Below are 288,358 nucleotides of genomic sequence, written 5' to 3'. Positions count from 1 at the left end.
CAGGTGATCCAAAAGCACAGAGGCTTGTTGCTGTCACCGAAGGTCACTCGGTTTGACAGGCAGCCTGGAAAGGAGGCAGCTGGTTTTCCCCTTTTCCCGAGAAATGCAGTGCTGAGCCAGATGGGCAGCCTCTTCCCAAGGGGTTTTCCCACTGTTTCAGTTCTCACTTGCCAGCCTTCCTTCGGAAAGGGGCATTGTCAGCCCTTTCCTGGAAGTCATGCGTGACACCCGGTGGTAGCAGCAGCTGGGTTATTTATGTAGCTCTGCCTGTCGGCTGGAAATACAATACACAAAACCGTCTCCGGTATCTACTCATGTAGGGATGCAGGGCACACAAGCAGGGCTGAAATCACAGCTCTCATTTAAGCAAAGGCTCTTCATGCCTCCAAATACCAGGAGAGAAAGGAAAATTAAAAATAAACCCAACCCAAACCCTCTTTAAAACATCACAAGCTTTTCTTCCCAGCATCTTGCAATCCTCCTTCCGTGCTAGTGCAGTGAGTCAACTGTGGCTGTTACAATCTTTCCTCATTCATTCCTGCAGGCATTTTAAATGAAAACACAAAATTAATCCACAAATCCTTTTTTCCCTGCAATCCAATGCAGCTGTATCCGAGGTGCAATACACCAGCACATGTCCACCAGCTAAAAGTCACCCAAAACACAGAATGCAGCCTTTTTTAGCAGTTTCTGGCTTAGGGCTGCCTATGCGAGTATTGAACGTGTCGGGGAGATTTGTAGTGTCAGAGCACCTACTGAGGTCACTCTGCACTGACTACGGGGTAAAACCCAGCCAAGATTATGTGGACATGGTAATGTTGGGCTGGGAGGACAGAAAGGAGAAGAATGCCTGTGTGCCAGACCACAACTACACTTCCAGGTAGGTCAGAATCCGAAATCCATCATCATGGGCTCGTGGGAGATATGAGAGTCCTGATGCTCTTGTGCAAAAGGCTCCGGATGCTCAAGCAGAAGGGCTGATAACCGTTTTTAGGGGGGGAAACAGCACCCTACATGCTACATTACCCTGCTGGACCTCTGCAGTTTGCCCCCATGAATCAAAATCAGCTTTTTGCAGCTCTCATCTTTCCAGAAACAGTCCTGCTGCCAGTAGCCCCAGCAATAAAGTTTCACGCCGATAGCCCTCAGCAGGCAGCACAGGAGGGGTGAGACATGTGGGTCCCCAACAGGCAGATAAATATCTGTGCACCTCATGGTCCACGTGGCAATGCTGCTCCCAGCGATGAGCACGGCGATGGGGCTCAGCCACGCCGGGATCTCGGTTGGAAAGGCAGGAGCTGCCCACAGAGCTCACGAGTTGGGAGCCGGACACGAGAACTGTGATGGAGCTGCAGCAGATTCCTGAAAACGGAGCCAGGTTTGGCACAGACCAATCTCCAGGTCCCTGGTCTGGCCTTGCATGGAGCCCCAGCGCTTTGCTGCGAGCCGCAAGCGTGCGGCTGTACGAAACATATGGGGGCAGAAAGACAACCTCAAGTGTCATTAGCTGGGGAAATAAATACACACTAGGTGTCTCGCCTCCCTTGTCCAGCTTTATATCTGGAACTAATTTCATCGTCATTCTGATGAGTGACGAGATAATTGCTGCAGCTGGGCTATTCAGCCTCTTCCAAAGAAACCCTTTTTTCATTAATTCAGGCAGTGATTACATACCCCCAGCCAAATTTCTCCTGCATGTAACCCCATTAAGGCAGCGCCTTTACCCTGGGGATGGGCTTAGTCCTGGCTGTTTAAATAGCATGCCTGCATTTCTTTGTTCTGTGAGAGACAAAGGAAAAGGGTTTTTTTCCTAAATAGAAAAAAAATTAAAGAAATCTGCTGGCCCCCTGCTCCAAATGGGACTCTAAAGGCACAACCACAGGCAACTAGAAATGACCCATTCTTGCCCCAGAGTCAGAAAAACATCCGAAATGCTGTCTTCAAAATGCTGTCAAAATATTCTTTGTTTTCTAGAGAGCGCCTGGAGAGGGGAAGGAGGAGCATGCTGCTTGCCTGGCATGGCAGAGGTGCTGTGTTTGCATGACAGACCTGGCGACAATGATCAGAAACTATTCCCCAACTGTCCAGGGAGAGATTTAGAGTCAAAAGGTGCTTTATACAGAGGAAGGGATTGCAGAAGAGCAAGAGGAGGGAGGGGTGATGCTGCCTGGGATAATCGCTGTGATAGCATCTGTGGGAACGTCCTCAAAGGCCTTTGCTGTTTATCCTCTGCACTTTTTTTCCAGGCTTGGGAGCAAAGAGCACGATGCTCCCCTGTGCTGGGCTGGCAATATAATAAAACAAGGTCTGAGGTGCAGGGATGCAAAATGGGATTTCATTGCAGCTTGTTTTCCACCTGTAAAAGAGTAAGCGTGAGGAATGGGGTCGTGCATTGAATAGGAAGTATCTGCCAAATGTGAGTACAACTGGTGTTCAGCCAGCACAATAATATTCACTGTTTACAAGCTAAAAGGAAGCTAAAATTGGGATGTAAAACAGCGTCCTCCACTGAGAGCACAGCAACAAACCTGCCCTATTGTCAGAAGGGCATGAGGCGTCCCCTGTCTTTGACCTTGACTTTGACCTTGTCTGCTGTCTGCTGTGTGTGTCGTCCTGAGCTTTTCATCCAGCGCTTTACCTTGCTTGATCTTTAAAGAGGGAACAATTGGAGCTGAGCTGTCAAGTTAAATGGCAATTTATAGCTGTCGCACACATCAGAAACAAAGGAGTTGGGCTTTTAACACCACAGCCTCCTGGCAACACTAATTTCCAGCACAGCCCTTCAGCAAAGCGCTCTCTTGCAGCCCATTAAATGAATATGTACCATGGATCTCATCAGCAAACGTGCTTGCAAGGTGCAGCCCTTGGGCTGCTGCTGGCTGCTGGCTTTGGGTTGCACTGAAGGCAAATGATATGAAATCTAGGCTAGGTGTTATGGGGGTTTCTTTTGTCAAAAGGGGTGTTTATACAATCAGATGGCTTTTATCATCACAGAGCTGTGTATAACCCCATGGGTGAGGAAGGGCGGCGTTCATGCTGTGCTGATGCTCAGTGCAGAGGTATCTGCCTCTGCCCTGTCTCCATGGGGAGTGGGTGTCTATTTTCAGTGCCAATCATGGCATTTTTTTTTTCCCCTTCCATTGAAACTGTGACAACATCTTGGAAATCTGGGTTGAAATTCTAGCTCACCACAAAAGCCCAACAGCTCAAAACTTGCTACGAAACAGAAACCCCTCAAAATGTCCCCTTGGGAAACAGGACGTCATGAAACTCATTTCCTTTTTAACACATATCTTACCCCTACCTCTGCAGCAGCTTCACAGGCTGTAGGAGAGAGGTATGTGTCATCCCAAGTGTCCTTGTGACAACCAGACCCAAACAGGCTTTACTTTCAACTGTGTCATTGCAAGTGACCTTCTCCATGAAGAAGACACAGTGAGCATGTCTCCATGAGACCTTTAGAATGACTTTCTTACAGCAAGTGAGGGCTCTTAGTGTATAAACATCAACTAACATAGAAAACCCTTTAGAGGGGTTTTTAAAGCCCAGAGCTTTCCATTAGCTGTGCTGTCCTGGAAGAAGCCTTTGCCAGAAGTGGTCAAGATAACTTTGCTGTCACAGGTTTAAGAACTGTAAAATGATTTGGGTTGAAAATGACCTTTGAAGGCTGTCTAGTCCAACCCCCTTAAGTGAGCAGGGACATCTTCAACTAGATCAGGTTGCTCAGAACCCTGTCCAACCTGACTTTGAATGTGTCCAGGAATGGGGTATCTATCACCTCTCTGGGAAGCCTGTGCCAGTGTCTTACCAACCTCAGTGGAAAAAAATCCTTCCTCATATCCAAATCTATCTGGAAAGATCTCACTGCTACTGCTGAGCTCAGGGAGAGGAGCAGAGCTGAGCCAAGGGGATGGGACATCTCATTTCAGGGAAAAAAGTAATTAAATCTCCATACCTTGCTTATCCCATCATGAAATGCAAAGAAGACTTGTCAGTCTTTGTAAATCTCCTGATGCAGGTGAGTTATAACCATCCAAAGACATGGTGCTAGCATTGCAATCGCATTGTAAACCTTCCCACAGTCAGGCACAAAGAACATCCCCCAGTTCCTCTCAGTATTTAAAAGCAGCTAGAAAACTCCCCTTGCATTTAAAAAAAGAAACCCAAACCCACCAAACCCACCCCCCCACACACAACATAATGCCTCTAAGGATTTTCTTGGGAAGTCCCATGAGAAAACCATGAAACATCTCCTGGCCACAGAGAGGAGATTACAGCAGTGGGAGGTGAGGACAACGTGGGGGCATTTGAGAGCGCATGCAGAGGATGTGGGGAGGCTTTGGGAGCAGATGCTACCAGGCTGGCTGCTCCTCCATTTAACAGGAGGCAAGATTTCTGTTCTCTCTGGACTTATATTTTCCCTTCTGCTGCTGCAGCATGACCTGACAAGTCAGCACCCGTCCACAAAGCCACGCGCCACCCTGCTCGAGTCCAGCCATAAATGTCAAGCACAAACCCAACACTCCTGGGGAGGCCTTTTAAATACCAGGACTTCTGAAGCTGGTGATCAGTCGTTTTCTTGACCATGTTGATGATGTAACGAAGATTTGGCCCAAGCAGAGGAAAGGGCAGATGAGGAGTCAGCAGGATGAGACTCGAGTGCCCAGTGCACGTGCCTCGCGTGAGCTGAGTATATTTTCTCCCCAGATGGGCTACAGAAGGCTTCTGGAATTAACATTCTTATTAACTTAGATATGTCACCTTCTTATTAACTTGAATAACGCCTCAGAAATTTTTATACACCCAAGAGGACTTTCCTCATATAGGAAACTCTCTGCTTGGGGAAGGTTTTGCCTCCCACTATCTGACTTCGTATGTGTATAGGTGGGTCTGCTCTTGGTTTCTAAGAGAGGATGCCGGTCCCAATTTGCTGTCGAGAGGCATGAAATATTTGACTCTGGATGTGTGTTGGGTTGTGAGCTGATGTTTCCATATCTCCAGCAGCTTCGTGCTTCTCACCTTCGCTGCTGCCGTGGCAGAGCTGCCTGCACTGAGAAGCGCTGCTCCGGCTCCGTGCTTCGCCGGCACCAGGAGGCAGCAAATACACAATAAAGGTGCAAAGCCAAAGAGGAAACACATATCCTGGCTGTTGCTTTGCTTCCTGTTGCTGTTGTTTCGCTGGGGAGGAATAACCGTCAGTATCAGTACAGGCTGGGGGATGACCTGCTGGAGAGGAGCTCAGTGGAGAAGGACCTGGGGGTCCTGGTGGATGACAGGGTGGCCATGAGCCAGCAGTGTGCCCTGGGGGCTGAGAGAGCCAACGGGATCCTGGGGGCATCAGGAGGAGTGTGGCCAGCAGGTTGAAGGAGATAATCCTCCCCCTCTAGTCTGCCCTGCTCAGGCCCCACCTGGAGTGTTCTGTCCAGTTCTGGGCTCCCTGGAATAAAAAAGCCAGGGATCTCCTGGAGAGAGTCCAGAGGAGGCCACGGAGATGATGAAGGGCCTGGAGCATCTCCCCTGTGAGGAAAGGCTGAGTGAGTTGGGGCTGTTCAGCCTGGAGAAAAGAAGACTGAGGGTTGAGACAAGTTCTCTAGGACCCTCCTCTGGGACACAGTTAGCCTGAGTCTTAAAATTTGCTCCTGGAGTAGATGTAACTAAGCCATTCCACTTGCACATCAACATCCATCATGTCGTGGCGACCGCTCTCTCCAGAAGTGGTCGCAGTGGGTGGATGGTCAGTGGGCAGACCACCTGGAGGAACACAGACATACACATTGCAGCTAGATGTCTAGAAACATGGTACTGGACAGACATGATGGAATGCTCATCATATTTATGGGTGGGAAATGGCTTGTCATTGGTCAGGCAAAGAAACAATTGTGAAAGCCAAGCAGCTGACCTCCCTACGTTTGTAGGCAGACATCACTCTAAGATCATCTTGACTTTTGAGGTTATTTCTGACCTACTGGTGAAATCTAGACCATACAAAAGGAGGTGTCTACATTGAGTTTGGTCCTTGTATTTATTCTGGGGTGCATACTTCAGGATACTTTCTCTTCTGGAAGGACTGAATGCGAGTCAGAAGCCATAAAGTGTTGCCTGCAACATGAACTCTCATGCTTCAGGTCCGGGTGCTGGGCTGGGGTCTTTGGGCTGGGATCCCTGGGGAGTGACCATGACATTTGTGACAGGGGTCTCCAGCTGCATGAAGAAAAGGTATTTCCAGCCAAGACAGGGAGTCATGAACCTGGAGGAGAAGCTGCAAGTGTAGTTTGTAGTGAGAAGAAACCGTTGTGGCCCACAGGACTGCTCCTTCACATGGAGCACCAACAGGCAGGTCCAAATCAATCACTGGAGATCCAACAGGCATCGACCTGGTGGTTTGTTTTTTCTGCAGGAGCCCTAGCTCAGGTCCTGAGGGCCCTCTATGAAACATGCACAGCAAATACACACTGGAGATCTCTGGGTATTTGTAGTCCATAGCTCTAGGTGGTTGCTCTGGGCAGAGGATCAAGCTCTTTCTCCATCTCTCTCTCTAGGGAGGCACTTTAACAGCTATCGACTTGTAAAAGCACAAAATGAACTGAACAGCAGTACTGTGACATATTGGTTATTCCTCTATTTACTGTTTGGTCTCACTGTGGACCTTGAGCAATGCCAACTGCAAATAGCAGGACTGAAATAACATTCACTCACTCCCCTAAGCTCCTTGCAGCATCTGCAAAAGCCCCAAGGACCCAACCCCATTTTTTGCCCCCCGAATTTATATCCTCTTTCCTACCCATTAAAATTATTATTCTTCCAAGCCAGGAGCTGAAGGCAGCCCTGGGGATCCCATCAGGATGGCTGAGTCCGTGGCCACAGTTAAAAGTGGGATGGAAATGCACAAACTCTTTAGGATTCTGCCCAAATTCTCCTGCTGTGTAATTCAGCTTGTCAGCACAGGATAATACGAGTTTCACTAACTTGATGAATGTCTCAGATCATCTGCAGGCTAAACAGATGCTGTGCTGAGTAAATACACCTATAACTTATTCATTTTAGTGTACTGAATGACATTGTTAGTGCAGCCAGGGAGGAGGAAAGTGGAGACACTGTAACGTGCTGCCTGAAGAGGACAGTCCTAATATTGATGCTGGATAATGCATCTAGGAAAAACAAGTTCATATGCCCCTAAGCTTCTAAGCCCATTACTTTGGGGATATTTTTAGTATTTCAGCCCTATTTCCAAACTGAAACACCCCACTGGAACAAACCAGTGCAAGAGGCAGCACTGCAAGCTAAAGGTGGAGTGAAGAGCATCTCAAACCCATGACTCTGTTTTTAATGGTGCTGAGGTCCCAGAAATGTGCTGGGTTTGTCTTCCCAGCACAGATGTGGCCGAGACGTTGTCATCCTCACCTTACAGAGCTGGCCTAAAGGTCTTTAAAACAAACACCAAACTCATTTAAGTGTCAGTCTCTCATGGATTCCCTTAGAAGGTTTGTACCCCAATGCTTTAAAGGATTAGTTTCGAGTGACCTGCTGCAGCTGGGTGGGAACTGAGCACTCCTTGCTAAACTAGTCGGAGGCTGAAATCATCTGTGTTGGAGTCATACCTCTGCAGGAGCTTTGCAGGGATTGAATATCCAATTTCAAGTTATTCAACCACTGTGAAGCCTTTAATGCCTGCAAAATTCAAGGTAAAATAAAAGGGAAAGAAAAAGGAACAAGAGCTACACACCATCAGCATCTCTACTGGCATGACAGGATAAACGAATCCGACAAGGAAAAGTAATCAAGGCCAGGTTGGATGGGGCTTTGGGCTACCTGGGCTAGTTGGGGGTGTCCCTGCCCATGGCAGGTGCTGGCACTGGGGTGGCTGAGGGCCCTGTCCACCCAAACCAGTCTGGGGTTCAGTGTGTCTGACAGGCCACAGCATGTCAAAAAGACACCAACACTCACTTTGGACATTTATCTCCTACAGTTCCCTGAGGATTAGAGAAGCTTTTCCCCACCCTTGAGTCACAAGCAGTGGCATGGACACACTTGTAGGATGCAGAGGATGTGGGAATGCATTTAGCTCCAGGACAGAATAGCCATGCTGTAAGACTGGACATGGATTTCAGTTTTGAGGAGTAGATTTTCAGCTGCAGGAGTGAAAGAGAGCAGAGCAGTAATGACCCATCGTGCCCAACAGCTGCTGTGAACACTGTGGGCTGGGCCAGGGCAGTCAGCTTGGACCATCCAACTAGCAAGTGTTTGGGCTGGCTGGAAATATCATGGGTTTGCTTTTGAAAAAGACAGTTCACTGTATGATTTGTCCAGCTTTGGTCTGACACCCATAGTGAGTCTACCCTGAAGATAAGGACCATGGCTCTGCACAGCGAGACCAAGGTTTTTTGGGAGAGCTCATGAGAAGCTGCCAAGTCTGGGGACTTCTAGCTTTCCAAGTATGGGGGGGGGGGGGGAAAGCTGTTTCTGTTTGGGAAGGAAAACTCAAAAGTCCCCTCCAAAAAACATCCACATTGCAGCCAGCCCAACTAAATGATGTCAGCCTGAATTTTGGCTCTGCTTGGACCTTCTTCCCTTGACACAGCTCCTCTGTTGCTGGATGACAGGCAAAAGGTAACAAGTGACCTTTGCATCTCTCCTTCTCTCTGCCACGTTGGACTGGACCTCTGTGGTGGCTGATCTGAGCTACCCTGGTGACTCCCTCACACCCACCTCCAGACCAAATCCATCTTCTTGAAGCAGGAGAGCCTGGGCTGCATCCCTTCACTTGGAAATGAATTTCCTTCAGCAGAAGGACAATGCTGAAGACAGCTGCTCTCCACTTTGGTTCACTGATGCAGTTTGCAGGTGATTTGTTATAGCTGTTCCTGCAAAACAGCATGCAGGGGCCTTGCCTTCTCTGTGCCCTCAGCTACCCAGGTAGGAGGGAGAACCTGGCTGTGCCTTGTCCCACGGCATCCCATAGACCACGATGAACCTTTTCATTGACATTGAGAAAGGCCTTGTAGAGCCTGGAAATTCCTCTTACATACAGGCTGATTCAGGATTGGGTTCTGAAGCTCTGCTTTTTTCAGGATGTTGGATTCCTGCCTCGTTTGCACTGGTCTTAGCAGCCTTGGCATGGATAATTCAGGGTCCTGCTGTGTTGTCTGCTTGTCACATCTACATGTTTCTCACATGTTTTCCTTTCTGCTCTAGCCCATTTCACTGCCTGGCTTTGAACCCCCACTGTCTGGGCTTTGGGGTGCAAATCTCCTGATGCTAAGGATACCTCAAGAGCTTGTAGTTTGAGGTTTATTCTTTCTCCTTGAGTTCACTCCCTTTGGGACTGTCTTTCTGCAGAGGTTTTCTGCTTCTCAGCCCCAAACTAACCCTACAACAATGGGCCCTGGGATGATTGCAAAGGTTGGGATAATGTGGAGCAGCTCTGCATTGAGTGGCCAGGTTCAGACCTGACTTTCTGAAGATTTGGATCTGCTCCTGTCTTTCCTAACTGCACTATCCAAGACTTTGTCAGGAAGTGTGAGCACCCAAACAGCAAATGCCCCACCACTGCATGCCCAAATGCTCATCTGGGATCTTCAGTTTGACTGCAGATACCTGAAGGTAGAAACCAAAATCACCCTGAGCGTAACAGAGTATCTCAATCTCATCTCACCATGAGCCAGGTCCAAGTCCCAACCTGCAAGTTTTGTTGGCCTTGTCATGGTGTTAATGAGGACAGCCCTCCTGGCTAGGTTGCCTCTACTATACTCTTCAGGCATCTCTGATTCCTCTCTCACCACCTGGGCGCTTGACGAATCCTCATGAGCCCTTTGAAGTGTGATGGTAAGCTTGTGCAGAAATTTCAGCTGTTATCTTCAGCTTGTGCTGGCCACACCTGGATCCTGAAGAAAGGGTTGGTCTCCTCTGGACCTGCAGAGAAGGGATTCACCACAATCTCTTCCTCCTGTGGCCCCAGGGGGTTTTTGTTCTTGGTGTTTTTCATCCGTCCATGAAGTTCCCTTCTCCTCTGCTGCCAGCATCTCCACACCAACTACACCCAGGCTGCTGTTAAGCAGTGCTCATAACTGCCAAAATCCAAAGCAGGCTTCCTCTAGGAAAACAATTAATAATTACCTGCCAGGAACTCATGACACAGTGAATCAGCACTTCAACTCAGATCTCACCAGGCTCTCTGTAGCCTGGCCTTGCAGGGCTTGGAAGCTGCAAGGAGCAAGTTTCAAATAATTGCCTGTTCATGCTTGGATTTTAATTATATCCACATGCAGACACAATGTGATATTTTATGAGCATTTCTCTCAGAGGCACGAATTTAAGATAACCACAGAATCCCAGGGAGACGGTGAGTGAATTGCACCCTCTACTCCAACAAAGCATAATTACACCTTTTTACTCCACATGCACGTGTGTTCAGTGCTCTTCACGTATCCATCCACCCACCCATCCATCCATCCATCTGATATAAATTACATGCAAACTTGACTTTAAGACCCTGTCTCTCTCTCTGTTTGAGACAGCTCACCCCAGCCTAGTAAATCCTGTGTAAACGCACTGGGAGGAAAGACAGCCTGGTCTGTAGCAGTCTCCCAGACAGCTGCTCTGTAAATCAGGGGACTTGCATGATCCTATAAATCATGACCCCGATTAAGGTCAGAGGCTGCATGTGCTGCACAAAGCAAAGCCCAGGACTGCTCGGATCGCCGGGCTCCCACGGGAAGAAAGAGGCAGCATTTCTCTCCCCAGCAAACTGCAAATTACTGGGCTCTGCAAAGCCCTTGTCTCTGAGGAGCCCAGCAGCGAACAAAACAAACCCTGGTGTTTGAAGGGTTCTGCTCTCACCTCATCTAGAGGAAGAAGAAAAGAAAGGTTTGTGTTGCCAGATTTAATATCTTACAACGGCTCCACTCAGAAGTTGCTCAGCACCTTGCAGTGTAACAAGCAGTTGTGGTGGGGACGGATCAGCAGTCAGAGTGAAGGTGAAGGGGGTCAGCCACGCAAAAGAAAAGCAGTTTATCCACATTTCTGAGGCCAAACAACCCCACAGAGCCATAAACTATAACAGCTTCCACACTACTACCGGCCACCCAAGAGGCTCAGCATGCTTGGCACGCAGCGTGTCACTGGCACGTGGCCCCCCTTGTCTGTCAGATAAAAATCACTTGTTTCCTTTGAAGCCAAGGAGAAAGGAATGCTACAAGATGAAGCCAGCTTCAGTCACGTTCTCATCTGCTCAGCAAATAAAGAGGGCATCATTGTCATGCCACGGTTTCCCCATCAGGCACCAAGCACGACTCTGAATCTGAAGAGAGGATGAGCGCCAGACACAACCTGTGAGGACACAGACAACCAGGGATGCTGATGTTCCAGCAGCCAAGGGGCTATGCAGTGGGGCTCGATTTATTTGCACAGACACTGAGCAGGCACAGCTGGTGCAGGTATGTTTCTGGATATACTCATCTGCAGGGTTATCCTAGGGCCAGGCTTCACAGGCTGTACAGGAGCCAGAAACACGCTACCCATTTAATATCTTCATTTTCTTGTTTGTTCAACGCTCTACCAGGAAGAACTGCAATTGCCTGCATTTAATGTTGAGCAGGTTACATCCTACAGTGTAATTTCCTTAGCTTCTCTGGGTACGTGGAGCATGAACTTGATGGGTTCAAAGCTGCACTGTGTTCACCAACCCCATAAACAAGGAGGGAAAAATCGATCCATAAATGTAGCAGTGAATTTGCTGTGGCTAAATGCAAACTGACACAAGCAGCCTCTTAATTAGCTAGAGAGAGAATGAAATCACTTGGTGTTGGAAGCTTGCACATGTAAACACACACAGATGTATACAAAAGTCCTCTTTGGGGTTGTGGGGTATCTTACAGATCTGCTCTATGGAGGGCTAGTAAATTTGAAGGAGGGTCCACAGGGTCCCCATGTGGACTTCAGCCCCTTCTGGTGCTTCCTTGGAGCACTCACTGATGCTCTGACCTGTACTGAGCATGTGAGACCAAGCTGGAGATTTGCAGAGGACCTGAGAGGAGCAGGAACTTCGTCCAGATGTTCAGAACCTGCCTTTGTTTGCATGCCACCCTCCTTTCCTCAGGCTTTCATGCCTTCTGTTCATCATTTGGGATCTGCAGCCTCATGAGACAGAGACGTATCCGAGCTGCAGCCTGGTCGGTCCCGTCTTGCCGTCTGTCTCTCCTCCCAACTGGACTCTCCCAACTACTCCCGTCTGGTGGAGACAGCCCTGCCCATCATCCCACTGCCCAACAGCTTTTATACTGACATTTGTGACAGTATATTTACATGTTAAATCTTAAACAAAAGCCAAAATCCCCTACAACTGTGGGGGTCAATCCCACAGCTCCAGCTTTCTGCCTTTTCATGCCCAAGCCTTGCAAAGCACACTCCTCAACCCCAGCAGCGTGGCTCAGTGCAGGGGAACAGTGCAGACAATGGTCTGAGAAGATGTTTCCTTTCAGAAAAGCTTTGCAAAACGAGGAGGCATCTTACACCACTCCCCACCTGTGGGGCTGGGCTGGGAAAGGCTGGGGCTGCTCCCTCCAAGGGTGGACACATCCCACACCAGGTCCTGCTCACACCGAGTCTGTCCCGTGGTGATGCACAGTGGTTGGGTCTGCTTGTTGGGGGAGGCCACTGAACCCTGCAAAGGTAATCAGAGTCCTGGAGAACAAGCAGGAATCCCTGATGCTTTGCCATGGACAGTGTATTCATTTTCTGACTAAGGTGAAGCATTAAAAAATGGACTCCTGGGTGGATGTCTGCCTGGCAGGTGACAAGGCAGAGGAAAGGCAGAAATGGGGATGTTATTCTTAATTTAACCTTTTGCATAAAGATTTACCACACATGACAACATAGTGGCAGCACACAGCAGTTATCTCTTGTGACAGACCTTGCAGGGTGTTATATTGTGGTGTTAAGAAGGGATTAGGGCACTCCAAAGAAGGGACAATGGGGCTTTCAGCTCCGTGTTGCCACTTCAGAGCTCACTGGTGAGAAGATGAGAAAAGCAATGTCTGCACACAGCTTTATGAGCAGGGAAACATCTGGCCAAGTTCATCACACCCCATAACTCCTGGGGTTAAACTCCTGCCATAGCACCCAGCTCGTGCAGTTACTCCATCACCTCCTGCACAGCTCACACTGTACCTGCTCCATTCTGCTCCTCTCAAACGCCCAGTATGGGGCAGTTAACATCATCACACTTGTAATTTTCTACTGCCAGCCTCAAGAAACTCTTCACCTGGGTGACAGCACTCAGAGGGCAATGAAGACCCCATGTTTATGTTACAATGAGCTCAGATGTTCCCAGCTGCAACAGGACATCTGCCTATGGCCAGAGGAAAAATCAGAGGGTAGAGGAGCTCCTGCATCAGCCCAGGTCCATGGGTCTCACTGTCAGCACCTCTGTCAGATGCTTCCCAAGAAGGTGCTTTTCCTTGAAGGTTTGTAAGTCAGGAGTTTTTACATTGTCCTCCCTCTTGCTCAGCTTCATTGAGCACCTAACCATTGGCCAGCACTGTGGAGGCAACCAAATCCCAGAAGGACAGATCAGTGCTGACAACAAGCTGAGCCCAATGAAAGTTGACTTTTAAAAGCCCTTCTTGTCTTGAGGGATTGTAGCAATATCTCATGAGGTTTCAGCAGAAGGGAATTCCAAAGCATGGTAGAAATGGCTGCTACATAGGAGTTTGCTCCATCACCAGTGTTTTCTAAACTGCCTCTCTAAAGGATGAAAATGCAACCCTGCCCAGCCAAAAAACACTGTTACACAGTCATTCATGGCCATGATGAAGAGCACGTGTCCCAGTGAAGCCATGACTGCAATTTATATCAAAGGTTTTCAGTATCAGAAATCTAAATTAAATAATCAGCAAATTGGAGTCCCTGTGGTTTTTCCAGGCTGAGATCTGATATTTCTCACCAGCCTCAGCCAGACAGAGCTCTTCCAATGAGGACGGTGCTAATCACGAGCTGCAGGGTGTGAGAGGAGGAGGAAGGATGGAGGCACACGAGCTACTTCCCAGGAGGATGAGGCATCGCTCCTTGCAAACGCCTCACCGCAGATGTCGGTAGCACAGCCAGGTGGAGGGGTGGGTTTGTAAGACAAGAATTTCACAAGAGGAAAAAAAGCAGCATAAAAATGAGCAATTATTTTAGGAGAAGGCATTTAGCAGCAGTGGGTGCATGCACAATCTACACACCCAGAGTTGAGAAAGGTCAGCGTGTGGCCAGCTATTAAAACCAATAGTAGTTCCCAGAGTTTCAGATGCTTTCAGATCCCTCTGATATTACTCACAGACCAGGTTTTGGTGGCCCACCACTACTCACTTCTTCAGGCACACAGTGAGCAAACTCTGCTGGGCTCCATTGCATCACCACCAGTGGGAACAGCTGCTGGATCCCATCTAAGAGGAAACGGAGGAGAAGAACAGACGAGGGAGGGGGTTTTGAAGGACCACAGGACCATGAAAGAAATAAGATGAATCAAATCTCCCTGTAAGGCTGGTGAAGGTTTTAAAACTTATTGTTTGGAGTGAGGAAAAAAAAACCCAAACATATATTGTTGGGTTTGACTCATGCCAGGACCATCTGGGCTCTGAACCACCACGCACTTCGCATCGCCAGTGCCTCCGGCTGTGCGAGATGCTCTGGTAACTTTGGAGACAGGTTGTTCCCATGAGGCTAAAAGCACTGGTAAACTGGGACAGCAGCTGAGCAGCCTGCACCTATGCTTCAGAGCAAAAAAATAATCCAGCACAGTCCTCACAGGGAGGGAGAGGGGGAAATGAAAAGGGAACGTGGCTTTTCCAGGCATTGAGAAAGCAAAAGGGAGGTGAGCAGCACGCTGCTCTCCCAAAGGATGCTTGGAAAGGTCTTGCATACGACACCGACTTGCCAGCAGGGTTGTTTCTTACCAATTTAAAAGAAAAGCACCCCCCCAACACCTTCCCCCCACCCTGCTCCCACCCCCCTTTGCTCCTTCCCATCTCTCTCAAAGCCCCTGTACAATTTCCCTGGATTTGCAGCACCTTGTTCACTGTGGTCTGAGGAGGTTGGAGTGAGTGAGCAGTTCCTGGGCAGATTTAGTAGGGACCAGCTATTCATCATCCTCCTGGCTCTTACAAAACACAGACAAACCTACCCACCCCCAATCAGGTTTATTTGTGGCCTTTTCTGTTGCATTTTAGAAGGTGTCATTCTCCCTATTTTTGCAGGAAGAATCTGAAAGAAGCATTAAATAATGAATTGCCTTAATTAATAACCCTGCTGATACTACTACTGACTGGAAACTCTCTAGTCTTTGGGTAGAAGTGCAATGACACACAGTTTGCTTGGGGCTCTTTTAAACAGGCACAGGGAGAACATCTGAATGTTTAAGTCAGTGATTAAAGAAACTCCTGTGCATCTTTTGGGGAGTAGTTTCAGAGAGTTACTGTTTGGGTAAATAACCCACAGACACAAAATCACCTCACATAAATAAACACACTTAATCTTTCAGCTTCTATTTTTTATGTCTCTTCACTACTGCAAAAGCCCATTTTTTAATTCTCTCATTAATAACAGAGCATAAAACATGAAGGAAGAATAAGGCCAGTACCAGCTGGGTACAGAGGGACTGATCCCTGTGTGGAATCTGGCTCGATTTACTTATCCCAAGACTTCCAAATGGCAGATTAATTGGCTTGATAATAATTTGCAGGGAGATTGGAGATGTTCCACTCCCTGTACCGCTCTCTTCACATGCAAGAACCAAGCACAACTCTGCTTGCTTTCCTCTGACACTTTCTGAGGTTGTCCCACTGGCCTTGGAGAACTAAGAGGATTTTGTGTCACCTTCTGTGGTGGTTTCATCCTGGCTGGAGGCCAGATGCCCACCAAAGCCACTCTATCACTCCCCTTTCCAGCTGGACAGGGGAGAAAATATGTATTGAGAGGCTTAGGAGTCGAAATAAGGGCAGGGAGAGATCATCCTGTAATCAGTGTCATGGGCAAAACAGACTCAGCACAGAGTGAAGGAAAGAAAACTCTAATTTATTACACTACACACACACACACAGTGACAGCAAAGTTGGATAATGAGAAGCACGACCAGATCTTAAGCACCTTCCCCCCACCCCCTCCCTTCTTAGCAGGCTTCACTTCAGTCATGATTTTGCTCCCTTCTTCCCCCCCCAGTGTGGTACAGGGAGGGGCAGGGACTGGGGGAATGGGGGTTTAGGGTCAGTTCCTCACAAGTGGGTTTCCTTCTTAGCTGGGGGGGGGGGGGCATTCATTCCACACACCCTTCCCCTACTGCACCGTGGGGTCCCACCCACGGGAGACAGTCCTCCACGAACTTCCCCAACATGAGTCCTTTCCTGGCCCCCCACCAGAACCCAGCCACACAAAACCAACACCTTCTGAGCACACAGTGCCCAGTGTCACCCCAAGCCAGGCAGATCCAGGAGTGTTGGTGTCTCCAACAGCATGCCTCCTTCTGAGCTGCAGCAAAGAAACACCAGTTGGGATTATTAAAGGCAACCAGTGCAGGAGACCAGCGTAGGAGCTGTGAGATGAAAGTCAGGTTATTTGATTTACATCTGCACAGGCAGAGAAAAAAAAATGTGTCTGGTTAAAAAGGTCTAAGTAGAGATCCATCACAGAGCCACTGTCATTAACTTGTGATGCTGAGGTGCCGCTCGGATGATGACAGGAGCTAGATAAGCAGAACATAAATAATGACGTGCCCTATAAATAATCTGCAGGAAGCCCTGCTTCCCCACCTCTGCAGGAGCTGCAGAGAGGAGATCTCTGCTGTCAGCATTCATCAAATCAAAGAGCCAGGGAGACTGGTCTGGCTAGTGGAGACCTTGGCTTGTGGTCTAAGTGGATGTCAACCCTGGCCATGTTCCGCGGGAGGATTTGGACGTAAGGTGTATGTGGGTGAGCAGGGCATGGACAGGAGGTATGGGAGTGAGGTCTACAGCCCCTGTGGCTCCTCTTCCCCATCCTGAGTAAATCACAAGGTGTCCCATGTGGAGTCTGGTGGCTTTTATGGAGAACAACTGTTGACAACTTCCCAGCATAGCGTGACTTGCAACCTCACTGATGGGGAATCAGTCAAGTCAAGTGAAATGGGGTACAGTTTTCTTCAGGACTCCAAGTTTTTGGCAGAGTCCCTGATTTCTCTTTCTGGCAGAGCTCTACCATGTTTGCCTTTTGTTTTCTGAGGGCACTGGAGGACAGGGGTGTGAAAACTGGTCCCAGCAGAGCTTAGTGGTGGGCTGGGCCCCCCCGCAAGGAGCTCCAGGAAGGGAGGCAGAAAGGTGCACACAAGGTGTGGGCCCTTCTGCTGGTCCAATGCCTGTAGATATTAGCCCATAGCCACCACTTAGCTGAAAATTTCCAGTCTTTATTGCACTGCCTCCAATGAATTCACTCCTTACTCCTTGGGGAGGGAAGGGGGGGGGGGTGTTCCACCTGGAGCAACATCATCCTCAATTCCTTCCTTTGACATTCAGATACCAGAGATCCCTGACCCCAGCCCTATTTCCGAGGTGCTTCCCCACAACTGATTTTCCCATGACCATCATGATGAAAGCCTTCTTTCCCATGCAATCATGCCTCTCAAAAAAAATCGACCCATCTTTTTAATTTCCTTTGGTGCCAGAGCTACAGATTCCATTCTCTCAGAGAGATCAATATCCCAGTGTCTGTGTGATTATTGCAGCTTCACGAGGCTACAGCTGGAGGTCACCTCCAGGCTTGTTCATAAATAAATCATAAAATGTTATTATTTATATAGTGTCAACAGTGTGATAAGTGCAGCATAAGGCAAATTCACTGTGGCAGCCAACTTCCAATCTGTTTTCTTCCTGCAGATTTCTGATCCAGCTCAATGGAGCGTTCTCTGTGTAATCGCCCAGTGCCTCCGAGAAGGGAGATTCAACCCCATGGCAGTCTTCCTCCTCCAGCCCCTCCAGGATTTGCCCCTCATGTCTCACTTCCTGTGTGAACAGGCTGGGAATCGCCTTTGCAAACTCATTTCTTCTGCACTGCCCTCCCCCTCCTCGTTCAACCATCCAGCCTGAGTACTGATGTCGACCATCTACTCTGCCCTGGTCAGGCCCCACCTGGAGTGTTGTGTCCAGTTCTGGGCTCCTTGGGATAAAAAAGACAGGGATCTCCTGGAGAGAGTCCAGAAGAGGCTACGGAGGTGATGAAGGGCCTGGAGCATCTCCCCTGTGAGGAAAGGCTGAATGAGCTGGGACTGTTCAGCCCAGAGGAAAGAAGACTAAGGGGGGACCTAATCAATGTTTATAAATATCTTAAGGATGGGATGCAGGGGGAAATGGGCAGCCCCTTTTCAGTGTCTGTGGGGACAGGACAAGGGGCAATGGCTGCAAGTTGGAGCACAGGAAGTTCCACACCAACATGGGGAAGAACTTTTCCCCAGTGAGGGTGCCAGAGCCCTGGGACAGGCTGCCCAGGGGGTGTGGAGTCTCCATCTCTGGAGAGATTCCAGCCCCGTCTGGACGCCGCCCTGTGCAATATGAGCTGGGGAGCTGCTTTGGCAGGGGGGTTGGACCCCATGAGCTCTGGAGGTCCCTTCCAACCCCTGTGATTCTGTGATCCTACAATTCTCCTATCATGGCATCAAAGGATGGTCAATTTCCCTGGCTCACAGAGCACCACGCTGCAGCCAGTGATGGGAATGAGGGTTAAGAAACATCTTGAGATGGGGAGAGGCTTTCCATTTCCTGCCAATCTGCTAAGAAATGAAGGCTGCAGGCAGCTTCTTGCCTGGAGGGTTGTATGGGATTGCCCAAACCCCCTGAGCCTGCATGGGCAATGGAGCAACCCTGGAGAGCCAGGGTTCAAAAGAGCATTTTGCTCCCACTGCATCACAAATGTCAGGGCAAACAGAGGCTCCAATTAGGCAAAGCCTCAGCTGGCCAATTAAACAGACACTTCCAAGGAGGTTTTTTTCCACTGAATAAGTTATTTCCACTGCTGGGACAGTCTCCTGTGAGAGATAATGGCAGCAGATTGGTTATTTTAATTGCTTCATTTAGTCTGTGTAAATATTTTCAAAAAGTGACCTTTTAACACCTACCAGCATGGTATAAAATCTTTCCCTGCCCCCCCAAAAAAACCAAAAACCAGTTTTTCACAAAGCCTCTGAGCCATTTACCTTATATTTAAATCACCCAGGAGATACTTCACTCTGAAAGGGCAAACTGGGTACGTTGAAATAACTCCATGATGTGGTTTACACCTCAAAAGGATGAGCCAGAACAGTGCTTGCAGCCCAGCCTCTCCCATGAGCAGGTGTGCTGAATAGCACCACGGACCACAATCTTCAAGCCCCTTACATCAAGAGCTGCTCTTCCTCTGTGGCTGTTCACATACAGCTCTGCTTTTCCCCCACGACAACTGAAAGCACCAGGACTTGCAAGCTTCAGCAAGGTGAGAGCATCTCTAGAGCAGAGCTTGCTCTGGTTGGTTTTGGAGGAAGAGAAATTCTGCCTGTGTTGGACTTGCCTGTAATTTGCAGGAATAAAAAGCAGGCTGTATCTGCAGGATACAAGGTAAATCCCTCAGATCTGTATTTTCTACAGCTAGTAGTTCTTAGCAACCAGGTTCTGTGATTCTGTGATTTGCTCAGGTAAATCAGAGGTAAGTTTCCCCAAAACCTGAAGATCTAATTAAAACCCAGCTTTTGTTTTTTAAACCCAAACAAACAGCAAACCAAACACTAACAAGCTCACAGTGTTTGAAGGCATCAGAAAACGTTAACACTCAACAGCACAGCCTTTTCATTTTTCCTTTCAGAGGGGCTTTTCATTTCAGTGGCTCACAGACTGCAAAAGAAAAGAGTCAAACCAGAAATGGAACATTTTGATTGACCAGAAGGTTTGGGGGATTTTCAGTGGTACTCTCCAGGAGAGGTTGCAATGTTTTCTCTGACTCAGAGCAACCTGATTTGGAAGTGTGGCATTTTTTTTTCCTGCTGAAATTGTCCCCTCCCTGTAACCCACGGGTGATTAGAGATGATTTACATACTGGGCTTGAGTGAAACACAGCAGAGGAACACCACCCAGTCATTTAGGGCAGGAAACAAAGAATCTCTTATCTAATGGAGACAATGATGTGCTGGGAAGTGGGCTGGAAAATTGGGCTTCTCAGTCTCCTGCGGAAACAACGGGGAGATCCATCAGCACTGTCAGGCTGTGAGTCCTCAGCTCCATCCAGAAGCAGCACGTCCCACCACGGCCCCTAACACAACACCACAGTGACAGTCCTGTCCAGGCACTGAGCACACAGTGCAAAAACCCCCTCATATCCAAAAGGAGTTAACAGGCACAGCAAACAGTTTGCTCTTCTCTCCATGGATGTGCTCCTAGGGCTGATGGTCCCTGTGGATTTTTCTTAGCTGGAAATAAAAGCAATTTTACAGCTCCACATTTTTTAGGGTGGGTTCTTTTTGTTCTTTTGAACAATCTCGATGGTACCTGCACTGCAGTTCTGCAAATTAATCTTGGGGATGCTCATGCACACACAGCATCAGTATCAGTACAGTCTGCACATGAAAACAGACCTGCCATGCAGACAGCCTGAGTCACTGCTGGTGGGAAGGGAAGGGAAGGGAAGGGAAGGGAAGGGAAGGGAAGGGAAGGGAAGGGAAGGGAAGGGAAGGGAAGGGAAGGGAAGGGAAGGGAAGGGAAGGGAAGGGAAGGGAAGGGAAGGGAAGGGAAGGGAAGGGAAGGGGAGGAATGCAAACAGAGAAATCCATATGCTTGAGTCAGTGTATCAAAAGCACCGGAGGGAATCCCATCGATAAATCAACCCACAAAACACCTTTACCTGCCTCCCTCCTCAAACATTTGATCAGTGAGTAGAAAAGCACACAGAGGGTGCTGAAAGAAATCAGCTGTAAAAGGTGGCTGGCATCTCCAGTGGCTGCTAGCAGGAAAAAGGAGAAGCAGACAACGCAGCAGTGGGTGAAGAAAACAGGGGTGTCAAAGGGCCTTTGGATGAAAGAGAACTTAGTCCACATCCTTGATAATGGAGGGTGACAGTTCACACCTGCAGGGACCTATACGTGTGGACACAAGTGGGCACCTTGATCTCTTGGGCTTAGCTTTGTGTCCCCTGTTCACCAGGGATGTGATCTTTCCAAATCATGGGGTGCCACAAAGGGACTGCAAACCCAGGGGCTGTGAACTGCAAGGGAGCCAGGGGAGGAAAAAGCAAGAGGTCTGTTTTCCAGGCTAAAGGGGAGTGAGTGAGAAGTTGTAAAACCTCTTCATCTCCATCACTCCCGAGAGAACCGCTGGGCTGAAACCCCCCTGTTGAATTTGCCCTGCCTGTGGAGCCAATGTGGATTAAAATTCAATTACTTGAGATTGTTGATGCTGCTCATCTGCTGCTTGGCACGTCATTCAGCAGGGACAGCAAGGAGACACAAGAGATTTTGAGCTTTGTTGCCTCTTCATCAGTGCTACCAGGAGGTTTTCAGCCATGGACATGACTGTTTGGATCAGCTTTCCAGTGCAGGAGAGCCCTTGGGTGTCCCAAACAATATTCACATTGACCAAGACTGGGTGAGGAATGATCTGAAGACTGACAGGCAGCAAAGAAGGAGCCCTGAAAGATTTGGACCTGAAAGATGAGGAGAAAAAAAAAATATCAAAAGTGATAAACAAAGAAGGAAAAAGCTGATGAGCTGGGTGACATATTTGGGTGAAAACCACAGCAACAATCCCTGTCTGCATGTCAGGCATCAGATGCTCTCTAGGTGAGAAAAAAGGGATCGAAATGGAATTGGAACCAAGTAATTGCATATTTATCTCCTGCTTTCAGTCTTGTTAGTTCAGAAAGAAAAAACCCACCAAAAAGCAGCAACAACCTCCTTTGTCTTACTGTACTAAATATTTTGCCTTCCCAAATCAATGGAAATGAAATTCCTCTTTCTCTTTCAGTCCTCTGCCAGCTATTTTGTCTCCTGTGCAAGAAAGGGCTGTGAATACATTAACATACAGATGCACCCGATTGCTGACCGAGTTAAAGACATGGAGCTCTCTCCAGAGTAGGCTGCATGGTGCAGCTGGAGCAATTATCACTTGACCAATCTTGGAGGCAGCAAAATTGTCCTGGGATATAAGAAGGAAAGAAAGATAAGAAGAAGGAAAAAAAGAGATTTGTGTCTTTGATTTAACTGTGGAGCAGCTCTCAATTAGCACAGAATAAAGGTTTCTTGTGGTTTCAGCTTTATCCTCCACACCTCCCCAGTGCAGAGAGGGAGCAGATTAGAAGAGAGAAATTCAAGACACGTGCTTGTTGTTGTCCAGCTGGTTTTTTGTTTCTCTTCAATGCTTGAGAGGAGAGACTGGGGTATTTTTTTACCTATGTAGTTAAACAACAATAATTTCAGGTTTGGTGGCAGCTTGCTCTATTTCCCCACTGTTCTGTCCTGGGAGCACCACTGTTACAGACACATCAGTGTCACGGAGTGGTCGTGATGCTACAGAGGTTTGGGCACTGCACCAGCAGCTGTGCCTGAGGTTGGAGCCAGTAGCTCATAAAGCTGATTTAATGAAGATCTAATGATGGCATATGCAAGGGGATGGGCTTGGGCTGTGAAGACATGCAGACGTGAACGATACCATCCTTGGTTGGCATCATCCCCTTGTGCATCCTGCCTGGATAGCAAACGAGGACACAACCTTTTAAATTTTGTTTCAAATAAATTTGGGGAGTTGTACCAGGTGAGAAAAAACCCTTTTCCTTCTTGCAGACCTTGCTGTCTGCAGGCTGCATGGATGCTTTAGCGTGGGGGCAAGGCTCACCCCAGGGGCTCTGGTCCATCCAAGATGCTCATCTCTAATGCAGGCAGCAGCCTGGCTGTATAGAGGCAGCACTGATGGAGCTCCCTCCCTTTCTCTCCCTGGGGGAATTTGGCAGCCTGGTGGGATGCTAACGGCAGTATCTGTCACTGACTCATTGTTTATATCGTTTAAAAGCCAATAAAGCTGCTAGGTGGAGGGAAAGCCACCCCACGCACTGTTGGGTGCAACGTGGCTCCTCAGCCACATCCAGAGCCAGAGCTGATGGTGTGTCCCTGCTGCCCAGGTTAGGGACAGAGGAGCAGGGAGGCCATGGGGACATCATCTTCTCTCTCCCTCCTTGGGACAGAAGGGCTTTTTCCATGGCCAGTGGCCCTGAGATGCTCCTTACTGGATGGGGGATTCAGCTTGAAGCCTGGACTGGGGGTTTGCAAGAGAGGAAAGTCAGGAAAACCTTGAAAATAAGCAAGTGAGGGTATTTTTTACCCTTCCTATACCAGCACAGTTAATGCTGAGGCAGTATGAAGATCTGGACCAAAAGAGGGAAAGACTGAGAGGGAACAACCTCTGTTAAAAAGGCTTCAGAGATGCTGCAGGATCTGACTAATTAATCAAATTAATTAAATGACTGCAAGATAGCCTAGTAGCTTGGCTCAGTGAAAGGAAGGGGAAGAGAGACCAGAAACTGTGCAACCCCTTTCTAGAGGTTTCCAGTGCCTCAGTTCAGCCAGGCAGGTTTTCAATGTGATCTGCTCAGACCTGATCAGGAATCCTTGTTGTCACACAGAGGCAGCAGCCCATGTTTATTTCTATAGGCACAGGAATTTCTGTAAGGCACAAACTCTTTGGGAAAACCTTTCTTGAGGATTCAGGCTTTCTTTTTGAATGGGTTTTTGAGTGCAGGCTGGAGAAATATCACCCTGTCTTTCCCCTTCCCTTGTGGAAAGCAGCAAGGCAGCGTGTCACAAAGGAGTTAATTTTCCTGCACAAAGAGGACATTTACTATTAACTGTCCCTGTTAATCACTTGCACTGCCTGGTAATGAAATATTTAATGCCAAGGTCTTTATCGTGCTCTCCGACTCGCCAAAGACCGTGAGGATGTGAATGAAGATATTCATTGCAGCAGAGGAAAGAAAAGGCCTGGAGAGGTCAGGGAAGTGTCTCAGGAGGAGCCCAGGAGCAGAGATAGCAAAACATTTGTGACGAGCACGTTATTTCCATGGCAATGAGCCAGCCCACTGGAATAGCAAAGCAGCTGCATGGCCTGGCTTTGCTGGCAAGCCTTGCTGAGACCTGGGGCGCCCATCCATCCTTGGGGGCATGGGGAGACACCTCCACAATCAGTTCAATGGCACCTGATGATGCTTGATGGCAATTTAGCCTCTTTCTTTCTTTCTTTCTTTCTTTCTTTCTTTCTTTCTTTCTTTCTTTCTTTCTTTCTTTCTTTCTTTCTTTCTTTCTTTCTTTCTTTCTTTCTTTCTTTCTTTCTTTCTTTCTTTCTTTCTTTCTTTTCTTTCTTTCTTTCTTTCTTTCTTTCTTTCTTTCTTTCTTTCTTTCTTTCTTTCTTTCTTTCTTTCTTTCTTTCTTTCTTTCTTTCTTTCTTTCTTTCTTTCTTTCTCTCTTTCTCTCTTTCTCTCTTTCTCTCTTTCTCCCTTTCTTTCTTTTCCTTCCTTCCTTCCTTCCTTCCTTCCTTCCTTCCTTCCTTCCTTCCTTCCTTCCTTCCTTCCTTCCTTCCTTCCTACCTTCCTTCCTTCCTCCCTTCCTTCCTCCCTTCCCTCCTCCCTTCCCTCCTCCCTTCCCTCCTTCCTTCCCTCCTTCCTTCCTTCTCAAAATCCCTCTACACAGCAGAGTGAGGCTCCAGGGCAGTTCTTCCTGGGTCTGAAGGTAGAACAGCCAAGAAAGGGATGTCCTGTCGGCCTTGCTTCTGCCCATCAGCACTTAGAGCATCAGCTTGGACAAGGCCATGCTGGAACAGGTTGATGTGTAGGTGCAAAGCCTAAGGATTGCTCTTCCTACAGGTTTCTGCCCATGGAAAGGATACTTTTTACCCCCTCCACTGATCTAATCCATCTGGTTTTCCCCTCAGTCAGCTGAGCTTGTGAGTCACTTGTAACTCACCAGACATAGCAAATGATGCTGACCCAAGCCCAGCTTCAAAACAAGCCTGACCCTGCTCCCAGAGACCTTGCTCTGTGCATCTTCCACTGTCAAGTGGCATTGGGGAAAAAAACCCCACTGTATGGGGCTTCTGTGCCCTGTCTAGTTTCATACATTTTCCATATAATTTCTGGTTTCTCTCTCATGAAGTAGGCTCAATTTAAAGCAGTTTTTATTCTCTGTGGGCCAGAACTTCAACAGATAAAAGAATGGGTTTTGTTGGCTTTATTCACAGATTTTGAGGCTGAAAGGGATCATTGTGTTTGGGTAATTGGACCTCCAGAATAACTCAAGCCATGGAGTTTGGCTGAATGAATTTGCATTTCAAATGTGGAGGTTTCAAAATGGAAGATCCTACAAATGGCCATACAGGATCAACCCAAGGCTTCCTGATGATGACCCTGAACTGCTGTACCTTGGATGGTGTGGCTGGCCAGTCACCTGTGTGCCTCTTCTCAGGAGCATAGCCTTTAGGGGACAAAAAAAAGGCAAAAAAATAAAGCCAGTCCTGACTTTGATCTTGGAGAAGTCATCACACCTGCCTTAAGACATAGCTGATGGTCAGAGAGCACATGTTCTTCCTCTCAACTGCAGCCTGGACCTACCTGTGAACCCAGCGGCAGCCCCAACTCTGGAGCACACTGGTCCATCCCGCTCAAGGCATGATGTGCTTGCATCTTCCCCCTGTGCCCAGTCCTGCCCTGCTGCCTCCCTGTGTAGTCACCAGCACATCCAGACCTCCCCACCTTCAACCTGCTAGTGGTGAGAGGCATCCCTGGTAGACCTTGAATGTGCTGGCTGCCATCCCCCCACCTCCAGGATGTCCCTTCAGCCCTGCTCCCAGTCAGGTGGACCTCCCCACCCCTCAGCTTTGATTAAACTGGACAAAATGTGGTGGAGGGACCTGAGGGTCAGCATGGAAACTGCTCCCATCTCCAGGACTGGTGCCTAGATTAGTCTTTCCCAAGTGCATTTAATGGTCCTCACACTCCTTCGTGCTCCTTGTTAGTTTTAATTTCATTAACTTTGTCCTGAATAGAAAGAGAAAAGATCCTGTTTGCTCTAACCAAACCCTGCCTGCAGATCCCCTGTACAATGACTTAAACCAGGATGATTTGGACCCAGGGACATTTGGACCAGGCTCAATTCTTCACAGCCATATCCTGCTCTCCACTTACAAACAGGGAAATATTTCTGAAGGAAACACCTCCAAGCATAATAAAACACAAAGTGCAGAGGGAAGGGGCTTTAAGCTTCCTCTTAGGACACTTCCATTTTTCTTCCCATCTTTTCATAGAATCCCAGACTGGTCTGGGTTGGAAGGGACCCCAAGGATCACAGAGCTCCAACCCCCCTGCCACAGGCAGGGACACCAACCTCCAGGCCTGGAGCTACACAAGGTTGCCCAGGGACCCATCCAACCTGGCCTTGAACACCCCCAGGGACGGGGCATCCACCCCCTCTCTGGGCAGCCTGTTCCAGCCCCTCACCACTCTCCCTGTAAAAACACTTCCCCCTAATATCTAATTTAAACCTTCCCTCCTTTAGCTTTAATCCATCCCCCTTGTCCTGCCATTATCTACCCTTTTAAAAAGCTGATTCCCCTCCTGTTTCTCTGCTCCCTTCAGGCACTGGAAGGCTGCAATGAGGTCCCCCTGCAGCCTTCCCTTCTCCAGGCTGAACAAGCCCAGCTCCCTCAGCTTCTCTTCATAGGGGAGCTGCTCCAGCCCTCTGATCATCTTTGTGGCTCCTCTGAATCCTCTCCAACAGTTCCACATCTTTCTTGTATTGGGGCCCCAGCTCTGGACACAGGACTCCAGCTGGGGCCTCCCAAGGGCAGAGCAGAGAGGGACAATCCCCTCCCTGTCCCTGCTGCCACCCCTCTGCTGTTGGAGCCCAGGACACCACTGGCCTTGAGAGCTGCAAGAGCCACTGCTGGCACATGTTAAGTTTCTCATCCAGCAAGTATCTTTCCCTTCAACTCCTTCATCCTTCTAGGAAACCTTTTTTTGTCTTTCACCACCAGCCATCAAGTTTATGGCTGTAAGTGATTGTACTGAAGATCCCAAATGCCCTGTTCCAGGCATTGTCTTCAAGCCACTGACACCCCAAGGGGTGACCCTAGGTAGATGTTCATCCTTCTCAGTGCTGCAGGACGTGGGCTCTGTAGCAGAGTCCCCCAGCATTGCACCGTGCAGTGTTCTGGGCTCTATTTCAGGCAATGACTTAGGTATGTGCTTAATTTTAAAGACACATTTAACTCCTTCCCCTGAGCAGGTTTTCTGTTCCCAGTGAGAGCTGAGGCAACCACCATCCTCGATTTCCAGGGTATTCATCTGGAATCTTTCATGAGCTCTGAACTCAGTAAAAGTGCTCTTTAATTTCTTACCAGCAAACAAGTTTCTTTGCTTAATAAAACATGACTCCACCTAGAAGGATTGGAGACATCCTTTGATTTGCCCTCCTTGAGCAGGAATCGAGCTGCCTTGAGTCGTCCTTGAAGAGAAGCAGTGGAAAGGGATGGAATAACTTTATACAGCTGCTGGCAATAAATTATTAAAACCTTTATGAATACAACATATTATCTGTCCTGGTGCCTTCAGGCATTTTCTGTTCCTTTTGTGCTTTCAAAGCAATTAATCTTGCGACTGCTCCTCACTTCCAGAGCCAGTCTTACAAGTCTGGAGAATGTGTGAAAAGCAGAGAAACTGCAGACAGGGGTGGATGAGCTCAGGCTCAGCCCTGCCCACCAGTGTGGGCTTGCAGAATGGGACCATCCTCAGTGGGATGCTTTCTGGGCTTGTGCCTATCAAAAATTCCAAGTTGCCTGTGCTGGGACTCTCATCCTTTTCTTGGAGAGCTGTTCCCAGCTGTTAGAAAATGCATCTTCCTCGCCAGCCTGTTCCTTCTTCTTCTATTAATCACATTACTCCCAGCTCTCTCATCCACGTGGCCCCATGAATCACTTATTCCTTGTTGGCAGTCCTTGTCTACTTCCCAAGTGCCAAACAGAAAACTGTGCTTGTGTTTTAATTTCTTGTCATGACCCAAAAAAATCAAAATCTTCATTTATTTTCACGCTTGTCAGGAATGGTTCACTCAATGTGAAACCACATGGGACCCTACACAGCACACACAGAGAGCTTGGGTCTTTCTTTGTGGCCTCCCTGCTTATGCAGTATCTCCCAGTGGGAGACATGGACCAGAATGATGTTCCAGAGCCCTGCCCAGGGAGATCCCAGGCTCCAGGACAGAAGTTGGAGATGAAGGATGCTCTTCTCCATCTCTCTGCTGAGACTGGGCAATTTTGTGTGAGCGATGAAAGAGAAGGGAGAAGGATGCCTCTGCTTCCTGCCCTATCAGATAGAGCTGTTCTCAGCATTGTCTTGGCAGATGCTTAAATGCTTCACACTCCATTGAAGGCTTGATCAGGACAGACCATGAGAGAGCCCTGATCCATGTCAAGATACCTGCCGGACTTATTGTTATGGCAAGGGAGAAGGGGGGTTAGTTTACACACTGCTGCATGGATTGCAGGGACCCTAAGGCTTTCCCTTCAGCCTGTATCATGGGATTGGGCACCCTGCACATCCACAGGGTCAGTCCCAGGGGCAGGTTGGTGCCGTCAACGATGACTTTACCAGCAAAACAGGGTTTCCTCACCAGTCACTCCAGCAACCTCCCTGCCCAGATTTTGCATGGGGCTTGCCTGCCAAAAATGGTTTGGCTTGAATCTGTAAATAGTCTAAGATCCTAATTTTGGCAAGTTTCTCCTTGCTAAGAAAGCTTCTCCTGGCTACAGGACAGCTTGTGGAAGCTGGGCTTCTCCAAATGCTGTCATGGTGGGTTGCAAAGCCTCCTCCAGGCAGTGCAGGAGGAGGAGAGCCTGTGGCTCACCATGGAGAGCCTGGAGCCATCAGCCAGGTCTCCTGGAGAGATGAAGATCAGCTCAGCTGGAAGGTGCTACAAATCCAACCTGGCTGGCAGGTTGGCTATAGACAGGGTGTCTATATCCAGCTCTGAAAGGAAGGTTGGAAAGGGATGAGATAGACCAGCACATCCTGGGGAAACCCCTGGCAACTGGGATGTGATTTGACAGCTCGTTAGGAAAAGGACAGGCTGCGGAGCGTGGCTGCATGGGGGAGTGTTGGGGAGGAGCAGAGAAGGCGGTGGTGGCAGCTGAGAGCCGGGCTGTGTGCAGTAGCTGGGCTGGGGGCAGTGGGGTTTGCAGAGCAGCCAGGAGATGGAGCCCACATACAAGGCACCAGGGATGGAGCCTGAGCTCACCCCTACCAGACCCACGTGAGTAGAGACAGGGTGCTCTGGTGAGAGGCTGCCATGGGCTTCCTCACACAAGGGGGCTCGCAGAATGGTTCGTGCCACCTCCCCATCTTCTCGAGGGCCCACCCAGGTACAAACAAAGGGTCTCCAGTGGACTCTTCTTGTTCATAGAATCATAGAATGCCATGGGTTGGAAGGGACCCCAAGGATCACAGAGCTCCAACCCCCTGCCACAGGCAGGGACACCAACCTCCAGGCCTGGAGCTACACAAGGTTGCAGAGCATCACAGGCACACACCATGCCATGGATAGGCTCAGTCTGACTGGCCAAGGGGAGATGTGCAGCTCTGGTGTCAAAATAGAGGGTCCCCGTTGTGTGGCCACATCCCACGTGTATTGTGACAAGAGGGCTGGGGTTGGGGTAGACCTCATTGTGAAACCAAGGGAAGGAGGAGGAAGGAGGAGGAAGAGCACCATTCCCCAGAGCCCCTTTGGCGTTTTTGGTCTCACCCAGCAGGGTTTGTGGTCCAGCACAGCTTAAGGGTTCCTTGCTGATGTCATCTCTACCATATATGCCCACGGGTGGCACTGGTCTGACTTTACCTCCTGGTATCTAAGTAGTAGAAGTGTCTGTGCCTCTGCTCTCTGTCTGCCCACAGAAGCAGCAGTCCTGGCTGTTGCTGCCACATAAACCACCCTACTCCTCCTGAAAGGCTTGTTTGTTCACACCACTGGCGAGGTGATGTGTTCTGGTGTGACAAGCACACGGACAGGATTTCCATGTCATTACACCTGGCTCAACAAGACACCCCAAGATACCAAGACAGAGAAACTGGATGGACTTTTAGGCCATCCTTTATGAGGAAGCCTGTAGATACCTCTTGGCATGACTGAGTGTGCAGCTGCCCTGTGTCAGCTTCTCAAGGCAGCTGGTCCCCCAGCCAAAGAGCCAACAGTTGGAGACACACACACACATACACCCATCCCCCACCCAGTGGGAGACCACGTGTGTAACTCTGGGATGAAGCAATCTTTATTTTATTGTCTATAAGGCACTTATACCTCCCTCCAGAGATTAGTCCTTCTTGGCTATTAGACCTTATTTATGCTGTTGAGTGAGCAAAGACAAAGAAAATCCTTCCCAGAGTCCAAGGACCTGATTTGGGGTTGGGGTACAATGACTAATACCCCCTTAATAAGCAAGGACTGGATTTCACCAAGTGCTCTTCTGGCATTTTGACAGGAAAGCTGGATTGTCTTGGTCTGGGACATCTGACCAGTGCTGCTCAGATGTTCTGCAGCAAGCCCAGACTCCTTCACCCTACTTCAACCACTACACGGTTACGCTATGGTGGGTTTCAGTGAAGCTGTTCAAGCCAGATCACCCACATCAACTGCTCAGCTTCACAAACAGCTTCTCTGTTGAGTGAGATGGTGTTCTGAGCCAGGTGGGGAGAAATGGTCCCATCCATAGGAGCCTGGGTCCAGACTGTGGTATAAAACATCTCCTGGAGATTCCTGCTTCCCGCAGCTCCCTCTAGGGAGGGCTGCCCTGGCACATCCCTCCTGCCCATGGGGCCCCCTGCTTATAATGCCCTTTTATAAGGCTTCACAAAGACCTTCTTGGTTCATATCCAGGCTGCTAAGAAAGGTTGCCAAGGGTGTCTCTGCAAACAATAAGGGGCCTCTGTTTGTAAGGCGGCTGCAGTCATAAATGCTTTTTTTGTGACCTCCAAACGAAAATAGCTTCTTCTTTCCCAGCAGATCTTCTTCTTCTGTGTCTTTAAGTCACATCTGATTGCTGGAGCACACAAGGGCCTTTCTGCTAGCAGCGCAGCAGCAACGATGCAGCTCAGGAGAAGTGAGCTCTCTCCCTTTACAAGCATCCTTGCAAGCTGAGTCCTGGTTGCAAGCTTTCTTACTGCTTGTGCAGCCCAAGAGCCTCAGAGCACAGTTGGCATCACCTGGCAATGCTCTTCAGAAGGCAATTCTGTCAAGTGGTTCAGCAAACTAGATGAAAATCCTGCTGGACTCCTTGTGATGTAGGTCCTCCCCCAGCACTCCAGCAAACCAGGCTGCTTGTGTGCCAGGAGAACTCCCAGCCAAAAGCTCTCAGAGGATGCTCAAATACATCTGCTGCACAGGCACGTGGCACCCTGACTTTCTGCTGGGTGCAGCTTCTAAAATCATGGAGGTGTTTAGCTGCAGCAAATTGATGCCACCAATACTGGGTTTCCAGGCTTCTGGCAGTGCTGGGAGGGGTTAGAAGGGCCTTGCAAGGAGAGGATTTACTATGCAAATTCATTTTAATTATACTAAATAAATGAAAGATTTACTATTAAATCCTTCCCAGGGAGGGTGGGGAGGCCCTGGCACAGGCTGCCCAGAGCAGCTGTGGCTGCCCCTGGATCCCTGGCAGGGTTCAAGGCCAGGCTGGATGGGGCTTTGGGCACCCTGAGCTAGTGGAGGGTGTCTCTGCCCATGGCAGGAGGTGGCACTGAGGGGGCTCAGAGGACCCTTCCCACCCAAACCACCCTATGCTTTTATGATTTCAAGGGTCTTGTGAAAGTCACACTTTTCTTCCCAACTCAAACTGCTTTATGTGGAGTAAATTCTGAAAACTTTTTTTTTTAAAAAAAAAAAAAGCCCAATGACACTTTTGGGGTGGGGCAGGAAGAGATTCAGTGTCAGACTAGATTTAAAACCCCTCCACATCAGAGGCAGGCCACCTTAAGAGCACCAAAAGCCAGGGTGAAGCCTTCACAGCCACAGATTGCTCTCCAACCACATCCTGCACCCAGATTCCTGTGCCTCATCACTGCTTAGCTTTGAAGGTGGTTGTTAGCATCTATTAAGCACCTTCATGTAAGCAGGTAGCTGAAACAGTAACTCTTTCCAAGGCTCAAAGCACCCAGGCATGTGCCTCTTGGAGTGAAGTTAGGACAAACGAACCCTGTAAAGCTTTCTCCTATCTTGGTGGTGGTAAGAATGACCAGGAAGACAGAGAGGCTGAGAGACAGACTTCCCAGAGATGCACAGCAAAGGGACAAGAGGTGAGCTGCATGAAAAAGAAATCCACTGGATATTAGGAACACAAAACACACTGTGAGGGTGACTGAACACAGGACAGGAGCTCAGCAAGGTGCAATAGCCATCTTTGCAATAAAAACCCTAACCCTGATCTGACTTGGAAGCTGACTCTGCTTTGAGAAGGGGCTGGATTACAGACCTTGGAGGTACCTTACAGCCTCACTTCCTTTATCATTCTGTGCAACATGGTGAAACCACTCATCAGATGCAGATGAACTGAACACTTGACCTACTCCAATCAACAGCCTGTCTTTAGCTTTGTACTGTATACATGACCATGCTACAACCTGTCACATCATCAAACCAGCAGATAAAAGCTTGACCAGTTTGTCTGCAGCCTGCTTGAACCCACTTCCAGCTAGTGCAGCACTTTTTGTCATTTTGCTAAATGGTCCCTCAAGGTGTCTTTAGATTAGTCTGGGATTTCCTGCCTGGTCTCAGAGGAACTTCCCACCAGGGTCTCCTCTCTGCTTGCTGTTGCCCCATGGTCCATCAGAGGACAGGACCACAACCTCCAGTGCACAGGGAAGCATGGAGACAACAGACAGTCAGTCCCCTGACAGATGAATCATGCTGTCAAAATTGCAGCTCTGCAGCAGGGATGGGGTTTCCTGGGAAGCTGGAAGAGCTTCACCCTGGGGCTCTGAGCAAACGGGTATCAGGGCAGCTCAGGCACGGAAAAGGTGCCGCTCGGAGCAGGAGGATGTGCAGCTATCTGCTGCTCAGCAGTATTGACTTTCTGCCAGCACACAGACACACAGGGTGAATTGGAGATAAACTCAGACTTTCCTTCCCTTGGTTGGACTGGTAAAGCCTGGGAGAGTTGAGAACATCACTATGCAGGCAGAAGAGATCCGGGGATGTAAAATTTATGAGCACATGTTGCTGCACACTGGCCTGACCGATACTTCTCGACCCCGGTATGTGTTCTCCCCATCTCACTCCCTGAAGAGCAACATCATCTATTAATTAACCTAAATGGCTGAACACATGCTTTCCTCTTAGTGAACAATAAACAAAACCAGACGACCCGTAAATGAAAAATCAAGTGGTGACACGCTCGGAGCAACATTGTTCCATGATGAAGAGATACTGTCACAGCAGGATGGACTGTCCTGTGATAAAACATTAGGCCCAGGAGTGATGGACTTGGCTCACAAACCTGGCTCTTGAGCAACCCTGATATGGCCTTAAATAAATCACTGCAATGATTTATTTATGAATCCACAATGGCTGGGCAGCGACCCAGCATCGTTCCCACCAGGTCACAATTAGCTTTGTGTGATGCGTTTGGTGGACTTCCTGGACTGGACAGACTGCTTCAGCAAAGCTGTCAGGAGTAATTGTCTCCTTTCCTGCTGATACCAGGAGGATTTGGTGATACAGATCAAACTCCTCCCATCCCATAAAGTGCAGCACTGTGTTAGAAAGGCCAGGGGTGGGATGAACTGCTCAGACAGAGACTTGTTCTGCTGGTGAGTCCTTCGGGGGCTCATCTGTAGATATTATAAACTCATTTATATTGGGAATATTCCCTCCTGACCCACAGGAAGGGGTGACTGGTTTTCAGCACTGAGGCAGAGCAGCCTGTGATGCTGTGCAAACCCTGGGAGCTCAGAAGTGCCATAAATTCATAACCCTCTACCTCGAGCCGCTCTGGCAGAGAGCTTGCAGAGGAACTGGAAAGATTTGTCTTCAGATCGTGCTAAATCCATCATTTTACCCCCATTACCTTGTTAATGGCTGTACCTGAAGGTTGTGGAGGAAAAAGGAGGACCTGTGTAAGGATTTATACTGCAGCACTGTTTGCAGACAGGCAGGTCCTTTCCTCCCTGCTCTCCATAGTTACTTGAGGTAAGAATGTTTTGCTCAGGGTTCGTGATATGCCTTTGATGGATAGTCAGCAGGAGAGAAACCAAGACGATGTGATTGCTGCTCCTAAAATTGGAGCAGTGCCCGAACCAGGCTGGGAGGTTTTGGCTGACCACAGTGACCCCAAATGTGCAGCTTGCCTTATCAGCCCCCATGTGACACCCCACAGGAGGGACGACCTTCTTCTGAGCAGCACAGCCAGCCCATCCTCTGCAGCTGTAGCCTCAGGTGCTGCTGCAAAGGCAGTTAATATTATTATTAACATTGCTAATAACTAGTAAAAGAGATCAAGCTGCCTTACAGGAAAAAGTATCTTCCAGGGTAAGTGTCCAACTCAGGGTAAATTACAACCATTTTCTTGCATGCTAACAGTCTCTTTGGCCACCTTGCTTGCAGGGGTGGCTTTAGCAACCCCCTAAAAATCTCAGCCCATGACTCCTGCACTATTCTTTGCAGCTATGTCCCAAATTTAGGCTCAGTAGCCAAAGATCTGACGGTCTGTGGAGCTCATCTGGAAGGCATGATATATACTCCATCATTTCCATCACATTTCAGAGCCCTTGACACATTTCAGGGACACCTTGACACTGTCCCTTGCAAGACCTCCAGAATGACTGTGGGATGCCCCACATGATAACTGCTGCTGTTCTGTGGAGAAGACTCTCTGCTTGTGCTGTCACTCAGACAAAATTCCCAGAGAGACATTCCCCATCAGTTTTCTTTGGCCAAATGCATCTGAAATACACTCAACCCTGATGGTCAAGGATGCCAAAGGTGGTGTGGGTGCCAGAGATGGGGAGGAGGATGGAGTCACCGGTACTTGCAGACACTCAGGATTGGGAGACACACATGAAGGTCTTAAAGACAAAGAACTAATAAAACCCACAAAGCACAGACCTTGTAATATTCCTGCAGTTAAGCTTCAGAAATTCCCAACTCCAGGGTAGGAGAGGGTTAAGAGAAAGCTCTGAGCCAGGCCTGCACTCTCTGACTACACAGGATGATCCCAAGGATGAGCTGAAATTTCCCTGAAAGGCCTCCTACCCTTTTGATCAGGCTCAAAAGAGAATGTCTCTCATCATTAAAGTCAATTCTTCCAGGATGGCAAGGAGGGGCATTTTCATGGCTGATTAGCTTTGTAAAGCTCTGGCCAATTCAGCTGTTATAGGGAGATATATTATGCTCCTGCCTTGCAATAGCCATCCCTCCTGCACCAAAAATAGATCCAGCTGGGGACTGAAGAACATAACAAAGCTTCAAAGCCACATTTGAAGCCCTGGAGTTTCTTGCTTGTTGTCCTGGCCTCAGTTGCATGTTAGATCTCTTCATTCAACTAAAGCTGAGGCCAGAGCCAGGCCAGCGCTATGGGAGTGGGGCAGAGAAGTGAGGCACTGAGACACTGTGCTCTAGAGACTAAACTATGATTTCGACAGCTTTTTCTTCTCGTTCCCTCCACTTCCTTCCAGCTATGCCAGAAGGGAACCAAATCCCATAGGACAGACTGTCACCTGGCCTCACCACAGCACCTCCCATTGAGATGCAGCTTGGGGGGAGGCAAGGTACTGGGAGGCTGCAAATGCAGGAGCTGATGCCTTCTCAAGGGTGTTCCCTGCTGCAAAAGGCTTTATTTCCAGTTACTCATGTGCTTGTCACTCAAAAACCCCCTCCTTCAGCAAAGAGAAACTGCTTGTACTTGCTTGCAACTGGGTCAGCTGGGGAAGGTTAAGTCCAAGGCGCAGAGGGACGGTGTCCTGTGTGCAGACTGGGGCACATTTGGCTACTGGAGATGCTGTGCCCTTGCTTTAGCAAGCTGGAAAGGAGAGGCAGTTGCTGGGGCTGTAGGCAACCCATGCAAGCTGGAGCAGTCATGCTGCCACTGGCATCAGGGGGCTGGGATGTATCAAGAGTAATCAGGAAGAGATGGCAAGGCAAGGGGATTTATCGTGTCCCAACCAGACCTCTGTCATCTCAGAGCCAGACACCAGAAGCAGACTGAAAGGAAAAGCTGTGGGACTGCAACACGCTGTGCCAAGGGCAGCTGAGCTGCAGCTCTCATGGAAAAGCTACTTGTGGGACTGATTGAGGCACTTGGCACAGAGACAGAGCAATGCTGAGGGGATGGACAAGTCCTCTGGGCAATTACAGAAGATGCAAGGGACACAGAAGATGCCTGGGGGTCATTTGTCAATGCTGGGTGCTGGCAGAGCCACTGGGATGCTCTCTGACCATCTGCTCACATGTAGCTTAGTTCAACTCAGCGGTGAGAAGCTGGAAAGCAGAGAACTTCACAGGCCAGTTTCTGGCCATCTGCACGTTCTTGGTGCTTATTACTGTCACTCTGTAGCAGGGACAGGCCAAAGTGATGATGAGCTATGCCTGGGTTGAACTATCCCAGTGCAGTGGCCTCTGTACAATGGCTTCAGGTAGCAACCACACAATCCCAAGAATCCCAAGCAAGTCTCAAGACTCTTGCATTAGAAACAAATCCTCTGCTTCAGCACTGAAGACCTAGTGAGGAAGACCCCAGGAACTGAGGGTCTCTGAAAATACAGAGCTTTTCCAGTCTGTACTTTGAGCTTTCCCAATGAATGGTTGTCAGCCCCGTGCCTGGTCATCTCCAGTAATGTTGCTTTGGTGGCTTCTCCACCTATCTGATACCAGAGCTTCATTATCCTGACTATGCCCTGTGAAATAACTCCTCCACTGACTAACCCAAATCTCATTCATTTCAATTTAGGGCTGCCTTTGTCCTGTCAGCTGGGGCATGGAGGACAGCTTGTCTCTGGGGACAAGAGGTAGAAAATGACCCATGAAATCCCATGGCTTCTCACCCCAGGGACCTTGTCCACCACTGTCTCCTAAGTGGTGTTTTGAGCTCACGTAACAGAACTAAGTCTTGGATGACAGAGGTTAAAGGAAGTTCATTACATCAGTGTCTACTAAGATTTAATTTCCCTGAGAGCACCTGGGTCCTGAGTCACCCTTGTCCAACCTCCTGCCTTGCCCCTTTATCAGCCTTCAGCACTTTCTAGACAGATGGGTGACTTCTACATCATCATCTCCCACAAGGCAAAGCCTCTAAAAACAGCCAGTGGAGCATTTAATCACTGTCTCCAAAGTGATGCTCCTTCTAACACAAGAAGAGCTTCCCTCCCTAAGCCTTTTTAATCCTTATGCCTCTAATGTCAGACACCAGGCTGAGGAAAAAAACCACCAACAGTCCCAGTTCTTGGCTTAGGTGTTCCCCAGCAGCTTCTGAAACTTTTCTGACCGTCAACCAGGTGTTTCTCATGCCCTGTGGGCTTGTGCAGAACAAGAAGGTATTCTCAAACCAGGAGAAAAAGAATATAAACGGAACGATATGTTAACACCCCTCCCAGAACAGCTCTTGTAGAAATAACCCTTCTCCAGGGCACAGGACTTCTTCCAATGATGTATTAATCACAGCATGGTATACATGCACATATGAAGGAGCTTAGGGTGTTGAAGCTATGGCAAAAGATGTGGAAGAGAGGTTTGCACCTGGGTATGTGCTGTAAAACACTTCCCCCTCTCCTCTATTCTGACAATTTTCTAAGACAATGTAAAAAATGTTTATATTCAGCACTGCCATTTGCTGTTTATTGAAGCAATGAGAATGCAGCTTGCAGGCATTTCCTGGAGCCAACCTTCTGGCGAGGAGCTGTCGGGTTTCAGCTGCTCATTAATCCCCCAGTGAATATCCCGGTTTGACACCGTTATCGAGACTGCTCGACGATCACTGTTGAGACTGTAATGCCATCCCTTAATGGGAGGTTGTTATTTTTCAGCACTTAATTATAGCAGGGTGCTTGCTGTGTGTCGTTAAAATTACTCCACTATAAACCCCCCTGTTCTTAACCTCCCGTTCCCACTCGGACCTCCCCGTGTCGCTGGCTGAGTTGTTTCCCCCTCGTGCTCCTCTCTCCTTAGCTTGAGGCTTCCACACAGGTGAATCATCTATTTTAATTTTTTTTCCTTTGCTGTTTTTGCCCCAAAGGTAATCCATTCGTTTCTGAGCAAAGGGAGAGCAAAAAAAAAAGAGATAATAAAAGAATAATTTATGAGCCTTGTTATGAAAAAAGAGCCACTTGACATGGTCATGAGGTTTCTGTGTGAGCTAAAGGGATGGACCCTGGCCTGAGGGGGAGGGTTATTTATGGCACCTCTCCATAAGCATTCTGAGACTCCTCCACAAAGCATCACTTCTGGGATCATCTTCTCAGCTCATCTTTTATACACGTTGTGTGAGGAGCCCTTGTGACTCCATCCCTCAGTGCCACACAGTCTGAGCCTACTCCAAACAACAGCTCCTTCTTTGTGACTTCAGCTCCACTGCACCCTTTCCCAACACCCAGAGTATGACATTTTTGTTTGCTTTTTCATGAACCATCTCCCCAGCCTTGCCTGTGGACCTCCCCTCTAATGCCTGGAAGGCCAGGTCTTGCTGAAGTCCACCAAACACGGGCTGAAAGTCACAACTGTTCCATTTTATGCTCATCATGGAAATTAAGCAGGACCATCTGAAGATCTGTCATGTTGGCAGACCCTGGTAGGGCATCTTTCTGTGTGGAGGCTTCAGGGCAGTTCCAGGACCAGCCATAAGCATGTGGTAATTTTAATAATCAGGTATATAAGTCTGGAACATACTGAAGTGCTACAGTTGGCTCCAGGCTTGAGAGATCATCACGCTGCATGTGGGCACTGCAGCTCTAGGATCTCCCAGACTTTCACAGGAGCAACAGTTGAGCTCCTCACAAGCACATGTAAGCTATCATGAGCTACCCCTGGCTTCCCTACTGTCACTATGGGCTCATCTCCAGCTCACAGATCAGACAATGTTTGCTTTCAGTGACCAGTAACTGAGCAGACTGATGTGTCCCAGGTTTGTAACAGTGCAACAGCCTTGCCATGGGACAGAGGATGGGCTAGAGACCTCCCAAAGCCCCTTACAGCCACACAATTTTAAGACTGCATCTTGGAATTGCTTAGGAGCATATGTAGATCTACAGCACTGGTCGTGTTTTGTAGGTAGAAAGCTCTATTGGAGACTTGAGAAAGCATTGCTCAGGGGATGACAGAAGCTCCCACCACTGCTGCAGTGGGGCACAGCATGGCTAAAGCACCTGAGCAACACAATCTGAACCCAAACTCACTGGAGTTAGGGGCAACCACTTTGAGGACTGCAGAGAGCATGGTCCTCCCATGGAAAGGACTCATTCATTACCAGCAGCCTGAGGCATCACAGTGCTGAGACCTGGATTGGGAGCTGTGGAGCTCAGGTCGTGCCATGGCACAGACTCAACAGGTTGTCCTCACATTGGAATGACTGCTCCTGTATGGAATCAAAACTCTGCCATGCCTTGGTCTGCAGGCGACTGTGAGTGGGATCCAGGTACCTGTCACATTTAGACAGGCCTGACAGACCCAGGAGAGAGAGTACATGAGATGGGGCTGCACTACAGACACCCGTGTAAAGCAGCTGAAGAACAGCCCACGCTGCAATGTCCACAGTTCCCTATTGATTACAGAGAAAACCTCTGGGGCTAGCTCAGATGGAGACATCTGGGCTGGCAATGCCTCAGGCCAGCTGAGACGGGTCCCACCCTTTGAGACAGAGGCAGTGCCATTGGAAAAACATCAAACAACCTGGAGCTGATGCAGCACGTCTGGGCTGGAGCAAGGGGAGCGTTCATGGCTTCCCAAAGGCCATCGGCGCCTACTCATCGCTGGAGCACCGTTCAGCCAAGGAATGCATTTTCTTGGCTCTCCCTGACTGTTTCAGGGCTTAACCACAGCAACTTCTTAACGCTGATCTCTGCAGGCTGTTAGCAAACGTGCCGGTCATATCGATTGCCTGAGTCTCAAAGCTGTTCCTTCGAGATGGGTATTATTCCTCGTGCTTAAATAGCTTATTTATCTCCCAGAACCCAACACAAACTGACTCACAGATCCCCAGATAATGCCTCTATCCAACGTTGTTTCTAAAACACACAATACTGCTATAAAGACACCTCTTGGGAGCGTCTCGCTGCTGAAGAGCCTGCTGTTTTCCATCTGCATTCTCAAACACAACCGCAGCGCTCTGTGTGCGTGGAGCAGATCCTTTTAGCAAACAGTTGCTGCACAAGACAGTCCCACTCTTTCCAAACCAACATCTCTTGTTCTGGCAGGTGCCCCTCCACCTCCCAATAGACTCGAACCTGCATTTGCATGTTGGAGGGAACGTGGTGGCCATAAGCCACCCCAGAGCCTGCAGCCTTTGCTGGCAGAGCATCCCGGTGCAGGGATGTGCAATCAGTAACATGCTGAATCAGGGTTGGTTTTATCCCCATTCCTCTGCTGCCCACCTTTTGTCCTCTGCTGCCTGTGCTCAGACCGGACACTCACACAATAATGATGCTGAGGAGAGCTCAAAACAGCAGAAGAAAAAGCTGAAAAGCTTTCTTATAGCTCTTTTATAAATCACAACACATTTTACAATTTAGTGATACAAATTTACACTGGAAAAACAGCAACTAAACCCAACCAAACCCAGCCTCCCAGATCTTTCTGGATTATCAGGAGACACCGCTTCCTCCCAAGAAGCCCAAGGGATTAGACAGGAATATTCTGCTTGAGCCAAGCATTGCGCTTCCTTGAACATCTGTGCAGGGCTCAAACTGCAGCAGCAGTCACCCCGGATCGTGCCACAGAGCTGCTCTTCCACTGCAGCACCTGGGAGCAGGGAGATGGGAGAAACTGGGGCTGCAGATGGGGTGGGAGTGCAGTTTGCACCCTTGGCAGGGGCAACAGGATGGAGCCAAATAACCGTGGATGCAGCAAGCCAGCTTGGATGATCTGACGGTCCTTCCTCGCCTCCAGCTCCATGAACTGCATCCCACCAATCCTACATAAAACAGCGACGTGTGGTCCCATCTTGTTCCCTTCTCTTTTCACCCTCCATGTCCCCCCCAACATGATCTCTCTACCCTCACAGCCCAGATTTTGCAATAAGTAAAATACAAGGCATTTATTCCTTCTCCCCACACCTCCCAAACCCATACCCTAGTGATACTCCTCTTGACAGTTACACTGATTTAAACAAGCAAGGAGTGAGCATTCTTCCTTCCAAATTTCTTTCACTCCTAAAATTGGTTTACTCCTTGGTTAAGCCCTATGATATGTAGCTATCTGTGGCTGCACTGGAGTTAAGTAGCATGAAACTATTAATCTTGCCTAAGTGGCCAGAGGTGTTTGACTAGCCATCTATTTTCAAGCCCCAAATATTGCTCTGAGGTGGTTCGAGCTGCTCTGAGGAAGGGAGGTGGGTTGGACCAGATGATTTCTTCCAACCTAGATTTTTCTGTGATTCCACATTTCTGGTTGCTCCATCCCTACAATAACATGTCCCTGTACTTTGTGTGTGCTCAGTATGTAATCATACATCCTCCTCTTTTAGGCATTTCCTACTCTCAGCACTGATCATGCAACCTGTGGCAAAATACCTGCTCCAAGGCTGTTATTATCCTGGGCTTTATTATATCAATTATACTTTGCACAACGATTCTGCACTGGAGTGCAAGAGGCATTTGGAGAACTGATTTTAATTTAAAATCACAAAGTCCTTACTGGTTTGGCCTGTCACGATAGGAGGAAGCAAAACTTCTTGATGTAATCTAGAAACCAAGTTCCCTATGTGCTGTTTCAACAGGGCATGGGCCAGCCCAAGGGGAAGTTTCACTCTCATTAAGCTGCAGGCACAAGTTTAACTACATGTCCAGCCACTCCCACGGAAGTCAGCTGGACCATTCACCCTCTTAATTACAAGTCCATGTGTAAAAGTGTGGATAAAGTGCAGTTTAATAAACTTTGTATAAATGCTACGCTCCAGCTCCCAGAGGAGCTATGTTTGCTGAAACCAAACTAGCCTGAGGTGGCTGGACAACAGGGTTTTACATATGTTCTGCAAACACAGTCCCCAGCCCATTATTAAGCTGATTTAAACCAGTGTAATTTCACCCAGGGAAGCCAGCAACCTAGTCCATGTCATACTTAGCACTGAATGCCACAGCCCCAGTTCTTTTTTAGCTTGTACTATGAAAAAAAGAGCTGCTTCCCCATAGCTGATGGCATTAAGACTGGTGTGAAACAGGAGCTACCTTCAGACAGGCTCTTTCAAAGCTGGGCAGGCAACGCTCCAAAGCCTGGAGCCTCAGCTGTGGCAGCGTGCATGTCAAGGATGGGACCTGGGAAACCCAAGACAACATAACATATCACCTAATTTAACTCCATCCCTCAGCCATGGACTCAGTTCACTTCTGCTACGAGAGCCTCCTGTGTAAATCTGGCTGAGAGTAAGCGAGGTGCAAGAAACTAAGGGGGTAGTATTAAGAAAAGATAGCAAGGCTTTGAGAAGAAGGTGCTGCTGATGGAGAAGAGCCCAAACGTTAGACTCGTGATTCTCTCCTCGTAGCAGTCGGGATGAGGCCATTTGTGCTTTCAGAGACTTTATTGTTTTAATGGTCTCTCTTTTCTCCAGCATGAAGCCAAGTTCCTAATAGCTACTACCAGCCCTGCATGAGAGTAGGTGAAGAGCTTGTGGACCAGCAGCCCAGCATGGCATGGAAAGGTCACTGGGCTGAGCAAAGAAGTAGAGCCCTGGAGCTGTTTTCCTCAGGAAAACCGAGAAGAGGAGTCAGCTGTGGAAAGGACTTTGCTCCAGACAGCTTTTTAGCGGGGTGTTTTCATGTACAGTCACGTCAGGTCTTCAGCAGCAGTGACTCTCCTGAGAGCTGCTAAGGAACGTGTTAGATTGTTAGCCTCAGCCAAAGGGGCAGGCACCTAAACAACCACAGCCAGCCCTGCTCCAACCCCAGGGGAGCTCTGTCAGGGAGAAGTGAGCATGCAAGAGGTGAAAATGTCAGCTGTGGTTTTTGACAGGTGCTCACCAAAACAGCACTGGAGCCCAAGACTGGTGTCTCCTGCCACTGCTGTTTTCACAGCCAGGGAAGGTAGTTAAGGCTTCAAGCATCTGAGAAAATGGAGATTTGCATCTTCTCCCAGACAGTGAATAACATGTCCTCTTTCCCAAGAGCTAGAAGGGACCAGCTTGATGGTGTGATGTGTGAAATGGATGGGGAAAGAGAGAGAGCTGGTAGCAGAGCTAAGAGACAGAAATACAGCTCACCAATCTCTGTGGGCACGTTTATGCTTCAGTCCCTCAGTTAATTGCTGCCCTTTGGGGGAATTGCACCCAGGAGAAGTTGGGTACCGCACAGGGTCTGCGTGAAGCAGCCAGAAACACTCCTGCATCCCTGGAGCGGTGCCTGACCTCCCTGTAATCCCTCTGACAAGGCGCCTCTGGTGAAAGCTGCCACGGGGATGGCAGTGCCAGGGACTGATTAGGGAAGGTGTTTCCATCCCAGGTATGTGAGTCAGACAGAGCTGGGCTGCAAGTCAAGGGCAGGCAGTACGTGTTATTTCCTTGTAGCCACGCTGAGGAGGGTTGGGCAGCACCATTCAACTCCCTCCAGAAAGGGCAAAGGGAAGGAAGCAGTGCACTTGCAAGACACTCTACAAATAAGCTGGGGAAGAGATGATGGGGGAGCACGAATGAAAGAGCATCTCCCTCTCCTTGCTTCCTCCTCTTCCTCACCAACCTGATCTCTCTACGGGAGACGAAACCTCTTCAAATACACCCAACACCATCTGCCTCCCTGTCTGCGGATGCACCCTTGGGACGGTGTTGCTAGCGGGGTAAGAGTCTGGCACCCATCGCAGGGGTGACGAGGCTCTCACTTTACCAAGCCAGGATGGGCACCAGCTGCTTCCCCAGCCCCAACGTCAGAGGAGAGAGTCACGGAGGTCAGACACAGCAGAGATGCTTCTCCATGACAAACGCGGCGCGTCTGGCGCAGCCCCTAACAATATGCAGCCCGTCTTTGCCGTTTTGTTCGAGTTTTTGTTTTGAACATACAAAACTGCCTCTCCTCCTTTTCTTCCTCCCAAGAATACCCTGCATAATCACGGCAGCTCCTCTCTTTTCAGCCCCTGCCCTCCAGCTGGACGTGCAGAGGGCCACATTGTACCGGGCTTCGTCAGCAGCTCTGAATGCCTTTCGTTATCCTCTCACTGGGCTCCCTTTCGGAAGGAAGGAGGGAAGACAGAGCTATTTTTATAGCATCCAGGGTCTCCCCAGACTGCGTCTAACTTGCTATTGTTGATCAATGATCTTTCAATTACTTGCTACACTCGGGACTTTGCTCTGTTCTTGCTAAAAAGGGGGCTGATGTATTCAACACGCTCTTTCCCAAGAGCAGGCTCGAATCAGCCGATTAGGCTACGCAGAAGAGTTGCTTGCAAACAAAGCCTTTCTTTTCATAAATGCCAGAGTTTGTAAGTGCAGTTGGCTGGGTTTTTTCTGCAGTAAATTTACCACTGTCTGGTAGTTGTCAAAAAATATCTGTCAGGGATGGCATGCTGAAGTGATTTTTCTGTTCCCAAGAAGTGCAAGTTACTTGGACTGTTTTTTTCTTTTTTTTCCTCCTTACTCTTCATACAACACGCTGATTTTCATTAAGAAGTTGGAGGTTATCTCAAAATATGCCTGGATTTCAGAGGAGTGGCTTTACAGAGATTATGGCTCTGGGCTGGGAGCCACACTTCCCAGGTTTGGGCCTAACTTTAAGCCCCCTGCCTACACAGACTGACGTTTTCCCAAACAGACTTTCTGTTTTCATAGTTACCCAACCTGAGGCGATCAGCTGCTGGCCTTCAGGGCTGTAGCATCTTCCCACTACAATCAGATGGAGATAAATGGGTCAAATATTTCCATAAAGCTCTTACAAGACATGACCTGAAAACTGAAAATACAAGAAAAAAAACCCCAACCAAACAGCAGCAGAGCAGATATACCACGAATAACTCGGCCACTGCGATGCTTTTTGCTGAACCTGGACCAATCCAGCAGCCTTTGTGGGGTACAGCATGAAATACTGTTCCTTTTGCATTAGATATAAACCCAAGGTCCTACGGCCTGTAAATCACCAGGGCTCTAACAGGTCTCTGCAGAGAGGCAGAGGGTATAACCCAGGTCCATGTGGGGTTGTTAATGTCTCGCTAACCATGACAGCTTTGGAAGGGTGCAACGTTCTTCATTTTTCTCTCCTAACTTCTGCAGCTCAGTGAATTTTAACTACTGATTTCCCCCTACCTTAAAAAGGAAAGACCTAAAGCACCTGCACAGAACCAGGTATTTTTCAGCTATTCATTATTATCGCGCCTACAAATCTATCAGACCTTTGTTCCCAGCAGCACTTTAGCTCCTATATTTCATTCCTTATTAAGCATGTTTTCAGAGGACCTTTGGTCATTACGTCTACATCCAAATGAAGGAAAACAAGGTCAAACTAGAGCTCTAGCAAACTCTTGAGTTTATGCCTAGATGTGCTTAATAATCGGGGGGGGTGGGGGGTGTTGTCAGACACGCTCACGGCAGGATTTCCAGGTGGGTGGATAGAAAATAGAGGGCTTCTGCGGTTTTCTCATGCAGTTCTGACACTGGGGGACCTTTGCTCTGATAGAACCTTCGGGTTCGATCAGCTGGGGACCTTTGGTGGAAAAGATCCTGATTTGCATAAGAGAAGGAGGACTTGTGCCAGCCTGAGGTCTGAGACATGATCACAGAAACCAAAAGAAAACAGTTCTTTGCAGGAAGTCTGAATTCTGGAGAGGAATAAAAAAACCTCAAAACAAACCCACAACAAAACAAATGAACAGCCCAGTGGTTCAATTGACCCAGAGAGTGTTTTGAAGGAAGACCATGTGCCAGCTGTTAAGCGTAGGGTTGGCCCACACACCTCCCCAGACAAATGACCGAGCATCTCAAGCAAATATATTTTAGTCTGGACCCAATCTTGTTCAGACTCGGACTTGACTGGCACTGCAGGACTGAAGCACTGAGGGAAGAGGAGGTTTGGGGAAAGTTGTTTTTTAAGACATGTCAGCTGCTTGCCTCGAAGTTGCTTTGATAGGAAAGGCTTTAGGGCTACGTGTGAGCTCTTTTTTGCAATAGCAGGAGTTTCTTGCTTGCTGTTTTCTTCAGCCTGGGAAGGTGAGGAATTTCTGGTGGGGTGCAAGGGATGATCTCAGTGCTGAATGGCTGGATATCCTTCTCCTTTCTCCTGCTGTTTGCAGAGCAAGGAGGATGTTTTTGACGGGTAGCAAGGCCATGCTGCTGGAGCCAGACTGTCCCCGTGTCATCTGGATACAACCAGGGCAGCTGGAAGAACCTGCAACAGAAGGGATGGGGCTGGGAGATGCTGGGGATTTGGGAATGTGGGCAGGGGTTGCACTGGGCAGAAAGAGCAGGTCAGGTGAGGAACAGAAAAACTGGTGATGCTGGGTCACGAGCTAATTGGAAAGGTCTGGTTCTAGGCTGGTTCCACTGGGAAGGGAGTAGTTTAGGGCTCCTATGGCATAGCTAATCTCAAGGGAAGGAATAAAGCGTGGATAATGCAGCGTTACAGTTATGGCCTCATGTGATTTTTGACCCCAGATATGGCCATGACTTGATCCATTTTGAGTCGTGCTGATAAACAGACCAAGCAACCAGCTTCCCAGGGCTGCTCCATTGTTTACACATCCGTGATAGTGACTCAGCCATCAGCAATGATGTTCTGACCTTATTAATATCAATGGGAGTCTTCTTAACGAGGACATAATTTCACCCCAGGGGCCAATTCATTAATTAGCATCTCCGGCTATCCTGTCATTGGGCATATGAAGAGGGTAGTAACTCATACACTGAGCAAGTATGGGCTGAGTAAATACACACATGTAATGACAACAAACAGGATCATAAAAGTTGGGCAGGAAGACTGAAAAGAGGCAAGCACAGCTCCTCACTGCAAGCATAATTCAGAGCTGGTGGTACTTGCTCACTGTAAAGTCTTCTCTAAAAATCAATGCCCAAGGAAATGCTTAATAAACAGCTGTTGATGTCATGTGCTGCATGAAGTTGCACAGCCATCACTTAAGTGCTGAAATAAAATGAAAGAAATATAATGAAATTACATCATTTAAATGATGCTAATACTTTTTGGCTGTGATACCTTGGATTCTTCCATCCCTCAATGCAATACTCTCACTACGTGTGGTCTGTAAAAACACCACTGTCCTGCTGTGCATGTTGCCAGGTAAGGCTGTTTTAATCGTTCTAGTACACCTATTATGAATTTTTTTTTCTGTCTTCTCAAATAAAAATAGCCTAGCCTGCTCTCTGGGCTAACCTAACTCCTCCCCTTGCAAACTGTATTTCTGTATTTTCATGTCAGAATCATGCCTGCTAATAAAAAAATATTAAAAAAAGCATGCGTGAACATTCTTTGCATGTTAAAATTGGACAGATTAAACTTAATTTAACAGTAATGATCTCCCACAGTTAATGTTTCATGCTGACAGCAACAGGGCACAGTGTGATCCCTAACAAGGTCAGGAAAGGATTTCTTCTATTGTGCAACATTCACGGATGTTAGTCTTCTCTGAAGTATTTGAGATTGGCCACTGGCAGCTGATGAATGCTCTATTAGCTGGAGACACAAGAACACTCTCTCCTTACTCTCATTTGCTGGATGATCTTTCTTCTCTCTTCATTTAAGAGAGTCAAAATTTGCTTGATAAGAAACAACCATCAACCACTGCGCAGATCTGATTATTTTAGTTATTTGGTAGAAAAACTTTTCCATTTGCCAGTTTTAAGGAAGAAATATCGGAAAAAGGGTGGGGAGAGATATAAGGAGAGCTGGCATCCTGTGTTCTTCCACCTGGCTGGGAAAAAAAACCCACAAAAATTGCTGAGTAGGCAAACAGTTCTTCAAGTCTGGCACGGATGCAGGGAAGTTCGACCAAAGTCCAGGATGGGAGCAATTTCTCCAAGTTTATGCTCACCACGTTAACCAACGTCTTTACTTTCAATCTCTTGTGCAACAGGTAGCAATGTTGTCCATGAAAGAGGGGAGATGGTGGTGTGAAAATATAAGTATGGTTATCTCTGATAACTGCAAGTGAACACAAACAGGCATGGGGAGGGATGAAGCAGAGGACGGCAGTAGATGCCAACCCCAGGCCTGAGCTGGCAAGCCCGAAGGCTCACACAGGGCACAGAAGCTGTGCCAGAGGAGTTTCCACTGGTGGAAGTCCTTTGGCTTCAGCTGGTGGGAGCAAGTTGAACTGGTGGCATCTGTGTGACACACAAGAGGACAATCTGGGGAACAGCGTCATGTGTTGGTGATCTCCTGAGCTGGGCGGGTCTCAGAGCCAGACTGGCTTTGTCTGGATGGTGGCAGGGGATGGTTTCCGAGTCTGCAGACTCAGGGCGTGCTGGCAGTTGATTGTGTCCCAGGAACACCCATCTATACAAATACCATCTCAGTGCCTCAAACTCCTATAGCCTAGAAGGTGTGCATAACCCATCTCTCATCCTTTGCATCCCTTTGGTTTTACGACTCCTCTGGATACCAGGGCAGCCCAGCCCAGCATTTTTAAGCTGAACCCAAGGTTTTGTTCTCCTTGGGTCCTCAAGAAGACAAAATACATGAATAATGGCTTTGTTAGACAGATGCTTGACTGTCAAGAAGACACAAACTGGTCTTGAGGCTGTTTTCCTTCCTACCTGCCCAACACCCTTTTTATCCCTGGTAACTCACTTAGAAACGACCAAGGCTCCCACTGAAGAACCTCCTGCAGCTCAGACAGGTAACTAATATTAGGATTTCTAAATACAAAGGAATTATTTAGATATGGTGAGTTGGCTATTGCCATCTGCTCTGTTGTTTGTCTTTGCATTACTGTACCTAAACCCTGGTTACCCTTCTTTTACAGGGAAAAATGTGAATAGTATTAGGGGTTTTTTTGCCTTTCACTAAAAAAATATTTTAAAAAAATCTTGGCTGTTGCCATCTTCCCACATTTCAAACAAGGTATCAAATTAATTACGTAACTCCAGGTAAAATCAGACTAGTGGAGACAGACCAAAGGTCACTTTGACCCAGGAACTCGAACATTGTCAACTGACTCTTCCTTCTCCCCGCTGAGAACGAAAGGTCTGATCATTTCCAGCAGCATCTTTGTTTCTGCTCCACCCTTCCTGCCACAAACGGCCTCCTTGCTAGTGTGTGCAGAAAAGAGCATGCCACCCTGCCACTCAATACAGAAGAGGAGCAGAGGTTGAACTGCTTTACTTCTACCTCACTCCTCTGCTGTTACCAATGAAGGCCCAGAAATCCTTGCAGAGCACTAGCTTGCCTTGTTTTGCAGGGTAGGAAGGTGTCCCTTTTTGCAGATACCTGTTTTCTTGCTTACACAAATAACAAGATGGATGGATTGCACCGATTTTAAACAGGAAACCTGTGCTACCAAGTGATGACAAACATCCCATGCTGGTGAGCTTGGGTTTTTCGTGCACAGACTCTTATTTTGCTTAAGGCAGACCCAGCGATGGCAGATCTCAGCACTAACCAAGCTGTTACTTGGCAAACCCCAAAGCACAACCTGGGCACAAACAACTCGGGGCCAAACAACTCCAGGCAGTGAGATGGGCTGAGAACAGGCTGATGGCAGAGCCCAGAGGGTTGTGATCAGTGGTGCAGAGTGCAGTTGGAGGCCTGTAGGCAGTGGTGTGCCCCAAGGGGTCAGTGCTGGGTCCGGCCTTGTTGGACATATTCATCAATGACCTGGGCAGGGGACAGATTGTACCCCCAGCGAGTCTGCTGACAGTAAGTAGGAGACTGGGAGGAGTGGCCAACACACCAAAAGGCTGCACTGCCACACAGCGAGATCTGGACAGGCTGGAGAACTGGGCGAAGAGGAACCTGATGAAATTCAGTAAGGGCAAGTGTAGGGTCCTGCCCCCAAGCAGGAGTAACCCCAGGCACCAGTACAGGCTAGGGTCTGGCCTGCTGGGAAGCAGCGCTGTGGAGTAGGACCTGGGAGTCCTGAAGGACAAGAAGCTCTCCAAGACCAGGAGTGTGTCCTTGTGGCCAAGAGGCTGATGGGACCTGTGTGTGGTTGAGAAGAGCAAGGCCAGCAGGTAGAGGGACATTCTCCTCCCCCTCTGCTCTGCCCTGCTGAAACCACAGCTGTTGTGTGCAGTGCTGGGTTCTCCAGTTCAAGAGTGTTGGGGAGCTACTGGAGAGAGTCCAGCGGAGGGTACGAGGATGATGAGGCACTGGAGCATCGCTCATGTGAGGAGAGGCTGAGAGAGCTGGGGCTCTTTAGCCTGGAGAAGGCTGAGAGGGGATGTGATTAATGTTTATAAAGGTGGGTGGCTAGAGGAAGGGGCCAGACTCTTCTCAGTGGTGCCCAGTGACAGGACAAGGGGCAATGGGTGCAAACTGGAGCACATCAAAAAACTTCTTCACTCTGCTGGTGCCTGGGCCCTGGGACAGGCTGCCCAGAGAGGTTGTGCAGTCTCCATCTCTGGGGAGATTCAAATCCTGCCTGGACATGATCCTGCACAGCCTGTTCAAGGTGATCCCGCTTTAGCAGGGAGGTTGGACTACATGATCTCCAGGGGTCATTGGCAGCACCTGCCTACGAATTTATAAATCAGTGAACTCCAGCTTTCTAAGCACCCCCATTCCCAGCCGCAGGACGCAGCACCCTTCCCCTGCAGCACACCAACCCTCCGCACTCTGTGACCTTAGCGGCCCATTGCTGCAGGGCAATGGAGACCCCCGTGGAGCAGCAAGGCCCTCTCCTCGCTCAAGCCCCCAGCGCGCCGGGGCCGGTGGGGCGAGCAGGGAGCCCAGAGTGGCACACCCGCCGCCCAAACCCAGCCTTCTCACTCCTTCTCCCCCTCTTCAGCCTCCGGGCCTCCCACGCACCTCAGTGCCCGTCCCCAACCCCCCAACCCCGGGTCTCCCCGCTGCCCACGGCTGCTTTCAGGGCAGGTTTGTGGGGCGGCTGGAGAGGCGGGACCGGGGGTTGGGGGGGGGGGTGGGGCCAACCCCCATTCTGAGGGGGCTCGGCCCAGGGGCAGCCGGGGAGGGGGCGCACACCCCGCGCCGGGGCCGGCAGGCAGCCGGAGGGGCCCAGCGCCGGGCCGCGCTCCGCACGCCGCAGCCCCACCGGCTGACAGCAGGAGGAGGAGGAGGAGGAGGAGGAGGAGGAGGAGGAGGGGGGGGGGGGGGGGGGGGAGGGGAAGCCCCGCTGCCAGTGGCCGGCGTTGCGGTGACGTCATCGGCCGCGGCCCAGCGCCGCCGCCTGGCTGTTGCGCGCTCGTCGCCCCGCGTCTGTGTCTTCCCTCCCCCCTCCCCCCCCGCCCCGCTCCTCCACCACCTCCAGCCTCCCCGCCCCCCCCCTTCGCGGCCACCGTAGCGGGAGCGGCGGAAGCCCCCCTCGCCGGCCACCGTCCCGGGAGGCGCCGCGGCGGATGGTCCGCGTTGTCCCGCCGCCCCCCGGCCGCCCCTCCCGGAGTCGGCGGCGGCGGCGGCGGCAGCAGCAGCAGCAGATGGCGCGGGAGCGCGCGGCGCGGCGGGGCCCGGGCTGGCGGGGCGGGAGGCCTCCGCCGCGGCGGCTCCTCTTGGCGTTGCTGCTCTTGTTGATGCCGGCGCTGCCGGGGCTGGGGCCCGCCGCTGCCGCCGCTGCCGCCGAGGAGGTGGCGGCGGCGGCGGCGGGGAAGGAATGCGACAAGCCGTGCGCCAACGGCGGGCGGTGCCAGCCGGCCAGCGGGCAGTGCGAGTGCCAGCCCGGCTGGGTGGGCGACCAGTGCCAGCACTGCGGGGGGCGCTTCAGGTGAGCCCGCTGGAGGCGGTGGGGGGGACGGGGGGTGTGTGGGGAGGGGGGAATCGGGGGTGTTTAGGGACGGGACGGCCCTGGGTGTGAGGGGCCGGTTGGGGTACGGGAGGGGAGTGGGCGGGGGCAGCTCTGGGGGTCCGGGGGGGCGGGTGTGGGTGCGAGGGGCTGGGCAGGGGGCGGACGGCGGGGGCCGCGGCGCCTTGGTGGCCCCGGGGGCGATAGGGAGGCGGGTGGGAGAAGCGCGGCTGGCGCCTCGTAAGGGGTGGGGGGGGCTCCGCGGTTGAGGCCTCTCGGGGCAGCGGGGCCGGGGGCGTGGGGGGGGGGGGGCAGGTGAGGGCAGAGGCTGGGCGGGAGCGTGTTGAGGGGGCTGGGTGGCCCGGCTGGAGCTTGTGTAGGGGCCTGTCTGAGGGCAAGAGGGGCGTGAGGGGCTGATAGGGCGGGTGGGGTGGAAAGGGCCGGGTGGAAAGGGCCGGGTGTGAGCCGGGCAGGGGGACAACAGAGGTTTGGGTGTGGAAGGAGAGGCGTGGGACTTGAGGGCTGACGGGAGGATGTGTGGGGTGGACCGAGAGTGCATAGGGCTGGGTTTAGAGGTCTGCAAGGGCTGTGGGGGAGGTCTGGGTCTACCGGGATGTGGGTGCTGGGTGCTCCAGTGAGTGCTGCTTGGTGTGGCAGCGGTTGGTGGGTGCAGGGCGCTTGTTCTGCACCGAGGCACCTCTGTGGGGACAGTGGTTTGGGGGTTGGTTGTGGTGGTTACACATAGGGGATCAGTCGTGGCTCTAAGGGGCTGGGGCTGCACAGGAGCAGGGGTGTAGTTGTAGGGGACTGGATCCGTCTGGGAGGAGGTTGGAGTGGGAGAGGAAAGGTGTGCGAGTGGGTATTGGGGCTGGGTGGAGGCCATAAGGGTGTTGGGGTGGGTAAGAAGGTGTTGGTTTTGGTTGAGGGTGAATTCATGAGAGGTGTGTGCTAGGTGAGAGAAGCAGGTGTCTTCAGGGGGGTGGTTGGCTTGTGGGGAGGTACAGAAGTTCGTGTAGGGTGGTGCTGGCTCTTGGGGGGACACAGGGATTAACAATGGGGAGGGATGCTCACGGGTTGGCTGGGGGACAAAGCCAGAGCTCAGCAGCTGGAGGGGGACCAAATAGGACAGGGTGGTGTGAGGGTCCTGCTTCTGGTCAGGATCTTCTCTTAATTAATTTTTTTGAGAAGGAAAAGCTAAACAATGGTTCTGGGCAGGGGGATGGAGCTCCCCTCTCCTTGCCCTCCTGCTCTGTGCTTTTCTGGGCTCTGTGTGTGTGTGTAAGGGGTGTCTGCACAGGAAAAAGGTGTTCTTTGGGCTTTGTGACGCTGGGAAGCTCATTGCCTGCACTGGTGGCCAGTTCTGGTGGTGGTGGGATATTTGGTTGGGTTGTGTGTCTGAAATCTATCCCATAGGATGAAAAATGGTAAATCTTCTGGGAGTAGGCTGGAAATGCACCCTGGTTTCTCTACATGAGCTTAGTTTTCAGTGGAAGGGGGTTTGGTAAGCTGGTTATCAGCTGTGGCAGCGTGAGCCACCGTGTGTGCCTGTTAGGTGAATACCCTGGGCAGGGCTGATCCTTGGAAAAGAAGGAAATGAAAAAGGATGATTATTCTAGACAGGAACTGCTTTCTTGGGGAGCTCCTTATGGGGAGCATCCTTACACGGTGCTCCCTGTTGATCTGAGGAAAGGGGAGTAACCTGGACCCGTTGAGGAAAACCACTCTGTGTGTTTTAGGAGTTGTGGTTTCTGGTGTTTTTTTTTTTAACTTGTATTTTTTTGACAGCCTGTAGATGGGTGTGTGATGCAGCTGATTTCAAAGGGGTTTTGTGTGGAAACCATGCCAGGCTAGGCAAGCCCTGTAGTGAAAAGCTTGCTTTTTAAAAAGTATTTTCTGCCATAAGATTTTTTTTTCCTTTAGCTGAGAGAGAATATTGCCAAACACTGCAAAACAGCAACTGACCCATTACTTTACTTGCAGTTTTGGATGTTGGTCATTTTATGGGGACTAGATTTGAATAAAGGCAGAGGCTTCTTTTCTGAATGGCGAAACTGGTACTGCTGATGATAAAAGAATTGGTAGATTGGTATCTATCCACTGCTAGCTGTTGTGTTCTTGGTTTTTTTTCTGTAGCCTCTTCTGTTTTAGTAAAGCTTCTTGTTTCTTTTTCACAGCCAATTCCGGTCTAAAATCTTGTCTAAAAATATAATGCATAGTTTTTGTTTTTTTTTTTCTCTAGGTGTTTTATTCACCTCATTTATTTATTAGTGGGTTGAAGTTCCTTGTAACATTTTTAAGCGCTGAGCTCTGAGAAATGCAAACAAGTGGTTTTATCAGTGTTTAGAGCTTTTCAGTCACAACTTCCACATGCCTTGGGCTCACTCTGTCTCCTGTCAGAAGTGGCACTGCAGGGTTGTTCTGCTGCTTGATTTTTTGCTGTGTGGTTGTCAAGAAAAAAATGCTCCATGTGTTATTAGATGCTGTAGGTGCAAAGTGGAAATAGAAGGGCAAGTGAAAGTTGTTTTCTGAGTGTGGTATATTCCACATACTTATCTGCTTGAAGGAGAAATGTAATTAAATTTGGCATGTTGATCTTCCCATCCTTATCTATGTATATATATATATGATGACTGTATTTGTGGCCTTGACTTTTTTTGTTTCCTTTGAACACTGGGGTTGTCATGATACAACCTGTGCTTCATAATCCCTCACATCCTCCTGCGTTAGCAGCGAGGAAGGAGCATTGTAACTTCATGTTGCCACCTGCTGATGTTCTTTCTACTTACCTTCTTCACTGGGAAGGTCTGTTTGTTTAGACTGTAGGGAGGCAGATAGGTAACAAACCTGAGGTGGACTGTTTTCCTGCTTGTCTCACCCAACCCACAAAAGGGGGGAGATTGTGGGCAGCACGTTATTGATGGAGAGTGGAAGTGTGTTGGGTTGGTTTATTTGGCGTGTGTGGTGTGTTTCTTAAAGAAGAAGGCAGCATAGTGGAAGTGCACCTGCAGGTGGGTTTGGTAGTGATCCTTCTTGGCTGTAGGAATGGTCCCTGAGAAAACGCTGAGCGCTGCACAGACCAGTCCTGCTCTTGTCAGGAGGGTAGAAAACTGAGGTGTGAGCAACTTCAGGTGACTGGCTTTAAGGTGTGGAACCAGACACTTGATTTCATTAAAGACCCAGGGTCTTGGGTTTATAGGAAGCTGGAGTAGAAAATAGAGGATGTGCCTGATGTGCTTGTCTTTTCTATGTCTGTACAAACCTCCAGTGGGTTTCTGTGCTGACTGGAGTCTGCTGCAGGCCAGTGGCTTCAAGATGCTGTAGTCCAGGCAGGAGAGGACTGCTGGAGGGATGAGAGATCTCCCAAGTTGCAGAGCTGCAGCAGCATGCTGGACACAATGGTTTTGAACAGTGGGAGGTCAGGAGCACCAAACTCAGAGTGAACTGGCCAGGGCTGGGTGTTGTACAGTCAAAAGGGTGCTGGAAGCTTGGAGACTGTGGCTCCTTCAAAGCACCTTTTGTAGCTCAGTGACACAACCCCCTGTCCTGCTGATGTTGAATTGTCTCAGCTGGCTGCCCCAGGAGGAGACAGACAAGGGCTGCTGAGGAGGGTGAAGCACAGGTTGAGAAGTGACTGCTGTTTTACATAGATTTATTGGTCAGAGATTGTGGATTGGATTAACAAATTCAGGGTGGTACTTGGTTTCTCTAACAGTAATTGTGTGTGAATAGTGTATATAGGCACGCTGATGGGTGATGTGATGTGTGATTGTAGCTGAAAATATGAACAGACTATATTTTGACTATATAATTGAACACCAAGTGATACCAGAAAACTGCTTTTTGTGTGTAAAGACACTGTTTCCCTTTCCATGGTAATACACTGAGGGGTTTTGGAGGTGGGAGATGGAAAATGCTAAGCAGTGCTTCACAATGCATTGTGACAGTTGTAGAGAAAGAAAAAAACAGTGTATCCTTTAAACCTTCTTTTTATTAATGTAACAGAGGCAGTTAGGGGCTGCTGATTGAACATTGTGAAGGAGTTGATGGTAAGAAGAGTTTCCTTGGCCAAAGAATTTTACAGTGAAGAGGATTTTTATCTCTAGAAGATTTGGGTAAATCATAACCTGAGAGAGTTGTTAGCTAGCAAAGAACCATCGCTGCTCCCATTCTTCAATGGATGGGGAATTTGGATCAAACCCTGGTGTACAAAACCATTGTCATGGAAAAAAAACAACCCTACTTGATGCAGTTTGAAGCTTGAGGAAAGTCAGGAAACCGCTTAATATATCTAAGGATGTTGGCAATTTGAATCAAATCGGTTTAAGTGCTCAAATTAGATTTGGGTGCTGCATTTGTGCCCGATCCCCATTCTGTTTCTTTTCATTAGTACATTAGCGTGCTTTGAAATGATTTCTCTCTTCCCTGTTGCTGTGTGAAAGGCTCACTCAAATGCTGTGCAAGGGTAATAAAAGAATAAGCCATTCAAGTGGGAAATATTTAAGCATTATCAATTTTAAAGAATACACTGGGGAAAAAAAAAAAAGAACCTTTATGGGCTTTTATTTAGTTCTTACTATTTCCAGCTCTGGATTTATAATTTTGCTACGAGGTGTGTGTGTGTGTGTATCTATGCATATGCATCTCTATATTTCTATCTATACATAAATTTAAATGCTCTGCTCATTGAGAGGGAAACTCAGGGGTAATATTTCATTGGAATTCTCACAGGTTTATTGCCACTGTCACTGTTTTATTGGACAGTCTGATTCTTTACTAGGGCTGTTTTAAGAACACAAATTCATCCGTGAAGTAATTCAGTATTTCTGAAATATCTGAGATCATCTGTGCTCTTTGCCTTCCACTGAATGGCCAGCATAAATATTTGACTTGTGTGAGGTTTTGTTAATGTTTGCAATAAGCTCACTTCTTAACCATGACTTTTCAGTCTTGCTTTATAGCAAGGAGTCAGTAGTGGGGGAATTCAGAGCAGTGAGACAGCGTGGTGCGTGCTAAAGCCTTCCTGTCACCTCAGCTACGTGGACTTCAAACGTCCTCACCGTTGGAGCGTGAGTTATTGGAGTTATTGAACAGCTCATGGTTTCAGCCTGTGAGAGAGAGGGGAGTGAGGAGCATCCAGCTGCTGTCGTTGAGACCTGCAGGAGCAGCAGAGGTAGAGGATAACTTTGCTCTGCCTCCCAGTTCCAGGAGCGTTATCGCTGCCTCAGACTTCATTGCAAACGCCTCCTCTTGTGCCGTGGTCAGGGCGAAAGGTGTTTCTGTCTCCTTTCTCTGAGGCTGTGTGAGTATCAGGGAATAGCTGCCTGAGCCAGCTTAGCAGAAGTTGCCTGACCCTGCTCTGGATTTTTCCATTATTTCACAGTCTCAGTTGCTTCTTCCATCATGGCTCCAGAGTAAGCTCACGTCCAACTGGGTGTTCATTACCATCACAGTTAATTTACATGTGACATAAATGATTTCCATTGAAACACCAACAAATGACTGAAGTTAGTGCTGTTTTCACAGAAATGGCTTCTTTCTCTCTTCTATTTTAAAGCTTTCAAAAGAACTAGGCCCAGCAATGCTTTTGTCGTGCTTCCTGATAAAGTTCAATAACATTTGGAATGCATGTGATGGATTTCACTGCCCTGGCTTGTTCCTCTGAAGCTTTTGTGAGCAACCAGATTTAAAACCGTGAGCTTACTGCGCCTAACACAAGCATCTGTGAAGATCCACGCTGAAAATCCTCTATACATTGAGATAATGCTGCTGCTGACCAAACTGTTGTATTATTGCATTAATTTGTGATACCCCTGGGCTCTCTTTTCTTAAACAATCAGTTTCCTTGAAGAATTTTTTCCAATTTGAAGTTCCAAGCCCAGCGCTTGGAATTAGCTTCTTGATCTGGTAGAGCTTTGCTGGGTTTTTCTAATTCTCCTCCACTCAAAATGTTCTCAGCAAGCAGTTCTTTAGGAGCTCTTAAATCACATCTTCTAAAGCATAGTGAAAAGAAGTCAAAAATGCAGAAGCTGGGATTGAGAGTTAGGTAATTTTGCAGGTAGAGTGGATTAGTTGGAGAAGCGAGATGCTACAAGCTGGAATTCTCCCCAAGAAGGACTGCAAGGGCTTTATTGCAGTACTTTGTTCTTGTACAGCCATGTGCTAACATCTGCCAGTGTAACCACTGCAGTGTCTTGAAAGCAGGGCTGGAAAATTTGATAATCAGTTTTACAGCTCAGAACAGAGATGATAATTTGCTTTTGTGCATGGCTTTGAATCAAATACTCATTTAGTTTGAAATACTACACCAGTAATGATGTTTGCTTTTTGTTTCCTGCTTTTGTTCCCTTGCTTTTGTTTGTGGCTGATCCACATGGAGTTCCTTGAGAGTCTACTTGAGACTGTCACTAATGTCCTTCCCTCCCTTAGCTTAAAATATTTATTTAATGGTGGCACAGGTTGCTCTGGGGGTTTCAGTGGATGTGCTGCATGTATATAGTTCAGGGCATGGTTTTGACTTGGGGTTACCCAAAATCCTTGGGATTCTCAAAACAGAAAGGCTCTACCCTGATTGCAGAGTCATGAAATCGTTAGGGATGGTAAGAGTCCTTAATTGCACACTGAAAGGTCTTCATGTGAAAATGTGATAAGCTAAATTTGGTGTGTCAGAAAGGGGGGAGGGTGTTAGCATAATGCTTTAAAGAAAATGGGCTCAGAGTTTTGGGCTGGTAATAGCCTTTTGGTGCATCTTGCCTGGTGAAGGAGAATTAAATTGTTTTATTGATTGGCTGAGCAATGTTGCTGTTAAAGAAGGGCAGCTGATCTCTAAATCAGATTGTATGAAAGAGTTCTAGGAGGCTCCAGGATCTAGTTAGCATCCCTGGTACTGCCTGTGGCTTGGTTTGGTGAAACAGATTTCCTGTGGTATCGTCAGATTCAGAATGTTCAGCTCTCTGAAAATGCAAAAGTGGAATTAAGCTGGTGTAAGGGAGACCAGGCTAGAGGAGGTGAGCTGGGTCTTTAAACCAAGGGGTTTTCCAAGGTGTAAGCTGTATTTTCTTTCATTCTTTTAAAAAAATTCTCCTGCCATGCCTGCTGAGCATATAGCTGCAGAAGAAGTAGTGTTGTCTTGGATGCACTTACTGCTTGCTGCAAAAATTCAAATAGGGATTGTTGCTTAGTGCAGGTGCAGAGTGTTACATGTCCTGTGATGGGTGAAAATTATCTGTAATGCCTTTTACCAGTGCCACTCAGCTTTCTGTGGAGACTCTGTGAAAAGCCCGGGTTTTCTATTATTTGTCTTCTATTTCCTGTTTTTCAGAAACCTTGATTTTTTTTTTTCTTTGCTAGTTTCTGTAATCTGAAAGGACAGAAAGTAGGGAAGGCTACCTGAGGAAAACACCCTTTTGAACACTTTGTTATTAGTCAGTGTTTGTGCTGCATAAAAATTTAACACCTGTCTCCAAGGTGCTGCTTGACTCTCAAAGTCTAAGAAGCTTGGCACAGACAAACTAGCATTTTTCTGTAAACTCTTTTTATGAACTCAAATACAGAAGGTGAGAACTGGTTGGGTTTTTTTTTTTTCCATTCATAAAAAAATTGGTTGGATTTAATATTATTTCATTGTGGAGTGAAATAACTGTGTCTTCAATTACTCTGCTTTTAAAGCTGTGGTGGGTTTCATCCCTGCTATTTTCCAGTCATTAGTATTGCTGTGGAAAAAAAAATAGCTTGCACCTCTAGTGCATTTAGCTTTGGTGAGCTGCTGCTGGTACAGCATGTAGCTGTGTATTGAGTGGGTTTTGTTTTGGGGCTTTTTTTTTTCCCCCTCCAGTGTCTTTGTTCATGTGTCATATCCTTCCTTTCACAGTTTTGTAATGCTCTAAGTGTTGGTATTGTGCTACTGGTGCCAGATATTTTGAATGTAATTGCCTTATCTAGAGAAATTCTATGATTGAGGTTAACCCTGTGCACAATTTTTGGATTTCAGTGCTTGTTAGAATTGAGAGCATGTTTGAGTTCTTCTACAATAAACTTTTCAAGATGGCTCTGGGAGGGGGTTTTTTGTAGCAACGTGCAGCATGCTTCCTGCCAAAGTTGTGCACCTGCCTGTTTAATGATTAATTTCCCCAACTGATACCCTATTAATGCAGAGGGGAGGGTGTCACATGAATTTCATAGCAATTTCAGCGCTTGCTACCTCTGCCTTTGTTACACACCTTGATCTGGTGTGGAATCAGCAAAGGCAAGGCCAAGAAAAAAAAGACTTCTAGCCAGTGCAAGATCCGAGATGCAAAGTAGTACAGGCTTGAAATGCTGACTCTGCAGGCCAGTCTTACAAGAAAATATTCAGGGAAAACTCCTGTGTAATTTCCCATGGAGATCTTCTGTCCTTGAAAGTAATATTCTGCTGTATCTGAACTGTGAACAGACATCAAAGTTGCTGTTCCTCTGGAAGAGAAGTATTGAATTGCAAATAGTGTATTGGGAAATAATTACTTTGGAGATGGCTGATGGTTCTGTGATTTCTGTTTTTTTTTTTCAGAAGTGAGGAACAGGCATAACTGTGTGGTCAGTTGCTTGTGTTTTTGTTGAAAAATGTGGAATGAAATTTATTGTTGTACAAGATACACTCTGTATTTCCAGATGCCTTTATTTATAGTCGCTGCCTGCTTGCTTGACAGTATGTTAGTGCACTTCTGCTAACTGATAGATTTATTGCCTCCAAACACATAACAGGCAGATCTTTAAATTTGGGTCAGTTGGTGTCTGTTTCTCACAAGCACAGGTTGCAGCGATTCTTTCAAGTCAGTGGTTTTCATTTTGGGTATGGTAATGGGTGTTTCAATATGCCCTCGTTCAACTTTTGGTGCATGAATCATTTTGAGGAGGTGTTGAAGTGGTTCAAAGTCAAAAACAGAACTTGACTTCCCGCCTATGCACATTTTTTTTCCTAAAGCATCCATTCTAATGTTGCTGAAAATCTTCTTTTTTTCCTTTCCTTTTTTTCCTAGTGGATATTGCTGATATTCTGTTAACTTGCTGAAATTTATATGGTGAACCCAAAGAAAACTCTGAGCTATGTAAAACATAGTCAAGGGAAAATAGTAGTTCTTGGATAGTTTGGAGCTGTTCTCAGGAACCTGAACTGGGGAGGATTTCTGGGCTAACATTGTCTCAGTAGGTGCATAATTGCTGGATGGCACAATAAGAACTTCTAGGAGGGTTTGGTGTTTGAATGTGAAAGAAGGGGGATTCAGATTTCTGGTGGAAAACCAGAACGTGTGTCGGAGCTGGTGTAGCTTTAGTGACTTCATAGCCTGTCACTTCCCTAACGGTACCTAAGGAAGAATAAAAAGCCTGTGAGGGGACTTCAGGCCAGAAAAGGCGAAGGGAATGACACAATGAAGAACTCCCCAAGGTTAACACACTGGTTGGTTTTAAAAACTGCATGTTATTTTTCCCAAAACGTGTCTGCAGTTGAGACCACAGCGGGTGGGGGTTTGTCCTCCTGACCTCCTTCTGAGCCCTGTTCCTGAGTGGCTGTGTGTGTCCTCAGCTGGGGGACACCGCAGTATTGGCACTCAGGGTTTGAACCAGAGCTGGGTAGGAGAGGGAGAGCTTGTGCCCCTGTAAGGATGTGCTCGTGCCAATCCAGGGGTGGAGGAAGGGCGGGTGGCCGCACACATTGGGATCTCTGCAGGGCTTTGTTCGGCTATAACAAGGCTTATGGGTAGCAAAACGTTGGCTTCCCCTTGCTTAGTGCTGGCTGCAAAGGAGGTGCAATGTGTTCTGGTAGCTTTTCTTCTTTCTCTGCATTTCCTGGAATTGTCTTTTTAAGCAAAGATACTAATTTTTTGTATTGCTGTCAAGTTGTCCCCTGAAAGAAAAGGATGCTGTTACAACTAGCGTTGCTTGTTTGGTTTGGTTTGGTTTCCCTCTCTCCAGTTCTGCCAAAACTCTTAGGTACCAGTTTATCTGTGTTTTACTCTGAAGAAGATAGGGGTGTAGCCATAGTATTCATAGGGTGAGATTCCCTTGACAATAAATGACCATGCAGCTTTGGGAGTCAATCAGAAATACAGTTCATCATCTGATCTTCTTGGGCTGGTTTCTCTGTGAAAAAAGAAGAAATTATTTATATGTTTGAAATGGCATCATCACCAGATAATCTTTAATATAGGGATTTGGGGGTTAAGAATCCATACTTCCATGGCAGTTTTGCATGGCAACTGATACCCAGCTTGTCTATTCTGAGAGCAATACTGTCCTACAGAAAAAAACGTGGTTACTGTTACTATAAATATGCCTAAATCATCTTCACTGAGTCTTATGAAAAAGGATATTGTGTGTTAAAAGTGATGAAGTTTAAATGTGATCTTAGTTTCACTATTTGGTGCTGACAGGAATTTGTCATGTGGAATTAAAAGGGAAAAAAAAAAGCCCTCTGTGGAAATCATGTTATCTGATCAAAGCTGGTCATGGCATCAGAATAGCTTTTGTGCCTGAGGTTTGCTTGTTTTCAGCACAAGATGTATATGTATGAGAGGATGCATGAGATGAGACGCCGTGCTGAATATGACATCCTCTGCTCTACTCCCAGCCTTCAAAAACTCAGCATCTCAAGGCAGCTAGGACAGAAACCCAGTAAAATGTGAGTGCAGACATGAAGGCATAGTGGCTTACCCTGTAAAATCATACACCTGGCCTCCTCCAGCAGTGAACAGCGGTGAGCTGGATTTTACTGCAAGGTTTGCCACAGCTGGTAATATCTTGAAGGAGCTGGACTGCTGGTGGTGCTGGCCCAGAGACCTGATGCTGTGGAGGACAAGGAGCATCCTCTAGAGCAAGTCACTATGGTTGGGTGGAAGTTTGCCCAGGGAAGGTGGAGGGAGCTTTTCCACTTTTCCCTTTTTTCTAGGTTGATATAACTTCACACATCTTGTTCTGAGTTAAAAACTGAGCTACTGGGCCGAGAACATAGGCTGTGCCATGCACAACTGTCTTGATGCAAATACTTCTGCCATTCCCATCTTCTAACCTTTGTTCTCCCTCTCAGTCCCAAGATGTCTTTCTACATGTAGGCTTTATGCAACTTTCCAGGAGCTGGCTGTGTTTCTGTGAAGGATCTCTTGAAGAAGGCTTTGAGAGCTTCTCTTCACGCCATGTGTGAGGAGCAGGGAAGGGGTCCCTGTTGTTTTGCAGATCCACTGCAGCTTGTGTGGAGTGAGCTTTTCCCCTCTTCTCTTGTCAACCCTGATTCTATAGCATTTCCTGAAAAAGTGTTATTATTATTTTTCTTCTGTTGAGGCTGGAGAACAGGAGAGGTCAGCCCTTAGAAGGGGAATCCGTGCTTTTATAGGTGGATTTGAAGAAGAAATTCTGTAGGAGGCAGCTGTGTACATGCCCCATGATTTCTGTTTGCCCTTTAATTTTTTATACATTTACTATTGTTTTAAAGTTATGGTGGAGCCATGAACATGGGAAAATATGCCAAAGTCCAAGAGCTTCTTGGCTGGGCTTCATGGGGTCCTCTTGGGTTTCATCCTTTTCTGTAACAATGTCAATAAATAGTAAGTGAACTCCTGTCGTCTGCTGAAGGAATTCTTACTGGTCAAGTTTAGGAGAAGTTGTAGGATGTTGTGGACACAACTGGAGTTTCAGATTCCTGTAGTGTTTTGTAGCATAACAGTTCTGTGAGCGGTGTGGCCAGATGCAACAAATCCACGCTGACAAATTAAAAAGTAGCTGGATGAAGGCTGCTATTCATCAGTACTGGAGGAGATAAATCACTATGAATGATTTCTGTGGTGTCTGTCATATCTGAAGAGGACAAGTCACTCCTTTTGAGGCCAAAAAATATTGTGGAGAATTTTTTAAGTTCTCCTAATTTTTGCTAGGAGCAGTACAAGGTGCTGCTAGCAAGCATGCTGAGCGTTGGAAGCCCTTTGGGAGTCTGGGCTGGTGATGGGCTGAAGATTTACAGCGGGTCAGGACTGTGAGTTGGCATGAGGTGCTTTCCCTTTAATCTCCAGTTAAATAAACCCCCTTGATAGCTATAATTTTAATGGGCTTAATTATATATACACACACATGTAGATATATATCTATCTACAGTGATCGTCTGGCTCTTTGACAGAGGTTCTCCTTTCTGCCAATGACTTAAGCGTGGAAATCACTCTGCAGCTAAGAGCTTTGTAAGCTTTTTTCCATGGTAGTCCACGTTCATCACTGGACAAAGTCTTTAAAAACAAACTCTGGAGAAGTTTGGCCCTAATTAATCTTGTGGCTGTGTAACTTCTGCATGAAGTGAAAAGGAGTTGTTAGCTTCTAAATTTTCTTTTTGGGGTGTTGTTCTTTTGGCAGACACCTCTGCACCTCTTAGGTGTAAAATACTTGTTGGTAAAGCTGTCCAATTACCTAGGTGTGCTATTCGAATAATTATTGTGCAGGTCACTTAATGTTCATTAGTAGATAATTTCCTGTTTAAGGGATGAGGCTAAGGAGAAAAGAAGACCAGGTCAACAATGCAAAATAGTTATCCAAGGTAGTTTTCATATGTGTGATATGAAAGATACACAGTATCCTCTCTCCTAGTCCTCTTAGCAGAGGTTTTACTGATTTTACAATAAAATGTCTTAAATACACACTTACTGGCACTGATGCTGTTTGGGACCTTCACTTGCATGTAGAGTAAACTAAACTCAAACTTCTCGTGTGGTATTTTGAAATTAAACACTGCTTGGGCCCTAAAAATGCCTTTTGGGGAACTGTATGTAGAGTTCACCTCGCTAACATGGACACTGAGTATTTTGGGTGACTAAACCTTGGTGGTCAGTATGTGACATCCAGCCTTTTTCTGGGTCATCATCAGAACTACTTCTGCGGGAGCTTGGGGCATGCAGATGGAGCCAAGGAGAGTACAGCATGCTGCTCTGCCACCTTGGTGGTATCAACAGCAAACTCAGGGCAGGAAGTTAGCAGAGGATTGAAAATGGGGAAAGGGAACCTCTGTCTGTCATGTGGTTTGTTCTGGATTTGTTGTTGGGTTGGGTTTTTTTTCTTCCCACCCCACCCCCAGACATGGTTTGACCCTTGACTTTTCCCTGTGTTTTCAATGAACTTTCAGCGCAGGAGGGTGTAGGACCTGTCCCTCTGCACTGAATTAATGCACCATGGAATTACAGGATTGATTTATGAACTGGTTAACTGCTTTGATCCATAATTGATTCCATACAAGTAGGTACTTCACAGCCCTTGTAGGCTGAGGCTGGGGGTGTTGTCAGACTCGAGATGAAATCGGAATCTCTCTTGTCGATCTAAACCCGGTCTTGGAGAGCTGTTTTCCACACCAGTGTGTTGGAGAATGCAGCTCCTTTCCCAGGCCAACTGCTAAACTGGAGAGCTCATCGTGAGGGCTGGAAATGAGAGCATGGTACATATGGATACATATCGTATTACTTATTTGTACCGGGGGAGTATGTAGGAGTCGCAGTCATAACATTTGGATTGTGTTCCCCCTAAAATAGTCCATGTTGTACGTTGTCTTGATAATTTGTACCGATGGGATTCACGTTCGCTGGTTGAAATCAAATTTTCTGCCTTTTTCATTGCTTCCCTTATTACCTTAATGCTTTGGTTATATTTTTCAGAAGCTTGTGTTATATCCTCTCTATCCTTAATTCACTTTTTAAATCTTTCCTCCGTGTAACTATCATTGAATTTTGCCTTTGGGCAGGTGTGCTCATAATCTTTTAAGAGTGGTTTTAAAAATAGCGAGGGTGAAGAGCTGGTCATAGAAAGTAACATTAGTTGAGTCTTTGGACTGTGGAATAGTGATGTGCAGTGTCTATTTAAAAAGAAAAAAAAAAAAAAAAGTTGTGGGAAAGATGATCCACATATCTACAGACCCATCAATCTGACCTTGAGAGCAAATGGGGCTTTAGTGCAGGTTAAGGGAAAGAATGATTGGAGACAGACAGAAATTTCCAGGTAGGTTTGCCATTTGTGAGTGATGCTATTTTAAACACAATATTTCTTTGGCACGAGTGCTAATGATACATGTGGGGGGGGATGTTTTTTAAGCATCGTTTAGGATGAAGGCATCTGTAACGGATAAATACTTTCTAGCCTTGGGAAGGCTGTTTGATTCGATGTCACCTGGAATATTATTGAAATAGAGAAGCTGGACTACACTACGTGACACATAAAGAACTTTTCACCTTTGGTGTAGCCAGGAAAACTGGAGGAACCAGACAACCAGGTTTATCTTCCATTCTGTCATTTCTATTGACATAAAACTAATCAGGCTCCTTCTCGATAGGCATGAAAGGGCAGCAGTTGAAGGTAAGCAGTTGAAAGTAAGCAGGTGGAGTTTAAAAAGGGAGTATTATTTTGGTAAGGAGTCAGAACTGGAACCTGATTTAGTATTTTTGTTCATGACCTGGGTAGAGTGCACAGATATGCACTGATTGCATCACATCTGACGTCACTGGGGAGCCTGGGTACAGAGAGAGCACACTGTCAGCCTGGAAAAGTGGGGTGAATAAAATGACAGACCGGGGATGAAACAACGTTGTGCAACGCGGCGTTACGCTCACCGTGATTTGCAGGGGAAGCCTGTTAAGATGAAGTTACAAAAAAAGCCCCTCAACCCCAGGAACAGTAATTGGTCTTTGAATGGTTGTTACTTGTCAGCGTGATGCATTTGGAAAGACAAAGTAAAAAGGCAGTGAGGAGAAGGAGAGAAAAATGATAATATGGTTAAAAGCCTCGTCACGAGCATCTCCTGGGTAATATCATCGCCCTCTGATCAGATGTTATTTCTTCTAATCACCCATTAGAAAGGAGGAGTCTTCTGCTCTTATTTTTGGGGGCTTTGGTTGTCGTTTCCTCTTAAGGTCTGGATGTCTGTTGATTAGCAGATGCTCTCTCCTGCAGCTCTTTCTCTCCTCAGTGTAAGAAACAAGTAGTATTCATTGAGCAATACTTCACGGATGCTGAACATAAACTATTATTTCAATTACTGGAGGTCCAGGCGTGCACCACGAGCTGAGGAAATGGAACAAATAATGTTTTTTGAGATGAGACCAGTCCTGATGTTGAATCCAGAGAGTTTGATGATTCACTTCAGCAGCAGCCGTTCAATGATGCTGTACAGCCCAGTGACACTGTCATCTACTCACATGCCTTATGGACTGGAGGCCAATCATTGCAGAATGTTTTGTCATGCAGTCTTCCCTTCTAAAACCCATTAAATTGCAGTAAAGTTTGGTGGGCTTTGTTGGATTGGTTTTTTTTTTAGACTGGGAGCAGATACGGAAGTTCTGTTTCCTAATTTTTACTATGTCAGTATTGTCCCCAAGAGGAAAAAAGCTCCCAACCCCCCTAAAATTTAACTATGTGAAAAGTTATATAAAGGTCTGTGATGCTCTTAATATAGAACAACCGCCCTGAATGGAAACAATTAAAGCAAAATAATGTGTTTATGTTCTGGCTGGCATGGTGAACTTCTGCCAGTGGAGCAAGCTGGATGTGCTCACCTGCCTGTGCTTTTCCATCGAAGCTGAATTTAACCCCTTAACTGCTGTTTGAGGAAACATCACTATTCTGGGCCTCATGAGAGGTCTCAGGGGCTCTTCTGTATATAAAATTATTTAGCAGGAAGTCCATTTTTTTCTTTTATTTCATTGATTGCAGTGTTGTAATATTTGGGCATTTTTTTAGCTAGTGAGTGAGTTATTTGAAGTGCGAGTGTTTTCTCTCAGTTACTGTCGCTGGTGTGGCAGATCCGACAGTAATAATCACTGTTCATGGGATAAAGTTTATGTGCTTAAGTGCTTGGAGGATTGAAGCATTAATTCCAACCTTTTAAACATTTGATGGTTTGGGAAGTTCAAATACAATCGCATGTGGGAAGTTGAATTATTGGTGAGGAATTGAGGAACCTGTGCAACAGAGATCATAGATGTTACTGGTTTATGTTTCCATAGACGGATATTGAAGTCATTGAAAGAGTCCAGAGAATGGCAACCAGGCTGGAGAAGGGGCTGGAGGGCAAATCCTGTGAGGAGCGGCTGAGGGAGCTGGGGCTGTTCAGTCTGGAGAAGAGCAGGCTGAGGGGAGACCTTATCACCACCTACAGCTACCTGAAGGGAGGGTGTAGAGAGGTGGGCGATGGTGTCTTCAGCCAGGGGACAGGAGATGGGACAAGGGGAGATGGCAAGAAGCTGGGCCAGGGCAGGGGCAGATCAGATATTAGAGACAAATCTTTTACTGAAAGAGTTGTCAGGGGCTGGAACAGGCTGCCCAGGGAGGGGCTGAGTCACCTTCCCTGGGTGTGTTTAAAAAAGGGTAGCTGAGGTACTTAGGGGTCTGGTTTAACTTAGGATGGGAATGGTTGGACTTGATGATCTGAAAGGTCTTTTCCAACCTTGTGATTCTGTGATGTAAAATGTCACTGAGGCACATCTGAAATTACAACTACTCTCTCTTTTAATTCTTTCCCCTAGGTTTATTTACATAAATGACTTTTCACTTGTTGCAACTTTCCTCTTTGGGTGCAGCAGTTATTATTTTTACTACAATTCTGAAATGATCTTGTTAGTCACCTTGCAGTGGGTTTGCACTAACGTGTAATTTTTATGTAATGCTTCACTACACTGAGATTTCAGTAAAACTGAAACTTGCCAACACCCGTGTGTCTGCTGAATGTGGAAGTGTGATGAGGGTAGGCAGGATACTAAATGCTCTGAGGCGAATTAGTGGCCGGACGAGGTTTTGGAGTATTGAGACTCGCTTGGCAGAGCAATATATGCTTGTTGACAAGTCAAGGCACTGCTCATGTAGAAATAATTCTGTCTCCAGAGAAAAGAGGAGAAAGACCCATGGGAAAACGTCTGCTTTTCGGTTCAATACAGGGCAATGTTGAGGATTACAGGCAAAAGACAGCTCTGAACCAAAGCTGTAATAAATGAATGGGCTGTGACTCTTGCTACGCACTCTCCGTGCGGGAATTACTTATTGATTATTATGCCAACCAACATTAACGGTGTGAAATCCTCTGTCTCGCTGAGGTAGTAAACCTGCCATGCAAATAGGAACTAAATTCATTGGGGTTTGGAAGCAATGGCAAACTGTGCCAGGTTTAATTCACAAATTGTGTGTAAACAGTGAAATTGCCCTGTTTTGTGCAATCCCAGGATGGTTTGGGTGGGTAGGGACCTCAGAGCCATCTCCTGCCATGGTCAGGGACACTCTCTGTTAGCTATGGGTGCCCAAAGCCCCATCCAGCCTGGCCTTGAACCCTGCCAGGGATCCAGGGGCAGCCACAGCTGCTCTGGGCAGCCTGTGCCAGGGGCTCCCCACCCTCCCCAGAAAGGATTTCTGCCTCCCATCTCATCTGCATCCACCCTCCTGGAGCTGAAGGCCATTCCCCTTGTCCAGTCCCTGCCTGTCCTTGTCACCAGTCCCTCTCCAGCTTTTCTGGAGCCCCTTAAGGGACAGGAAGGGGCTCTGAGGTCTCCCTGGAGCCTTCTCTTCTCCAGGCTGAGCCACTCCAACCGTCTCAGCCTGTCTCCACAGCGGAGGTGCTCTAGCCCTTGGATCATCTCTGTGGTCTCCTCTGGATTCATCCCAGTAGAGAGTTTGCTCTCTGATGTTAAAAAGGGCTATTGTGAAAGGTCTTGTCCTGTGCTCGATGGGTCAGTTTAATAATTGTCTTTGGCTGAAGAGCCCTGTCTGCTTTCAAGGATTTTGCATGTTTGCTGTTCATGAAACACTTTTGGATTCTGCATTAGAAGTGTTGACCGAGCACAGCAGAAAAAGGTGCATCGAGTTAAGCTTTTAAATGCTGAGCATTCAATATTTATCAGTTCTGGCTTTTTCTGTCTTTAAAGTACCAGCCCTTTCAGACCATTTAGAAGGGGGTAAAAAAAAATAGAAAACTGGCATTTAATTTGTTATGTAGTAGGTGGGAAGGGTTTAAACACTTCTGATCTTTACTGCTTTTGTGGTGTTACTGCCCATTAACCTTCATTTATATGGGTGGCAGTACTAGGGCATCCTGTACCTAGGGCAGCTGCTGCTTTCTCACCCCTAATATTTAACTAATGGTGAGCAGCTAATGTACTTTAATTTTACAGCCAAAATTTAAATCCACTTATTTTCTGGGGAATGGTATTTCATGGTTTGGGAATGGTTGGATGCTTCAAACTCTGCTTGTTAAACTTGTTGAGATGAGAAACACACCCACTAAGTAAAGAGTTACGCAGCTGGAGAATCTAACTGAATACTTCCACTTTCACTGAAATAGGGATTGTAATTAGTGGAACAATTTGACTACGAGCCAGTTTGAACAGCCTGGCTTAATCTAAATAAAACCCAAATGCTTTGAGCAAGTCTTGTTTCCCTTTTCCCGAGTCAGGCTTTAATAAATAAATTAAATAACGAGATGCAAAAAGCTCAAAATAGTACTGCACAGCTCTTGGCAGGCGAGGAAGCATCTGTTTCTGCAGGTGGGATGAAGGGGGGAAAAACAAGTTGGGTCTCTATCCTTGTCTCGCTCTTGGCCTTGCAGTGGTCTGCTGTGGCAGCTCTACTTTGTCCCAGAGCTCATCCCAGACAATGACAGCCCCAAGAGCTGGGCACCACCTTTCTTTCTACTTTCCTGTGAATTATTATGTCTGCTTTTTGTAATTGCACCTCTGTGTTTTCATGTATAAAAGGAACTCTCAGATGGGCTATGGGAATCCTACCCAATCCAGTGCTCGGTGGTTCCAAATCTTGGGATGCTCGAAGGGGCTCTGGAACAGGACACGTGAGATTTAAGATTTCTGAAGAAATGTTGTGCAGCTGTCACTTTTATGGTTTTCATCTTTGAAACCACTGCATGCAAATCTTTTGAAGCTCGTAGTTAAAAGGCATCTGTAGAGTCCACTGTGAAACTTCTCCACTGTGTCAGCAGTGGCTGTAAGAACCGCATCTATTAAATGTGTCCAGCTGCCTTTAAACTGAAAAAGGCACCAATGAAACACCTGAGTTTTCATTTATACCTCTGCATGTAGGTAATTTCAGCAATAGAACAAAATGGTTCCTGAAAATTGTTATGTCTTGTATGACTGGTATCTTTGTATTTTTCACGTGTCAGAGAGGAATTTATTACTGTGATTGCTTCTCTTCTTATTCCTTGTTCTATAAATTATCTCTGACAGATTAATTTAAAGCCCAGGAGATGAGAGGAGGTTACGGACCTTATGATGCATCGATATGTCTGTGGTTAGGTCTGGAGAGCATTCAGCTCGAAATGTTCTCCTTCTAATAACCTGAACTTTGGAATATATTGTGTTAAGTAGCAGAAATGAGTACTAAGACATCAAGATTGTTCTCAGTGCTATGCCTGTGTGCATCCATCAGCCCGACAACATGGCAAAGAGCTGCTTTGGGCCAGGAGTAAAAGTACAGTCAAAAGGAAAAGTGCCTTGGAGGTGCACACCGATCCCAGGGACACCTTGAAATCCTTCCCGTGAATGTACAGCCGGGCGGACAATGCAGCAGTGTTTGAGTGTGCCGGAGGGAAGTACTTGATGTGAAGTGGGTTATTGCTTTCTGCTCTGGAGGAGTCCACACATACAGTTCTCCTAATCCTTCTTGATGGGATACATTGGAGTATCACGGCTCAGCTTCAGCAATTCTAAGGCAGGAATGAGCTTTTTCTCATGGGGCTTAAGGTTGCTTAGGGTAGATGGTCAGTGTTACTCTTAGAACTAATGTTTCAAGACAACTTGGTTATGAATAGAGGGAGCTAAATGCAACCACAAGAAGCTAATTGGGAAACTGGAACCAGGCAAAATCTCTTCCTTTTCTGTTTTTCTTAATTAAAAAAAGCAAAAGGAAGTGTGATCAGAGCAAAATTTTGTGCAGAATTCCTTGTTTAGTGCAAACAGGCTTTTCTGATGGTTGTTACTGGAGTGAAGAAAATTCAAGATGACTAAACCTGAAGTAAGGAGGTGAGATTTTTTTTGTTTTAGAGACTGTTATTTGAGAGGTGGCCTGTAAATCATCCTCAGCTTGGAAGTGACGTGAGGGGTTACTTCAAAACTTTGCGCAACTAGTGTTGAATCACTGTCTTTTGTTTTTGTTGTTACAAATCTGTTGGGAGCAGATGGAATTTCATTTTTTCCCGCTACTGTCCAAGAATAACTCCTTTTGAAGTCATTTCAGAGGCGATGGGAAAGGTGCATATGGCAGACTTGGCGATGGAAGCGATGATTTTTGCAGCTACGCCTTCCCTCGGGGGAGTTTTGCTCTTTGCTGGGCGGCTACAAACTCTTGCAGACCTGCCCCTCCGGAGCTCCCTCCCCAACTCCTGCCCTCAAAGAGAGCTCTCAGTTGTGTTATTTGTAGTGATTATCAGCAGAGCTGTATGTTAGGTGCAGCTTTATGATCAGAAAAGAGAAAAAACCCAAGCCAGACCCCAATCATGTATGCACATCCACCTCTGCAACTGAGAAATCTGTAGGCTGGTGGTTGTGACCCTCCCTGCACCGCAGAGCTATTTCATAGACAAACACTCCAGAGCTACTTATCATATGCAGAAATAAATGAGAACAGAGCTCACATTATAAGGATATTGTAGCGAGTCTGTTGCTAAGGCTGCATGGACACAAACCATAAATTCTGCATTATGTGCCAATGAATGCATTGTTTCCAAATTTTCAGCGTTTATTCCAAAAATAAAATGGTTTCTCATCTTCTTTGCTTGATTAAAATGCACTTAAAAAGTCTATTCTTTCGAAGGAGTTTTATTTTTTTTCTTTCAATTCAAGTGAGTTTTCTTGTTGTTTCTTCTATCCCAGTAAGAAATCAAGGATTGGTGTTTTAATAGCCAAGAATTCGTCTTGCTGGGTTATGAAATACCTGATACAGATTGTAAAATTTATTGTGCAGATGCATTTAATAAAGCCAGCAGTTTGATGGCTAAAACTACTGCTTTTCTTAAGGGATTTATACTTTCTGGACACGGTGAGGGGGACAAACATGCTTCAGTATTGAGAATCACTTCAGCTCTTCACCTCCTCCTTGAGCTCAGAGCTGTTGAGTTACTGGATGGCTTTCACATTTGGTTTATTTTCTCAGGCTCTTAATTAAACATTGTGGTGGTTTGAGTGGTGTGGATTTATTTCATTCTTGCTCAAAGCTGGTGGAAAGGCTTAGGCTAGATAGTGGAGTAAGCTGAGTGTGGTTAAACCAATCTGTGCCAGTGGTGGAGAATTTTCATTTAGTGAATTAAGATGATTTGACCAAATCTACGTGAAGTTTGGCCTTTTCTCCATTAGCTAAGCTGGGGTACTGGATCCATATTTGGGTGTAAGCTGGTAATGGTGACTTCCCATCTCAAGGGTGTGGGCGGCATTCTATCAGAAACTGTACTTCTGTATGGCAGCAGCTAAATGAGAGGGTGGTGGAGTGTTCATAGAGTGTTGGAGAGGGTTCAGAGGAGGCCACGGAGACGATTAGAAGGCTGGAGCACCTCCCCTACGAAGACAGGCTCAGAGAGCTGGGCTTGTTCAGCCTGGAGAAGAGAAGGCTGTGGGGGGACCTCATTGCAGCCTTCCAGTGCCTGAAGGGAGCAGAGAAACAGGAGGGGAATCAGCTTTTTAAAAGGGTAGACAATGGCAGGACAAGGGGGATGGATTAAAGCTAAATGAGGGAAGGTTTAAATTAGATATTAGGGGGAAGTTTTTTTACAGAGAGAGTGGTGAGGGGCTGGAACAGGCTGCCCAGAGAGGGGGTGGGTGCCCCGTCCCTGGGGGTGTTCAAGGCCAGGTTGGCTGGGGCCCTGGGCAGCCTTGTGTAGCTCCAGGCCTGGAGGTTGGTGTCCCTGCCTGTGGCAGGGGAGTTGGAGCTCTGTGATCCTTGGGGTCCCTTCCAACCCAGACCAGTCTATGATTCTATGATTGATTGGATTTGTTGAGTCTTTCAGAAGGATTTCAACTTCCCCTAATAAAAGCCTGTGCACCAGAGGGTTTGCATAGGTGGATTTTTATGCTCGCCGAATGTAGGCCTTTATTGCACTGAGCTTCTTAAGCATCAGCACCTCTGGTGCCGAGTCGAACATACAGGTTGGTCCTCATATGTGTCTGTGCTGGAGTTGTGTTTTGATAGCAGATGAATGATCGAGGAGCTTTTCTTTTGTTTTTTCTTTTTTTTTTCTTCTATCTTTTTTCCCTCCCCATGTTTACTGTTTAATGCCAGAATTTTTCACATCAATACCTAACATGTTTTGGCAAAGGTGTGCCTGTGTTTGGGGGTGTAGATAAGCCCAGCAGACTGCTGGGGCAGAAGCACAGGAGGGCTGAGGGTGCGTAGCTGTACGAGCCCCCAGTATTTGCATATTTAGTATATGCAGCCCTGCCTAAATGCAAGTCATCTGGATTATTCTTTATTTTTGAGTTTTGTTCTGCTTAACAAAGGGGAACTTCTCAAGGAAGTTAACTGTGTACATCTGCCGTGATTAAACACTTGAAGTATTCAGTATTTAGCTCCTCTTTTTGCTACTGGGTGTGAAATTGCTTTCATTAAAAATGAGTCATTTGGGGAAAATACCACTCGTGCTTTTCTGCAAGGGGTTACAAATCATTCTTTTCCTCACTGTGATTAAGACTTTAGCACAACGGTCCATGGGATAGAGGAACAGCTGTCTTGCACTGGAAAATGTGAGGGGGGGAGCGGATTGCTACACAGTTTGTGGAGGGTGACTGCAGTCCTGTCCTAGACTGTGGAAATGAGAAGTCCCTGTAAAACCAGAAATTGGAAGGGAGAGCATTGTGTTCCTATCTTTCTTTGCCCTGGATGTTGGCAGCCATAAGCTAAATGTTCCCTCCGTGGGAGGGGAACAGACCTGGAAACAAAACCAGACAGCGCGGTCAGGTATCAGCGGTGAGGTGGCTTCACCTCCATGACCAGCGGTCACAGTCTCGGGCTGAATGAGTGGGGGATTTGAATGAGTTTTTATTACTGGTGCTCTGTGGTCTTCTCCCTCTACCCCCAATTATTTCCTGTTCTGTCCCATTCGTACAGCCAAGTACCATCTACTTGCCGTCCATTCTTTACTGTAATAAATGTTGGGAGAAGGACATTTTGGGGGCAGACAATATATCCTTGTATGATATGAACATATACATTATTTCTAGGGAACCACACTTGTCTTGTTCTGGTGAAGGGCCTGGAGCACAAGTCTGATGAGGGGCAGCTGGAGTGGTTTAGCCTTGAGAACAGGAGGCAGAGGGGAGACCTGCTCTCTCTTTACAACTACCAAGTAACAGGCAATAGGACAAGAGGAAATGGCCTCAAGTTGTGCCAGGGGAGGTTTGATTTGGGTATTAGGGAAAATGTCTTCACCCAGAGGGTTTTCAAGCACTGGACCAGGCTGCCCAGGGCAGTGGTGGAGTCACCATCCCTGGAGGCATTCAAAAAACGTGTAGGCATGGCACTTTCAGGACATGATTTAGTAGATATGATGGTGTTGGGTTGATAGGTGGACTCGGATGATCTTAGAGGTCTTTTCCAACCTTAAAGATTCTCTGATTCTCTAAGTTTAAATTTCACATCCAATGCTTACAAGGGCTTCTATGGATGTTGTGTTATTCCTACTTGAGAACCATTCCCTTATTAGCATGTTCATCAAGGAATAATTAGCTTATTATCTTATCTGAAAATCTGTTTCATTACTAAGTACAATATTTTCTTCCAAGGTGGTTTTTGGATGCTTAGCTGTCGGATGCTACATTGGTATGTGACTGGTGTCAAGAAGCAGGGTAAGAAAACCTCTGCGGCTTGCTGCGTTTCATTGGGCATAGGAGCTCTCCTGAATATTCAGTGAAAACTGTTGCAGGAACAGATCGATGCAAACAAACCCAGGCTGCCCCAAACACACGTTCCAGCCTGAATTCCTCTTTGAATATTGATTTCCTGCTTTTTGCATGATCTTCTCCGTGTTGTTTCAGCCAGAAAACAGCTTTAGAATCTGGTAGGGATTATGGTTCTGTAGGTTCACAAAACTCTCTCTGGCTCTTTGTTATTTTAATGATCTGCACCCGAGGATCTGCATCAAAAGTCCTTTTTTCAGGTCGGGACCAAACAGAAGTTAACCTTCACACAAAGCTGTTTTCTAACTACTTTTTATTTAAGGGTACAATTATCCCAGCGGGTATCACTGAGACGTAGTAGCTTAGAAAATTTTGAATGTCAGGCAGGAAATAAAAGGAATTATTTCTATCCCTGTTAGGAAAGTGGGTCAGGCTGTGATATTTATTTATAGGATGTCTCAATATTTTCCTTTTCCTTTTTGTGCTGCAAACCTGACTGATCTTTGGCTTGAGCTTTTCTGTAAATGCCGCTCGCAGGTACCACGCTCTGCATTTGGCCTGGAAATCAGCAGGGGCGAGAGGGGGACAAGGGGGAGGATTTCTAGCTAAACTAGTCTTTAAACATGGCTTTTTGGGTTTGAAATGGAGTATTTTGGGGTGTGTTTGCAGAGATTGTTGATGGGCAACACGCAATTTGATACGAATTTTTAGGTGAAGCCATTTATTGGGTGAAATCGCACAGGTTATATATATATACATTTGTTACTGCAAATGTGGCAAGATAAAACCTGCTAATTGGTTCCATACACTGTTTATACTGCACTGATTGGTTAGTGATTATAACGAGTTCTGATAAACATCTTATAGCTAAATATCGTTAGTTTAACTTTGTGTAAAAGCATCCACACACCTGCTCTTTTGACCATCTTATTATGGCTGCTTCTTAACATGTTCCAATACTCCCAAGTACCTTCCTATAACTTCTTGGTTTAGGGTAGTCTGGTTTAGGGTAGTCTGTACCCCTTTCACCAAGGTGTTTTGAGAACGTGATTATTAAAATCCTTTTAGCATGAGGAACTTTTCCTGTCTCATGGGAACACGAGGATATTGTCAGGGCCTGTGTCTTCAGTGAAGCGAGCTAGGCCGCCGGCAGGCCTGCTGTCTTCCCCGACGTGCCTTGGTTAGGAAGACCTGGGCAGCGGTTTCAAACGCAGCACTGGAAAGGGGCAGGGATTGCTACTGCTGCTTTTACTTGTCAAGATGTGGGGTTCTGCATGCCTTGAGGTGCAGGGGGATGATGATCCTCTGCTCCATGGGGATGGTCCTGAAGCCCAGACCTTTGGTTCAGTACCCTGAGTATTTCCGATTGCTGCTGGCGGGAAGGTGAAGTGGGCAGCACAGCCCCATTTCATTCCCAATACAGCGCACGTCCCACCAGTGAGCTCTCCTTGCCTGGGTTTAAATGTGGGACTGGGAACTTGAAAGCTTATCAAAGCAAAGTGCTCTTCAGCTGGAGGAGAATATCGACGTGTCTGTCAATCCTGAGCATGTGCTTTAAAATTTTTAATTACGATGCCTTATTTACAAGGTACACAAGTGGGGTGTACTGCAATTTAAACGCTTGTACATGTACTTAAGATACGTTTTTGACTAATTGAATGTTTCTAATTTTGTGAAAGTGCTGAAAAATCATCCGACAAACCTCGTGTGCTATTTGCAACTGAGTGTGAATCACAATTAAGTTTTGAAACAGAAGGGAGGGCAGAACAACGAGGGAAAAGATGTTGACTGCTAGAAAAATCGATTCAAATTGGTGGAATCAGAAGTGCAAGCTGCATCTTGAAATGGTCTAAAATAACTAATTTGTAAAAAATGCTGGGTTTTTTTGTGGATTATTAAGCTTTTGAGCTTGCAAGATGTAGAAATTTTTTTTCTAGATACGTGGTGAGTTCATTTAAGGTTTTGCATAGACCAAATACGTGTAGACTCTTCTGTTAAAATTACACTGATTGTGTTTTGCTGTGTCTTTTTCACAGTAAGGGTGACAGAGCACTGGGACAGGCTGCCCAGGTGGGTTGTGGAGTCTCCTTCTGTGGAGAGATTCAAGACCGATCTGGACACCCACCTGTGTGATCTGTCCTAAGGAACCTGCTTTGTCAGGGGGGTTGGACCCAATATCTCTGGAGGTCCCTTCCAATCCCTCCGATTCTGTGAATCTGTTAGGAGTTGGAAATCTTGCAGGTATTCATACATACAATGATAAAGGCAGAAATCAGTACACTACAATCTTACATAGAATTTATTGTACTTTTCATTTCTAACCTGAATTCAAGTAGTAAAACATGTTACCTTTAAGACACTCTCTAACCTTCCAGAATGGAATGATGAATTTAGATAATAAAGCATTCTGCCTTCACGCCCTTCTAGAAAACTAAATAAAAACTTACTGGCTGGAGCTAAAGTTTGATAAATGCAAACTGGAACTTGGACACAGATCAAGAAGAAGTTAATAAATTAAATGACAAATTTTGGTGTTTTTTTTATCCAAGTATATTTAGAACCATTTTTTCCCCTAGAAGATCTATTTCATTTAAGCGTAGGTTGCAGTCTTTGTTATATATATTATCTGAAGTCAGGCTGGTTCATCTAATGCAATGAGGTGGATTTTTTTTTTGAACTTCCAGTGGTAGACCTTGATGAGACCTGTCTGGCTCTGGACATCTTTCATCATTAGCCTTTGTTGAATCTCTCTGACGATGGCAATAATGCACTTTCTCCTTTCTTTTGTCTTGTCAGGTGTTGAGGTATGGGCAATTCATGTGGGGTAGGAGGTCTTTTGCAAGGGCACTCAGCTGAAAGTTGTAAGGGAATGAGAAGGGCTGATATATTCCTTTTTGTGCTGCAAAGTTAGATGGTTTCTGATGTGTGAGCTTTATTTGCTTCTGCTCTGCAGAGTCATCTCCTCCTGCCTGGCATGAAGCAAGCAACCTAACTGCTATAAACCCCAAGGGCATTTCAGGACCACCAGTGAAGGATGAGAGTCGAGTTTTTCGAGGCATTACAAACACTTGCAGCTAAATTATCTTTATTTCAAAGAACTAGGCCAAGATCCAATAAATGGATTTGTGAACAGATGGGGAAAAGCACAGTGCAGCTGTTAGATCGGCTTCATAGACAACTGTTCCAGCACACACCATCTGTGTGGCCCTTGTCTCAGGTACGGGTGTTGGATAAGGGTGGGCTTCAAGGGGATGTCATGAGGGGGCCTTTTGTTGTGGTAACATTTCTGTGTATCATACAGGCTCTGGGGAAAGTGTTTGGAAGAAGAAAGAAAAGGCTGATAGTCAAGATTGGGGTTGTTGTGGTATGGAGGCAGAGATCAATGATAATCTGGAGATAGCAGAGTGAAACCATAGGAATCTGCACTTAGACAACACTGCTCGGGTGTAGAAGATGCTCCTGTGGTGTAATGGTGATAATTTCTTTTGTTCTTGGGTTTCCCCAGGAAATTTGAGCTGGAGGGGAGGATTTCAGTAGTGTAGGTACACAGTAATATTTTCATTTATGCTGCTGCTTGGCTGTTGGGCCTCACAGAGGCAGAGCTGAGGGTATGCAGTGAACAATACTGTAGTGTGGTCTCTGAGATGGTTCTGGAAGAAAAGATGTAGGAGGATAGACTGGGATTTAAATTTGGCATTTTTTCAGTTTGCATTTAATAGCTGGAGAAACTTGGAGGCAAGAACATCAGGTGAAGCTACAACACATTTCTAGTCCATCCAAACACAGATGTTATTGCCAAGCAGTGTCTCTAACTGTGAAACTGGTGCAATCTTGGTGTCTTTTGGGATCCAGCACGGGGTTTTGAGGTTTTTTTCAGTGCTTTTGACACGAGGAAATGGGGTTGGCAGAGGGAAAATACCAGAAATGATGAGAGAAAAACTTACCTACGTGTTGAGGTTGGGTAATGCAGTGTCTTCTCAAATGCATTCTCTCTAGATAAAATTCAGTTGTTGTAACAACTTCTACAACTCTTACTTGTAGAGTAAGAGAGAAAGCACACTTTTCTGTCAAGGGAGCTGAAGTATGTTGTTCCACAGCATTAGATCTGGTTGGACAAGTGAAACTTTAAAGGAAAAACCAGACAACCAGGAGGAGCACCAGGTGTGGCTCAGCTTTTTCAGGCTGATGAAGGGTCACATTTCTAGATCAGTGCTGCTGATGATGCCGAAAGCAGCTGGTAGTTCCAGCAGGATAGTGGCAGAGGCACCAACCAGCCTCTGAAGAGATCACTTCAGTGGTATTCATTTTTGGGGACACTGTGTGAAGATCAGGAGCCTGATGGAGGTACTGGTGGCCAGCTGGAGAGGGGCAGTCTTTGAAAATATTTGATTTCTAGCTTGTGGACTAGTTGATTTTTAAGGTTGCAGCAGCATTTGTGCCTTCTGATCCCTCTCAGGCTGCCTGACAGTCATTCAGTTTCCTTTGGAGTGCAGCAGCTTGCCAAGGCATATTTTTCGTGAGCAAAAAGGGATTTAGCGGGTTTGTGAGCATCAGTGCTGCAGGTTGTGACTCAGATGGGAGAGGCTGTGGTGAGAGGTTTTACCTGCTGCAGTTCCTCTTGTCATCCTTTCTCAGACCTCGATGGGCTTTTCGGGTTCTGCCCTTATCTCTGATCAGCAGCCAGGAAATGACTTTCTGTGTTTTTACATATCTCCCTCAGAAGGGCAAAGCTAATCTCTTCCTTTGAGTGTTTCCCACATCAAATTAACTGTGTCACTCATTCTTTTTTCTTTTCTTTTTTTTTTTCTTTTTTTCTGAAGCAAAACAGCTCTTTAGCATCAATTCAATTCTACCATGAAAAGTGGGATGAAAACAGAAGCTATTAAGCATGGAGGGTGATTGGCAGTCCTCCCTGACCTCTTTGCCATGGTGAGACTGGCAGAGCAGCATAGAGCAACCTTGAAATGCCTAATTCTCTCTGGGATGAAAATCCAGATGAAGGCAATGCAAAGGATGGTTTTAGGAGTGCTGGAATAGCAGTGTGTTGCTGAGAGAATGGTCAAAGATTTGCTTTGCTTGCAAAATCAATGTGTTTTCTAAGGATTTCGTAGCTCTCTGTTGTGCCATGTGGCAGTAAATGGCATAATTGTAGGAATTTTGAGCTCTTGCTTTCCAAAGTGAACGTTCAGATGGGGTGGGGTTGCAGCAAACTACTGGGAGGCACCTTTACCTGTGCTTTGTGAGCTCGTGGCTCCATGGGAATTGCTTGAGTGCTCTTTGCTGGAGCTGTTGAGGAATGTCTCCTTTGAGGTTGTGACCTTGTTTCAGATCCTGTGTGAACCCACCGTTGCTCAGGGAAAGAGGATGTGAGCTTGGCTGCTTCTTGAAGGAGAGTTGCACCATTTGGAAGCTCTTACCCCAGAGTTTTGGATATCACAGGATAGAGCTGTCTTCAAGCCAATGCAGAAACTACTGTGATAGCACCGTTGACAAGTATCTGAAAAAGCATTGGGTGAATGAGTGGTGCCTTGGCACCCTTAGTTGCAGAAGTCAGGTCATCAGATATGACACTTCTGGGATGGTGGCAGCAAAGTTTTCTCATGAGTTTACTCATCCAGAGGACTCTGTTATCTCAGTTTCACTGGAGGCTTTGGACATGGGAGTCTGCATATACACTTGGAGTGGTTTATAGTCTTTGGTTAGGTACCTGTTGCTGCAGAGGTTAAATCCTTGCCAAACTTGATTTTGCTATAATGTCATTACCTTCATCAGTGTGAGCTCTGGCACATAGTTAATTGTGGCTTCCCATGTGTACCTGTGGTGTGGCCCCCCTAGCTGGTTGGAGAGGGGATTTAGCCATTGCACATTAGAAATTAATTAAATACATGCATAGATTTTGTTTGTCTCCTTCTCTCCTCCCGTATGTGGCTGGTCACGATGGCCTGCCTGTAAATTAGGGCATTTGCTTATAGCAAACCCTACAAGGAGATATCCTTTAACCTCAGTGGGTTTATTGAGAAAATGAACAAAGCTAAATTGTTAATCAATTTAGGCTAGAATGGCATTGTTCTAGTAATAGGCTGTAACAGCCCTTTCTTTATTGGCTTCAAGTTCAAATTTACCCGAAACAATGGCTTTGAATTGTGGTGTGCTTGAGGCAAGCAGCACCACTTGGGAAGGAAAGGGGGAGAGAGGAGGAAAACTCATTGCTTGCATCGGTCAGTGGATTTAGCAGCTTCAAATCCAGGATGAGCAACTGGGGTTTGGGGTTTTTTTTCCCTTTAGTGGAAAGGCAGAGCTAAAACTCTCTGTGCAGTATGCTGATAGGTCTTCTGTGGAGCGTGAGAGCCTCTGTGCTCTTACTGAAAGCAATGCAAAGCGATTTTGAGATCCACTGATGGTCTCTTGGAGGTTAAGGTTTAATGTATTTTACAAACCGGACCAGCCTGTTTACCTCTTCTGGTGTGTAATGCAGGAAAGGCAATCCACGTTCTCTCTTCTGTACTTCTGGTGAAAATAAATCTGTTCAACACCCCACTGCCTACATAGTGTACCTCTGTGTCCCTCTGTGTCACGATACTTTGGAAGTAAGCAGTGTGCCCAGGCAGCCAGGAAAGCCAGTGGCATCCTGGCTTGTATCAAAAATAGTGTGGCCAGTAGGTCTGGGGAGGTGATTGTGCCCCTGTACTCAGCATTGGTGAGGCTGCACCTCGAGTGCTGGGTCCAGTTCTGGGCTCCTCACCATAAGAAGGACATTGAGGTTCTTGAGCAAGTGCAGAGAAGGGCAACCAGGCTGGGGAAGGGGCTGGAGGGCAAATCCTGTGAGGAGGGGCTGAGGGAGCTGGGGATGTTCAGCCTGGAGAAGAGGAGGCTGAGGGGAGACCTTATCACCACCTACAACTACCTGAAGGGATGTTGTAGAGAGGTGGGCGATGGTCTCTTCAGCCAGGGGACAGGAGATGGGACAAGGGGAAATGGCAAGAAGCTGGGCCAGGGCAGGGGCAGATTAGATATTAGAGACAAATCTTTTACTGAAAGAGTTGTCAGGGCCTGGAACAGGCTGCCCAGGGAGGGGCTGAGTCACTTCCCTGGGTGTGTTTAAAGAAAGAGTAGATGAGGTACTTAGGGATATGGTTTAGTTTAGGATGGGAATGGTTGGACTTGATGATCTGAAAGGTCTTTTCCAACCTTGTGATTCTGTGAAGTAAGTGCTGCAAAATCATTTAGTCCCAAGTCAAAAGCTACTCTCGACTTGGACTTTTTGTACTTGGCTGTTTAGCAAAATGATTGCTTTAGATTTATTAGATGGTAATTAGATAACAGCTTTGAGTCTTTGCCTGGTTGTGCAGTTCATGTCTCTGTAGGAGCTTTGTCAGTGTATACTAATTTGTATTTGAAAAACATACACAGCTAGTATTACTGGTGGTGTTGCTGAAAACACATGGATTTATCTGGTGTGCCGTGGTACGTGGATTTGGTTTCTCCCCCAGGAGATGCCATTGCCTGCTGCCTGATGTTCTTGTGTTGGTGTTGTGCTTTTTGGGGCCCCCCAGAACTGGAGAGGAGTAGCTAAATACACAGAATTCCTTTCCATCATGCGTGTCTTTGAAGCAGGCTCTCTTTTGTGAGATCTTCATCCTTTTCATTGCTTCCCTTTTGTCTTTGTCTTAAAGAAAGCTGAAATAGGCAGAGCTCAAGGCTGGAGTTAAATAAGTGAGCTGTAGATTCAGCTCCCTAACTCCCTTTGTTCCCTTTGATTCTTAAATATTTCAGTCCACTTGAAAACCAGAGAAAAACATTACCCCAGCTGTACAGAGCACCATTTCCACCTTGTAGTGTTTGAAAAAGGGTTTAAGCAGTGTGTATATGCACATGAGTATACATATGTATTTTAAAATCTTAGTTGAGTAAAGAGATCCTTGCAATTGGTTTTCTGTCCTGGGGGTTTTAAAGTCAATGTTGTAGGCTTGTAGGTGCCTTTACCTAGGCTTTGTGTATCATCCTCCACCTGTGTGCATGTGTTTATGCATCACAGAGAATACTTAAAGGACCTTGCTTTTCTGTTTTCTTAGGGTGTAGCAGCTGCTCCTTGCAGAGAAGTAGATGTAAGACCCAAATAATACAGAAGTGCTTCTTGTAGAGTAGCATCTTGTTCTACCAAGTTAACAAAGAAAATTGGGAATCGATATTTTTCCACATGTTATGAAATCTGATTTTTGGATGTGAGCAATGAAATCAGAGGTATGTGCAAGGCATTTAGTAGAGCAAAAGGAAGCTGAGGTCAGGAAACTTCATCATCACCTACAACTACCTGAAGGGAGGTTGTAGAGAGGTGGGCGATGGTCTCTTCAGCCAGGGGCCAGGAGATGGGACAAGGGGAAATGGCAAGAAGCTGGGCCAGGGCAGGGGCAGATTAGATATTAGAGACAAATCTTTTACTGAAAGAGTTGTCAGGGCCTGGAACAGGCTGCCTAGGCAGGGGCTGAGTCACCTTCCCTGGATGTTTAAGAAAAGGGTAGGTGAGGTCCTTAGGGATATGGTTTAGCTTAGGATGGGAATGGTTGGACTTGATGATGTTAAAGGTCTTTTCCAACCTTGTGATTCTCTGAAAAGACCTCAGAGCCTGGTGGTGTTTGTAGCAGGTTGCCTGGGGCAGGAGTCTTCTGGCATGTATGGTCAGAGTAATTCTATTGCATAGCCTGGTGCCATGAAAATGTCCCATGTTGAAGTAGCATCACTCCCTGGTTTGTGTGGGAACGGACCTGAGAGTCCACCTAGTGCCACCCCTGGGCAGGGGCACCCTCCACTAGCCCAGGGCAACCAAAGCCCCATCCAGCCTGGCCTTGAACCCTGCCAGGGATCAAGGGGCAGCCACAGCCTGTGCCAGGGCCTCCCCACCCTCCCCAGAAAGGATTTCTGCCTTATATCTCCTCTCCATCTGCCCTCCTGCAGCTGAAGGCCATTCCCCTTGTCCTGTCCTTCCCTGCCCTTGTCACCAGCCCCTCTCCAGCTTTCCTGGTGCCCCTTGAGGGACTGGAAAGGGCTCTGAGGTCTCCCTGGCGTCTTCTTGAGTCTGAACCATCTCAACTCTACCTACCCGGTCCTTGTTGGGGGAGTTCCTTTTCCTCTTCGAGTTGCTCATGTACTCCCTTCCTGAGCTCACAGAAAAAGCCAAAACATTGGGTAGGAGACGTCCTAGTGATCAGTGCCCACAAGTGCCCAAGGAAACCTCATCATGTATGGTGCAGGCAGGACCCATTTGGAAGGGACAAGGAATTTTGTTTACTTTTCTTAACTGGAGCTGGGAGATCATTTTAACTCTCTCTATTGAATTTAAAGATAAAATTCCAGCTTCAGTTTTCTATTAGTACTTTTGTACCTATTTCTGCCATGGAGCACGTTTCTGCAAGAGTGTTTATAGAGTAATGGGGATCTGCTAATGCCCTACCCATGCCAGGCAGTCTGTGGGGTAAGAACTTAGATGCTATTGCTTTTGCTTTCAGAGACATCACCTCTGATTTTGGGGGTTGGACCCGATGATCTCTCGAGGTCCCTTCCAACCCCTATGATTCTGTGATTTCTAGGCTATTTAATTTTTTTTAATATAATGTATTTCTTCACAATAGCAGCAGCTTCTAAAGCTTAGTAAGGAATCTGAGTAACTTACAGATAAGGATTTTACTAATAGACAATCAAATAAATTTGACTTTGGTTAGTCTTTAAAAACTAAATCCTGCATTTTGTTTCTGCATTGTTGAAATATGATTAAATTAGGTTGATGTTGAAATGCTCTTTTTTTTTTCCCCCATTGCTTTTGATAGGGTTTCTGTGGTGAATGATTTAGTAATTGTTTCCAGAGAAAATTGTTCCAAGACTTTTCTGAGCAGAGGCTCTTTGAGAGCTTGGCAGATTGCATGAGGTTGTTTTTAACTTGTGAGACTTGCTCAGGTTTCCAGAGTCTGTTTACTCTTGGTTGTGTGCAAAGTGCTGTCAGGGCTGAAGCGTGGATACAGTTTGATTCCTGGCTTTTCCATGGAGATCACTTCCAAAAGAATGTGTTTTTAGACAAAATGATTAGATGTTATTGGCTACAATTTGGAGTTTTTGCAAATTCCTGGTCAGTAGAGAAGTAATTTGAATTTCTGAAGATGTTGAAGCCTTAATATATGTGTGTGTGTGTGTGTGCTTATCTACATCTCTATCTACATCCACCTCTGTCTGCATCAAAGGTACAGATGACAGTCACAGAATCACAAGGCTGGGAAAGACCTTTAAGATCATCAAGTCCAACCATTCCTGCTCTCTACTAAACCATATCCCTAAGGACCTCATCTACCCATCTTTTAAACACATCCAGGGAATGTGACTCAACTCCCTCCCTGGGCAGCCTGTTCCAGGCCCTGACAACTCTTTCAGTGAAGAATTTTTTCCTAACATCTAATGTGACCCTGCCCTGGCCCAGCTTAAGGCTGTGCTTCCTGTGATCCTGAAAATTGGGAGTTTTCTTCACTTGCATAAATGTAAATCTCCTGAAGAAGTCGAGTAACTGCCTTTTAAAAATCTTAAGCTGAATTTCTGAGTTTGTAAAGTATTGTGATAAATTAATACGGAGAAAGAGGAAGGTGGTTTTCAAAATCTGTGGGGTTTGCCTTTTTAATTTGGATCAGAGATGTACAAGTGCTCCATGGAAAAGAATCTGGAAAACCATTTTGACTCAGTCAAAACATTTAACAAAAGATTAGGTGATAACATTAACAGATCACTGGGAAAAGACAGCAAAAGATTCCGAGGCACTGATTCTGGGAACTTCTCTTTTCTGCCAAATTTGATTTCATAGAGTGTTCTTGTTTTACTAAAACTGTTTTAAGTTGGATGATTTGGTTGTACCAGAAGGTTGCGATTTGCTCCAACCATGTGCTGACGATGGGGTTTGTGACCTCCCTGGGTGGGTAGGAATCCTGTTTCAGGTGCCAGTACATGCTCTGTCAGGATGTGGTATTTGGGCATCATCAAAAGCTGCTCCCTTTTGATGTCTGCCTTCTGTAATAATTTATTTTCAACTGGTTCTGCTATACTTCAGGTATCTGTTAAAGCCCACCGGGAGTATTTTGGGAGCTTTTTCCAAAGTCTTTTGCTACTGTTGAGTTGTGACCTCCTGTTTATAGGCACAGAGGGGAAGGGATGTTTGTAGTGGAGTTGTGGCACCATCCCAGCAGTGGGGACCCAGCAGCTCTTTGACTTCAATTGCTTATCATGGGATGATATAAGGATGGGAACATGGGACCGAAGGTGAGGGGTGCCTGGAGCTGCCATGCTGAGTTAAGCAGCCCTGATGCACGGGGATTTAAGGTCTTGTTTTGCACTAGAGGGTGTTGAGGATCTGTCCTCTGTTCAGGAGGTGATTGAGGACTTTGTGAAGAGTCAGTACAGAATGGACGAGGGATTGTGCAGTTCATTCATCTGAACTTCTCAGAAGAATTGGGTAGTTTGTTTAAATAACTAGTTTAGGGATGACTTCAGCTTTTGATTTTGGGAATTCCCTTTGCTGGCTCGATGGTCTTTGTGGGGGAGGGTTGGTTTTTTTTTTCTTCGGGTGCTGATTTGAAACAATACCATTGATCAGATAGAGAAACCATTACTCTCAATTGTTGTTCTTTAGGGATGATCATCAGAAAGCATGTACAGAGGCTGTGACAGGAGAATCCAAATTGACTTACTATTTTGTGTTGTGGTGGTGCTGGTTTTTTTTTGTAGAGGCTCTTAAGTAAATAAAAATCTGGTGATGGACCTTTTAAATTTAGAAAATCCTTTCTGAAAGCTTAATATCATTGGAGACTAATGCTTGTCTTTATTTTTGCATTTGCAGACTCACTGGACCTTCAGGGTATGTAACAGATGGGCCTGGAAATTACAAATACAAAACAAAATGCACCTGGCTCATTGAAGGAAGGTGAGTGCAGTAAACATCTAGCGGTTTAGTGTTGCTTCTTGTAACTTTTAGGGTGAGGTTTATCTGCATATTAGATCTCACAATTATTTACAGTTTGGTTTTGCTATTCTTACAACTAGATGTGGCAGCACTTAGTTATTTGTGGTAAATAAGTTTGGGTGTTTTGTGCAACCCAGACCTCCAGACTGACCTCTGAATGTGAGGTTTGGTGTGTAAAATGCGCTCTGTGTTGAAACTGTGCATGGAAAATGAGAATAAATGCATCTGTATAAATAAATAACGACCTAAAAATTATTTAACTCTTATCCCAGTGGGCCATTCAGATGCTTTGGATTCACGATGTGTGTGACTCTTTGGCAGTGTGAAGAAAATAGAGCAAACTCTATTAAAGCCCATATTAACAAGGAATCAGTTTCTGTCATGATGCACCTCAGATGCTTACTTACTCACTAGACCATGAGGACTTCTGAGGAGCCAATGGCCTTTTTTACAAGAAGTCCCATAGACCTCTTCCCCTCCTTTCCCATCCTTCCTGTATTTGATCCTTATATTGCTTATGGTGATTTCCAGCAGAGATTTTAGGAGTGTCCCATTTGAGTGCATCTCCTCAGACGGTTACCTGATTGATGGTACAGTAGTTCAGAGCCTCTGACAAGTTGAAATATGTCTTTCATAGTACCAGCCCTGACTCCAGGGCTGTAAAATCCATTTGTACAGTCTCTAAACCTTTGCATGGCTGGTTCTGATGCTGTGTGTTCAGTCACACTCCATACTGGTCCCTGAATCCGAGAGGTTTGTGAATAGGAACCAGTTGTGTGTGGGCATGGAGGATTTCCCTTGTATTGAGCACTATTAAGCTGAGGTCTCTTGGCATCTTGGAGGATCAGAAATTACTAAAAAGCGTGGGTAAACTTCTCACTTGAGTCTTCCCTCTATGTTTGGGAGGTCTCATGAGTCGGGGAGAATTGGTATTCACTTCGTCTACTTCAGACACTTATTTTGGATGAGTAACTTAAATACTTAAGCTCCCAGGGCATTCAGAGGGGAGGGCTAAGCTGTTGCAGAGAGTCATGTTGAACACTGATATTGGGAGCCTACCACTCGCTATGAACTATGTAAGGAGCCTGGTTCTTTAATGTGGTTAAATCAAAAGTTGGATGCTGGAAGTGGCAACACCTCTTAATTTTTGTAGGTAATAAAAATAAAACTGAGGCTGAGTTGGGACTACAAATAATTAAAAAACGTTTTGCAAAGATGTTGTTGCAGACAAACAAGCCTCAGCAATCTAGTACAGTCAGCTGAACCTTCATAGCTCTTTTTTCTGAAGGATAACATGACTCATGTTTTTATCAGGAGTGAAGTGCCGCTCATGGGTCCTCGATAATGTCACCATAACTGCTCCTTCAGCCTGTGTTTCCTAGTACTGAAAGGCTTCCAAGAGAGCTGTCGCTTCGTGGGCTTTGAAGTGAGATCTTCCTTGCTGTAGAGAAGTTGAAAAAAATGCTCCTATTCCTTTCATAGCCAGGCATTTAAGTCGGTGTCCTTTTCCTGCTTCTGACTGTTTGTACCCTGCCCTCAGAGGATGGTGGTAAACAGAAAGGAGATAATGACGCTGATTAGAACAGCCGAAATACGCACCCTTGTGAAAATAGCCCAAGCTCTCTGCCAAATGTGAAATTCCCAGAGATCTGGACTTGGAAAACAGCTCCTGCAAAGCTGTTAAATTCTGCTGAGTGCCCTCACTGCCATGCTAGCAGACTGGTATGTGGAGGGCTTTTGAGGTGAGCGAGTGAAGGTACAAATGTGCAATTGAAGATGCTGGATAAATTCAGATGTAAAATGAGCCATGCGTTCCTTACTGTACTCATTTCCTTTTCACTCCGTTCCGGATTCTTCTTGGCTGGTGTCTGTTCTGTGTCCTCATCCCAGGGGTGTCCTTTCCATTTTTCCCCAGAGCATGAGACAAGGCAGATGAGACCCAGCCACCCTGAGGATCCTCTCTCAGGCAGAATCTCTTGCCACATGCCTTGCGTTTTGGCAAATGAGTGCTGTCTGCTAATGAGTTGTTAGCTGCAGCAAAGATAATAACTTTCTTTTTGTTCTTGGTCTAAAGCCTTTATTGATTACGTGTATTTCTCTGCTCTACAGCTGCCAGATCATTAGAATAGAAGCAAACCCCCTGCAATTTCAGAGGCTGCTCAGTTCTGAAACGATGAGTTCCCTTTGTACCTTTTCTTTAGAGCAAGGCGTTTTCCTTGAGTTACACCTGCTGCTCTTTTACCAAAGGCCTGGAGTAGATCCACGTGCCTATCAAAAAATCATTTTGCAGAATAGCTCCCCAAAGAATTCCCTGTCTATGGGAAGGAAGGACTCCATGGCGAGCTGACATTTTATTAATTTATTTGATTAGGATGAGCGAGGATTTCATCTGAACCCAAGGGCAATGCTGTTGAACAGATCCTAATTGCTTGCATCTATCCTTTCAACAGCTAGGGCTGTGGGTAGGGAAAAGCAGCATTGCTCCAGATTCCCTTTCTTTTAATCTCAGGGTTGGAGCACAGTGTTGTTGCTGTTTTCAGCTCCTTGAATGGAGCCCAACATTAGATATGTGCTGTGGCTTCTGTGTCATTCCCTTCAGATGCATCTTTGCACGTTAGCCATGAAACTACAGGTGTGTAAAGTGCATTATGTGGATATGGCTTAGTGGGTGGTTTTTGTGTATGGAGTGAAAGAAATGCTGACCAATTTTGGTGTCAACTACATTTTCTATCCCCACATCAAGTAAATAAAACCTTTTTCCTGTTGATTTATCTCAGAAATCTTGATGGTCTTCTCTTGACTATGCCCTGTCCCTGGAGGTGTTCAAGTCCAGGTTGGATGGGGCCCTGGGCAACCTTGTGTAGCTCCAGGCCTGGAGGTTGGTGGCCCTGCCTGTGGCAGGGGAGTTGGAACTCTGTGATCCTTGGGGTCCCTTCCAACCCAGACCTGTCTATGTTTCTACGACTTAGTAAAACTGAGTAGACACTTCTTGACCAGTGGTGTTAACACGGGGGCTGCTGGGCCCAGTACTGGACCTGGGGTGCTCAGGTGGAAGGCAGCAAATCTTTTCTTGGGATTCTCACTTGTTTATTCTCAAGTGGTCGCAGAGGAGGGCACGAGGATACTCAGAGGGCTGGAGCACCTCTCCTGTGAAGAAAGGCTGAAAGAGTTGGGCTGTTCAGCCTGGAGAAGAGAAGGCTCCAAGGAGACCTTAGAGCCCTTCCAGTACTTGAAGAGACCTATGGGAAGGCTGGGAAAGGACTATTTCTAAGGACAGGTAGTGACAGGATGAGAGGCAATGGATTTAAATTGGAGCAGGGGAGGTTTAGGGAGAAGTTCTTCACTGTGAGGGTGGTGAGACACTGGCACAGGCTGCCCAGAGGAGTGGTGGAGGCCCCATCCCTGGAGACATTTAAGATGAGGCCTGAAGCCCTGTGCAACCCAATCTAGTTAAAAGTGTCCCTGCTCAGAGCAGCAGGGTTGGACTAGGTGGCCTGTAAAGGGCCCTGCCAACCTAACACATTCAATAGTTCAGTGATTCTCTTTGTTTTGTGATGCATCTTCTGAAGAAAGCCAAACAACTGGTTTGTAAAGCATGAGGGGCAGTGAGTGGTGACTGCATTTGACAGTCCACATAATAATTAAAGATCTCCCTTTTGGAAAAAAGGTAAAAGCCCCAGGGTCTCTCATCCCATTGAAGAATTGTCTCCTCTGCCTTCTCTTGACCTGTTTTTTCAAACTCTCAGAAAACAGAGAGTAAGATGGGGAATTTCTCTAGTTAGTGGCCACTGAGGAATGCTTAAGTTTCCAGTTTGGAGAGGCTTCCCTCAGGAGGGCCATCCTACAGTACTGGAGAAGTAATAAACTTAGAGGGGAGGGATTTCTGCCAGCTTTTGGGCAAATAAACAGTCTCTGGCTATCGTAATCATATCACCCTGGAAAACAAGTCCCTTGAACAAGAGCTCCAGTTAGTTCCCTGATGGTGGCTGTGATTCTTCATAGAAGTCATTTAGGTTATAAAAGAGCTTTAAGATCGTTGAGCCCAGCTGCAAACCTCACACTGCCAAGTCCACCACTAAACCATGTCCCTAGGTGCCCCATCTGTACATCAGGGAGTTGTCCATGTAGATTTTCCATGCTTACCCCTCCAAAGCCCTGTCACTGGGGGAGTCAGTCCAGGTAAAGAACAGTGGATTGGCACTGCCCACTCTTCAGTTAGTGCTATGGCTGCTGGGGAAAGATTTAACATGCAATTTTTTCTCCCTGTAAAGAATCTGTTGCTTAATCCCAGGGAAATGTGCACACCTGCAAACCACCACCCCACACACCCCCCAGCATGTTTGATGCATCTGTGGTTGCCCTTAGTCACTTTTTTTTTTTTTTTGGTCTTGTTTAGAGGGGAGCTTCACACTAGAGGAGTTTGTTGGAAGGACATTGCCATCCAGGAGGTGATCCCCCTCTACTCTGCCCTGGTCAGGCCCCACCTGGAGTGTTGTGTCCAGTTCTGGGCTCCCTGGGATAAAAAAGACAGGGATCTCCTGGAGAGAGTACAGCAAAGGGCTATGAAGATGATTAAGGGCCTGGAGCATCTCCCCTGTGAGGAAAGGCTGAGTGAGCTGGGGCTGTTCAGCCTGGAGAAAAGAAGACTAAGGGGGGACCTTATTAATGTTTATAAATATCTGAAGGATGGGATGCAGGGGAAATGGGCAGCCCCTTTTCAGTGCTCTGTAGGGACAGGACAAGGGGCAATGGCTGCAAGTTGGAGCACAGGAAATTCCACACCAACATGGGGAAGAACTTTTCCCCAGTGAGGGTGCCAGAGCCCTGGGACAGGCTGCCCAGGGGTTGTGGAGTCTCCATCTCTGGAGAGATTCCAGCCCCGTCTGGACGCCGCCCTGTGCAATATGAGCTGGGGAGCTGCTTTGGCAGGGGGGTTGGACCCGATGAGCTCTGGAGGTCCCTTCCAACCCCTGTGATTCTGTGATTCTGTGGTCTGTGTCAAGTGGCTAATTACAAACCTTTTATTTATTCTTCTTTTTCACAGGCCAAACACAATCCTCAGGCTTCGATTCAATCACTTTGCCACGGAGTGCAGTTGGGACCACTTGTATGTGTACGACGGAGATTCAATTTACGCTCCCTTGCTGGCAGCTTTCAGGTGAGTTCCCCTTGGTAAGAATCTAACTGTACACACTGATATTTCTTTAACTTGGAGTCCGAATCAAATTTGGCTTCTAGGAGTGTAAATATGCTCCAGTAATCTAAACACATAATATTGCCAATACAACACATACAGCAAGTGTCCTTTTGTGCAGTCAGCGTCAGCACAAACAATTAAGGAGTTGTTTTTGCTTTCACAATTAACAGCTCGTGTTGTGATACTGTAGCATGTAAGTATTATGTTTTCATGTCCAAATCTGATTATTTGAGACACAAAAAAAATATTGTCATCTGGTTGAGCATGAGATGATTCAGTTTCAGGCTCCTCCTAAAGCAGAAAACTGCCCCATTTATCAAGTTGGCACATGACTTTAGTTTAACTCTCAGCGTGTCAGTGCTGACAGAAGGCAAAAGCCAAATAATCAGCATTGCAGATGTATAGGTCTCATACAACCATGTACATCCTTAGGTACTTCAACTTTTCATTTTTAAACTCTTTGGAACATGCTCAGAAACAACAGCAATGGGTCAGACAACCATGCAAGAACATGTGTAAAAAAATATCTGCTCTTCTGATGGAAGATTGGTATTTGGCTCATCTGCCTGTGGTGAGAGACTAATTTGTGGATGCTGGTTAACAGTTGACATTTCACGAAGAGAACTAAATATAACTTGTGCATTTATGTACTTCAGTCTTTTGGTGACAAGCATCACCTTATGTTTTCTGTTCATTTAACTGGAAGTAGAAAAACAACAAAAAAAATCCCAAGTTGTGTATGGAAAAACTAATGGTTCCCTTTGGACTCTGCTTGTTCCAAGTGGCTGATTAACTATTTCCAGAATTAACCTTTCATTTGAGAGATAAAGTTCTACAAATACTTCATGCTTATTCTAAAAAATCTTTGGAGTCTCTAAGAGAGAAGATCAGTTTTGGAACAAAAAGTTGATTAAAAAAACCTAAAACCACCCCATGCTGATTTTTTGGGGATTTTTTTTTTGTTGTGTTCTTAAATGTAAAGGCAGACTTGTTTTGTAGTGAAAGAATGCTTCCTGTAAAACTTCAGACTAACCTGAGGTCAAAACAGTTTACTCAAATGAGTTACTATCTTATTCTCACTGTATCTGAAGAAGAAGAAACCTTCTCTCTTCTAAAAACCTCCCAAAACTTGGAAGTGCAACCTGGAAGCACTCTGTGGTATCATGTGCTGAATTGATATGCAGGAAAAGGAGGAAATGTCATGGTGACTCATAGTCATTTTGCTCTAATCAAGCTAATTTTTAATACACTGTCAGAAAGGTGAAATGATCAGGATTTGTGCCTGCAGTTTCTAGTGTCTTTTCCAAAAATTAATAGGCTTTTTAAATTGAGGTTATAAGCAGTTCACAACATTAACAATTATGGTTCAGACTTTAAAATCCCTGGTAAATCACTGGGAAGTCTGTGCCTGAAGACAAGCAAGCGTGAGCTTAATACAATAACATTTTTGAGGTAGGAAAAAAATTCAATTATTTTTTTAATTGCTTCCTTAGATGACATTTGAATTTCATCTTCATTAGTAGTGAGCAGTGTTGTTGAGTAAATCAAGTTCAGGAAATAGCAGATGTTTCTAATTTTGATAAAGTGCAAAAAAAGCAGCTGTTGAAAAACACCTTTCCCTGATATAAAAATAAATGCACTAGAAATTTTCAAGAGCAGAGTTCATGTTTTATCTCATTTCTTGGCTTATTTTAAATTTCAGTATTGACCTTAACCATATTTTACTCTTCACTGTTGTTTTTTGCACTGTGCCAGGGGATTTGCATGGTTGAGCTTTGTACCATTGGACACTGTAAACTCTTGGAGTTGTTTGCTAAACACTGTAAATTCCTCCCTCTTGGAAGCTCAGGGTTTGTTGCCTCTCTGGCTTTTTACAGCACTTGCCTGAGCCCTCGCTTCCTTCACTGCTCTCATCAGGTTTTCTTGCCCTTCTGATTCTCCCTTCTGTTTGTTCACAATATGGTGTTTACCCTGAATATAAAACGATCTTGGAAATCCTCAGTGCTTGACTATAGAGAGATGTTAAATTGGTTTGATAAATTTTTTAAGGGTGATAAATATTTGCATCATGCAAACATTTACGCAGTGCCAGTGTCTGCATAAACTGTTTGCTAAACTCCTCGTAGCTTGAGTGCCCCCAGGGCTGGCCAGTCCTATACATTAAGCTCTTATTTTCTAGTAAGCAGGGTTAAAAATATCTTGGCTGGGTTATATTGGGGGACTGTCAGCAACCTGAGGCTCTGTAAATGTGCTGCTTCAAAAAATGCAATAAAAACACCGTGGAGGAGAAAGAAACCCAGCACATTCCTCTGCACAGAGTGCAGAAGTCTGCAGCAGATGGACTAACTCATCATCTGATAACTTTGTTAGTCAGGCTTTTAACTTTACTCCACGTTAAACATTGACTGGAGCTGCTTTTGCCCCTTTGTTTTTGGCTTCACGCTGGTCAGCGGGGGGTGGTTTTCCTCTTCTGCAAGACCTTTGGCCATGGCTCTGCACTTGGTGTCAGAGAGGGAGACCTCTTGGGAGCACCTCATGGTTGCTCTCAGGGGCTGGATGGACAGTCTTGGTGGCAGCACTGACAGATGGCACCAGTTGTCCCATAATCACTTGCTGAGCTCTCCTTCCTTCACAGAACAGGAGCGGCTCACCTTCCTTCCATTACTTGCTGGTGAAAGCAGCACTTGTACACCCAAAGTATACACACAAAACATGTCTTGGGTTGGAAGGGACCCTGGTCTGATCCCTTGCTCACAGCACGGCCAAGCTCAGAGTAGGATCACCCCTTCCCTGAGACTTTGCCCAGTCAACTTGTGAATGTCTCTTCAGGATGGACATTGGGATCAGTTGTCCAGTGCTTCATCCAGCTCTGGAGTTCTCAGCACAAGAAAGACATGGACCTCTTGTAGCAGGTCCACAGGAGGCCACGAGGATGATCTGAGAGCTGCAGCATCTCTCCTGTGAAGACAGGCTGAGAGAGTTGGACTTGTTCAGCCTAGAGAAGAGAGAAGACTCAGAGGAGACCTTAGAGCCCCTTCCAGTACCACAGGAAAGCTGTGGAAGAACTGTTTCTAAGGGCAGGTAGTGACAGAACGAGGAACAATGGATTTAAACTGGAGCAGGGGAGGTTGAGATTAGACATGAGGAAAAAGCTCTTCACTGTGAGGCTGGTAAGACACTGGCACAGGTTGCCTAGAGAGTTGGTGGAGGTCCCATCCCTGGAGACATTTAAGGTGAGGTTTGAAGCGCAGTGTAACCTGATCTAGTTAAAGTGTCCCTGCAGTGAGCAGACTAGATGGCCTGTAAAAGTCCCTTTCACCCTAACACATTCAATGATTTTATTGCTGTGTTTGCTTCAAAGCATGTGTCAGGTGTGCTCAGCCCATGTGCCGAACCAGGTTTTTCCCTCTCCATGTTCTCACCCTCCTCTGCTGGAGCTGGCACTCAGCACGTCCTCAGCCATCACCTCCCAAATCAGTTTTCATTCCCTTTCCTAAAATAGGGAATGGGGATATATTAAATTACAGCCCTGTGTTGCAATACAGTCATCATGCACACAGTTCCTGGAGCAGTCCTGTTCACTTTGTGTTCGAGCAGCCTGTTGTCTAAATATTTATTATTTCACTCTATATTTGTGTTCTTTGGATCCACAGTAACTTTTACAAACAACACAAACAAAATGAAAATCAAAACAATCCTCCCTCCCCCCCCAAACAGGATAAAGGTGAGGAGCAGTTAGATTTTGGATTTTGCTAGAAATGTGCCTGCTGGGTGATGTTCCCCTGTTTACGTTTATTCGTGAGCCTGCTGGTGAGCCAGCCAATCCTTTGAATCCTCATGAATTGATTAATCAAAATACCATTGTGGTAGAAAGTCAGATCTCTTAGAGAAATGTAAATGCATTGCATCAAAATTGCTTTTGTTCCCTAAACCTGTAATCCCTTTCAAAACCACCACATCAATTTGATAAGGTGGGCAAAGAGAGTTTCTGGTTTAGGGTTTTGAAAACATAAATCCTGAAAATTAAATTGATGCCTCTAAACAAAGTTCAGAGCAGCAAGTTTCTTCAGCTCTTCACTTTGTTGTTTCTTTCCTCTGAAGCTGTTTCTGATGGACTGAAGAATATCACAGAATCACAGAATCACAAGGTTGGAAGAGACCGTTCAGATCATCAAGTCCAACCATTCCCGTCCTAAGCTAAACCACATCCCTAAGTACCTCACCTACCCTTTTTCTAAACACATCCAGAGAAGGTGACTGATCCAGGGATCGGTTGTCCAGTGCTGCATCCAGCTCTGGAGCTCTCAGCACAAGAAAGACATGGACCTCTTGGAGCAGAGGTCACTGGCCAGCCTGTTCCAGGCCCTGACAACTCTTTCAGTAAAAGATTTGTCTCTAATATCTAACCTGCCCCTGCCCTGGCCCAGCTTCTTGCCATTTCCCCTTGTCCCACCTCCTGTCCCCTGACTGAAGAGACCATCGCCCACCTCTCTACACCCTCCTGTCAGGTGGTTGTAGGTGGTGATGAGGTCTTCCCTCAGCCTCCTCTTCTCCAAGCTAAACATCCCCAGCTCCCTCAGCTGCTCTTCATAGGATTTGCCCTCCAGCCCCTTCTCCAGCCTGGTTGCCCTTCTCTGGACTCGCTCCAGGACCTCAATGTCCTTCTTATGGTGAGGAGCCCAGAACTGGACCCAACACTCGAGGTGCAGCCTCAACAATGCCGAGTACAGGGGCACAATCACCTCCCCAGACCCACTGGCCACGCTATTTCTGACACAAGCCAGGATGCCATTGGCTTTCCTGGCTGCCTGGGCACACTGCTGACTCATATTAAGCCTGCAGTCACCCAACACCCCCAGGTCCTTCTCTGATTGACAGCTCTCCAGCCAGTCTCCCCCAGCCTGTAGCGCTGCCTTTTTTTTTTCATCAAATCAAGTATCCTGCACCAAGCCTTGTGGGTATTGAATGATAACAACAGTATTTAGGTCTTGAAAAAGGAAAAGGCATTTGCACCATGGATGACAGCATGGTCTGGCTGTCCAGGAGTAGATACTAAAATAATTTTTTAACTTTTAAACTCCTTTATTCACAAAGTTTTATTTCTTTTGAGGCTTCTTGGCCCATGTTCTTTTGAAATACAGTTTTTACAGTCACACTCACCACATGCCATAAATATTAAAAATCACTGAATGGCTCTTGGGATGCATATTCATGTATTTAAGGTTTGTCCTTGTTCTCCTGGCCACGGAAGGAAAAGCATCATGTAAGAACAGAGGAGCTTTTTGGAGAAAGCCCACCTTGATCCACAGGGCTCTGCTGGTGCTGCACCAGCTGGGTCTGTCAGTAGTGCAACAAGGGAAGATGGTTTCAAGAAAAATCTGACTTTGGGGAATTGCCAACTCTCAATAATGAGTCTTTTTTTTTTTTCTTTTTTTTTTCTCCTGAGTGTCATTGTAGTTGCTTCATTTCCTTACAAGTCTGTGGTTTGTGGTTAGGGGTCATTGTGCTGCACAAAAATCTTAGCTTTTCCTTTAACAAGATCAATTTGAGATGTCTCCTTATTTTCTCCCCTCTGTTTGTTTTGGGTGGGTTTTTTTTTTTAGCATTGATTTATTTTTAGTCTTTTGTAATTTCTCTGGTTTGGATTGTCGTTGTTTATTTTTACTCTTGTAGTTTTGAGGATGGTGATGGTGCATGGGCTGCTTTTTATTTTTAATAAGGGAGAAATGGTGTTGGTTTGTATGATGCGTGTCCATCTTCCTCCTTTTGACCATCTTCTGCTCATCAGCATCTCACACTTTTGATCTCTGCCACGCTGGCAGGGTGGGGTGTGTCTGAGGAGAAAACGATGAATGTGCCATCAACTTGATGCTTGCATAGGAAATGAAGGAAAAGGAATGGAGGAGATGGCCTTTGTTTTAAATAATTCCCAGTTTTCTCTGGTGTAGGGGGGTGTGCAGGGCAGTAGAGAAGTTGGGTCTCCTGGGTTGTGTTTTTCACTCTACCACTGACCCTACAAATCCAACACACAGCAAATAGAAGCTGTTTCAGGGTGCGACAGAGGTTTGACTTTCAACACTGGAGAAGGAGTGTCATTGGACAGCTAGGCTGAGTAGGAGTATTTATTTGCTTTAGAGTAGTGATGATTGCAGAATGTTTTGAAACCTATTAAAAAGAAGTAGAAGCAGTACATTGTGAAAGAGGTTAATCTTGGTCAGCCGAGTCTCTGCGAGATTCTGGATTGTAGTTTAAGGGGAGGTTTGCGTAATCCTTTATCCTTCTGATTCTGCCTATCGGATTCTTCTTCGTGGCAGAGAGAGTGAGTGCTGTTTGTGCTGGTTTACTCAGAATGATGCTGTGCAAACCATGCATTTGCTCAGATTTTGAGGTTTGACCTTTCAAGGACTGAATTGTTATTTCTGTGTTGCGTTCCTGGCTTTCTCTGAAGAAAACTACAGTTAATCTATTAAGTTTCATCAGGCCTCTTTAGTGTATTCACGTACCAGCCCTCAGAAAAAGATGGAAAGAAAGGAGCAAGCAGGAGATGCGGTGAGAGGGAGCTGGGGATGTTTAGTCTGGAGAAGAGGAGGCTGAGGGGAGACCTTATCACCACCTACAGCTACCTGAAGGGAGGTTGTAGAGAGGTGGGCGATGGTCTCTTCAGCCAGGGGACAGGAGATGGGACAAAGGGAAATGGCAAGAAGCTGGGCCAGGGCAGGGGCAGATTAGATATTAGAGACAAATCTTTTACTGAAAGAGTTGTCAGGGGCTGGAACAGGCTGCCCAGGGAGGGGCTGAGTCACCTTCCCTGGATATGTTTTTTAAAGGGTAGGTGAGGTACTTAGGGATATGGTTTAGCTTAGGATGGGAATGGTTGGACTTGATGATCTTAAAGGTCTTTTCCAACCTTGTGATTCTGTGACTCTATGATATTCTTCAGTCCATCAGAAACAGCTTCAGATTCTGTGAGAGCATCTCCTACAGAGGTACCTATGTTACTCCCAAACAAATCCCTGTACTAGTCATGTTATTGGCAAAGGTTACTGGAGGGGGGTGGGGGTTTTTGCCTTCCCTCACTACTACTGTCCACTTTGCTCTTTTATTCTTTGCTGCCGTTGTTTTTCCTGCTCCAGACCTCCCGGTAAGATTGCCCTGTAATATCAGTGGTAAGTGCTGCAAGATTAAGATGGGAGAAGAATAATAAGCCAGAACAAAAGCAATTTTCTCTTGTCGCTGAGCTGTAGTTTGCCTTCCCCTGAATTACATTCAGACGTCTGTTTTCCTGTGGCAGAGATGAACCTACAGTTTGCATTACAAAGGAAAACTAGGAACTGAATAGCAAGGAGAAGTTTATTAGACTTTTTGTTCTTTGATGTAGAGACGGTCTTTTGGGAGAGATCATCTTCAGAAGTCTGAAATTATAGAATGAAACAAGCACCTCTTACACACGGAGAAAAAGACAGTGAATTTTGTCTTTTAATCCCACATCCTTGAGATCTGAGAGGAGAAAAAAAATAATTGCCTTTCTCACAAGGCACTATTTATTGAGCTAGATATCTGCACATGTGCTGGAGCTGTTAAGCCAAAACATGGGATCAGTTTACTGCGTTTCTGTGGCTTGTTGTTAAAATGAAGGACGTCTCTTTCTCCACGATAAGACTCGTCGTACAGGAAGGGCTGTTGTACTGTTTGCAGATTTCCCTTGCCGTAGGTAACACATTCACCTGTTACTCTTGGTGCAAACAGCCCCAACTTCTACAGCAAAAAACTTCTGGAAGGGATCATGGGGTGTCTGTTTTACTGTTTGTTATATTGTATCACAGAGAGAGAAAAATTCAGGTCACAGACAAGTGCTTTCTGGGCAGTGCGAGCAGGTTGCTGTGGCTAGCTGTGATTGTTTTCCTTGGGTGTAGAAACTCATTTGCACTGTCCTAGGGAACTCTCTTCAAATGCATTTGCTTTCTGCCCTGAATAGATCTGAAAAGAGGGAAAAGTAAGTTCTCTTCAGGGGAAAAAATTCTTTTCATGGTTGCTTTTTAGTCGATGGTGCCCTTGGATATTCAGAAGTCGCAGGGCGTGAAACCAGGCTGGGCTCCTTTCCCAGGAGAGCAGCTGTCTGTCTGCCTGCAGCCCCGGAGCTGCCTTCGCTTCCCTGCCCGACACGCTCCGCTCTGGGATTTGGAGTCTCTGCTCTTCAAAAAGCTTCGACTTAGCCTTTGAAAGTAGGACTGAGGCTGAGGGAAAGGTGGTTCCCTACGAGAAAATAACGGCTGACTGTGAATTGGTGGTGGCAGACAATGTGCTTTGCTTAGATAAGGGCTTTTAGAGAAATAAACGTAGTAGATGTCAAATTTCTGCATGCTCTTGTCTAATGTATGGAGGAGGAATGGGCTGCTTTGTTTTGGTTTTGTCAAGCTGCTGTTAGGGGAAGAAGAAACATTCCCTTTCAGATAACACCTATTTTGTGCAATAGGTGTAGCAGTAGCAGTTACTGGTTTCAAGAGACAGCTCGCAGAGCATAGAAGGGTATAGAGAAACAGCCAGAGGTGACCTGAAGTGTGCAGCAATGAATGAGTTGGGAATAGTGACCGTGACAGCCTTTTAAGAACACAGAAGGGAGAGAATATGGATGGGATGAGTCGGGTGGAACTTCATGAAGGAGTGGGTGGCAGGATGGTGGTGAGTACAGGCGACACTACTGATTGCTCATAGGGGAGGAGCCTAAGGGGCATCCACGGATGAACAGACAGACATGTAAAGTGAGTGTAGGAAGTCCTTTCTCTGCTGGTGTGGAGTTAAATTGTTTAACCAGGTGAAAAGGGAATAAATGGTTGAGAATGAGATAGATGCATGGATGAATTGTGTATTTAAATGTGCTGGCCTGGCTGCATTCTCCAGGTCACAGTGGCTGAACTGTAGGTTTTTGGAAGCTGGATAACACATTGCCAGGGGCTTTGGGCACCCTGGGCTAGTTGGAGGGTTTCCTTGCCCGTGGCAGGGGTGGTACTGGGAGGTGGCAGGCTGTGAGGTCCCTTCCCACCCAAACCAGTCTGGGGTTCTGTGATGGTCAAAATGCTCAGTGGTTGCTTAATTTATCAGTCTTTCCTGAGCATTTGCTGTAGCCCATAGCCAGGAGTAAATACTGGGTGTCACAGCCCTTGAGTATGGCTTTGTACAGCTGGTTGTGTGCTTTTGGGACATGCTAATTTCTGATTTCAAGCATGCCACCTTGTCTTAGGAATGGGTCCTGTTTCAATTGTGTCAGAGTGCTACAGGAGGGAAAGTGGTATTCCAATAAGAATAACTGGAATTCCAGGCAGCTTCAGGATTACTCAGGTTAAACACTTTTTTTAATATGCATTACATTTTAGAAGAGCCAAGTTAATTACTTCAGGGTTTTCTGTTTGCTTTTCCTTTCTGCAGCTGTTCCTTGTAGACCATTGAGGGCAGCAGTAGCGCTGCTCTGATAGCCTCAATATCCCCATTTGTCTGCACTCCTTGGTCAGCCACATGGTCGCTGTGTTGCAGATAATAAAGCCAAGTGACAGGGCTCACGAAACTGGTCCTGAAGAATGTGGTTTTATCTTTCTGAGAAGGACTCAAGGGTTCTTATGCCTTTGAGAACAGGGTTGTTTTGAAGGTTGGTTGAGTATTCATACAATGTCAGGACATTTCCTTTTGAATATTTAAGGAGTTCTGTTGAAGAAAAGCAATCTGATAACACTGCTGTCTGAAAATGGTGATTACTTTACATAAATTCATCATACTTCCAGTAGATGCAAATAAATACCTTGTTTGGATTGTTTTATTTATGCTGATGCATTTACTATTGTTGCTTTGCTCTTTTCTATTTCCTATCTAACATTATATTGTGGTTTGTTTTGTTTTGTTTTTTTCCAGTGGTCTTATTGTTCCTGAGAAGGACAGCAATGAAACAGTACCAGAAGTTGTAGCTACTTCTGGATATGCCCTTCTGCATTTCTTCAGCGATGCTGCCTATAACTTAACAGGGTTTAACATCACCTATAAGTAAGTAGTTCCACTCCAAAGTGATTGTTGCAGGTTGAGCAAAAGCAGGTTTCCTCTTTTCTCAGTTTTATCTGGAAATAAGCTATTGCCATTGAGGCATGTAATTATGAGTAGATACTTGAATTTAGATTTTTATCTTTATTATACCCTTGCAACAGCTAATAACTGTAATGTGCTCAGCATTAGCTTCAGTTGTCAGTTGCAAGCGTGGGCAAATGTTTGCTCAAAAAGACATATTATTTATTTTATGTTATTAGAATTATTTAATCATATTGAGTCAACTGGAATTGATGTGTTTTGTGCATGTGTGCTGTTAGGTGTTCTGCAGCAATATGCCCATGCATTTCACTTGGGACACCAAACTGGACCTTCTCTTGAGGATCCTCAAGCAGTTTTCTTTGGGATGCTTTTTCATATTAAATCCTTGGATCAAATCTCTTAAACTGGTTCCTTTTTAGTCTGGAATGGTTTTCTTGTGTTCTTTGGTTTGTATTTTGAATAGTGTAGGTGGGTGCTTTCTGTTCACAGCGATGTATTTAGTTCTTATTGATATGATTTTTAAAAATAACTCTAGGGTATTCCCTAATTAACTGATTGCTCACGGAAAGGTTTTATTTTGGAGTAGATGATCTCAGTGTGGACATACTAGCAGAGATGGGATTTCTTGCTTCTGGTGTGGGTTGTGGGCTTTGCATTTTTTGCTCCTAGCAATACAAATTCAGTTTGTGTTGCACTGGAAGGTTTTAATTTGGATGTAACTTGCAGAAGTTGTCACCTCTCTTTCAGTGGAAAAAAAATCCAACGAAAAACCAGCTGCAAAATCCATGGGAGTTTTTCTTTTTAAATGATGTGCTTTCGTTTTTGAATAGTGGTCTTGGTGCTTTCATCCTTATTAAGCACTTAAATATACAGGGGGTTCTTTGAAGAATGTGGGGCATGGAGCACCCCTTGAAAGTTGCAGAAGAAAAGGAGGAGCCTTTTTAAAGTTACCTGAAGCGGCAGCTGAAGCAGTATGGTTTTGAAAGTCTGGCTGATACCATAAACCATGACACCATCTACTGCCAGCTGTTGGAATTGCCCCACTGCAATACAACACAGACAGTTCTCTCCAGGAATAACCTGCCTTTTTAAAGTCCCTTTAATATAGATTTAGATTTTCTCTGACTCTTCACTTCCCTGATAATTTCAAACAGTTTTCAAGTACCATTTTGTGTTTGGGTTCTTCTGTGTGTTCTTGTCATTAAATTTCCTCTTAGACATTTTTGCAGAGGGTAAGTAAAAGGATGTATTTATTTCTTTCCAGTTTAACAGTCTATGTAGTTACTATTGGATGTAGGTACTCAACAAACACTTGTGCAGTTACTGTCTTGGAGCCAGTGACTGCACCTGTCGCATGACAGTGACATTGGTGGGTAGTAATACCCATCTGTGAGCTACACTGGTTCATATACCAGCAAGAACTGGAGTTTGGAAATGAGGAGGGTCTCTGAGTTTGTATCTTCACCAAGAAAGTAGCTGGTTTTTCCTGAGCTACGTTGCAGATATTATAAAATCAGAACTGATTCAAAACAAGCACATATTTGGCTTGGGATTCATCTCAAGTGTGTTCCCTTGGTAAGCAGATCCCAGAATAGCACCTAATTGTGAGTAGTTCAAGTATAAATTGCACAGACACCACAAAAGCCTCATGCACTGATTAAATTCTTCACTTACTGTTAGGTGTGTTAGGGCAATTCATTTGCATTACAAATGCCTCAAATTCATATTGATAATTTTTGCAGGGGAGTTGTAAGTTTAACTCCTTAAGTGGGGGAGCTCTGTAGATGATAGAGAACAAATCTCTGCTGGGACATCACACCAGGTTCTTGATGAGCGACTCTCCTTGGTTTGTATGTTAACAAACAGCTGTAGTAACTTCTGTTCAGCACCACTCTTGTATTTGTTAATAAGAATTACAGCTTGGGAATCTGTTTCACCACTGACAAACCTTCTTTCCCTGATGTTCACAGTTTCAACATGTGTCCCAATAATTGCTCTGGCCGAGGAGAGTGCAAGCTCAATAACAGCAGCGATGCTCTTGAATGTGAATGTGCCAAATACTGGAAGGGAGAAGCTTGTGACATCCCCTACTGCACAGATGATTGTGGGGCGCCGGAGCGAGGGCACTGCAGCTTTAACGATACCAAGGCGTGCGTGTGCTCTGCAGGCTGGCAAGGTAAGTCCCCTTAGCATGGAGCAGCTCTTGTTACAAGGTTCCATTTCCCATGGATTGGGAGTATTTGAGAACGTTCTGCTTGACAAGTATTAGTGTTTTGATGAGGAACGGAGTATCTGATGCTCCCATCCACCTTTTTGCATCAAAAGATTATGTCACTAGTAAAGAATTCTTTCTGAAAGCAGCTGTGCTACCGTACAAAGCAGTACCCACCTGCTGGGTGCAAGCAGTGGATGAAAAACATCAAGTCTCCTTAGTGTGTGCCTAAAGCAAAGCTGAGCCTAGCAGCAGTAGTTGTCCTGTTTGAACACACAAAATGCCTTGTGTCCAGCTGTGCTGGTCAGCTGTGTCAGTCTTAGCAATGGTTTGGACCAAACATAACCTGTTTCCTTTGCCAAGATAGATGGGTGTGCAAGAATGGGTTTGTTATGAAACACAGCCAGCCATGGCACCCACTGCACCTGCTACCACTGCCCAGCTGCCCTGCAAAACCTGGCAGGATGTGGAGAGAATCCAGGTTGGGAACATGAGCACACTGAGGAGAACTCACCCTGTGCCCAGGTTAGCGTGTCAGCCTTTCAGGTAGAAAAACAGCCACAGGGTTATGTATGTCAGGGTTTGTATGCCTGGAGCATCATATCTCCTTATGCAGTGCAGTGCCTCCTGATGCTCTTCTGGAGTCTGGCCATGCAGTGAAAGCAAAGGTGGACTTAGGGTGGGCAAATCATAGCAGAATAAGAAGCAAGCTTCTGTTCCTTTTCTTTTTCTGAAGCTGTTTTGCATGTGGGAATGGTCACTCTACCTCAGAAGCCTTTTCAAAGGTGATAAACTGAATTCCCATCAGCTTTCCTGAGGTTACCGCTGGTAGAAACTCAGAAAGAATGACCAGATGCTGTCTCTTACAGTCAAGATGCAATGATTCAGTTTTAGTACTGCCTAAAGGCTGTCCTGATAAGCCTATTGCCTGTCCCAGGCCTGAGCCTCTTCAGCACGTTCTGTGCTCTCTGTTATCTGTAGCAGCCCTGTGCACGTGGATGGGTGTCACTGAGAACACGGGAGAGCTTCTGTGTGGCTCTTTACCTAGCTGAGACCTTACCAGTTGCTGCTCCTCTTTTGCCACATCTGCTCATTGACCTCAGGAGCAGAAATACAGGAAAACATAAGAAGTTTCACAAAAATGTATTGCTGGGAAGGAGAGGACTGAAAAGATGGAAAGATCACTGTAGAACGTTGGGGTTTTGTAGGGTGGTGCTGAGTGGGTCGGGTCTTCTGAAGCTTTCACAGGTTGTGTTGGGGTTTCTGTGGGCACGTGGTGGGTAAGATGAGCGCTGGAACATCACAGAGCCACAGAATCATAGGGGTTGGAAGGGACCTCTAGAGATCATCGGGTCCAACCCTCCTGCCAAAGCAGGGTCCCTAGGACAGGTCGCACAGGGAGGTGTCCAAGATCCCCTCTTAGTGTGTAGTGGGAAAGAGTCCTCACCATGCCCCCCTTGTAATCATAGTGGGGAGAACAGAGCAGAGCATTTGCTGCATACCTGGTTCATCAAGTCTGGAAATGATTTTTTTGTTCTGAAAACCATTTTGAATTTGAAGCATGTGGTTATGGTTGGGAGATCACACAGCAGCTCCATCACAGGTGTGAGCAAGGAAAAGAGGGTTGTGGCTTCCACCTGTAACCTGGCTGCACACTGCCTTTGTCACCTGTGGTGTGGGATCTTGACCTCTTGGTGAAACACAGAGTTTGGAAGAATATCCATTTTTAAACCTTGTTTTCCCAGGTCCTGGCTGTTCAATTCCTGTTCCTGCAAACCAGTCGTTTTGGACCCGGGAGGAATACTCTCTTCCAAAACTTCCTAGAGCATCTCACAAAACTGTGATCCATGACAATAAAATGTGGATTGTTGGAGGCTATGTCTTCAATCATTCTGACTCTCAGAAGGTTTTAGCGTGAGTATAAACCTAGGTAATAAAGTCTTAAGTAGAGGAAGTCAGATTTGAGAATTATTTTTAGAAAACGCCATCCTGACGTGCTGTGCCTTGGCCTAAGCTCCATCTCCAGGGGAAAATGGCAGCAATAAAACTTAGATTCGTGTTTGAGGTGTGGGGAAATGCTGCTTGAGGGGTGCTTATTTTGGAAAAGTAAAAGGATAAGGTTTCCTGATGTTCAGTGAGTTTTTTGATTCAGCTGTTTCTGGCAGCATTTAGCTCTTGGCCATATATTTCTAGGCTAGCTTCTAGATTATACCTGGCCTTCTATTCTAAGAGGGTTGTTTTGCTTTTTTGTTATTAGCTCTTCCTTCTGTACCATCTGTGTGACTTCAGAAGAGTTTGGCTCCTTAATTAAGCTGTACCAATCACTGTGGATGTTTATCCATACCAAACAGGGAGTGGCATTTAGGATGATGACATTTATGCAATTAGTTGAGGAGATTTAACAGTAACTAAGATATCAAGCAGTAATTATGTACCTCGTGGAAATCCCCTGTAAACAGCATTTCAGGCTTCCTCTTGAGCTTGATGGTATGTGAGCAGATCTAGGCAAAGGCTGTTTTTTTTTACCCCATCCCTTCCATTCACAGACCTAAGCCAGAGCCATGTGTTCTTCAGGCACGTCCAGAGGTGATAATTCATATAGGGCAAGTTAAAAAAGAGCTGAAAACGCACAGTTAGTTGTGGAATAGTTGCTGATTACATCCACAATTTACTCTTTCAAAGTCACTCCTGATTTCTCAACAGATAGCCTGTGGCTTCATTGAACACTTTCTCAGAGGTGATTTTATCTTATAAGGCTGTAAGCCTGGCAAGTATAGTTCAGTCTTTTATCTGAAAAGCCACAGGCCATTTTCAGGGCAAAGGATTTATCTTGTTTCAAGTTCAGAGAAGAAAATACACTTGAATGACAGACACATAATTAAAAAGTGCCTTTTAAACACCAGCAAGTTTGGTTGTGTTTTTTTTATCAGGTAGGTGGAAATTATCTGAGCTTGGTGTAAACTTTTTCCTGTTCTTTTGGGTGTATCATTGGGTGATAGTTGTCATAGCTCAATGGACAAGCTCTTGGTTTTGTGTGGGAAAGAAAACAGGGTGAAGCAAATCAATATGTTAAGTGACAGAGCAGGCTTGACTGGATTGTATTAATCTATAAGTAGTCTGTGAGTGCCTTGTCCATGCTGAAATCTTGGTAGGACTTTTGTCAAAGAAAAGAATTTCCCACAAAGCAATAGTTTTTCTTGACTTTATAATCTACTTGTCAGATGGTGAATTCAGTTTTTCTTACACAGGTATGATCTTATTTCTGAAGAGTGGCTTCCGCTGGACAACTCTGTGAATGCTGTAGAGATGAGATATGGTCATTCCTTGGCGTTGCATAAGGTAGGTTCAGTGCTGCAGACTCTTCCCCTGGCTGATTTCCCCTGTTTCTCCCCCTATGCCCACCTCTTTCCACCCATGAGTCTTGTTTTGGGAGAAGAGTTTCCCCTACAGAGGTGCCTCTGTGGATATCCCAGTCTGTGTAACGGTACTCCAGGGAGTCCTTGGGCTGGTATCCCAGGAGGACAGTAGTTTCTATGTTGGTGTGTTCTTGTGTGTCCTTTGCTTTTTTCTCAGAGATGTTAAGGCTGGCTGAGGTCAGTGAGTCCATTATTTCCTTCTTGCTGTCTGAGCTTGCAAGACATGCCCAATGGCTTCATCTGATTCCTCAGCTGCCTCCATTTGTGTTAGATCACATCACTATTGTTATAAGCTCTGTTGTCCATGGCACCAAAGCAGAGCTAGTGAGTTATGAATTATTGGAACCTGCTCTGGCTCTGCAGTAGATCCATGAATGTGTTCTTCCAACACCTGAAACAATAAGTGGATTTGACTGTTCCTTACCTTATTTCTCACCTGCGTGCTTGGCTGTGGGTGCAAGCCATGTGTGAACAGGATGGCAAAGCCTTCAAAAAAGAAATGAGCTAATCTTTTACTGACCTTTGCTTTTAGAACATTAATTAGCTCATCACGGTGCAAGCCTATATAAAGCATGTAATTATAAACACTTGGAATACTCTACCCAGCACCATTCCCAAACAGAACACTTGAACCTGAGAAGGGTGGAAATTCCTACCTGTGAAGGTTCAGTGCACAGTCTGCAAATAACTGTTCAAAAGCAGGACATGGTAAGTGGGTTTACCATCAGTGCTGGGCAGTTGTTTTCAGGAATTCCCCAAAAAGCATCATCTATAAGAGAGAATTTCCCTTTCCATGGTTACTGCCTTGTCCTAAGAGGAAACGGAGTTGCTCCACTGAGATGCTTGGAGAGACCCACAAAGGAAATTGGATTGAGTTTTGGAAATTAGCTCTTACAGTTAATAAAACCCTGTCTAACTATCCTGGCTTCCTGCTTTCCAAAAGCTCCTTGTTTTTTGTGAGTGCATTAACTTGGAAGACACAGCTTTAAGTGTACAGACACAGAGGAGTTTCCATCCTCACTGCCTTTCTTTCCAGGTCTCTTCCACTGTTTTCATTTGCAAGCTGTGGGAGGGAGTCAGCTTGTTTATTAACTCGCCTGACTTTGGGTGCCTTTGGGAGCCTCTGAGCTTTGTTTGGAGTGAAAACAGACCTAGTCAGTACAGGTAGTGCAATCTGGAGAGCCAGTCAGCTCACAGAGAAGTAGGCACACCTCTCCTGCTTCTGATCAGCTGATGTGTTCTGCGGCTCCGCTCTATTTTATAGTGGATGATTAGGTACTCAGCTAGCATATAGGCACCCAAATTTTGTTGTCTGTCACCTGAAGGTCAGTCCTGCCTCATGCACCCCTTCCCACCTGTACCCTGATGTAGGTGGAATTGTGTGTGTTCAAGGTATTCTGACTTTACAAACCCTGGCAGTCATGGTTGCTTTCTTATCAGCCGTGACTGGTGAAGGAGATCTGTTTCTCCTTCAGAGGGGAGGTAAACTTAGGCTCAGAGAAGATAAAGTGTGACAACTTTGTTACTTACATATTAGCTGTTTCTTAAATGCTAAAGTCATATATCTCATTTTAAACCCAACCTCTTTCAGGATGATATATACATGTATGGTGGAAAAATAGATGCGACGGGGAACGTGACCAGCCAGCTGTGGGTGTTCCATATTCCCACCCAGACCTGGGCTCAAGCGCCGCTGAAAGCCAAGGAGCAGTACGCTGTTGTTGGCCACTCAGCACACATTGTCACCCTGCAAGACGGCAGCACGGTCATGCTGGTCATCTTTGGGCACTGCCCTCTTTATGGGTATATCAGCAACATCCAGGAGTACAACCTGGGTGAGTGGTACCGACCTTTCGCTTCAGTTTTGACAGTTGATTTGAAAACAAAGACAAAGTTGATTTGAAAACAAACGTTCCTTTCCTTCTGCCTGTGTTTATGGGAAGTTCAAGCTAAGCTGTGGTGTTTGTGTAACACAAACAGTGAGCAGGCAGCCATGTGTCTCCAGCCTTATACAGCTTGTCAGGTCCCAAAGACAAGGAAGCTGTAATTAAGGGACACAGCAGGATATCTGTGAGACAAGTTAAATTAATTTCTCTCTCCCTTAGACAAAGCAAGCACTTTTGAAATTGTTTTTGTATCCTTTAAGTACAAGAATAGCAGTAACGATTCAGACCAAGTATCCACTTAACCCGAGAGCCTCCTCTGCCGTAGTGATTACCCAATGTAGAAGGAACAGGGAAGGACTTTCTGTACTTCTAATTGCCCTGTATTTTGGGCATAGTCCACCCTTGGTCCTGAAGATCCAGAGGTTGCTGGTGTTGTCAGTGGGGTAGCGTAGGAAGCTCTGCACTTGAACTGAACTGCTGCCTGACTCGGGCTGCTCTGAAATGGCACTCTGGAGGCACGTCCTTTGCTCCACTGGCCAGGTAGAGAACATAGTTAAGCACAGGAAGTTCACAATATGTATGTACTGATTATTGTCAGAACTAGTGACCTGACCTGCACTTCTGACCTGTTATCCTTGTCCTTCAGTCATCCTGATCCAGATGATCCAGGAGCCTCCTCTGACTCACTAATGTCCACATGGGTGAGCTTTCTTCCTCTAGGAGAAAGCTAAAGGAAACCAGGATGTGTGGGGCAGTGATTTGCTCTCAGGAAGAGTGGTCAGGCATTGGAATGGGTTGCCCAGGGAGGTGGTGGAGTCACTGTCCCTTGGGGTGTTTAAGGAAAGGTTGGATGGGGTACTTAGGGACATGGCTTAGTTAGTAATATAGGTGGTAGGGGGCGGTTGGACTAGATGGTCTTGGAGGTCTTTTCCAACCATAATGATTCTATGACTTCTATGACTTCTGTTTTTCCCACGTGTGATCTTGCAGATGATTCGATTCCTTTGCCTTTTGTGTGCCTGGTCAGCTCTGGAGTTAGGAGGCCTGTGCAGGGTTTCATTCTGCACTTGCTGCAGAGATCTGCCATGCATTTTGGCATTTTTGTTTCAGTTGCCATTATGTCTAGGGTGCTTCAAACCAATGTTATTTTAGTGAGTGAGATGTAGGACCATTAATCACATATTAGCTTTTAACTGCAATGCTCTTCCCAGTCATGGTTAACTTGGCTTCAGTGCTGTCTGGCTTTATATATATATATGTATATATAAAAAATAAAAGTGCTCTTGGGTACCATTCCATATCAAGCCACACTGCTGGCATTTTACTGTCACTGAAATACAAGATATTACTTCTGTACATTTTATCTCTCATTTACTTAGCTTGTCTGCAAAATGTAATAAATGACTGTAGAAGAGTTGTTTCTGGTCTAATTAATAATACTTGACAATACTTCTTGACAGTAAACTTCTGGAAGGAGACTATTTTTGGATACGAAGTGATAGAGGCAGCGTCTAGATCCGAGTCAAGGGAAACCCCATTTGTTTCACCACCAGATTTGTGGATCAGTCATTAATAGAGATAAATTAACCATGTTCTGTCACTTGCATTTTTCATTCCTTAGACACAAAGATGTGGAGCATTTTACAGACGAGTGGAGCTTTGGTTCAAGGAGGGTATGGCCACAGCAGTGTCTATGATCCAAATACGAGATCGATTTACATCCATGGAGGTTACAAAGCATTCAGTGCCAACAAATACAGGCTGGCAGACGACTTGTACAAATATGAGGTTGATTCCCGTATGTGGTAAGTAGCTCTTCCTCCTCTACACCACCCTGTCATTTTTTCTTCCTAGAGGATGAGAGGATGGGGTGTTCAATAAGGGTGCAGTAGTACATAGTTACCTGCATTCAGAATAGATAGTGTGCTTTGTAGCTGGTGTTTTTATGTCCCTTTATGAATAGAGAATCATATAATCACATATAATCAAGGCTGTGAACGAGCCAAGAAATCCATTTTAATCTATTGTTGTATTAAAGCTGAAAAGAAAAATATTTGATGGGATTTTCTTGCCAGCAGTACAGACTGTGCATATGAGTGCAGTTACTGCAGTCAAGTGAGTGATAATTCATTCTGCTGTTAAAACCGCAAAAGAATTTCTATTATAACCCCATTTTCTTCTGCCTCTGTAACTGCTTGAAACATTCATTTCTTAAGCTGAAATCTTCTGTGATTTGTTTCTGCCCAAAGGTGAGTTTTATTTAAAAGCTGTAGCAAAACTTCACAGCTTTGAGCTACAGAGGTGAAATAATTTTTTTTCTCAATTTTATGTTTTCCTTCATGATTTTTTTTTTAAAAGGCTCCTGACAAGGAGGAGACCAGTCTTTTGAAATGCCACATGTAAATTTGAGTCACTCTGCTGCCTTTTTCTTGAGACTTTAAATTAGCTTGTATTTCTGCAACAACCTTTGTGAGTCTGTACCAATGAGTAAAGTAACTGACTAATTCCAAAACCCTTCCTTCCTGCTCTGTTGTACATGGAGTAATCACGCCGCTTCCTGCCTTGGTTCATTTGAACTTCCACTTCAGCCATGGAGTGGGCAAATTTGGCTGAATCAGCAGAAAATGTCACTAATATGACAATATTCTATTGAACTGTTGTAGCACTAACTTTCTTCCCTCCTGTTTATTCTGTCTGTCTGGTGAGGACTGTCAGAGCAGGCGAGCAGTCACCTTGCAGTGATGAACGTGGGAGCATCTGCTCATCTTTATACTTTTGTTAATGTCACTGACTCCTTTTTTCTTTCTTTCTTTTTTTTTTTTAATTCTTAACTAATTTAGGCCCTCTCTCCTACTTGTGATTTCATGGATAGGCAAAAAAGCCATCCCCTGATCTTAATTTAGGCAAGGTGTTTCTCCCCATGTTCCCTCTGGTGTTTTGTCTGGCAGCCTTGGCAGGGAGGGCCCCACGCTCACAAGACCCGTGTGCTGTGATACCACTGCTCCTGAGTTGGGGGTGTTGGTACACCCTTCCCTGAGTAATTCATTGTGAAAGTCTGAGCTTCAGAGCAGGCTGCCTTGGGGACGCTGCTGTTCTGCAGAACTAGTGAGACAGTGGGGTGACACTGGGGTGACACCGGTGTGACTGCAATGCAGACGTGACCTCACCGGGGTTTTCCTGCAATCCCACCATAGGGAAGGTCTCTGAAGGGAGACCCTTTGCCTGGCAGTGTTCTTAGTTCTGCTGAGCAAGGGTGAGGGCAGGGGTGAGTTTGATTAACACCTCCCATGGTGGGTGAGGTGTAGAGCTTTGCAGGTATTAATTAGTCTGTGGGGCACTGTCAGCAGCAGCTGCATAGATTTTCTTTAAAGAGATTTGTTAGTTTTGAGCAAGAAATGGTGTCCAGGTTGAAAGAGTTCTTTAGGCTACCAAGAAATCAGAGTTACTAGAAAATACAGGAGTCCTTCCAAGTGGTGTCTGTATCAGCCAGTTTAGCTGACTGATTGAAAGCCCCATTGCTGTGAAAACCTGATAATCCCCAGGGAAGGAACTGATGATTTTAAGATCCATAACCTCAGGAAAAGGCTTTCATAGATATATTTCTCCTATAAATTGACAAGCAGATGGGGCAATGAGGGAGTGAAATCGCAGGAGGAACTGAACAGTCTGGAAAAGAAGCTGTTAAATCTCTCATTAGGAATAGGAGTTAAAGACTGTCCCCTCTCCTCCTCCCCACATCCCTGAAACCTTATAACTTGGATTTATGGATAGTTTTGTCTTTTCCAAGTACTAATCAGTGTCAGTAACACATACCTTCTTATCTCTGAAGGACTATTCTTAAAGACAGTAGATTTTTTCGCTATTTGCACACGGCTGTGATAATGAGTGGAACCATGCTGGTGTTTGGAGGAAACACACACAATGACACCTCCATGAGCCACGGAGCAAAGTGCTTTTCTTCAGATTTCATGGCTTACGATATCGGTAAGTTCTTGCAGAAATAATGATGTGAAAAACAAAATTCTTGGATATTCAGAGGGAGCTGAGTTCAGGAAGAGACTGATTTACATGCTGGGTATATTATACCCAATGCTAGTAAGCATACTGCAGATGAATGTGTAATCAGGAGAGGCTCATTTAGCTTGCTACACATTACCGAGCAAATGAGGTGGTGCAGTGATTTCTGGGCAAATACGGCAGCAGCTATTTGGTCACCGGTTTATTATACCCAACCTTGGGCATTACAAATTATTTCTTAAGCAGGAAGCATATTGTTCTACCATCTCAGCCATAAAGCTACCCTGAGAGTGGGTTTAATCTATGATTTATCAAAAACGCAGGCTGTTAGGCTAGTTACAAGCACTGGCCACTGCTGAAGCTCAACTTGTACGTTGTATACTCTTGTTTTGATTGCAAGCTGGCTGACTTGTTTGGCTGTGCTCTTTGTAATATCAGTTTCTTTCTGTGTAGGCTTTAATAGCATAAATACCCCCATAAGCACTGTTTAACGATAAGGCCAAAGGATTAGGCTTTATTTGGTGGATTTGGTTTGAACAGCCAGAAGAGGGCAGCATTTATTTGTGAATTTGAAGTCCAGAGACCATGAATTGAAGAAGAAAAAAAAGAAATTACATAAAAGAAGGTGCATGCACATCCCAGCAATTCACGCTCATGGAAAACACCATTCTGTACTCAAATCACATTCTGCCTTCAGAATTCCTTACATGTGGGCTCTCGTGATTTGATTCTCTGAAATAATCACATAAACCTGAATTCTCAGAGCGACTGTCCGCTGAGATGTCACTCTTGGTTTGTGGAAGGAATATGCAAGCAAATGGATTACTTTCAGCAGCAGGATTTGGTGTCATTGGGACATTTTCTGCATTTTACAGGGATTGTTTTCTTCTGCTTCCTGGGATTTCAACTCCTATCCCTGTTGAATTTTTTTTATGCTCCTAACTAGCATAATTTTGAGGTATTTTCCTTGAAGAATGTTTTTAAACTTTGAGAGCAATAGTGATTTTTCTTCCTGCATTTTTCAGTCTTTGACCCATTGAACTATTAGATGTTAAATACAAATCAGATTCGTTTGGCAAAACAGGTCAATTGTGATGTTCATTTTGATTCAGTGTAGCTAACTGGCAGGTTCTTGTTACATGAAATAAGCATTGTAGTTGGCTTGCCCAGTCCTTACCAGTTTTACATGGAGAATTAGAGCTTGCACTGATTGTGCTTCATGCTGGTCCTCTTGCCTATCCTCATTCCTTAGGGTTTGGGTTTGTTGGGGCTTTTTTTCAGAAAAAAACATGCCTATTCCATCTTTAGTATTCACATTCTCATGTGTTTGTTACCTATCCCTTGATGCTCCCAACACTCAAGCTACCCAGGAGAAAACCAAGCAGTGAGGAGAAGCGTTACTGAATGCCTTCAGAGGAGAGGCTTACCAATTGCTGCCTTAGTGTGCTATAAAATTAGGGAGTAACTGGCTGATCTTTTTATTTTTACCTTCTTGTTGAGGAAAGTAGTGTCTTAGCGATCGTAGTGGAGAAAACTGAAATTAAAATGCTTCAGAAACAGGTCTTTGGTATTTCTGTTTTCTGCAGTAACTAGTTTTATTTATCTCATAATTTCCTTCTGGTTTTCTCTCAAGTTTCTACATGACCAGACACATGCAGTGAGCATTGTGAGGACATACTATCTTATCTTTCTTCTCTTTTTTTTCCCTTTTTCTTGTTTTTTTAAGGGTTTTTTTTCCTGTATAGGATGCAAAGAGATGTCAGTGAGATGTGCACTGAGATCCTCTGAAGGTTTAGCGGATTAGGTAGATCTGAGAGTGCATTAATGCTTCTTAGCCTTTTATCCTCCACTTGACCAGGTTGAGGCTTATTCAGTCCAGACTGTCCAAGTAATGCCCAGTTTTGGAAGGTTTCAGGATAACAGCCCAGCAGTCCATGTGTACGCGCGTTTCTTATTGCTTCCCAGGAAAACCTTTGGGGTGTGTTGACGTTCAGGTCGAGTGAGCACTTGGGTAGGGCAGTCTTGCAGTATTTTTCCTACATTCTGAACGCTGCAATGACTGGTTGGCTTTTCTTTTTCCTTAAAATTGGTCTCTGTGGCTTCTGTGGAAGTTTCCTGCTCTGCAGCAGTTTTGTTTCTGGATGGGGAATGCCTCTTTTAATCCCCTGCTGCCTCCTGTCAGCAGTTCATTGCAGCGAAGGAGCCCAGCGAGAGCTGCAGCCCTTCCATCGCTATGGGTTCATCTCCAGCAGTGAGAAGGCAAGGGTTGTGCTTTCTGAAGGGTCACCTCCCTTGCTTCTGGGATGTGTCTCCAACAAGAATAGAAACTTCACAGGCAGGTTGTCTCAAAATGCAGCTAACTGTGGTTTAAGTAACTACTCTTTTTAGTTTCTAAAGAAGTTTTAACTTTCTGGGTTTGGTTTTTTTTTAACTCAGCAGGAAATATTCATGTGAAGCCATACTCCTATAATGATCTTTCTCCCCACAGGAGAAAAACTAAACCCCTTCTATTTACTCTATCAAAAATTCAGTGCTAATGACAAACATAGAAAAAAACTGGATGTTTTCATAGCATATGTGTTACATTTAAATACTATATTTAACAAATCCTGTGTGTTGTAAGTTTTAGGCTTGGCTTAACTCCTAAGTCAGGAAGGAGAGGATTCTTTGTAGTTTCAGAATCGTTAATTTTTTCCAATACTTGGTCTTCAATTAAAGATGGGAAAGAAGCTTAGAAAGCAAAACATTCCAGGCCTTCTATTAATCTAGCAAAATATGTTTCTTGGCCTCACATAACTCACAACTTGCTGGGTAAAGAATTGCAAATTGCTGCACAATTTTGTTGAAGTCTCCTGTTAGAAATTGGAACCATGCATGCTTGTCTCAGGAGTGATGCTGGGCTAGGTTGAATTCTTTGAAAATTGAGCAAACTTTGTTTAAAAATAAACTTCCAAATGATGATTTATCGAAGTATTAAATCTGTCCAACAGGGTCCTGTGGTTTTTATTTATCAGCACTCTTGAACGAAGGTTTCTATGGGAGCAGGGGTTGGGATTGCTTGTGGTACCCAACAATTCTCCAGTTGCATTTGGTAAAACAATTAATAAGGTTTCTTTTCTTTTCTTTGCCCTCCCTGTTTATCTACGAAGCAGTTTGGGTTTGTGGACTTGGCTTTTTCAGAGGCTCAGTCCATGACACAACAGTTGTATCTTGCATTAAAGAATCATCAAGTATATTCAAGGGCTCTTGTAGATCTTTACAGTAGATTGACTTTTCCCTCCTGACTGCTGAAGTTGCATCTAGCAGCATTACCCCCAAGGTGATCACGTTCCCTTTACAAAGTTGAAGTGATAGGAACTGGACTGACTTTTCCTGGCATTTTTCCTTATGCTCAGTGGGATGTATGTTTCTCAGGTTGTTGGGTTGATTTTTTTTTTTTTCATGCTGCCTAAAGGAAGAAATTACCTGAGAAACAGAGTAAAAAATGAAGCAGAACTTATAAATGTTATGCTAATAGAAAGAGATGGAATAATCTCACATTATATTAAAAGAGAAAAACAACCACAAATCCTTAAGCTACGATGAGTGAAAAATATTTTTAAAAATGTGGATATCTACCCTCTAGGAATGTAATAGCAATGAAAAGAAAAAAGAAGATAAGTCTCTGTTCTCAGTGATACTGGTTTGGGGCAAAACTGCAAATAATTCACATATAAACAGATAAAACCTGAACTTGTTAAGCAGTGAAAAATTCCACTGGTAAAGCAGCTCAAGCCACCACCATTTAATTACACGTGATTGCCAAAAACCTAATAGCCCCTTCAACACAGTGCCCTGAAACTTCCCTTTTTCATGAACTGTTTAGATGATAGAGCCATGGCATCCTTCCTTTCCCTTCTTGTCATACCATGGCAGCTGGGGCACAGACTAAGTCTGTGATGTTGCAAGAAGAAGGTAATGCAGCATGTTTGAGGAGTCCTGGCTCACTCAAGACTTGCATTTTGGTGGGGAATGGAATGGTCTCTCTGTAGCTGTTACAGTACTTTGGGATCTTTCAGGAAGAAATGGGCCCAGTAAGTAGAGTCATTAATTATATTGAGAACTTATACTAAAATGAGCTTTCCTTGATCCTAGCGTGCGATCGATGGTCTGTTCTTCCTCGCCCGGGTCTCCATCATGATGTCAACAGGTTTGGACATTCTGCCGTGCTCTACAACAGGTAAAGCTTCAAACAGGCTGGGGGGTGTTGGTGTTTCTCATACCTCAGAGAACTTGTACACCTCTGTGTGTTGGCGTATGTGTTTGTTGGTATGTGGAGATCAGCAACCCTGACACCAGCGATTTGAGGATCTGGTGCAAACCTCTTCAGGGTTTCAGATCTTCACTCTTGTCTTTAGTTATCCACCTGTTCCTGTCAGCCCTTCTTCACTAGAATAAACCATTTTGCCTCACCCAGTTCTTATTTCTACTTATTATTCTTACTTTTATAAATGTTTTTGATTTGTAATTTCATTTATTTAATGTTTCTATTTCTTACTTAGCTGCACTGACAGCTTTTCTCTGCAAATCGTACTTTCTCTCATGGTTTCTAAACTTGTCCATGTTTCAGTATACACAGAGCTGTGTGGCTCTTCTTTAACATTCACATGATGCACACTATTTAGATGAAATCATTGGTGAGTTTTCTTCTGTTAAGTATGATACCAACATAATAATATCCACGCTCCCAGGTGAACATCTCTTATTTTATGTCAGTCTGCAGAACTCCGTTTGAGAAGTGGTATTTCCTCAGAGTTTTTTGTTCTGGTTGCTTTATCCTTGGAGGATGTTTTCTTTAAATCAGTAACATTATTTAAAAGCTCAGTTTAAGCCAGGCAGATAACTGTCACTGCCTTGAAAAGGAAGGTGTGCTTTCTAGATACTCTTCTTGTCTCTAAAATATCATGTGCTATTTGTTCCAGTGTACTGAATACCAACTATGCCGTGTCTCCCATGAAGGACAATTAAGCCAATGTTTTAATTCTTTCCTAAACTAGGATGGAAATCATATTAAAAATACTCTTCAACCAAAACTTCTATACAGTTGCTTTGACTCCTCTTCACTGTCATATTAAATGTACATTTGCAAACGTGGATGCACAGGCGGTTTTTTAGGTAGCTAATGCAATTGGATGTTTTGCCTGCAGCAGTTGTGCTACTAAAGAAGGTTTAAAAACCACCTTTCTTCTCCCTCCTACCATTCCCAAACAAAAATAATATGGATAGGGGTGTTTTTTTGTTGTGTTTTTTTGAGTTGACACACTGACTCTTCCCTCAGTTGCTAACAGCCATGAAAAGAACTGTGGGTTTGTCACAGCAGCGTAGGAAAATGTGACAACGCTGAATTGTTTTGTCACAGTTTCTGAACACCGGTTTAACAGTGTGATACCATGTCCCTGATTTTTAGCCTTCCCACTGCTCTTGCCACCCTTCTTTACAGGAGGATCCCACGTTTCTGCAACATTTCATGTATGGTCATGTTGATTGGGTGTCACCCAGAGTTTTCTCTGAAGGGGAAGGTCGATCCATGACCTGAACACGTATCTGTAGAGAGTCTCTGACTTCTCTGAAGCAGTGGAACTTGACTGACCTTCTCTTTAGTGCCATCCTTAACCAGGAGCTATTTGTTTGGATTTATACATGCTGGGATGTAATAAAACACCTCGTTCGCACCTTGAATCACACTGACTCACAGCAGTGCATGTTCTGTAAACACACACACAAATACTTATCGTTTTCCTTACGTTTGTCTAGCACCATGTATGTATTTGGGGGCTTCAACAGCCTTCTCCTGAGTGACATACTGAAGTACACACCCGAGAGATGTGAAGCTTTTGACAACGAAACAGCGTGCTTGCGAGCAGGTCCTGGCGTCAGGTGCGTGTGGGCCACCACCCCTCCACGCTGCGTCCCCTGGGAAATGGCCACAGTAGAGCAGCAGCAGAAGGTCTTTGAAGACTGCCCTCCCAAACCAGGTATGGGTTACATTCTTTCAGTTTCCCTTTCCAAAAGGCATGAAGGGGCTTTTCCTTTCCCAGATTCTATCTTGCATTAGTTGTACAGCGCTACCGGCTCGAGTTTAAGATTGGGGGTTGTACTTGTGCGTGCACACATGCCCTGGAAGACCTTCCTCTTGCTGCAGAGATGTGGAGATGTTTCCATCTCTCACACCCTCTAAAGCTGCTCATTTCTTTTTTCTACAGTACTGCTTGTCCTTACTTTCTTGCCCTAAACAGCTATCATCAGTCAGGAATCAGGCCTGGACCATTGCTCTGTAGATGTTTGTCCCAAGAACCGACTTTGTGATAGCCAGCAATTTGCTGACAAGCATCACAGGGCATGGGAGGGGTGGATCTGGGTCTTGTGGTGTTATAAGGTGCTCTTCAAAAGAGGCAGCAGGAATAGTGTTTTAAGAAAAGTTACTTTTCCTTTATGGTATTGTATGGATAGAGCACAGAAAAAGAACGTTTGTTTTAAGGTCTGATTCCTGTGTTCTCCCTTAGGATAATTTTTAAGCAACTTCTCAACATACTATCCTGATGCATTCGTTGCTTTGAATTGAATTACTTGAACCTTGATTCTGTAATAGGTGGCAGCCTTTAATTATTGCAGAGAAATTGATGTAAAGAGACATTGCTTTGATGGGCTCTCAATGTACAATAAATTTTCACAGAACACAGGCGATAAGCAATTGGAAAGATGAAGTACAAAGTTCAAGCATTGCACGAAAACACTCCATGTAATTGAAGGCCAGGCTTGCAGCAAAACAGGAGGTGTCCTTGTGAAGTGTCCTTTGGCATCATTTGTGTGGGCATTGACTGAACATGTATGCCTGCTCTCAGTTCATGCACTTCCATGTCTTGGTGCATTTTCTGGTGGTGTGTTTTACAGGTCCTCGAGCACTAAAAATGATTGATGCTGCAAATAAATGCAATTTTCTATCAGCTCCATCACATGAAAGTACCTGATTTACTAAATAGTCGATAATGGAAAAATCTACAGGCACTACTGTTTGGTTATATCTTTTACTATATATAATCAAGTTCTTAGAGCTCTGTCAGGAAATGCCTGTTTTTGGTCATGCAGGTTTTTTTCTTTAATAGTTGTAGACAATGAAAAATGTGATCAGATTACAGACTGCTATAGCTGTACAGCAAATACAAACAACTGTCAGTGGTGCACCGACCAGTGTGTCTCAATGCATAACAACTGCACGGAGGAACAGGTACAGTGTGTCTCTTTTGTACTTCTGAGTTTAAAGTAAGCCTTTGAAACGGTGAATGGCCAGGTGCCTTCAGCTCTCAATATTATGACCCCTGGTTTTGTGTTATTCCCAGGGGATGTCTAACTCTAAACTCATAACATTGTCAACTCACAGACTGTGTTAGGTTGGCAGGGACCTTTAAAGGCTATCTTGTCCAACCTTTAGGTCAGATTGCTCAGAGCTTCATGAAGCCTGACCTTGAATGTCTCCAGGGATGGGGCCTACACCACCTCTTTGGGCAGCCTGTGCCAGTGTCTCACTGCCCTCACAGTGAAGAACTTCTCCCTAATGTCTAATCTAAACTTCCCCTGCTCCAGTTTAAATCCACTGCTCCTCGTCATGTCACTACCTGCCCTTACAAATAGTCCTTCCCCAGCTTTACTGCAGGTCCCTTCAGCTACTGGAAGGGGCTCTAAGTTCTCCCCTGAGTCTTCTCTTCTCCAGGCTGAACCACCCCAACTGTCTCTGCATGTCTTTGTAGGAGAGGTGCTTCAGCCCTTGGATCGTGAAAATGCTTCACTTGTTTCTTTTTTCAAGTTGGTTCAAGAGTTTTCCATGGGACTGTTGTTTAAGTGAGGAGGAGGATGGCTGAGGGCAGGGGAAGAGGTGGCAGAGTTCTTCTCTAAGGCACATAGATGTTTGGGTTTGCCATCAAGAGAGTCTTCCCTAGAAAAAGAAACCTAACCCTTTTATAAAATCTCTGGTAAGGAAGATGTATCAAGTGGTGGCTTGGGGAAATATCATGAGCACACAGTGCAGGTTATGTCCAGCATCACAGCTTTTGGATATGTGGGTTGCTTTGGAGGTCTGCTTGAGGAAAAAGCCTCATCTGTGCCCATTTATTTTAGGTTCCTATTACTCTATATGACAATTGTCCTAAGGATAACCCTGCCTATTACTGTAACAAAAGGACAAGTTGTAAAAGCTGTGCCATGGATCAGAACTGTCAGTGGGAACCTAGGAATCAGGAGTGCATTGCTTTGCCAGGTAGGTATTGGTTGTGTTTCTGTAAGGAAAATGCAAATTGACAAAGTCCAAAAGCTGCTTTTTTTTTTCCCCTTAACCCATTGTCTGTGATCTTTTAGTGCAAGCCTGGAGTAAATAATGTGTAATCATACTCGCTTCTGTATGACACTTTATTTCTAGTAAATTCAGAAAGTCTGATGGAATATTTTTCAGTCCCAGTTGTCTGAAGAGGAGTATGGTCATTTGTATAATTATTAGGCTGTATTTCATCTCTCTGTTTTCATTTGATAAAAGCAGTACTGTTGATATAATAGGCTTCTGCAGGATACTAGATTTAATAATGCATGCTATTTAATTTTAGAAACTAGAATTGTGCAAAACCATAATGGCACATACTGGATGAATTAGGCAAATAACACCTAAAGTATATAAGGAAAATTCTCTTTAATATTAAAGTGATTCCAGTGGGATCTCATAGGAGATGATTATTGGTCCCCCTGTAGTAACCTGGGTTTTTTTTTTTTCCAATGACTGGGAGAGAAATAAAGCATCTTCAGTGACTGACATTTACAGTTAATAAAATCTAGAGAAAGGGGGAAAAAACAACACAGGCTGAAGCTTTAAACAGGCATGGAAAGCCTTCCCCTGGTCACTCTGGTAGGTCTGGCATTTGCTAGTCTGAAAGAGTGAAAAAGTGAGGAGACTTCAGAGAAAATCCACAACAGCAAGAAAAACATCTTTAACAAGACAGACAGAGCTTGGTCTGCTTAATTTGTTTTATGATTGTATATGTAAAAAGTAGGATGATCATATTTGTAAAAAAACCCCATCAGAAAACCAGATACTTGTGAGCTTTTCAGTCTAGATAACCCCAAAGCAAGACTCCAGAGGTAGACATCAGCTCTACAGAAATTCACACTGGAATTCCCATCGGGCTTTTTTGTTGGGATAGGTATGAGTGGGGAAGTAACTCCCATGAGGTTTGAGGAGCTCTTCAGTGGTGGGCATGGCCTTGCTCAAGCTGAAAAAGGGATTAATCCCTTGGTGCTGTGGACAGGATTAGCACAGTATCCCTCTTCTTTCGAAAGTTATCCTGATAACTTTGAGTGAGCAAGAGGCTTTTAAGCCATCAGCAAAATACGTGTTTTCTTTCCTTCGCTCTTTCTTCTATAATGATTTTACTATTTGATGCTGTAGAAGTGCTTTGAGTACCTACTGCAGGTAAGTAAATGGTAATATGTAACGTTGGCTTCTCCAAACAGCTTTCCTTTTCCTCTGGTGTCACTGTACGTAAATACTTCTGAGCATGCTGAGAAGTCACGCTGATTTTGGATGGGGCAGTAGGTTTCACTCTGGTGAAGGAGCTCTTGCACTACTTTGAGCACTGGGAGGGCCACTTGCATCTCTGGTTTTTACTTTCTCTCCCTCCTCCCCAGAAAATATCTGTGGAACAAACTGGCATTTGGTTGGCAACTCCTGCTTGAGAATTACCAATACGAAGGAGAACTATGATCATGCCAAACTGTCCTGCAGATCCAACGGGGCTTTGCTGGCTTCCCTCACCACCCAGAAAAAGGTAGACTTTGTTCTCAAGGAGCTGCAGAAGATGCAGTCTTTGGTGAGTGTTTCTCTTTTATGTCCCTGGAGTAATTAAGGTCTGACTGTGGAAAGTCCTTGCTGGGGTATTGTAGGCTTTGTGCAGAGTAGACGTGGCTCTTTACTGAAAGGAACTGATTTTTCTTTTGAAATTCAACATACCCTATGGGTGCTTTTGAAGTGAAATTGTAGAGAATGTAAATGGGAGAGATAAATACAAACATACACGGTGCCTTAAAGGTGTCGCTTTCTGTAATGAAATCACACACACGTTTCTCTTGTGGGATACAGGGCTGCAGCAGGAGTCCTCCCGTGACTTGTACACAATATTTTATAAATAAAGGTCCCTCTGGGGCAGGGGAGGTGTTTAATGTAAAGCATTTAAAGTTATTTATTCTCCTCAGAAAAGCAGCTGTTTAGAATGTCAGCTCCTTACTCCGCAGAGCTGCTTGGTTTATTTGGAGTTATTTATGTTTGATTTAGTGGCAGGTGCTTTTCTGTCGGAGCCGCTGAGGAGTGACTTGGAATCTGTCCCTCTTCATGCATCAATAGAATAAATACATTTATTTCCCCCTGTCCCTGGCAGAAACACGGAGGTATTCAGGGCAGGTTGTGTAGGTGGTGCTAAAGCCCTAACAAAGACCGATGCTCTGTAGCTTTACTGAAATCCTGATTTCAGCTCCAGAGCTGCTGTGGCTTGATGGCACATCAGAGTAACTCCTCTCAGGTCCCAGAGGCCACTGAGGGCAGGGCTGGCAGGCAGGAAGAGTTTAACATCGGAAAAATGGGACTGGAGGCAGTAGCATTTCTAGAGGAGAACATCCTTCAGTGCTGAATAGAAATATTCCCCTGTTGAAATGAGAACATTCCCTGCTTTGATTCCCTTTGTCATTTTCAAGCGGCATTTCAACAATCACGGGGTTTTAGAGGGGATTCAATTCAGCAGAGAAAAGGTAAGGTGCAATTCAGACAAGGCTGTTTGTTAAATCTTTTTGTAAAGAGAGGAACCCAAGCCCAGGATACTGTAAAAGTAGGTGGTTCGAACAGCGCTGGGTGACTCTGGATATCCCAGAAGTAAAATGCAGTGTAAGTTTCTAGAGACACATCAGCTCTTTCCTAATAGTGTTTGAACCCTGCTGCTGGGGAGAAAAAAAGGGTTTTATTCATGGGGTTATTTTGTCTACAGTATCCCTAAAAAGCCAAACCTGTATTTGGTCCCTGAACTTGGGCTGTTCCATGGCACCGTGCTGGGTGCTGAGGAGGCTCTACTCTACAGTTACTTCTGTTTTAGTAAGCTGTGTATAGATGGTTTATAATAAGAAGAAACCACGTTGGTGTTGGCACGTAGTGCTGTGTAACCCTGCTGCTGTCGGAAGCTGTGGCTCTAAGGTTTAAGAGTGTGTAAAATCAGTTGGAAGTAGGTGTTGGTTATATATAGCAGCTGGGGAAGACGTATGGTCCAGAGCTTTCCTAGGACAGCTGTGCCACCCAAGCACTTTGATGGAGAAAAGATTTTTCACAGGAAAATAGCATATTGTACCAATAGTGCCTTTCCCTAAAATAAATTTGTGCCAGGAAATATATTGCCAGTAGAAGTAGTTGTGTTACAGGTTTGTCATATTGAGAATTTTATTGCCAGCGATACTAATTTAGATGTGACCCGCTCTGTCTCTCCACCCCTCCATATATACACACTCTTAAACAGCAGCAGTCTTCCAGCCAGACCGTAGAGTAGGTAGATTGTATCACTTAGATTGTGTAGAGAACTGCTGGTTTTCTTCCTTTCTTATGTCAAACTGTAGCTCCAGATTTTTTTATTCCTGTGTTAAACCATTTGTAGGAACCTGAAATATGTAAAGAGCAACGTGCACTAAATTTTGTAGTCAGCCAGTGTACGTTTGACTTGTTCTTCTCCTGGTTTAGATAGCTGGAAATGCAGTTTGAAATAAATAATAATAAAAAAAAACCCAAACAATTGGTGTTTCCTGAAGGATTTCTCTAGCTCTGTGGCATTTCATTCTGACAGCACTGAGAAATTAATGTTTCCCTTCCTACATTTTTTTGCAACACCTACCCTGGCAAAGTTGCTATGAGCATTCCACATGATGTCTATTTTCTTTTAATATTCAAGGTAATAAAACTGGCTATTCAACTGGCTCTTCAATCAGCCGTTTTCCTTTATTTCTAGCCCAAAACTTTGACTCCGTGGGTTGGACTGAGAAAAATCAACGTGTCGTATTGGTGCTGGGAAGACATGTCTCCCTTCACCAACACCCTCCTCCAGTGGCTCCCTGATGAACCAAGCGACGCTGGATTTTGTGGTTATTTAGCTGAGCCTTTCCAGCAGGGACTGAAGGCAGCAACGTGCATCAACGAGGTCAACGGCAGCGTCTGCGAAAGGCCAGGTAACGGCACCAAAGGTGTGAGTCTCGTGGGTGGACTGATAAGTGTTTCTATTTCCTAGAGAGTAAAGAGAATCCCATTCCTTACAGTTAAAACCTGCTGCATCAGGACTTTCCCAATGTAAAATTCTTCAGTAAAAGTGTGTCTTGTATTTCACCCAGGAATTGGAGATGTTTAAAAACAGCTCTACGTTCGCGCTGTTAACTGCAAAATATTTGAAGTACGTTATAGTTTAATTATTTCTCTCTAAATTGCATACCTGAATGTGACATTTAGGTTAATTATGGTATGGAGCCATCTCCTGTTTGAAAAAAAATAAAACAATAAAAGCTACATCCAGCTCCCCTTTCTCCCTTCTCCTTGCTCTGTAGCCAGAGGAGGATTTTATCAAAGTTTGAAATTAATTAGGCAAGACACTTTGGAGATATAAGAACTTTGAAAAAGAAGCTATTTGCTTTTGGGAAAAGTCTAGCTTTGTTGGAACTGCATATCTTTTAAAGTGGCTCACTCTGTTAACTCTCCATTATAGCTGATTATTTCTGAATACCAATTAGTGCTTTTTTAAGTTTTAAGAAAGTTGGCTGATTACATGAAATTTCCAAGTAAGCTGCAGCACTTGAACTCATTCTTTGTAGAAGAGCAGGATGCAGATTGTGAATGTGGAACCTGGAGTCAACATTCTGTGTATTTTAGCTTGCAGCACTTTGGATTGGTTTGACTTAAGTTTTATGGTCTGAGAACATTTGCTTGAAACAGATGATAAAGCACTGGCTCACACCAGAAACTCCCCAGTTAGTTCTGCTTTCAATACAATTTCGTGTGTGGAACTGATCCAGTAACTTAAAACACATCCCAGCGTGCTCACGTTAAACATGGGGGTTTGCTCCCCACGCTTGGGTTGGGAGAGTAGCTGAGGAACAGCTCAACAGACCTGTGCAGAGCTACAGACCATGTTCATCACATCATTTTAAGGTGACCAGAAGACAATTCAAAGCATTAATGCTCATGGTGGATACGTAATAAAAGAAATGAGTTTGCAACACTTACTCATATTCATGGTGGTGTAAGGTATCCTCAGCTCCATCCAGCATCACCACACCACAGAAGAAGTTTGTTTCAGGTCTGTGATATCGAAGTATTTTTTCAGCCTGAATAGCAGGCAGGGCCTTTTATCTTCTGTCTCAGGGCCTCATTCTTGGTTTTTTTTTAATTAGAAAAAAAATTTTTACTGAAAGAGTTGTCAGGGCCTGGAACAGGCTGCCCAGGGAGGGGGCTGAGTCACCTTCCCTGGATGTGTTTAAAGAAAGGGTAGATGAGGTACTAGGGGATATGGTTTAGCTTAGGATGGGAATGGTTGGACTTGATGATCTTAAAGGTCTCTTCCAACCTTGTGATTCTGTATCCATCTGGGAAGAAAGCTGACTCCTGTCCTCCCACCCACAGCTAACCACAGCGCCAAGCAGTGCCGCACGCCCTGTGCCCTGCGGACGATGTGCGGGGAGTGCACGAGCGGCAGCTCCGAATGCATGTGGTGCAGCAACATGAAGCAGTGTGTGGACTCGAACGCTTACGTGGCCTCTTTCCCCTATGGGCAGTGCATGGAGTGGTACACCATGAGTAGCTGTCCACGTGAGTAATCCCCTTTGTGTCTCGGTGGGTGTTTGCTGATATTTGCCAGCAGAAGTCATCAAACTCTGCACATCGGTCATAAGGTCCAGGGATTGTCCAAAATTTCATGAGATTAACTTCTTGTTTGTGTCTCTTTTATTCACACATGGAACCCTGCAACTTAATACTAGACTATCAAATCCCAATTAGGGCTTACACATCTCTTTCATTATGAAGTATTGTCCACGTATAGTCCACAGTAGGAACTTCTAGCTTATTGTAACGAAGTTGTTTCCTTTTTTCCCTCCTTTTAGATAGACACGATCAAACTGCAAAAGATCTGTGGTGCTTTGAAATACTACTTTCTGTTTTCACATTGGAAGGAAATAGTCTAGAAGTTAAAGTGATTGAATAGTTTTAGAAATTATTTTTATTTTTGTTAAATTTTTTAGGAGCTGAGTGTGGGCAGGGGAGTCAGGAAAGCCAGGGCTCTCAGGGTAGCAGAGGGAGAAGAGTGCTTACGGTCCCCAGGAGGGAAGTTGGGTACCATGAGGTGCTGCAGTTGCTCCAGGAACTTTTGGAAGCTGATGAGATATAAGGTGGATAGCTTAGTGTTGTAAAATAAGAGGTGGAGATTGTTAGTTTTAGGTAACTATCAAACATGGGAATGTGAACTACCAGAAGCAGCATTGGGCAGGAGGGGTGTAAGCTGAAATAATAGAAAACAGTGGGTTTTTTCTACTACTTCTTTTTTTTTTTTCCAAAAAGGAGACAGTATTGTCAACTTAAACATCCAGAGAGAAAGCCTGCTCGTTTTAGAGCACTGGATATTTTTTTAAGATAGTATGGGAAAAGGAACAGGAAAACTTCTCTATGCACAAAGCATTTGTCACCCGTTTGAGAAAGGAACGGTTAAAGGTGGGCAATGATTTTCCCCAGGGAATCTGCATGGGGCACTCTGAGCATCCTAAAAGGACAACTTTTATTCCCTTTTTCTATTCTATGCTTTTTGACTTGGATAAACGCTTGAAGAAGCAGCGTGTGATATTAAAATATGTGGTTAGAAGAGGCTCCATGCAAGTAAACAAACAGGCTTTTAGCCTTTGCTTCTGGATGGCTCATATTATCATCTGATCTGTTGTAAATCAATTGGAGATCTTTTGTGCTTAGGAACATTATGTTTTTAAAGGCTAGACAATGGCAGGACAAGGGGGAATGGATTAAAGCTAAAGGAGGGAAGGTTCAGATTAGATCTTAGGGGGAAGTTTTTTACAGAGAGAGTGGTGAGGGGCTGGAACAGGCTGCCCAGAGAGGGGGTGGATGCCCCGTCCCTGGAGGTGTTTAAGGTCAGGTTGGATGGAGCCCTGGGCCACCTTGTGTATCTCCAGGCCTGGAGGTTGGTGTCCCTGCCTGTGGCAGGGGGGTTGGAGCTCTGTGATCCTTGGGGTCCCTTCCAACCCAGACCAGTCTGTGATTCTGTGATTACCCTCTGGTTTTAGCGGGTGGTGTTTTGTGATTAGAAGAACCTTTTATGGAGTGGGTTGTTTCATAACTCAGTGATTAATGAAACCTTTCTTAATAATTATTTTAGATTTTAGAATAAAAGTGCTGATAGGAAGGAGTATCTATACATGTGTGACTGAATATCTGAATTATTATTGACTGATTTGCTGAGGTAAATATTTAAGGTCGCTTGTGAGAGTTTCTGCATTTGTTGTCACTTGTGTTTTGCTACAGTGATTTATTCCACAATTTGATGTTTGGTTTGTTTGGGTTTTGTTTAATAGCTGAAAACTGTTCAGGCTACTGCACCTGTGCTCACTGTTTGGAGCAGCCCGGCTGCGGCTGGTGCACTGATCCAAGCAACACAGGCAAGGGGAAGTGCATCGAAGGCTCATACAGAGGTCCAGTCAAGATGCCAACCCCATCTGCAACAGGGAAACACAGCTTGGAGCCTGTCCTTAATGCCAGCATGTGCCCAGTGGAGAACAACTACAACTGGTCCTTTATTCAGTGTCCAGGTAAATGAGCAATGTTTAAGTCTTCATATGTTTCAGCGGTAGCAATGGTTAAGTGCAAGAGGAGAGACTTTTGAGGACCATAGTGATGTCTCTGTTCCCTCCTGTTGCTGGAGGGAAGGAGGAAGAGAGCTTGGAAGACAAACCAGAAGTAATTTTGGGATGGAAGGAGTTGTGTGGGTTTGTGGAGGTGAGCTGCAGAGAAGACTTACCTGTGCACTTCTCTAGTGAGATTTTTCTGTTCCCTACAAACATCTGCTAAGTTTTGAATTTTATTTTATTTATTTGTTTTAGGGTTGTTTTGGAAGAAGGGCAATTCTTTCTTTGGAGGTTGATTGAACTGAACTGGTAGTAACACTCAGGGTGATTGTGAGATAATGTTTTTGATGCCAAACATACAGAATACAATTACTTGAACTGCTGCTAAATGCTTTCTTCACCATTTCTCCTTTTGAATCCATCCTAACAGTTCCTTCTAATTCTGTCCATCCAATACACACAGAGTGTTTTGAGTTCAGTTTTCCGCATATTGCTTTAAATTTCAGGTTTTCAATACATTCTTCTCTTTGAGTACACATTTCAAGACTGCAAGGAGCCTCCTCTTTGGAAGGGGGACTTCAGAGGTGCTTAGTAAAGCACTATACTTGAGCACAAGTACTCATCCTTCCCTTTTTTTCTTCAGCCTGCCAGTGTAATGGGCACAGTAAGTGTGTAAATGAAAGCATCTGTGAGAAGTGTGAAAATCTGACAACTGGCAAACACTGTGAAACTTGTATCTCAGGCTACTATGGTGATCCTACTAATGGAGGAACGTGTCAGCGTAAGTGATGCCTTAAATCTTCCTGCACTGAAGTCTTTGATGTTTTTCACTCTGTACTTTTTCCTCTGCTGTCTTAACTGAAATTATATCCTGACAATACGTTTTTTCTTTCCTGCAAGCAAGGCACAATCTTTGTTTCTTCAAATCAAAGATAGGGAAACTGCTTGAGAAAGTTCTTTGACTTCAATTGAACAAGATAAAGATAGTATTTTCATCCTCCTTTGTAAACTTTAAATGACCACAGTGAAAAAAGTGTGCATTTGAGTACTTGATGATCCTGATTTGAAAAGAAAGTGTTAATCCCAATGTCTTGAACAGATTTCTGCTTATCTATCAAAATTCTGCTATCTATTACATTTGGTTAACGTGTGTTTATTGTTGGAAGTGTCTGCTTCATCAAACGCTTGCCATACTTCACTGAGGAGTTGGCTGGATTTCATCTGAGGATTAGATGACCCCTGTTAAGATTGCATTTTAAGTTTGTAAAATGCTTTGGGAGTCTGGCATGAAGAAGCTTGTTTCTGTTATGTAAGATCCAGTTAACAAACTGGAAATAAAGCTCTCTTGAAGGGACAGCACAGGTAGTGCTGCTAAATGAACATACAAGATTTGAGTTTTGCCCTTAAACCTTGCAGAGTTATTCTGAATTACCACAAATTTTGTAGTGTAGCATGGGGAGACCAGTTGTAAACCAGGATCCATCTGATATGCAGATGTAAGGGAAGATGCTTCTTGCTCCAAAGAGTTTTGATGGAATATAATCAGGTGGAGGGATATCATCAGATACAGCAATGGAAAAGGCAAAATAGACATCACATTGTTTGCTGTCAGAGTAGTATTGGTCCTTCCATGAAATCAGTGTGGGTGGTTTGTAAGAAGTAAGTGAAGGTGATTAATGAGGGGAAATTGAAGACTCTGAGTTTCTCCTTCCAAGTATGGAGACAATCCAGTAGAAAATACTTGCCAATTCATTTAGTAGCTTGCTGGAAGTAGCATCGACTTTTTGGATGAAGAGGAGAGTCAGTAAGTGGAACATAAATGTCCTGTTTCCTAAAGCAGAGGAAATAGGTGATGTTTGAGGCTTTTAAGAAGAACCTTCCAGCAGAGAGATTTGAGGAAGGGGTTGCAGACACGGACAAGGCTGCCTTACATAGAGAAAAAGGTGTTTCTGCAGCTGGGATGTGAAATCATGACAGGCAGCACAGGGGAAGGTGCATCGCTGACACTTCATTCCAGAACGTTATCTGTGAGATTAAACACTGCTGATACTCTTAAACACATTGTATGTGAAGATAATTTCCAGTGCAAGAATGAATAAACTGAGACTGACTTGGCCTGAGAAAATGTGTAATTCTGCTCTGAACATTTGGGTTTAATCATTAGATCACAACGTGCCTTTGGATATTCCTGGCTTTTCTGTGTATGTTGAAATGGAGAGTAAGTTCCTTTGGACTCTTTCACATGTGGATTGTCAAAACACAGTTTGTTGTTGAGATAATGAATGATGGACTAAAGTCAGCCAGATGCCTGAAAAAGAAATCAGAAAATGTGTTGGGAGACTGTGGAACAGCATTCATTCGTTATCTGATGAAGCTAGTAGCTCATGTCAGAAGTGCTTTGCTCTCAAGTGCTTTGGGCCCAGGTTTTTAATTTGATGTGGTTTAATGCTATTTACCGTGAAGGCGAGAGAATGAGGGAAGGAGGAAGCTGAGCAGAAAGACTGAGGTGGATTGCAAGAGGCGAAGCACAAGATCACCCTGCCTGATGCAGCCAGAGCTACTGCTGGCCATTGCTTTTGCTTAGTGAGAAGGTTTCCAGATGGGAATTCTTCCAGTGAGGATCAGCTGATGGGCAACAGAGCCAGCTCCAGCTTTTCCCTCCTGTGAGACGCAGTCCTCCCTTCCATTCCCTCTAAGCATGTGCTGCTTCCAGTCTTCCTGTGCATTTGTGTGCAGTGCTGTGTGCTGCTCAGGTTTTGGAGCCAGCAGTCACGTCCATGCTGGAGATGGCTGTTGATACAACTCCATCCTGTAGCACAAGCATCCATGGGTTTGCACACTTGGTGCCTAGTATGAGTCCTTGTACTTTACTTGTACTTTAATGTGCAGTCCTTGCAGCGTTAGCCTAATGACCCCAGCAGCACAGGGGCCATAAATATCTTCCAAATGACAAATACTCAGTTCTGGAAAAAGTGTTAGTGTTTAGTACTTCCCATTCTGCTGAGCCATCAGGAGTTTGAGTGACACTATTAGGATTGTAGTTGCCTTTCAAACAGGTAAGGCTGTGCAGAGCTGGAAGTGGTAGCGATGGGGTTCAAAAGCCAGGGAGGAATAAAAAAAAAGAAAAGAGTAGATGAAATAAGATGCCTTTTCCTGCTGCTCTGTGCCACCAGGGCAGGTGAACACTGCTATATCACTTGTGTTGAAAAAATCGTGACAAACTGCAGTTTACTTCTCTGAAAGAATTGTTTGCATATCATCTCAGGCATTGGTGTTTGCAGGGCTGGGCAGATAATAACTAAATGGTAGGTAAATCACTCCTCAGCAGTTGCTTTTAGGAAGCATCCAACGTAAAGGAGTGTTAATCAGGAAGGGCAGGAAATGCAGCCCATCAAATGTAAAAATAGCTGCAAGGTGCTTTCTCTGCATTCAGGATTTTTTAAATTTTCTGATTAAAGTTTCCCATGAAAATATGCCAGCAGTAGATAAGAAAGTTATTTGCAAGAGAAGGGAAGGCGCTATTATGCCTGAAATCAGATTGCTGCTGCGGCAGTGCTTCTGAATGCCTCTCTGGAGCCCGTGCTGGTGGCCTGCAGTGAGCTGCTGGGGCTGTGGTCCTGCCTGCTCCTCCCTCCCAGGGCTGCACAAAGGCTTTGTGGGACCCCTAAAGCAATCGACAGGGAAAAATGGAGTTGGGGGGGTGAGGGGGGCTGCATTTGCCTTTGGGACCATCACAAATGTGGGAGGAAGAGCAGAGATCCCTATGGCTGTCTCTGAATGGTCTGTGGCCCATGGTTTGTGAAGAAGATGGATCATCATCAGACTGGTACCATGCTTCACAGTTCAATAGCTGTAGCTTTGGGTTTCTTCTCTAGCATCAGCATCATCATCTTCTAGAGCATCTGGCATCATCAACTTTTTAAAAGGCTAGACAATGGCAGGACAAGGGGGAATGGATTAAACTTAAAGGAGGGAAGGTTTAAATTAGATATTAGGGGGAAGTTTTTTTCCAGAGAGAGTGGTGAGGGGCTGGAACAGGCTGCCCAGAGAGGTGGTGGATGTCCCGTCCCTGGAGGTGTTCAAGGCCAGGTTGGATGGGGCCCTGGGCCACCTTGTGTAGCTCCAGGCCTGGAGGTTGGTGTCCCTGCCTGCGGCAGGGGGGCTGGAAGTCTATGATCCTTGGGGTCCCTTCTAATCCATGCCATTCTGTGATTCTGTGATCAGACTCTGGGGGGAAACTAAGCTCCAGTGAGGACGTCTAGTAGGTTTTGTCAGTAATTTGTTTACAGACTTCACAGTGGGCTGAAAAGAGAAAATTTCTCATCTTTGTGCATGTTCCAGTCCTTTGGTGAATGATCTTCAGCTACGGGGCTCATAAGGAAATGGATAAATAAGTAAGACCCTGCAGTTTTCAATAAAGATGTTTGAATGTTCATTCTGCTCTGTAGGCACGTGGCTAAAGAGCAGGGTGAGGAAGCATTAATGTTAGCACTCAAGATAACTGTGATCTGCATCTCAGCAACATTAAATTGGGGAATTTCTCCGAATTTTTATGTATGTTAGTGCTGCGTAGTGATGGAATTTCACTTTGTTTACCTTCTGCAAAGCATAAGGAGGGCAGTACAAGGCATTCTCAGCAGTATTAAGAATTATCCTTTTTAAAGTGCCACTAATGAGAAGTGTGTTTGCTTCACAGAATACAATTATTTTGTCAAATCTTCATTCGGTCTCCTTGTTCCCACAATAGGCCTTTATGCTTCTTCATATTTTGTTCCGTGTTGCTGCTAGGAAACCACTCATCCACATCTGAGAAGCACAATTAAGTGTCCCTGCTACAATATAGCTTCCATTACATGCCAATATAAAGAAGGCATCAAAAGGATTCATAAAATCAGGTCCAAGGTTGGCAAGGATATTCAGGATGGGGACTTCATGGCCAAGAATCTGCTGGTATATTGAGTGGCATGTGTTGCCTTAATGAGAAGGCATATGTCTTCTTAACGAGGAGGCACCAGCCTCTAAAGCATACTCTTTCCAGCAAGTTCAGGGGTGTCAGCCATTCTTCTGGCTTAGTGAAGATTATATCAAAGCCAGCTGCGTGTGGTGGTTTTGTTGGATATTGGTTGGGTTTTTTTCATGCACTCCCTTCTTTATGAATGAGCATCTCAGTGTGTCAGTATTAGCAATCAGTAGCAGGTTTTTTGAAGCACATCTCACATGCATCCCCACTATTGTACCTTGGTTTGCATCTCAAGCAGGTTCAGAATATAGGAACTGGTCTATTTTGGGAATGTCTCAAATCTGATGTAGTGTAGGGGCTTCAGCCACGACTTGCTGGCAGTCAACTCGTGAGACCAGGCTAAAGCTGTTCTAAAATATACTGTGGTGCACGTTCCTCAAACCACTGAAAGCATGGACATCTTATGTCTTATGAACCCAGTAACTGAAGAAGGGAACATACAAACAGGAGGGGACTCAACTTTTTACAAGGGTAGACAATGGCAGGACAAGGGGGAATGGATTAAAGCTAAAAGAAGGAAGGCTAGATTGGATATTAGGGGGAAGTTTTCTACAGAGAGAGAGGTGAGGTGCTGGAACAGGCTGCCCGGAGAGGTGGTGGATGCTTCGTCCCTGGGGGTGTTCAAAGCCAGGTTGGATGGGGCCCTGGGCAGCCTTGTGTAGATCCAGGCCTGGAGGTTGGTGGCCCTGCCTGTGGCAGGGGGGTTGGAGCTCTATGATCCTTGGGGTCCCTTCCAACCCAGACCATTCTATGATTCTATGATATTAGCACCAGCCCTTTTACACTGACATTTTGATTATGACATTATTTTCTCAAAGGTTTATTTATTTCCAGAAAAAGCCCTAAAAGGACCATGACCTTTGCTTTGTAAAAAGAGCCTTTTCTCAAGAGTTGTGAGCTTGACTAAAAGATGGTAGGAAGCCCCAAACTATTCCAAATGTTGTCATCTTCTTATCAGTTACGATATCCCTAGTGCTATCTAACAGCAAGAGAGGAAGTTAAATAAAGTTTTGAGGCTAAAAAGCACAGTCTTGCCATGATTCCATAGAAAACATCAGGCCTGGAGTCTACACTCACTCCGTTTTGACGCAGGGTTCTATTTTTGGCTGCCTTCTGTATCACAAAGGAACCAAAGCGTACCAAATGGGTTTTCATATGTGCTTTATTTGTTGATGTATCTCAGTTTGGCAACTAAAGGACTTAATTGCTCTGGAATCTGTTTCTCTTGCTTCGTTCAACATTGCCTCTTTCCCCCTCCCCTCCTTTCAACAGCTTGCAAGTGCAACGGCCACGCGTCCGTCTGCAACACAAATACAGGGAAATGTTTCTGCACCACCAAGGGAATCAAAGGAGATGAGTGTCAACTGTGAGTTCGTTTTGCTTTGCTATGTGAGACCAAAGGGCCGTGCATGGAACCCCTCCATTCTTTAGTAATTGTATTTATGGTGCCTCTGCTCATCTCTTCCTGCTGGCAGTTGACTAACTTCGTTGACGGTGCAGCCAGCCAGGCTTTCCCTGGGGGTATAACACAAACAGAATGATTTCCCAAAGATTTCAATTTTTAAGAACATTTCAACTGGGAATGTCATGCTGAAGGGATGGGGTGAAAAAATAATGCCCTCACCACCCCCCTTCCCCAGACTATACGTACCACTTTTGCTTTGTCTCCCAGTAGTTTCTTTTTAATTGGTAGATTTTTACTGTCTGTGTGCTCTGATGTTGTTCTGGGGGAGTGTAAATATATCTGAAATAAGACTTTGACATTCTAGCATTTTAATGGGGCTGTTTCAGAGCAAGAAATTTGCTGGAGATTTCTCTGTAACATAACAGAAATGCTTTTAGTGTAATGTTAGTGGAAATAATTTCATTCCAAATAATTCCATTGCCAGGTTTATTTTTAAAATGTTGCTCACACAAGGAGATGTTTATAGGACTAGATCCTGGAATAGCCATAGATGTAAATGGAAACTTTAGGTTTTGGCTCTAGTAATCCAGTTCTGTGCATTTTGAAGAGCTAATAAATGCATTCCAAGTGGCTGCAAAGGTTAATATCCAGAATTTTTACTGGATACTAGTTTGACTTGTGGGGACTGTGGAATTTCTTCAGCAGCCCAGTATAGCTCAGACATATATCTTTTATTTTTAATTGTGCACCATTGCAGGAGCAGGTGGTGTGTTCTGATTTTTTTTTTAGTGGCTGGGAATAAAGAGAACTGGGGAAAAAATAATCCATTTATTAGAACCTGTGTGTTCTTTTTAGGTGCGAAGTTGAAAACAGATATCAGGGAAATCCACTTAAAGGAACATGCTACTGTGAGTACTCTTGGGATTTTATTTGGAGATTAAATATGTGTTTGAAGTTTAAAATACCTTATTTAAAACTAGTTTTAGTTGCCTCAGCATTTGTTTAAAATACAGAGGGTATTAAGGGAAGGACAAAGAAATAGTTTTAAAAACTGTAAGTTTTCACAAAAGTATTGTTGAAAGAGAATGAAAATACTCTTCTTGATAAGGTCTGTGTGATGACTGGATCTTTCAGAACAAACTTTTCAATGTTTTCCATGTGACTTTGAAATGAAATCTGGTCTTCTGGAGAGTACTCTAAAATATCTACCCAAGAAGTCAAAACCAAAGTATGTCTTCAGAATTTTTGAAAGTACAAAGTACTATTTTTAAAAAAACCTCTGTTTCTTTGAAGAATAGGTAAGTTTTCCAAATCCTCCATGTTTACTCTGAAATGAGCAGTTGGATTCCCATACAATTCAAGAACATGCTTTGCCAAGATCCAGATTAGTTAATGGAAACTCTCCAGCTTCTATTTGCAAATATTAGCAATCAGCACACTGGCAGGCCTGGATAGATGTAATCTTAAATTACATAAAGATGCAAATCTCAAATAGTGTTTTTGTACAACACAGAAATTACCAGTGTGCTGTATTTAGCAAACTTGAATTCTGCTGGCGTAGCCAAAGGAGGACACTGGTGGCTTCTCCTGGCTGTCTCTTCACAAGGATGATCTAATTCAATGGCTGGGGTGGTAAAATGGCCACAGAAGGGGAAAAGGTAGAATTTTACAACACTTACAGGACCAACCTCATGCTATACAGATTCAGGCTCACTTGGTTTTCTTCTTCCTTGAAAATCTCTGTCTTTGTGCTTCATAGAAAGTTGTGGGTAGACATCAAAAGGTTGCCTAGCTGGTGTCTATCCAACAAAGGGTCTCCAGGAGGCAATAAGTGAAAACGAGCACCTTGTATGTAGCTTCATACTTGCTATTGCTTGGGATAGCTCTGCACAGCTTTGGGAATACGTGTGAGTATAATACTGTGGTTTAGTAAAAGGACTCTGAGACTGGTGGATGGGTGCCAGTGCTGGGTGCCCACTGTCAATTAGCAGAGAGGTGATATCCCAGCCCAGGCAGACAGGTTGAAAACTGGCCCTGGTATGTCAGGACATGATGTCACCCAGAGTAGGATGGCAGCTGGGTCATTAACAGGCAGCTGCTCCATAGGCACCCTCTGTGTACAGTCCACTGATGTACAGAAACTTGTCATATGTGTGGAAATTTGTCTGCCACAAAGTAGAGATCACACATACGTGTGCCCAGGTGGCCAAGAAGGCCAACACATCCTGGCCTGTATCAGGAACAGCGTGGCCAGCAGGACCAGGGAAGTGATTGTTTCCCTGTCCACTGGTGAGGCCGCAGTGACATCACACCTTGCTTTGCAGAAGTTTGCTTTATTCCAAGACATGGGATAACTCCCCACTCATTCCTTACAGATACTCTTCTCATTGACTATCAGTTCACCTTCAGCCTTTCTCAAGAGGATGATCGTTACTACACAGCAATCAACTTTGTTGCAACACCCGAAGAGGTAAATTTTCTACTTACCCTTTCAACTTTGTCCTTTGGGTATATGCTTATCCTCTCTTCCCTGTGGAGGCCATGAATTACTACAGTTCTGCAAGTCTGCAGTTGATGTTTCTTAATATGATACAAGTGTCCAGATCTGTGAAGCAACCAGAGGATTTTGAGCTTGGCTTGGTGATGCAGCGTCAGATCTTCATGGTAAAATGTCATAAGGAACCACAGTTGCAGGAACAACAGCTGAGCAACTCTAGTTTTGCTTGTTGTTCACTGGTTTATTAGATGCATGTGATTTATTTTGTACTTTATTATGTGTTCCATGGGGAGGAGAACACCACTTTTAGATAATGCAAATAGCTTTTCCCATGATAAGTTTGTTTCATGTAGGTGAATTCCAAGATTTTCCTAAAACTGGCTTTTCTCTTTTTTTTTTTTTTTTTTTTCTTTTTCTCCCCCCAAGCAAAACAGAGACCTGGACATGTTTATCAATGCATCTAAAAACTTCAACCTCAACATTACTTGGTCCACAAGTTTTGCAGGTAAAATGAGCATGATCTAAGTTTCTTGCTAGCTTGTTTCAGTTACCAGCTTTCAACCAATACAAATTTAATTGGGGAAACTTGGTTTTTTTTAGACATATGAACTTGTTCTCTAATGGTTTTAAATGTTAGGTCAGAGGGAGGCAGCAGGAAAATATTAAAAAGAACTGCGTTTTTCTGTCTTAATGGTGCATTTTGGGATTATTGAAGGTGCAAATTTGATTTTTAGTGATGCAATATTTTGGCACACAGTAATTTTGATAATGCAGTGAAGCTTAAAATAGTAGTGTTCAGATGAATAGTTAATTCTGTAACATTAAAACAGAGGCTGCTTCGCCCTTTTTGTTTGCCACTTAAGAAATGTGCACTGAAACAGCTCTTCTTGCTCCTTTTTTTAACATTTGCAACCAGCTGGCACGCAGGCTGGGGAGGAAATCCCAGTTGTTTCAAGAACCAATATAAAAGAATACAAGGACAGCTTCTCCAATGAGAAGTTTGATTTCCGCAACAACCCAAACATCACCTTCTTCGTTTACGTCAGCAATTTCACCTGGCCCATCAAAATACAGGTAGGAGCAGTTAATGGGTGTGTGGAATCATTTAAAAGTACTTTTTTTCTTTCCTCTCAAGCAGTGTGGCGGTTCTTTGGGCTTTGTGCTGTCCAAGCTGAACCAGCTCTCTGTAGGATCCTGCAGCAGACAGAGGGTTTTGATGTTCCTGATTAAAAGGAAGAAGTTGCGTCACCTTGTGATGTTGCCTCAGCCCAGTGGATCTAAAAGCACGCTGTGAAATCAAGTGGGGTGCTTGCTTATTAACAGGGCTGTGTTCTAACGAGGTCTCTGACTTGAAATGGGTAGATATTGATGTGGAGGAAAGCAAAGCCTCACATAGCCAGAAACCAAGCCCAGAATGAGAAAAGAGAGAAAAGGTTTTTAATGTCTCCTTTTAACATCTTGTTCTTAAAAGGCACAGCTCGAGGTCCCTCCCCCTTTCTCCTCATGCTTCCCAAGGCTGGTGGTATCTGCAGAGTACAATGTAGCTCATTCTTCCCCTTATCAATGTGGTCAGTTAACACATAGGTTGCCTTAGGTGTTAGGCTGACCATGCTGATAAGGCTGGTGCTGGAGAAGCTGCAGGTGAAGCTTGGTGAATCATGAAAAGGCTCATAGATCACAGACTGCAGTCACAGACACCCTGCAACTCCTGTAGCAGCTAATAAATAATTCAGAGAAGCCTTGGCCACCTTCTTGCTCTGGGCTATGTCAAGCATCAACCCACAATGTACTTAGAGGTATGGGTGCCCTTTGAAGGACAAAATGACTTTCAGGTCTTTAACAGAGATGAGGCTCTGTTTATTCAAATTCTGTCTTTTTTAAGAAGCTTGATCAAATGTGGGAGCGTGAATTCTTCCATCTTCACCCTTATTTAACCAATTATTATGTAAGCACTGGCAATTTCACATTAACATACTCGATGTTTCACATGAGAGTTACAGAAACTCACTATAGGGGTCCATTCCAATGAAAATAATGCACATGAGATTATTGAGCAAGGAAATGAGGCACACCTGGAAAAAAGGTCTTTAAGCTGTAGTGATGTTTTTGTGGTATTTCCTGAACTTTAAAAAAATAATAATATTATGAATACTTGTGAAATGTCTGCATCACCTTCTGGTAAAGATGACAGGTTTTAAATACTCAGGAAAATTTGTCTCATTGATTCTAGAGGATTAGATTTGGTAGGCTGGCTTTGGGCTGCATTTTGGTTCTTCTTAGTATCATGTACAATATTGGTAATAACTTTCTATCTGGAGAGTTACTGCTTTACAGGTCGGTGAAATCTTAGTTCATTGTCAAGTCGTAGGTTTTAGATATGGAGGAGTTTGCAAGAGCTCCAAGGTAAAGCCTTTATGTCATTGGATACTCAAGCAGCAAGTCCTGAGCCTCGTTGTTTTCATTTACAATAAGCAAATAAAGCTTTCAGTAGGAAAAGCAAGGTCCTACATACAAAGGTGGGCACTTGTGTAATGATGTGTATAAATCTGAAATCAAATTGGTAATCATAACCACAAATTGGTAATCACAACTCCTTTTTTAACTTGCAGGTTATGTGTTGACTCGTAGTTTACTTTCCATAATCAGTGCTGGACTGGACCTTCCCTAAATTATTTGCTTTGCTATTTCTTGATGCAGGGCTGTGTGGTAGGCCTCTGCAGAAGTTTAGGAACAGTGCTGTTTCCTGTCACTTAAGCTCTCCTGTGTTTACTCTTACCTGTATTTATGGAGAATTCTGCTAGTTTTTCCTCAGCTACTGTTATCATTGAGCTTAAATGTCCCCTCCAACTTGTTTGGCAGCTGAGTCTCCCATTCTCCCTGGATGAATTCGGACAGGTCGTATCCTCTTTCAGCCTTTAATGTTTGTTTGTTGGCTTAAGCAAGACAAACCCTCATCATCTCATCCCATGAAACAGGTTATCTGGGTTCAGCAGCCTCATTTGCTTTTCCTCTGTGCTCACTTGTATTATTTTTGCCTGTACAGTTTGGATCAGCCACGTATAAGGTCGTGGAGATCAGGTCTCCCCATTGATTTGTACAGCACTATCTCTGGGTTCTTTATGGACCTTTCTAGGCCCTTTTATGGCAGCATTTGCTTTGCTCATTCTTATGCTTGCAGCAATTAATAGCCCTTATTCATTTTAATATGGACTAGTATGCCCTGTTCTTTCACATCCTTGGTTTCCAACTGATGAGCTCTCAGCCTTGATAGCGACCATCCTTCTCAGTCACTAATAGCATCATAAAATGTCATCCTGCTGCTGTTACTGGGGAATACTGCCAGTCCTGAAGATCATCTAGTTGTTCTTCTTTGTGATTCTTTTCTGTATTTTTTCAGTGATCTCCTTCAACTTTGTCAGCAGATTGTGCAGTTAGCATGCTTTATTTTGGGTCTGTGTCATTAATGAATATACCAAGTCAGAGTCTGTCTGAATGTCATCCTTGAAGTAACTTCTGGCTCCCTTAACTGCTCTGATTCTTGCAGTAACCCTCACCAGCTTTAATTCCCAGGAATTTTCAACATATTGAAGTCCATAATAAAATTTGGATTAGCTCAGCTGCACTTCCTATGTCTATATAATTAAGTATTTCTACAGACAGAAAGTAATGAGTTGTCATATCCCAGTTTACTGTTGTCAGTTCTGTGGCTTCTTGAATTCAGTTTTTCATTATTCTTTTTTTTTTTCCTTTTTTTCCCCCTTCAATATTTTGTTTTTATGAAATTCATTGAAAACTTTTTCTGAAACCTCACATACTATTGAGGTCTTGGGAGCTTGAATATCTAGATAGTCTCTCCTCCTCTACATACAGGTTTTACATTTTCCATGGTGCCATGCTTGGCTGGTGGACTGTTTTAGCAGCCTGGCTCCCAGAAGTGCTATTTCATGTGCCATTTCTTGTGGAGCACTGGGGTGCTTGCTGTCTGCTTCCACTGACTTAGAACACAGCGAAACATTTGAGTTTATTCTTCATATTGACTCTGTGTCTTTTTATTACCTTGTTCCCATTCAACAGGGGAGGGTCCTTGAGCAAGTCCAGAGAAGGGCAGCCAGGCTGGGGAAGGGGCTGGAGGGCAAATCCTCTGAGGAGCGGCTGAGGGAGCTGGGGGTGTTCAGCCTGGAGAAGAGGAGGCTGAGGGGAGACCTTATCCCCACCTACAACTACCTGAAGGGAGGGTGTAGAGAGGTGGGCGATGGTCTCGTCAGCCAGGTGGCAGGAGATGGGACAAGGGGAAATGGCAAGAAGCTGGGCCAGGGCAGGGGCAGATTAGATATTAGAGACAAATCTTTTCCTGAAAGAGTTGTCAGGGCCTGGAACAGGCTGCCCAGGGAGGGGCTGAGTCACCTTCCCTGGATGTGGTTTAAAAAAGGGTAGATGAGGTACTTAGGGATATGGTTTAGCTTAGGATGGGAATGGTTGGACTTGACGATCTCAAAAAGGTCTTTTCCATCCTTGTGATTCTGTGACATTTTACCTTGCATGCCTGTGTTTGGTGTCCTAGTCTTCAATGATAAACTCTAGTTTAGTTTTAGGGGTGCAGGTGATTGGCTTTAATGTCTTGTCTATCCTTACAATGTACCTTCCTCCCTTTCCTTTTCTGCTCTTCTTTACTTGTGTGGCTGAAAGCTCTCTTGCTATTTTGTTTATCGTTTGCTGAGGTCTAGCAGTTTGACATTTGGCAATTCTTAATTTATCTCTCTACTGTTTGCTGGCTTCTTGCTAATGAATCCTTCCCTCTCCATAGTATGTAGGCTCTTTAATTGTTCCTAATGTCCTTTTTGAGGTTAGGTCTAATACAGCTTTCAAATAGTTTTGCATCTTTGACCCAAGAGAAATACTTAGATGGCTGCTTTCCCATTCCTTATCTCCTTAGTCCACTCGATTTTCCTGGCTTATTTAATTTCTCAGAGTTAAAAAGAGTGAATTTTTATTCTCTTACAGGACTTACTTCGTTTTATCCTTGATTTAATACGAATTTGCTTGTGTGCTCTCAACCCAAGGTAATTTCATATCATCAGCTCTTCTTAATGTCCTTGTTACTTGCCAAAACAAAGTCTAAAATAGCAGCAGCTCTTACTGGTTGAGACACTGTTTTTGTGAAGAAGCCTGGCAGTGATATCACATCCTGGAATACGTGGTCCTCACCATCTCTATTAGCTTGCTCTTCAGTTAGTTCCTAACTAACAAACATTATTCCCCAAAGTTGGTTTTCCTGTTGTCTTTCTCCAAATACCTGTTGGTGCTGAATGTCACAGTTCTTTCTCCTGTTTGCAGTAGCAGTTCTTTGTTACTTCACTATGGCTTTGTTACCCTTCTCCAGCAAGCCCACCTTCACCTCCTTTCACTGGAGGTTTGGTTGTAGCTCAGCATAGCTTTCCCCCTGCCTTTCTTTGTGGCAACCCAGCAGCAGTGCTTGTTTGAGTGTGAGTTAAAACCCATTTTCTTCTGCATCCTTTAACAACTGTTGGAGACACAGGTCTGCATTTTGCATTCCAGAATCTGACAAATACCATGGGCTTCTTCACAGGATCCCAGAGTGGCTGAGGTCATCTGGGCCAGCCTCCTGCTCAACCAGGGCCACCTAGAGCAGGTAGCTCAGGACTGTGTCCAGGCAGATTTTGAATATCTTCAAGGATGAAGGTTCCATAGTCTGGGCAACCTGTTCCAGTGCTTGGTCATCCTCACAGTGTTTCCTGGTATCCAGCCTTCTTTTCCCCAGGCTGAACAGCCCCAGATCTCTCAGCCTCTCCTCACAGCAGAGATGCTCCAGTCCCTCCATGCCCCATTGTGCCCCTTTCCTGGACTCTCTCCAGTATGTCTGTGTCTCTCTCATACTGAGGAGCCCAGCACTGGACACAGTGCTCCAGGTGTGGCACCCCCAGTGCTGAGCAGAGGGGAAGAATCACCTCCCTCCAGCTGCAGGCAGCACTTTATCTAACACAGCCCAGGACACCACCAGCCACCATTGCAACAGGGGCACCTTGCTGGCTCACAGCCAATCTGATACCCACCAGGACCCCCAGGTCCTTTCCTGCCAAGCTGCTTTCCAGCTGGGAGGGGGCACAGGTGGGGAGGGCAGCACATCCTGGTGCCTGGGGTTGTTCTTCCTCAGGGGCAGGACTTTACACTTCTTGTTGAACTTCATAAAGTTCCTGTTGGCCCATTTCTCCAGGCTGTCAAGGTCCCTCTGGATGGCAGCAGGACCCTCTGGCATCTCAACTCCTCCCAGTTTGGTGCTAACAGCAAACTGGCTGTCAAGGTGCATTCTGCTGCATCATCCACATCATTAAGTGAATCATTAATGAACACGCCTCCAACTACACTTCATGCCTCTGGTCACCACACCACGCGATTTTCAATCCACCTCACCACCTCCTCATCACTCCATCTGGTGAAAGTGGGGGGTCAGACTTCATGCCCCATGAAAGCTCTTCTACCCCAGGTGCTACAGCCCCATACAGTTTGACACTACATGTCTCATACTGCCCAGGGACACTGCTGTGTTCCAACTTCTCTTTTCCCTCCTCACCATCCTCATAATTTTTTTTCAGAGCAGTCAGTGAGTAGGAGATGGTATTAAGAAAAGTAATTGTTCCACAGAGAAAAACTAGAGAAAAGTCAGTAAAAAAGTATGATTTGTCTCCAGGACTTTCTGTGTCCTTTCAGGTCTTGGGCAATCATCCCTGGTGGATTGAGCTGCCTGCCCTCGATTGCCCTTAATTGCAATCTTTGCTCCTACCTGTCCTTCCTGGACCTCTTTCCTATTTTCTTTCCGTATTTTTGTAAACTCTTGGCTCTCTGTAGAAGTTTATCTTCAATAAGATGAACTAGAAGTTAACTCCAGCTATGGATTTTTGGGACAAAGACGTTCTAGTAATTGATCCTTGATTGGAATTCACTTCAAGATGTAAAGTAGAGCCATGGGGTGACCTTGCAGCTTTCCTGACTGTTCCATCAGCGCTTGCCCCATGCTTCTTCTCAGGAATAGTTTATACTTAGATCTTTCCCATACTTCATCTCTCATTCTAGGTGGTCATCCCTTATTTCACTGCATAAAAGTTGCTGTGAAGTTGGGTTTAGTCCTTTAGGGCAAGCAGACTCATTAATTAAAACTCTATGTTGCAGTATGGCCAGGATGCCAACCTTTTCTTATCTCCAAGACCACCTCCCACAGTTCTGCTCGTTGCAGTTACGCTCTTAAACTTTTTTGCAGCTATGGGAACATGTTTCAATTTCCTTTTGGGAAGTAGAATGGTTTTAATAGAAGAAGTATGATGAAGTCAGTGAAACTCTGCCTACTGCCAGACTGCTGGAAAATATTCTCTCCTCGCATGTGTGTGCGTCACCTTGCAGCTTACCCATCTGTTCCTGTGCAGTGCAGTGTGTCCCACTAGTGTTTTGGGGTGGGTTTTTTGTTGTTGTTTAAATATCATAATAAACAGTCACTGTACATACACTCTATTATCCTGGCTTATTTTCAATTTAGATACAGTAGACGTAGCTAAACAGAAATGTTTGTGTATAGACAAAATCTTGCTCCAGCAGAAATGCATTCTTTCCTGCAGAGCAATTAATCTGCAATCTAATCCACTATATATTTTTTAAATAATATTAGAAACTTTATTCTGAAGTCCTTGACTGAAATTTGTCTCTCTTGCCCTCTCTTGCCTGTTAAAATCTGGACTTGGAGAGTATAAATGCTCTTTTGTTAGAGATAGCTGTGTCCCTGCCAACATTGAGTTCTGGCTTTTTTTTTTTCCCCTTCTTGCTCCACCTCCCTTCAAAACCACTTCAGTTTGGGGTGGTGGTTTTTTTTGTTAAGTATATTGGTTTAGGATGCCTTTCCCTGCCTCCTTTGATGACTTGACTATTTTGTAAAAGAATTAAAGCTGCAAAATACGGAAAACCTTCAAAATTCAGCAATCTGCTTCCTAACGCCTCCTGTCTGAGTGGTTTCCGGGTATGAAAGCTACGTTGCAGAGTTCATTTAAAACCTTAGCTTGCCAAGATTTCTTGAAAACCCAGGTAAGGTCTTGTCAAAACCGTCTCAGTATTTCCATTCTCTGCTTTGCAGCTCCTCTCTGCTAAAGAATCTTTGCCTGGCCCAGCCACGGTGACTTTCTAAGTGTCATGCAAACCTCAGCTGTTCACCTTGCTCCCTTTTTGCTTGGAAAACACTGCTTGAAATATTCCTTACCTTCCCCCAAACTGTGAGTGCACCCTGTAGGAAAGGGAATAAGTGGATGTTACTAGGGTTGATGTTTTTCTCTGGTCAATGTAAACATAAAATGATCTTTTCTCCCACTTTTTTCCTGGTTTTCTTACTCTCTGTTGTAAGTTTGCTTTGCTATTCCTTCAAAATGTATCTCAGACTAGAAAAGAGCTCTAGGATGCAAATAATCAGCTGTCCAGTATTGCAGTAAGAAGCAATGGAATTAGGTACAGAAACTTTGAGAGGACTTCTTTTCATGGATTTCCATCCTGACCAAAGTCAGTTTGCCCAGAGGTGAAACTTCAGTTCTGGAGCTGACAAGTAGTTCATGGTGAGAATTTGAAACTCTCTCTGCTGCTTGGGTGAATGTCAGCAGTTTTAAACCACACTTAAATTAGCGAGTATTTACCTGCAGCAGATTCCAGTGAGTGAGTCCCTCTCCTGAATGCACAGGGGGTCAATATTAGAACTGCTAATAGAGGAAACATCATCCCCCTTTTTAATGGCTCTAAGCTTTCTGCTCTGTTAGAGTGTGCTGCTGGTGGTGTTTTTTACCACTCCCTAAGTATAAACTTGTGTCCATGTCTCGTTTCATACCCAAACTATTGTTTTCATTAACGTTCTGTCCCATTTGATTTGATTTTAGATTGCTTTCTCCCAGATTGAGCCCTCCCTACGAAGCCTTTTGCATTGATCTCTTGCTTTCTGAGTAGATGTAAGGTGCCTCGGAGCGGATTAAGGAAAAACCCACAGTTTGTAATTGTATCGTTAACTGGCAATTGCCTCCTCTCTTTCCTTTGTGTTGGTTGAAGTATTTTAATTTCAACGCTCTTAAAACGTTAATTATGAGCCAAATGCTTCAAGGAACAAAAAAGGAGGCGAATGGATTTTGCAGCCTCTTGCATACAAAATACACCACTTGCAAAACCCTGCTAGACTTTCCACTGTGCATTTTCACTTGGCAATTCACCCTACATGTTGGGCCTCCAAAGAGTGCCGCTGTGACTACGTAGCGCCGCTGCACGTGTCATTTGGTGGAGGGCTATGACAGCCTTAGAGAGCTTGTGCTGTTGCAGGACTGGAAGCGTTTGATAACTGGTGGGAAAATTTCAAGTCAATTAAATTGCTGCCTCCTGCTCTGATTTCATAAAGGCTGTAGTGGAAAAAAAAAACCAAACCCAGATAAAATTGCCTCAGCTGTCTGTTGATTTTAGTTTCTCAAACTTCTGCGTGGACTCTTGAAGCTTTTTCAGGGATGGGGGTGTGTTTGTCTGGTCGATTTATTTCAGGACTATGAGCCTATATAACCTCTTCTAAAGCTTTATTCCTTTCCACGCAGCAAGTTAATGCACTGTGGATAGCTTAATTCGGTCACAAAATGGGTCGCTGTAATTATTTGTGGTATTTCAAAATACGCTGTTTACCGTGATAGGAAAATATTTGTGAACCCACTCAGAAACGTTGAATTGCTGTCTAGTTCATCTGCTGAAATTGTGAATGGTGAACCGAGAGGTGGAAATGATTCATCTCCCTTAAATTGATCGCTGCTTTCCGAGGAGCTGCCAGAAGTTCAAGCGCAGAAAACTGTAACAAATGGGAGACCTGAAAATTGAGGACAGCCTCAAATGTGCTGGTCCATCACCCCTTTTTTTTTGGTGTTGGACCAGGTGGCTGTCACTAACCTGTGCCTGTACACTGGCAGGCTGTGCATTACACTGTGCTCCTGCTGCTGTGTGTAGAGGATGCCGCGGTATGCGCGGTCCCAAGGAATGAAACGTAAACCATCACGGGCAAAACCTCTTGGATGCTGTACTCTTTAATGAACTACCTTCCTTTGGGACCCTCCTGTCACTGCCTTCTCTTGCTTTTGTTAACCTGCCCTTGGTGTGGATATTGTCAGGATGACAGTGTCCAAGTTTGGAAGGAAAATACACGTTTTTAGTGCTCTGGTTAAGAGCTGCGCTGCTGCGAGTGAATAAGATTTCAGATAGATGTGGGAATATGATTCTGCTCTGAATAAAGCTTTGGGAAATGATTCTTTCTTGGATTTTAGTGCTTTGTATATTAGACCTCTGACTGCTGATTTTGGTACGTTTTTATGACCTTTTCTTCTTTCCTTGGTTGTTAGTCTAAGGGAGCAGCCTAAGCTTTGTTTATTCCTGTGCATCAAAATATTTCTGCTCTGCCTCTCATTGCAACCCAAGGGTTTGCTCTGGGAGTCTGTTATTTTCACTAATGGCCTCCTTTGACCTGTACAACAGTTCCCACTGGTTTGCAATGATATGCTGGAAACGTATGCAGGAATGTAAGAGAGCAGATTCTCTTTGCATCTATTTGGTTTTGCAGAGCTGGCAATAACATCAGAAATGTGTCTTTTTCTCCAGCCAGTAGATGTTTCCTGCGTTGGTATGTCGGCAAAGTTCAAGCAGAGCCATATGCTGCTGGTGTCAGCTGGGTTTCAGAGGAGAGATGAATTATAAACCAGACTGAGACTCTTCTAAGGAATGGCTTTCTAGCTGCTTAAAGCGGGCTCATTTTTCTCTTACGCTGAGCGTGGCTATTTGAGTGGGAAATAGTACCCAATATTTTATGAAGTGCCAAGAATTACATTCCTAAAAAGTCTTCACGATCCTCAGACAAAGCTCTTACTCTGATCTTTATCATCATTTTAATATTTCATGGTTCTTGTGTCCAACAGCATGCAAAATCTTCCCGAGTTCTCATTTTTCAAAGGAAATCTCCTTCATTAAAGCACTTTTGGATTAAATTTCTTCTACAGATTCTCAGTTCCCCATCCTGATATTTTTATTGGCAATGTAACCCGTAAAACAGGTGGTCTCCATTAGCATGAATCTTAATACCAGCTTCAATTAAGCTTTAATTTTACTTGCCATTCGGTGTTTAACGTGCTTCGGGAAGCATTTGTTTTCTTACAGAGCTAAGTGATGGATGATGCTTTCCTACAGCCAAGGAAAGCTTTGAGGGTACCCTTAGCTCCTGCCAGCTGAGCTTAAAACCCCTCCACTTAAAAGCGGAGCTGGAGGCATGCTAGATCCCACGCTTCCACCCTCCTTTTATTTTAGGCTTTCGACCTCTTTAAGGTGACATGAATAATTACCAGCTGTGATGCTCTCTAGGGTTACCTCTTTGAGGTTTACAGCCCAACAGAAAGGCTTTGATAACACAGGTAATGAGATAGAGTGAAGAAACCGTGCCATAGTTGAAAAGTAGGGTCAGTAACTGACTCTTAATACCCTGATTCGTCTCTGGAGAAATATTAGGTATTTGATACAGGGCATAAATATCCCCAGGGACTAGATGTAACCCGTGGAGGTTTCCAGCCTTGCTCTAAATTAGTGTCGTTCTGTAATCAAAAGCTAATCGAATTAAAGCTCTCAGAGAGGGGAAAAGGGAAGAAAAAAGGTCCTTGTTGTTGGCCAAAGAGAATAAAATACATATAGGTAGTGATTGCTTAGATAAAATGATTATGTAGGCTTGAAACTGTAGTGAGGACAGTGATCTCCATAGCTTTCCTGCCACGTCCTCCGTGGGCCTTGTGCACCTTTAATTAGAAATAGATGTAGGTGTGGAGATGTAATCATCCTTAGCTCTCTGGGACCCTAATGTTCCAAAAATGTTCTTTTTCTTTCACTTCTGAAAGCACTGCAATGCCAAAGTTGTTTGCTAATGATGTCCCTTGCCTTTCTTTAGACGTAACTGCAGGTGCTTTTGAGCCTCTTTCCACCGCGTCTCTTGCGCTGTGGGGAGAGCTTCACTTTAAACTGAACAATGAAACGTAAATCAATTTGTTAATCTGATGAAATTTGCTGTTGAATGTAATTACTTTTGGAGACATGCAATTACATGCTGATTTTTCAGAGCAGGCAAACTGACATCTTCTGCTGGGGATGGAAGGATTCGAAATGGAACAGTTAAATGATACTTTAAAACACGAAACAGCTACTTCCTTTTTATCTGCTCCTGCCTTCTTATTTTCAGCATAAAGAGATGAGAGATGGCATTTTTCTCCTTTTAGAAGTTGTTCCTTTTCGTATTAAGAAGTATTTTTGTTAGAAGCTTCTTAAATCCTCAAAAACTGGGGTTTCTCTCCAGGGCAGTTAACCCTTACAAGTGTGTGTTGCAACTCCAGGATATTTTTCCTAGAAGTGGTGGCTACAGCAACCTTGAAAGTGCCTCATGCTGAATTTTCCCCAAGGCCTGTGTTGTTGCATGGGTCATTTTTCTTACCCAGACATTGACATCTTGGGGTTTTATTTCTACAACTTGAATCCCGGACTGGTTTGGGTGGGAAGGGAACTCAGAGTTCACCCAGTGCCACCACTGCCATGGGCCCGGACACCCTCCACTAGCCATGGGTGCCCAAAGCCCCATCCAGCCTGGCCTTGATCCCTGCCAGGGGTCCAGGGGCAGTCACAGCTTCTCAGGGCAGCCTATGCCTGGGCCTTCCCACCCTTGGGAAGGGTTTCTCATTCCCATCATCTCCTCTCCATCTGCCTTCCTGCAGCTGAAGGCCATTCCCCTTGTTCTGTCCCTCCCTGCCCTTGTCACCAGCCCCTCTCCAGCTTTCTTGGAACCGTGTGAAGGACTGGAAGGGACTCTGAGGTCTTCCTGGAGCCTTGTCTTCTCCAGGCTGAACCAGCCCAGCTCTCCCAGCCTGTCTGCAAAGCAGAGGTGCTCCAGCCCTTGTATCATCTCCTTGGCCTCCTCTGGACTCACTTCAAGAGCTACACGGCTACCTTATGTTGGAGTATTCTAGGGATGAACTGTAGTAACTCAACAAATCTTTGTTTGCAAAGTTTATTGTAATATCTTCATATAGCATTGGAAGTCTGCACGTGTGGCTGTGCCAAAGCTTTAGCTGCATAAATAAGAAAAGTTATAGGGGAATGGAGAGACATAGACTGAGATTCAGATTTAATAATACCAGGAGGATTTCTTAGGATGACAGGCTTTTCTCTGAAAGTAAGATAGGTATGGGTTGTATTCCTTTTAAGGGAGTTGATGTTTTGGTTTTGTTGTATGATGAAAGGCAGGAAAACATAATATAAAAAGAAGAAATCGCAGAATTAATTTCCTCTGAAAGCAGAGGCCTCATTAGACAATTGCTTTGTCCTGGGTGAGCCTAGGGGTGGTGATGGTGGTTGCTTGCAGTTTCTCTATTGCTGTGCTGAATAGCTCTTCTTGAAAATACAGTATGCCAGCACCAAAGGTAAATGTAAACCTCAAGCTCAAATATATTTCAGCAAACGAGCGATGTGGGTGTCGCTGGGAAGGTTTTACAGCTACCAGAAGAGCTAGATGTATTTCCTGATAGGAAAGCTTATTTAAAGAGTCAAAGAATAGCAAGCAGAGTTAATGAAGAGGAGAAAAGTGCACTGCTAATAAAATACAAGAAGCCAGCGTACTCAAATGCAACAACAGATGTAGCCTGGCTAAACCACGGGGGGGAAATATATCCCCTGCTCACACAGGGTGACAAAGCAGAAAGCCTCTGGCTTGTTTAGCTTCCCAACGTGAAGACAGAGCCACCAGCGCTCGAGTAACAGCTCTCAGATGGCTCTGTGGGTCTGCTTTTGTTGGAAAGAAGCCATTCCTGGGTTGTCACTAAAACTTCTTGTTCTCTCACTTAGTTTCCTGACTTTGTAGTAGTAAGATTAATATTTTTTTTTAATTATTTTTGTTTTTTCATTCATACTGGCAGATGTTGCTTACAGTGGTGTTGGCCAGGAGTGTTGGAGGCTTGAGTCAGGGCAATGTGGTGGCATAGCAGTAAATCTCTGGGATGTTGAAAGGTTTTTGTTGGTTTTTTTATGAAATCAGTTTTGTTTTGTATTTCCTCAGTTATGAGTGTCATGTATAGTTATTTTTAAAAAAAATCTCTGTTTTGCTTCTGCCTCAAGCACCATCCTGGTTCCTGTACCAGGACCCAAAGTATCTTTAACGTGCATGAATATTTTGACCCCAGTGAGTGAAATAAATCACGATAGATTAATTTGGCAGTTCAAACTTTTGTTGAAGTTCTTCATGGCAAAATGGTGAGATACATATTCTAGAACACCTTTAGCTACAGATAACTTTTTTTAAATGCTAATATGAGAGCAACATCGGCATTGCTCACTTTTCCCCTCTCCCACAGTGTTACTTTTTTTCCTGTTCAGATTATTTTTTTTTTATAACTCAAAATCATAGCTGAGGCATTCAACAAATAAACCCCTGATCAGTAAACCAGCCCAGCCTATGATTTCTGCCTTCCTAGCTCTTTCAAAACCATCACAGACCCTGCGTCACGGGGCAGACCTTTGATCAGCCCGTCCGGGAGCTCACTTACCCCGTGCTCTGCAGCATAAAGTTCTTTTCCCAAGTGCCTGATGTTTTTCTGCTGCTTTTATGTTGGAAACGCAGGTCAGGCTGCCAGTTCCCCAATTCATGAGTATGCAGCAGAGAAAAGTACATCTGTTAAAGCTCCTGGTGTTTTATTTCATAACCGTGTGAGTGCATCATTTAAAAAACTTCTAAAATAGGTTGAACTTTGTATGTATCTCTGGTCCTTTTTTTTTTTTCTTCCTGCAAATAGGTAGTTTGTTGCAAGGAAATTGTATTTTTGTTGGGTTTTCTTTTGTTGTTTTGTTGGGGGGAGGGGGATTAATTTTAAATCTTTTAATTTAATTTTTTAAAATTACTTCAGCTTGTGATGTGACTCCAGGTTTGAAATAGCGTGTGGCTTCAGTATTTTGTAATAATGTGAGAGATGGTGTCACTAGAAGGTATCTGTTTTTTATATAAATAGATGTATATTTTACTTTGAACTACATATAAAAGTATATATGTGTATTTTACTACTTTGTTTTATTCAAGATCTAAAATACTTAGAATTTCCGTAGAGGCTTCTGTGGCTGGCATATTGCAAAACCTTTTGTGGTACAGACTGATAAACATCTTAAATCTCTCATCCCATATGATCCTTAGAAATCATGGCTTTCTCAGAGAGCTAGACAGCTCTTTTCCCACTAATAGCCACTGCCACACCGAGCTCTGTCTTGCATATATTTCCAGTGTTTTGTCTGGTCAGGAATGATGCAAGACATAAGGTTTTGCCTATTTCCATCTGGCAGCTACTTTGCAGCCTTAAAAAAAAAATAATTGCTAATAAGTATTTAGCTGCTTTTCTTTCTAGTCTTGATTCCCTCTTGTGTACTTACACTGCAGCCTCTTAAGGAAAACAACTTTTATTCCTTTTAAGCTTTTGGCACACAAGTGGTTGTAGACCATAAAGCTCATCTTTGTGCTGGACTTTCAGGCTCTGGGAGAGTGTTAGGGCTGTTGTGTGCTTATGTTTTAATTTTTTCCATGTTGAAACTCTCCAGAAATAGTGTTGGTATGCTGAGAAACGTTAACTTACCCTGCGCGCAGATGGTGTCAGAGCTCTGCACGGCACACAGCCAGCCACCAGGATCCTTCAGAAATGTGTCCAGACAGCAGTGCCTGATACACAGAGTCCCACACTGCTTTGGGGTTTTATTGCTACAACTTGAATCCCAGACTGGTTGGGGTGGGAAGGGAACTCAGAGTCCATGCAGTACCACCTCTTCCCATGGGCTGGGACACCCTCCACTAGCCCAGGGTGCCCAAAGCCCCATCCAGCCTGGCCTTGATCCCTGCCAGGGATCCAGGGGCAGCCATAGCTTCTCAGGGCAACCTGTGCCTGGGCCTCCCCAACCTCCCTGGGAAGGATTTCTGCCTTCTCTCTGATGTGAATCTGCCCTCTTTTAGTCCAAAGCCATATAGGACAGGGGTGGTATTTAAGGATATTCTATGATTCTGTGACTTGCAGCTGGGAAGAGTGAAGCCCTGCAATGCTAGTGACTTGCTTTCTGTGGCTAGCTTCAACATTTTTATTTTTAACAATTATTTTCAAAGTAGTTCAGCACTGCCTTATCTCCAGAGTAATTGTTGCTGTCACATATAAACCCAAATCCATTTAAAATACGGAGTTTATCAACATTTTTCTCTCATGGTGGCAGGAAAACTCACTCTGTAACCAAAAAGCTATTCTCAGTGGCAGATTCTAACCTCTCCTCCTCTTTCTGTGGCATCAGCAATCTGCTCAGGGCTTTGCAAGCGAGCCGAGCTTTGCTCCTGGGACTTGTCCTGGGGCGCAGGGCTCAGCTGGCAGTGCCTGCTTCTGGCAGTGCCTGCTTTTGGCAGTGCCCACATCCCCCCACACTGCCTGCCAACCATCAGGTGGGTGCAGGAGTTGCAGTATCCCTGCCACCAAGTTCAAGGTAACTCAAACCAGCTTTGCAGCATAAAGACATTTGATGTTTGGTTCTAAGGGTTTGATATTTTATATAGGTGGGTTTTTTGTAACAGCCTCCTATTTTTGAACTCGTTGCTTTTAAACCAAGCAGTGGAAAATGTATGTTTATTTTATTTTTAAATGAGGGGGTTTTATTGCATTGTTTTTTCTCAGCTGAATTCCTCATAAAGGAGTGAATTCCTTACCTCCATTGCATTTCATAAGCAAGACCTTTTAGGGAAGAGGTGTGGTTTTTTTTTCCTCTAGTTAAATGAAGTAGAAGTGGCATGAAGTTTTTGGGCTGTGCTTCAGAAGGTCCTGTTGCTTAGAACTTACAGAATTAAATAAGGCAACATACAGGATTGCTCCAAGAATCCATTTTCAGGTGACTTCTATGAAACCTGTAGGTCAGTCTTCTACTTTAGGTGTGGATGGAGAAAAGGTTGGTAGAAAATATAAATCCCTTCTTGGACACTTTCAAAGTGAGTTGACAATGTGACAGTGTATTTTTTTTACCCTTTGAATTCAGAGCATAAAAATTGGATTCAGAGGTGGACACCTTACCAATAGCAAGATTCTGAGAAGCCAACAGCAATGAAAGGTTTTTGTCTAAAAGCAGTTTGTGGGGTTGGAAGAGTCTTGGCAGTTTGATTCAATTTCCAAATCCTTAAAATAGTTTAAAGTCCTTTTCTTCTCTGTAACGGAAGTCTGCAGTGCTGTTTATTGCTAGAAGTGATTAATGTTGTTAGTCTTTGTCTCTAGTTGATGATAGTAATTTGCCTGAACTTAATTGCAGTTATCATGAAATACACTATTTTTAACTTCATTCTTCAGAGTGAGTTATTATGTAAAAATTCACCAGGATTCAACAAGTTGGAAGAACTGAACAACCAGTTCAGTTGTTCACAAGAAACCAAATGTGGCAGAATTATTTGTGTGCTGTGCTCGCTGCTTTGGAGAGGGTTTGTACCCAAAGCTTGGGGGAATTGAATGCACTTTAGAGATCCTCTTCCCATGGAAACCCACCTTGCCAAGTTTTTAGTTATAACGTGATCATCTTGGCTTGTTGGAGCTACTCTTCACCCTCCTGCCTCGTCACTGAATGTTCTCTCTGACTTGACAAAGCCAACAGGGACTTTTGCTGAAGTTATTGCAGAAGCTGCTACCTGAATCTGCAGTTTTGCCCATGAAGTCAGCTGTGAGGACTTCACAGCTCCAGTGCAGAGCACAGGATGTCAGTGGAAACCCACCATCTCGTTGATCAGTCTGTGAGGCTGCACTTTGCACTTCTGGGGCAGAATGAGATGTGAATTCCTCCTCTTAACCCTCCTTGGAGACTGCTTGTCTGAGAGAAGAGTTGGGACGGTACCTCAGCCCATTGCAGCAGAGTTTATCAGAAATCATCTTCCCCAGTCCTTCCATGCTGCAAGCACTGCTGTTCCCAGCAGGCACGGAGCAGGAGCTCTCAGGAAGGAGCATCCAGCCACCAACCCCAAACTCCAGTATCCCAAGAGACTCTACAAAGCTGTGAGTTCTTGCCTGTATTTTCCTATAGCCCGATGCTGCCGCCAGTGCCTGCACAGCCCATGAGATTCACCACCTTTGCTGTTACTTCAGCTACTCCCTCTTGTTGCCACAGCTCTGAAAGCAAGACCTGGGGATGTTTTATTCCTACTTTTGTATTCTACTTTTGTACTTATTTCTATATTTATATTTATTTCTGGTTTTTCTCTCCTTTAAAATTGCTACAGCAGCCTCCAGTTACCTTTACCTCTCTCCTCTTGCATGACGACTGAGTGTCCACACAGGATAGAGAGCGGATGCTCGAGAGGTGTGTGGGAATGGTTGATCTTTAGTTTTAAGGTATTTGCCTGACATTCAGAAGAGCTGAGTGGTTTTTTCTGGCTCTACCTGGAGGTTTCTGGTGCCATTTGGTAGTGTGTTACTGTAATGAGTAGGTGTGTGGTCAGGTCTGGTCTGAGCTGAGATTGCTGTTCCAATTACGGGGCTTCCCAGAACATTGTTTGGTAGTGCAGTTGAAATTTAGATGAGCATCACTGTTCAACACCTGGCTGTTTATTGAACAAATACTTCCCGTTTGTCAGATTTGTGTGGTAATTTTTTTCTGATGCAGAGAAATGGGGGACTAAATCTTAAGCACCATTTTTAATTTAGAGGCAGCTCTGCCCCTGTTTGCTCTGCACAGCAATCTGAGAGCTCGCATGGGGAGACAAAGCATATATAATTGGCATTTCTGAGCCAACTGCTGACTGCAGCCAATTAGCTGAAAAGTGACAATTTGTGACTACTGCAGCAAGGCAGCACAGTATTGGAATATAAATCGATTTCCATCTTGGTATAACTTCAGAAGTGAACTAGTTTTTATATTTGCACAGTATCAAGTGTTTGTGCCATAAAGCTCAATGGCTTAGTTAGTATTGCAGCAAGTGAGGAATAAGTCATTTATCTCTTTCATTGGTCCTTCACACAGGAGCAGCGTGGCTCGTAGTAGTAGGTGTGAAAATCAAATTTTAGTGGAGATTTTATTTTTACTTGTTGTAGAATGTAAATCTGGGCATGTGAAGCTCTTCAGCTGCACCAAGTTGGGCGAGAAGTTTTTCTTCTGCAAAATATAAAAGCAGCAGTCTGTCTAGTGTGCTTGGATGCAGGTTGGGTTTTGAGCTTCTGGTGATCAATGAAGAATTCTTTTAATGCAAGCAGGAACAGCTCGATCTGGATTTCTGTCTGGGATGTCTCTGCTTTCTGAAATCCACCTCTCCTGGACCTGTAGCTGCCAAATGAGCTGGTGTTGCAACCATGGATGGTTTTCCCTACTCAAATCTGTCAGCTTTCATTTGGGCATCACAACTCCTCCTCCTCATCTCCCACCTCTGAATTATGCTCCACTTTAACTTCTTGTGTGTCCTTTTTTCAAAATCTGTGTTGTAGTTTTGCTGCTCATTTAAAATAGATCTGTGGTGCCTCTAAAAGGGGAATGTCCTGCTGCCTCTGTGGTGCAGCACCACATTGCACAGTGGTGGAACCTCCTGAAAGCTGCCTTGACAAAGACTCATTTTCAGCAGCAGTGGGTTGTGCAATCTGAGTTATTGCACAGCTGAAGCACACCCTGTGCTCTTGCTGTGCAATGGGAATGTGGGAACAAGTGGTTAAGGGGATGGGATGGTGAGGATGCACACTTTGCCACTGTCTGTAACAAGCCTTGCTTCCTTCCCATGGAGATCCCAATGTCTTTTGTTTTTGTAGATGTCTTGTTCTGCGCTTAACTGAACAGTAACCCTGCACAGAGGAAGGGAGTTGCATTTCTGTTTCACTGTAGAATGCCTTCATTCACTGAATTTGTATTCCTTTTCCATTTGTTAAATTGCCATCCAGTGCTCGGTGCATCTCAGTGTGAACAGTTCGGGTCTTGACTGAGACAGGGCGTAAGGCTAATCAACCCTTTTCCAGGTGAAGGTGGAACAGAGGGCAACTGAGTCCCCTGCATCCAAAAAGAAAGTGTCTTTTAGCATACTGTGACACAAGGCTCCTGCAACAAAGCTGCTGTAGGTTATCCTTGAGCACCAACAGAGCAGCAATGGTTAGGTTGTTTTAAGAACAGGGTTTCTTTTGGCTACGGGTCGTCCCACTCCATTTGCCTGTTGCCTCTTACACCTAGATTACAAATACAATCCATGTTCACTCAGTGTTTATTTTCCCTGACATTTTGTGAGGTCTTAGCCCACAGTTATTGTCCTGTGATATACCATAATGTGAAGATGTAAAGAAAGAGCAGGTATTAATGAGCTTATTCTTTCCAAGTGTGATATAGTGTCAGTGCAGAGGGTGGGTAGTCTTTACTTGCCTGCTCTTCTGTGCTTTGTGGTTTACTCCATGGCCTGATCTGAAAGGTAGAATTAATTATAGTAATGAGGCAAAAACTAACATCTACTTTTAAGCTTACTATCACATCCAAGAGTTTTGCAAGAGGGATGCAAGGTGGTTCTTGTAATCTCAAATCCCAGATTTGAGATGTTCTTCTGTCCAGTGAAGTTGTTCTTCCATCATTTTCATTGAATCATCTAAGCTTTCACACTGCTGAAAGCAGATTTAATAACCCAGTAGTCATTTCATTTTGTTGTTCACCATCTGGTTCAAAAGGATTGCAGATAGGACAAAGGACCTCTTAGAGGCCCTGCTGGAGCAGCAGCTGGAGGCCACATGAGATGACTTAGGGCCAGAAGAATGACAATAGGTTACCCCTACTAAACAATGAATGGAGCTTCTAGTCCATCCATGAAACCAAGGGCAAGGATACACTGTGGAAATTTAAACCATCTAAATGTAGGGGCCTACAAATGTTTTCCTGTGCCTTGGGTCCCATTATAGATGGAGATTTAGATCTGGAAATTCTTAGGTTATCCTGTACTAGCCACCTTCGCTGGCCAACTGAATCAAAGATGAGGTTTTCATTGAGTATAGGCATATACCCCTGTGTTCCTGTTTTTAGGTATCTCAGTCAGAGTCTGATCATCTGAGTCTCATCTGAAGAGGTCAACAGATGCTTCCTACTAAAAAGCTGTCCTGGGAACTCACATTACTGAGATGATTTGAGAACCACCTGCCCAAAAAGGGTCATCTTGCCCTGCCGCTCCCTTGGGTTGCCACTACTGAGTTTACCTCATCCCTCAGTGAGCTGGGTCAGCACAAAAATACCACAAAAGCACCCTACGTCCCTACAGTTACCTCTCTGCTGGCTTAACAGGTTGCTCATTAGAGGTGTTCACAGAACATGATAAGCAGTGTCAGCAACATGCTGCAAAGCTGGGACCACCTTTTAGGTGATGGAGCTGGATTGCTCGATTGGCTTGGTTTTTCCTGAAACCTCACCGCTAAGGCTGTTGGAGTTGGCTTGTTGCTCCTGTTGAGTGGACAAGCACCAAGAACAATGTGTGTTTTCATGTTCCTCTTGAGCAGAAGAGCAGCCTTTCCCTCCCCCATCGCTGTCACAGAGGGCACAATCAGTGTTTTGATGACTTTGGCATCGCTCAAGAATGCTTAAAAACCATTTGTTTTTCAGCAGGTCCTTTGACAGAAGCACAGGCACTCAGCATTCAGGCCACAGCATCTTGTTATTGTTGTGTGTATTCTCCAAGGTCAGATTGAATCCTTGCCTCTAACCATTAACAAAAAAAAAACCCAGAAGAGAAAGTTGAAGGTGCTGAAGATGAAATAGAGAAAGATGCACATAAATGTCATCTGCAGCTTGTTTAGCTGTTGGCTTTATCTCTTTGGAAGCTCGTGGAGCTCCCAGCCTTTCAGTCTTCTGTGCTGCTTTTTTGTTTGTTAACTTTGGCGCTGGGACTAAATTTAAATCAAGAAGCAAAAGAGCCTGAAACCTCTTGAATTTCCATGGGTTTCGGTGCTGTGTGGTCCTGTAGACTTTGGAAACACAAGTGCTGTAGCGTTCTCCTACCTGCTAGGTGAGGTTAATAGATCTAGCAGTAGGGACCTTTTGACCTTTTGATATCTTCTGAATTCACAGCAAGCACCAAACTCTGGTCGCCTGCTTCATGTTGCGCCTTCTCTCTTGTACTTCTCTGGTTTCATAAGTTAATCAGACTTTTGTTTTTCCCTCCTTTACAATTCTATTCTAGGAGCATGTCCCATTCAAAATATCATACCCAATTTCCCTTTTTCTCATCCCCAATATGAAGTAAGTTTGAAAAGAAGGGCAGCACTGATGTGAATCAAGTCGCTTTGTACGATAGCAGAGAAAGGCAGAAACACAGCAGGTGAATAGTCCTGAGTTGTTACCAGGGAAAGAAAATTCATTGAAACAATTTTTTTCTCTTGTGTTTTCTCAAGTGTTCAGATACCCAAAATATACCAAACTATGTTATGAAAATGCCATACTTGGAATTTTCTTCAGTACATTCGTAGTTCATCAATTAGCAAGTATAAATCAGGAGTACTAATATTATGTCTAATATTAGAAATTATTTGAATTTGGAGCGATTTGCCCCATCTGGATGCCCCGTCCCTGGAGGTGTTCAAGGCCAGGTTGGATGGGACCCTGGGCAACTTTGTATAGATCCAGGCCTGGAGGTTGGTGTCCCTGCCTGTGGCAGGGGGGTTGGAACTCTGTGATCCTTGGGGTCCCTTCCAACCCAGACCAGCCTATGATCCACATCATGGCTAAGAGTTTGGTTTCTACTTCTCTGAAATAGAGAACAAGTAGAGGGAGTGATGTTGTGATGATTTATCTGTAAATGTGTTTGTTACAGGTAAGTGAGAGGAGTTATCCCAATTACTTTCTTGCTGTATTTGATGGGGGAAAAAATATTTCTGCAGAATTTGTTGCTGGTTTGGTGTTACTGATTTTTCTTAGTGGTCCGTGAAATTCAAGTCCTGTTTAAAAGCACTTCTAAATCAAAGGCTGGAAGCTTGAATAACTTCAGATACTGTTGAACATGCTTGCTTAAGGTGAATTTGTTTCAAAATAAGAAGGTGGCTAAGAGGAAGCTAGACCCATTTTTGTACAAAATTATTCTCTTGAAATTATTCTTCAGTTTCTTTTCTCTTTGAGCACAAAGTTGGGTGCTAATGCAAACCAATTCCTGGTACATCATCCTCCCAATTTGTCAAAATTCATGCCAGTCACAGACTGTAGTTTCACTCCAGAAATACTTTGAGTTTTAAATACCAACTTTTACTGAAATGTCAATTGGGTTCAAATTACTGTTCCTTTACACACAGTATATAGTGGCCAAGGACTTTGCCGTTACCTCCTTTGAAAAATACATGTGTACTGATTTCCAAACTGCTGTACCTTTTAGATGTTGGGTAGCTAGAGGTAGCCAGATTTTCTCTTTTGGCTTAATATTTTATGCTAATCAACAGATAAAGAAAGTAAAACTCTTTAATTACACATTTTTATCCGTCTGTAGAGCCAGTTATTTTTATTCATCTGGAAAGCAGCCAAATTATTTTTGATACTTCAAATGATGTGGTATTAGAGAAAGCGTGACAGGGTGGAAGGCTTTCTCAGGTACCTTTTCAGATCAGATAAACACACAGGCTTTATAATATTCCCTGGAATTAATGTAATTAATTTTCTGATCCGTTTTGATCTTAACTATTTATGGCTACTGCATTATTCCTAAGAACACAGTGTAAAAACATCTCTAAAGGACACGTGTGTTACAAAAGCAGTGATTGGATTTTGCAGCTGAGCTGCTCAGGACTGGGAGGAGGCTCTCTCAGTCCCCAGTGTGAGATATTCCTGCACTTATATTGCTTATTCCCGTGCTACAAAAATGAGGTTTTTTAAAGAATGGATAAATGAATCTTTTGCTGTCATTTAAATTTAATTAAAAATCCATACCGCTACAGAAATTTGTGCCATATTTTTTCCTATATTCAGAATGAACAGCCTACTTTAAACTGCTGTTTCTAACCAAACTTTCTGTGGAACTGAATTAATTAAGTCCTAGGAGCAGATTATATTAGGGGAAATTAAGCTCTAAGTAAGCAAACCATTAACAATTATGATACTAAATTGCCTGTGACAGAGATTGGTCAGGTTTAATGGCATAAAGTGTTTTCAGTTTGTGAGGAGGAAATTGCAGAAGCCAACCTGGGCTTTATTTTTTTTAATCCATGTATGAGGTTGAGCTCCTCAGTTGGTCTTTGTACTAGAAGAGCTCTAGCAGGTAGACAGAAAATCCACCACTGGTAAAGCATTTGTGATGCTGCTGTGTGAAACAACCCCAAAGCTCCCTTATCTGTTTTATTTCATAGAATTGTAGAATCATAGACTGGTCTGGGTTGGAAGGGACCCCAAGGATCACAGAGTTCCAGCCCCCCTGCCACAGGCAGAGCCACCAACCTCCAGGCCTGGAGCTACACAAGGTTGCCCAGGGCCCCATCCAACCTGACCTTGAACATTTCCAGGGATGGGGCATCCACCCCCTCTCTGGGCAGCCTGTTCCAGCCCCTCACCACTCCCTCTGTAAAAAACTTCCCCCTGATACCTAATTTAGCTTCCTTTAGCTTTAATCCATCCCCCTTGTCCTGCCATTATCTACCCTTTTAAAAAGTTGATTCCCCTCTAAAAAGTTGGTTCCCCTATATGTATTTGTTTAATACACTTTTATTATCAGAAAATGAGAAGTCCTTCTCTGGTAAAAGGTTAGAGATGAGTTCACAGACTCAGTAATCTTTCCTAGAACCCGTCTTGTCTTTTGTTTGTTTGTTTGTTTGTTTTAATTAGCAGATACTTTTTTCTTCTTCACATTGTAATTGGAACAAGTTTTGGTTTCCATCACAGAAACTGGCCCTTCTGATTGTCTGCAGATTTCTTTGTGCTTTCCATTTTCTTTCTCCACAAAAGAAGTTTTAAATAAGAGCTGTCGATACTTAATATAAGGTCTTTGTTTTGAACTGCGTCTTTTATAGTCAGTCAGCATCATAGTTATTCTCAGACTGTATTTCCACATACTGGATACATTATGTTTGTATTTTAAGGTGTGATATTTTAGTAAGAAAATCCTTTGCCTTACAGAAACACCAGGATAATTCTGTGAATATAAAACCACCTCACTTACCATGTGCTGAGTTTTAAAATACAAAGTGAAATCATACTCACTCTCTTTTTTTCTAATAAAAAAAACCAAACAAACTATTGGGAAGCACTTTATAAGGAAAAAAAAAATCAGAAAGAAAACTATGTGTTCTCTTGTCTTTGCAGGCAGTAATATTGAGGTCACAAGCATCTGGTCTGCAGCTTTCGAGTTAGCTTCCCAGTGAAACACAAGTTATGTACTGTAAAGGAGCTTTCAGCTTCAGAGCATTGCAATCTATTTACACAGAAATTACATTGGTCAGCTTCTATAGCAAGTTACAATGCCCACTTAAAGCAAATATTATAGTAGAAGGTGCTCTAGAGGAACAGAAATCTAAGCAGTAACTCATTTTGCGTGTATTTGGGAGTTTTGGAATGTGACTATTGCTGGGAGGAGAGATTTGTTATTGATGCTAATGGTGCCGTAACATGCAGTTTATAAAGGACCAAGGCCAACAAATGACACCCAGGGTGAAGTTAATACCCATGGAAAGCTTTTGTAGGGGAACATTTCAGTTTAGTATTGCAATAAGTTCGGTTACTTCATGAAAGAGTTAATATCCTGTTGTGGTGCTGAGATTGATAGTCAGAGGAAATAGGAGGTACCTGGAAAGAACTTCTGATTCCTAATATTGCAGAAGTTGCCTTTCTGTTGGCTTCCCTCCCCTCGGCTTTGTTATTTTTAACCAGGCTCCCTAATCTCTCCCTTTGCCTCTAAACCACCTCCCAGTTTCCTGTTCGCTTCTTCCCTCTGCTTTTTGTCCAAAATATTTGGTTGTTTTCCACTTTTCTTTCCAGTGGTTTGCAGGAAAAGTGAGTTAAGATGAATGCCATAGCTGTTTTTACAGTATCTGTTATCTTCTGTGTCTCATGCCTCTTTGCTGCCCTTGGTGTAAGTTACTTATTTGAGGAGATTTTGCTGTAAGAATATTCTTTGAAGGGGAATGTGCATTTTCAACTTTGGAATGTTTTGCTTTGGGTTGCTGTGTAGACAATAATTAAAGATGCTTTGTTTTTAGCTCTGTGGAATTTCTGTGCTCTAGCAATATGAACTTGTTCTCCCAGGTAGTTCAACGTGCACTGGAGACTGTTCCTTGAACACTGTTGGGGGGAGAGAGAGAAAGATGTTATGTTAACTTGTTTAGGTTTATTTTTTGGATCTGTGATTTCAAAAGAACGTGAAGCTGCAGTTTGTTTTCTTTTTGCTCAGAATATTTCAGTGCTTCTTCAAAGTCCTGCTCAAAAATGTTAATTAACTTAAGTGAAGATGTATTCCATTGTGCTTTTTTTGATCCCCACAGCAATGCATCTTAAATATGAATCTGCTTTTCAGTAAGTAATAGAAAGCATTTGCTTCTCTCTTGCAGATTGCATTCTCACAACACAGCAACTTTATGGACCTGGTGCAGTTCTTTGTCACCTTTTTCAGGTACTTTTCATTTAAAAAAGCTAAATACTTCTTCTTTAGCAAAGATCTTTGGGGGTTGTTTTTCAGAGTTGTGTTCAATTTTTATTGTTGTTTTGGGTTTTTTACTTAAATGTCCTACTTACATCACAGCCTAGACACTGAAAATCTCCAGTAAAGTATATAATTAGGAAATAGGTTAAGAAAATTGCCTGCCTGCCTTTGCAAATGTGTCTTGTCCTGTGCAGGCAGGGAAAGAGAGGTTGGGGGTGGGGGAGGCTTGTTGAAATGGAGAAGTTCCATTGCAAGTAGTGCAGAAGACAGCTGAGTTACCAGATCGTACAAATAAAGTGTGATGTCTAGAAACTGCAGATGCTCACACATCATCAGACACAAACTGTAAATCAGGGAAGTGATTTTGCAAAGAGTTAAGCGTGGACTAATTTCAGACTCTTTAGGTAGCACCTTTTGATTTTAAACTCAGCTCTGAGAATGTGCCAAGTTAAATATGAACATAAATTGAAGCCAAATACCCTTCTGTCTAACCTGAACTGCTTGGTAAAATTCCTTTCTTAGTGTGAAGCAAACTGATGACTTCTGAGGAGCTGGAACAAATAGAAGTAATTTTAATACTCATTTCCTCTTCCATCCTCCAAAAAAGCCCAGCACCAGGTTCAACACCTCCCAAAGCGTAGCCCCCATTTTTAAAGTTTCAAAATCTGATGTGTCAGCCTCTACTTTAGGAACTGTTAATATTCCACAAACATAAACCAATGCTTGATCAATAGGGAGAACTCCCTCAGGAGGGATATACATGCAGTAAACAGTACTCCAGGTCGTACAGTCTGTTCTTAAGTAGACGGTATTATGGCCATTTTAAAATGAGCAGTGGGAATAATATCTTGCTCTAGATTCCATGCTAAATTTAATTAAAGCAAGGAGCTCCAGATGGACCCTTCAGACAAGTGGTTTATATCAATTATTTTTTTTTTTTAGCATGTAGCTTTTATGAAGTGGAGTGTGCTTTAATGCAGGGCCAGGTAGAGAGCAGGCTTGAGCCACCACCTCGCGTCCGTGGATATGGAGTAGGTGTTTACTCCTGAATCAGACTCCAGCATTTCAGTGGAGCAGAGTCTGACTAGAGACCTGTAACTAGCGGTGTTCCCCAGGGCTCGGTGTTGGGTCCAGTCCTGTTCAATATCTTCAGTGACAATCTTGATGAGGGAATAGCATCCACCCTCAGCATGTCCTGATGATACAGAGCTGGGAGGAGTGGCTGACACACAGGACACTGCGCTGCCATCCAGAGAGACCTGGACAGGCTGGAGAGCTGGGCAGGGAGAAACCAGATGAGGTTCAACAGAAGCAAGTGTAGAGTCTTGCACCTGGGAAGGAATAACTGGTTGAATCAGTACAGGCTGGGGCTGACCTGCTGGAGAGGAGCTCTGCGGAGAAGGACCTGGGGGTCCTGGTTGATGACAGGTTGGCCATGAGCCAGCAGTGTGCCCTGGGGGCTGAGAGAACCAGTAGGATCCTGGGGTGCATCAGGAGGAGTGTGGCCAGCAGGTCGAAGGAAGTGATCCTCCCCCTCTACTCTGCCCTGGTCAGGCTCCACCTGGAGTATTGTGTCCAGTTCTGGGCTCCCTGGTATAAAAAAGACAGGGATCTCCTGGAGAGAGTCCAGAGGAGGCTACGAAGATGATTAAGGGCCTGGAGCATCTCCCCTGTGAGGAAAGACTGAGTGAGTTGGGACTGTTCAGCCCAGAGAAAAGAAGACTAAGGGGGGACCTTATTAATGTTTATAAATATCTCAAGTGTGGGATGCAGGGGAAATGGGCAGCCCCTTTTCAGTGTCTGTGAGGACAGGACAAGGGGCAATGGCTGCAAGTTGGAGCACAGGAAGTTCCACACCAACATGGGGAAGAACTTTTCCCCAGTGAGGGTGCCAGAGCCCTGGGACAGGCTGCCCAGGGGGTGTGGAGTCTCCATCTCTGGAGAGATTCCAGTCCCGTCTGGACGCCGCCCTGTGCAATATGAGCTGGGGAGCTGCTTTGGCAGGGGGGTTGGACCCAATGAGCTCAGGAGGTTCCTTCTAGCCCCTATGATTCTCTGATTCTGTGATTTCTTCTACTGAATCCACCACACTTGAAGTCTTCCTAAAAATCTTTCTGGCAGGAAAGTTACTTCTAAGGAGAACGGATAGGGAGGATGTTGTTTCCTTAGTTCTGTTTTAGTGGCATAAGATCAACCCGCACTTTAAAACCTGTCCATGAGTTCTTTACAGACCCAGATCCACCTGTGCATCAGTGTGTGAAACTCTTCAGTCTGCACAATTCTTTCCCTTCTGCTATTAGAGGAGAATCCTTTCAAGCAGAAGACATGCATGTGAAACAGCAAGCACGTGCAGCTGCAAATCCATGTCCAAAAGTTGGGCAGATTGAAGAGAGTCAACAGCCATTTTCCTTCCCTCCCTCACTGCTAGCACACGGATCTCCTTGAGAACTAACGCTGCAGTATTATTTACCACCCCAACGTGCCAGAGGAATAACAACGTGTATTTGGGAGGAGACAGTTTAGTGGTGTTTTCCCACTAAGCATTTATAACGCATTAAAACTTCTTTGCTCCTTTAACTATAACTACTGCTGAGTTCTTCTCCCCGTATTTTATTTTACAGTCACTATAACTCGCTAAATAGCCAGTGTATTAGAACAGCATGATCCATCTCTGCTGTTTGTAAGGGGAACTACTGGAACGCTTGCATTTTTAATGCTGTAGGGTGCATTTCATAATTATAGTTGAATCCAAGTTAGACCATAAATAAGTAATACCTGATAGCCCCCTGTGATGTTAATGAGAGAGAGAGTTGGCTGAAAAGTTGCACACTAAGTAGAGGCAATGAAAATGCTTTCTGCAAAGACTAAAGACAGTTGGTAAAAAGCACCTTTGAGATACGGGCCACCTTGAAGTGGAAAACCAAGATAGGTCTCCACTCTTTGAGTGAAAAGGAAACAGAGACTTTGTGCAGGAAAATGGATGTGTAGAAGGAGTTTCTGTTAGCACATCCAAGGGTCTTGCTTCTTTTTCCTCATTTTGCAGGCAATTTTGGAAATTCTTCTGGCAAATTTCCATGTCATTCAAGAGCTGGGCTGCTGTGGGTCAGAGGGGGGTTGTACCTCACATTACAGAGGTGCTGTTAGACTCCTGGAGCTCCTTCTGGAACTGGTGTTCAGCATGAAGCCAGGCATGCAGCTGTACATTACCAGTGTTTTATTGTGCAACACGTTAACATTTTATTTGAAGCTACGAAAATGTCAGTGGATAAAGGTTGGGTAGGATGGGGAAGTTACAGGGTCATTAATATTGCATTATAATTGGAGCCGCAGGAGAAATGATATTCTAAGGGTTGTTAACCTTTGCAAAGTGAAATGAATTGCAAGCAAACTGGGTTCTTTTTTTCCTGTTTCCCCCTCTCTGCTTTTCATAACACAGCTCTTGAATTTACAAATTTTACAGCTATCTTTCAGCAGGTAGTTTGAGCTTCTTTGACAGTCTCTAGTAAACATTTTTATTACTACCTGTACTTCCTTATCTTCCAAAAAAAATCTCTGTATGCCACCACAGCTATAATACGTATTTCTCACCAGTGTATTTTTACATACAGAGGGTGTAAAAATATTTGTGGCCTTCTAAACTTGTATTGCTGCCCACTGATCCTTCTTCCTCTTTATTTTTTATAAAACACAAGTGTATCTGTATTGGCCCTGTGCTTCCCTTCTTTATTGGCCAGTTCTGTAGAGATTTATAAGAGGAATCCTAGGAATGGTGTGAATGGAATAAGGATGTGTAAGCACCAGAAGAAACAGCAGAACAAGTTGAAAGCAGGGCTTGTATTCTAACAGGTGACAGAGTTGGCTGTAAAGCAGTCGAGGATCATGTTGATAACCCTGTGACTAGTCAGGAGGAGACCTCTTGCTCCAAAAATTAAGAGGGCAGCAGCAAGGTCAGAGCATGTCACCACTGCTGTTCCTTTTCCTAGTGTAGCAGCCCAAAGAAACTCAAAATGAGGGAGATGGGCATGTTGGCCAACAGATGTGCCTAAAAGATCCAAGATGTGAACAAAACTGAAACCAAAAGGTTCTGCCAGAGTTGTTGTTAATCCCTATAGAAGAGATCTAAACCCCCTAAACCCCAGGTTTGTTGTCTCCAGGAAAGAAGCCAGGCAATGTGGTGAGGACCTCATCTCTTGTCCTCTCTGTGGGACATAAGTGATGTTGGCCAGACCAGCTGGACAATACATTTGGCATTTGTGGGTACAAAAGTGTTAATGGGTATGATCAATTTTTCTCTTAAGTTTTCTTAAATATAATCACCTTCAGCCTGGAGAAAAGATGCCTCTGGAGAGACCTTATTGCAGCCTTTCATTGCATAAAGGGGGCTTGTAAGAAAGATGTGGACAGATTTTTTAGCAGGACCTGTTGTGATGGGAGAAGGAGCAATGTTTTTAAATTAACAGGAGATTCAGACTAGATATAAAAGGAAGAAAGTGGTGGAACCCTGGCACAGGTTGCCCAGAGAGGTGATAGAGGCCCCATCCCTGGAAACATTCAAGGTCAGGTTGGACTGGGCTGTGAGCAACCTGATCTAGGTAAAGATGTCCCTGTTTACTGCCAGGCAGGTTGGACTAGATGGCCTTCAAAGGTCCCTTCCAACCTCACACATTCTATGTGTCTGTGATTCTACTCTGTGATCTCATCTTGAGCTTTGTGTACATTGATTTAACATAGACCTCTGATGTCTTCTACTGCATTTCTGTTCTGTGTCCTTCCATGCACAGTTCACCCCATTTCTTGGCTGCTCGAAGTCTCATCTTTCATATCTGCCATTGAAATGTCTTCCTAGTGGTGTTCAACACTGAGTCCCTAGTCCCATCGTGCTCTAACCATGGTTATTAAAGAAATGGGTGGATTTCATTAATAAAAGAGAAGGTGCAAGCTTTGTGTTTTCATTGTGGCACATGAAGTCTGAATAGTAAATAGTGTAATTTTACACAAGTGGACTTGTTCCTCAGAAAGGCTTCAGAGAGAGCAGCATTTGTCTCCATACAGCAATCAGGTGGATGGTTTAATGTGCTTTATATTGTTTTTGCTGGCTGTAAACATTTGTCCAGTGCTTTCAATAAGTGGGGATGGCCTGTTGCACTAATTCAAATATTGAATTGTGCTGAGGATATTTTATTTACTCTTTTTGCTTATTAAATAATTTCTCACTGCAGCACTATTGGCATTACTAAGTATGTGCCTAAAATGCAGTCTGAATACCTTTTTTTTTTTCTCCCAAGGAAAAGGAAGATCTTGGGAATATCTTTCATTTAGGTTTCTGTGTGTGCTGTGCCAAAGCTTCTTTTCTTGTCAGTGCAGTTGATGAACACCAGAGAGTAGTTTGGTTAGCAGTCATAGGTGACCACATCAGGGTGAGCCACATAGCTCTCCAGGGACCACTGGCTGTAATTAATTTGGGTATTTCTCATTAATTGAGTTGACAATGTGTGATCAGGTTACCCTGGAGACTAGAGAAGAGGAGAACTGAGAAAGGAAGGAGGCTACAGGGTCAGTGCCATGCTTGGTCCCTCGTCCCACTCACAGTTGCAGCCTCTCAGATACGTTCCTGCCTTTGAAGTAGCTTCTTCTCATGCCTGAAAATAGTATGAGGGGAAAAACCTTCCAAAACACAGGTCAAAATAACATTCCAGTTTCATCATGTGCCCCATGATTTTTTGGGTATGTTTACTTAAGGCTCCATCTTCTAGACCCACAAGATTACTTTTCCCCTTTATTTAATGTATTGCCCTTTGTGACAGCATAGCCACATATGCAAATCTGAACCCTAAAAGCCAGCCAAAAATAAAACAACCCAAACCAAACAAATGAAAAAACAGACAAATCTATTAATTCCCCAGAAGACCTTGAACTTTTGGTTAGGCTGATGTTGTGCTTATGGCAGCTGCCACCGTTTTACAGGGTGTCAGGTTAGTTGCACCAGCCAGTGAGGAGATTTTTAAAACAGACACAAAAGAAAAATAGTGTCTCCTATCCCACAAGCAGTGTGGGTTGGGGCTTGTTAAACCTTTATGCCATCTTCAGCAGAAAGATAAGGTCATTAATCTGTAGATCAGGTCGGCCAACCTCACAAACCCTGTGCACTCCTGCAGCATTATGTACTTGTTCCAATTATTTTGAGGTTTAATGCATGGAGTACTGAAAAGTGTGTCCTATAATTCTCCAGCATGTTAAAATTTACTTCTAAGTAGCACTTACATGGCTTCCAATTCATCAAAATAATTTGGGATGTGTTTCTAGTAATCATTGCAGTGCTTTCTGAAATTAAGTGACCTATATATGTTAAAGCATATTGGTATTGAAGCTGCTGTATATTTTGGCATTTAAAACTGCCATTCTTTACTAGCAATTCTGATGTTGATAAACACTGTAGGAGAGTTTAATAACTGGGCCCTATTACACCAGATGGATCTTCTTCTTTGCTTGTGAGAATGAATCCTATCAAAGGGGAATCAACTTTTTAAAGGACAGACAATGGCAGGACAAGGGGGAATGGATTAAAGCTAAAGGAGGGAAGGTTTAAATTAGATAATAGGGGGAAGTTTTTTCCAGAGAGAGTGGTGAGGGGCTGGAACAGGCTGCCCAGAGAGGGGGTGGATGCCCCGTCCCTGGAGGTGTTCAAGGCCAGGTTGGATGGGGCCCTGGGCAACCTTGTGTAGCTCCAGGCCTGGAGGTTGGTGTCCCTGCCTGTGGCAGGGGGGTTGGAGCTCTGTGATCCTTGGGGTCCCTTCCAACCCAGATGAGTCTATGATTCTATGAAAGCGCTGATGAAATTCTCCACCCATTTAAAAATGACAGCATACTTGTTTGAAGAGCTTCAAGGATACCTGGAGTGGAGAGAATATCCTCTCTGGTATGGAAAGGAGCTTAGAGTACAGAATAAAACCAGACAGGGTGTTTTAAGTTCAGATTCCTGTGTCAGGGTGGGAATACCCCATGGGATAAAAAGCGCTGAAGGCTTATCAGCTAACGATGAACGCATGTGTGGAGGCCAACTGAGGGGAGATCACTTATAACCATGGTGCTCATTTATTCTACTTAAACACTCGAATACATAATTAAGAATTAATTATTTATGAAATAGAACATTGTCCATAAAACGTGAAGAAAACTTCTCCCTGTATTGCAGTATTTATGCTGCATAAGCACAAACTCCTGTAACTTGTGCAGGCCAACAAAAGCTGAGTTTGGTAGAACTTGACCCAAATGAGGAGTCATGTTCAAATTCCAGTGGGATGAAAAGTGCTCCAGGAGCGTTAGATGTCTCTAGATGGCTGCTTTTTCCTTCCAGTCTGGTTTCACATCAGAGTTTTTCTGGTTTCTTCTTTTTTTCCATTGTGAAAATTTGAACTGCTTTCAAATTGTGTGTATCACTGGCCTTAGGAAAATGGGAATCCAGCAGCTGATAGTTCAGGTACAGCTGGTGGTTGTGCTGCCCTGCCTGCACGGGACATTTGCAGGACCACATACAGACTGTGCTGGGGTGTTCTGAGCCCAAAAAGATTTCTGCCCCCTTTACGTTCTTTTCAGAAAGACAGATGAGGAAAAACGATACAAGAGCATTGTTTGAGATGGGAGAAGGTGTAGAGTGAAGACCAAAATGAGCAGTGGATTTCAGGGATGAAGGAGGCTCTTGGTAGGCTATTAGTTTTGGAGGAGAAAGAAACAGAAGGAGAAGGTAAAGCAAAGTCCTGCGGTGAAGGTTTATTTTTAAAGCCGTTTGGAAATGGGTGGATATTCATAGCTGGCAGAGAGATCACTGAGAACGTTGGGGAGAAAGCAGGGCAGAGCACAGTGTTTGACTAGGACTCTGCCAACTGTAAGCTTTCACTCCACATCAATTTCCAACACGGCACCAGTTCCATGCAGCTGTTTCTTCCTGCTGCTTCCATATTTACACAGTTGCTTTCCAAGAGAAGGTATGGTAGGGGGAGAAGCTTCTTTAAAGCTACTGACGTGAGGACAGGTCTTTTCAACTTATTTCAGGATGCCTCAGGCTGAGTAAACCCAGCAGATAGATCTTGACTTGGCTTTACTCCTGGGGCTCTTCCAGCAGGTGATGGACTGCAGCCCAGCGAGCAGGCGCTGCCTTTTATTCCTCCCCAAGTGCTGCCAAGGGGGGGGTAGTGCAAGGGGGAAAATATATTTCCTTAGTGATTTTACAGCTTTTGTGGGTATTTGCTGCCTCCTTGTGACGGTACAAAGATGTATAGTGCTGTTCCTCTGAAATACAGGGTACTGCAGTGAGCGCTTTAGAAGCAGGTTTTATTACTCCTTAATTGCTAACTCTGCTCTGTGCTTTCTTCAGGAAGTCTTGACTGTGGTGCCAGAAGTGAGACAGGAGAGAGAAACCCTTGAGAGAATGGCATGTACAGTCTCATGCAATATTGCATTTGAGAAGGGTGGTTTATTATAAGGATAACAGCGATCCTCATAGTTCTCCACTCTAGCTTTCTTCTCTGAGGGAGTAAATAAATACGTAGGGAGATGTCATGTTCAAATCAACCAAAAATAAGAGGTCAAGGTCACTTTTTTCCTATAAAGGAGATATCCTCATAGGAGTTCATCATGTTTTGATGTGTATTTTCAGTTTGGTGTGTTATGTTTCTGGTGCAGTCTGATAGAAATGTGTGAATCATATCAAGCCTAGAACCATGGAGTACAGACATCTTGTAAGGGTCACCTGCAGAGAGGTAGGGGTCTCGTTGACTTTGTGCTGGAGATTGTTGAAGCATCTGGCCCATTTACACTGCCTTTTGGACTTCCATCTCCTTTCCCCAAATAAAGGGGGGTGGAGTAGGAAGACTCAGATAAGCTATGGTGGGAGGTGTTGCCCACAAGCTGTTTCTAAAATGCTTTATCCTGAGCTGAAACTTCTCACTTGGAGCCATGTCATCAACACCACCACACAGCAGGCGTTACTCCTTGGCAGCCTGTCCTGTGGACTCCTGCAGATGTTTTGAATATTGTTGTTTTCATGGTCAAATTAAATGTGGAACGAGGAGTACTTTTCCCTGCTGCCTTGTTTTATTTCCACCCTCCACTTGTACAATGATGTTAAAATGTTACTGAAAACAAAAGAGACCAAAGATTTCAGTCATGGTCTTAGCTGTGCTGGTTTTGCTTTGGTACATTTTGGATTTTTGCTCCTCACTGAGCACTGTTCTCTCTGGGCCTCAGAGATAAAGCAAAACTTGCACTTAGAGAGACTTCAGGTTTCCTTGAGGAAGAGGGAGCTTACAAGAAGAAAAAGGCTTACTCAACAGCATGGGTGAGTGTGGTGGCATTCATGCCACAGAGAGCTAACAGGCATCCCAAGACAAATGCAGGCACTCAAAATTTTTGCTAGTCCATCATTCACTTGTGCCTGTTCAGCTGTGGCATAAGTGAAAATCCATCTAGTCCAAACGTGACCTTGTCCAGGAGAGAATATACCATGTCCAGGTGGTACGGGTAGTCTGTTGCGCTGAATACAGCAGCAGGGAGCTTGAGGGAAGGAAAGGGAAGCTGAAAGTATGACATCCTCAGTCATCAATAATGCATGTTAGTTTCTCTACCAAAATAGCAATTAAAGGTTTAATGTGTACGTTTTATTAGTTAATGGGGGCACATAGTTTTTTTACTGCAAAAGTCAGTGGTAATCCAGTACCTCTCCAAAAGGAAAATAAAATAGCCATTAAAAACGCTTGTCTAAACTATTTGTGTTTGCAGAAAAATGGCCAGGCTTTTACAGTCAAATTATGTCAGATTTTAATATTTAGAGAAAATGTGGGCGAAATTATTTGGAATACGTGGCTCTTAAAATGCAAAAGGCCAAACTAATCTCTCCATGATCCTGCTTAAATTTATAAAGAAATAGGCACCGTAGGAGTCTTTAAAAGCTCTGCAGACATTTTAATGCTGAAGTCACACAAATGCCAGGTTTTTTTCATATTGTACACTATATGATAGTAAAACATTTTTGGACATACCTAAGCTTGGAAAAATAATCACATTGCCTGCTGGCTGCCCCTCAAGTGTTTGGTGCCCAATGACTTGTAGTTTTAATAATATATAGGCTGTAATTAGTGATAAGTAATCAGGAACAGACACTCCTCCTTTTGCATCTGAGGGAATGGTTCCTAGTGTCTGTCCCTTTTTTAAAGAGAAACCTGTCCAGGTTTTTGCACTACTCTCTGCTGAAGAGTTGGCCATCGTAGAGTAGGTCTCCCAGTTGCTGAAGTAGTGCTTGAAGGACAAAATGTGCAATCCCTGGAGCTCCCAGAAGGCAAACAGCACAGTGTTTATGAACAGAAGGGAACTGGTGGGATGAGATGTCATCAATTGTCATCAGCTGAGGGGTGTTTTGGTCAGCAGCACAACTGTGGCTTCACGTCCAAGTAGAAGAAGTCATCATCAGGTAGGGAGGATTGGACAGCAATGGTCTTGCTCCCAGCACAGTCTTTCCTGCATGGCTGTGGGTCTCCCACTGGGACCCCCAGAATGATGAGAACCTAGCCATGCCCAGAGCCAGGGAGAGGGGCACACCAGTTCCCCCTTCAACAGACATCCCCGTTTGAGTGTACAAACCACAGCAGTCGGTGCGAATGGTGCACCATAGGAAATATGTCATCTAGTCTGGTTAATCTTTCAAGCACTCCCTTTAAATGTACACTGGAGTGTGGGGAAGGAGGTTTGGAGACGTTTTCTCTTACTCATCACTGCAGTACTCGAGAAGAGACGCTTTCACTGGGGTTCAGATACACAAAAGTGAAAATTTCAGTCTTAGAAAGCTTGTGTGCCTTGAAGTTGCTCATTAAGAATTCAGTGTGATAAGACCCTCACTGTCAATAAAGTCAGCTTTTATTATTCCTATTATTATTATTCTAACTGATTTCTGTTAAATCTGCTTCTTTGCATTTTCCTTAGAAGCTGATAAATCCATTCATCCTTTTCTCCTCTTTAGATTTAAGAAAAGCAATATAGATTTGGGCAAATCAAGAAATGCCTATAGTTCTGCAGCAGCCAGTTAAAAAGAATCCAACTGCTATACCCTTTGTCTTATTTTTATAATTGGGAAAATAAAAAATTATCGATTTTCTTTGCTTCTTTCAAGGCTTTTGTGGTTTTTTTGGGTTACCCTCTCACTTTAAATATCACCAGAGAGCGCCAGTAGTGGCTTTTCCAATCTGATTAAATCTTTCCAGCCTTAATGTTCTGACTTCCTGGTGAAAACTGGTGCAGGTGGTATTAAGGAGGTCAAACAGGTAACTCTGGAACAACAGTTTTCTCTGCAAATAGATGCACATCATCCCTCACCGGATGTCAGGAGCACTGAACTGTGCAAAACACCTTGTGCTGCTGTATTATCTTCCATCAAAGTCCCTCTAAGTATCACACGAACTTTTAGTCTAGGGTTTTTTTTTAATCTGCTAGAGCTTTTTTCAGCTGCAGTTATGTTATGAACAAGGACAGTAAGACATTTTTATGTTGTTTTTCTTTGTTTGTTTCTTTCCTTTACAGTTGTTTCCTGTCTTTGCTCCTGGTGGCAGCTGTGGTTTGGAAGATTAAACAGAGTTGCTGGGCATCGCGACGGAGAGAGGTTGAAATGACAAAATTGAATGCTATCTCCTAAATGACTTTTTTTATAGTTGCTCTCTCTTGTATTTAGTCACATATGCATAGCATTAACCTTCAGTTAAGGATAAGCTCCACTAATCTATAAATGCTTCTGTTTGGGGATTTATAACAGTGTACTTTCGATTACAGTTTCAGTGACAAATGATGCTATTTTAGTATCCTGATGCTGCAGTTTGTGTGAAGTGCAAAAAAAAAAAACCTTAGGGGTGAATGTCCTATGTTTCCAGAACTCAGGTTCTAGACAGCATAAATACAAACCCCCACACAGCAGGAAATACATCTGTTTCAAAAGAGGAAGCTTCTGTGCTGGAGCTCGGAACCACATTAGCTGCTGCTGAAGCAGGCTGTTCCCCATTTTCAAATTAAAAGCTTGCTGAGATGTTTTGGTGTTGGGTCTTTGGGGTGTTTTTTTTCCCCTGGAACATAGTAGGATAAGGGAAAGGTGGGAGAAACACCCTATGATTTAGAAAGCTATGGTGTACCACTTAAAAAGTTACTTCTGGTGCTTTCCCCTCTTCAGCTAGCCATGGCCCATACCAGCTTCCCATCTTTGTCTTGTTTGCACCATGTGAAAAATTGCTTTTCACCCCCAAAATATGTTTCCTCCTTGTTTATGCCTGATGCATTGATTTTTTTTTTTTAACCCCCCTATTTTCCTGCTTCTCAATTGAAGGGAATTCCAACTTACACCCTAAAGACACAAGGTAACCGAGACAGGACGGGCAGCGTGTTGTCAGCATACGCAGCAGTGTAACAACTGTGTCCTCCTTTCTAATCCTGAAGCATAAATATGTAGTAGTGAGGTGCAGAGGAGCACATCCTGTGTGCCACCAGGCAGGTGACTGCCTGTGCCTGGGGTTTGCTTGCTGTGGTAAGCACTAAAACCAGAGAAGACAGAGCCTGTGTAATGTACCTATGCAGCAGAGGTGAGGCTGGGCTGCGCCTGGGAATAGCTTTGGGAGCTTTGTCTTGTGCAGTCTCTTGACCTGGATGGAAAATAAAATGAGCCAGACTTTATTCAAGTGAGTCCATGTGTGCTTTGTGTCTGTATCTATACCAGATATCTTTTCTCAAGGGAGTGAGGTGAGTATCTCCCCCCAGCTTTTGGATTTTAGGGTGAAATCCACCCATTCCCATAGATTTTCCTCCCAGCTGCTCTGCCTTTCTGGCTGCAGGCTCCCACACACATAACTGCTCAGTTTGAGGGTGGTTTATTCATTCGTCATAGCTGAGCAAAAGTATTCTATTTTACAGTGCTAAAATTCTGTGCAAGTGCCTGATTCTTGCATGTCTTCAAAAAATCTGTATCTGGCTGTACTTCCCAGTGCAGAGGTGGGGGTAGTATAAATTTATTCAATCTGAAGATCTCCTTTCTTACAATAAAGCAGGATGATGTCTGATAACTCTTTTCCTCTTCCTCCTCATTCTGCTTCAGATGTTTTTACTCTTACTGGTGAATTCAGATGCATAATAGAATCAGTGGTTTTCAAACAGATAACCCTTAATCTTTGAAATAATTTAAGTCTTTGAGGTTTTTCTGTATTCTCTGAAGGTAGATAAATTTTTACTAGGGCTGCTTTTTGTTCCCCCACTTCTCACTTTCTTGGCAAGAAAGTAAGCTGGAGTCAGCAAAACATTCCCTGTTGGCTCCTGGGGCTAAATGTTATCTAGGAATACAGAAGGAATATAGACTGAGAGGTAAATAATGTGCTTTGGAGCTCAGTTAAAATATTTTAGCCGTGACCTAAATGAAAAAGTCTCTATAAATGAAGTTGCTTTCAGACTGATGCTTGTTTGAAGGAAAAATGCTGGAGTGCTAGCAACATTTTGGCATGGTTTAACCTTAAACTCTGTTTACATGTTTGACACTCTGATGGGCAGTTCCTCAATATATTCTTTTCCTGGCAGATTCCTGTCTTTTGCTGTTACTTGTCTTGCTCCTCCTTTACATCTATTGACTCTTGTCAAGTAATTCACAGATCTCTGCTGTTCCTTTCCTCTTTTGTTAGAAATACTTGGAAAACTTGAATACTTGGAAAACTTTTAAAAATCTTTGCCATGCCATTATTACATATATTAATCAAAAGTGGCTCCAGATACAAAAGTCTGCCAAAAAAATTCTTTGGCTTTTTGGTATTATCTAAGATGACTTTAAAGCTGGCAGGGTTTTCTTTGGTACGAACTCTCAATAAACATTAGTAGTGGAAATAATGATTAATAACAATTTTCTGCACTGCCAGTTTTCAGTGTACACAAGCTGACCCCCTCTGTTGTTCTGAGGATGTTTTTGAAGCATGTGATTTTTAGATTTGCCATTTGTCTTTCCTTTGGAGGCGATTGCTCTTTTTTAGGTTTCTCCATTACCCTTAGAGGAGTCTTGGGTCACAGAATTTGCTGGCTGGAGTGGGGAAAACGGATTTTGTTTGATCTCTTTTTTATTTTATTCTTCCTATTCTTCCCTCTGTAGCTGGAGTGCAAAAACCCGATTTTGTTTTATCACTTCTTTTTTTGCCTCTGTAAACTGCTGACATAGTTGATGGAGACCTCCTCCTCCACCTCCTCTCAGCATATTACAATTTAGAGGCTGGGTGAAAGGAAAGATGATTAAGCAGCAGCAGCAGGACACCCGATTCAGGCAGCGTATTGTAAAGTTTAAGTTAATATATGCTGCAGCCCCGGGGGAAGATATTTCTCTGGCTTGGGCTGTATTTTTAGCAGCAGTCAAGTTACAGTCGCCTGTCTCCCATGGGTTGTGCTGTAGTAACTCTGCGCTTGTTCTCTAATCTCAACCCAAAAGTAAGTAAAATATAATGCAATCTGCAGGTAATTCCCCACTATCAATCACTTCTGCTTCCAATATAAGCTTTGCAAGTGCCTAACTTCTTATCGCAGTGCAGAGTGAAAAGTAGATAGCTGAGGCTTAATCTGAGATATGTACAGGACAGAAAAAGAGCGTGTTGAAAGGTCTAGTAGTCAGAATTATTCAGATGGATATTTTTTTGGAAAATGTGCTGGGAGAAGCACAGATGTGCTTGATGTGTCAGGTTAATGGAGCAGAGCATCATCGTTTGGTGGAAACTGAATTTGCATTGCTCCTTACTGGGAAAGCAGTGTACTGCAGATCCAGGATCTACATCAGGATCTTGCAAAATATATAAGATTCCCCTGACTTTTTTCTTTAATTTTATTTTATTTTCTGCAGCTATTCCTCTCTGACCAGCTGCTTGCACACGTCAGTGCTGATGTTCCTCAGCCCTAAGGCGAAAGGATCTTTTGGGTGTGCAAACACAGCATAGCAAATGTGTAGTTGTAGGAAGATGTAAAAGTTCGGCCTTTGCAGAGTATAAAACTTGACCTGAAGTAAAAATGGGAACAATTTGTGTCATATCAGGCATGGAGGAGATGGGACTGTAAATCGTGTGTTTATTCCCTCTCCAGTGAACACCAAGTTTAAGTATCTTCAGACATCTTAAAGAGGGAAAGTGGAAATAAAAAGGCAGTTTATATAGGAGGCTTAGGATGAGGTGAATGACATTAGGAAATAGGGATAGGAAACCTTTCTGTCTTGTCTCTAGAAAATAACACATTAAATGTGTCGAGGTGGTAATAGAGGATAATGCACAAAGTACGAGAGTGGAATTAGAAGTGTAACATGCTCATCTGCTGTCATGAATTCTGTCCTGTTGTGGTATTTTAGCATCCAAAGTCCTGTTCTCTTCACCCTCACTCTGCTTCAGCTCCTCCACTTTGAGCAAGAAATAGCTTCTCTCGGCATTCCCAGCAAATGGAACATGGATAGTGATTTGGATGATCCAGTGTAACTGTCTGTGTGAGGGTCAGCTGGATCGCTCCCCGTGCCCCACTGGGATGTGTTTGGGAGCATCAACACCAAGCACTTACACTCTTAACAAGCTTTGGGTGTCTAAAGCTCAATTGCATCCTTACATACAGAAAATTTTCTGTTTCACCTCCTTTCTTGCCAAGACTGTGTGTTTTTTACTCCGTACGCTGCCCAAATTATTCAGGATGGGTTTGTGTATGGATTTATTGCAGGGCTTATCCTGCTCCTTCCTGACCTCATTGCTGAAACCTTCTACCCTCCCAAGTGTATTGAAAATGTAGCAGCACTTCTCTTTTCACTGGCATCCTCTGCTGTAACGTCTGTGAACAGTGAATACCATTTAAGCAGGAGATTTTCTGTGTTCATTTTTACAGCAAAGACTTTCCAAGGGATGTGTGCTTTGTATTATTTATTGCTCTGCCTTCATTTTCTTCCCCTTCCTGCTCTCACCTGTTAGGGTTTCATTCATCTCTCATACCTTCTCTCAGACTGTGATTTTGGACATCCTTTGTCAAAGAAAAGAATTCAGGATTGGGGTATTTTCAGGATCTTTGTTGCTATCTATAGAGTTTCCAGCAGTGTTTTGGAAGGATCTGGTATCAATCTTATGCAGGAACATTAAGAGGCTACAAATATTCCTAGATTTGGGCAGTCCCAAGTGCTTTGGAGGGCTTGTAAGAAATGAGATGTGCTTGTACCATATTCTCCAGGCTCCCAGCAAGCATTTGGCACGTGGGCCACCTTGTTCAACAGCACCAGACAGTGCCTGTCAGTGGAGAAGTATATATAGTTGGTGTCACTTGTAGAGGAAACATGAATTGCAGGAGTGAGAATTCATGGCAAGCAGATAACTTCCACAGAAGTCTAGATTAAGTGGTCAGCACACTCAGTTGTCTCATCAGGGTGAAACATAAGCTTGTGTTTGTAGTTTTTTAAACGCTTCAGGTGGGTGTACTTCCCAGAATACCTATTCCCTCAGCAGTAGACTGACATTATGGTGTCTGTGGTGATTTAATAACTACTTAAATTCCCAGCTCCCACATTGATGAGTCCCAAAATAAGAGCCTATTGTTAGCATTGTGTGTATTGGAGTACTGTGTCCACTCTGGTCTCAGCAATATCTTGGGTGGTGCAGATGGTTCAGAACAACACTGCAAGATTAATTGTTTTTTGGAAGATAAGTGAGAGACTAAACCATCACAAATAATTCATTTTATCCAAAGAAGGACATACTGAGATTTGATGATGTGAGTCAGTGTCTGTGAAAAGGAATCACAGAAGATTCATGATGAGATAAGGTTCTTCTAAATGATCAGCCAAAGGCATAACACCCAGTGTCTGCAACTGGGGGTAAAACAAGTCAAAAGCTGCTTTTGTTTTCCTCCTCTTCTTAATGGCAACAGTAGCAATGCCAACAAATTTTTTAGAAATGGATCAGAATTTTAGTACTTTTGGATCTTTTCTAGGTCAATCCAAGTCATGTGCTTGTGGAAATCACAGGGTGCAGTTTGGTATCTCGTGCGATGCAGGAGGTCAGATCCAATAATCGTAACTTTTTCTGCTTCCCCTAAATTTAAAATCTATGAATGGGAACCAGCTCATAGTGCCTGCAGGCTTTTTCCATAATACTAATGCTGCATGCTCTCTGCAGTGATCTATGTGGCTTTGGTCACCAACTGAAGGAAATTATAAGCAGAAACAAGAGATGGCCCGAAGAGGAAAAACATCCCAAAATATTAAAGTTGACAAGAGATTTCAGCTCAGGGGGAAATTGATGGTCCGTTGTTGTTTGAACATGCTCCTGTCACTTCTGTGCCTAATTGAGCTCATCTCTGGTTGCACTTGCAGATGGCCAGTTACAGCTGACCATTTGTAGCTTTAATACGTCCACGTCGGGCGCCGCCGTATCGGGTTGGCAGTCACACACACAGTGGCAGCATCCAGCTCAGCTCTTCTCACATGGTCTGTAGTTTCTAGCCTCTACAGAATTAAGTTGGGTTTGGTCAATCCCAAAAAAGAACTGTTGGCTGGTATTTGTGATGATGAAGCTAGACCATCCAGCCTGGCTCTAGGAGAGTTGAGCCTCGTTTAAAAAAAACCCCACAACTGCATGTATATTGAAGCTGTTGTCGTTTCAGACTCCTAGGTCTCTCTGTGATGATAGGAATCAGTGGTACAGGTATCTAATTTAGCTCTTTGGAAAAATCAGGGAGAGAAACAGTGTTGTGTAATTATGCTGGAAGAGCTCTAGTCAATCAAAGGCGCACTCTGCTATTGTGTAATTATCTGGTATTGGTATATATTTTAGTCTGCATGGGCTATATACTTCTGGTCTGTTAAAAAGAAATGATATCTTATTCTTCTTATTAAAGGTCAGGTTTTCTGTGCCCTCCTACTGGGCATGATTATGATAAATAACTTACTTATCTTAATCAGCCCTGAATTAAATATCTTCTGTCATTTCAGCATGAGGCAACTTCCCAGAAGCTTTGCTTTCTGGTTTGTTGTAGTTCTGAAATGTGGAAATGCCTGTTGAGAGAAGCATTTGAACATTAATTCTCTCCTCCTCTCCCTTTCAACATAGCCTGCAAAGTCAGTTACAAAACTAATTAGCTAACATTAATATGTGCAGTGCTCTAGGGGCTTAAAAACTTAATTTTCAGTGATGATGGAAGTGTCACAGAAAATTGTTTGTTTGTTGACTTACATGGTAGTTAACTTAATTGTAGCTAAATGCTCTAAATCACTTATTTCTGAGACAATGTGGCTCATGTTCATGCAATATTTATATCTTGTATGTTTATTTCCTCACTGATGTCCTTTTTTATATTGTAGGCACCTCCATTGTCTTCTCCCCTTTTCCCCCCCCTCTAAGGTCACCAAGTAACTATAACACCAAGCAAAGGTTCCCACACCAGGAGATACATCTTTATATAGAGAGAGGTATAAGTTACTTCCAAGTAGCTCGGAGTGAGCACCCGTCATTGCTGGCTCAAGTTCCATCTAGCTGCTCTTGCCACCAGGAAGGATCCCTTCTCCCAAGGCCCTTGGGAGCCCCAGGAGGGCGATGTCTCCTTCCCACACTGTCTGTCAGCAAACCTGTAAACTGCAGTTTTGCTAGATGTCATCACAGGAGAGCTCTGGGACCAGTTCTCTAGATGAGGTTTCTTAAGTTAGTCATGCCTGGAAATAGGCAGGTGATCGTTTCTGTGCATGCACAAAGAGGTGTTTGTGCACAAAAGGGACCAGCCACCTCCTGAATTCAGATGAAGCTCTTAGAGCAATTTAGGATGTGCAGGAATAAGCTCAAACAGCCTGTTTACCAGTGCAACTGCTCTACCCAGTATGTTTTCAAAAGATAGGAGTGCTCCTTGTCCCCCAACCTCAACAATATCACTGTGACTCTGGTTAACAAGTGGCCAAGTCAGAGCTAATAAGCCTTGCTGGGAGAATTCTGTTACCCTTTCCTCAGTGTATGCATCAAGACCTTTAGGTATTTGATTAGCCTGTGTGCTTTATCTGTCCTGCAGAGCCTTGGAGGGAACACGTAAGAGGACTGGCACACTTCAGTAACTCTGCAGAACTGATAGTATTTAAAGGACTGGTCAGGAAGAAGACAACAGCTTTGTCCTGTTCCCTTATCACCCTCTGCTTAGCTTTGGTAGGGGTGAACAGGTTTTCTGGGTCCACATTGGTGAATAGCATCTTTATGATCTGTGTGGTAGAACTGCACACTTCACCTGGGTAGAAGAAAGTCCCAAATATTCTGTCCTGTCCCAAAGTATTTTATGTTTTTTTCCAAATGCCTCAAACAAGAAGAGTACAAATCAGTTTGTTTCCTCACCTTATCTTTCTTCTCGTTCCATGACACCGGAGCTGTTACTTTCTTTGGACTCGCTGTTGTTTGCAAGATCTACTGGTTTTGGCCCATTGGACCAGTTTATCTTTGCAGTACAGACAGGGCAGTAGCTCAAAACCCACCATCTGATTTCAGAGTATCCTGGTTTTTAAAGCTGCCTCTGGATGGTGTGGAGAACACAGCACGGCTGCTGATTTTGCTAGTTCATAACAGAGTGGAGATTGATTTTTCCATGGTGGTACAGAAATGTGGCAGTAGAGAGACAGGAGGTTCAGCAGCAAGTTGATTGTAGCCTTAGCTTTGGAGCACCATCCCAAATTCATTGCAATCTCAAAGGTCATAATAGGAATCCTCAAAAGATGACCTTTAGTTGTACTTGTCTCATCAAAGGAAAGGAAACGTGTAGCTTGCTCTGTTAAAATATCTTCAGCAGAAGTTCCTCTAAACCCAAAATGTTATCTGCAGAGGATAAAACAACAAGCTGTAGGTCCAGAAGGATCTGAATTTCAGAATACTTTGAAGGATTAGATCTACAAATTTCCCAGCAGGGAAAAAAAGCACATAAATCTGTTGATAGGACCATTGCCGTTTTCTGGCTCTCCTTTTTAAAGTTCACCTTCGACTGTAGACTGGTGTCCTGGTCTTGCCTGGATATGTTCTGTCTCCTGGAAATAATCTGCTCCCTTTTGGGGAGGGGCCCTGCTCACTTTGCTTTTCCTCTGCCTTAACGTGAAAGCCCATCCGTGCCCGGTTAACACACCCATATTTTTTTCCTCCTTGAATTCCTGTATTTTTTTCCTTCTCATCTCAGTTGAAAATTGAGATTAAACACTCCTGTAAAATCTCCAGCTCATTACAAGTTCTAGATAGCTGTTCTGCTTCGCTTTTTTTAAAAAATCCATCCTTTATAAGGAGTGAATAAGATCCAAAACGTGCAGCTTTCCTCTGGAAAAAATCATCATCCTTTCATGGCTGAAAATATCAGAGCCCCATCTCAAAAGGTACCGTAGCCCTGTGCTCATAAAAGAGCCTCTGCAGGGGGCAGTCGCTGAGATGGATGGTAGCAGGATGGTTGTACAGAGACTGGTGACTCTTTTATTGTCATGAATAAAATGTTCAGGTTTTTCTTGTCAGGAAACACCGCGTAGGTTATATTAGTCAATTAACCCAGTAACCTGAGCGGCTGTTTTTCTTCCACGTGAGACCCTGTGCTACTGTGTGAAAAGGTTTTCCTGAATTCCTCTGGTGGTTTTTCTCCCATCAGGAACACACTGCTCGTTTTGGATGAGCCATTACTCAAGGTGTATGAATTCAAAAGACTCACCTGGGTGAAACTCCACCTTTCTGCACCTCGAGTCCTGGGTGCTACAAGATGAGCAGCCTCGGTGGTCTCCCACCTTCCTTGCTGTTTTTCTCCTCTGCTGTAGAGCATTGAGTTTGTTTATTGTCAGGTTCTCTTAGTGTCTGGTTGCACCAGAAACCTTCAGGTGCTGTTTGAACATTTCCCATCTGCGATTGCTTTAGCTTGCAGGTTTTTTGGGAGGGAGATTTTTCTGCTGATAGGGGGGGAAGGGCAAATGAAAGTTGTGCAGGTTCACGCAATTTGCAGTTATTTAAGTGTTAAAGGCCAGTGGTGTGTTCCAGTACACTCTTTTGATGTGTTTTTATTGTAAGCCTTTCAAACGTTTTGCCTTTAAAATCCTCTTCAGACCTATGTGATTTAAAATATTCCCAGGCTGTCCTATTAATTGTGTGATCTAGAAACCAAAGCTTTGCTTGAAAGAGTGTTGAGGTTCATTATTTTAAATCTCAGAAAGCCATTCATTAGGAGTGAGGGTAAACCAAGTTTGGGGGGTATCTTGATGTTAACTACTGCTGATTTCTAATGTCATGCTCAACATTTTGGCTTAGGGAATTGCCACCATTTCTCCCTTGCAGCATAATAAAATCTTTTCATTAAAATTTTGGTGCTCCAAACAAATATGGAACGATATATATATATGTGCACAGGGTACACCTGCCCTGTGCATGCCTTGGGGGAAGGAGTGGTATTTTGGTTACAGAGCAATCACTTCTCAAATCTATTCTTAATTTTTTGGAGGGAAATTGTGTTTTTAATAAGGCTTATGATGCACCAGAAACCAGTGTTAAGTAAAGCATGTTCTCCCTTTGGCAAGAACTTTAATACTCCCTTCAGTTGCAGCTTGGACCTTTGGTTTTACCTGGTTTGGTCACTGTTATGCTGAGAGTCAGCTGGCTTTGAGACAGCCCCAAAAGCGATAGTTTCCCTTGGCCAGTTCAGAAAACGAAGGCAATAACGTTGCTGACAGCATTGCTTTTCCCATCGCTCGTGTTGTAGCACAGCTCTGCCTTCACAGCACTGCTTGGGGTTTTATTTCTTCAAGCTCCCGTTGACTTCAGTAAGGAGTCATGTTGCCAAATTGCACATTTTCTTTAATAAACTAAACTCCTTTCAAAGAGCTAATAGCTTTTAGTTCGTAAGTCTCTTGGACATCTTCATCAGGACAGCTTGTTCTTTGATTTTATAGCCATTAAACAAAGCGCTTTATGATAGCTGAAGGGGACAATTGCAGGAACAACAACCCAGCAATCTGTTTCACACTTGCTTTAGTCTGCAATCTGCTGGTGTGCTTTAAATATTCGACAACTCCTCGTGTTCTTTTCTCCAAGTGTGAGTTACACACAAGTTTGCTTGCAAAGCTCCGTTTGTGTGAATTCCTTGGGTTTTTTGCTTTGTGTGACAGTATCTACAATCTGCTCTGAAATGCACTTTTTTTTTTTTTCCTTTCTTTCCACAATTAATCAAAACTTTGCCACTTGCCTTTTGTGGCAGGGCAGTTTTGGTTTGGTTTGTGGTTTTATTATACTGAGATCCATGCAGCCTTATATATATCCCCCTTCCCCCAAGCTTAGTTTCATCAACCTCATTGTACTTTCTCCCACCTTGCCTGAACCCCAAGTTTACAGCAACATCCTTCCTCTTTCCTACTCAAAATCCAAAAACCCAAACGCTGACTGGGCAAAAAAAAAAAGACCTAAGAGAAGGTTTTATGAGTTCAAGAAAATGATGATGTACTTAGTTTAGTCCAAAAGTGTCGCTGGACAGCAGCATCTTCCTTGCACCTCTGTGCCCTGTCTTTTTCTGCTGGGTTGGATGTGGATTACTGGGGGCATTGTGCATTTTTGTGGAGCTTTTAGCACTTTTTGAATGCTCTAAATGATCAGTTAAGGCTCAGAGTGTCACAATGCCTGGAGTTAATGCGGAAATGCAGGTGGTGATGGTGCAAAGTGTAGAGGACATTTGGTGGTGCCTCCAATCCAGCTTAAAAATAGAGCATAACTACTATTGCTGCAGCTGAGTGGCGATACTAAACGTGTAAAGCTCTGTCCAGCAAGTCATTTAGCCAGTTGTTGCATTTCAGGGTAAGACTGCTGGGTTTTTTACATGCTCTACAAAGTGTATGCTTCATCCCTTATTAAATAGGGGCACCAAGTCACATCAGCCCCATTCCTTCTGGGAATTAGGGTTGTGGCCTCTGCATCCGCTTATTGGTTGTCTAGCTTGCTGTTAACATTAGAGATTAACTGTTGAAGCCACAAAGAAGTGTGTCTGCAGCTCAGCTTCAACTGAAATGCTGTTTCCAGCCCAACCTTATAGAAAGTGTGTTGGTTTGTGTTAAAAAAAAGGGAGCTGCACTGCAATGCCTAAAAGTGCTTAAAAGAGTAGAGTAAAAAGATGTCTCATGTCATCAAGGCTTGCAGAGATTTACCCAGGGAAATGTTTTCTATTTTAATAAAACATATTGCAACAAGGACATGCTTGCCATTTGATACATTTGCTGTGTTCAGAAAGGAAAGAAACAATAAAAAAAGAGATGATTATTCAATAGATGCCTGACAGCATTTTCCTAGTGCTGTTATATAAAAAAAAAACCCTACCAAATTCTTTCTTACAGTAGTTACATACTGCTGCTAGTTTTAACTTTCAAAATGCTGCCCACAAATCCTGTGGATCCTGTCGTGGCCCAGACAGGTAATGACAAACAACCAGGATATCACAGCCTACAAGGTAAATAACTGCTTTAGGGAGACTTAAGTAGATGCATTTCCCCTCACAAAGGGTTCAGACTAAGACCTTGTGTCTAGCTTTACTTGCAATAACCTGTTCAGTTGTAGTAATGTGAATATTTGCAATTATCTGTTTGTACCCTGAAGCCCGTTAAAGCACCAAGGGGTTATTTTTCCCATATCCATTGATAGCCCTTTGCATTACGTAATACCTCTCTGATACGTGGGGAGGTTTTATCTTTGTGTTGGAACAATATGATAATAATATTTTCCTGTTTATTAAATTAGCAACTACTCCGTGAGATGCAACAGATGGCAAGTCGCCCCTTCGCCTCCATCAACGTTGCCTTAGAAACAGATGAAGAGCCGCCAGATCTCATTGGGGGAAGCATAAAGGTGAGAGCTGGTGCTTTAGGATGGTCCTCACCAGAATTAATGACGGATGCTTGCTCTAAACTGTGCTTAACACAATAATCCCAAATCTTCTATTTGCAAGAAAACCTGCAAGAAAACAGTAAGTCTGGCAGGGCCAACAGATGGCATTTTTGTTTGCTTTTGTCCCTTCAGGTATGCATTCCCAACTTTTGGGGTTGGTTCAGATAAAAGTTATACTGGGTGTGAGATTGTCTGTTTGCCTGGTTAGTTTTGGTGCCGTGCAAGAGGGAAGAATGCAGCTGCACACAGGAGAACATTTGGCTAGAAATAGCTGTAGGTGCTGCAAATAGAAAGCGTTTTTCTGTGGTATCTCAAAGGAAACAGGAATATAATCACGCCTGTGTCCTGTAATAGCGTTAACATACTGCTGATTATAAATACATGTTCAGATATATTGTTGTGATGCACAAATAGGAGTGTGGAGAAATCATTGTCTTACACCAGGCTGGCATTTTCTTAGACACAACATGTTGTATTTTTAGGAAGAGCATACACTTAAGAGGAGACTAATGAATGAAAGGATCTTTTTAATGTGGTGCTTTGACTAACAGACTTGTATACAAAAGGGAAAAAAATCAGAACCTGAGAATGCTGATTATCTTTGTTTCCCATGTGAGTAAGGTAACTGGTTTGTTTTATTTAGACTTCAGCTTTTTTGAAGTCTTCCTCAGTCCAGGCACAGAGTTTCTCACCACCTATTGCTGTGACAAGAGAGCAGGTTATGCTTTTCTATGAAAAAATGTGCATGTTTTAATTACTGTAAAGCACATGAAAACAATCTGATCCAAAAACTTCTGTTTGGCGAGTAATAATATTTCCATTTTAGCCTTAGTATCAGGAAATAGCACAATTAAGGCTGCCTACAGAGCCTTTGCTCATCCTTATTTATCAGTGAATATAGTCTTTCCTGCTTTCTTTTCACCTGCAGAATCTTCTGGCTGGGCACTGCTTAGGACAACCTTTTCAATATATCCTCTTAGTTTTGTCCTGGTTATTTGCTGTGTTTCACCCAATCCTCTAGTCCCAAGCTGGAATGATTCCTGTGATTGCCCCACATTGGAGTGCTTCATTAATTAATTCTTACCTTTCTCTGAAGTCAGGGATTATTGTTCCTATTCTGCAGAGATGAACCTGGGAGCATAGCAAAACTAAAGTAAAATTTGCAAAGGCCCTTGGTAATTTGGGGTAAATGAGTCAGCTTAACTGACCTGTCTCTAGGACCTCTCCTTGGAGGCTCTGAGTGATTCTCCTCCCTGTTGACTTTCATTTGACTCCAGATCATTCAGTTTTTCTGAATTTTTACCATTTCTGTACTTTTGTTGTGAGGATGGTAGGCACTACTGGAAGTCATTAGCTGCTAATGGCTTACCAAGTCTTTGAAAGAAGTGATATTAAAAGTGGATTGCCACTCAGCAAATTAGAATGAGCCTTTATTCATTGCTTCATCAAAGAAGCTGAGGAGTGGGTATGGATGTTCCCATATGGATTTGTGAGCCCATAGCCTGGCTGCTGCTGGGTTTGGGTTGCAGTCTGTCTGCCTGGGGCACTTCCCTTCCCCTCTTTCCATTTTTTGGCAATAAGCTGACTAAAAGCACCTCTCCCATAGGATCAGGCCAGAACAAAGCTGTCCCAAGCTTTTTGATCTCTGACAAGTTTGCCTACGCTCCCAAACTAGAGTAGATAGGAAACGTTGGATCTCTTATGTTCTGATTAGTGTGTTATTTCTCCTCTTGTTCATCTGGCAGTGCTTTTTCCTTTTCCATTTGGGCTTTGTTGTTCGCTTTCTCCTCTGTCTGTCTTTGCTTTTTGTTTTCTTCTCAGTTTCTTCTTCGATTGCAGGAATGTTGAACATCTCCTCTTTTGCAGTGCTTCCATGGACAGCACTGCAGACGGGATTTCATCTTTCTCTCACTTGAAGCTAAGCTTCCTTGCTTTCCCATGTCTGCCATCATCTTCTGTATCTCACTTGTCTGACCTCCTTGGGTTACTCAGGAACGGATGGAGAAGGCGGGTTTAAGCATAAGAAGCAAGACTGTGGACAGATGTCCTTTTTCAGACCCAGAAATTGTTACCAACTGCTAATTGCCGTCAGTGCTGATAACTCATACAAATGTTTCTAAATCCACTTCAAGCATAAATGAGGCAGTTTGGTGCAGGCAAATAGTACCAACCTTGTATTTAGCCTGAAGCCAAGTAGGGAATGTGGACGTGGACTGTTGTACCAGCAGATAACTTCATCTGCTGGAAGACACAGGTACAGAATGAGGATGCTTTTCCATGGCAAGGAGAGTTGCTAAATTTGAAGGGGGGGATTATATAGGGATTTTTTTATCATCTTTTGATAGGGAGTAAGTACGTATAAAAGTTTGGAGTGTTTCAGCAAAATGGAAATGGCATGGAGAGGAAACTCAGGAGACACATGGGTTGTGAGCAACTTGGGGAATGATGCTTCTGAGAGAGTCTGGTCTGTTGGATGCTGCATATAAATGAATTTAAATAGAAATGAAAAGCCTGACTCAATGCCTGTGGGGTCAACTTCAGTTTTTCTCCTTATCCCTTTTGCACCTGCATGGGGAAAAGCTTTTAGCAGGAGGGAGCTGCAGGAAGATGGGCCGGGATGGTACAGAAAAGTGGAATTGGATTTTTCTTTGTGTTTTGTTAGTTCTTTAATTATTAGCCCAGAGAGAGTGACAAGAAATGTTGCTATGTTGTTGGACTGTAAGCCATTCTCCAGTTGTGCCAAAATTTGAGACCCTTTGCTTTAATTCAAGAAATCCAGACTTGTGTTACCATAAATGCGTCGGTCTTTTTCTTTCCCCGAGTGCATCAAAGCCTTTGGTTAATAAGGAGTTTACTTGAGGGTTACAGGGGAGAAGTAGAAAATAGAACGTCTTGTCTGTGAGAGATTAATTTCCTTTTCCATTGTGCATAGCCAATTGGCAGCCAGTGTCGAGCTAGTTCCATCCTAAACTGATGTTTTCCAGCTGGACAGTATTAGAACCGTGTTTTCAATTAGTATTTTTCCTGGGGTACTTAGAAGTAATAGAAAGTGTTTTACCTGCAGGGAAACTATTCATATTACAGTCTGCAGCTAGGCAACGTGTAACTAGCTGCTTTGGTTTATTTCCCACTCAACAAATACCCAATGGATCACAAATCTACCACTAAATTTGCTTAGTTATTACAAAATCCATTGGCTTTTTCCCACGTCTTTTTGTGTGTTCAGAGGTGCTGTGTATCACAATTTTTTTTCTAAGAATATTTAACATCTCTGGGTATCTGGGATTTATCCAAGTGCCTGAGCCACTATTACTCTAACTCAGGCTTTTTTGGTCTTGTTATCTAATTAATCTAAATCTTGTAGTCCTCTGCAGTGATGTTTAGAAGTAGCTTTTCTGAAGGAATATGGAGTATTTATAATTTTGCCATTGATTTCCAGGTATCTTGAAGCTGCTAAAGGCCTGAAGTTAAAGCTTGTAGATTCTTGGGGAAAAAAAAACCACACACACAGCATAGCCAAGAGATGCTTAGCTTGAGCAAAACACCTACAGGATCAACGAGAAAATTGTTGCTTTAGAAAAATTTATCCTTAAGTCAGAAAAAAAAAATTGCCTTGGAAGCTTTTATAGGATTTGAAAAACACTCTTCTGAAACAGAGCAGTTGCCTAGTAGAGCTGGTCTGTAGAGCAGCCTTCGTCGTGCTGCGTTCAGGGATCCAACGTGCAAAGCCCCTGCTAAAGGTGATTATTTTTGCATACGTGATTGACAGGCTGTCCACATCTAGAGTTGCCTAAATAGAGTGAGAGAAGTATTTGGTGAGCAAAATCCTTGTGAAGTTCATTTAGCATGCTCTGTACCTTCCTGCCGACGTGCATTTAATTCTGCTGCGTTAAGCTTCTGAGGGCAAAATAGCTTCACTGCAAATCCTTAATCAGACATCAGCTCACCAAGTTGGCTGATTCCTTAAAAAAAAAAAAAGGCAGAAAAATTGATGGAAAATAGCATCTTGCTCTAGTAATTAGTTTGCTTTGTTATGGAAGAAAGTGCTGTTGAGTGGTTTAAAGACTGCCAGAAGGTCCCATCTGTTCAAGAAGTACAGAGCTGAAGTGGTGGGCTGATTTAGGGGTGGGTAAGGGATACCACAGATTTATATTTTCGGTCTGCTTGTATTTCATATCTGAGCGGTGCCCTCGTGAAATTCCTTTCCCATTACAATTGAAGGTGCAACCATCAGTAATGAGCAGAGAAGTGACAAGTTAGAAATCCTGTGCCACAGGGCGGTGGGTTTGGGGGAGCTGCATGGGTACCACTGTGGTGAGGGCTGATTTGAAATGAAGCATCATCCAGCTCCAGGACCTCTACGGGGCAACTTCATCTTAATTCAGTGTAGCTCTGAGCCCTGTTATGTTGGGCTGCTTCGTGCAGTGACAGAAGTTCAGTGAAGAACAGCCAAGGGCTAAGGCAGCGATCATTTTTAGGGCTGTTACCCTGTTCTGGTTGACACCCTGGGTGACTCATTTCTCCTTTTAGCTCACATGCTATTGACCTGTTATTAGTCCATCAAATTTGCTGATGGGCCAGCTTCTCTGACCCTCTCCCAACCCACTTCACTTCAAAGGAGTTGGGTTAGCGGAAGCATGGCGAGCACGAAGTCTCCCACTTTGCCAGGCCACCGAACTGAGATTTGGGGGTCCTCTTCAAGCAGGCAGATGTGGAAGGATGACAGGCTTCAGCTGTGATATATAAAAGTAGTCTGAAGTAGAAATGACCAGGCTGTCGAGATGCATTGGAGGGGGACAGAGCGGGTTCGGGTTTTTCAGATGTACTATAAATAACCTGAACAGGAGAGTCATTCATTATCTTCAAATGGATAATGGTTGGAGGAAGGGGAAGAAATTGAAGGGGAAAAACACAAACCGAGTAATCTTAATCTGATGTGGCATTTGCCAGAGATAGTTCACAGCGCAGCCTTGGAGGCCAGCAAGGCTGGGTTTATCTCGCCTGACCTGTCTAAGCAGCCTGCTCAAGGCTTGTTAGCTCGCCTTTTGAAATGCAATTTAATTCCTAAATTATTCTTTCTGGGGTTTCCAGTATTTGCAGGTTCTAGGAGCTTCCTTCTGCCTTAACACACGATGCTGTTCAAAGCCTGTCAGGGTGTAGCTGTCTCCTTGTCTTTAGCCCAAGCGCTTCCACTCATTAGAGCGTCTGCGAGCGGATGGCAGGAGCCCTCCCGTCGCATCAGGCTGACGAGGGACGGACAAGAAGCGACATCCCAACTAGTACTTTAGATTTGGTGTTAATTGTGCTCGTGCTGGCCTGCTTTCTAATTTGTGGAGAAGGGTACTATCCCCTTTGAAGGAATGCCGTGCTAGCTGGACTTGCCAGTGGTAAGGAAACAAGCGTTATCTGGGCAGCCGAGGTGTGTAAAAGGGATTAGCTGCACTCAGTTGCGTGCAGTCTGGCTGCGATCCACACTGCAAAAGCAACAACAAAAACACCTGATAAAACCTTCACCTAATGAATTATTTCCAGTTAACTCCTGCCTGGTATCTTGTTTTGATTTCTGTTGCAAAATTAGGGGCTTTGGGAGGGGTGTGTGTGTGGGGGAAATTTTGCCACTTCTATAGTATAATATGGGATAGAAGTGTTTGGAAGGGAGCTATCATGAGATCAACAGAGACATCTGTTAAGCCTGCCATGTATTTAGGGAATGTTTGGCTGATAATTGAGGTGTAACTAGTTTTGGGTATGAAGACTGTAAATTCTCAGCAGGATGGACCCTGATTTTAGCTGATAAGGAGGAATTTGCTGGAGGGAGAGGAAGGAGCATGAAGCTTCCAACCTGAGAGGGTTGTTTTTTTAAGCTTTTATTTCCCCTCTGGTCACACCAAGCATCTCTTCTGATTGAAGTACTAATAACACCAGCAGCTTCTCAACACATTATCAGCGACCTGTTTGCATTGCTTTATGCCAGGCAGTTGTTCCTTGTGTCTTGTGTTTGCAGTCTTCATCCAACTCTCCTATTTCAACAGGTTCTTTACTTGTGCTTTTGTATGTGGGAAAACCAGCCAAGTGGCTGGAAAGAACCAGAAAACTCCTGCCTCTTCACCCCTACAAAATCAAAATAAATATCCACTGCTGGCCACATATATATATTTTGCACAGATTTGATACCCATGGCTTCATCCATCCCATTCCCTTCCCCAGGGCATCAGCAAGGAATTGAAAAAGAAGGGGTGAGCGGTGGCTCCCGTGAATGGCGTGGCTCAGAGCTGTGACACGAGGTGCTGTCGTTTCAGGGTGACTGCTCTCAAAATACAAACTCGCCTAGTGAAATCCTTTCCTTCACCAAGAGCTCATGCCTGTGTTTTGCTGGATTGACACCGTGCACTTTAAAATAGAAAGCAGTTGTTAAACATGGTGGGAGCCAACTCGGTGCCCCGCGAGGCTGGTTTGTGTATACGCTCCCAGTTATTGGTAACGGGGTGCTCAGATCTGTATTTTCAATTTCAGGCTGTTCAGATGAATTTTCATTCACCCAAAGAGCTTGAATATGTTTTTTTACTTAGTTCCTCACATGAAGGAGCCCAGTGTTGGGACTGAGTCATGAGCAATTCATTCCCCAGCCCCTTGTATCACTTCCAAGGTAGATATCAGGGACAAGGTAAATGTAAATTTTTAATCTGGACTCATTTTCTGCAAATTATTGCTAGAAGTTCATTCATCTCTATCTTGGAGGACATGCTTATTACCCTGAGAATATGATTTTTAAAACTTAATACTCTATTTTTTTGTAGAAAATTGCTTGTAACTTATTTTACAAATGTTCAGTCAGCTTTTAATGGCACAATTTAAAAACTTGCAAATGGAATTTGACCCTTTTTCTGGAGTGAAATCATCTGAAGAAGTGGAATCAAATAATAAAGTTGAACTGTTTCAGTAATGTTCCTCTTCTCTTCACCCCACCATAAGATTTTCCCTTTAATTTCTTTACTGGAAATTGAAAAGCATGTAAGAGTTATTTGGTCAAACCACAGAAATGTGTTTTCTTGTTAAGGAAAAAAAATTATCCACAGTACTTTTTTTATATATATATATATACATTTTGAAAAGCAATATGCTGGTAGTGTATTACAGAACCTAAATAGAATTGATGCTGTGTATTTTAAATTGCACTGAATATTTATTGTTCTAGCCATTAGTTTTATGTGACACATTATTAACCTTTAGAATTTGTCGAATATAAGCAGTGTAAATAGAAATAATGAGATGAAATAAAAAATAAAAAAGAGGAAATGTTTAGGTTGAACATCACACCATGCATCTTGATTGTGGAAAGCATCTGCTTTGAAATTGTCTCCCAAGGGAACTGGTGGTGCTTTCCACACCTGGGTCACCTAGAAATAGCCCAGACAAAGTCCTGGAAACTGCCCTGTGTGTGTAGAAAATCCTGCTGCAGGAGACAGACTAATTAGATGACTTAAAAGGTCTCCCAATGCTTTTAACTCTATAATTGTTTAAGCTTTACACATATTAAGTACATATCAAAACTGATAAACAACTGAAATTGTTTTTAGGTCTTGGCTGGTAAGGTTATCAATGGGAAATAGCTGAGAACAGCTTTCACTGCCTCTAGGAACAGTGGGTTTGTGCCACCGCTCGGTGAAAAACCATTAACTTTATATTTTCATCAAAAAAAAATAAAGGGTGGCCACTGTTTCCAAGTGCTGCCCATCACAAAAGGCATGACAGCTCTCCCCAGTTAAAACCGAGCTGCTGCAGTGCACCTTCCTGGCAGTGCACATTGCCCAGTAAAGCGTGTTTACATCTCTGCACCCGGCTGAGAGGTCCGTGATGGTTTGTTGGTCTTTGTTTGACATTTGTGCTATCCTGATTCACAGTTCTTGTTTTTTCTGGTTTTTTTTTTCCCTTCCATGTCCATTCACCGTAGCTTTGCTGGTGCAGAGGAACAGTCAAAATCCGTTGGAGGAGAAAGGTTGGGGCTATCAGCTGAGCAAAACTGTCACTTGCAGCTTTTCTTTGAGTACAAGCAGTAGCTTTAGGCAGGGTGTCTGACCAGCTGCAGTTGTCTTTTCATAGCCCAGACACATCCTGGGCTGCACAAACATCCATCCTGGTTGCCACCAGAAGGTCTGCCTACACATTCCTTACTGCCACTGTGCGTGTTGGCAGAGTTGCAAGTGTGCCCTGTGTTTCATGAGTCAGAGGCACAGCTCCTGTCCAATGGGCTGTTGGGTGGGAATTTGGCTTGTATAGATTGACCCACCACCAAAGGCCCCATTAACTGGGGGGTCTTTGTCCACCTGCTCCAGCAGCTGGGCTCCACTTTCCCCTCTGTGCCCACCTCCCGGTGTGGGACTCTGCTGTTCAGGCACCGCGTGAAGCAGTCCTCATGTGCCAAGTGGCTGAGGGATGCACCTTATTTGCATAGATTTGAATAATGTCTACTTTATTGTGCCATTAAGCCTTCAATAAAAAGGAATTGCTTCTATAATTCAACAATGGGTTTATCAAAACACTCTAAACGAAAGTCTCTGGCAGAGGCTCGTTTTAACCATCTGATGAAAGGTGTTACGAAGTTTGGAGATCAACTATTAATTTTTTTAAGTGGGCCATTAAAAGCCACCTGTCAGACTGAGGCAGGAGCATTTATAATGACCTGATGTCTGTTTCCCAAGTCCACTCCAAACCTTCTTGCAGAAAAGCAGCTTGGATGTGCAATAAAAGTCTCCAGAAACAACACAAGAGGTAGGCATGCTGCAGAGGTGGAGAAGAAAAGGAGATGTGAGCTCTTCTTAGGTCTCCCCACAAAAATTCAACTAGGTAAAGCCAGACAGCTTCTCCTGAGCTGCTTTGTGCCATGTTGTAGCACCTATGTAGCTCACGTCAAAACACCAGCAGGCTCACAGCTAGGCCACCTCTGGGTAGGATCCACCATCAAGATAGCTCTGGAGTTGCCGGTTGAATTACCCACACAGTTTCCTCCCTGTCTGCAGAACACAGTCCCCGGGCACCACCCCTGGGTTGCTCTGCATCTCACAGAGGGCACAGGATGCCCTTCACTCCCAGCTGACCTCTTGCTTGCATCAAATCCATCATTCCCGTCACTCGGCGTGTGAGTCATTTCATCAGGCTGCGCTTTGTCTCCCGGCCTGGCGAGCGCACGCTTGGAGATGAGATGCAGCATGAGTCACAGTTCAAAAAGCAGGTGCCTGAACTGGGGCTGTCAAAAATAAATTTGCAGGACTTGATTCTTTATGCCAGTTTTTGCTGTTATTAACTGCAGCTTGTCTCAGGAAAAGGGCTGGCTTTGATGGACAATAGACCATTTTTTTCCCCCCCTTTCAGGTTTAAGATCGAAATTTGCTGCAGCAAGATGATCTTGTGCTTAATTCCTTCCAAATTGGCTTGTAACTTCCTGACAGATTTTGGATGGGTTGTTGCAGAAGCTGTACTTCCTTGCTCCACGTGGTTAATAGAAACAACGTTCCCCCATGCAGTGAAATGTGAACAGATTTTTATTAATGCTCAACCTCTCTGAGCAGGTTGACAAGGGAAAGGGAGGAGGCTCTGAGCTGTGTCCTCTGCCCTCAACTATCCGTGGTACATCAGATAGATTAAAGATTCACTGCAGCATGGGGGTCAGACTCATCCCCAGAAAATAACACAGAGTTTTAGTTATCATTGTGGCTGGGGTCTGCTGTCACTCACTTGCTGGGGAACAGCACCAGCTGCCTGTTTGGGGCACCGGTGTAGGAGCTCCTCATGGTTCAGAGCGGAATCAGGAGAGCAGAAAGGAGGAAGCTGTGTGACCTTGAGGAATGAAATAAAAATAAAAATCTCCTGGAAAGGCAAAGATGGTGCCCGGAGAGACTCAGAGTGAGAGTTTCTGCTGCACCCTCAGGGTTCACTAGTTGGAAAGGGCAAAGGAAGAGAAAGAGTCCTGCTTGGAGCTGAGAAGAGCTACATTACCCTCAAAGTCCCTTCAGCTCTGCGAATAAGAGTTCTATAAGGTAGAGCTTCTATTCCTTACCATTTTGTGATGTGCAGGAGGACCAGGGTGGTTTTGATACCATTACAAAAGCCCCTGTCAAAGCCTAAAATGCTTCTCAGGTCACCTAGGGTCCACAGCAGCAGACGAGGTGCAGAGAGGGTCTGTTGGGAGAGCTGGAGAAAGTAGTGTTTGTGTTCAGAGAAGAAGTTCCGAGCATTGTTCATTCAGATGAGTGAAAGAAGGCCAAGACGTACAGTAGGTAAAGCCCAGGGAGAGGTTTTAAGTCACAGAAGAGTGTCAGATGGATGAATACATTTAGATGGGAAAGAATTGAGATTAGAAGAAAGTTTCTGGTGTCAGAACAGTGAGATCCAGGAGCAGGGAGCCTCTGGAAAGGTCTCACAGAGGTGATGGCACAGACTGAAAGTGTAACTACTTAAAAAGCAGAATATTGCACTTTTATGTGTATTAGCAAAGGGCTGGATTCAGTGACTGAGAAGTATTTTCCAGCATCCTGTTTCTGTGTATTAGCTGGAGGATGGTGAGCATGCTGCTGACCATCCCTGTGACCATCCCATACCCTACATGTTGGGGTAGATTAGGACTGGACAATTTATGTTGGGAAAGGAAGAGAGTTGCAGAAATGTTTTGATTAGAATCATAAAATCACAGAATGGTTTGGGTTAGAAAGGACTTTGAAAGGTCATCTAGTCCAATCCTCTGCTCTGGCAGGGACATCTTCAGCTAGCCCAGGTTGCCCAGAGCCCGATCCAACCTGATCTTGAACACAGCCAGGGAGCCAGGGGCATCTACCACCTCTCTGTAGAACTTGTGCCAGTGTTTCACCATCTTCATCATAAAAAACATCTTCTTTACATCTAGTCTGATTCTCTTTTAGTTTAAAACCATTGCCCTTTGTCCTATTGCTACTGGCCCTATTAAAAAGTCTGTCCCCATCTTCCTTGTAAACCCCCTTAGGGACTGGAAGGGGCTCTGAGGTGTGCCTGGAGACTTCTCTGAACCCAACTTGCTCAGCCTGTCTCTATAGCTGAGATGCTCCAGACCTCTGAGAATCTTCATGGCCATTAATCCAGTACAAGTTAAAAGCAAATACATCACAAAGGGGTTAGAAAATAAAACCTCTTCTTGGTTTGTTCAGTTGTTCCTTCATCCTTGCTGCTATGTCTCCTCTTGGTCTTTGCTTCTCATGGCTGAGGATGAGTGCAACTGCTCTTGGTAACACTCAAGCACCGTTCCCCAAGCCCTGGGGTTCAGCAGGACTGTTTTATTAACAGTGGAGTGAGGAAGGAACTCTGCTCTCTCCAAGAGAAAATAAACTTTGTGCTGGGTGCGTGCTCCCCCTCGTACGCCAGAAGTCCGTGGGCTGTATTTCTGCGGTTGCCTTCTCTGTGCTCTCTCCATTACCTCTGGTAATTGAGTTGCCTGTGGGATATAGCACCAGGGTATGCTTGGTTGCTTTGTGGGAAAAGCATTATTTTGAGTTTGATCCCTTTGGCGGGGGTGGGGGGAAGATGAAGAAATCTGCAGTCGTAAACCAGGCAGACGGCAGCTGACGTCGTTACCGCCTGTAGAATACGTATTTATCTACCTAGCACAGACTAACAAATTGTTGTTGCAATCATTACAGTAAATATGAGATATGAAAACGGGTTTAAGTTTCATTTTGCTTGCTGTCATCTCTTCTTTTTTCCTCCCCTTTTTATCGAGCAGCAGTAATGTAATGGCATCTTTGACTCCCGTTCAGGGTTTTAGTGCCGTGCATTGTGTCGGCTTTCTGTGGAACACTGAAGTTCAGTCGTACAATTTTATGCCTAATGGAAAAAGCAATAATTACTTCACTAATACCAGGGTAGAATTTGTCCACACTAAACAAGAAATCAGAGAGCACTGAGCGTATCAGGTAAAAAAAAGTCTTTCTCTGCATCTTTTGCTTATGGGGAACAAAAGAAGGCACTCTCCTGTACCTGTGTCCTCATCTTACTGTTGTTCCATACCACAATCATGCTGATTGTGTGTAATTGTGTGTCAGCTCCAGTAAGAATGCAGCTTCTGCATTGTTGTGCTGTTGTATTTTGTCTTTCTAATGACAAATTCAAACTAGGTGATGATCGTTCAAACACAGTCTTTGTAAGAGGAGAGCGGGAGGGTGAGATGTTCAAAGTCACTGAGGGTCAGCAAGGGATCCAGCCCCCTGCTCCTCTGTGGTGGGAGAAACCTGGCTGCCCGTTACATCTTCATACTCACCAGTTCACATTTTATCTGAAAGCTTTGAGTCCGTGTTTGTAAGTATGAAAAGTTTGTATTTGAAGTAAAGAGGCTTCAGTAAGGCTCGGTGACAGTGGTCCATGTTAAGGTACGACAGGTCACTGAAACCAGATCTAGATTGACTGAATGATGCATAATGCTGCTAGATAGACTGTGACTTTCCAAGGCTTCGAGACCCAGGATCACAAACCTTTCCTCTGTTCTACTGAGTCTTCTGCTGTTTAGTTTAAAAAAGGACAGTACTGTCCAACAACAAAAGCTGGAGAGGGGCTGGTGACAAGGGCAGGGAGGCACAGGCTAAGGGTAATGGCCTTCAGCTGCAGGAGGGCAGATGCAGAGGAGATGGGAGGCAAAAATCCTTCCTGGGGAGGGTGGTGAGGCCCTGGCACAGGCTGCCCTGAGCAGCTGTGGCTGCCCCTGGATCTCTGGCAGGGTTCAAGGCCAGGCTGGATGGGGCTTTGGGCACTCTGGGCTAGTGGGGAGGGTCCCCATGGCAGCAGGTGGCTCTGAGTTACCTTCCTACCCAAACTGGTCTGGGGTTCTGTGGCTCTGAATAGACTTTCTAAAGCACTTTCAGATCTCACTGCAACCAGCCACCTAAGAACATAGTTCAGAGTGGTCTAGAAGACCAAAATGAAAAACAAACATGACCCTTCAGAAAGAACAGAGATGAAAGACAAAACTGGGGGAGTGCAGCTGAAAGCAAACCAGGGTGAAATCAAGAGTGGTCTGGGGTAAACATTCTTTACCATGTTGGTGTGTCAGTGCACTGAGGGCGTTAGGTGGAGTTCAACTCTGGAAATAGAAGTTGAGCCACCAAATCGCAGTGGTCAGACATGCTGGTGTTTGTGATGCTCTGCTGATGGGTTCAAGGGGAGAAAATCCTCAGTCCATTGTTTAGCATAATCTGGTCCTTTGTTACTGAATTTAGGGAGGGAGACAAGCCTTGTGCAGTGCTTGACTTTTTAATAGCTCGATTTTTACTAAACAAATGTAGTTTCTTGCAATGACTAGGCTTTTGATTGTTACTGTCACTGGTTTTAGCTTTGCTAGCTCCGTGCTGGAGATTTGCCAAGCTCAGAAACACGGTTCATGCCCTGGAGCTTGTACGATCTGAAAAAGAAGGCGACGCTGGGGAAAGAGGGAGGGTGTAACACACTGTGTAACATTTGTTTTCTCCTCTTCCTTCCCGTACTGCAGACTGTACCGAAGCCAATAGCCCTGGAGCCCTGCTTTGGGAACAAAGCAGCCGTTCTCTCTGTATTCGTGAGGTTGCCTCGAGGACTTGGGGGTATACCACCACCAGGACAGTCAGGTGAGGAATATATTTTGTGGGATTAACTCCGTGCTCCTTCTCCAGCCTTACAGAGTCACTGTGCTGTTTCAGACTTGATCCTGTAGTAAATGCTGTATCCCTACTGCAGCCAAGGGTGTGCTCAGGTTATTTTAAGCTTAGATAGTTTAGGTTCTGCTGGCTCCCAACCTGAGGTTTACTTCTGTTTCTTGGGTCAATTGATGGATGAACATTTGATATTTGAATTACATTTTATGGCTGGGGAAAAAGAGGGATTGGTACAAACAGGTTTTCAGTATTTAACTTAGAAAAGCAGCTTGTCTCCCAACCTACTCCCCGCCAATTCCAACTCCATTTGTAGAGGCATCAAGTCCTTTCAGAGTGACTGTGTCCTCCTCTTAGCAACTCTGGACAAAGTTTTCAGCATCCAGCTTAAGGTTTCCTTGTAGTCACCACTTTCTTAAACCTGCTTGCAGGGCCCTGAGACAGAACTTCCTGGGCAGTTTGTGATTTAGCTCCAGAGCCCAATGAGCAAAGTGGAGCAGAGGATCTTCAGAGATCCTCTGGGTTTGAGATGAGACGATTTGGTTGGGAGCTCTGTTGAGCTGAATCTCAGATGGCCAACAGTGGTTTGTCTGTGGACCTGCCAAGAGGAGGTTGCAGAACTGACAGATGTTGGAGAAGAGCAGAGGAGGTTGCAGAGCTGACAGATGTTGGGGAAGAGCAGTGAAACCTCCATGCACCTGCACTTTCAGGATTTATTCCAGCGCATCTCCTGGTGCAGAGAAAGACACCCCTCTAATAACACTAGAGGTTTCACGCCCATTGCTACCCACACGTCTTATTTTACTACTGCAGTTGCCTTCAGTAAATCACAGGGTATTTAAAAGCTTATTTCAGAATAGCTGCTAGAGCTGAATCTCTTCAGCCAAAATGCTTGTCTGGTTTGCTTTTTTTGGGGGAAGAACTCAAGAAATGACACGTGTTTTGTGGCTTGGAGGGTTTTCCTCAGCTGTGGCAGAAGGGTTTCTTTCTGTGACTGTTCTGTTCCGTGACCGCTCTGTTTCATTGCCTCAGGTCTCGCGGTGGCCAGCGCGCTGGTGGACATTTCACAACAGATGCCAATTGCCTACAAAGAGAAATCGGGTGCAATACGAAATCGGAAACAGCAGCCCCCTGCACAGCCAGGAACCTGTATTTGATGCATGGACATCAGAAACTCTATAGGGTTTTAAACAAATCGCGAGAGTAACGCCGAAGGAGGAGGAAGATTCCCGAGTTGAGAGACTAGAAGCACTCAGCAAAACACAACTTCCTTGAACCCCAAGTTTTTCTCTCATCTACGTGATAGTTGGCTTTATTTGACAGCTGCTCCACTCTAAGTTTTACTGACACGTGGCTTCAGATTGCTCCTTTTGTTTCCTTCAAGTTTAAAGTACGAAGTAATTTTATTGCAGGTCCGGTAACATCCGATCGCCGCCATCCATGGTCAGTGTAAATAGAACCGTAGTCCACTATGAATGACACTCAGGTTTATACATGGAAAGTGCTTTGTAGTTCATGTATTTATCAAACTGTACGAAAAAGAAACAGATGCGGTGTTTACAGGTGTCAGCTCTCAACACATAAACACTACTATTAATCTTCAAAGCATCTTCATCCTTTGTTTTCATTTAATCTGACATGTTTATCCCCTCATTATTTAAGTGGAACTCTCTTCCAGCTAAAGGTGGAGGCATCCTGGCCCAGAACATCAGGAACGCGAAAGCTGGGATGGTTTAAAGGTTGATGGCGCGTGTTGCTCAGACCTCATGCGATGCCCGGAAAGGTTGGATGTTGCTTTTGAAGGACTCAGTGTTTACATAGTCTTAACCTGCTTGGAGTACACCACACACAAGTGCCTAGACTCGTACAGATCTAGGGAGTGAGGAGACGGCTACACACGTTTCTTTTGAACATGGTTGTGTTCCTTTTAAATCTATGTGTACCCATACACAGATAGACCCGAGGCAGTCTGTGTTCTTTGTGATGTCTCACGTGCAGGCAGGGGGGGGAAATGGCATTTTCCTGACCAACAAACTGCTCAACCAGACAGAAATATCTGGAGGGGAAAGTAGAGTTTCAGTATCTTGTAAGAAAACTGGTTTCATCAGTGCTTTTAATAGAAGTGGTTTGTGTTCCAGCTCAGAGGTGTTGTATTTTTGCTGGTTTTCTCTGCCCATTCGGCCTCTTTCCCTCTGGCTGTTCTGTAGGGCCAGAGCTGAGGTGTGCCAGGGCTCAGAGGCATCTCTCCTCAGCAGGAAGATTTGCTTCATCTCTCTACAGGTTGTACAAAGCAACACTCCAGCTGCCAGATCGGTTGAGGATGAAGTAAAATAGAATTTTAAATAACAGGCAAGCAGAGCAGCTTCATTTGGCCACAGGTTTGCATCTTACACCATCAGTTACTGGTATTTCTCATGTAGGTGGAGGAACTCTCAAACAGGGAAGAAGGTGGCTTGTTGGTGAAAGGGAGGGACTTGCAAGCAGCAGAGAGAAGGTTTGGCTCTTGGGGAAGTATCAAACCATCTGAAGTACGCTGGCTAGTTGGGATTATGTTTTTGAGGTTCAAGGTTGGACTTAACCCATCGCTCTGTGTGTGCTGGTGCCCAGGGTCTCCCTTGATTCGGGCACGTGCTGCGGTGCCGTGGCCACGCGAGGCTGCGGTGTTGGGGCGGGTTGGAAGATGTTACGGGAAGGTGCCAAACGAAGCATGTAATTGTTTAATCACAGTAAGTGTGGTTCCATTGAGGCCGATGGGTCACTGGTTCCTGATGGGGACATCTAGTATTTACAAATGGAGAACTAGCAAACCGTGGGGGCTGAAGGACACTGCTCTTGGATCTTGGGGCGAGGCAGCACCCTTTTCCGTAACGAAACCCAAGTAACTGCATCTTTCTCTGTGCACGTTTTGATGACCAACCACATATCAGCCACTGGATATTTTTATTTATTTTTTTTTTCGTGTTTTATTTTCTTTTAACCATTTTGAAGAAGCTCTTTGGAGCACAGCAGCATGGCAGTAAAGATGTGAATTGCTGTGCGTGTCCGGACAGCAGTGATGGGGAACAGTCTGCTGGTTTAAAGACCATGGTGGATTATAATTCTGATTTAACGTGTCATTTAACAAATACAACAGAACTGCAGAAAAGGTATTGAGGGAAAAATGCATTTTATATATATATTTATATATATATTTGTATTTTTATATATACAAAATGCATCTGTTTCTAAGCTGGAAGCTTAAATGCACTGTGGGGGAAAGAAATTATGGGAGGGAAAGGGGTGAGCTTTGTCTTTTAGAGTGAAGGAGTTGAGGCAATTTAAGTTTTAAGTGATGCACAGATTACCTCAGACAGATTCACCTCCTGAAAATATTTTCTAACTTCCTATGTGTATAGGGCTAGACCGAACTAGAGGAATAATACTGGACTAAAATCCCTCCCCCCCAACATTACTTTGCATGTTTCCAATGCTTTTTTGGGGGAGGAGAACTGCCAACCCAAATCGAGGAAGCTTTTGTGCTTAAGTCTCCATATTCAGGACAGCACTTAAGCAGGTACTTAAAGTTGCTGCTTAGATTTTCCTGAACAGAAACAACTTGCAGAACAAAGAGGTCTGGAGGGGTGATAGATTCTTTTTTTTTTTTACCTCAACAAAAAGGAGTAAATTGCATTTTTCCTCCCCCTCAGTGGAGATCTGGGTTGTCAGGTCTCAAAGGCCCATGGTGGAACGTGCCCAGCGGTGTAACCATGAAGTGAGGCGTCAGGTATTGGGAAGAGAAGTAAAAATGATCAAACTTTGAAGTTTGGCAGAACCAAAAACTGTAAATAGAGGAACGAGACTTATTTATATATATAAAAAAACCCCAAAACGGCTCCTTTAGGATGTAGCTCTGCTCTGCATCTTATCTCCATACTGATGAGGGAAAAAGAGAAGGCTCATACATATCTGCTGCAAACAGTTTCATCCCAGCTTAAAGGTAGAATAGAGATGAAGGTGGGAATGGATGGGGGCAAGAAGAATTGCCGGTGGTTTATCACCAGGCCAATACCAAAAGTGAAGGATTTGTGGGTTCATTTCTTCTGGAGGTGAGGAGGGGGGGAAGGGGGGGAGAGAGTGACCTTATTTCATGGGAGAATCTGTAAATAAATGAAAAATAACACACCGATTTTGCACTTGTACATAAACTATACAGTAGCGTGCAGGACAGTGAGAGATTTAAAGTGTACATAAACCAGAAAAATATTGAATGTATTTTTTGATGCATTTTAAATGATGTATGAGTTTTGTCTTAATAACTTCTTCATATGATGAGTGTTAGGTAACTTTCCAGAGCTTTAAAGAAACATCAGATTCTACTCGTGGTATCTCGCGGTGTAAAGCGGGGAGGCGTAACCTGCCTTCCCACGTGCTCAGATGCATTTCACTTCAGTGTATAAGCAAAGGAGAATGTGGCTCTTCCATTTGAACAGGGGGGAAAAGAAAAGAAAACCAACCCCAGCGCTTGAGGACAGGTAATAAATGTACTTAAAGTAGTCGTTACTTGGAGGATTAAGTCAGCTGTTTAAGCCTTTACCGTTAAGATCGTGCCAGTGATTTCCATTCCAAATCACTATACTTGGGCCTTTATAACTGGCTGAAATTCAGCGTTCAAGGTCTCAACCCTCAGAATATTTTCATTCTTTGAGAGCAGCCTTTAAAAAAAGTAATAATAGTAAAACCCCAGAAATGCTGTAGCCCTTTCATTCTGGGAAGCAACGGTCCCACTGGATCTCCAAATAACTTTTTTGCTTTGTTCTTTGGTTTTTTTTGGTTCACCTTTTCCCATTCTTTTTAGCCCAGGGTTTTCTCTGGACTGTTGTAGCACGAGTGACAGGAGACCCTGCCAGGGGATGTGTCAAGATCTTGGATATGAGATTTATGGGGCGCAGCTTTGCGTTGGTGCCGCTCTCCCTGGGCTGAAAATGTGCTGCATTGAAATTGCCAAAAAGGAAAAGCTCTCTAGGATGGGGTAATGCCTGTCCTTAGCTTAAAGTCGTAGCCTGTGATGCATCAGCATTTGGTGGCGTGGCACGGTAGAAGCATGATGGCCCTTGTTGGCAGGCACACACTTCCTTCAGGGTAGTTCATGTCCTAAATACTGCTCAGAAACACCATTTTCTCTGTGGTGAGTGTTTAAAACACACAGTTGCAGGGGGTATGGTCTGGTTTATCAAACAGCAGCTCAGCTTTTGTGGCCCCAAATTAGGTGAAACGAGTTTTTCATGAAATACCTTCGACTCCAGAGGCTGGAATAAAACTCAAGGCTTTTCCCATAACCTGTGCTGCAAGGATGAGGCTGATTCTCCATCCTTAACTGCTCCCCATTTTATCAGTGTCTTTTTCCTTGCCGTGAGACCCCGAGTTAGGGACAGAGCATCAGCTCCATCTCTGCATGAGCCTTGTCCCTGCACGCAGGGATTCGCTGGCACTGACCTTGAGAGAAAGCAAGGAGCAGGGCCCTGCGTGCCAGGAGCGACTTCCAAACTCAAGAGAGGTCTCTTCCCGTTCCTTTTCTGTCTTCATTTGGGAATACACCTGGGGGAGGAGGAGGGAAGGAAGAGGGTTTGGGTTTTCAGAGCCCCCCTGAGTTGGGAGTTGTGCACATCGCGAACAGGAAGGTGCCACCGGAGGCTGTGTGGGAGGGGAGGGAGGGAGGGCAGGGGTAGGTGTGTGTTTCTTGTTTTCAGACACATTGTTGGCAATTTTAGTCAAATTAATGCTCTCTTTTTTTTCCCTTTCTGTTGATAGCTGCTTAAATTAGACGAGTTTCCCATGCTGGGAATATTACACGAGTGCGTACGCTCCGGGTTCTGCTGCTTTGCATCAGGGCAGGGTCTGTTCAGTTCACTGCTTTCTTCTGACACTACACGTGGGCTCTGTTTGTGTGTCTTCCAGGTACTATAGTTCTTTAGGCATTTATCATTGATTCCACAAACCTCACCAAAAGGAAGAAGAAGGAAAAAAAAAAAAAAACCCAATGATAATATTGAGGAGTGTAACATACATCAGTCCTTTTAGTTTTCCTTTTTTTAAGGCAAAAAGAAAATGAAAATAAGAGTTTTCTATTACTCTGAAATTTGTGCACAATAAATGTTCTTTACACTAAGATCCTAGAATTAATTGTATTCTGGATTTTTTTTTTGTTCTTCTGTAATTATTTACGATTCTTATCTGTGTTCAGACTTGAGCTTAGTTTGTTAATATGTATAATTTAGCATTTATTGCATTCATATGTAAATACGAGCAAGTATTGTAAACTATTTCATTGCTGGGGACTGTGGGTGTTATACATACACACATTTAGGACTGCAGTTTTTGGTATAATTTTTTTGTATTGTAAAATAACAGCTAATTTAAAGCAGGAACGAGAAAATTATTGGGAGATCTGTGCATTTTAAATACAAATGTGAAGTACATGTACATAAATAAAAGTAAATAATGCAAAACTTTCCTCTGAAATAAAAAGTAGATGATCTGGTTAAATTTTTTCTTTTCCCCTTGCTTTTTTTTTTGTGTCTTCTTTTTCCCTCAGCACAAACAGGGGGAAGAAATAACTCCAGAGGTTTTTGAAGTATCCTGGCTGGGGTGAAGCTGGGCTCCCCCACGGTGGTGGTAGATCTCAAGGTGCTTGTGTCTCCCTGAGCAGGCAGCGTTCACTCTGCACCAGGTACTGAATTTGGGAGGAGGAAAGAGGGCCATGTGGTGTCCTTGCAGTCCCCCAAATCCATCACCCAACTACATCTTCCCAAAGGTGCTTTGGGGAAACTCCTGGTTCTGCTCTTCTCGGAGGCTGTCTCTGACAGGTGGTGGAAAGGAGGAGCATCCTAAACAGGTGTCAGGGTCTTCATGGTGGTGCAAAAGGGGCTCATCCTCCATGCAGGTCATCTGGGATGGTCAGGGCTGAGGAGAGAACTGATCTGCTCCAACCTCCTCAGCTCTGAGGTCAGGAGTCCTTGTTGTTGTGATACAGATGGTCTGTCTTTGGTTCGGTGACCATTACAGTCCCAAAGCTCAGGGCTTCTGCATTCCAGGATGAAATAAGCCCAACAGAAATATAAAACCTCAGCCCATTCCCTCTCTCACTGCTAATTTTCCCTCTAAACCATTCCTTCCTTGGAGTCTGAAGAGATTGTTCTCAGATCAGCCTGAGAGACTGTGTCACCAAAGAGCATCACTAACGATTTTATCGAGTCTCAGTGCCAGCTGGTGGTTCAGGTGCACACAAAAGCTGGGAGAGCAAAGTCAGAGGTGACCTCCTGTCTTCCCACCTCTTGGAAGCCCGTGTGCAGCCCACACACACACACACAGAGCATCCAGCAACCGCTGCCTGCCGAGACGCCATCCGTTGTTCTCCATTTATTTTTATGTCGCTCTTCAGCTTTGAAATTAAGCACTGCTGAGATGAAGCAGACTTGAACCTGGCATTTATGAGCCATGAAGGTTTCAGTCACCGCCGTCTCCCAAGACCGTTGTGCTCCTTCCTCCCATGGCATTAAACTGGGATGCAGAAGCCCAGTTCTCAGAAATTGCTGCCGAGCTGAGCGTGCCGGTCTGCAAGCACAGCGTGGTGTGTCCAGGCTTGAAATGGAGTGGGCAGGGGGTAGTGGTTTGAAAGCTAGTTTAAGCTCATTTTGGAGAGCAGGGGAAAATGCAGAGGGATGGGGCCGTGTTTTGTCCCTGCTCTGGGTTTTTTTTTCTTCTCCCTCTTGTGCTGTAGCAAAGGAAAGAGGTTTGCAGGGAAGGGATGGGAGGCAGCGTGGAGACTCTCATAGAGCCAGGATGATGCTCTTTTGCTGTCACCTATCACTAATGAATGCAGTTGGGTTAAGGAGCCAGAGAGCCATTAGCCATCTAGCTTTTCTTTCCATAAGACTTAAATATCAGGCATCTACAGAAAGAGGGGAGGGGATTTTAAGTCTTTTCACAAAGCAACCACCCTGCAGAAAGCCTGGACTGTCAGGTGGTGTTTCTCCTTACCCAAGTTAGAAGATGGGGTTTGGGGCAATTCTTGGCTGGGCTACACATCGCTGTTTGGAATTAAAATCATCTGTTGCTCTAGTGGAAGCACAAACACTTGATTTTCTTCCCCATTAACTGGAAGAGGGGAGGAAAGAGAGGGGTACAAATGAGCCAGAGCTCCACAGCTACCACAGCTCACTGTTCTGGCAAAAGCAATTTGTGCAAGCTTTTGTGTTTTGGTTTCTGCACTAATTAAGTAGCAACAAAGCAGGGGATGGAGTGACAAAATGAAATGCATTTTCAAAGGCATAAGATAAAGTAGATAGTGGGAGATCTGTTCGTATGATGATCGATGGGGCCTGATGATGAGCTTACAGACTGATGGTGGTGCTTCAGGACCTGGGTGTGACCCTCAGAGGCAGGCTGAGCTCCCAGCATTCCCCAGTGCAGGGGTGGCTGGGAACAGTGACACCTCCCCACAGTGTGTCTGCAAAGCAGGTAGCCCCAAAACCCTCTGTCACACGATTCTGGGACACTGGTCGTCACTCCATGGCCAACACTGGGGTCAGGTCCATGATGCCCTCAGAGAATTGTTTTCTCCTCAGTGATGCCAGAGACTTAGTGGCAAGCTCAGGTTTAGGGATCTGCATTGGGGGTGTCTTAAGGGAAGTAAGAGCTGCCCCCAAATACAGGAGCAAGACTGAATGGTTCAATCCACCTTGAGATGCCTGATCAGACTCTTCCTTCCCCCTCTGCTTCCCTGTGTCCCTGGGTCTCTGCTCAGACCTGCTCATGCATCTCCCAGAACCCACATCTGCAGGGCATTTAGCCAAAAATCAATGCCAAAAGTGCTTCTGGCCACTCTGGCTGCGACAGGGAGGGTAACAACTCACTCCTCTTTCCTGCCTTGCTGCTGGCAAGAAGCCCAGGGTGCAGCTCTGCCCACACACAACCCTCAGGACCGGGGCTGTTCCTGATCTCACCCCACCAGCAGTGAGCAGTGATGCCACGGGAGGGTGGTATTTCATCTCTCCAGGTCCTCACGCTGACCCCGGAATTTAGTTTGGAAGCAGAGGTTTAGCAGGGAGATCTGGATTGTGACAGCTGATCACAGAGCATCGTTGTGACAGGGAATGGAAGCGGAGCATGGAGATAACTCTGATGTCTGCCTTTCCCCAGCCATCCCACCGGCAGCTCGCCGACTGTTTTATCAGCTCTGCAGCCGCGGTGTGTCTCCAACAGCGTGACTGGCAGCATTTCCATTGACAGGTTCCCTGGGATCCCTGCTCCCACCAGAAATCATTTCCACTCCTCCTTAGGAAAAAGAAGAAGAAAAAAGTGCTTTGAACGTTTTTCCCTGTCAGAGCTCATCCTGCAGCACTTCCCTTTCGGCCAGCATCCTCCGGTCCTGCGCTCAGCACGGAAGGACGATGTTTTAATACCCAGAGAGAGATGCACCCACCCCTATCAGTACATTAGCACCATTTGCGTGGAGATAACGGATGGCAAATTGCTGTTTCTGCTTTAAATGTCCCCCCGGAGCAGTTCTGCATCAGCTGCAGGATCTCACTGCAGTCACAGTGTGGTGGGGGATCGTTGGTCCCTGCCAGGTCCTGCTCACGGGTCTCCCCTCCAAGCACCCAGAGATGTTCTGTACTCCTCTCTGCCCTGGGGGCTACAGAGCTTGTAGGACTTTTTCTCTGGGAATTGGGGAAAGTCACATTACCTGCTTTTGCTCCAGCATCTGTTCCTGTCTTGATGTCCCTGTTTGAAGGAGGGAGAGGGACTCAGTTTCGTGCCGGCACCACCAGTGCCCCAAAACCCACCCCCAGCCAGGGAGATGTGGTAGAAGTGAGGGTCAGGCAGAGCCCCAGTTAGCTATTAGAGGTGCTCCTGCTCCAGAACCTCTTCACCCCAGATTTAGGGTGATTTCTGGGATTGTTTCAAGTCAGTTGTTGTGACCCAGAGCTGGTCTGGGCATCCTGGATCAAACCAGCACTGGCTCTCCTGGCACGTAGCCCACAGGAGCGAGGACAGACTCTGCGGTCATGGGAATCCCATGGTCTCCTTCAAGGCCAGGTCCCCCCAGAAACCCAGCAGCTGCTGCTATCCCCCATCGTTGCCTGGCCCTGGATGTCCCCCACCAGCTTTCCAGGTGCTGACCTTGGGGGAGCAGGCTCCTGCCAAGAGAACACATGGAACCTGCAACACTCCCCCAGCACATTTCAGGTCCGACCGGCTGGAACTTTCCCAGGAAATTTTCTTTGTGTCAGCAAAACCCCAACCCCTGAGGCAGCCTGCACATCGTGAGGAAGAGGATGTCTTAATGAGGGCCCTGAGCCTGGCCCCAACCCTCAGGGCTTTGCTCTCCCTCTGCACCCTCAGCCACTTCACACACACGTGACAAGAAAGATGTTCCTCAGGAAGAAAAGGTGCAACTTTCTGGACTCCACCTTGCCCTTGCCTTGTGTTTAGGCACTGACCTGAATGTCACTTGGTATTTTTATATAAAATTTATATACATTTGTTTTCCAGAATTTTTTTTTTCACCCAAAATTGGCAAGAAAACATTCAATTTGCCTCTAATCAATTTCCCCATGATTTCTTTTCTTTCCTTTTTTTTTTTTTTAAAGTTACCAAAAATAACTCACAGATGTTCGTGGCACAAACAGAAGTCTCCGTGGCTGGCATGAACCCCCACCTCCCCTCCTTCTCTTTCTCCCCTCCTCCTGCTCCCTGCCAGACCAGCTGCCCCCCTCTCCCTCCCCCAGCTATTTCCACCCCCCCTCCTCCCTGAGTTACACGGTGACATCTCAGCATCAGTGGCTCCACGTGCCCCTAATTGCGGGTGCAATTATTCCCATCCCTGCTCCACCTCGCCACGCCTCCCTCCTCCTCTCATGCTGGCACCAGCTTTGCGCTAAATCTTCCCCCAAATTGCCCCCCAAATCTTCTCATGCATCACCCCTGCTTGCACCACAAGCAGCCCCAGGACTCATGTGAGTCCATGTCCCCTTCCCAGGTGGCACTGATCTCTCTCCATCTCAGCAGAGCAGGTTTTCTACCCGCTTCCCCTCCTTGCTGGTAAGCAATAGATCAGAGCTGGGTTTTCAGTCAAGCAAGGAGCATCTGAGCCCCACTGCTCTGCCAACACCCCACCCCATGCCCAAAACATCCCTCCATTTCTTCTAGCCACCCCTATGGCACAGGACTAGCACCATCCTGGACATGCAGGCACAGGCAGCCCGGCGCTGTGGACAGGAGTGAGAGGGTCAGGAAAATGCATGTGTGCTTTATTCATGGATATGTTCGACTATTGACATGTACAGAAGAGAGAAGTACACGTTATACCCCAGTAGTACAGGCAGATACCCCACCATCCTCCCCCACGTGCACGCATGCACACACACACGCACACAGAGCCGTTAGCATCACCCTGCCAGCCCTGGGGTTATTGCTCCAGCTCCTGGCCACAGCCTCTTCCTCCCTGCTCAGGCTCTGGCTTTGACAATGACGTGCTATTTGTACGTCCACACTATATCACGGGCTTTTGGGCCACCAGGAAGGGTGCTGAGCAGCCAGGGAAACAGAGTTTGGTGGCTGCAGAAAGTTTGGCTGGTTCTTGTTTTGGTTGGTTGGTTGTTTTTCCCCGCCCCGTGGCTCTTCCTTGTGCTTATGAAAGTCCCCAGGTATGGAGAAAATGCCTAAAAAATCATCTCCCTTCCCCTCTGTCTTGGCTTGTTCGGTCCTCTGCCTTTACAAGCAGCTGCTGTGACTTTGGTGGTTTAGTCAAGAGGCTTTAAAATGAAGATCCGTGGCTCAGTTCAGAGAGCTCAACAGAGAGGAAATTGCAGGAAAAAAAAGAAAAAGCCTGACTTTTCCCAAGGGAAAAGGAGCAGTAGTAGAGGTGTGGGGTTGGGGGGGCTGTAATTAGGTTTCCTACCTCCAAAAGGACTGCTCAAAAGCCAGCCTTTTTTTTTTTTGGAAAGTTTGAATTGTGACCAGGCTTGGAGGATGAATCAACATCAAATATTGTCCAAAAAGGGAGAAACAGTCAGGAAAACTTCATGCAGCTTTTGGGGTGACTTTTTTTCTTTAATTCTGTGAAATATAACTGCCCATTTCCCCCCCTCCCCCCAGCCCTTCCCTGCTGGGCAAGAGGCTTATTGCTCTGTGTCTTACTCACTTCATTTTGAAGCAGCCCCAGACCGTGAGGAGAGCAGGACCTGGCCTGGGGCAGTGCTTGAAGGATGCAGTTTGCAAACTCACAGCACAGGATGAGGACTGAGGATGGGGAGGGCATTTTTCAGACCTCATTTCTCCAGATGCTTTTAAGGGCCCTCAACCAAAGCCACGAGGAGGGGACCCCTCTAGAAGATACCCATTTACACTAATTTGCTGAGGTTTTTCTCAGGCATCTCAGAAGCTCATTGCCATGGCTTTGACCTTCTTGTGCAATGCCCCTGTGAGATGATCCCTAGTGGGTAGCTGTCACCTTCCACAGCCTCAGGGCGCTTCCAGCTGTTCATCTGCCATCCCAAAACCGAGGGCTTGAGGAGACATGGCAATGGGACTTCAGGGTCTCCTTGGCCTGTGATGCTTAGGTACAATTAACATCCTAAGGAGTCTTTAAAGCAAAATAGAAACCCAGGGGAGATGATGATGTCTCTCACTAGAATTGTTAAAAACCATTTAAGGTAAATCTGCCAGAAAGTGTGACCAGACCATAGGTCCTGCTGTGAGCCATGGTAATGGACTAGGTAACCTCTGGAGGTCTCCCCACCTCTGGTAGTCTATGAGTAGGATTCTCCACATGGATTTTTTCACAATGCACCAGTCCAAAGGGAGAGCTGAAGCTGTGTTGCTAGTGATCCTGACCACCTGGGAAAAGTCTGTCTTTGCTGGCTGTCAATCAGAGAAGAAAACATCTAAGTGGCATCTCAACATCACCACTGTTGAATTGTAAGAGACACAGGAGTGGAACCATGAGAGACTGCAGGAGTGGATGCTCCTGTAAAGCAGCTGCCACTTTCATGCCCATCTTATGCACATCTTAGCCTGTGCACGATTACAGGCTGGTGAAAACCTGGCTTGCTGGGGCCAGGTGTATAGCAGAACCAAGCATGACTACAGGACTTGAAAGGAAAGCAGCAGCAGAAGGCAATTCACAGCATGACCTCATGACATTGAGGTAGTTCCTTGCCTTTGAAGGGCTGAGCATCAGGGTTTAATCCCTTTCTCACCTGTGGGTCAGAGGACTCAAGTTGTAGAGGGCTGCAGTGAGTAGTTGTGTCACTTGGTGCACAGACATCTCTGTGGTCTCTTAGAGGGCAGCAATGTCCTGGATAAAGGGGAGGTGTTCACAGCAACTCAGCACGTGGCTATGGCACTTCAAAGGGAGGTGAGGGGCTTCCCTGCCTGTAGCACTATCTCCCTGCCTGCTGCTTCTGACCTGGGTGAGCCTCTTGTCTGTGAAGATTTCACATGCAGTTTCAGCTCAGAGCGTGGCCTGGGCCCTTGCACACAAGACTCCCATGTTCACACAGCCCTGGGTTAGGACAACTAGATGCCACAGCCCAAAGGACCTTGAGGAGCAGAACTTTGGAGAGCAAGTAGCCAGGAGGCTCTCTTGAGCATGTCATACACAGCCACAGGTGTACCTCTAAAAACAAGAGTGGTTTCATACTGGACCAAAACCCAAGAAAGTTGCTGCAGTTTCTCAGCAAAACTGAAGCAAAAAGAAGGTAATGGAAGTTGTTCTGCAGGGAATGGGAATGAAAAGCACTGGACACTGCTGTGTCAGCTGCTGCTAAGCCTTTCATGCATCTAAATGCTAAGGAGCTAATGATGTTCCTTGAAGGAGCATAAACCAAGGAATAAATGGACTGCAGCAAAGCCCAGGCCTAAATACTCAGGGAGAATCTGGAGCTATTCCTGTGCCTCCTGTGAAAGTCAACCTGGCTAAGCTTTTATCCTGGGAAACTTTCTCACCCTTCCTTACCATCTTCTTTCTTGGTTTGATCTAACAAGGGTTTCAGGCCACCAAGAAGGCACTGGGAGTCCTCATCTCACCTCCCCAAGGGAAGACCCCTGAAGGCTCAGGTAGCCCCAGGTCAGGCATCTGCATCCCTGTGCCCCAAGAGACCAGAGAGACATTTGCCCTCACCCTCCAGCTCAGCTCTCACTGCAGATCAGTAGAGTGGGTCACTTCACCAACCTTTGCTTAAACCACTCAGATGAGTAATTAGCACTTGGCAGGAGGAAACATCTCCCACATGCTAATCTGGAAACAAGCAAAGCCTCCACCAGCCCTTCAAGGAGCTGGACCTTAGCAATCCACACCCCATGACGTGATACATGGTTTGGTCTTCCCAAAAATTGGCTGGATATTTCTGTTCCCAGGATGGTATCTAGCAAACCTTTTCTATCTTTGCCTAACTAATAAACCCCCCCTGACTGACAACCCTCTCTGTGAGACGTGTGGATATACAGGTAGCACATGGGAATGGGCTGCATTGGGCTGTCCTGCCCATGGGCTCACACATTCCTCCCACGTGGAAAAAGGTTAGCTTGGAGTGGGACAACATTGGCCTCTGGTTTCTGGGTGTGACAAAAGGATACCCACCCCAAACACTTTACAGGACCAGTGAATAGAGATTATAGGGTTTGGACACAGAGAAAGCCACCTGTAAACAAAACACAACACATGTGTTTCTTCCTGACCACCACCAATACATGACACACGTTTCTCTACAAGAGAGGGCCCAAGGGGTAGGTGACAGCTTGGAGATGCACACTGGTTGCATGCTGGCCTCAGTTTCAAGTGGGTGGATAATTCCTGCAAGCCAGTTCGTAGTGTGGTTACTTGGTCCACCCCAAAGGTGCTTCAGGATCCTCTCTGGTGAACAAAACCAACCACCTTCTCATCGGTGCCGTGGTTTCTTCAGTCTGAACCAGGTGGGCTGTTCTTTGTGTCCTGAGCAACCCTGGATACAGTCTGAACTCTGCATCATTTGACATGTCCTGTCAAGAGCCCCCACAACGTGATCCAGGGCTTCAGGAAACTTCCTGAGAGCTCACACATCAAAAGTCTTTCCCCTCTTGGATGGGGCAGGCAAAAGCATTTCCTCTGCAGCTCTCATTTCTTGGCATGACTCTCTCCTTCACCTTTTCCAAAGGAAATGTCCATGTCTCTGACCCTCTCAGCAGAGAGCTGGAGAGACAACAACCAAGCTGTAGGGTGGAAAGGTGGCCAGGATCAAGAATGAAGTGCTTGTTGACAAAGCTGATTGTATAAAATCAAATAAATTGGCAGATGGATGAGGAGGAGGAAGGGATGCCCACGTGCTCACCGGTCCTTCCCATCCCCTCCCTCCTCCCCCCGCCCCCCATCTCCCCGAAAAAAGTTACTGGTCTGGTTGTTTTTGTAAAGAAACCAACACAAAGAGAGTCTCTGCCTGGCATCTGCCCTTCCAGCTTCACATCACGGAGAGGCTCAGCACAGCAAGAGCCTGGAGAAGCCACATCTGCAGTGGAGAGGCTGCCCAGCGGGAGGGAGCTGCTGGGCTGGAGGTCCCTGATGACAGACGAGTGGAGCCCCGCAGGAGCCTCTCCTCTCCAGCCACCTGCAAGAGGAAAGAGGCAGCACAGGGTGAGTGGTGTGGTTATCCCCACCTTGGGCCCTCTGAGAAGTTAGGGCTTGGGGGCTGTGAAGCCTTCCTCTGTGTGTTCATGTGCAGAGGGAACCAGGGCCAGTCCCCACACCCCAGCTGCAGCCTGTATGTCAGCTCAGCTCTGTTGGAGGTGATGGTGAAGGTGGTGGTAGTGCTGTTGCATACAGCAGGGTCACCTCATGGGCACAGCACTGGCCATGCAGCCCACAGGTTTGGACATGGGTTGGAGGTGTCATTGTGTGAGGTGAGTGCCTGGATGGAGTGAGTGCCAGTCAGAGGAGATCCATGCAGCCCACAGAGCCACTGCTGGCCAGTGGCTTGATCCAGTGGCCTCACCCAGTGGAGATGGTCCCTGGCTATTGAAGACGTCTCGATGGGGCTGGCAGATGTTTCACCAAACAGCAGCTAGGAGCCAGGTGAGTTACTCCAAAATACTCTGCATGTGTTGACGTGACTGACTCCCACCCTGGGTACCTACACCCCACAGACACACAGCACCCTTCTCCTTTTACAGTGTGCTGACACCTGTGACTGAAAAATCACATCACTAGAGACTTGCATTTGCATTAGTTGATAACTGAGACAATTTAGAGCCAAGGCTCTGTGCTAGGATGAAGATGAGAAGAAGATGGACTGGTCAGTCCTCTGTGGCTTTCCCTCTCAAGTCCAGGGGCATCAACCTCACTAAACATGGGTAAGGTCAGTGTTCAGAGATGAGTCCAAAGTCAAGATCCAATTCCCTGTTCTCTCCTGCAGTGTCAGCAGGGACCATGTGCCAGTAGCACTCATCCCTCAGCAGAGGGATGTGCTGCTGTCACGTGGAGGTTGGAGATGTGATAGGATGATCCCTCACTACAGTTTCTTTCTCCAACTTCCCACTTGCTGGCCACCTGATCTGGGCTGTCAGTGATGAGGGATGTTCACAGCTTCTCCAGCTCTTCTCAGTGCAAGATCTGGACCTTATGACACTACTTGGGTTACATTAAAGTCTGAGGGTTTTTCTAAAAGCAAATCCCCCAAATACAAAGTTTATGGCCTGATGAAAGCATGCCTGTGTTATGCATGGCCACCAAAGCCCTGAAAAGCCAGGAGGGAAGCTAGGGGCACATTTCTGCACCTCCCAGCCTGCTTCTCTGTGAAAACAGAATGCAAGGAGGAGGGTCAGGTGTTTTCCTGGCAAAAGAAACAAAGAAGAGCCTAAAAAAAAATAAACAACCCATGTGTGGAAGGTCTCTGAAAGCTTCAGCTAGCCCAGCACAAAGTTGATGCTGGGTCCTTAGAGCCTAGTTAACTGACAGCTTCTCTTACCTGAGCATTCAGCAAATCAGGGTCACTGTTAATTATTCAACAGTAAAATAATTCAATGTGAAAATTACTGTGGTGGGTGGCAAATCAAGGTCATTTCTTTTTATTTAAAAATAAAATATTTAATGTCTACTACTCCCATCACCAGTAAATTAATCTTAATTTAGATTATTTTAAAATAATCTAAATTGAATATTACTTTGATACTAACATGACTAGAACCTTTCAGATAAAATATTTCAAGGCTTAGCAGACCTTAGTTAAACCTCTATGTTATGGCCTCCAGGACCCTCACCTAACCAGGGAGGAACCTGTGTCCCAGGCAGCTGAAATGCTTGTCTGAAGCCATGAAGCTGCCCTGCAGGAGGGTGAGGAGCCAAACTAGTGGTCCTGGCTCCTTCTACACTCCTGAAAAACCAACGGATGTTACCCAGCACTTCTGAAAAAGAATCCCATCTCTCTCTATAGCACACTTGAAAGAAAGGAGATGGTGAAAAACAGGCAGGAAGATAGAGTCAGGTAGCCCTGTCCTTGATGTTGGGAAAGAATATGTCAGGGCATGAAGAAGAGGGTGAATCAGGGACTCCAGGAGGTGGAGGGGAGGTTCTGCACATAGAAGAAATTACACAGATGGAAGAGGGAGCTGAGGTGAGGAGGGATGGAGGGCATGGAGGAGGTATAGACATGGCCAAGCATCATTTAGAGCCAGGGTAACTCTCTCCTACCTTGGTGGGCTGGAGGTGCTCGAAGATGTTCTCTCTGAGGGTCGCCACGGCTCTGTTGGCATTTTGCTCCTGCTTGTACATCTGTGTGGTAGGGGGGATAGATGGGGCCACAGCTGCATTCAGGTAGGTCCCATTGCCAAAGGCCAAAATGGCATTTTCTTTGTGTGAGAAAGAGGTGGAGAAAAGGGTTGTCAGGTCCGTGCTTCCGAGGGAAAGCACACACATGCCTTCTCCAGGCTTCCTTGACTGCCAGAGCAGCCCAGGTGCTGGGTGATACTCACGGAGACAGATGTTGTCAGTGAAAAGGTGCAGGAAGCTCTCACACTCTTCCTGCCGGTTGCCGCTGGCATTGCACGTGCACCAGGGAGCTATGCTGGAAGTGGAGTTGTCGATGTAGTTGGGTGTGATGGGGCTGCCTGCCAGGAAGGATGGAGAAATGTTTGCCAGGTATTTCAAGAAGGGACAATAAATTCCTTCCTTGCTGCTCTCTTGGATTGCTCTGCTTACAGCCTCAGCTGAGCCCCACCACGATGGCAGCATAAGAAAACCCTACAGGTTCTACTGTCACAGGTCTGTTTTGCTCCCAAGGAGGAGAAGAGGGGCAGCTACAACCCTTTTGTTCACAGCACCACCTCAGTCAACTAAAACATGCTCTAAGTCCAAGGAGTGAGCAGCTTCTGGGAGCTCAGGTCACCTAACAGCATTCAAAACCTGTATGGGAATGTGGGTAACATTTCCACACTGTCATTGAAAAATACAGCTAAATCTCCATAATGCTCAGAGGCAACAAATGAAGGATGAAACCAAAATGAAATCTTGACCCAAAAAGCTGTCAATCCCTCTCAACCTGTCAGGACGGACAAGTCCAACAGCCACTGGCACTTCCCCTTGGAGTCTGACTGTGCTTGTGCTCACAGCTGCCTGCTGGGTCTCTGCAGCATGTAAAAACCCAACATGACACCCTCTGAAGTCAGCAGGATGGCAGTGGATGGTGATTTCCAGTGGCATCATTGGTGATGACATCAGGGAACCCCTGACTGAGCAGACACCCTGGGATGACCCATCTATTTCCACCTGAGAGAGAAGCTGGGTTCTTGCAGCAGCCCACAAGGCACATTTTGCTCCCTCCACTGCAGCCATCTTAAAGTCAAACCTTGCTCAAGGCCTACTGGCCTTCTCAAGGCCTACTGGCCTTCTCTCTGCCCGAAGCCAAGCATCTCCCCGAGAATCCCATCTCAGGTCTCCACCTTACCGTCCTCAGAGCCTTTAGCTTGCCAGAGTAAGAGGAGATGTTTCCCACCCAGGGAGTGGGAGAGAGAGCAGCAGGAGGATGCAGCCCCTTACCTATGATCCCAGTATAGGCCAGCAGACAGGCAGCATAGCTGTCCCTCCGGCAGCCGCTCGCAGCATGCAGGGACGGCTGGCAATTGAACTGGAACTCTGCATAGCGTGACCTGTCAGAGTGAGAGCACATAATGGGACCTATCAGCACAGATATTTGGGGCAAAAAAAGGGACATAATAGCACACTGGTGGTGTTTATGGAAGGGGCATATTTGCTAAATCCTTTGCTGGTGTAAGTGTGGCTAAACCAGTTTGAATGAATATCATTTTATACTCTCACCCCCCCTGCCCCAAACAAACCCAGAAGTGGGTTTTGTCCCTCTGAGACATGGATAGATGCTGTGGGTAACATTTTACAGGCTTCCTCTGGGACTGCAAGAAAGGTCCATTCTGGGGAGAAATGTTTGTTTTCTGGTGTGTGAAGCTGGTTTTCAAACAAGGAGCTGTGGCAGACAGTGGGGGAATTCGCTCCCTATCGCCATTATGTGACTCTTGGGTAATATACCTTCCACTAGAGGCCTTCATTTTGGGACCAATTTGCTGAAAGAGAGAATCACTCTGGTCCAGTTTCTCTCTCTACAAAGATGATGCTCTGAATGTAGCCAAGGTCATCTTCAGATTAAGGGAAATACCCAAAGGCTCAGATATGAAACGCTCTGCTCATCACCAGGGCTACTGCCACATCCTCTGCTGCAGGCATCCATTCTCTCAAGAAGGTTGGACTCTCTGGAGCCTGTGGAGCAAGAGGTGTATGATACACAGCTCTGACCACGGACCCCAATGCCTCAGTTTTCACATTGTCTAGGTCAAAGCACCAAACCTCTTAGCACAAAGCAGCTTTGAGTCACTAACTGGGTTTGTTGGGACTGTATGGACCACTCAAGGAAGTTGGTGCTCTTTGTATGCAGCTCCCCTGCTAGTCTGGTTGCATGAATTCTGTAAACCATACTGACAACCAGGTATCTGCCACCTAAATCTTTAGAGATTTAGGGTGATACATAGGCATCTACTGGTGTTTGGACATTGTAGGATATCTAGACATCCACGTGGGGCCTTCAAGTGGGACATAGGACCTACTGGAGGTTCAGATCCATCTAAGCAGGCGTTCAGTGGCCGGGTAAGGAGGCATCTCACATGGTATTTCTGCTGTTTAGGAAACTCAAGCAAGCAGTAGCACTGCTGAAACTTGAACACCAGGACCCTTTAGATGACAACTCACAGTGTCTGACCTGTGAATTGGATACCTCAAATGTTTTCTCTGCCTGGGCAATCTCAGGAGAACTGAGCATGTTACTCCTCCCAGACAACCTCTCTTTTCCAGGCATTTTGCTGTTTTTCCTGGTCAGTGTCAGTACTCCAACTTGTGCTTTCCTGCTCACTTGTCTCCCCTTCCCAGCTTCCCCTTTTATCTCTTCTTTGTTCCTATGTTTGTCCCATACCAACCTCTTTCTCCTGTGCCTCAGCCAGGCAAACTCTTCTTTCCCAAATTTTTGCTGCATTATTTAGGGAAGGGAGATACTCTTTGCAGGTTTATATTATTCCTGTTAGTAGACCTCACCCCTCCAAGCTGTGAAATTCAAGGGGTTACAGCTGTGAAGAAGCTATAGGGAGACCGAGCAGTGAAGGTAGGGTTAGCCCTGGAGTATTTTATTCTATTTACCTAAAATTCCTGGCTTTCTGTGTGGTTTCTGCAGTGCTAGCTTTGACCAGGTCACACGTTAACCCCTTGCTCCTCCCATGTCTCTAGAGGTTGTTTTATGTTATCTACTCAGAGGCTAAGGAGACAGATAATTAACAGTTGAGCTGCTTGCAGGAAACAGTTTCCAGCCTCCTGGGAAGAAAAACTCTCCCTTTTGAACCTCTTCTTCCCCACTGGGCCCACTTGTCTTGTAAGGGAGAGGGCAGTACCCATCCTTTTTGGATTTCCTGGGTGGCTGGAGGGAATCTAAGCAAGAGCTGGCATGACTCAGGGGCTTTGCATCTTTCAGGGTCAGCTTCAGGTGTATAGCTCAGTTGTTCTCCTTCATCCATGTTTCTGGGGTGCAGAGGGGTGAGGGTGTTAGTACCAGTCCGTCCTTCCCAGAGGATGCTGATGCTCTCACCTCCCTTTGTGAAAAGTCATCATTTTTTAATCACAATTTAAAGATGACAGGCTGGTAGGGGCTGGCTGCTGGAAGTTCAGCTCAGGAAGTCCCAAAGCCCACAGTAATTAGAGACTAGGAAAATACTGGGAGATATGTCCTACACTTGCTCTTGTGCTCTTCTCTAGGAGTCTGCTCATGGCCACCGCTGAGCACAGGACACTGGGCTGGGACCCCCCACATTCGGTGCAGCATGGCTGCTGTTATGGTCTTACATCTCTCACTGACAGATGGGCTCCAGTCCTGAGAGCCCTATGTGGATTAACCTTCTGGAGTATCAAAGACTTTTTGAGCAATGGAGGGGTGAAATTTGAATGAAAAACACGTCAGGGGTGTGCCTGTGGGTGTGCACATTGGGATGGGGCTGTGCATGTGTGTGTGCATGGAGCTTCAATGGAAACAGAGGAGCACACCACCTTGGCTACATACTACACGGTGGATCTGTGGTTGGAAATGGGATAGAGACGCTTACTGCAATCACTAGAACATCCAGACTTGCAGCAGAAGGTGTTTTTTATATATAAGGTTACTTTTTATAATTAAATAAAGCTGTGGTTTAAGGTATTTACAAGCTCCTGTGACTGTTGGGATAGTTTGGTTGCTTATGTAGGATGCTTCAGACTAAGGGAGAGAAGCAGTGAGCAGACAGATTGATGAAAGTGGCTGAAAGCTCCCCACATCACACCCCTGCTTACTGGAACTATTTCCATAGCAGCTCTTCCTTTAGGACTGAAGCTAAAAAAAACCCAAAAAAAGGTCTACAAAAGCTCCAGCAGAAATTCCTCAGATGTGCTGTCTGTTAACACCTTCTGTGTTGAGTATGAGACAAGGACATGGGTGGTGGGAAGGAGCCACTCAGGCAATGGCCTGTGTTGGTGGGTTCTGGTGGGATGGGTGCCTCCAGACGGGATCCTTCCTGTGAGTGCATTGGCTCATGTCACCAGGCTGCCACCCATGGATGAACCCCAGGGGACAGCTCGCACAGAATCACAGAATCACAAGGTTGGAAAAGACCTTTGAAGATCATCGAGTCCAACCATTCCCATCCTAAGCTAAACCATATCCCTAAGTACCTCATCTACCCTTTTTTAAACACATCCAGGGAAGGTGACTCAGCCCCTCCCTGGGAAGCCTGTTCCAGGCCCTGACAACTCTTTCAGTAAAAGATTTGTCTCTAATATCTAATCTGCCCCTGCCCTGGCCCAGCTTCTTGCCATTTCCCCTTGTCCCATCTCCTGTCCCCTGGCTGAAGAGACCATCGCCCACCTCTCTACACCCTCCCTTCAGGTAGCTGTAGGTGGTGAGAAGGTCTCCCCTCAGCCTCCTCTTCTCCTCTCTCCATGTCAGCCATTCCTACGTGGGGAACATTACCTGCAGACGTAGTTCTCCCGGCAGGAATCGAGAGGTGCCAGGCAGTTGGGCTTCTCCTTGGACTCGTAGGAGCAGGCAGGAACGATGGTCTGCCGCCGGCGTTCCGCGCAGGCCGTGTCTTCACAGGGGCAGAAGAGCAGCTCGTGGGTGTACTCGGGCGGCACGCGGTCGAAGAACTTGCGCAGGGCCTTGTGGCACTTGGAGCGGTTGCAGGTGTCAGCCCGGGCCAGGCGGCGGATGCAGAAGGAGACGTACTCTGTCCGCAGCCGCTGGCACATCTCATCCACATTGCAGGCCTTGGCAGCGTCCAGGCACCGGTTCACCTGGGTTACCTCATTCTCAGACCCTGCGAGGTGGTGGGAGATGGTGATGGGGTTTTGTGCTGACCTCCCCAGTAGCAGCACCACCTCCTGCTCCCATCCATGGCCATCTCTGTGAGGCCACCACCCCCTCTAGGAAAGCAGTGGCCTGGGTGAAGTCCAGGGCTAAATCCCCCTTTGCCTTTCCCAAGAGGTGCTATGGCCATACAACAAAGAGCCTGAGAGCCACACAGCCCAGAGCCTGCTCCACCAAGCTCCTACCATTTACAACACAAAGCTTTGCTCTACCCTTAGTATCTTACAGAGCTTTACCAAGACGAATAACCAACTTGAGGCCTGGGAAGACAGAAGTCCTTAGAAAGTGCATTGACATATGGCCACAGCTGGCTCCACCAGTGTGATGGGATCTTTTCTAATGAACCTCCTTTTTCAAAAAGGCCATGTCAGTTCTTCTGATACATGTGTGATCTGCAGTAATCCTTGCACCCCATATTCTTTACCTTGTGCAATGAGTTTCCTCAGATCTCCAGAGGGTCAAGTCAGGCTTTGGCAGCAACTACTACATTCACCCAAGGACCTGCTCAACTAAGTGAGAACTGCCAGTCCTGCCCATTATGCCCATCTTCTAAACAATGACACTGCTTTTATAGGATGGGGAACAGACCTACAATCTAGCTTGATGTCCTGGGACCTTGATGCTGCCTGTATGTGAGTGCACGTGGGTCTCTCTTTACACCCTTTGCAAGGTCACCCCTTCTCTGGCTTCAGTGAAAGCACTCTGCACTTCCACCCTCTTAAATAAGAGGGGAACAGAAGTCCAGGATCAGCAGTGTGGGTGGGAGTGTACGGGTGTGCTGTGGGGATGCAGGGAAGGTAGAACACTCAGGGCAATAAAGCAAAAGCTGTGGTGACAAGTGAGTAACACACCATCTTTGATAGGCAAATAGGGGTCTAATGAGTTTGTACACCAACAACCTCCTCTGCAAACAGGGGAAGAGGTAAGAATGAAAGGTACTTGTATAACATTGGGTTTTAGGGTGCCTTCAAAGGTGGTTGGGGCTCTTTTTGTAGAGGGGCAGAAAAGCTACAGAGTCCCTGGTAGGAGTCAGTTGGGACATTAGCCCCTGTCTGATCAGAGAGACAAGATGAGGGGCCTCCAAGCGTGAGAAGGAAAATGAATCTGAAGCCGTTTTTCACCTCTCTGAATAAAGCCCGTGACCTGAAGCTCAGTAGAAGGACTTTCTCTCCAGCAGAGGAGGATTTTTCACAGAGGAAAAATTCCCAGAATGATAAATTTCCAATGCAGAGTCAAGCCCTATCTTTGTCCAGGAGTTAAAACCAGCTAGTCAGTGCTGACAAGTGTTAAAACACTGACAGCCTCTCAGCACTTCAAAACTGGCCACCCTCCTTCATTTTCACTGGTGTTACCAGATTCTCCATTTCCGGGCATTATCAGATTCTCCTTTTCCCTTCCCATTGTCCCCACTGCTTCTGGAACACTGGAAATCAAATTCCAAGCTTTGCAGTTATTTTATGATGGGGGAAACTGATGCTCAGTGTATTCCTATCACGTAGGTATTTCCCTTTAAAGATGCCCAGAGATTAATGTTGTTACAGCACCAGTTTATGCTGGGGACCTGTCATCAAACTTGTTGGAAACAAGTTACTTGGAAGGGTTTCATTATCCATCCAGTTAATGAATCACAGGGAACAGGCTAGTTTTTCTCCTCTTCCCACACAACAATGGAGGATGTGCTTTTTGAAATCACCATTACAATTAGAGTGGGGGGGCTATCATTCCATTATTACATTTTTAATAGTGGCCATATATTCTTTATGAAAAATTAGGTTTAAAATGTCTGTTGTTCTGATTTGGTATAAGGTCATGGGGACATCTTATGTTTCAACAAGTTACTGGGAATTGTTTGTCTTTGGAAAGAGAGTTCTTTGGCAATCCTGACCATATAATCCTGGGCACTGGACAAGTACGGGGCAGCAGGTTGTAAGATGTTTTATAGAAGGTGTTAATGAGTATAACCAGGGAAAAAAAGTTTTCAACCAAGAAGGACCATGTCCCTAGATGCTTGCTGAGCCCTCTGGAACACATCTGGTGCTCTGGGCCTTTTACTGTGCTGCCCAACCAGTTTCAACCTGCTTTAAAAATATCACAATGTGTTAACCATGCATAAAAATCCCCATCCCTGGGTTTCGCTGTGCTCTGAAGAGCCCTGTAGGACTTCCAGTGAAAGAGGAAAAGCTCTAGCAAAGAAGGCCATGACCCAGCAAACAGCTTTGTGCACACTTCACTTTCCATGCTCGAATCGGTCGAGTCAATAAGAAGATGTGAGGTCAGGGAGCATCCCGCCCTTTCCCTCGCTGCTCAGATCATCAACGGCTGATGGGTTAATTTGCTCCTGGCCATTTGCACCTAACAAGTGCCTCACTATCTTGGGGATTGCAGACATTCATCGGCTGCAGGGACATACTGCTCCTTACTGGCTGGAGTGAACTCCAGCTGTGGATGCCACCCCAGAGTCAGGTACAGGTTTGGGAAGAGCTGCAACAGGAATTTGGTACATCTGCTAGAGACATGCAAGGAGTACATTACCTGCTCCCAGATGGGTTGTTTGGTAACAAAATTCACTGTTGGTAAAGCCTCCCTGTTGCTGTGGTGCATAAGCAGAGCTGAACACTGTTTGTGGTGGCAGCTGTGATGTTGGTGATGGATGACTTAATAGCTACCGTGCTGACCTTTTAACTACTGAGCTGGGGGTCATGCCCTCAGGGGGGTTAAAAGGTGTTGGGCAGCTCTGCTCACGTTATTAACTGGATTACATGATGCAGAGCAGAACACGGGTCTGAGTCCTGAGGTTGTCCTCAGGGCATGGGGTTAAAGACTGTGGCTGGGGTCAAAAAGTAGGTTGGGTTACTGACCTTTGTGCCTGCAGAGTTTGGCCCTGTGACTGATGTGGAAGTCCATTCTCATACCTAATGATACCCAAGCAGCTCCCGCTCAGCAGGATGTCTGCATCACACTGGTCATCCACGTGCTGTGGAGAATCAGTGCACCTGTGATGGCTCATTGGAAGAGACCTTCCTACCATGTCTCTCAGTCTCAACCCTTCACAGTTTTTCACATGAAAAAGCCAATGAATGAAAACCACAAACACTTCCTCCTAGGACATATTCTTCTACCAGCAATTTAGCAGAGGAATCATAAGCATCTCCTCGGTAAAATGATTGCAAGACCTCAACAATGCTCTGTGAAGACACCACAAGAGACCACAAAGGACTCCTTCATCCATACCACTTGATCCCACAGGCAGTTCCCCCCTGTTTGAGGAGGCAGTGTAAGAATGTCTTCCCACCCACCTACCTGCGGTGATGGATGCCAGCCGGACATAATCAAAGCCTCTGATGAACGGCTCATAGGGGGAACTCTCCAGCACATTCATGCCTGGGATGGAAAAGAGAAGTTACTGAGAAGGCAGCTGAGGTTTCTGAGGGATGTCCAAGACATAAGAAGTTTGACAGATACAGCGCAAAATTGCTTGGTGAGTCTAAGGGGATGTGTGCTCCAAAGGCTGTAAGTAAATGGATCCTTGGAGTCATAGGAACTGAATTATGGCCATACCTAAGAGAGTGGAATAGGATGTAGTTTCTAAAAAGATATTGCAGTTTTGTAGTGGGACAGAATCGCAGGGAACTGTTGAGTTGTGACCCTCTACAGCTCAAGTCTTAGGCCCCTTTATAGGGATTGCCACTGAGGCCATCAGACTGTAGCACAGGCTCTTGTTCGTGAGCAAAGTTCAAACCACCCTCTCCCTACATACAAGGGGTTTCCATCACCATTCTTGCTGGGTCAATGGTCCCTCCCCACGTCAATGGTCCTCACCTGTTTCTAGGGCACGGCCAGGGATGTGCACAGGGCTGTGTGTGCGGTAACACATGCGGCTTGATGCTGATCAACACATCTCCACTTCTCCTTGCCAACAGCCCTTTTCTTACTTGGCAAAGAGCTAATGACCCACAGCTCCTGCAGAAACTTCCCTTCTTCATTTTCAAGTTGCTGAGAAGCTACTTTTATTCAATCAGTGCTTCCCTTTCACCCGCTCAATGGTCTGTAATGCCCCGTCATGCTGACGGATGCCACAGAATATTATTGAAGCAAACAGCATCATTTTTTTTTAAGTAGACATTTAGATGTATATGGACAGCAGAAGTACTGACTGGGATAAAAGGACTATCAAACCTCATGCTCTGGGCATGTGCTGATCACCAACTGCGGTCAGGAAGAAATGGCTCCCAGGGTACAGAACCCTCTGCAATTACCACAGGTGCATTACAAGGCAGCTTTACACCTTCATTGAAATATCTTGCATCGTTACTGACTAGAGAAGGGCCCATTTGTATGTTCAGCGTAGCAGCTTTATGTCCTGGTGATATAGCACCTTATCAGAGAATTGTTATCGGGTTGTCATCATGTTATTGTGTCTCCAAATGGGAAGGCGGCTAACCACGGGCACTCAAGAGAAGCTGAGTAAATAGTATGCTTTGTAAATTCCCTGAGCACACACTTCCACAATTGATTTTATAAGAGGGCTTCTAGGAAGCTTTTTACAGCCTCCTGGGTATGTATGACTGAGAGACAAAGCCCTGCATGGAGCATGTGGATTGGCTTCCTTGGCTTCCTTTCTCAGTCAATTAAACACGTGTAAGGACTCTGAAGCACGTGACTGTTATGAGATATATTTCCCTGGGGAAATTAAGGCAAAGAAATCAAAGGGTTGGGAGTGTGAATCTGCATTGCAAATGAACTCAGTGCTTGAAAAACCTGGGTCTCGGGGCAGGGCAGCAGAGGAGAAGTAGGGCAGAGCCTTGGCAGACTCCGACAACAGCCCTCTCATAGTCCTCCCTGAGAGGGAGGTCCCAAACTGCTGGGCAGGAAGCCCATCCAGCCTGTCCATCCAGCACCCATTGTCTACTTTGCCTGCAGAGACCCACACCTGGCCCTTGCCTACACCCAGCACTTCCCACCATCGTCCTCTGCTCTTTTAGCAACAGTCCCAGAGCTGGGAGTGCTCCTGACAGCCCTTGCCCTGCACAGCCACATCGCAGGCAGACTGTGTCCAAAGCTTTGGGACATGAAGATCAGCAGGGAAGGGGCTGCAACTCAACCTGTTATGAGGGACAGAGAGGCTGGATTGGCACCTCTTCCCCAGGCTTCACTGCAATGCACCAAGTTTGCCTAGCAATTCATTACAGAAAAGCCTGAATCCTGGAGGGTGCTGAAATCTCTTACTTCCCCAGCCAGTTTGTATCACCCTCTGCGTCCTGCAAGTTGTGGCCCCCAAAAGCTTTCCAGGAACATGATCAAACAGTTCCCTTTCTGGTAAGCCCATGCATTATAGCCTCTATCCTCTCTGTTTTGCTTGGCCTTTTGGCCTGTGCTATCACCCCTGCACCTTTCCTTTCAGCTTTCAGCCAGCAGTGTTTTATTAATCTATTTCACAGCCCATGGCTGGAAGGTTCTGTTTTATTCCCCATTTTAATTTTCATGGTGCATAAAATACTCACCAGCCTGACAAGGAAGAGTTATGGCCACCAAGGTGCACTTTTATGATGACTCTTAAAAAACGTCAAAATCCAAACTTACTAAATACTGGCTCTGGGAACACTTTAAATTCTAACTTGATGTCACCAGCCCCAAATCTTCACTAACCCAAAGACACTGGTGCATTTGAACCTCCAAGAGAGTGATTTTTATTTTCAGGTTGATGCTGGGTTTTTTTCTCAATGCCCATGCTTTGTATAGAGTTTCTGTAAAATCTTGGCTGGCATACTCTGATGGAAAATGTACCATGCATTTCCCCCAGACAAAGGTCTCAAGGTATACTGGAAATGTCATAAAAATAAGAGGCCAGGTTAAAAAACAAGGGAGAAGGTGTCTCAGGCTTTCAGGATTGCTTTCCCCTATATGCCATTACCGTGGGGCTTGAGAGGGAACAAAATACTACAGGAGTGATCATTTCTGAAGCCACTGCAGTGCTGGGGAGACCTGCAGAAAGCCCTAGCAATAATTCTTTTTTAGGAAGATCATTAGAAATGAGTACCCTGCCCAACTGACCTTCCATCAGCGTGTGGTGGATGCTCCAGTAGACGCTCAAGCAGTGCTTCTCCTTCTTCATGCCTCGCTTGCACTTGCAGCCATACAGCTGGCTGGACAGCAAGGCTGTCACCGTGCTCCGGCACTGGTTCTTGGCATCGGGGCCCAGCTTGTTGGCTCCATTGCCGGCGATGCATTGCCGGAGGGTCCTGAATTTGGCGCTGCAGATGGGGTCGTTGGTACAGGACTCTCCTGCTTGAAGGCAGTCCCTGCTCGAGCTGACAGCTTCTGCCATACCTTCTGCAAGACAACCAAAGAAATGGTGTGAAGGTGGTGGAGCAGTCCCAGGTGGGAACCGAATCGTGTCTTCCATGAGCAGGACCAAGCCACAATGTCCATGATCACAATCCCTCTGATCACCATCCACTCTACAAGCAATGGCCCTGCTTCTGTAACTTTTAAGTTGGCATTTAAACCCTCCAGCTGACCTGCTGAGGAGGTTTTAAATGCCCAAGCTTGCCACTACGACTCATGGACTGCACACATGATAAAGAGCTCTGGCTGCTTGAGTGTGCTGCAGCGCTGCTCACCTGCATCACAGAGGAACAGGGGTGGGTGAAAAGAGGCTGGAGGGACACTAAGGAGACAAGACACAACCTGAGATTCAGCACCACAACCCAACCATCTCTCCCATATTGCTGGGTCACCAGCAGCAGTGAGATGCATGTGGCGCCCAGCTGAGGAGCCAGAAGGAGAGGCCACCTCTTTCCTGGAGACCAGGTCCTTCCTGATTTGAGTGAGTGATCCTGGACAGGGTCAGCCTGGAAGCAGGATTAAATACTGCAGAAATGCAATCCATTTCTGGTGCTTTCTCTTTCTTGTTTGGAGCACAAGAACCTTTCCAAACCCTTTGCTCCCCCAGCTCTCTCATTTCTTCCCTCCAAAGTTAACAGCAGCATCATGTTACGGAGACCCCAGCCTCTCCTCTTTGCACATGATTTATCTCTGCCTACACCTCCCTGAAGCTATGAATGGCTCTGTGTGGGGTGTTTTGACAGGGAGTCAGCCCACATGTGTCCCAGGAGTTGGCCCTTGTTCACTGTCACCAGCCTCCCAGGACTCCCACCATTTTGCCTTGGCTTTCTTCAAGCTTCTGTAAATTCTCCTCATAGTTACTTTTAAAATTACAAAGTGCTCTGTTCTCCATGCTGAGAGGATAGACAAAAGCATGGGAGGAAGACATTATTGCTATGTGTATGCCAATAAATTAGTCCATCAGGGCTCAGTGGTACTGTGGCTCATGGCCTGGAGCAGACAAGTTCAATGCTATTAAATGCTCTTCCTCACTAAAGCAGGCTGGCCACATCCAGACTGACTCCAGGGATGTGGTCACTCCAAGGGTCACAGCTGCATCACTGCACCCTGGCAATGGCAGGGTGCTCAGAAGGGAATGGTGAGGCCCAGGTGATGAAGAGAAGATGGGAAGGGGGTCAGGAAAAGGAGAATCACACTCCTCCCAGTTGGTGTGATGCTCAGGAGCATGTTGACATAGGTCAGGCATGACTGCACCATGGCTGGGGGGAGCGATGAAGAGGGAAACCTGGTTTGCAAGAAGTGAGAATCAATCCCCATGCCTATAGTGCAGTTTTGGATCCTGGTGTACTATAAAAACCAACTGCTGTCATGACCTTGAAGGAGGACTTCTCAAATACATCCCAAAGGAACTCCTTGTCTCTAAAATAAATTGTCTTTGCTTTAGATAGGAACCAGAAGGATAAAGGCAACTTTACCCTTCGCAGGGTAGAGGAGGTGGGGGCACCTTCTGATTTCTGAGACCCTCCAAGGTCTGTTCCTGCTGAGACTGAACTTAGACAATATTAGAAAACCCCCTTTCCTGGAAAAAATGTGGAGCCCTGATTTCTATCTCTGAGGGCTGCATGAGAGGGCTCCCTCCAAGACTCTCTTCATTTCTCTATAAAGTGCCTTTTCCTCCTTCTGCCTGCTACCTCTTCTGCCCTGAATTTCTGCACCTGGCTCTCCTGCCCTCCCAGTTCATGACTTGAGCCCAGTATACCCATTTCTCTTCCCCAGCAGTCGCAGGGTGTGTGCCAGGAGGAGCTGGTTCTGTTGCTCTTGCTTTGAGTAGAAGGTAGCAGCTGGAGTTCAGATATTTCAATTATGTTTATTACAAACTTTGGGTGAACCCACCAGGAGGTTTTCTTCTGAAATATCCCAATGGCATCTCAAATGCAAAACCTTTCATCAAACTCCAGACTATTTCAAAGTGCCTCATGGCCACCATCAAGCCTTCAGTTATCTCAAATCTCACAACACCTCAAATTTGAGTTCTTCTACCCCTGATTTATTCATAGACCTGGTTTATTTAGCACTCAAGGCTTGTTTGGATCTGCCAAATGGGGAGAGAGAAATTATTTCCAACATGTAGGAAACTCTGCCTTGGGCTGTCATATCTTGATGAACTCCGAACACAAGGAACCAGTTTCCTTGAAATATCATTTGGTCTGCAATTTCACTGAGATCTATAAAATGAGCTGGAGCTGCTCATAACCTCTGCTTTCAGACACCTCTGAATTTCCCATGCACATATCTGAGCACAATCCATAGGGAAAAGAAAAAGAAAAAAGCTCTTGACTTATTTTGCCCGGGCTTTCTCCAAAGGATCTCCTCTGGACAAGGATAAAGCAAGGCAGGTTTTATACTGGAAGAGATGACTTTGTCAGTGTCATGTCAGCTGCTAGAAAAGTAGGTTAAAGCAGAAATTATGACCCTCCTTCCCCCTCTCCGCTACATGAATTGCAGAAGATACTCCCCAGGACAGTTATAAACACAGCCAGCCTGTAAAAGCTGTAAAACACTTTGGGATCCCACTTTAAATAAATCAAACAGATTGACCATTGGAGAAATTTTCCTGCAAAATTTTAAGTAAATATATCCTCAAGCTGAGGCTTGCTTCATAGAACAAAGGCCAGGGGTGAATATTTACAGCCCAAGCCCAAAGCATAAAACACCCCTACTCAGGCTTTATGGCAGAGGTACTTGAAGCAACTTGAAGCGGAGCGTCACGAATGACCCGTTCCATAATCAGGCCACTTAAAAACCAAATCGTTCAGGGGCTTTTATTGTTAGCGGTGTCTTTGCAACTGAGACAACATAACACCACGTTTCCCTCCTCACACTACCCCTGAGAGAGTAATTTTATGCAACATTAAGAGAGCGCCTCTCAGGGAAATAAAAATAAATAAATAAATAAATCTCGGTGACTTCCAAAATAGATGGTGCTTCCTAAGAGGCAGGGGCAAAAGCAGCATCAAGTCTCCTCTCCCAAAAATGCCCCTTCCCTTCTGCTTTTTCTTTCAAGAAATAGCACCTTGGGATTTTTCTCCACCTCTGCCCCTGACCGACCAGGGGGGTCAGGATACACGCTGGGCTGTGCGGGGCTTGGGATGCCATGCTTCTGCTTTGCTACCAGCAGACCTTCCAGATCCCTCTGCTCTCTTTAAAAGGCCATTTGTCTGGATTTTTATTCCTCACTTGCTCCTAATTTCACGCTGTTTATGGTGGGCAGATGGAGTAATGAGTTTATTTTCACATCCTGTTTGTAGCTGCGCTCCACATCTGTTTCTGCTCTTGCTTACCTCGGTGACACTTACATCAAGTTACTCCTAAAGTGCAGGAGTGAGAGAAAAATCTGGTGCTTCCCATTGCTGTAACAGACCCTCTTACACAGGTATCTCACAGTGCTTTTTGTTGAACAAGGAGGTCTGACTCTCTTCCAAGGATACCATTTCCTTCACCAAGGAAATGCAGCTGGGGTACAGAAGTGTGAAGAGGACCCCAAATGGCAGTTGCAAAATGGTGAACAAGCACCAACACAGGACACTGCCCCTCTGCCTTTCTGTTCCAACCAACACTTGGGCTTCAGATGTTTTTGGAGGAACCACATTGTTTCTCACAGTACTGGTTGATCTGGGGCTTTGGGATATGTCCCACATCCCTCCAGTTTTCATATGTGCTAGGTGTGAATCCTTTCACATCCCCGATTCATGCACAGTCCTACAGAGTAGTGAACACCGTTACTATTCCTACAACATCCATTGTCTTCTGAGTGTTTGGTGTTTGCTTTTACAGTATTTTCTGCTAAGAGAAGAATAGTTATCCAAAATCTCCAAGAAAGTAGTTTATTACCCCTTTAGGCTAGTTGGACACCTCTTACATAACTCTCCCAAATCAGGCCTGCCAAATCTTATACAATGAGTACAAGCAGAAGGCTCCTGCCTCTCATGCCTCTTGTGCTCAGGCTGGATCTCCTGTGCTCGTGCATCCCCCATGCAGTGACATCCTTCTGCTCTGCCCCTTCATGTCCCCACTCCACTTCAGAGATCTTCTGCTGACCAGGCACGTCTCACACAACAGGGCATGGTGTGTAAAAGGCTGCCTCTCTACAAAACTTGTTTTGGTTGCAAAGGTGGATGGGTCTCTTCATGCCAGAGTCAGTCTCTCAGTCAGCACACAGACCATGTAAATGGCTGGGAGAGGACACTGAAAAGAGTACTTGCATCCTGTGCTAATGTGACTGGCACCTGCAAAACCAGCATCTAAACCTGAGGTGGGCACCAAACCATCCTTCTGTGTTCAACTGGGAGAAATGGCTATCACTGGGCAATCCTAATGCATTGGATCAAATTAAATCTGCAGAAAAATAGTGGTGCTTTCTATTGGGAGACTGAAACTTTCAGCTTACCCAGAGCTGTCAGAAATATGTTGCCTTGGAGTGAAAAATGATGGGAAAGAGAGTCTGGAAGAAACATTCCTAGTGTTTCCCAAATCTTCATAAACCAATAGTGATGCGTGAATGGGGCCAGGGGTGTTTAATGGAGGTGGTCACTTATAAACTTTGTTTAGACTATGGGGTTTTTTATGTCATCATTTTACAGACAAGGAAGTGCTCAGGATCACCTAAGGAATGAGCCCGTGATTACAGCTCAAAATACATTTCCCATTTACTGTTGTAATAGCTGCAGAGTGTGCATTGGGCTGCCTTTCCTCCAAGTTCATACTCTGGATGCCTCCACCTGCATACCTTAGATTCATTTTTTTCCCCCAGGAGTGTAAGAAGTTGTGTCTCACAGGTGTCCCCTGCTACAGGGGTCCCATTTGTAATGGGGTTGAGGCACACGAGTCCTTGAGGCATGCAAGGATGGCAATCCTACGCTGGGAATTCAGCGCATTGCAGTAGCATGTATGGACATGGGCACATGTCAGTGGGTAAGAACCATGCATGATCTGGGCAAAAGGATAGAAAGTGCAAAAGAGCTACTCCAGTAAACACTTCTGCCATACCAATGGTCTTTCTCCCAATCCTGCCTAAGAACTGCCCTCCCAGGAGAACCCATACGCCTTGTCCAGAACTCATAGCTGCCACCTGGATTTTGTAGTAGCCAGCAGTACCCTTTGGGATGCTCCTCTCCAGGCAAGGGAAAGTTACCTTCCCTTCTGTCTGTCTTGCCCTGAGCTTGAGCACATACTCCATGCTCCAATGCCACGAACACTTTGAGGGCTGGCTCACTGTGCTGCTGGATTACATTAGAGCAGCCCGTGCGAGGAGGATGGCACCATTCACTGGTATCATTCCTCCCTGAATTTAGATGCTTTTACAAACATAACACACACATAATGAAATCCCACGGTGCAAACTGATCTTCTTTCGCTTGTGATTCTTCCCAGTCAGCACTGAAGTGGTGGAATTTGCAGAGAACACTTCAGGAATGTAAAGTCTGTGGGTGTCAAAGCAACACTGGAAAGTCAGGCCAAGAACATGCTGCATGTCTCAAGCAGGCATTAAAAATGCGCTGCCTGACTCTTTACACCTGCATCTCTGACCTCTCTGCCCTCACATTCAGGTTGCAAGTAATCTTTTGTCTGTATTTTCTCCATGCCTTCAAGCAGGACTTTACAGTCACTGGGGAAATACAAATAAATACAATCCCATTGACTGTTTCCTTCTTATCTAGTAGCTGATCCATGTAGTAGATAATTTACTTCTTGCATTGAAACAAAACCAGAATAAAACACATTCCTCAGACTTCTCTTCCTGATTAACATAAAGTAAGGTGTGACACCTAGATACCTCCAGAGAAGGCTGAAAACATGAGTTTTCCTGTTGGTCAAGACCCACATGCTGTAACGGGAAGTTTATTAAGCAAGTCACCTCACCTATCCTTTGGGATGATGGATCTGTGCAAGTCTGAAGGTGTGCAGACATTTTTAGTGAGCTATTGTCTGCCCTGTGGGGACTTACACTGCAAAGTGGGGGTGAAATGTGATGACCACAAGTGTTAAATGAAAGCCAAAGAGGTCTCGGTGAGTCGGGTTTTAGATATCTGCTGAGACGAACTCAATAATCCCCAATTTGTCTTTGACAGCCTTTCTCATCTGTACCTCTCTTAGCCATTTGCCAAGGAGGCAAGTGTCACTCTGACTTTGATGAAGCCTGAAAAGATGAAGCGATTTATTTGTCCGCCACTGAGTCAATGACTAGGGCCTGGCTGGCATTGGTTGTTGGTTTGTGTCTGCAAACTTTCAAGTTGGAAGAAAATCCAGAGCCCTCTGGGTGTCTGAGATCTGGGGAATTTACATCATGCCTCCATTACCCTTAAGGAGAAAATAATTCTTTATGAAAACTCTCATGGTAACTTGGGGTGAAGTTTCCCTAGATATCTTTACCCTCTTACAATAACACATCCTTTTTGACAAGACTTCAGCCCTTGTGTTCAAAAGATGCCTCTGGAATGCCCTATCCTGCTGGACTGAGTCAGCCAGGCTAACCACCGAATCAGCTATGAACAATATTCTTCTGAAAGGAAGATGCAAATCAGACCATCATGCTCAGTGCATGACCCGGTTGCAAACAGTTGTGTATCTACTCTGAATAAGATTCATCCATCTGACCAGAAAGAAAGCTTAAAACATTTTGAGCATCCATGAAGCCTCAAACTGGGTACACGCTGTTCTGAGAAGTGTGCAGTGAAATCCATATCATGCAACATGATCCATGTCACGTTCATTGCCTGACACAATCTGGGGACACAACGACATTGATATATCCCAAGAGACCAGGGGCTTTGGTCCCTAAATTCTGGTGTGAGAGAGATGCTTCTCTCATCCCGAAGCTAACCAGTTATACCACCACCAAAAGACAGTGGTTAGTAGGGTTTGTGATCACTAGGATCTTAACATGGGTGCATCTGGTCCTGTAGGATAACTGAGGGTCTCTGAATATCACCTTCTTACCTATGAAATTAAAAGCACATCTATCAGGAAGCTGTAAGGACAGCTGTATAAAAGACTGTGAGGTCTCAATGACCAGAGATCTCTAAGTACATAAAGGAGATACACATAAGACCACAAGTTCCACCTAAGTTTGACTTTAGAATGTCCTGGCCATGTGGTAGAGATATAAGGATTATCTTCTGAGGCACAGCAAAGCAAGTTTAGAGCCAGGACTGCTCCTTTTTAGGTCTAACTCTGGGTGAGCTTGCTTGATCATACCAGCTTGTCTTCTGTCCCTTTTTCTGACCCCTCATGTTCCTCATCCAGAGATCTCCTATGTGCTGGACAGGGCTCAGACATATCCCCATTCACCCAAAAGGTGGTGGTGAGGAAGAGCTTTAATGGCCTGACTTTCTGGGACTTCAGGTCTAGTATTTGACCTTCATAGAGTGTCCCAAGGAAGGTGACTCAGTAAGAATACTGAGGATTCTTGATATTCAGAATGATCATTACTCTTCCTATTAGGGTGATGCCAGGAAGACATTGTGGGCATCCTATCCATAAGAGAGGAATCCATTTTGCACTTTCCTGAAGAGATGTGGCATGGGGATGCAGCATAACTGGCCATGGCTGCAAAATGGGAAGCATACAGGTTGCCAGCATCTCTTGGAGAACCCTCAGTCTAATCTCTCCAGAAAGCAAGGAGGAGAGGACGTGTGCGTGCATGTGCATGTGTGAGTGTGTGTGTGAAGGGAGGGTTGTGGAAAATGCAGTGAGTATTGTTCATGCCTAGCATTTACTCAGTCAAAAACACAGCTGATGAGAGCATATATGGACTTTACAGCCGAGGCACTAAGTGTATTGCTTTGAATGTGTATTTATTGCTGGCATTTTAATGCAACTCTTACTGGCATATCAAAATACTTCAAATGAAAGCTGCCATTGAAAGAGGAGTCATTATCACATCAATTGGTGCTGCATTCAGATGAACTGTGAGCGATCTAAAAAGGATAGCAATCATCAGTAATGCTCCACGCAGAGGTGACTTCCATTTGCCCTGTCCAGCACTGTGACATTTTCTCTTCCTCTTTGATGTCCTTGGGAAGAGGATGTGACCATCAGAGCTCTCCACTGCAATGGGAAAGCAACAGTCCTGATGAGCCCCAAAGACAGAAATCCCAACTCCCACTGGAACTGGGGGGATATTTTTCATCATGCTGCCACCCTGAATTGTGGGAAAAAGGGGTAATTTAAGATGGGATGCAGGAGACACACACACAAAAAATCATTAAATCACAGAATCACAGAATGGGTTGGGTTGGAATGGACCTTTAAAGGTCATCTAGTCCAAAGCAGTGAGCAGGGACACTTTCAACTAGATCAGATTGGTCAGAGCCCTGTCCAACCTGACCGTGAATGTTTCCAAGGGTAGGAATCTACCACCTCTCTGGGTAACCAATTGCAATTGCAGTGCAGATTAATATCTTTGTGCTGCCATCAAGAAACCAGTGACCTTGGTCATCAGTTAGGTTTGACACAAAGAAAGGACATTAAAAGCCCCTGTCCCAGATATAAGTCCAGGTAAGGAATGAGATGCAGGTGTGGCACAATCCTATGTAGAGACATGCAAAGTCAAATGGAGTTCTGTATATGGGGAAAATGGGAGAACTAGCGAATGGTTTAATCAAAGCACTATTTATGATATCAGCAACATGCTAAACATTTACAACAGTCTCCCCTACTTGGATTACATGCTCAAGTTCATCATCAATAACTGCCAATGGGACTGATTTTCTAGTCTTTAGAGGAAAGAAAGTGCAATGTGCTCCAACTATTAGTACAAGCATTTCCCTGGTGCTTCTAATGGCCACATTACTCTTCTCAAGGCAGAGCTGTGATGGTGTATACCCCTCAACTACATTCACTGAGCTGTGAGATCCCCAAAGCACTTAGTACTGTGGTGTTTGGGGTTCCTCAATAGCCCAGATCTGTAGCAAGATTTATACTTTTTTTTTAAAAAAAAAAAAGTTCCACATGCCTGTATTTCAGTAGGAGATTGGAGAACATGCTGTTAACATGTTCTCCTAGTCTCTGTTTCCTAGATTAACCTCAGTATAAGCCCTTTACATATCCCCCTTTTGCAAACAGGGGTCCTCACATTGCAGCTTATGCTCAGCTGCCACTAAAACAGCATTCAGGGTCATCAGCCACAGAGCCTGTAATAACTGAGCTCCTCAGCTATCATTTGATATTGTACATGCATTTTTATACATCTATTGATCTATCTGTGCCTGAAGATCAACTCAGCTTCCCAGCCCAGATTTGGACAAGCAAGTCCATCTCATTTTCAGTTTTCTGAGGAAAATTTCAGCTAGCAGTGATCAGTGCCTTGAAGGCAGTCATCTTAAATCCAGCAGAGTGAGATACAGATCTTTTTAGAGCCCATAATAGTTTTATACACACATATAAATTTATATATATGCATTTTTCCCCCTTACCTCCCTTCTGCTTCAAATTGTTTGACTGAAGAATTCTGGCATTCACCAGCTCTTCAAAATCTTGCAAAGTCCTGTCAACTAAGTAAAGACTGTTGTAAAACATGACTATTTCTGGAAGCTCGTATCTGCCAAATAAAGGTTTACTGTATCCTACAAGATACCTTAATAAAAGAGTCTCTGACAGTGCAGTCTCAGAGCACCCTGGATAATCCAACAGGTCTGCCTTGCCTCACCCACCGTCATCGTTTTCCCTCTCTAAGGTAGAAGTTACTGACACACTTCATGCACATTCATTTACCCATTTTCTTCACTTATGTGTCCAGTTGTGACCACTGCAATGCCTTTTTTCAGAATCTCACAGTTTCTATGGGAATACCTCAGGGCTGTGGTACTTTTGGCTCTACTAATTTTTGCATCTGTTATGCTATACTATCAATTACAGAAAGCTGGGATTTGAATTGATATGTGATTCCCAAGCCTTGGTACAGTGACAGTGTTCATAGCTTTCTGCAAAGTCTTTTCTTTTGCCAAGGCCTCCAGAAGTTCAGTCCCTACTCCACTTGAGACCAGAGAAATCTCTTCCAACAGATTTGCTCACATCGTGCTGTTCTCTGCACAGACTTCAAGAACAGGCTGCTCAAACGCTCTCAGGACTGCATGGATGCAGCTGGAAAATCAAAGTCAAACACCCTTCTGCTTGCTGGCAGGTGATTGAGCATCTCTCTTTGGGAACAATGAATTTGGGGTCCACATCTTCCCTCCCTGAATATTTTTCATTCACATCTTCTGCAGCAAAGGCATCCCTCGGTGCATTAAGATGCTGTTTCTAGAGTGCTGCTGAAAACCAGTGCTGCCAGTCTGCAAAGTGTGCAAGAGTTTTCTCATGCAGTCCTGAATCCTTTGCAGAGGGATTTAATGGCTGGAGGGTTCAGCTTTGGGTGACACACCTTGCCAGATCTCAGGTGTTTGCTATTTTCTCTCTTTTGAGTTTCAAAACTCCCTGTCCAGCTTTGCAGTCCAGTTTAATTTTGAGTCCTTCTGCATAACATCCAAGAAAGAAGAATTGTCATGTCATTTTATTCCAGGAGCTAAACTCTGCAAATCTTTCTTATCTGTCAAAGCAGCGTTTCTGTAATCGCCTGGCTTTGGCCAGAGTCTGTGTGTATGTCGATTCACTGGCACTTTCTCCCAAATATCCCATGTTTATGATTTTAAATTAGATTTCACTTGCCATGTCCCATTTCCTGACCCATTTCTGCAGCTTTTTGTTGTTTTCCCCTTTTGCTGTCCCCCTCCTCTCTCTCTCCCGCCCTCCTAATCTTTCAGGATATCATCTCTGTGCATCGCAATGCCCTCATTTCCTTCAAGTAATTCTTGCACTTTCCTGTCAAAAGTCTCAGGGGCAAGTTAAAACCCAGAGGGAAATTTATAGAAACAACATCTCCCATCGGGGGCATTGAAATTGCAGACTCTCAAAGTCTTCTTGGTCAGGGCAATTTGCAAGGACCCAAGAGGGCAGCCAGCAGCAGAAAAGAAAACACATCTCTAGCCATTGTCTTGAAAATATCTCCCTTGGCAGGAAAAGGAAAATATTATTTTGAATATTCCTATTGAGTTCTTTGGGATCTAATCTCAGTCCTAGGGACTTGTCCTTCTTTCACGCTGTTCCTGGGGGCAGGCGCATTGCAGTGGCTTCTATTTTTAAAAATTATTTTCAGTGTTAGTAGATAGTCCAAGTGCTTCCCTTAATTTCTGTCTCATGAACAGAGGGGCATTTCTGGAGGCTGAAGCACTGAGCACTTAGGATCTGACAGCACAGATCTCTATGCCTTGCTCACCAAAGCCATCAAAGCCATCCTAATACTGTTATATTTATGTTTTTTTAAACTGTATTCCTTCTTTTAATTACCTCACTTGTAAGTCAGAACTTCATCTATCTGCCATCTATCTGCATTGCTGATAAATTTTATTTTTCAGTTTATTAATGTTTTTAACCCACCCCTTCACCCCAGTACTCCTCTTTCCTTCTTTCTTGGTCTACACTTCTTTTCAGTGTATCACTTTCCTGCTCCTGATATCATCCCATGTTTCAGATTCTTTAGAGATGTCAACCTAAAAAAGGATTGACACTGGGGAAAAAAAACCCAAAACCAGTGAAAAGGCTTTCCATCTGTCTTGGTCTCTGACTGCAGTTAGTTCCTAGGGAAGAGCTGTTAACTGGGAAGCAGTTTGTGGAGCTAAGGTGAAGGTGCGAAGCGTGAGGTGTGTGCTGGTGATCCATTCATGGACTGGTACATGCTCATAGATGAGGAACAGAAATGTATCTGGCATGCATGTCATGGGCTTCTCCTCTGAGAAACTGGAGTGCAAGACTCTGAACTTCTGCTGTTGCCCAAGACAGGACATGTGGTGGGTGATGAGATGGGCAGCAGATGCAAGGAGATAAAAGCACATTGAGGACCCTTTGGGGCAAGACCTTCAGAATGACAACCAGGCTGCTTCCTGTCATGTCCCTTCACACTCTACATATAACAAGAAATTTTTCCCTTCATATGCTGTTTTAAAATTCCACACACCCTCCCATGCTACTTCCTTACACAGAAATATGTTCTCCCAGGGGCTGCTGGTACCTGTCAGAGAGTCTGTGTGTATCAACTGCAAGAACTGGCTGAAAAGTAACATCTTTATCTTCCCAATCTTCATCAAGAATAAGATCCCAAAGGAGTGGACAAAGGGAAAAAAAAACCCCAACCATAAAAAGCACCTTTTTAAAGAAGCAGAAAAAGGAAACAGCTGAATTATACACCAATCATATGGATAAGACTGGCCAGGAAAGTAAGGAGGTGACATGGTGTGATTTTACTTTTGCAGGCTATTTGCACAGGTCCCAGTGATGCACCCAGAAGAATGGTCTCTGAGCAATCACAGTAAAGTGGGTCCTCATGAATACTCTGCTCCAAGAAGAGCAGCAATGGCACATTTTCAGACTAAGAAGGTCTTTGAGGGTCTGTCCTGAGTCTGGTACTGTTCAATATTCTCATAATGACTCGGATGATGGAATAGAGAAGAGATTTATGTAATTTGTGGCTGACAGAAGTTGGGGTGGGGGAGGGTCACAAGCAGCATGCAGGACAGGATGGGAATTCAAAATTATCTTGATCTGTTTAAGGCAGTGTCTGAAATCAGGAGGCTGGCACTGAACAGAAGCAGAAATGGCACTGGGTGATGTGAGCACAGAGGAACAGGAGGAAGAAGTAAACTTAGGACATGGGTAGCTTGCCAGCAATATGGGAGACAGGGCCACCGGGTGGGAGGTGTTCACAGACTGGACAAGTAAAAACAGCAGGGTGCAAAACAGAAAACATGAGGTGTGAGACATAAGTGGTGCATATTTATCACAGGAAGGAATTGTCCTGCACTTCTCCACTCCAGTGATTCATCAGCTGTAGTTTGGTTTCACTCTTTTAGTGGGACAACACATGCTAAGGTGGATGACAAGGTCCCAGGGGAATATTCCTTTAAATTATAAGTGGTTTTTCAGGTTGAGGAAAGGCTGAAAGAACTGGGGTTTTTTAGTTTAGGATGAAGGCTGTTAAGAAACAAAATCAGAGCACTTGAATATGTAAACAAGATGGTGCAGAAGCAGACAGATAGATAGTCCTCCACCACGGTGGGATGTAAGATGAGAAGTCATTTTGAGTAAATGTGCAGCAAGGGAGATTTAGTTAGATATTAAGAAAAATGTTATATGTGAAGTTAAAAAGTGGAACAGATTATGGAGGGTCTGTTTAATCCCTATCAGTGGAATCATTTACAGAAACATCTGTCAGAAATGGGTCTTGCATCCTCCCTTATCTGCTGGAGCATCCGGCTTTGGCAATGGGCTCCCTTCCTGTTTGTTCCTACGACACTGTCCAGTTGTGATTACTGAAGATCCTGTGGCTGTTGTGGACTTGTAAAAGTGAGAACAACCTTCTCAAAATCAAACAACCCAGGCTGGAGTCAGACCCAAATGAAAGGTGAACAAAATCTCTGTGAAGCCTGTCTCTCCCAGAACAAGTCATCTTCTTCTTCTGATAGTTAAGCTCTTGTTAATCAGCAGTGACTTCACTGAAGTATTCAAGATGAAGGTGTGTAAAACCAAAGTGACAAGAAGGAATACTAGCAAGACTGCTATGAAAAAAAAAAAAAAACAAAAAAAGAAAAAATATTTCCTCCTCTGAGGATGTTTAAACAGGCTGGTGGTTAGGGACTCTCTCAGGAAGCAAAAGAAATAGGTTTGGAAGGCCTCCCATCAGGGAAGATCTGAACCCACCACATCAAGCCATGAAAGACAAGCTGTTTGAGACTGAATGCAGGGCTGGGCGTGTGCTGAGCATGGCAATGGGGTGTCTAAGGAGATTTAACCATTTGAGTTATCCTGGAAATGCAACACACAGAAAGTAGGTGCTCACTGCCTTAGCACAGGGCTCTGCTGGGGATGGTAGGGAGCCCAGTGCTGGGTAAGTTGACCAAGTCCCAGAGAACATCCAGGTCCCAGGATTTTTGGCAGGGTTTTTTTCCTGCAGCCTGCTTCACTATGGTCTTCTCCTTGGGCTGCTGGAGCACCTCCTCCCTCTCCTTGGTATCTGCAGAGTTGTTCCTCTCACACCTTCTCACTCGTGTCTATGGCTACAATTGCTCCTGGTGCTTTCCTTTCCCCCAACCCTCCTTAACTCTGTTACCCCAGAGGCGTTGCCACCATTAATGATGGGTTCAGCCTTGGGCAGTGGCAGGTCCATCTTGGAGTCAGCTTTGTCAGACATGGGGCAATTTTCAGGTAGCTTCTCACAGAAACCACCCCTATAGCACCCTGCTACCAAAACCTTGCCACGCAAACCTAATACACCATCCGTGCCAGAGAGCTGAAGGAACCACTGATCAAGGAAAAGCTGAGACCATGTGTTCACTCTGCATCTTCCTTCACCTCAACACCATCTTTTTTGGCTTGATCTTAAGGCAGAGCACGTAGCATCCGTTTGTCCACTCCTGCCAATAGCAAAATAAGTGCAATGCCTTCAAAGACAGAAGGAACACGAAGTTCAGCAAGATCTCTGAGGAAGCTGTGATGCCCACTGCATCAAACAGTCCTAAAAGCATGTCAACATTGTTGGTTCAGCAGGGGCCAGGACTCATTTTCAGGTTACAATACTTACTGTAGAGAAGCAAGGAGAAAATTACATTTTCTTTGTTTGATCTCTGGCACTTTCTGGGTCAGGAAAGTCCACGGGTGTTGAATTTGAACTGCTGGCAGACTAGCAATTGTTAGCAAAAATAGACAGCATTTGGATCATGCCTTCAGTGGTTTCAACACACTTATCTATCCTATATATCATTACATTTAACTAAGCACTGAAAAACCTTCCAGCTCCGCCTGCAAAACACAAGAGTATCCAAGATGGACCAAGACAATTGTGCAGACCTTGAACATTCATTGGTAAGGAGAGAATCTCACCCATTTTTAAAGGGTCATTTATCAATGAACTCTCTTTTTAATGTACCTCTTTAAAACATTTAAATGACAGTGCATTCTGCACTGCACTGTTATGATAGAGAACCCAGCCACATGTCAAGCAGGAACTGTGACCCCTTTTTCTGTGATTAAGTTCATTTTTGTTCCATCCACTTCTTTTTTGTACATGATTAACCGGTGAATAGAAAAGCTCTTTTTTATTTTTCTTCGTAATGGCTGAAGCAGTTTTAATCATATATAATTCAGCACTTGCTATGCGATTTGCATTCCCTGCTTTAAGATGAATTTGGCACTAAACAAGCTCTCAATTATACTCCCCCGCCTCTGTTTTCTCTGGAACTCACAAAATTCATTCAAACAAAAGCTAACACTCCCCCCCTCCCCACCCTGAAGTTTTATGAAGATGGATGATGATTAAAATCAAGGAACAGAGATCCTTCTCCTGACTTCACAAATCCATGGGGTTCCAATGTATGTTCTCCAGTGGCACTTTTCCAGGCAACCTTGGGTTCAAAGACAAAATTGTATATGTGTCTGCACCAGATCAGGTCACCCCCCCTATATATGTATGTATGTATCTGTCTGTCTATCTATCTATCTATCTATCTATCTATCTATCTATCTATCTATCTATCTATCTTCCCTTCTTCTCATGACTGCCCGTGGTTTCTTTGCTTCAGACCCTAGATATCCAACAGGAAGGCTGGAGTTTGCAAATCTAAAGCATAAGTGAGGCAGAATAAGGCAGAAACCAAGGTTTGAGAAGGAAACTAATTTAGATAAACTGGAAAAGCTTCTAGCTGGAGAAGAGAGGAGGAGAAAAGGCAGTGAGAAATGATCTCTGATGCAAGACACCTGGAATTTATGCATATATATATATATATTTAAATGTAAGTCGGTATATCAGTAGATAATCTATATTACAGCATCACTGCAGAGAGCTAGTCAACATAGATCTGATTAAGAGTTAGGCAATCCATAGAGGAACCTAAATTAAGTGCTTGCAGTTACTCTCTAGAGACACTTCCATGCCTTCATCAACTACAGGAGAGACTAGGGACCCTCACTTAGCTGTGATCACCCCCATAGCCAACAAGGCTGATGGGGGGAGACTAGCAACGTACACAGAGTGGGAGGTTATGGAAGCAAAAGAGCAGGCTGTGCTGGAAGAGCAAAAAGACAAAACCATGACAACTTATGCTGAAATAAACAAAACTCTGCATTCACTTTTGGAAGCAGTGCAAGACTTGTATTTGTTCTGCATACAGTATTTAAGGGTGCTGCACAGAGCAATAAGAAGCAGCCCTGTAAGATCTAAGCAGTTTGGGCAAGTTTTTTCAAATGCATCTCAGAAAACAAGTAACCATTCACAAAGTGATGTTCCCCAGGGCTCAGTACTGGGGCCAGCTGCCTGTAATACCTTGTAATATCAATGATCTGGATGAGGGAATCAAGTGCAACCACAGTCAGTTTGCAGATGACACCACAGTGGGTGGAGTGTTCATCTGCTCGAGGGTAGGAAGGGTCTACAGAGGGATCTGGACAGGCTGGATCCAGGGACCAGGGTGTGAGGTTCAACAAGGCTCCGTGCTGAGTCCTGCACTTCGGTCACAACCACCCCAGGTAAAGCCACAGGTTTGAGGAAGAGTGGCTGGAAAGCTGCCTGGTGGAAAAGGACCTGGGGATGTTGGATGACAGCTGGCTGAATATGAGCCAGCAGTGTGCTGGGGTGGTCAACAGCACCCTGGCTTGTATCAGCAATAATGGCCAGCAGGACCAGGGCTGTATCCCTGCACTCAGCACTGGTAAGGCTGCAACTTGAGTGCCGTGTTCAGGTTTGGGCCCCTCACTACAGGAAGGACATTGAGGGGCTGGAGCGTGTCCAGAGAAGGGCAATCAGGCTGGAGAAGGGTTCACAGCACAGGTCTGATGGGGAGTGGCTGAAGGAATTGGGGTGGTTGAGCCTGAAGAAGAGGAGGCTGAGGGGAGACCTGATCCCTCTCTGCAACTCTCTGGAAGGAGTTTGTAGCCAGATGGGGCATGGTCTCTTCTTCCAATTAAGAAGCGATATGACAAGAGGAAATGTCCTCAAGTTGCACCAGGGGAGGTTTAGATGGGATATTAGGGCCAAAGGGTTGTCAAAGACTGGACCAGGCTTCCCTAAGGAAGTGGTGGAGTCACCATCCATGAAGGTATTTAAAAAGACATGTAGATATGACACTTAGGAACATGGTTTAGTGGTGGGCTTGGCAGTGCTAGGGTAACTTGATGATCTTAAAGGTATTTGTGAATATAAAGGATTTTATGATTCTATGAAAAGAGGGAATGAAAGAGATAAAATCTAGCTAGCTGTTAGTAATAAAGGCATAAAACCAATGTGGAGGCCACAGAACAGTGAATCAGTGGAAACAACTAGAGAGAGAGAGAGAGAAAGAGAGAAGAAAAACTAACCAGACCTCATGATTGTTCCACAACCAAGACAACAGACTGGCTTCCCTTACAGATGTTGAACTGAGGCACTAGGCAGGAGTCAGGCAGAAATAGGCAGATTATGAAACATAGGGTCAGTGTATTAAAAGTATAGAATAGAAAATACAGAATAAAGGCAAGTATTTAGGTTATTTGTCATAGGATATCTGTACAGAGGAAGGAAGATGGGAATTGTCTTGCATTCATTTAGTGTCTCCCATCTGAATTGTCTGCATTTCTGTATCACCAGAGGAGCTGACTGTCCACCTGTGGGTGCTTAGTGCCATTCAGGATGCTCTGGGATATCTGGGACATGAACAGGCTGCAGATGTGACACAGTCCCGTGGGAAGTCTGCACATTTCTGGCAGAGCAATTTGAAACCGAGCAGAGCATTAGGCAGGGCAACCAACTCAGTGTAAGTAGACACCTGTATGAATCCTGATCACATAGAAACAAGATGTTTGCTGAAGCTGCACTGAAACAAAGAGAGATGGCAATGAAAATGTTAGTCCCAGGTGTCAAATGTGGCCAAAGTAGGGATCATTAACTTCATTGTCAGGGGAAGCAGCAAGCTGATTAAAAACAAGACCTCTGACTTGTGTCAGGAATTAAATAAAGCATCTGGAGCCAGACAGCCAGAGTCAGAGCTTGCTTAAGGTGGGATGGGCTTCCACAGTGCAACACAGCACCAAAGAGCCAGCAGTGTCATCTGCTGTAATCACTAGGTCCCCTGGAAAGCAACGCTTATGAAACACTGAGGAGGGAAACAGCATCCTAAAGTCATGATGTCTTCACCTGAGTTAGACCCACATTTATGGCAATTACGTATTCCTGCCATTAGAGAGATCCCATGGGACAGAAGGAAATGAAATAATAATGAGTTATTAGGCAAGGTTTGAACCTTCATGCTGAACTTTCTCCTCGTGCCCTCCCTGTTTCTGTCCTGGAAATCTGTTTTCAGTCTCTATTAAATAACTAAAGATGAATTTTGCTATAAGAAATGATCTTGTAATCCAAGAAAACTTGATCCATACAAAGGTCTAGTAACTTGCTCAAAGGCTTCTCTTGAAAAGCAGAAGTCCACTCAGGAACAAGAGCAAAATCCTAAAATTTAATTAACAGCTTCAAGTTGGCTGCAGTACTCATGCAATTATTTATAAAACACTTTCAATGATTATTCATAGGTTTCATACTTGGGGGGGGGGAGGAGGTCACCAGGTTGCAAACAAGCCTGAAATTCAGAATTGCTTGCTGAGGAGAGCTGGGGGAAGATGATTATGATGGATAATACAAGAGAAGAGCATAAGGGAAATTGATTATGAAGGTTTACCAGGAACATGTGGACAATTAAAACCTCTATTGCACATCAATGAATTTCAGACCCTTAAATCGACAGGACCTTTAAAGAGAAATCACATTTTCTATCATTTAATCAATGTATGTAGCAGTGTGTTTAGTCTCCCTTCCCAGCTCTCTGTTAACTTTGATTGGCTGGTTTAGAGAAGTTTAATGTTTAATCTGATATTAAGTGTCATGAAGTTTGAATAGACCAGAGCCAGCTGAAAAAGCCAGAAGCAATAAAGTGCAGCTTTCCTCCTAACTGTGTCTATAAAGCCCAGTTAATCACAGCTCTCCTTGAATAGCATTTGTTATTTCTATAACCTTCACCCCCTGCCCCAACGTGGTACACTGGAGCTGCTCTCAGCCCCGTGCTGCTTTGCTGAAGACAACACAAAATTCTGCCAGCATCTGACTGTGAGGACCCCCTTCCTCCATCACATGATGAAAAGTAATTCAGAGCTGCCTGGGACCTGGCCAGGGACAATACCACCAGTCAAGTCCAGTGTCTGCTGTCTTTCACCTTATAGAGTCATTCTTCTCTTCACAAGTGTTATTGCAGTCAGGTGCCAGCGTTCCTGGCTGTGTGAGGGGATAAACAATAAGGCAAAGGGCTGCAGTGGCTGCTTTTCATCTTCAAAGTGTTTTTTCAGCTGTGGATGAACTTGAGGTTCCCAGTGCCTGAGGAAGAATTAAGTTCCCACCGTGTTCCCCCCATGGCGCCCTGCTCAATAGCAGAAAGGTCCCAATGCAGAAGGAGGTTGGGAATCATGAAACGAGGTAATGAACACAGTGCCCTTGGGAAAGATCACTACACCCATTTAAAACCCCAGAAACCACAAGGGAGAGGTGACAGCCAGGAGGGAATGAGCGTGAACCTGTCTCCAGACCAGACCCACTCATGAAAAAGGAAGAGGATCCTGCTGGAAATGCCAAAGTTGGGCAAGTTTAGGATGTTGGTGTGTGAGCAAGCTCCCTTGGCTGTGTGGTCTCATACTGAGTTAGCTGCTGTTACAGAGCAAAGGAGGCCAAGGAGAGGCAGCAGATTAGGGTGGGTGTTGGGATGGTAGGAATGAAGGGTCTGTGCTGGATGAACAAAGGGTCGATGTGGTCATGGATCAGGACAGAAATAATATGCACAGTCTAGAAGTGGGTCAGTGTAAGGCTATTTGGAGCAGAAAACACCCATGGATGGAAGAGGGGAAAGGTCTGAAGCACTTGGCTGCTCCCCTGTTAGGATCTGCATTACAGCCAGCGTGCGTGAGCCTTGATGTTCTGCTGTGGTCAGCAAGCAGTTGATTAAATCCCCCCGTGCTGCCTGCATGAGCCAGGCAGGGGCCTCTTGGAAAGCAAAAGGACTGTATGATTCACAAGTTCAGGGGCAAGGCCATCAGAGCTGACCTCCTCTCTTACACAGGCCAGAGGATTGCACCTACTGATGGTGGTAACAACCCCTATAATTTCACTTTGGCTCAAACATATTTTCCAGAGAAGAGGCTCCATTGATTAGAAGACTTCAAGAGACAAAGAATTCTGTTATCATCCTCAGTAGGTTTTTCCAATGGTTAAGCACCCTTCTTGCCAAAACCTGCTTCTTTTGGATCCTTGGGTTGTATCTGGCCCAACTTATTCCCCCACCTCAAGTTGCTGTTTTCCCTATGAAGTTTAATTTTTTTTGTCCTTCCTATTGAAAACACTTTGATAACAAAACCTCTGCACTATTCATCTCCCTTCTGCAACATCATTTCTTAAAATCTCTGTCCCTGGAAGGTGTTTGCTAAAGCACAATTCACATCTGCAGTTGTTTAATCCACTGATACAACGGTTCAGACTCCACCCTCCTATGTGCATGGAGAAGGCTGGTCCACACTCTTTTTGGCCTCCACTCCAGCTGTGCTGGTCTGCTCAACCACGGACTTTTCATTTCCATGGAGGTTTTGAGTCCTGCATACAACATCTTCTCAGCAAATCATCAGGACTGCCTGTCCACCATGGCCACTAACTCCTCCTCTGCCTGCCAAAATATCATCACTCTGTGATGTTGGGAGTTGTGGGTTTCCTCCCATCCTAGCAGCCTGGATGCTGCATTCAGCTCAAGAAAAGTTCATTGCATCTGCTTCACTTTTGAATCAACGATCAGGATTTGTGTTACTCGATGCCTCCACACTACAGACTGCTACCTTGACCAGGAACAGTATCAATATTTTTAATCATGCAATTAAGGACCATATCAGAATGGATATGCATCAGGGGAAAGGAATTACATTTCACAGACAGCCTTGGATCTGTCATTAAGTGTCTTTTGACTGCTTGGTTTCTTACTTTAACCTTCTCCAAAAAGATCAGACTATTCTCCCTCTCCTCCCTACAAGACATTAGCAGGTGTAATGTACCTGTGCTGGCCTCCCACTGTCCTCAATATCTCCAAATTAATCACTGTTCTCAGTATCTCCAAAATAAACACTTCACAGCTTTGCAAATTACCCTAGAGAGGGGCATGGGCATCTCATCTCTGGGCACTGATGAACCCCCTCCCACCCCAAATCCTCCACATGTGAAGAGCATGGATGGGATCAGTAGTGAACAATAGACTTATGCTTTATGCCTCATGAGAGGACACCCAGTCTGTTTTGGAATGGAGGCACACATGCCAGATGGGATGGTCTGGTCTGCACACGACACATGAGCCTCAGATGAGGGTTCATGGTCCAGGTCCATCAAGATTTCTATGCCTTGGTTTCCCCAGCTAGCAGGTGGTTTTGGAGTTGCTGACTTCTGCACAGGGAACCTTGAGACTCCAGGTTGCTGCCAGGTAAGTGATAGCCATGGAGTGTTTGTTTCTAGTGGTTTTGGAGTGAACCTGAAACACTCCACACCTAGGTCCTGGCACACTACAGATGTGTCTAAACATGGCTGGTTTCTCTGGCCAAGCTGATTTTCTCATATGGCCTGACTGTAGCCAGAAGCAGATCCCAAAGTGTGATGCCATCGATGGCACTCAGTGCTCAGACAACCTGGCACTCAGGGCACACACACATTGTCCAGTGTTGAAGAATGAGCCAGTTTAGAATTATCTGATTAAATAGGCTGAACCCCCTAAATCCTTGAGTGGGTTTTCAACATTGCAGCCTGGATTTGACTGTTTTCTGGAGCTGGATCTACTTTCTTTCAAGGTGCCTCTATGTCACTGGTCACCACAGCCACTTCCTCCTGGAGTCTTTGTTTCATACTTTGCCCAATTCCAGTTTTCTTGCAGCTCTTGTGGGGCACTTTTCAGGGACAGACTTAATGTAAGCATATTTGAGGTGGGTTGAACTTTTCTCTGGCCTCTGAAGCTCACCTGGGTTCAGCAGGCATTGTTCCCTCAAGCCTCCCATGTCTTCTACAAGTCTAGGCTGATGGTTGGTGGCCAAGAATTGAACTAGACAATCCTCTTGCTTGTCATGAACCAGCCACTGTTCCTCTCCATCCACCCCTGCATCAGACATGTCCCTCTTTAAGTTGATTCTGCAAGCTGGGAATTTGGTACTCCACTTGTGCTGCAGATCCCCAGCTCATTGCAATGCCATTCTCTAAGGAGAAATCCCCAATTTCATGAAATCAGAAGCTGGCACAAACGAGTGAAGACACGGCTGACTCAGATGACTGTACTGAAGTTATGCTGATTTACAGCAGCCTGGGGGGAAGCCACAATAATTTTCCTCTCCTTTGAGCGAGTAGCCACAGTGACAAGAGGCTGAATAGATGACAAAATAAAACAGATCATGAATCTAGAACATGCAGCTGGAATTTCCCCAACGGACTCACAATGTGAAACATCCTAAAAAGGGCCTGTGAAGTATGAATTACTGTAAGGACAAGGTTTTAATCACAGTTACACAACTTTAAAGCCACAGTAATTCCACAGAGCTCAGGCTGGTGGCTCTGGATTTTTGCTAATATCACAGATGACTCTAGTGCACAAGGAACCTTGGTCTTCTTTCTGATGGTGTCAGCTTCGTAGTGAAGTCAGTGGCATATAAAAATATGAGACTAAAGCTGAATTTCATGGGCTGGATGATTTGCTGGTGTGACTGGTCCTCTCTGCTTATGGACACACAAATATCTATACTGAGGAGGCTCTGGTCCTGCCAGTGGTCAAAAAGGTTGTTATGGAGTCTCTGGCTTTGAATATTCAGTGGTGTCATCTTTGTGGTGCAAGTCAGGAGTAAAAGATATGAAAATGAACATCAGGATACTTACTTTTCATCTACCACTTGATTATGTAGGACTATATCCCAGGGAGTATCATGGACTGACCTCCTGCTGACCACTGCAGGTATTAGGCTTCTTTGAAAGTAGAGCAAAGCCCTCCAAGCCATGTTCAGTAAAAACAGGTGAAGAATGTGTCTGTCACACCCCTTGCCTTGTGGCACGATTTCCAGACCCAGCAGACACGCCAGTTGCATGGGACTAGCACACTGCAGTCCAGACAGTTCCCTGGTGTCACCACAATAAGGCCACTGGGTTGCACATGGGAGCATGCATCTTGGCTTGGGAGTGAAGGAAGCAGCAGCTTGAGCTTGATCTGCCCTGCTCATCTCTGGTTGATAATGGAAAGACACCCCATGTTCTTTTTGTCTCTTGCTGGGATCCTAACAATATGCAGACATGCACGTACACCAAGAGTGACTTCATACCATGGTGGCTCTCCATTCAAGGTAGCCCCAGTGAAGACAGACTCATACACCTCTACACTGCTAACTAACTCATACTTCATTAAGAGAGGAAGAGGAAGAGTCCCAGTGATGAGCAGTCCTGGATTGCACACTCCCTGTGTCCTTATAGACATCCATATTTCCTTCCTATAGAGATCAAAGAGTAGGTTAAAGAAGAGTCTGGTGCATGCTGAACCTTTGATGAGGTGCTGAGCTAGGTCCAAGGCTTAACAATGGGCCCAGGAACGAGAGATTTCTCCTGATCCTGTAGTCTGGGAGACACCCTCCTAAAATTGTAAAACACTTCTGGAAATGAGGTTCCCACATCATAGAAGTACTTCTGAATATGGAGCTCATTATGTGAAAAACACAGCAGTGCTCAGGCCCAGAAGAACAATACATCAAGCAAGAAATCAGTGTAACTTCTAGTAAATTAAGGAAAATACTGCACTAGCATCTTATGTGCATGGCTGGGTAAAGACACAGAGGTTAAGAGACCCCCTGTTAGCAGGAGAAAGCTTGTTGCTCATGCCATGGAGAGAGTAGTGAGTTTGGGGCATTTAGTCCCAAATTTATTTGTGAAAACATGCTACAAAGCAGATTAGCTTTGTAGCATGCTTTAGACCTCATTTGGACCAAAAAGGAGTTTTCCTCAAATTATCCAACCGATCTTTCTCTCTCCCAAATGAAATAACCTCTTCCTTATATTTTACTTTGTTGAAGACCAATTTTGAGGGGGAAAAAAGGTTGTCCCATGTGGCAATATTTATTTTTTTAGGAAAATGTTATTATTAATAACTCAATCCACATGTTGACAGCATATATATTCCAAAGGATGGATTGGGATACTCTAAGGTCAAGAAAAAGAGTTTTTAAGAGTCTTTTAACTCTTTAAAAGTCTTTTAACTGAAAGTGGAGATACTCTGGTAATAACAGGATGCAGCTTGAGCTTCAAGGGAAGCTGGAGGCTCCACGTCACCCCTTCTATGACACATTGGAAACTCAGTGTTTCTTGCTGCTTGTTTGCAACACAGCTTTTTGCCTGTGTGTTTTAAACTGATTCCTTTTCTAGTTTTGGGGGGATGTCCAAAATCAATCTCTCCAAGAACTGGCTCCCAAACTGTTGTGGGATCGAGCATTTATCTTTACCCACCCTTGAGTAGAGGAAATGGAGATGCATAGACAAAGAGGAGATGAGACACATTTTTGAGAGACATTTTTCCCTTTAAATGGAAAACCTGAGTGTCCCCAAACTCAATCAAATGTGGCCTCTGAACTGTGGCCATGGTGAGTCTTGCAATCTGGCTCACTTCTGCTCTGAGTTTCGCAGCTGGAGTTCATCCCCCAGCATGCACTACAGATGCAACTCAGGAGTCAAATCACCTCCTTTTCGGCCAAAAACATTTTCTCTTTTGCCAAAAATTCAGCAGGCTGCTGGGGACTCTCTTTCTTGCCTCTGGTTTTGTCAATATTTCCCACAGAGGGGAAACAAACCCCGAAAGTTTTGCAACCTGCTCTGCTCCGTTAGAATAAGCGCCTGCTCAGTGGGTTTTGTTTTAAGGCTGAGGCTGCCCCGTGGCTGGTGTCTGCACGACCCCACAGCAAACTCCAGCTTTGTTTTTGAAGTGAGTCCGAAGCTGCCCGGGTGGCCTTTGGATGCAGCCTACAAAGAGCTCTTTCATTGGACTGGCCACACAGAGCTGCACATTTAATGCTCTTTGGTGATGTGTATGCAGTCATGAAAATGCACTATACAGCACATGCAATGCATGTGCAATACCCATATTATACAAGCATTGAATCACAGACTGCATTAGGTTGGCAGGGACCTTTAATGGCCACCTAGTCCAACTCCCTTCAGTGGGCTTTTACTGGGGCATGTTGCTCAGAGTTTTGTCAAGCCTGACCTTGAATGTCTCCAAGGTTGGGGCCTCCACGACTCCTCTGGGCAGCCTGTGCCAGTGTCTCATCACCCTCACAGTGAAGAACTTCTTCCTTATGTCTAATCTAAACTTCCCCTACTCCAGTTTGAATCCATTGCTCCTCGTCCTGTCACTACCTGCCCTTACAAACATCCCACCCCAGCTTTCCTCTAGGTCCCTTCAGGTACTGGTAGGGGATCCAAGGTCTCCCCTGAGCCTTCTCTTCTCCAGACTGAACCTGGACCCTGAACTGGAAGGAAATGTTTTTCCATTCTTTCTTCAGCAGGCAAACTTGGTTTTGCATGTCTGCAGCTCCAGTGTTTCACTTTCCCAGTGCTCACGAGCTATTTCCTGACTCCTGATCTGCCTGGTGTAAAGCCTGTGACTCCTTATCCGTTATAAAAGGATGCAAGGGATGGATTACCTCCACTGTTGCTCAAGGCTGTATCCCCCTGCACCTCTTCTCCAGACTAAAAGAATCCCACTTCACCAATATTTCCTTTTGGCCTTTGGCAGGGGCTGGGATCCAATGATAGCCAGGGATGTCCAAGCATTGAAAATGTGCAATTTTTTCTTGCAGCCCCAGATATTTGTGATTATTACCTCATTTTACTGCTGCCACCGAGACTCATTTCCAGTCACAAATCAGTGAATGGATGAAAGAAAACCCAGAAGCTGTAACTTTGATTTTTGGTGGAGCTATCCTGTTTAAGAAAAACAAACCCATCCCAAGGCAAAGTTTAGCATGGCATCAGAATAGCCACAGCCTCTCACTTTTCCCACAGCAGATCTAGGGGAGGGTGCGTCCTGCAATCACTAGCAGTCCCTTGCCTTCAAAGGAAAATCCCCCTTTTCATAACAGATCCCCAATTCTCCTCTGCTCCCCATGTAACCTGCAAAGAATCAGGTACAGAGAGAGCATCTTATGTAGGGAATTTGGTAAGATAGAGCTTGCTGAAAGCAACCTTGCACTCCCTTCTCCCCTTGGTCATGTACACTTAGTAAATGTGCTTTTAATCTCATTAACGTCATTTGAGAGAAGCAGTAGTGGATGAATCATCTGATGCAAATGGAATAGTTTAGGGAATACATGCATTTTCATTAGCCTAACTTCTCCTCCAGCACTACGTATTAGCACAGAATTAACCCATTAATTCTATTGATTTCTATTAATATTGTGCATTCCATCAGTGCTCAAATCCCCACGGACTCCCAAGCCCTTTCTAACCATCTATAGGAACTGGCTTGTTTAATCAACATTGCACAACTAATCGAGGCAACTGTTTGGGTCATGAAATGAAGAAGCAAATTGTTTCTAATTGAGAGTATGGGAGGAATTTTAGGAGGCAGGATATAATTATTACTGCTGGAACAGGGCCAGGATGCCAGCAACCATACTCTGCTGATCTTGCCGAAAGTGCCATGGGAGTTGTTGTAAGCACAATCGATAGAGGAGTAAATCATTTCGCCTCTTTCCCCGCCCCAAAATCCAGCCAGCACCACACCGCTGGAAAACTTGTACCCTAAAATCCACTGAGGTCTTCTCAAACATTTCTTGCCTGTCTATTTTAGGCATTCATCAACCTTTATCACAGCAGTACCTGATTACCTTGCTTTACTCCCTATTTTTATCTTTACAACACCTATCTTTGATCTCTTTGCCCTGTGCAGATCCAGCTTTTTAGCCACAACCTTCCCATTACAGTGCCACTGATGGATGTTGTCTGAGACGGAGTGAACAGTGGCTCCTACACAGTGGTAAGAGGAGTTGGTTGATGTGCCACATCCCCATGTAGGACAAGGAAAACTTCCCACTTTTCTGCAACTCCAAACATCGCCCCGACAACGTAGAGCAGTTACACAGAGGGATTCTCACTCAGAGAAACACAGCAATCAAGGGACGGGGGAGGATCTCTGGAGACTGTCAAAGTCAAAGCAAGGCCAAATGTGGTCTTTCATGTTTCTAGCTCAAAGCTGCTGGGTTTTCCTTACTGCTCAGGTGGCAGTATGGCTCTGCCTCTCCCAGCCTTTTGCTTGGAGGAGAGGATAAATGAGGTCTTTGATGTAAAAACCCAAATGAAAGCAAACATGACAAAGTTGCTCTTTAAACTTAGCTTATTCACCACCATCTAGTTCTGCCACTCTCCTCCCTGGGCAATCAGTGCAGCGAGCTTGCCCTCCCATTGACTATGCATGCTGAGAACATATCCATGACATTTTTTACAACACTCTTCCAGCAATATTTCGTCTCAAATTGCCTTTGCAAAAGACTCTCTTTATTTCCCTCATCATAAGCCCTGCCTCATTTTCAGCAGCAAGCCGAATACCATCTCCTGCATCCTGGCCTAATTATTAAACAACCCTGTCGAAGTATTCAGTCGTTTGCTGATATTTTACTCACAATTAGAAGTATGAATGTGCTCCATTAGGCTTCTAATATCCTTTATGTTCAGCCTGACATTTGGGGAGCTATTTTATTACAGCTGACACTCTGGGAAATGGGGCTGCTGTAGTTAGCATCAGTAATGGTGTTATTGACCCCAATTTTATGAATGCAGGAGGATGTCTGAATGTTACTCACTCAGGTATCCAGAGGGTTCTCACTGTCTCACACCAATGTCTGCTTTGGGAACCTGCCTTCCTACCTTTCTGTAAAAGCATGAGGTTTTTTTCTTGCTTCCTTTAAGCTCAAAAACACTTTTCTGATCAAGTGTTTGGTAATTAGTTAACACCAAAAAGAAAAAAAAGCCCATCAATACAGTGAGGGTTAAGCTTGAGTTTCTCACTGAAAGGCCTGCTGGAGTGTTGATAAGCATCAAACACAACTGGGAATCCAGAGCATCCTGGGCAACTGCCTCTACGTGACACTGCTTGAGAATGGGGGTTGGACTAGGTGGTCTCCAGAGGTCCTTTCCAACCTCGATGATTCTGTGCAGTGCCATGTAATGATAATGGAGAATTTCCCAGAATGGGCTAGAAAACACAGGTTGAGCAAAGTGAAAGGATGAAGACAGTGAAGGAACTATGCAGGTAGTCTTGTAACTCCAGTGTTTCTCCAAAATCAAGGCATTGAAGGGGGAAGTCATCATCTCTCCAAATTGGGCTGCTTGTCTGGGGTCCAGGGATTCAGTCTGTGCTGCTATGTCTGGAGAAGTTGGGCTTGCCCTGCACTGTGTATCTCCAACCTTCTTCCAAAACTGGATAACCAGCCAGATGTCCTTGAGCATTTCATCAGTGGCAGAAGCTCCTTCCAGCTACCACCAGCCACAGGGACCAGGAGAGAGAAATCCCAGTGTCAAGACCAAGATGGGACTTCTTTAACTAGTTTGGGGCTGGAGCACGGAGCTCAGTGCCACAGAGAGGATCTGTAAAGTGATAAAATGTCACTGGCAGCTCTATCAGCTCCTGCTATAACCAGTAGAGAGACTGGGCAGGATCCAGTGCCCATACAGAGGTGCTCCATACTCTTTGGATGTCTTGGGATGCCATTAAGAATGCAGGGCTTGCTTATATCATTAGGAGGTCCCACCTCCTCCCAACAAGAAAAGGAAGCTTTCAGACCAAATCACCATCCAAAAATGGCAGAACTGGGCTTTTTTCTTTTTTTCCAGCTGGGTCTGCCTCTGGCTGACCACACATATCCAACGCAGTACAGCCCCATGCTGATACCAAGCAAAGTTTTAATGTTTCTCCTGCTTGCCACAGCCTCCCCCCAACACACACACACACCCTTCTGCAGCAACAAAGCTCCAGCTTCTGCCTCTGAAAATTAAATCTTATCTCTTCAAACCACTCCAGCTCCACACACCTAGGATCCCATCTCTCCCTCTCATCTGACTTTAATAACAACACCATTCCCCCTCAGAAGGAGGAGGAGGGCTCCCAGATTAAAAGAAGCTGTTTAGCTGGCAGCAATATTACCTTCTTTTGCCCTTTGATTTTTGATTTTTTGTTGTTGTTGTTGTCACTCTTGCATTTTTTATTGAGCACCCAGGCTGAATGGCTGAATAAAATCGAACTTCCCAGCTGAGACCACAGATGCTCAGCTGTGCATACCTTAGGGAAAAACGTGTGCAATTTCCATTTTGGCCAATTATTATGCAGGGAAATCTTTTATCCTAGTGGGAAGGTGGATAGGAGGAAGAAAAGCCTTTGGAGGTCCCGTTTATCTTTTAAAGGAACGCTGGCCATTTAAAACTGTTGAGCCAGAACTTCAGCAGACAGGAATCAGCAGAGATCCTTCATAAACAGAGGGATGAAGAGCTATGAATTAAACTGGGAATCTGGGGGTTTGGGTGTGGATGCCCTTATGTTTATTTATATATCACTGTCCTTCTCTCTAGAGGGTGTATTTGGCTTTTGTACTTTTTTGCTATTTCTTCTTTCTTTTCCCCTGGATACTGGAAATCAACTGGGTTGCCTGGGATCACATTTCTGCAAGTTAAATTAATCCCAGGACAGCAAGCACTCCTTCCTTCCACCCTCGCCAAAGGCACATAGGTCCTGCACTGCTGGTCTTTGCCCAAGAACAAACTCCAGATTCACAAAGCTAAGCTTTATTTAGCCTGTTTGTACTCTGTTAGACTTTCCAGACCACCTCCTCTTCCTGCTTTCCCTCCATATGCTGTTATCTCACCACCGGGTCTCAGCCTCGGAGCCCGTTTGAAGCCCATGGTCTCATCCTGAGGTGGGTAACTTCCCTCCAGATTCAGTGATTAAAGGAAAACTTGCTGTCAAACACAAATCACAACATGAGGCAGCTTTGCAACATGGGTCTTGCAAAATTGCATTGACTTCTCCTGTTTCAGTCTGTAAATGATGTTTGGGTCCCAAGAAAATCAGATTTTTGGGAGCTAGGAGCTGGTGCTCTTAATCTTCTGGAAGACCTAGGCTCATTTAAAACAGTGTAGAAGAAAGCAGGAGTGGTTTCTTGCCATGATGCACTTGCTCCCTGTTGGATTTAAAGCCTTCAGAGGTAAGTTGACAATGTTTTTTTCAGAACAAAATGGCAATCTTCCTCACATCTGGGAACAAAATTAAACTGGTCCCAACAAATTAATTCCACAGAGGTTTCTAAATATTCTTTAAATCCACCCCAGCCTCAACCATTCAAGCACTATCGCCTCCATCCCTGCACACACATGCTGGGAAAAGTCCTTCTTGGTGCTGCCATGAAGTTCTGCAGCAGACTAAGAAGTATTTTGACTCCAGGCATACAAATGAGCTCTTTAAAACCTGCCCCTTCATCCCTCCTGCCCCGACTTACTGACTCAGGGCTCCATGCTGCGAACGCTGCCATGGCCTCCAGGTAGCAACGCTTTTTCTCCCTCCCTACTTAGCAAAGATATCGCTTCTCTTCTTACCCTAGGAGAGGCTTATATCTTCCTTCTTTCCTCACCTGTCTGATTAGCATCAGAAAGCACCCTGGGCATGAATACACCCAAGGACTAATGCTGGCAAACCATGTCTTCTTCTCATACGCTGACACCCTCCCCCTTGTTTGCATTTTTCTGCTCCCTTCCTCCTCCCTCTTCTCAAAATATTTTCTCCCCCTGCTGGGATTGTCTTCCCATCTGTTGTCCATCCATTTTCCCTCCCTGTCAGGGTAGGAAGACGTGGCAGGGACCGAGCCTATCCTGCCAGCATCACCGATCCCTTTTCCTCCAGCAGCTGCTCTGGGGAGAGTGGGTGCACTGCTGTGTGCAATTCATTTCTTGGGAAGGCAGAGCAGTGGCCACCGAGGAAGTTTGAAGCTGGGGAGGCTGTTGTTTTCTCTTCAGTTCTTTGGGGGTTGCTGCTCCAGCTCCCCTATCACCAAACTGCAGGCTTAACGCTCTCCACCCTTGCAGCTTGGACTGGAAGTGCATGGGAAGTGAACACCAAAGCAGGAGTCTTGGACTGGATGCTTGTCCCAGCAGGATGAAGCTGCAGCAACCACTGGGGCAGTTAAACAGGAGGGAGGAGATATAGGCTGTGAGCAAGGAAATGTCTAAGCTGCTGATAAGGTTAAGCTGGGAGCAGAGGAAAGAACTGTGTTGGGCAGACCTTTGCTCTGCAGACCCTAAATCACACGTTGGCCCCACAAAGCAGTGTTTAACCTCCTCTGACCCAGATTTATATAGCAGCAGCCTTTCAAAGGCACATCTCACCCTGCAGCCTGTGTGTGGCAGTGGCCAAAGGAGCAACGCCTGAGGAAGACCATGAAGATGGGCTCAGAGTATGGTACCACCCTCTGATATCTTTTCAGCCTCCAACTATTTTCATCCTGTGGACATCTTGAGCAAAAAAAGGGGTTTATGCACGGCAGTGATTCTCAGCAAATTTCTCTTCAAGGAACCTGCCTAGTTTCCCCATGTTAGCACTCACAATGTCCCACCATGAGGACACTTCCACAAGGTTGTCCACCTGATACTTGCACGATGCCATCTTCTACCACTCCAGAAGACCCAGCAGATCTTAAAACATATAGAAAGTGATCCTTCATGGAGTAGCAAGGATAAGCATGAATTAAAGAAACAGGAGGGACAGCCCATCCCTCCAACTTGACTTTTAACAGGTGTTTTATAGTGAAGTTCACATCAGGGAGCTTCCACTGTGGGTCCCTGGGGCTCCTGTTACTGCAGCAGGGTTTAAGTTGCAGTGTCCCTCCTCTGTCTGTCCTATGCCATCTGATACCCAAAGGGATGGCTTACTAGCCTGCAAACCTTCTCTCTGGCCAAGGGTTAAACAAAGAGGGTTTTTCAGGTGGAGGATCACTCTTGAAAATCATTGCATCATTGCAAGAGCCTCTTCCCCTCTCTCCATAGGTACTGCAAGATGTATCTGCAAGCTGAGGTATCTCCTGATAGCGTGCTAGCTAGAAGCAAGGTCTTCAGAAGTCAGTGAAAATTGTGGCACAAATGTTGCCAACTAAGATAAGTATCATTGCATGACATGGAAAAAAGGGAGCATAAAGCAGGACTATGACCAGAAAGCATGCTCAGCATTATCAACACCACTGCCACTTTCAGATAAACAACATGCTGTTCATATTAAACTCAAAATCATCTGACCCCCAAGGGCTCTCCCCATTGAAAGCTTGTTCAGGAGGATCAAAGTCCCCCCTGATTTTTTAAGTAATGCAAACACAGTGCTGATGGGCATTTGATACAATGTGCAAAACAACTACTGTGTAACAGAGGCTATAAAAGCCTCCTTAAAAGATTTTAAATTAAGAAAAAAAAATATGGAAAGTCTGAAAAAGGAAATAATGTTTTGTGATGCCAACAGACTCGTCCTGTGCAAACAAGAGGAGAAACGAGTGGGGGGAAGAGTTGGATGATTTAAGCACTTGGCTCTCGTTACTGGATTTTGTCTGCAAAATTTTGGAAAAAATGAACTTAGAGGGGGAAAAAAACTCAAGTGATATTTGGAGTGGCTGTATAACAGCAGCCCTGGGCCACAGGATGACTGCAACCATGCGTAAAATTTTCAGTATCACTCTCTCTGCCCTAAGATCAGACCTTTGATGGGGAAAAGAGTGAAAATAAGAGTGCAAAAAGGAGGGAATTAATTGCAAATATGTAAAAAACATAGTGGGTTTTTTAGCTGCTTGATTTTGTGTTTGAGGAAGGACTGGTCTGGAGCAGTCTCTGCTTCCCACTGGGACATGGGAGACCCTGGGACAGATGAACAAGAAAACAACCTGGTGAGCAAGATCCCAAACTCACAGATCCCAGAGGAAAACTGCCACCAGTCACACTCATGCAATGGCCCAAGAGACAACACACACAGATGCTTAAATGGGGAACAGCAAGAGTCTTTCACCAGTCCCACCCCCTCGTCACCGCCATCGCTGAGGTCAGAAATCCCGATGACTGCTGACTGCTGCCACACTGGTGTCCCCAGTGCGGAGGGACGAGCAGCATTAGAAAGGGTTTCCCTTTTGCTGGAGCACAGGGATGTTCCTTTTCCTTTCAAGTATCATTAAGTTTGTGGTCTTGGGACAGCTGAGAAAATCTGCATTAAATGCCCTCTGACAGCCCCCCCGGCTATAACCTTGAAAGCAGCAGCTTCTCCCCAGCATTTATTTGTTATTAAAGGAGTGTGATGAGTTCATTTCCCTAAACCAAGGGGATAGTGCTTTCCCAGATGCTAAGAAATGGGTGCAAGATGAGGTGTCTCTCAGATCACCCCCAGGAACCACAGGTGTCCACACATCCCACTCCTGGTTTTGCCCATGAACTGCTGTGTACCAGCTTGACTTGGGTTTTCCATTTAGCTTAGTTGCTGAGCTTAGGATCCCTGCTTTCAACTCATTTGTTCCTTTGCCCAACCCGAGTGAATAGCTGCTCCTTCTCCAGCCCTGGAATAGCTATAACCATTATTATAACTCAGTTTGCACACGCAGCACTTGGTTTTTTGCATGGATTGCCTCTGCTAACCAAAGTTCCTATCTTTGCTTACAGAGCAGATAAAAACCTCCTTTAGCAATAGCTTGCAAGGAATTGTGCATGGCAGCATTTCTCAGACAAAGTATTTTGGGGTCATAGGAAGGATATTGCAAACTATTCCAAACTGAAAGAGTAACATATCTGTACATTACAGTCTAAATACAAGCAAAGAAAACCCACAAAGCCAGAGGCCACCTACCTCAAATCCTGCATTAAAAAACATAGTTCCTATGGACACATATGGATTTTTTTGTATCATCAGGTCAATCAGGATTGTGCAAGGTTTTCTTTGTTATTTGGGGCTTTGGTGGGAAGGAGCTGTATGTTTCAACTGAAAATGTATGACTTCATCAAATTTTATACTGATAATTTTCATGGTCATTTTTACTGATTTGGAATGATTCGTGATCAGCTGATACAATGACACCTGAAGCACTTCTGAGAATCAAAGAAATGCTTCTTAAAGGAAAAATTCTTTCTTTTCTTTCATATTGAGGAATAATAGGGGTCTTACACAGACAGTGCAAGCACTGGAGTTCCAAAACAGGCTTTGTGGGTTTTCTCCAAGTGACACACAGAGGTTTAGTAGCAAATGGGCTGTGTCAAGTGAAAGGCTTTCTGTAAGACCCCTGATTTGTGCCAAGTTGTGTTCCTCCTCTCCTCCCACCTTGGTATCACCTTTGTTGAATGCTTCTGCAAGCGTTGTGGCTTGAACTCTTGCCTCTGTGCAAAGGATGCAATGTTTTGGGGTGGTTCAGGAGGGGAGCTGCTGGCTGGGTTGGGTTTGGGGAGCTGCAGGGTGGGCATTGAGTGCTGTAGTAGGGAGTACAGTCAGGCAGGAAAGGGGGGCATGAGATAGATCATCTGGGGGGGGTGATGAGTACAGCTGATTACTTCTGAAAATTGGACAAAATTTTTGTGGAGAATAAACTAAAGACAATGACTACAGAGGTCAGGCTGTGGTGAGAGGCAAGGGTCTGAAAAATTTCTGACAAAACCACAGTAGCACTGAAGAGGAGCAGTAAAACCCTGCTCTGCTTCTCCCAGAGCATGGTCAACACCCAGGCATATAAACAATAGTTTGGCCAAGTCCTTCCAATGCCCTTTTCCCTCTTCAAATCTAAAAGTAGGGCTGGAGAGACAAGCAAACAGCATCTATTCCTGGGCAAACTCCTGGTGATTAGTGAGCAGAGACTGTTCTTTGCTATATTTGTCCATTGTAAGTCTCATGGCAGACACCAAGACCTGGTCACACATACCCTCTCCAAGCCTAGCTGTAGGGGCTTGGCAGGGGATTGCTTTCCCCAGAGCCTGGTGCAACCAAAGGGGTTACAGCATCGCAGAATCACACAAGGGTTTAGGTCAGAGGGGCCCTTTAGAGGAATGTAGTCCAACCCCCTGCAATAAGCAGGCACATCTTCAACTAGATCAGGTTGCTCAGAGCCCCATCAAGCCTGACCTTGAATGTTTTCCAGTGATGGGGCATCTAGCACCTCTCTGAGCAACCTGCACCAGGGTTTCCTCACCCTTATTGTAAAAAATTTCTTCTTCATATCTAGCCCAGAACTCCCCTCTTGTAGTTGAAAACCATTGCCCCTCCTCCTATTGCTACAGACGTCCTATTGCTGAAAAGTTTGTCCCCATCGTTCTTAAAAGATCTTAGGGATTGAAAGTTGTGAGTATTGAATGTGGCAGCGGTTCAAGTTGAAAGAGTTTAACCTCAGGAGACTGCTCTTTCTTCCTCCGTGACTTCTGATTGCGTTTCCATATACAACCGACTTTATAGCTCCCAGTCTTGCTTTTAAAAGCTGGCAATCTGTTATCCCATTCACATTTCCCTGCTCCCAACCACTGCAGGAAGAAAATTTCATCTGTAAACATGTGCTCTGAGCATCTCCAAAGAACCCTTTGCTTTCAGACACCCTGATGCCTCCTCTGTGCAGCAGCACCTTTGATTTGAAAAGGGTCTCCAAAACCAGGGCCTTTGTCCCTCGAGGGACCAGGAGGGTTCACAGCCTCTAGGTATGGTTCTGCAAATGCTGATAATAAACCAGAGCAGCTAAAGTTACTTCAGCTATAAAGTATCACTTCATGATCAAATGTAAAGCTTGGGTTGAGCTTTCTACATCTTTCATGGCTGTCTGAGGGTTTTAATTAGCGCCTCAGAATTCCTTCATTTCCTTTGCCAGTTCAGTCGGTAGTTTTTGGAGTACCTATCCTTTGTCAAAACAAAAGGTCTCAAATATGTGGGAGCCTGCAACTCCTTTTCTGTGTAGCTGAAGGTGAAGGCTCAGGCATTTTAGACATACTGCTGCTAAAACACACTTTAAAACTGCCTCTCCCTGCACATCAGCCAGCATGTTCCTCTCTGTTTCCATCTGAAGCAGCAGTTTTGATCTTCTCTCAACATCCTTGAGCCAGTCTGTGTGCTGTGCCTTCTGCTCAAACCCTTAATGCCTTTTTTTTTTGATTAGTCTTGAAACACAGGAGGGCCAGGGCTGGCAGGTCACTACTTCCCCTTTCTGAAAGTGGCCTCTTTGTAAGTAAACTGTGTTTTCTGACAAAACATTGCAAAATCTGTCAGCTGAGCTCCTCAGCCTCAAAGGAGATGTAGAAACCATCTCTCCGTGCTTCACTTCTTTAGAAAACATATTGAGTTGTCCCATGTTTTGAGGGCTTTGAAGGGGAGCTTCTCCTTGGCATTCAGCCAAGAGGAGGTGAATCTTCTGATAGGACAGTGGAGATGCAGCAGGAGAAGCAAAGTCAGCCTGGAAATACTTTGAAAGAGATCTGCACAAAAGGAGGGCTGTTTACATCCCAAAAGGGGCAGAAGGACAGTCTTCTACATTTTACTTTCTAGAACTGCTAGCTGTTCGTGATGGATGGCTGGGAGGGGGAAAAGAAATTGAATTCTCTTATAAGCACCTGATTCCAGGAGGAATTCAAGGAGAAATCCTGAGTCTCAAAGCCAGGTACAAGAAAGGGGAATGCATCGAGTCACTGGGGCGGCCCAACAACTGGTGCAGCAGGCAGGCGTGAGGCTTGGCTCTGCCTCAGGCTCCCAGGCTGAGTCTCGGACCAGGAGGCACATGGCAGAGTGATGCACTGACTGTATTTTTAGGGAAAAGGTGGGTAAAATTCCTGGGAAGTGGAATGGCATGTATTATTGGCTCAAAGAAACAGCTGACATTAAAATAAACAGACAAATCAAGACCTTTAGGTAATAAAAGGATTTTTCTGCTGTTAATCAATTTTGTTTTAAGTTTGATAAGGACGCTTAGCACTTCTGTTGTTGCACCCCTGTCCAATCAAGAAGCAGCCAAATGGGGAATACAGGGTGCAGCATTGCCCCATTTGTCCTTTCCCCTCAAACTCACTCAAACCCAGGCTGAGCCTAAAGCTTTGCCTGTATCACCACAATATATCACTCGGCTACTCTGGCTATAAGCTCTAGTGACAGGGCAGGTATCTTCCTTGTTATTTCATGACTGTAAGGAAGAAGAACAACTGCTGTTATCTTCTGGATGTATTTTTTTTTTGTAATCCTATGAACCTGTTTTCCATCAGGAGATGGAGTTAGAGGAATTCAGACTCTGCAGCGAGCACGGGACAGAGATGTCAGTGCTTGACAAGAATTGTGAGGCTCTGAGTGATGTGCTGGGTAGTTAATGAAGCTGCCTAGAAAGGCTGACATATTTGCATTCATGTTAAAAGAAAATAATAATAATAATTTGAGGCTGTTGAAAAGTGCTGCTCTGACAGCCCCAGAGAACGCCTCTCATTTACCCACAGACACAAAGCAGCCCCTGCTCCTGCTGTGACACTACTGTTTCGAGTGAGATCAGCCTGGATTTGGGCACAGTTGCTGCTGATGAACCCCAGACTGCCCCCCAGATCATGTCCCTGCCACCTGCAGCTTTATTTCCCAGGCATAGGGGGCTGTTGCCAGCTGCATGCCCAAACATCACTACTCTACCAACTCATGTCCATGGCTCATGCATGGGGCAGCGGTAGGGTGGGAGCTGAGGCAAGGGGGTCTTCCTGGTCTTGGGGTGTCCCAGGCCCCTCCTGCTGAGCTGGAGAGCCAAACCCAGCCCCAGCACACGCTCTCAATTGAGCAGCATCTTATGACAGGCAGGGGATCTTGCTGCTTCCATCTTCATGACATTGCCCAGTCCTTCTCCCTCGGCATTACTTACTGTCCCTAAGGACTATACCCTGTCCTGCCTGCACTTCAGCATGTTCCAAAGTGTAAACAAAAAAAAAAAAAAAGGTGAGGTATTCTACAGTGTCTGTTGCTAGTGACACACAGCTTCTATTTTCTGAAGTGTTCTTGGAGATTGTTTTTGCCCTTCCCTTCATTTCCCTTTCCTTTCCTTTCCCTCAGAGGCACTCAGGACAAATCTCAGTCTACCTAGAGAGCTTTCATCACTTCCAGAACTCAGTGGCCCCCATCAGAGAGGCTTTCTGAGTCACTTTCTCACTTTTCTTACCAACATCGAGTCTGAGGTGACAGAAGAACCCCTGGGACCCTGACTGTTGTAACCTGCCCAGCCTGGGCTGACTCCATTGTTTCTGGCCAGGCTGTGCTGAGATCTGGTTGGGAACATCACCTGCAGCAGGGCTTTGGACTGGGAGGAGGGCTGAACTTCTCCTGCACACTAAAGAAGCTCCCACTCTGCGTCAGGCTTTGCCAGGACATGCTTCACTGGCAAGAAAGTCAGCAGGGAGGAAAGCAACAGTGAGAAACAACAAGGAGAAAAGCAAAGAGAACTCAGGACTGGGTAATTTCTGGCCAACGATTGTCTCTAATAAGGTTTGACTGTATTAATTAATTGAGATGTGCCTTAGAGAGCTGGAGCTGCTGCTGATGGAAGTCAGCCAGGAAGAGAAAAAAAAAAAAAATCTCATTTTCTCTGCAAACCTGCTGATTAGCCCAGATCTCTGAGGTTTGCTGTAGCAGACTTGGGGGAGATAGGCAGCCTTTCAGGGCCTGTGACACAGCCACAGGTAGAAATTGGCTGTCATGAACTGCCAAAGGGGTGGCCAGGGGCGGGGGAGACCAAAGCTTTGCAGCAGGACTGAGCTGGGCTTTTCCTTTGCATAAACTTATGATTAATTTCCTGCATGAAACCAGAATGCATGTATTTTCCCTGTCCATGTGGGAAGAAAGCATGAATATGTGTCATTTGGTAGATGTTCAGGTCATTGTTAGGACTAAATCTGCTTCTGAGTCCTTACACAGCCACTGTCCATGCTCTCAGGCCCAGGTGGATCACAGGAGCTCTCTGGGAGGCAGAGACATCAGTGGATTGAATGGACCAGGACCACAAAAGGTGACCTCCCAGTCTCAAACAAGCTTTTCCAAAGCATCCTGTAGATACCATGGACCTGTTCTCCAGCTGGGTGCCAGACAGCAACATGGATGCAAAGTCCCCAAAGAAGAAAGTGCTTCAGTCTGTCCTTAAGCCTGTCCCTCACTTGGCACTGCAGTTGCATCCTTGAAGGGTGCTGAGCATTGGTATGTGTGGTTGGGTGTGTGTGGCCAAGCTGTTATCCCAGGGGACACATTGGAAGAGTCACCATGTGTCGGGATGCTCATAATTCACACTGCAGAGTCTTCCTAGGTCTTAGGAAATGTGCTGGAAATGATGGTCTGTGCATCTTCCCACTGTAAATGTCAGTTACAAACTGGCAGGGAGAGGAAAAAACTTCTTCTGTGATGCAGAGGAACTTTGCTTTGAGCACAGTGTGAAGGAATCAGCAGGTAGTGTCTGTGCCCTCGGTCCCCCTGTGAATCTGGACTCCTGTACATCTCAAAGAACAACCCTCCCACTGCCACCATGAGAAGTGATGGAGGTCGAGAAACATCCTGCAGCCCTGTTGACCTGATAGCAATAGCACAATCTGAGGTTTAACCACAGCAATATAGACACAGATGAAAAAAAAGATTTTAAAAAAAAAAAATCACAAGAATAGAGTCATGTCTTTATTAAGCTCAGTGACTCCTGGTTGCTTTTTCATGTGATTTTCTTCTTTCAGGAGTTTTTACACAGGAGCAGAAGGAATCCTTTATATACTGCTCATTTTTTCCTATTTTTTTCTAAAATATATAACTCTCATGGCTTGAATACTAGGGGCTGGGTTTAGACTGGAGTAAAAATGCTGCTAACACTGTAACTCCTGCTACAGCTTATATAGCCAGGACTTGAGAAGATGCTGGGTGGAAGTGGGTACTGGATGGCACGGGGGTCAGATGTGCAGCAGTAAGAGATGTTGGGCCAGTGTTTGGATTCCCTCATTTTCCCTTGGATACAATTTCAACACACTTGGAAAGAAACTGTCCCATCTTTCCACAGATTATTTTTGTGCCATAAGAGGGAAATAATCAAGACTGAAACTACTTCCACTAATTGTCTCACTGTTTTAAATCTGAAATGCTGCCAAGTTGCTGCTTGGGAATTGTTCAAACAGCTTTAGTTATCCTTCTCTCCTGGAGGCCAGGCTCCCCAGGAGGACTTTTGCACACCAGGTGGTCATTGTGTCCCCCAGGAGATACAGTCTGGTCACACAGCCCAGCTTAGCTACAGACTCAAGTCAATCAAACTGATGTTCTTGAGTACTGCTGTGCTATCTGCCTGTTGAAAATGTTGAGCTTGGTAAGGGCTATTGCATTTTTTTAAGCCTCAAGATAAAAACAAAGCAGAAGGCAGACACTTTCCCCCAAAAGACAAATGAGTCCAAATGGTTTCAGAGGAGATTTTTGCAGAGGAAGAAGTGAGATGAAATGTTTTCAAGGACTTTAGCTAAATTTAAGACAGCTCACAAGACCTTTGCTTGCTTCACCTGTTGATGGTTCCTACACTGTTGTCTGGAATAATTTGGTTGCTGTCTACACTAATGGCTCACACAGGTAAGGTCACAAACCTTAGTGAGACCAAGCTACAGATAAATCACAGTTATGAGCTTAACTCAAGCAAATGCACCCAAGATCTAGACATACACTAGACAGCTGGTTCCAGACCCATAGCTGTTCATGACCTACCTCCTCCTCAGGTACCTAACTCTCCCAGAAACCTATGGGAAGCTCGATGACCTAATATGATGAAAACATCTCAATATTTTGGGAGTTGCTATCCAAGCCCTGATGGATAAGTCATCTGGGGCAACAGCATCATTTAATAATCTCATACAACATGAAATTAATTGGTTTACCTCTGAAAGCTATACCAAAATGGTATATCCATTGTCTCTCATGACCCCCACGTTTCAGTCTTAGGCATCAATTCTCACTATCCTCAATATGTCAATCACTTGCTTTTCCAGCAAGCACTTTCACAAGTGTTGAGCTTATTGGATAGGTGGCTGCATGGGGTTATGTTCAGATAAAACCAGTGTAAGTTGAGACAGAAAAAAAGTAAGATAAAGTTCCTGTCCTGGTCAATGCTTGTGAAGAAGCAGGAGGTCAAACATGGACTTACCCAAACAAAGCTCCGTGCTCCATCTATATCCTGTTCACATTTGTTGACTGATGACCCAGCTGTAACTTGGACTCAGCATCCACATTGCATTGAGGAATAGCTGAGAAATGGCTAACTCTTGGTAGGAAGTATTTCTTTGGAAATTGAGGTCAGGCCCCTGTTTCTGATGGCATCTTCGTTTTTATCAATACTGCCACATAAAAGAAGCCTGGACAAAATCTTTGGCCCTGGGGTCAAAAGGGACATTCTGTCTTGCCGTTCCCCACATGCTTAAAATTTCCCCACCAGCAGAGACGCCTTTACCCATGTGTCCTGGGTCTATGACAGCTCCTAAGTGTACCAGGGCACTGTTTGGTCAAGAGGACCCCAAACTGTGTCAGTGAGCTCATAGATAACTGGATTGGACAGTAGGACAGGGCCTAAGGATGCTTAGAATCACAGAACAGTTTGGGTTGGAAAGGACCTTTAGAGCTCATCTAGTCCAACACCCTGCAGTGAGCAGGGACATCGTCAACCAGATGAGGCTGCTCAGAGCTCCGTCCAACCTGACCTTGCATGTTTCCAGGGATGGGGAATCTTCCACCTCTCTGGGCAACCTGTTCCAAGCAGTTCCTGGCTCTACTGACTACTTGACATCGACAGATGTAGCTTTTGCCTCATTTCACCTGTGTGTGTGCTTAACTTTAGCCCTGGGAGCCTTGCAAACGTGGGAGTGGTGTGGGAACGTGGCTGAAGGTAACTATGGCCATGCATTCATGCGTACGAGCTCGCCCCATGCGAGTCTGCCCTCCCCACGGGGAGCCTGTTTGGTACTAAAAATGCTTTTGCATTAATGTGTAAATTAAAGTATGACTGCAATAATAGTCAAAAGGGAGCCCAAAAGAGAGCAGAGAAGATTGATTATGTGCATATTTTAAGTGCTTTGTGTCTGTGAATGTTTATTCGAGAAATAAGAGTGAAAGAGAAACACTGACACTACAAATAAAAATAATATAGGGAAATACATCTCTTTTATTATTAAATTATAGATTAAAATAGGAAACATGGGGGAATATAGAAACATATATCTCTTTGTGGAGGTTTTCTATAACAATCAGTATAAAATAACGTAGCAGTACCTGACAGCTTAAATAAAGATAGGAGCATCAGCTCCTATCTACGCATTTATCTCCTCTGATCCAGACAGGGTAAAGAGGCATAAAAGGCTCAGATAATAGCATCTTTTCTGCACACCAGCTCCCAAACGATAGGCAGATTTTATACTCGGTTACTCCACATAATGTCAACATTGTTAGAAAACAAAAGCACCATGAAGGAACATTTTTTCCCTCGCTCTCTTTCACCTTCCTCCCCTCCCCACCCTTCTGATCTTTTACCTTGTGATTTCTGTATGAAATACTATAGGGCAGAACCCAAAGCTCGATGCCTTTAGACCAGCCCCTGAATTTGTGGGGCAGCAGGACATGGGATGACGGGAACAAGCAGTGAGGTTCAGCTGGGTGCACACAAATCATATGCACAAAGGCAGAGAAAGCACCAGCCAATTCACTTAATCCCTGTCCCTTCCTTGCTGCAAGCTGTCACAATATCTATTGTAGTCGACAGCTATCGACCATTGCATGCCATGCCATTAACCTTTGCCACCCGACACGTCCGATGACGGAGATCGGGAGAGCTGTGTGTCACATCTCAGCTGAGCAGCACGTGGGAGCTGCAAGAAGAGCAGCAGCACATGCTGCAAAGCCTTGCTGCAACCAGGCATTCCCCATGGTCCATGCTTTGTCCAACAAGGTGGGCTTCATCTTGGGAGGCTTTCCCCTGACCCCATGGACACTCTGAAGGCTAACTGACTCTTTCCCCCTTCTTCACCGACAGCTACCCGCTGTCTCTTGAGCAGTTCTCCTGTATCCTTGGAATGTTCCAGATGACACCACATCAAGCAAAACGTACCTGGAGGGGTTCCTGCAAATTGCCTTGCTAATATCCATCTCTTTGGAAACTGTAGCCTTCCTTGAAAGTTGCAGATGGCACAGGACCAAGGTCCTGAGCATTGCCCAAGAACAAGTCTCATTAGCACCTACAGCGATGCTACTTTGCTAACGCCCATGGGACCATACACTGACCCTTTGACATTGCTCAGCTGCTTTTACTTTTGGGGAGCAGTCCTGAACTCACATAAACTTCTCACTTTGCCTTTTCTCCCTGGACTTGCAGGCTGCATGGACTGCTTTTATGATCGCAGGAAGCCATTTCTTTGATTCTACACAGATCTGCATCAGACACTTTACAGTTTAGCTTGAAACACATAAGTAGCAGTATGAAAGGAGCCTGGATTTCTACATCTCCTTTCACACACACTTTTTCTGCATTTCTGAACTTCACTGACTTTTCCCTCAGTGGCCAACGCTAGGAGCTCATTCCCATTTCCACAGCCAATTTCACATCAACCTGTGGGATCTGAACATCTTCTGAGACTTCTATCAAACCTATCTAACCTGGCCAGGGGCTCCAAATTTATTTAGGGTCAACTGACTGACACACATATACAAGATTCATTTGCACAGGAAACCACAGGCTAAAGAACAGCATAATTAGCTTGTTTACCTTTGGTTGAATCAACTCGTTAATTCTTTCTAGCCTGAAGGGGTTTCTCCAGGGACACCTATATTTGGCTAGTTGATTTGTTATGAGAAGAAAGAGTTCTTGGCACTTGCTTGAGGAGACAGACGAAAATGCTTGGCAGCATTTCTTTTTACTTTTGAGTCCCAGCATAATGGAAAGTGACAATAAGAGTAATTGTCCAAACCTGACTTGGAGCCAGACCCTCAAGGAGGTTACATCCAAGGTCCTGCCTTCCATACCTTCATGTCTAGGGGTATCAAGGCCACGTCTGAGGGCAGAAGGCATTGTGTCCTGAGGGAAGGGAGGGCTTGGGGGGGAGGTAGAGAGGGTGAGAAGGTTGAGGCACCAAGGTGGTTTTACTGGAAAGGAGGAGAAACCACCTCATCACCTGTTAACAAGAGGCAGAACCCAGGGCTAGCCAAGCCTCTTGGCTGACCCAGACTGATCATCCATCACTGAGCCACCTCCCGGCTCTACTATCAAATGACCATTAAGACCCTTCGGTGAGCAACACCATCTTTCCATGATGCCTTCAACATGAGTATGGGATATATGGGGTGCAGGGAAAAGGGGGTGTGAGAGAACTATGGCCAACCTTCACTTCAAAATATACCAAACAGCAGGGTGACCCTGTGCCTAGTGACACTGTGGCTGTCCTGGAGGCTACACAGGCCCCCTGTTTAGCTCTCAGATGCACCTAGTGCCTACAGATCCTATTCACAGATGCACCATTTAATCAAGATCCAGATCTCTCCTAAAAATTTGTACCAAGTCTCAAGCCTAACCCAAACAGAAACCCTTCAATTTCCTTTTCAAGTAAAAAAGAGAAAGAAAAACAGACTAAACATTTTGCTCCTAATGCTCAAAACTTTTTCATTCTCTGCTTCATGCTGTTGCTCTCTCTTCTCTTCCCCTCCCCATCTTACAGAAGTGTGACTAATCCTCTTCCTTCCCTTGCACTGTTACCTTGAAGGTATTTATAGAGTGTGATCATGTTCTCTCCTGTGTCTTTCTTCCCTTTTCAACTCTGGATAAATCAAGCTTCCTCAGACTCCTCTCATGTGTCTTATCTTTCACGAGGTCATGCTAACTGCAGTGGCAAGGCAAGAAAGGCTTTGCCTGTTGGAGAGGACACTGCATGGCTGATAGAGCCAGTGCACAGGCTCTGCAAGAAACTTCTGATGGGCTTGTTCTTCATATGCACATCTCCAGACCCTTGCTGGCTCTGTGTACATGTGGGTTCATTTGCACATACATGCTTTAGAAACAGGAGGATTTATCTGCTCCTGATCAAATTAGGCAGCACTATCTTTTATTTTACATTATCTTGTGTCATTGCTAGTGCTCTGCCTTCGAGCTGGAAGCAACAGAAAGGAAGATGACTATAAGGGTTTGAAAGAGATTAAGCTGAAAAAAATTTGTCCAACAATATCTGCAGACTGAGAAATGGGCAGTCTGGGAAGGGAAGGGTGCACACTCAAGCTGTGCCTAGGTTACTAAATTAAGAAAACTCGAGGTGCTGGTTCAGATGGCCCAGAACTGCCTCATCTCTGCTCTTACACTCTCTTCAAAAACAGAGCAACCACTTGCAAAACACCTGGGAACTGGTCCTTGGCTTGTGCTAGCTCCTGACCAATGCCCAGAAGATAGCTAGTTGGCCACGGCCAAAAACACCTGAGGGATTCTAATAGGTTTGACAATCAAATTTCCATGACTCCAAAGGCACCTGGGCACTGTATGATTTATGAGTGGCCTCTGTGACACCCAGCAGAGTCACCAACTCTGGGTACTTCAAACCATCACCGTGACTGGAACCATCAGGTCTGTGAAATCAATGGAAATTTCTCACTGGATTTCTTTCTTTTTTAACCATTGGGGGAAAATCTGAGGTTTGCAAGTAGAAAAACAAAGTACTAAATATTTTAATCTTTCTTAATCTTTTTTTTTCCTTTTGTTTATTTTTTTTTCCCTTCTGAGTTGAGTGCATTGGTATGGTGGCTCCTTGACCGCTCCCTACATCTCCAGCTGCTCTCTTGGAGAAATAAGAATCCTCGGTGGCTTAGATGAGGTGTATCTCATTGTATTTAAAGCACCTAAAAACCAAGAAAAAGTCTGAAATCATAATGTTCTTTAATTTCATAGTCCATATAGAGGTAACACTGACCTGTAGAAAGGGTAAATGTCCTTCTGGATCTGTTAACCTCTCTCCACTGGTTTCAAGAGAAATTTCACAAGACCAGGTGAAAACCAGGTGGGATGAGACTCATTTCCTGCAACCTACTGGGACCGTCCCTGCCTGGTGCTCAGGCAGAGGATGTGAGAAATGGTCCATTTCTCTTCCTGTCCCGTGTCCCTCTGGGAAGACCAATTTCTATTTTCTTAACAAAAGCAAGTAAAACAAAACAGGGACACCTGAGGCTTTCTTTTAGTCCTCATTTTTCTTCCCCTGGAATTATCCTCAATAAGCATTTTATTTTCCCCTCACTATCTTTTATTGCAATTTTTACTATTCCTGATTTGTCACTGCTGTTCAGAAGCCAAATTGTACCAAAAGCTCAGTATTTTTCTGGGGGAATGAATCTCTGTTTTCCAGCCTGCTCTCCTATCAGAGACTTGTATTTTTTTTTGCACCCCACGGCTATTCCAGCCTCTGTGGCACAGCGCTGAATTCAGCCCCTTCTCTTTAGCAGCACACATCTCTAATCCCAGTGCAAAGCAGGATCACCGATCCCCATGTAGGGGATGTGGGAAGATTTTCAGAGCAGATTAGTCAGCTGTTGCACTCGCATTCAGCTCCTGTGTGAGCACCAAAATAAGAGCTCAGTAGATTGTGTGCCCAGCAGGTGCTGCTAAAAAATCACATCGTTCCTGATGTGCTGATGAGGAATTTTGATCCCAGCTTGTAGTTAGCTGCTTCACACAAGCACAAATACCCCAGGTCAAACGCTGCACTGTCACCTGGTTCTGCCTCACAGCAATTCCCCGGGTTGATGCTGTGATGCAGTATGTTTGCATCATTTTCCAAAACCTGAGAGACAGTTAGAAATAGATGCCTCATCCTGTGGGGACAGCATTCAACCTGCAGACTAGGGACTTTTTGGGGAGCTCACTGGATTTCATTTTGTTATTTAGGTCTGTGGGGATGGGGGTGGGGTTCATTTGTTTGTTAGGGGTGGGTTTTTTTGCTGTAACCCTTGCAATTAATATTTACTAGTAATGTGATAGCATATAATGAACTCAACTAGAGATCTGGACCCCCTCGAGTCAGGTATTTAATTACTAACAGGCTTTCCAGCACACATTAAGGATTGGCCTGCCTGGGATGAAGCAATATCAAGAGAGGGAGATAAATTTCCTTGCATTAGTCCCAGGAGGGTGGTAACTCTGAAGTGGCTTTACCCAGTGCGTGTGCCTCTACACTCCATGCTGATGGATGGCTCCCCGAGCTGTCACATCACGTCTACTTGCCCTGCGGGGACTCACGTCACCTTTCACAGATGGGGGAATCCAACCTGAGGGCTTTTCCAGCTCTGGGCTGGTTCTCAGACTGTCATGGTCCCACACTTTCCTCTTCCCAGCTCCTGGATTCCCTATTAATCTTCATCTGCATCTTCTGCCCAGCCTCTCAGGAACCCTTTCTCTTCTGCTTCCCACCTCCAGACCATAATCTGCTAAGGACCTTCTCTGCTGTTCCCTTCCCACACCTTCAGGCCCTGATGGAGAAGTCTTGTGTTGCAAGTTTAATGTAATTCTTGCCCTTTTTCCCAAAACATCAGGAGAGTCCCACAAGGCTGGATCTTACAGCAGCTTCCTCATCAGGGTCTCAGGACATTTCCTTTAGTGTTTTTTTTTTCCTGCAATTAACATTCAAAATCACCACAAAAAGGAGATGAGCTTTCCAATCCCAGAGGGAAAACCAGGATGTTCTCTGGGAATGGAGCACCCAACCATCTTTCAGGAGTTCCTTAGGGCAGCACACTCTATGGCTTTAGGGTTTCCTAAAGTCTAGAAAACCCCACAAACTCCCATCATCTTCCCAAAGGGAAACCTGCTCTTCTCCTTTCCTTTAAGTAATCAAATGTCCTGGTTGACAGCAAAGCTCCTACGCTTAATGCACAGCTCAAGATCCTGCTTATTCCAGCTCCTTGCAAGATGGAGAACAACTCCTTCATATTACCTTGAAGGTATTTATAGGCTGTGAGCACCACCACCCCGTGAGCACTTTTTCCCATGCTGGAAGGAAAGCTCAGCTAAGATGATTCTACCCATGCCCTCTCTCCGAAAAATGACATGGCTGTGACAGGTAGACCAAGGCATGCAGTTTGTCTCCCAAGCAGCCTCACTGGGTTATGTTCTCTTACCAAGAGAAAGAAACAAAAATGTATTATAAGGAGCAGGGTGGGGGGACACCTACCGTGAAATGCTATAACTCATGTGTCAAATCCATGGCATAAATCAACCAACCCTTGCAAGGAGGAGTGTAATTCCTCACCGTGCAGAGGAAACACTTAGGCAAACTCAGCCTTGTCTGGGGCTTTACACAAACAGGTCAAATGGCTTTGATTCATTCCAAGCCCTGTTTAATAATTCAGCGGGCTGGTTTGCTCTCCTCTCCATTAGTAGATGGCAAACATCATCCTAACCTGCAGCCTTTATTACAGAAGATTCAGGGCACACAGATTTATGTCGCCTCATGCCTTGTGACATCCTTTTAAGATGCCTTCTGCTGTACATACCGAGCATCAAAGGCAAACACAGACAGCAACAAAGGAAAAAATGCACAGTGGTACAGGAGACATCTGCTACCTATTTCCAGATTGCAGGTAACCGAGTCGGCTGGATAATATCTGAGAGATATTGCTGCGAAGGCTGTCATGGGGAGATGCATTTTCCTTTGCATGCAGGGAAGGTAAAATCTCAGCAGACATACCTAGTCTGTCATTAAGACTTGTTTATCCAAAGTCACAAAGGCAGGTAGCTCTGAGAAGTTTCCTCCCTGCTTTCCTCCCCAGGGCAAGCCTGAAGAAGAGGCCAGGTTGGATGCAAGTCAAATGATTGCATCTAGGGCATCACTTTGGGAGCCAGTCTGCAGGTCCTGGGCACTAATTAGGAGTGATGCAGATGGTCAGAAAGAATAAGCAAGTTATAATCATGGTGGAGCTGATACTTATGGAGGTTCCAATATGGGCAGCAGGCAGAAAAAAAAAAAAACAAACCCAGAGCAAAGCATTCAATAAAGGCTGTCACAGTAAAAGAAGATTAATTGAGAAATTCAAAACCCTTTACGATTGATTTGAGTGTTTATCTAAAACTCTCACGGAGAGGACCACATGAACCCTGTACAAGTGGTGGCCCAGACACCAGGTTTGCTCCAAAAAATTCACAGCCATCATCCAAGTGAAGGCTCCCTTCCCATGAGGCTGTAGCTGCCCTGTGTTTCCTTCACTCTGATTAATCAAGGATGATGGGATTTCCCAAGTGGTTGCTGCAGAGGCATCAGGCAGCCTCGTCTGATGCAAAGCTGGAAGTGAAGTCTGATCACTTTGCAGAGGTTGTGGTCAACTCACCCTCTCTGGAGTCACCCTGGAGCTCTCCCAAGACCTGTCTTGAGAATTTGCTGAGTCCAGTTCAGCTCTGAGCCTCCAGAGACCTCAGACCTCACAGACAGGGACTCCCAAGGACTCCCCCACTGCTGCCTGTCCGAAGAGCCAAGTGCATCTCATCTCCTGGTGGGTTTTGCAGCCTTTAGCAGAATGCAGAGAAGTTTTGAAGCGCCATATGTGTGATGCCTCCTGCTAGGCAGTCTGCATCACAGACCACTCACAGACCTGCAGCCCGGACAGAAACATTAACTTCAAGTCCAGACTTGAATTATGTGCTTGGGCTTTTTCTCCTTTGTAGAAGTAACAGGAAGAGACAGGGAAAGCAAAACTCAGCAGTGTCTCAGGTCTTCACTCTCAGCCCTTTTTAGCATCTGGACCTGTTTAAAATCCCATCCCAAAAGGGGGCTGCCATCCCTCAAGGGCCAAAAAATAGATGGCTTAGCCTGGAGATGTATGAAAGATAAGCAATTTGATCCTACTCTTGGAAGAAGCACCAGAGAACCTGCCCCATTCCTTTCTCTTCAATAAACTGGACCCATGAACTTGAAACCAGCTGCTGGCACATGTGTGTTGAAATGACCCCCCCAGCCCATATGACAGCAGTAGCTTGGGGAGCGCTGCTAATAACTCTGTCAAAGCTCTCAGCAAGAGCAGGTATCACAGACAGGATTTTCCAGTTGGATTCAATAAATCAAAACCACAGCACAACTATTTTTAATGCATCTTTCATGCAAACTGCTTCCCAGATGGCTTTGGACAGAAAGAGAAACATGTGCACCGAGGAGCTGGCTGTGGAGGAAGAAGAGGGATTTGCATGAAGGAAGGTGAAAAGAGAGGAGACTCGGGAGTACCAGGAGATGGGGAAGGCAGTTTTGAGCTAGGCAATATATATCTAACCCAACAGGATACAGGGAAACACTTTTTTCCCCATTAGGACAGTCAAGCAGTGGCCAAGGGATTTATTCAGTCTCCATCTCTGGGGTCATTCATCCCTTCAAGCCACCTGCTGCTGGCAGGTAAATCCCAGTATCCCCAGCAGCTCAGGCCAGGTGGACCAGAGAGTGCAGGAGATGACTAGGCTCTGAGGACACACCTGATGGGTGATCAAAGGAACCCCAAGCCAGACATACAGCTGTGGTAGGGTTCCTTACCAGCTCAGTTCCTGTAAGATGCAGGGAGATGCTTGGAACTAATCATGAAGATAACAACCTTTCTTATCACCTCTCAAACTCACTGCAGCTGAGCAGCAGCCAGCTGGGGCATCACTTGTTATTAGACACAAATCCTGGAGGAGTTCACAGAATCATAGAAACATCAAGTTTGGACAAGACCTTCAAGATCATCAAGTCCAACTGTTTGCCCTACACCACTAAACCATCTCCTGAAAGCACCTTGTCTACCATATTTGACTCTTTAAAGCTGTGATGGCCAAAAGACATAAAGGCAGTCTACATTTTGTGGTGGAAATGCCCTCCCAGCCCTACTCCCACACACACTACTGCACAGCTCCCACCCTCAGTCCATCCAGGCTTGGAGTCCACTGCCAGGAGGTGTTACCAGAAGGGATTTTGACAGATGCACTTAAAACAAGGGAACTGTACTGAACTGAAGATTGACAGGAACAAGCTTTTCATACTTTTGTCCTTTCCTTATTTTACAGTGAAATGAGTCCTTCTAAAAATTTGTTTTAGCAGGAGAACTTCCTTTGAATCTGTCCTCTTCCACTTCTGGGTTGAGAAGAAAGAGGTTTGGTTTGGGTTTTTTATGAAGGAAGCAAAAGGAATATAAAATCCACAGGAGGGAAAAAAGAAATCACGGATATCTTGGTAGCAGAGTAATTTTATTGAAAGGTGGCAAACATTAAAAGCCTGGTTTAAAAATGGCCAAGTGGAAAGTTATAAAAATGAACAAGTCTTGTGTGAAAACGACAAAGGGAATTTCAGGCACAATAGAATTCTTCCTTGAAAATTGCCAGGAGAGCAGAGAAGAAATTTCTGTCTCCAAAGCAAAATAAAACACAGTAATTCATACTAATGATTAGACTTCACTAGTACTAATTTTTACTGAGCAGTAATTACTATTTAAGGCTCCAACTCTCTGGAAAAAAGTATTTTCTGGGTGTGGTGAGGTCCTTGCCGTGGAATTCACCCAGCGTTTGAGGACAGCCTGTTGAGGGAGAAGTTTTATTTGTCCTCTCCAATAGGGAGAGACATAAATATCACATTCTTATTGATGCAAATAACGGATTGCTGCTGTCAGAAATGACAAAGGCACTAATTTAAGGAGCGTTCCCCTCTCTCATACACACAGATGCATTTTTCAAGAGATTTTTTTTTCTTTTTTTGCTCTTCCCCCCTGGGACCTGAGTTCTCAAACCAGGTGAAAATCTGCCAGACGATGTCTTGTGTTTGATTGCATCTGTGAAGAGCCTGTGGGAAACAGATGCCAGAAATGATGCTAACGACTGAGCGCAGTAAAACTTGCCAGGTAGACTCAGCAGTTGTCGGCAGGAGACAGCCCCAGTGCCGCTTCAGGATCCTCCCCTCTGTTGTGATGGTCCAGAAATCACTCTTAGTCCCATAGGGACTTCACAGCAAGATACTGCTTCAAACTCTAACCCCAAATTTTCATTCTTAATCTTTAATGACTGTTTTGTTAGTGCAGGGACTGATGTGTCCTCCGAAAGCTGTATGAGGGATGGGCAATGGTTTGGGGGCTGGTTACAGGTGTAACCCAGTGTCTTTGTAAAATGAATCATATTCTTTACACTTAATTATGTCAGTGCTTTCTGGAGCCAGTGCTCTTTTCCACAAAGTCTTCCTGAATGCCTCACCAGTGTCCTCTGTGTGGGATTTCTAGCCAATACCACACATGCAAGCAAATGTCAGGAGACACTGTGGTAGCAATGAACTTCCCCAAAGCCACATCTCTGTCCCCAGCTGTGTGGTCCCATTCTGCCCTTGCCACTGGCAGTGACATTCATGTGGCTGCTGGTGAGATGGATCAGGGAACTGATGTGTCTAAAAAGTGGTTGAGGAGAATAAAAATGGTGTTCAACAGTCTAAGTGGCCTGGTCTAGGTCACCCTGCATGCCTGTGCTACCGGGGAGCTGGGCATGAAGCAGCAGCAGGAGCTCTCCATCCAGGCTGGGTGATGGTGATGTTACCTAGTCCCACCTTGGAGAGCCCTGATTTCTCCAAGCCCTGCCTCTCCCTGACCTGGGATCATTCAAAAAATTACAGAGGGGAGCACAACAAAAAGCAAAGCTCTCACACTGCAGCTCACACTGTGTGCAGCCAGCGTGGATGAAGCTGGGGATTGCCATGCAAAGGCAGTTGCAGAGGCTGCCATCTCCAGTCTGGCACCCCAGCACCCCCATTCCCTGTAGGAGATCTCCTTGGTCATGGTTAAATAAGCAGCCCTCATCCATCCATAATACAAACATCTAGAAAATATCTGGAGAGCAGGCTGAGGGCATTGGATGGCATCTGCTGGGATAGTGCTGAGCATGCAGGGGTCAAATGCCAGTTCAGAGATGGAAGGGTCCTTCTGGAGACCCCAAGCTCAGGTGGCCAAAAGGGGAACACTAGCAGATGTCTTTGCTCTGGCTTGGACTGAAGGTGATGAGCGCACCCTTTAAAACCTGCCCATTATTCCCATTGCTGACAATGGAGAGCTGGCCATTTGCTCTTTTCATTAGGTCCACTTTCTTCAGAGAAAAATCAATCAGTCCACCAGTCAGTCAATCAGGCAGTCAATCAGTGAGGCAGTCAATCTGAACCACTTGGAAAATGGATCCTGCAGTGACCCAGACTCCCACCCAGAGGCCTTGGGAGCCTTGCTGGAAGAAACAACACAGCTCTGAAGGATGCTGAGAGCCTTCCTCAGCCCCGGGCACAGCTACAGCCCCTACGAGGCAAGAGACTTCCCAACCTGCGGTATGTCCAGGTCCTGCTGCTCCTCCAAACACCCGGTGTAAAGCACTCCCTAGCTGGAGACGGCTCCTCCCGGTGGTGGGGGGGGGGGGGGGAAGGATGGGGGGAGGGTGCGGGGGGGTCGAAACCTCCTCCCCCGCCTTTGGGACTTACAAGAGTTGCTGCTGCTGACATCTAGTGACAGGGAGAGCCGGTAAAAGGAGTTACCTGGAGCTCTGACAAAGCTTTCCCCATCGAGGGACAAGCCCACTGGGATCTTCCCCGGGAGGTGGGCTGACAGCGGGGATGCTCGGGGTGCGGAGGAGGCAGCGCCGGCCCGGGATGTCCCAGCCACTTCCACACATCCCGAGACCTTTTCCTCCCCCACTGGCCACCCAAAGAGGACCGGAGCATCCTACCCCCTGTCTCCCCATAGCCTTTCCTGGTGTATTTAAGCACGGACTCGTTCTTGGCTTTGCTATCTCAAGGAAGGGGGGTGGGGAGATGCCCTAAAGGGAGCTGTCAGGGTTGCAGCCAGGCAAAGGCGGCTCCCAGCCGCGACTGGCAGCTGCCTGGTGCTGCCAGCCCCCGGGCTGCAGCCCCTTCCTGCCCGGCTCTTTCCAGGGACGCGGGGAGCACCAGGCATCGAACGCAGAACCGTCCGCTCCGAGCTGGGGAGAGGCGGGATGTGAGCGGGATGTGAGCGGGATGTGAGCGGGATGCTCGAAGTATGGGTGCTGCAGACAACATCCCCGCGGATACGGAGGCATCCCACGGGAGACAGCATCTCCCAACCACAACAGCGGACGAGGGCTGCCTTTAGAGCTCACAGAGGGATAGTGGAGACGTTTGGGGTCTTTAGCCTCCCTTCTCCCTTCCCTTCCCTTCCCCGGTACCAGCGCCAGCGCAAAAGCAACCAAAAAAACCCCCCAAAACCCAGGGACAGCCCAGTTTTGGGGGTGCGAGGAAATCTGCAGCGGCAACCCCCGAAGACAGACACACAGACACACAAACACACACACACGCTCGGGTCAGGTCGGCGCTTAGGACACGGTGCTGCACAGCACAGCGGCGGAGCCGGGGCAGCAGCCCGCTCCCACTGGCCCCAAAACCCCGGCATATTCCAGCTTCACCATCACCGTGGGGCTCCCGGCGCCGTGCGAAATCTGCCTCTTCCCCCAACACATCCCTCCAAGCTCCTCTTTCCCGGTAAAGAAGTGCCTTAATTCCCCGGGCAAATGAACCATTTCCGCGGCGAGCAGGACTATCCGGAGTGACAGTAAGGAAAGATCCCAGAGCAAACGAGAAAACAGAAAGCTGGGTGATGCTACCCCAGGACTTGCCATTGCTCCTGGGGTGCTGGGGAGGGGGAGACCTCCCGTGCCCGGCTGTGGCCGAAATGCAAACCCGCGAGCAACCCCCAGCTAAAAGTTGTCCCCCTCCCTTCTCCCCTCGTGCCGCCGCGCTACTCACCCAGGAGGATCAACGTGCAGAAGTAGAGGATGCCCCTCATCCTACCGCTCGGCACGGCTCGGATCACACCGACTCGGCACGGCTCGGACCGACCGGCCCGGCACGGCTCGGCACGGCACGGCTCGGCACGGCCCGCGCAGGCGGTGCCGGAGGATGCGCGGAGGCTGGGCAGGGCGGGAGGCGTCCCCGCCGCCCCGGCCCGGCCCCCCCGGGGCGAGCGCTCACACCGCTGCCGGCTCAGCCCCGCTCCGGCCCCGGGTCATGCCCGCAGCCGGGCCGGGCAGCGCGGGCTCCCGCCGGCCGCTCTCCGCCGCATCCCTCCGGGGCAGCCGCGGAGGGGGGG

General features: G+C 45.2%; 2 protein-coding genes across 3 annotated transcripts; one reads left to right on the top strand and one right to left on the bottom strand.

The window, feature by feature from the left end:
• The first annotated feature begins 51,665 nt into the window (after positions 1-51,665).
• Positions 51,666-205,506, top strand: ATRN (attractin). Its single transcript, XM_084263364.1, has 29 exons — positions 51,666-52,042; positions 87,791-87,874; positions 92,958-93,071; positions 103,011-103,139; positions 105,149-105,354; positions 107,136-107,304; positions 108,639-108,729; positions 110,398-110,641; positions 112,314-112,497; positions 114,522-114,676; positions 118,844-118,928; positions 120,503-120,723; positions 121,852-121,973; positions 122,861-122,999; positions 124,415-124,596; positions 126,763-126,979; positions 128,421-128,606; positions 130,373-130,606; positions 131,286-131,423; positions 136,935-137,028; positions 137,923-137,975; positions 139,443-139,537; positions 139,991-140,069; positions 140,481-140,638; positions 166,144-166,205; positions 177,801-177,879; positions 189,995-190,102; positions 203,643-203,757; positions 204,814-205,506. Exons 1-29 carry the CDS (start codon positions 51,681-51,683, stop codon positions 204,936-204,938), a joined length of 4,230 nt encoding a protein of 1,409 aa, XP_084119490.1. The 5' UTR covers positions 51,666-51,680; the 3' UTR covers positions 204,939-205,506.
• Positions 205,507-219,257: 13,751 nt separating this feature from the next.
• Positions 219,258-288,055, bottom strand: GFRA4 (GDNF family receptor alpha 4; the record flags this gene model as incomplete). Of its 2 annotated transcripts, none has more annotated exons than XM_084263924.1 (8): positions 219,258-219,404; positions 221,483-221,640; positions 221,764-221,898; positions 222,827-222,936; positions 226,338-226,683; positions 230,034-230,114; positions 232,776-233,063; positions 288,016-288,055. In XM_084263924.1, 8 exons carry the CDS (start codon positions 288,053-288,055, stop codon positions 219,258-219,260), a joined length of 1,305 nt encoding a protein of 434 aa, XP_084120050.1. The 2 variants fall into 2 exon arrangements, with proteins under 2 accessions (XP_084120050.1, XP_084120051.1); XM_084263925.1 differs by having other exon boundaries at positions 232,785-233,063.
• Positions 288,056-288,358: the final 303 nt, after the last annotated feature.

The sequence above is a fragment of the Gallinula chloropus genome (genome assembly GCF_964237585.1).
Source record: "Gallinula chloropus genome assembly, chromosome: 4".
In the NCBI taxonomy this organism is placed as follows: Eukaryota; Metazoa; Chordata; class Aves; order Gruiformes; family Rallidae; genus Gallinula; species Gallinula chloropus.
This window is presented reverse-complemented; position numbering and strand designations above follow the sequence as displayed.

Bases quoted from the DNA above. Each gene is read 5' to 3' on its own strand.
- ATRN (XM_084263364.1), top strand. From the start codon at position 51,681: ATGGTCCGCGTTGTCCCGCCGCCCCCCGGCCGCCCCTCCCGGAGTCGG. The intron at 130,607-131,285 runs GTAAATGAGCAA...TTTTTTCTTCAG, and splicing joins GTCCTTTATTCAGTGTCCAG to CCTGCCAGTGTAATGGGCAC. The intron at 177,880-189,994 runs GTTGAAATGACA...TTATTAAATTAG, and splicing joins GGGCATCGCGACGGAGAGAG to CAACTACTCCGTGAGATGCA.